Here is a 288,358-nt window from a genome sequence, read left to right as displayed (position 1 = left end):
GTGTTGGACTGGGGTGGACATGGACAAATGTCACATGACACCCGGTTATAATCCAACAACTTTATTTAAAATCACAAGCTTTTGGAGTGCTGCCCCTTTGTCAGGCCAATCCATTTCTATTACGATCTTTCTAACAATGGCTAGGGAATCACATACAATGGCTTCCCTTGCCACTTACATGCCATTATTACTGACATGCCCCCAAAAGAACTGTTCTTAGTACCTTCTATTTCTCATCTACAAGCTGTCCTTTGGAGATATTCTGTCAATGCAGAATGCAATGCACCTGTCACTCTAAGTATATAGAACAGATTCCTAACTTTCACCATCTCTTCCCTCAACTTCTCTGTTTCAAATCATCAGACTATTTTTTTCTGATATCTGGCACTGGCTGAGCATAACTTTCTTTCCAGTTAATATTGGGAAGATTAAAGCCAATGCCCTTTGGCCCAGACCACCAACTCGGTTCCTCTCCCTATACACCGCAACTTTGCGGTCATAAGACTTAACAGCATACTTAGACCATTCATACTCCCCCGAACCTTTTCCACCATTTCATGAGATCATGGCTCAACTCCACTTTTTTTGCCTTTCCCCCATGAGCCTTGATTCCTTTACTGATTCAATATTTTTAAGGCTGAGATAGAAAGATTCTTATTGACCCAGCCTCAACAGCCCTCAGTAGTAAAAATTCCACACATTCAATGCCCTCTGAGGGAAACCATTCCTCCTCATCTCCGTCTTTAAAGGGCAACTCCTTATTGTAGGATTATGATTCTGGTTCTAGACGCTCCCACAACTTTTCTGCATCTGTCCTGTCAAGTACTCAAAAAATCTTGTATGTCTCAAAATTTTGCCTCTCAATCTTCTAAATTCCAGTGAGTGCAGACCCACCCTACTCAATCAATTCCTGTTCTCCCACACACCAGACAGAAATTAGATGGCAAGAATTTCCAACTTGAAAATTAGACTCCTCCCGTATCCCTAAATGCTGAGAGGTAGGTTCATGTTTGTGCTTTCTAAGTGAGTTAGAGATGTGCCATGATATTTGGTGAAGCTGATATGTGTCCAATACCAGTAGATGAAGATGTTCACCACCAATGGAGTGGGGCCTGAGATGCTGGGGAATGCTCGCAAGATGGAGTCTCGGAGGAGAATGGAAGCAACCTGGAGCTGCCGAGTGCCCACTCAGATTTTCACATGTTGCCACCTAATTTCCCTCCACTGGCAAATAAAATAGCAAACTGCACATAAACGAGGTGAGATTAGGTAACAATGAGATGGTAATATGTGCGAACAGACATTTGCCATTTTCTAAGTACAGGCCTTGCCACTAAAATGTGGAAAATTGGGCTTTCCTTTTCATAAATTCAAGAATCTAACTTTTCCAATCTTGCTACATTTTTCCAACTGACTCGCCATTGCCCGTGTCATTTCGGGGCTCAGAAAATTCCACTCTTCGTGTTTACCCAATCAAATTCCTTCATCTAATTTAATGCCACATTTGGATTAGCCTGGAATCTTCATCTTGAAAGTATACTTTTTTTGCTCTGGTAAAGCCTGACCTGGAACGACTAAACTATTGGAATTTGGTTCGTTGCACACTGACTGTATTTTGCTCATTTTCAATCCTCAGGAGCAAAATATGTGAATGATAGTGTTTCGTTCACTTAAGCAGATGCCATAGTGTTTAGAATAAAAGGTAATGTTGGAGGATGTGAAGCAATGACTACACGCATCTATCAGCCTTGTCTTCTCGTATTTCTGCTGTTCTTGACAAGTGTTTACCAGTTAGTTTGATTTCTGCTTTTTTTTATTTTCCCTTTAATTTAAACATTGTTTTAGTCACAATATATATTATAGTCAAGGTAAACATAAGGGACTGTGCAATAACCATCCTTCAAAACCTTATGTTGCCTCATAACATTTCAATGTGTTCACTCTTTTTTATTGGCAACATCTGGAAGTTTAAAACAAACAGCTAGCTTGAATTGTTGAATGTTTCCATATGTCATAAGAATGGTCTCCCATTATTGGCACCAGCCTTAGACAGTAACGGTTGTAGGCCTATTCATCACTTTATACTTCCTGGCCTGACATGTAATGATGGATTTCGATTTCACCAGAAAGCTCTTTTGTAAATATACTTTAATTTCTGCTGAGCCCTTGGCAAGTAGCTGTGGAGAATATTCAAGTGACAACTCTCCCTTTTTTCCTGATAACTCATCCTTTAGTATATGCTCCAAGACAATCTGTCCCATTAAGTGTAATAGACTTGTTCCACTGGTAATCTTAAATAATGACCATTGATAGCTGAAGCCAACAATTTAATCCTGAAGCATCCCCAAGGAATGAAAATGCTAGTGACCATTGCACTGGCACTCTTTTAATGTAACCTTTTAAGAAACAGATAGAAGCATCAAGCTATATCATTTCTTTGTGTTGAAAAGTATGAGAGAAAACAATTTTTTTTGCAACTGAATATGTGCTACAAATGTTATATAAAGCAGATACAATGAAATGTGACTGACAGGTTCTTTTTGTTTCACACAGCACCAGAGGTAGTTATGAAACCCTATTGAAGTTCATGAACAAATCACATAGTCATGCTGAAGCGTATAATCAATTCTCTTGTTATTTTCTATGACATCGTCTTGAGGTTAAAGCCTTCATCAGAACAATATTTGCATAATGTTGATTTTGACAACTGTTATATAAAAATAATTGCTGTTTTCCCAGCTGCTAGTATCTTGGCAATTGTGTGACCTTTTATTGAAAGGTGTGCGGTGGGTTTCTGTCCCCCTAACATTCATTCATTAAACTCAATAGGAATGTAATGTTCAATGTCCAAAACATAAATTGCGAAGAGAGAAAATACTGCAGATGCCAAAGTGAAAGAAAAGCTACTTTTGACCCACTGCCACAATGTCATGACTCAATGATAGGTTGTCACTTCACAGCTATTTGTTCAGTCTTCCTTTTTAAGCAGTGTTTTTACAGAGAATCGAATGACCCAAGTAAACTGGGTAGAAAAAGCAGAGGTCACCAATGCAAATTGCTGATGTCAGTCTGTAGTGGAAATGTCAAATGACTCAGAAATGGATGAATGGTATAGTGGAATGCACAACGGTGTAGTGTTGGGCATAACGAGCCACACAAGACTTAATTCCAAAGATTTGGGTGGGGTCGTTGGCTTGCTTAGTAGGCTGGTGATGCAAAGTGATGCCAACAAAGTGGGGTCTTGTGGCACAGTGGTAGACTTCCTACTGCCGAGCCAGGAGGCCTGGTTCAAGTCCTGACTGCTCCAGAGATGCATAATTACATTTCCGATCAGGTGAATTAGGAAGTATCTGAAGGCATCATTCATTGACTGAAAATTTGTTGGTACTGAAAAGGTAAGCTGCCCCTGTTTACACCAAAATGCAAAAATGGCTTTTTCACTGGTCCTTTGACAAAATGCTCTCTGTATGCACGCACAAAACAGGCATACAGAGTAGCCCAACAAAACTGCATTGACCTCATTTCAGCCCATCCACTCATATTTCCTACATTTATTTGGGCAGAAACTTTTTAATGGCAGAATTTTCTGTATTTGTAAAGTGAACTTTTCAAGGGTGGGTGTTGGGAGAGAAAGCTGTGTTCTTTCTTTGTTTTTCATCTTGTGCAATAAAAATTAAACATGATAAACAATTGGAAGGTGTTCCAACATGTGAAGCTCTTGCAATCAAACTTGACAATATTTATGCGATAATGGGCACCACAGAAAGTGTAGTACTCCTTCAGATCGTCTTCTAAAGTTGTGTGTTGATAAGGAATGGGAGCCTCTCTAGCTTTATTCTGGTAAAGTGCTGGTCAATCAGACAAGTGATAATATAAAGTGCCAATATATTGATGAATTTGAGATTCTATGTATGATGAGGTGCCATTTGTGCCACTCCTGTGCTCCTTGAATAGCTTTTTTTTCCTTTCATTCACACTATGTCCTGAGGGATTGTCCTGAGGCCTGCAGTTGGGTTAGAGGGAGCCCAGTCTCGAGTGGAATGTGTTGGCATTGGCATTTTGGGAGGATGACCCTGGGCATTTGTACCTTTAAAGGATCCAGACTAGATGCAAGTTTCTTGGTTTTAGCTTCCTTAAGGTTGAGAGTCCTAGGTAGAGGAAAGGTGAAGGTGCCAGATATCTCTGTAGTGTCAGAGGGTTAGATAGGACAGTGAGAGCCTTTTTCCTTGGATGGTGATGGCTAGCACAAGGGGACATAGCTTTAAATTGAAGGGGTGATAGATATAGAGGACAGATGTCAGAGGTAGTTTCTTTAATCAGTGAGGGTTAGGGGTGTGGAACGCATTGCCTGCAACCGTAGTAGACTCGCCAGCTTTAAGGGCACTTAAATGGTCATTGTGATACATATGGATGAAAATGGAATAATGTAGGATAGATAGGTTTCAGGTCAGTTCCACAGCTCAGCACAACATTGAGAGCCGAAGGGCCTGTACTGTGCTGTAATGGTCTGTGTTCTAACTGCTTGGCTGGGCAGGGAATTCCACACATTCATAATCTTCTGGGTGAAGAAGTTCCTCCTCAACTCTATCCTAGATCTTCTCCCATTTATTTTGAGGCATGGCCTCTAATTCTAGTTTCACTTGTTAATGGAAACAACCTCACTGCTTTTATCTTATCTACAGAGGGACCTCGATTATCCAAATACTAATTATCTGAAAATCGAATTATCTGAAGGAGATCTTGAGGTCCCGACAGAAACACTACATCAAAGGCGTGTTTCCAGCAGTGATCGCATCTTTTGTTTACAGTGATTAAACAGGCCCTGTCTCCAAATGGCTGACCTCCCGCCCTCTCTCTCTCCACACTTTCCCTGGAGTTCTACAGAGGGTTGTACCCTAAACCACCCCCCACCCCTTCTCCAGATAATCTCTCCAACATTGTACAAGGCAAACATGGAACCTGTCAAAAAGATGCAGTAAAAAGTTGTGTGTGTGGCTGTCTCACTGTGTGTGTGCGTGCTATTTGAAGACTTACCTCACAAAGGCAGCAGTAGCAGTCTTTTTGTTGGTGTACAGTCCGGCTGCCCCAGAAGGGGGGCTGGGGTGGACGGGGGGAGTGGGGGTGGGGGGGTGGGGACGGGGGGGAGTGTTGGGGTGCAGGCTTGGGGGCGGTGTTGGGGGGCGGGTGGGGTGCAGTTTTGGGGGGGTGGGCAGGGGACGGTGATGGACGGGGTTGGGGGCAAGGGGTCGTGGGCTGTCTGCTGCTGCAGTCTCCTCACAGGGAGCAGACTTTAAAAACTCCAAGCGCCAGAGAAAAGGCATTTAATCGATTAACTGAATAATCGATTATCCGAACGAAGTAGTGCCTGTCCATCTCGTTCGGATAATCGAGGTTCCCCTGTATTCCCTTCATAATTTAATATGTTTCTATGATCCCATCTCATTATTCTAAATTTCAATGGGTATAGTCCCGGTCTTCTCAATATCTCTCCATAAGCCAATGTGATATTAAAGAGTTAAGTTGCTCTGCTGACCTGCAGGAAATTGGATGCCCCGAGGCTAGGGTGGGATGCTTCTGACTTACCGATAGATTGTAAGAAATTTACATTGTCATCTCCTATTATTCAGAGCCATTTACATGGCCATTTCCTTGCCGTTCAGAGCAATTTACATTGTCGTCTCCTACTATTTACATTTTCATCCCCTATTCAGAAATCAATAAGAATATTACGGTTGGAATTTGACTACACCCCTATAGTTACAAACAAAAAAACGATTTGCAATAGATTTGTTCATTAAAGGATGATTTACATTACATTGTTTCTAGAAGTGATGTGGTCACTGCATTGTTTCTTGAGTGGCTTGTGACTGTGAGGAATTGGCTGGGGGTTGTCTTGTGGGCATTACTGACTGTCAGGTAAAGATCTTGTATAAAGGAAGAACTGTTCCTTTTGTTCAGAGAGATCCCTTGACATGGCTTTGCAAGCATTGCAAAGTGTGTTAAAGAATTCCTCCAGAAAGCTTGTACCTGTACTGAACTTGTCTAATATAAATTTGGTTGTTATTCACAGAAGTTGGCGTATTGCAGTTTCCTAAGAATCTCAGGAAAAAGAACCTAACACCAACACTCTCAACTTCAGAATCAACCTATTGAACCCCCTCTGCATCCCTTCCAGTGCCAGTACATCCTTTCTTAGGTAAGGAGACCAAAACTGTACACAATACTCCAGACGTGGCCTCACCAGCACCCTATACAGCTGCAACATAACCTCCCTATTTTTAAACTCCATTCCTCTAACAATGAAGGACAATATTCCATATAACTGTGTGCGAAAACCTATTCAAACTTACAGAGAGAGATATCCTCCATGAAACGTCCTGAAATTGATGCAGACAAACTTTGATAAAATTCAGCTCATTCTGATCTGATGCTGTTAGTGGCTGTCCAGAATGGAGTTCCAATCCCCTTGCACTAACATCTCAAGCCTTGAGTCATGCGTCCCCATACAAGAAGGAAAGATAAGAGATCCTGGAAATGGTTTCTCACTTCAACACATTGATTTTCGCCCCAAGATCTCAAGAAAAAATTACTTTCCGTCTATCTTTCTCCATTACAAACATTTTAAACTGCAGGGGGCTACCACCAGATCATCACTTTCTCATTAATATTTGTTTTCTGTTCTGCTCACCTCCGGTGATTTCCTCTTTAGATAGATTGGGGTGCTTCACCTATGCTTCTTCATGAAAGTTAAATTCGTGAATCACAGAGATGTGCAGCATGGAAACAACCCTTCGGTCCAACTTGTCCATGCCGAACAGATATCCTAAACTAATCTAGTCCCATTTGCCAGCATCTTGCCCATATCCTTCCAAACCCTTCCTATTCATGGACCCATCCGGATGCCTTTTAAGTGTTGCAATTCTACCAGCCTCCACCACCTCTCTGGCAGCTCATTCCATACACGTACCACCCTCTGTGTGAAAAAGTTGCCCCTTAGGTCCCATTTATATCTTTCCCCTCTCACCCCAAACCTATGCCCTCTAGTTCTGGTTTCCCCCACCCTGGGGAAAAGACCTTGTGTATTTACCCTATCCATGTCCCTCATGGTTTTATAAACCTCTATAAGGTCACCCCTCAGCCTCCGTCGCTCCAGGGAAACAGCCACAGCCTGTTCAGCCTCTCCGTATAGCTCAAACCCTCCAGCCCTGGCAACATCCTTGTAAATCTTTTCTGAACCCTTCCAAGTTTCAAAATATCCTTCCAATAGAAAGGAGACCAGAATTGCATGCAATATTCCAAACGTGGCCTAACCAATGTCCTGTACAGCCGCAACATGACCTCCCAACGTCTGTACTCAGTGCTTAGACCAATAATGGAAAGCATACCAAATGCCTTCATCACTATCTTATCTACCTGCGACTCCACTTTCAAGGAGCTATGAACCTGCACTCCCATGTGTCTTTGTTCAGCAACACTCCCCAGGACCTTACCATTAAGTGTATAAGTCTTGCTCTGATTTGCCTTTCCAAAATGCAGCATCTAACATTTATCTAAATTAAACTCCATCTGCCACTCCTCAGCCCATTGGCCCATCTGATCAAGATCCCGTTGTACTCTGAGGTAACCTTCTTCACTGTCCATTACACCTCCAGTTTTTGTGTCATCTGCAAACTTACTAACTATACCTCTTATGTTCACATCAAAATAATTTATATAAATGGTGAAAAACAGTGGACCCAGCACACCACTGGTCACAGGCCTCCAGTCTGAAAAGCAACCCTCCATCACCATCCTCTGTTTTTTCTATTCAAGCCAGTTGTCTTTCCAAATGGCTCTGTTTCCTTTCTGTATTAACAAAGCTCAACCTGGTATTCAGAGTTAGATTTTTGAGGAAAATATGAAGAGACTATGTTTTTGCATGAATGTGTTATTGAAGTATACAATCATCAGATTTTTATTGAGGTTTGTTTTAAATCAATAATGAGATTTTGGCACACGACAACTCTACGAGTATCAGTTTTAAAGAATGTCCTCATGAATCATGTAGAAATGGATCAATTACCAACAGTGAAGGAAGAAAAGACCTGGGAGAAGACCTTAACATCTATTTGATCAGGGAAAAACATCAGTTTCTAGTTATACCATCTAACGTGGACCTTGTGTACCCATTCTCACGCTGCATTATAAAGCATTCAAGTTCATTTGTGGATTGTACAGTAAAGTTTCCATTTGTGAACCATGTTTTGATTGGTTCATTTCCAAATTCAGTGTTGATTTTCCTTGAGACCCAGTTTTGGAGCAGCCTTCAGGGTATTCTTATGTTGTTAGGAAATTAATTTAATCCCACCCTGCTCTGATGCTGAAGGAGTTAGCATTGGCACCTATTGTCAACCATTTCCCTCACACTGTCTGGTTTACTTGGACTCGAACTATTTATCCTGAAGAAATCATAAGTATTCACTATTTTAACAGAAATCTTTTGTGCACCATTTGATGGAAAAAGTTAATTAGAATCCTTTGTAATTTGCTTGATGTTTAATAGTGACACTCGTTCTTTCAGAGAACTGTGTGAAAAGTCACATTTAGAATAGCTTTACTGTATTGTTAATGAACTATGAAATATTAAACTGATGAAATAATATGTGAGCAGATATTGAAAAGGTAGAAAGAGGGCCGTTAACCTGATGTTGAAGTACACATTTACCAAATGGTTGATCAAATTAAAATGATGTTGGTGCATTGGATTATAATGGGATTGTATGTGTGTGTGTGTATGTATGTGTGTGTGTATGTGTGTGTATGTGTGTGTATGTGTGTATGTGTGTGTGTGAATGAGAGAGAGACTCTGGGGGCAAGGGTGGGGGGTGGTGATACAGATTTGTGGTGGTGTTGAAAAAGCACAGCAGGTCGAGAAGCATCAGAAGACCCGGAGAGTCGACATTTTGGGCGAGACCCTTCATCAGAACCCTATAATGACTCTACAACAACTTGCAATATTTGGCCATTTTTTTCATACAACTGATCAGAAGGCAGCAGCTTAATTAATGAATGCTGGTGTTATCCTCAGACAAATTGGTTAAAGTGTCTAAGTAAGCCTGACAGTGTGAAATAACTGGATTAACATAGCCACAGATGCCAAATGGTAAAATTACATAGAGTGCAATGGCTGAACTGGTGGGTGTATTAATAGAGAATAACCTCAGGTTGAAACCTGAGGATGTGAACCATCTACAGCAATACATCTCAACCGATTTTCCAATGTGACTCCTTTATAACACTTGAAAATTAATGAGTCACCACAGAGGAACAAAAATAAAACAATTGTACAGTGTGAGATTGTGACATTGTGTTAAAGTCACAGTACTAGTAAGCCAGAGGTGAATGCTAATCCTCTGAATGCATGAGTTCAAATTCCATCATGGCAGCTGATGTAGTTTAAATTCAGTTCATAAATCTGTATTTGAAATTTTATTGTCATTGGTAGTTTGCCATTAACTTCCAATCTCAGATTCAGGATGAGGAGAAAGACACCCCCACCCTCCTATTTATCTCTCAGCCCCCTCCCCCCCCACCCCCCAACTCCACATGCCTGAAAACATCGACTCTCCTGCTCCTCAGATGCTGCCTGACCTGCTGTGCTTTTCCAGCCCCCACACTTTCTGACTCTGATTCTACAGCAACTGCAGTCCTCACTGTCTCCTGTGGAGGAAGACACCAAATCTACCTCAGTTGAAATGGAAATCAAATTCACGTTGTTGATGACGTGCTCATAATGAATGAAAAAATGTACCTGGAATCAACAGTTACCTTCAAATGATCAGTAAAAGGTAAAAACAATGACTGCAGATGCTGGAAACCAGATTCTGGATTAGTGGTGCTGGAAGAGCAAAGCATTTCAGGCAGCATCCAAGGAGCAGAGAAATCGACGTTTCGGGCAAATGCCCTTCAGGAATAAAGGCAGAGAGCCTGAAGCGTGGAGAGATAAGCTAGAGGAGGATGGAGGTGGCACCCCCACCCTCCTCTAGATTATCTCTCCACGCTTCAGGCTCTCTGCCTGTATTCCTGATGAAGGGCTTTTGCCTGAAACGTCGATTTCGCTACTCCTTGGATGCTGCCTGAACTGCTTTGCTCTTCCAGCACCACTAATCCAGATTCAAATGATCAGTGCCATATATTAATTGCAGAAAACATGAATAGAGAAAATGCAGTGTTATCAAATCTAGATTGGGTATCAGAGACTTGTATTCTTTAAAATTCTGTAGTACCACAGGAATCAATCTGCTGTTAGCAGACTTTTGAATGGAACTATTTAATGTTAATGTTGATCTCTCTCTGCACCTTCTCAGCAGCTGTAACATTGTATGCTACACTCTGCTCTGTTACCCTGATACATTTGTACAGTATGATCTGCCTGTAAAGTACATAAAACAACACTTCTCATTGTATTACGGTACACATGACAGTAACGAATCAAATCAAACCAAGTCACTGGTTCAAGTAGATCACTGCTCTCTACATTGTGATTTGTCATCTCATAAAAGAGCCATTGTTGCAGTTGATGTGAAAATCAGGCTTAGGCTCTCTCTTCGCTGACGTGGCTTGCCTGCTGATGTCTTTGAATATGCTCATGACTTGCTTGATGTGGATGATGCACAGATTGATGTCCTCACCCTCCTAGGTGAGCCTCATTGGTTTCCTACAAGGTCAATTTCTGATGATGACATTAAATGCTGCAAAATATTGATCACTGATCTCTAATTATTCATCAGTTTCGAAAACCCCATCAATTTTGTGGCAGGCCACAAGCCATTCAACAAAATAACATGTGATTTTAGAAGTGATTGTGACCCCTTACGCTATTTTTAGTCATCGAGTTAGAGCATTACCAGTCATTGAGGCCATCGTAAGACTCATTAAGTCCCAAGCCACCATGATGATTTGATGGGAGTAATTTTGACATGTTAGACTATTTCAACCGATATTTCTCACTTAACACTGTTGGCAAAAATCAAAGTTGCAAGCAAAGCCTTTGAACTTCTCATTAGTCTTCTCATTCAATGTGATGGTTTTTAAAACAATTACATTTTATAGTTTCACTTAAGTCCTGGACTAATGCGGACAACCATGACTTTTAACTAATACTGAATGTGTATTGTAGAATTAGGCAACTGGACACAATTGTGTACAATAGATCAATTAGAGTTATCCAGTGGAAATTGTATGAAATGGAAGATGCATTTTTGGCACAAAAATACCAACTTCAAAGGAATGTTAAAATAATTGGACCGCAAGGCTTCAAAAGTACAATCTGATTTAAACTCTAAAACATATGTATGATTTGAAAAAAAAGTGAGTAAAAAGTAGTGTCTCCCTGATCTAATCTGATATGATCTAAATAAACGGATTAGAATTTGTTTAAAAAAATACACTAACTGAAAGCCTTAACTTTTAATCTTTATTTGTGATACTGATTTCTTCAGTGTATGAACAAAGAAAAGTTAACAGCCATTGGGTAATATGGAATTTGAGTATTGCTAAAACAAGAAAAAACATGTTTTGTTGAGGTTTTTCATCGTGTAATCACAGGGATAATTTACAAGAATTACAAAGGTTAAAAGAAACAACAACAACTTTAAGCAACTGACAATCCTTGTGGTGTGGTGAACTTGCAAATACTGAAAGGTAAATATTCAACAAAATAGTTGACAGCATTGTCTGGTTGTTTTTCAGGTAAATGCATTGACCAATCAGAGTCAACCCCCCCTTGGTTCAGCATTTAAACAAAACTTGGCAGTTAGCTGTGTTTTGCCTTTATCTGGGGAATTCTCAATGACAGTGCTTCTATCAATCAGATTCTATTTTCCAACTCTTGGTCCATTTGGTTCAGTGAGTTTTCCATTTCTTTTCGTAATTCTTGCAAATTGTCTTGATGTGTGAAGGACAAAAATCTTTGACAAAAGTGTATCTTTTTACAGTGGTATTTGAAATAAACATAGTAATTTTGATAACTTCTATAATATGGGTCTGAATGATTTTTAGAAAAAAAAGTGAAGGTCTAACGTGAAATTCTGGGATCATTAGTTATTTCCTGCATTTGAGTCAAATTAATTTTGTTCCACAACTTTATGTACAAGTTTCACTGGAAAGCCAGTCCCCAGTTAATGGTTACAAACCCATTGTTTGACTTATTCATGATTTCCGGATTTCATTTCAAGACTTCAGCAATAGTTTTCAAGAGAGTTGAGATTTATGAAAAGGGAAGTACACTACAACTTCTGGAGGTGAGTGATTCTGAGTCCAATTCCTCAAATGGTGATTTAAGCTGAGAGAGGATTTTGCACATTAAGTCAAATCCCACACTGGACAATCTGTGTTTCACAAGCCAGAGACTTATTAAACAGATTGTGATACATCAACCACCATGAACAGTTGCTGACCCTCCATTACACTTATCACACACATGAGCACACAGAAGGAAGTTATTGGTCCAGTACAACAGGCTATTTAAAATGTCTTGTGAAACTGTGCTGTCAGGACTCATCTGACATACATTGACCTGACAGTGTGGCATCGTATAATTCAATTTGCCTGGGCACAGCTAGTTGAACAGGTGTTTCTGCAGTTAAGCTGCTCATCACAGTTGTTAGACACTGGCAATCCTTCTTTTCGTAGTTCTGAAGCATAGTTATTCAGACTTCCTCATCTCACCATCCCTGAATCCTTTGAAGGTCAGTCTGTGGGAGTTGTTAGCACAGGACCCAGCTGCACTGAGACTGTTGTGACACATCAGTCAAAGCAATTGAATGAATGATCCTTTGAGTAACATGCCTTTCAAAGCAGACCAGTGATAGCTTTATGAACTGTATATGTTCATATCAAAACAACAGAAAGTTATACTTAATTTATTAAAAAGTCCTTGTATTATTTAATTTTATTGCATATTTTTATAACAGTCAACATAATTCTTATTTCAGACTTCAAAGAAATCATTTTATTGTTAATGTTCCATATGTGTATTAAGTTAAAATTAATCAATCAGTAGTGGCAAAATAGAAGAATTGATAATTTAGTTTTGAATATTTATCATTTATGTATATGAGATTTTGTTCACACTTCATGCACAGATTAAAATAAACACTGAACCAACCCCGCTTCAGTTGCTTAAACTCTATCAGAACATAACACTTACTAATTCCTCAAGTCGTTTTTGTCATTAATATTTTCATGGTACAGAAAGCAGATTTTCCATGTTTGTTGAAATACATATTTCATTTTATTTTCAAAAATCTGTGAACTTTTCCTAACTGGTCATTGAAAGCAATATGATTCTTTAAGACAGTATGAATAGGATATGCATAGTTTCATGGAATAAGATTGAGAAACACCATTTATTTTGCATTATAGTAAAATGTAACACATCATTAAACTGAGTGCTCATTTTATTTTGCAAATTCTTTCATAAATCACAAGAAAAGAAATAAAGCAGATTAACTTCAGATAAGTTCAGTAACAAAACCTGGTTGATTTATAATTTATAACACAGCAATAACAGGTTAGAAAAATTGGAAACTGCACTATCAAAATATGATCTGCTCTCAAATAATTAGCTAAATTGGTATTTTAGTTTATTAATAGGAAACATTTATTCTACCACATTATTGCAAAATTATGAATAATGGTAACACTATAGGATGTTTTTGAAAGCAACATTAAAGGAAAATTACCCAACGTTCTTGGAGGCTGTGACAACTGTTGCCATGATGTTTCAACTCATTTATACCTGCTGCCACTTCTGGTTGGAAGCCAACACAGGTAACAATGATTGTATCACTGGCTAGCCACTTTAGGTTTGCCCAAATTGTATATGCTTGTCATTTATTAACTGACTGTAACTTTAGGGAAGTGATATTAATGCAAATTATGTGCACTCTGCACCACTGTCAAATCCATTGCAGTGTTGATGGGCTCAGATGAGCAGAGATGGCAGGGAGATAGTGCAGATCACAACATTGACCTAAACTAAATGCAGAAAATTCTGACAGTACTCAGCAGGTTTGGCAGCAAATAAATAGAGTTAACGTTTCAGGTCTGTGACCTTTCATCAAAACCCGTTCAGTTGACTGCCCTTTGTGTGAAGATACACTCTCTGACTTCACTCCAGAATCTCAACTGAAGTCTACAACACTAATTCTAATGGGCATAGAATTTGAATAATACTGCATCACTGCAGCCTGCATACAAGGATTATTTAATATTTCATTAGTAATATCTCATGAGTTTAAAGTTAGAAATGCAGAAAATTAATTTGGGATTTGTGTCTTTCTGTTAATCATTTTATAATGACATTGTAATTCTAGTTCTTCCTTGTCCCAACATTAAAAACAAGTATTCAAACAAGCCACAAGGACACAGCCAACAGTTCTTACAAGTGTATAGTGGCATTGATGAGAAGCACCATTTAATTCTTGTTCTAACTTATTAGCAATGGGTGAAGAAAGGTTAGAAGGCAGAAAATAATTGGACCAGGGCATGCAATACAATTAAGTTCAAAACTTAACATTAAACATTTTGTATGTAGTTTTATGTGATAGTTTTGCAATGTATTTTTTATTAGTAAACATTATGAAAGGTTGGAAAACAGAAGAGCTGATCAAAACAAAGAAGTTTTCTGCCACACAGGCTAAGGTGCAGGAGTCTGCAATCTTGAAATGTTACTGTCCCATGGCTAATGGGTGTAATTACGGTGTGATAGATTTACATGGATGTTTTCATAATTGGTAAAGATATAGGAAATTAGAATGGGAAAAGATAACACCAAAAATACATGAAAAGGTAAGATTAAAATGTTACTATTTGATTTTTCAGGGACTTTACATTTAATAATGGGAGAATATAATTGCATGCTTATTTGTTGTTCCTGTTTCATCTCTTCTTCCTTTCATCTTTTGCTTCTCTCTGTTTAGCCCAAATTTGAGGGCAAAGCTAACAGCATACTTCCACACCACATCCAAATCTTAAGTGCAATGCTTGACAGAAATTGGACTTGAAATCCTTCTTCAGGGCAAATTATTAGAATCGAACTGCAGCTTTTGGCTCAAAAGTAGATCCAGGAGCAAAAACAATTGCTCTAGTTTTCACATTTTTTTTTCTTGCATTTTATATTTCCAAATGTGAAATTTACTGCAAACAGCTTTATTTAAAAAATTGTTTTAAAGAATGTTGTTTTGTAAATTTGGGGCAGTATTGTACAGATTGAATAACACAGTTCCAATGAATTTATTACCAAAACAAATAATCAGTGATGAGTCTACCTCCTGTGAGATTTTATATAGCTGGAAATGATTTAATAAGACAAATGGAACCATTAACCGTATAGATATATTGGTATTCATGAGCCAGTTCCTTAAAATTGCCAGAGTTTTTAAAGTGTCCCTTGCCTCCCAAAGCAGCAGCTGAGGGTTCTTCTGTCATGTGGTTTTATGCTGACATCTGAAAGTTAGAGTTCAAAGCAAAATGGTCGAGGAGAGGGTGAGGTCAAGAACTATCTTCAGGCTTAGGCTTCTTAAGAATTGTGCTCATTGCATAGTAATACAAACCATAACTACACATGGCATGTGAGATATACTAGTAACAATGATAAGAGACTACTCTGTACATGTGCAACTGTCTATCTAATCCAATCTCATCTCATCCATCCACTCATTGATCTAACTAACTCCCTCCACACTCTGTTATTTTTGTCTAGTGAGGAGCAGCTCAGTGAGAACATTGCAAGATTTGTCCATGAACTTAACGTCATGACACAACAATGCTCTTCCCAAACGAATGCACTTTGCAGTGACTGGAAGTTGTGGATATGGCCAGTCTTGTAAATAGGTGTTGCTGCTTACAAATCAATGCTGAAGAATTTCAGAGAAATGGTGACATGAGAAAAAGCTTTCTCACACACTGAGTAGTCAGGATCTGGAATTCATTGCTTGAGAATAGAACAAAAGCATGATGCTAGGCTCAATTGTGGATTTCAGCAGGGAATAAGCTAGCTATTTGCAAAGGAAAGAAAAATGCTTTAAGGAGAAGAGAGGGCAAATTGACTTGTCTTTGAGAGGGCTGAGTGGCCTCCTTCAGTGTTGAAACCATTCTATGATTCTGACTCAAGTTGTGCTGAATGAAATTTGAGCTTAAGATTGTGGAATACTTAGTTTTGGTTTTGTCATCTTCAGGTCAGTCATTCCACATAAACCGACACAACAGATAACAGAAATTCCAGGCCTTTAAGTCCAAGTTCACAGGGGTATATAATATTCAATTCAATAACTATGGTGAAATTCAAAAATATTAATATGAAAATAGGAATAAATTAAGTGTGGCTTTGAGTATAGACTTTTAAATGAAATGTGTTATACCATTGGTATTCAATCCCTTCATTCTGACTGCAAATTAAATGATATGTATGAAGCAGAAAAGTTTTGAGCTATTTAGATTTTCTTCTGTACGGACAGCCTGTCTTTGTCATATGGTGTTGCAAGTGTCTTTAATAAATAATTAGATTTCTTGGCTGCTGCAATTCAGTGGAAACATCAGGCCTGAGTAGAATATAAATTTCTCCATCACTTCTTTTTGAAGAGTCTCTGTTTTCTTTACTATTCTGAGAAGTTATGATAAACCTTTTGCTATGAAGTTGAAGTGAAGGGCCAAGAGCCATTATACGGGATGCAATCACAGTTAATAAGAGTAAGGCAGATTGCAAATAAATAGAGAAACATAGAAGATTTGGTTTGAAAGCTGGAATATACACAAATGAAGCAATATCACTCACACACGCACTCCCTCACAGACTTAAGACACTCAACACTCACATACACACACATATACACTGTTTCTCACACTCATAACTCCTCAACCCAGACAAGCATACACACACAGATACAAAGACCCACATGCACACATATACATATACGTTTGTGGGGTGAATTTGTACTTGCAGAGTTACATTGTACTTTACTCAAAAACTGCATGAATTCATGTAAAACTCTGTTATCTCACTTTTTAGATTAGAATCAATCTAAATACTGTGGCACAGACAGAGAATATAGGAGGCGAACAACAAATTATCTAACTAACACCAATTGTTACAGTTAGCCTGAGAATGCAACTTTTAAAAACAGGTTTTGTGATTTACACATGAAAGAAGTGAAACTATCATGGTATTGAACAGATGAAAGACTCAACAGACAATCAAGGTCTTTTTCAATGTATAATTTCAGTTACATCACACTGTAAACTTTTGCTATAAATTCTGTGCTTTACAATGGTGTCCTCCACAATCACCTGATGAAGGAGTGTCGCTCCTAAAGCTAGTGTGCTTCTGATTAAACCTGTTGGACTATAACCTGGTGTTGTGTGATTTTTAACTTGGTAGTTCTTGAATTTTTCGAAGATGCTTGATCCAGTCAAGCAGTGTGTATTTCACCACACTCCTAACCTGTGACTTTTGGATGGTGGACAGGCTTGGGAGAGTCAGTTGGTGAATTATGCACTGCAAGAGTCCTAATTTTTGCTATAGTTTTTGGTCCAGTTGATTTCCTTCTCAACATTAACTTCCAACAAAGACTGAAGCTAAGATGATTAGCCTCCAAAACAATTAATCTTTATGCAACTTATAACTGCAACCATTTTCACCTGATTTTCATTGACTTCAGTTTTGCTAGCGCTTCTTGGTGCCATATGCAATCAAATTTTAACTTGATGTTGAGGCACTCTCACCTCACTTATTGAATTTAGCTCTTATTTTAATTTCGGATAAATTTTATAATGTGGTCTGGAGCCGAATGCCTTTGGCAGAATTCAAACTGAGCAGCGATGAACTTCTGAGAAATTGCCCCTTGATAGCACTGTCAAAAATAATGTCACTTTGCTGTGGACAGATGGGACAATAATTGGCCAGATTAAATTTGTCCTGCTTTCTGGGGACATGGAAATTTTCAATTTATTGTCTAGATCCCTGTGTTGGAGCTTTAATGTATAAAACTCAGCTGGGAGAATGGCTCATTCTACAGCACAAGTCTTCAATATCACAATCGGGATGCTGGCTGGGGCCAAAGCGTTTGTTGTATCTCGGGTTTTCTTCCTTTAATTTATACCTATACCTCTTTATGAAACCGATGTTTTCGTGCACCTTATTAACCATTTTCTTGACAAATCCTGTTGCCGTTAATGACTTTTGCACATATGTTCCCGGGCCTCTCTGCTCCTGCACCCACTTTAGGATTGTATCTCTCTTTTTTGTTTGCCCCTGCATAATTTTCCAATCTAATAGACAATAGGTGCAGGAGTAGGCCATTCTGCCCTTTGAGCCTGTACCACTATTCAATATGATCATGGCTGATCATCCTTAATCAGTATCCTGTTCCTGCCTTATCTCCATAACCCTTGATTCCACTATCCTTGAGAGCTCTATCCAACTCTTTCTTAAATGAATCCAGAGACTGGGCCTTCATTGCCCTCTGGGGCAGAGCATTCCACACAGCCACCACTCTCTGAGTGAAGAAGCTTCTCCTCATCTCTGTCCTAAATGGTCTACTTCAGATTTTTAAGCTGTGTCCTCTGGTTCGGCACTCACCCATCAGCGGAAACATGTTTCCTGCCTCCAGAGTGCCCAATCCTTTAATAATCTTGTATGTCTCAATCAGATCCCCTCTCAGTCTTCTAAACTCAAGGGTAGACAAGCCCAGTCACTCCAGTCTTTCAGTGTAAGGTAGTCCCGCCATTCCAGGAATTGACCTCGTGAACCTACGCTGCACTCCCTCAATAGCCAGAATGTCTTTCCTCAAATTTGGAGACCAGAACTCCAGGTCTCACCCGGGCCCTGTACAGCTGCAGAAGAACCTCTTTGCTTCTATACTCAATCCCTCTTGTTATGAAGGCCAGCATGCTATTAGCCTTCTTCACTACCTGCTGTACCTGCATGCTTACCTTCATTGACTGGTGTACAAGAACCCCCAGATCTCTTTGTACTATCCCTTTACCTAAATTGATTCCATTTAGGTAGTAATCTTCCTTCCTGTTCTTGCCACCAAAGTGGATAACCATATATTTATCCACATTAAACTGCATCTGCCATGCATCTGACCACTCACCTAACCTGTCCAGGTCACCCTGTAATCTCCTAACATCCTCCTCACATTTCACCCTGCCACCCAGCTTTGTATCATTAGCAAATTTGCTAATGTTATTACTAATACCATCTTCTATATCATTAACATATATTGTAAAAAGCTGCGGTACCCCACTGGTCACTGCCTGCCATTCCGAAATGGAGCCGTTTATCACTACTCTTTGTTTCCTATTAGCCAACCAACTTTCAATCCAAGTTAGTACTTTGCCCCCAGTACCATGCGCCCTAAATTTGCTCACTAACCTCCTATGTGGGACTTTATCAAAAGCTTTTGAAAGTCCAGGTACACTACATCTACTGGATCTCCCTCATCCATCTTCAGAGCTACATCCTCAAAAAATTCCAGAAGATTAGTCAAGCATGATTTCCCCTTCATAAATCCATGCTGACTCTGACCTATCCTGTTACTACTATCCGGATGTGTCATAATTTCATCCTTCATAATAGACTCCAGCATCTTTCCTGCCACTGAGGTCAGACTAACTGGTCTATAATTTCCTGCTTTCTCTCTCCCATTTTGCATCATTCCGCCTTAAACCTCATCCTCCACATATCAGTCTATTCCACCAGCTTGACTATGTTCTCTTGAAATCTGTCACTAAACACCATAACTTTCAGAATTTTGTGTCAACTGCAAGTTTTAAAATTGTGCCAGATATTGGATCGCCTACTGATGCTTGCTGCTGAAGAACAGTGAGAGTGGTGCTGGCTGTACACAAATAATTAAAATCAATGAAAAGAACACCAGGCTAAATTGCTTCCTGCATTACAAGAAAAGATTCTGTATTTAAGTTGTACAATGATTGACAAAACCATTTTTGAGCTTAACCTATAACCTCCATAACCTACTACTCTATAATTTACATGCATGAATCAAATTGCCCTTTTTGTTTTTAAATATCTATGTTACATATATGAGAATTGATTCCCAGTTCTACCCTTATCAGAATTTTACATATTAAAGACTACTTTCCTACTTCAGAAATACTGGATGTGGTTTCTGAAGTTTTGGGCTGAAGTACTAGTTGTGTTGCTGACTCAAGCAAGTCCATTTCCATTTGCCTTCAAGCTATGTTCAGACTGAATGTGAAACTGCAACCATCCGCACTTACCTCAAGTAAAATGGATCAAATCCAGACTTTGATAACTTTATCCGAGCATTTTTGCTGCCCATTTTCTCAAATCTATGGAAACCATTTTGCATGAAATGCTGTAGCAACATCCCAATTATAACAGCCAGCTATCAGGCTGGCAATTTGGTTCAATTGATCAGCGTTCAGATTGCATTTGTGGCTTGGAAATTCAATTAACTTCTCAGCAATTAGTACAAAGAAGCATGCATTTTCGGATCCTCGTGCTAAATGCGAGAGATGATGAAACACACGCATGCCTCTTCTACCACAATCTCTGAATAAACTCTATTGTAGAATCCACGCATCAATTTAATTTTCTCTAGTAATACCTTTGAGAAATGGACCGTGATTGCTAAGGGAAATCAAGAAAATTCCTGGAATGTTTAATTATCGTTACTACTGAGCTTCTGTGTTTGACCAACCACATCCAAGCTTGGGTTAATAATTGCCAAACAACATTCACACACCACAATTGGCTTGCAACAGCAATCTCCAACAAGGAAGAATCTAACCACCACCTGTTGACATTCAATGATATTACCATCATCGAACTTCCCAAAGCAATATCTGGATGTCATTGTTGAATGGAAACTGGACCAGCTACATAATATTGTAGCTTCAAATCTAGTTGACAAGCTGGGTACCCTTTAGTGATTGACTGAACTTTTGACTCACCTCCAGTTATTATAATTGTCTTGTGGAAGTGTGTGCACATACCACCTGTACAATTCTTGAGTCAAAGAGTCAAAGAGTCAAAGAGATGTACAACATGGTAACAGGCCCTTCGGTCCAACCCATCTATGTCGACCTGATATCCCAACCTAATCTAGTCCCATCTGCCTCCTTGGTGCATCTCCCTCCAAACACTTCCTATTCATATACCCATCCAAATGTCTTTCAAATGCTGTAATTGTACTAGCCTCCACCAATTCCTCTGGCAGCTCATTCCATACACGTACCATCCTCTGCACGAAAAAGTTGCCCCTTAGGTCTCTTTTATATCTTTCCCCTCTCACCCTAAACATATGCCCTCTAGTTCTGGACTCCCCGATAGGGAAAAGACTTTGTCTATTTATCCTATCCATGCCCCTCATAATTTTATAAACCTCTATAAGGTCACCCCTCAGCCTCCAACGCTCCAGGAAAAACAGCCCCAGCCTGTTTAGCCTCTCCCTGTAGCTCAGATCTTCCAACCCTGGCAACATTCTCGTAAATCTTTTCTGAACCCTTTCAATCTGGGTAATCCAAGATGAAGGATGGGAAAAATGTTTGGCTGTTACAGCTGCTCCTTTTTTGAGGTATTTTAGGTGTTGGAGGTGATTTCCTCGAATTCCAGGAGCAGCAATTACTATTTTATATGCTGTTGCATTGTTTTGGAACTTTGAAAAAAAAGTCAAAACAACATCAGATTTAAAAGGGAGAACAGACAAAGGAAGCACATGGTGAGGTCAGTGCAGGAGAGACAGAGAAAGAAAGAAACTGACACTGCCTTTGCTGTTTGAATTCATGTATCGCTGGACATCGGAGTGCGCCTGGGAAAATTTGTTGGTTGCGAATCTTATCAGATCGAATGGATCAGTTGGAGAGATAGTTAGAAGCAATGAAGAATTTGCAACAGCAACAGTATGTGATGGATGGCAGTTATAGAAAGGGAGGAAAGTCTCAGATACAGTCACATAGATGGGTTAACTCCAGGAAGGGTAAGAGAGGTAGGCAGCTAGTGCAGGAGCCTTCTGTGGCTATACCCATTTCAAACAGGTATGCTGTTTTGGAAAATGTAGGGGGTGATGGATTCTCAGGGGAACGTAGCATGAACAGCCAAGCTTCTGGTATTGAGACTGGCTCTAATGCAATGAGTGGTACGTCGACTTCCAAGAGATCAATTGTGTGAAGGGATTCTCCAGTACGAGGTACAGACAGACATTTATGTGGCCAGTAGCGAAAAATCAGAATGGTGTGTTGCTTCCCTGGTGCCAGGATCAAAGATGTCTCAGAGAGGGTGCAGAATGTTCTCACAGGGGAGAGGGGCCAGCAAGAGGTCAATGTCCACATTAGAACCAACAACATAGGAAGGGAAAAGGTTGAGAGTCTGAAGGGAGATTACAGACAGTTGGCAGGAATTTAAAAAGGAGGTTCTCGAGAGTAGTAATATCTGAATTAATCCCAGTGCTATGAGCTAGTGAGGGCAGGAACAGGAGGATAGAGCAGATGAATGCGTGGCTGAGGAGCTGGTGTATGGGAGAAGGAATCACATTTTTGGATCATTGGAATCTGTTTTGGGGTAGAAGTGACCTGTACAAGAAGGACGAATTGCACCTAAATTGGAAGGGGATTAATATACTGGCAGGGAACTTTGCTACAGCTGCTCTGGAGGATTTAAACTAGTAAGGGGTGGGGGTGTGTGGTGGGGGGGGGGGGGGGGTGGAGGGACCCAGGAAGATAGTGAGGAAAGAGATCAACCTGAGACTGATACAGTTGACAACAGAAGCGAGTCAAACACTCAGGGCGGGCAGGGACAAGTTAGGACCAATAAATTAAACTGCATTTATTTCAATGCAAGGGGCTAACAGGGAAGGCAGATGAACTCAGGGCATGGTTAGGAACATGGGACTGGGATAACATAGCAATTACAGAAACATGGCTCAGGGATGGGCAGGATTGGCAGCTTAATGTTCCAGGATACAAATGCAACAGGAAGGATAGAAAGGGAGGCAAGAAAGGAGGGGGAGTGGTGTTTTTGATAAGGGATAGCATTACAGCTGCGCTGAGGGAGGATATTCCCTGAAATACATCCAGGGAAGTTATTTGGGTGGAACTGAAAAAAAGAAAGGGATGATCACCTTATTGGGATTGTATTATAGACCTCCTAACTATCAGAGGGAAATTGAGAAACAAACTTATAAAGGATCTCAGCTATCTGTAAGAATAATAGGGTGGTTATGGGAGAGGATTTTGACTTTCTAAACATAGACTGGGACTGCCACAGTGTTAAGGGTTTAGATGGAGAGGAATTTGTTAAGTGTGTACAAGACAATTTTCTGTTTCAGTATGTGGATGTACCTACGAGAGAAGGTGCAAATCTTGACTTACTCTTACGGAATAAGGCAGAACAGGTGACTGAGGTGTCAGTGGGGGAGCACTTTGGGGCCAGCGACCATAATTCTATTAGATTTAAAATAATAATGGAAAAGGATAGACCAGATTTAAAAGTTGAAATTCTAAATTGGAGAAAGGCTAATTTTGATGGTATTAGGCAAGAACCTTCGAAAGCTGATAGGGGGCAGATGTTCGCAGGTAAAGGGATGGCTAGAAAATGGGATGCCTTCAGAAATGAGATAACGAGAATCCAGAGAAAATATATTCCTGTTAGGGTGAAAGGAAAGGTTGGTAAGTATAGGGAATGCTGGATGACTAAAGAAATTGAGGGTTTGGTTAAGAAAAAGAAGGAAGCATATGCAAGGTATAGACAGGATAGATTGAGTGAATCCTTAGAAGAGTATAAAGGCAGTAGGAGTATACATAAGAGGGAAATCAGGAGGGCAAAAAAGGAACATGAGATAGCTTTGTCAAATAGAATTAAGGAGAATCCAAAGGGTTTTTACAAATACGTTCAGGACGAAAGGGTAACTAGGGAGAAAATAGGGCCCCTCAAAGATCAGCAAGGCGGCCTTTATGTGGAGCCACAGAAAATGGGGGAGATACTAAATGGATATTTTGCATCATTATTTACTGTGGACAACGATATGGGAGATACAGACTGTAGGGAAATAGACAGTGACACCTTGCAAAATGTCCAAATTACAGAAGAGGAAGTGCTGGATGTCTTGAAATGCATAAAGGTGGATAAATCCCCAGGACCTGATCAGGTGTACCCTAGAACTCTGTGGGAAGCTAGAGAAGTGATTTCTGGGCCTCTTGCTGAGATATTTGTACCATCGATAGTCACAGGTGAGGTGCCGGAAGACTGGAGGTTGGCAAACGTGGTGCCACTATTTAAAAAAGGTGGTAAAGACAAGCCAGGGAACTATAGACCAGTGAGCCTGACATCGGTGGTTGGCAAGTTGTTGGAGGGAATCTTGAGGGACAGGATTTACATGTATTTGGAAAGGCAAGGACTGATTAGGGATAGTCAACATGGCTTTGTGCGTGGGAAATCATGTCTCACAAACTTGATTGAGTTTTTTGAAGAAGTAACAAAGAGGATTGATGAGGGCAGAGTGGTAGATGTGATCTGCATGGACTTCAGTAAGGCGTTCAACAAAGTTCCTCATGGGAGACTGATTAGCAAGGTTAGATGTCATGGAATACAGGGAGAACTAACCATTTGGATACAGAACTGGCTCAAAGGTAGAAGACAGAGGGTGATGGTGGAGGGTTGTTTTTCAAACTGAAGGTCTATGATCAGTGGAGTGCCACAAGGATCAGTGCTGGGTCCTCTACTTTTTGTCATTTACATAAACGATTTGGATGTGAACATAAGAGATACAGTTAGAAAGTTTGCAGATGACACCAAAATTAGAGGTGTAGTGGACAGCGAAGAGTGTTACCTCAGATTACAACAGGATCTTGACCAGATGGGCCAATGGGCTGAGAAGTGGCAGATGGAGTTTAAATGCGAGGTGCTGCATTTTGGGAAAGCAAATCTTAGCAGGATTTATACACTTAATGGTAAGGTCCTAAGAAGTGGTGCTGAACAAAGAGACCTTGGAGAGCAGGTTCATAGCTCCTTGAAAGTGGAGTCGCAGGTAGATAGGATAGTGAAGAAGGCATTTGGTATGCTTTCCTTTATTGGTCAGAGGATTGAGTACAGGAGTTGGGAGGTCATGTTGTGCCTGTGCAGGACATTGGTTAGGCCACTGTTGGAATATTGCATGCAATTCTGGTCTCCTTCCTATTGGAAAGATGTTGTGAAACTTGAAAGGGTTCAGAAAAGATTTACAAGGATGTTGCCAGAGTTGGAGGATTTGAGCTATCGGGAGAAGCTGAACAGTCTGGGGCTGTTTTGCCTGAAGCGTCGGAGGCTGAGGGGTGACCTTATAGAGGTTTTCAAAATTATGAGGGATATGGATAGGATAAATAGGCAAAGTCTTTTCCCTGGGGTCGGGGAGTCCAGAACGAGAGGGCATAGGTTTAGGGTGAGAGGGGAAAGATATAAGAGACCTAAGGGGCAACCTTTTCACACAGAGGGGGGAAGTGAATGGAATGAGCTGCCATAGGAATTGGTGGAGTCGAGATCATAGTGGTGCTGGAAAAGCAGAGCAGGTCAGGCAGCATCCGAGGAGCAGGAAACTTTTCCTGCTCCTCGGATGCTGCCTGATCTGCTCTGCTTTTCCAGCACCACTCTGATCTAGACTCTGGTTTCTAGCATCTGCAGTCCTGATTTTTACCTGGAGGAAGTGGTAGAGGCTGGTACAATTGCAACATTTAAGAGGCATTTGGATGGGTATATGAATAGGAAGGGATTGGAAGGATATGGGCCGGGTGCTAGCAGGTGGGACTAGGTTGGGTTGGGATATCTGGTCGGCATGGATGGGTTGGACCGAAGGGTCTGTTTCCATGCTGTACATCTCTATGACTCTATGACTCTTAAGTTTCAATACATCTTTCCGATAGGAAGGAGACCAGAATTGCACACAATATTCCAACATGGCCTTTCCAATGTCCTCTACAGCGGCAACAAACATCTAAAAATGTAGCACCAAAAAATGTGAATTATAGAACCCAATATTGCCCCATTTTCATCTTCAATAAACCAGCTTAAAATGTAACCAATCAATAAATCTCAAGCATTCATTACGAGATGGAGAGGCCTTGAGAGTCCTAAACATTCACGTCAAACACCATGAACTCTCATTGCATCAGGTCAAATCTCCTGCTGATTATACACCATATAGCTTCCCCTTAGCTGATGAACTCGTGCGCCTCCATTTTGAACACCAATTAAAAGAAGCACTGAGGGTGAAAGGGCTCAGAATGTGCTCTGATTCAGAAATTTCAATGACCATCATCAAAAATAACTGGTTGCACTATTAGAGTCTGAACTGATCAAGTGAAAAAACATAGCAGCCAACTGTGTCTTGGTCAGGATGTGAAGGAAAGAAAATGTGACATATCTACTTGACTTTGCCCTCTGCAAACTACCTGTTGTCGATGCGTCTGTCCAAGTCAGTGTTGGTAGGAGGAACCACTGCCAAGACCTTGCACAGCTAAAATCACACCTTCATATTGAGGACACCCTCACGATGTTGTCGGCACAAACAGATCCAGCAACTCAAAACTGAACAGCCATGTGGTACTTTGGGACAATGACAATTGTACTCAAATGCAATATGCAACCTCATGTTCCTGCGTAGTATCCCTTGCCCATTGCCACCAAGCCAGTGGAACAGCCTTGTTTCAAGAAGAAATACACAATAGTTTGCTCAGAGTAGCACCAAAGCATACCTAAAATGAAATATCAACCTAATGAAGCTACAACACAAGAGTACTTCACTGTCAAACAATGCATGTGATAGATAGGCTAAGCGATTCTATAACTCATGGAGCAGAACTCTGTTCTGGAGTGCTGCCACATCAGCAGTAAATGATTGTAGACAACTAAACAACCAACAGGATGAAGAACCTCCACAAATATTCCTGTCATCAATGATGAGAGAGTTGAACACTTTATATGAATTAAAAGCATCTGCAACTATCTTCAGCCTGAAGTGCTTAGTGGATGAGCCATCGCAGCCTTCTCCAGAGGCCTCCAGCATCACAGATGTCTGTATTCAGCTAATTGGATTCATTCAACATGATCGCAGTGTGGGTGCAGTTGCTGGACACTGGAAAAGCTATGGTGCAATATTTCCGTAATATCACTGAAGACTTATGCTCCAGAAGTGGCATATCCCTAGCCGAACTGTGCCAGTATAGGTACGATTATGGCATCTACTCAGCAACAGGCAAAATCCTTCAAGATATGTCCTGATCCACAAGAAGTGGGACAAGCCCAAACCAGCAAGTTACTGCCCCATTGGTCTGCTATCTATCATCAGCCAAGTGGTGGAAGGAGTCATTGATATTACTTTTGAGTAGGATTTACTCAGTATTAACCACTGTCACTCAGTTTGAGTTGTGCCAAGGCTGTTCAGGAAATGACCTGATTACAACCTTGTTCCAAACATGGACAAAAAAATTTAACATGAGCTGAGGTGAGAATGCAGAATTTCACTGAGTAAGGCATCAACAAGCCAGAACAAAACTGGAGTCAATGGGTATTGGGGGGAAGTTTTCACTCATTATAGTCACAGGTGACACCAAGGAAGATGGTTGTTGTTGTTGGAGGTCAATCATCTCAGTTTTGGGATATCACAACTTGAGTCTCTCAAGATCTATGTCCAAGGTCCAATTGTCTTTAGCTGCTTCACCAATGACCTTTCCAATAGAATGTTAGAAATGAGGATGGTTTGCTGCTGATTGCACAATTTTCAACATCATTCATGACCCTTCAGATACTGAAGCAGCCCATGTGCATATACAGCAAGACCTGGACAGCATATGGATTTAAGCTGACGAGTGTCAAGTACCATTGTGTCACACCACTGTGTCACCATCACACAGAAGTATCAAATATTGACCATCTTCAACAAGAGAGAATCTAACCACTTCTCCTTGTGTTCAATAGTATTACCATCATTGACTCACCCACTATCAACATCCTGGATGTTATCATTGATCAGAAACTGAACTCAACCACCATATAAATACTATGGCTGCAAGACCAGATCAGAGACAAAGAATTCTGCAGTGACTAACTCACCTCATGACTCCTCAGTGCCTCTCTACCATTCACAAGTCAGCAGGGTCAGCAGTCTGCTTGCCTCTCTGAGTACAGCTCCAACAACACTCAAGAAGTTTGACACCATTCAAGTCAAAGCAGCAGGCTTTACTGGCACCAATCCATTAGCTTAAACATTCTCTTTCTCCACCACTGATGTACAATGACAGCGATGTATACCATCCACCATATGTATTCTTGCAATGCATCATGGATCATTTGACACTGCCTTTCACACCTTCAACCTCTAGTACGTGGAAACACAAAAGTTGTATGAAAACACCACCAGCTACAAGTTTCTGTCCAAGCCACACACCATCCTGGCTTGGAACTAAATCTATTCCTTTAATGTTGCTGGATGAGAATCCTGGACCTCCTTTCCTAACAGCAATATGGGTGTACTTAACACTAAAGACAGGAGTGTTTCAAGGAAACAGCTCACCATAACCTTCTCCAAGACAATTAATGATGGATAATAAATATCCGTTGATGTCCACATCCCATGAATCAATAAATTAAAAAAAATTCTTTTGTACTATTCATTTGTTTTATGTGGTGAAAATATTTCACAATGATTAAGAGTTGGAGGAACAGGACCTTTTGGTTCACCTTGTCCATGCAGACTAGATGTCCTAGACTGATCTTGTCCCATTCACCAGCATTTAGCCCAGATCCCTCTAAATTCTTTCTATTCATGTACTCATCTAGGTACCCTTTAAATGTTGTAATCGTACCCACCTCCACTACTTCCTCTGGCAGCTCACTGCATACACGCACCACTCTCTGTGTAAAAAGGTTACCCCTCAGATCCCTTCTAAATCTTTTCCCCTCACCTTAAACCTATACCCTCGAGTTTTGGACTCCCCTATCCTGGGAAAAAGACTTTGGCTGTTTACCCTAACCACCTCAATAATGTCACCCCTCTGCTTTCGACACTCCAGGGGAAAAAGCTCCAGTCTTTTCAGCCTCTCCCTACAGCTTCAACCCTCCAATCCTGGCAACATCCTTATAAATCTTTTCTGATCCCTTTCAAATTTAACAACATCCTTATTATAGCATGGAGACCAGAACTGAATGCAGTATTCCAATAGTGGCCTCACCAAGATTATCCTTAGTCAACATTCCTGCGATGGCTATACACCTTGATGTTCCATCATCTGTTATCTCACGGAATTCTTGTACTCCAATGTTGTTAGATCATGTGGTCATTTACTAACAGAAATACTGTTCATCGTTATCGAAAATCTTGACTCACACTTTGTTAGCTCTTAGCAGCTACTTCCCAACTTTCTAAGCACAGTGGCTCAGTGGTTAACAATGCTGCCTCAGTGCCGGGGACCTGGGTTCGATTCCAGCTTTGGGTTATTGTGTATGGAGTTTACGGTCGGTTTCCTCTGGATGTTCCAGTTTCCTCCCACAGTCCAGAGATGTGCAAATTAGGTGGATTGCTAAATTACTCATAATGTTCAGGGATGTGTAGGTTAGGTGCATGAGCCATGAGAAATGCAGGGTTACAAGGATAAAGTAGGGGATGGGTCTGGGTGGGATGCTTTTCAGAAGGTTGGTGTGAACTTATTGGGTCGAAAGGCCAGTTTCCACATTGTGAGGATTCTATAAAGTCTCTCTTCCTGGGTTGCTAAATGTTTGTTCTCTTGGTTTCCTTAAAGCTGCTACCTTTAGGTAATTCAAGTTTCCTCCACTTGATTTCGTGCAAGTACCTCTGCCAGGGTCTCTGGAAAGCCTTTTACCAGAAGCTTTTCAAGGTCTTCTTTCTGAGCCTCTGAAAGTGCCTTTTGCTGGAGCTTGACAGTCTGTCTCCCTCAGTCCCATACCAGTTAGTTTGCTCATTTGTGGGCAGGACTACGGGAGATTTGCATTACATATGTAAAATCTACTCTGGACAATCATGCAGTTCAGATCCAGCATTATTTATTTCTCTACTTTTTCCAATGCAGTGACCATAATATTGAAACCAGCAATAATTTGAAGCTGAAGATTGAGACTTTATGTAACCCTAAGCTTTGGATATTGTTGACAAGGAGAACAGTTCAGATTCTGGACCTGCTTTCTTTTGGTTGTCCTTGACAACCGTAGCTAGTGTCACAGTGGTAGACTCTGTGAAAAGAGTATTAGGTAAACCTGCTGGCATTTTTTTTCAATATGATCTAATAGATGATGCTCCTGATTTTTGCTGTGCAGGAGATTTCTGTGCCTTTTCTTACATGTCTCTCACAAGCATTTGAATGTTGCACTCTTGTGCTACCAAGCCAAGTCATTCTTTGCACCTGGTTTGTTGTTCATGTTGTTGCAATTTTTAAATGTCCTTTTAAATACATATTTCTTAGGGAATTTAGCCTCTGTTTTAAGTGATTTATGAATGTAATTTGTCTGAAAGAGGCTTCATTGATTGACTGTTTAAAATGGTTCAAAAAAGATGTCCAATACCATCTTTTCAGAGCACACTGACGCAAATTGACATTTTAGTTTTTAGTTAATTTTCATTTTGGCTTTGTCTTTTCAATATGGGAAGTCATGCAGCCTGTTGATAGGTATCTCATGTGTAGGTTAGTTTAGGTTGATATTAAATTATACAAAAGTCTTTTGATGAATATGCCTTTTGAGTGGCAGGACTGACTCACAGTTTACACAGATTAAGAATGGTGGAAGCAAATTTTACTGAAATACTCTGATTGTTATAAATGACAACTGAAGGACTGGAAAAGAGAAGACACATTACCAACAGGTTTTAATTAAAGATGGTTAATTATTTTATACACCTGAACTGAAATACAATATATTGTTTGGAAATATATTGTTTTCATTTCATAATTTTGTTAATTAGTTTCCTTGAGTACATTGGTCCGACGATCCTAGCTGATCCCAGGAAGTGATGGAAATGAATGCATGGCTTGGAGGGAAACTTACAAACTTATGTGGTCTCCATGCATCTGCTACCTTTGTCCTTCTTAGTAGTAGAGGTCATATGTCTGGAAGGTATGTTATGGTGGAAAATCCAAATGATGGTGTAACATATGTTACTGTAACAAACACAGAAGAAAGATCAGACCATAAAGAGAGAGAGGTCTTAGACGCTACACTAGAGAACTTGGTTCAGTAACCTGTAATGTATCATGAAAATAAGGATTGTTACAATACTGAAGAGAGTAGAGAGCCTTACTTTAAGATAACAAGCTAGCAGCCTATAGGAATGTATGTGTAGACATTCACAGCTCAGAGATGCTAGTCGAGGTATCTAACTATGCTGATAATAAGGTTAGCATAAAGCATGGTTCCAGAAAGGGAAGTCTGCTGAAGTCAGATCACAATCCACGAGGTGCAGGACTGAAATAGAAAAATTCCAATGATTAGGACAGAACCTTGGAAGATTTCAACTATGAGGCAGCAGAGTGGAAAGATTCCAAAGAATTGGAAAGAACCTTGGACAACTTTGAAGACTCAGGAACACACATTGGGAAAATACCTAAGAATAATCAAACTTAATTGGAAGACATTCAATAATAGACCTGATAAATTTAAGTAATCACCCAGATCATTGTGGCTGAGGTTGGTAGTTCCAATTGAGGCATTGCAATTGCCACAAAAATGTGAAAATGCTGAGGGTCCAGAACAAGGCCAGAAATGCTGTGATAATAGCACTTTCAGCACTGCGGAACTATGATGGATTTGCATGCAAAGGCATACAGACACCAAATCAATACAATCTCGTATGTTGTAGGTCCTCCAGCAGATGACAATCTAGTAAGAGAACAGTATTAGAAAATAAATACAGATTTTAAAGCATTCATTAAGGCAGCAACATGTACTTCAGTCCAAAAAGGAAAACTAGTCACAATTTAAACCTTGATATAGCAATGGGGAGAATTTACTGAATCATATGTAATAAATTTATATTAGTTGGTATGATAAGAGCTTTAACAGATTGTTTAATTAGAGATTGCATAGTAGTTGGTCTTAGGAACAAAAGCTTGTCAGATTTCCTTCAATTTAAAGAGGACTTAATATTGGAAAAAGCAATTCAGTATGCTAGCCAGTTGGATATTAGGGCCCAAAATCAGTCTACTCTTTGAAGAAGTACCAGAGTATCTTCTCAATAGGTTGGATGTGTAAGGCACAAGATGGCATCATCCCCTTCACCAAATCTTACCTCAAAGCCAAAGTTTGAGAGCTCAATAGTCAGTATGGTGGCCAATTATTTGAAAAGAAAAAGAAAATTTTAACCCTGTCATGTCACATTTGTATTCTCCAATAGTCAAGTGCCAACAAAGCTGTTAATTTCTTCGAAATTTCCAGAACGATCATGGGAGAGGCAAAAATGTCTAACCTCTGTCCGACCCAGAAGAAACTACAGAGTTGTGAATGCAGCCGTGTCCATTTCAAAAACCAGTCTTCCTTCCATTGTTCCATCTACACTTCCTGCTGTCTTGGGAAATGCAGCCAACATAATCAAAGACCTCTCTCACCCAGTTATACTCTCTTCCACCCTCTTTCTTTGGGCAGAAGATACAAAGTTGGAAAACACATACCAACAGATTTAAGAATAGCTGCTTCTATGTTGTTATCAGACTTATGAACGGGCCCCTCATAATTGGAGTTAATCTTTCTCTGCACCTGCTCTGCAGCTGTAACACTATACTGTGCATTCTGTTCTATTACCTGTTGCATTTATGTAATGTATTATTTGTGTAGTTAGCGTGCAAAACAATACTTTTCACTGTATTATGGTACATGTGACAATAATAAATCAAATCAAATCAATATGTTTATTTGATTTCAAAGGAAAGATGCTCTTTGTAATGATAGGTGAATATTTAAGATGGTAGAAGGATTAACACTTCATTCAATCACAGTTAAAAATCACACAATGCCAGGTTATAGTCTAACAGGTTTTTTTGGATGTACAAGCTTTTGGAGCACTGCTCCTTCGTCAGGTAGCCAGCAGTGCAATATCAAGCCAAAAGGATGGCACAGTGGCTCAGTGGTTAGCACTACTGCCTCACAGGGACCTGGGTTCGATTCCACCCACAGGTGACTGTGCAAACTCCACACAGACATTCTCCCTGTGCCTACATGGGTTTCCTCCAGGTCCTCAGGTTTCCTTCTACAGTCCAAACGATTTGCAGGTTAGATGGATTGGCCATGCTAAATTGCCCATAATATTCAGGGGTGTGTGGATTAGCTATGGGATATACAGGGTAAAAAGAAAAGGTAGGGGGATGGCTATGCGTGGGATGCTCTTTGGGGGGGTTGATGTGGACTCAATTGGCCAAATGGTCTGCTTCCACACAGTAGGGATTCGATTCAATGATTTAAATATAACCTCTCAGCACCAAGAGAAGGTGAAGGAGGTGTTGGAGTACATTGGCACAGTAAGAGAATTGGCTTGTGGGAAGGTGTTCTTTTTCAGGTTGGAGACTTGTGGGGTTCCACAGGATTCAGTGCTTGGACAGCAACTGGTTACAACATTAATTGATGACTTGGATGAAGGAAGTGAATGTACTGTAGCCAAATTTGCAGCTGACACAAAAATATGTGAAAAGACAGGTTGTGAGAGGGATACAAAGAGTTTACAGAGAGATATTGATTAGTTAAGTAAGTAGGAAAAGGTTGGAAAATGGAGTACAATGTGGAAAAATGTGAAGTTAATTTTGTAAGGGAGGACAAGAAGAAGAGAATATTATTTAAATCGAGAAAAACTGCAGGATTCTACAACTTAAGGGGCCTTAGGGGTATTTGTACATGAAATATAGAAAACTGGCATAAAATAAAGTAAAGAAATTACTGCTGAAGCTCAGCAAGTCTGACAACTTCTGTGAGGAGAACGAGTTAACATTTTGAATCAGGTGACTCTTAATCAGAACTGACTCAAAACATTAACTCTGCCTTCTCCCCATAGATGCTGCCAGACCTGTTGAGGTTTGACAGAAAGCTAGCACACATATGCAGCAGGTAATCAGGAAGGCTAATGGAATGTTAGTCCTTATTTTAAGGCGAGGGAAGTATAAGAGTAGGGAAGTCTTATTGCAACTGTACAAGGTGCTGGGGAGATCACATTTGGAATATTGTGACCAGTTTTGGCCCCCTTATTTAAGGGAATATGTAAACTACTCATATATAAACTACTCATTTAAAGTACCCCTTATATAAACTACTCATTTAAAGTAGTTTATATAAGGTTCACTGAGATGATCCCTGGTATGGAGGGATTGTCTCATGAGCAAAGGCTAAACAGATTGGGACTCTACTCACTGGAGTCTAGAAGAATGAGAGGTGATATTGAAACATGCAGGGTTCTTACAAGGCTTGACAGGGTAAATGCTATGGGAATGTTTCCTCTCATGGTAGAGTCTGGGACAAGAGGATATGGTCTAAGAATAAAGGGGTGCCAATTTAAGACTGAGATGAGGTGAGATTTCTTCTCTGAGGGTTGTGAGTCTTTGGAAGTCCTTGTCACAGAGTTCCTGTGGGGGCAGAGTCCTTGTATTTGTTTAAGGCTGAGATAGATTTGTTATGAGTAGAGAAAGGGGAAAAGGCAGGAAAGTGGATGTGAGGAATATCAGATCAGCTATGATACTATTGAATGGCAGAGTAAGCACAATAGCCCAAATGGTCTATTTATTTTCTTATTTCTTATGGTTTTAAATGATAAACACCAGAGAAAAATAAACAGCAGAAGTGATAAAGCTCTTGACACAGCAAAAGCACCATCAACTTTAAAACCAGATCATAAAGTCTGATTAAATGACAAAAAATTAAAGGCAACAGTCATTGAGGTAACAATGTAACCAAGTTCTATCACCTTCCAAGCTACCTTTCCCCCACTCCTACCTCCCAGGCTCTTTCTTTATCTCTCAGCCTCCTCCTCCCCCCCAACCCCGCCACATTCCTGCTGAAGGGAATATGTCCGAAACGTTGACTTTCCTGTTGCTCAGATGCTGCCTGATCTGCTGTGCTTTTCTAGCGCCACACTTTTCGATTCATATAATTTTAGACCACTGAAGGAAATATTCAATAAAAACCAAGAAGACATTGGACTCATCTGAGAGAAGAAGTGAGACCAAGTACAATTATCATAGAATGTGAGACAGATATATTCAAGCTTCATAAATACTGTACAGTTCCAGAGATCGTAGAGAGCCATCGCCGTTGGAAGTCAAGCAAAGCAGATTAGGACCTCTGGTCACAGTTCCAACTCAGAGATTCGGACCTAGCTAAGGTGGAGATGGTAATAATGATTTTAGTGATAGTAAGGACAATGTAAATAATTAAAACTAATTGTTGGGAATTACATAAACCAAAGAATAGAGAAACGTGGGAGAGGTTGTATGATGGAATACATGAATGATGGTAATATATTGATGTTGCTCTAACTTCAGTAAAATTACACTGGTAGAAACATATAAAAAAAGGTTTCAAACTCTGCATGAATAAACTATATTCAGTACCTTGTAAAATGTAGATGCAAATAAAAAATGATCTCGTACAGAAGAAGTGAAAACACCTTCCTCTAGGATAAGAAACCAGCAGTCTCTCAGAGCATATCTATAGATACCCACAGCCCAGAGTTACAAAGAAAACTATCTATCTATGCTAATATTACAGTTAGCATGAAGCATAGATTAAAACAGAAGGAACTGTTGAAGTAGTCTTGAATCGAAATAGATGATTTTTCAATTGGCTAATTTGTTTTGAATCTTTATACTTCTTTACTGACAGCATAAATTGTTTTCTCTTAATGCCTTTGTTATTTACAACATCTTTAACTGAACCTTAATAATTAGTTTCTTGTATAATTTTTATTTGGCAAGGCAATGTCATCCATGACTACCAATGTTAATAAACTCAACATGTCAAATTTCTAGTAAAAGGACAGCCATTACATCTTAATATTAAATACCCAATTATTTATGTTGTTCAGTCGACACTTTTAATTTCAACAATGACTATTCCAGTTAATTCCAATTACGTTAAGTATCCTTCATAGTGTTTGACCTGGAATCCATTCCAGTCATCTCTTTTCTACAAATGCCTGTTCCCAGTACTTCGATCTCCAGTTCCAAGATCAGAAACATATGCTTCTTGAAATGGCCAGAAATTGAATAACTGAGTAATTGAAAAATATGTGGAAAAGTCAAACTAATTGGCTTTCTCTGCTACATACATTTAGCTCACATATGTCAAATAGATTTGAAGTGCTAATAAAGATTAACATAGTACTTCCAATTTGTTATGACCCTATACATAATTCTTGCATTAAATTTTAACTAACCGCTCGTAACACTTTTTGCAATTTGCCTTCAGATGTTTTACTCCATTAAATACACTACATAACTGTAAGTTGCTGTAACACCCAATACAGGGTCATAATGGTAAATGAATTTTTTTTACTTTTATGATGCAATGAGAATGAGGTTTGGTAAATGGACAAATTTTATTTCTGTTGAAGAAAAGAAGTACTGAAAGTCAGCTGGTGTGTAAATCAGACTGTTAACGTGTGTGGTATACAATTTTATTGATGATCTGTATCTACATATGTCCTCCTGCATGCTAAATGTGAGAAAACATCCTGATAATTGGGAATGGTGGCACTCTTAATCTGTGCTGTGGTATATATTGCTAAGTCTGTCCTTCTCTCAGAGTTGTGTTTGTCATGGTCCTATAGAAATATAAGACATGCTGTGGGTAGATTCACTTCAACTAATCCTTCCAAGTTACTGTCATTATATAGGGAAGATACCCACAGAAACCTTCCGCAGAAGATAACACATTAATGTTACCTGCATGGAAAAGCACTAGAACAACAATTTAGAAATGTAAAATACTGCTGAAAATCCAAACCAAAAATAGGAAATGCTGGAGAAACTCAGCAGGTGTGGCAGCATCTGTGGAGAGAGAAACAGAGTTAATGTTTCGGGTTGAGTATGATTGAAGAAGAGTTACAGTAGACCCAAAACACTCGCTGTTTCTCTCCCTGGAGGTGCTGCCAGACCAGCTGAGTTTCTTCAGTGCTTCCTGTTTCATTGAGAAATACCCAATGGGTACAGGCCGGTAAAGGGTTGGGACTGAGAAAAGGTGGGGAAATGAGGAAGCTGGAGATATCTGCATTCATCCCTTGTGGTTGGAGGGTTCCTAGGAGGAAGATGAGCCGCTCTTCCTCCAGGCGTCGTGTTGCCATGGTCTGGCGATGGAGGAGGCCAAGGACCTGCATGTCCTTGGCGGAGTGGGAGGGGGAGTTAAAGTGTTCAGCCACGGGGCAGTTGGGTTGGTTGGTGCGGGTGTCCCAGAGGTGTTCTCTGAAACGTTCCGCAAGTAGGTGGCCTGTCTCCCCAATGTATAGGAGGCCACATCGGGTGCAGCAGATGCAGTAAATGATGTGTATGGAGGTGCAGGTGAATTTCTGATGGATATTGAAGGATCCCTTGGGGCGTTGGAGGGAAGTGAGGGGAGAGGTGTGGGTGCAAGTTTTACATTTTTTGCGGTTGCAGGGGAAGGTGCCGGGAGTGGAGGTTGGTCAGCACCGCCTCCTTGACCTTCAATCTTCTTCCCGACCTCTCCGCCCCCACCCCCTCTCCGGCCTATCACCCTCACCATAACCTCCTCCCACCTATCGCATTCCCAACGCCCCTCCCCCAAGTCCCTCCTCCCTACCTTTTATCTTAGCCTGCTTGGCACACCCTCCTCATTCCTGAAGAAGGGCTTATGCCCGAAATGTCGATTCTCCTTTTCCTTTGATGCTGCCTGACCTGCTGCGCTTTTCCAGCAACACATTTTTAAGCTCTGATCCCCAGCATCTGCAATCCTCACTTTCTGCTACAGGCCAGTAAAGACTAGTTAGTTCCTTCCAGAAAGAGTCTCTAATTAAACAGCCCCTTCATGTACAAACTGTCTTAACCAAAGTCAACCTTAAAATTAGTATTGAAATGACCCATGAAACAAAAGCAACAATCAGCTGCTGTGCAATAGTTTAACACCTAAAATTTCGACTGTTACTGCAAACCAAGGAAACCACAACTAAGATGAAATTTCTGATGAAGTGCGTGATCTTGTAAACTTATGATTTATGATTGAACTATGATTCAAGCAGTGTGTGACAAATGACAGGGAATGGAAAACAGGATCCATACTTGATATGATGGTGTCATTCCCCACAACACTTTTGTTTTTCATGGTGATTAATGGAATGATTATATACAACAAGTGGGACTCTTCAGCGACTGAAAGCCAAAATGGGAAAAACTGTCCACACACAAAATAAAAGACCAATCTTGATTTCACATTCCACTTTTTATCATGTACCATAGTTTAGCTCCATCTTAGTCTGCGTGCCCACATTCTCAATGTGGCAAACATACAAGCCTGGAAAAACCTGGAAGAATGATGACACTCCTGAAGAAAGCCTGGTCTTAGTTGTCAACCAACTCATCTTCTCTGCTCAGCTGGAGTCCTGCAGCTCCTGGTTAGCTCATGTCGCTGCTGCTGTTTTCCTTATCTTCCCCCATGTGGTGTGAGAGACAGAGTCACAGCATCCCAGCTTCTTCAGGGTGGATAAACAAAATAAAAGATTATAGTCCAACAGGTTCATTTGGAAGTAGAAGCTTTTGGAGCACTGTTTCTTTATTAGGTAGCTAACTTCTACCTCCAATTAAACTTGCTGGGCAGGGTGGCATGGCGGCTCAGTGGTTAGCACTGCTGCCTCACAACACTAGGGACCTGGGTTCAATTCCTGCCTTGGGCAGCTGTCTATGTGGAGTTTGAATATGTTCCCTGTGTCTGTGTGGCCCTGCTGTGGTTTCCTCCCTCAGTCCAAAGATGTGCAGGTCAGGTGAAATGGCCATGCTAAATTACCCATAGTGTCAGGTCCATTAGTCAGGAATAAATATAGGGGAATGGGTCTGGTGGGTTACTCTTCAGAGGATTGATGTGGACTTGTTGGGCTGAAGGGCCTGTTTCCGTACTGTAGGGATTCTAATCTTCTTGAAAAAAACCTGGTGATGTGTGATTTTTAACTTTGTCCACCACAGTCCAACACCGACACCTCCACATCAAAATAAAAGATGACAAAGGAGAAATATCAAAAGTGGCAAATGGCTTCAGTTTCATCTTGAGAAGGATCTGAGTGTTCCATCAACTCTTTGGTTAAATTAAGGGCAAAAGGGTAACTAGGGAGCGAATAGGGCCCCTCAAAGATCAGCAAGGCGGCCTTTGTGTGGAGCCACAGAAAATGGGGGAGATACTAAATGAATATTTTGCATCAGTATTTACTATGGAAAAGGAGAAAGTGAGGTCTGCAGATGCTGGAGATCAGAGCTGAAAATGTGTTGCTGGAAAAGCGCAGTAGGTCAGGCAGCATCCAGGGAACAGGAGAATCGACGTTTCGGGCATAAGCCCTTCTTCAGGAATGGCTTCCTGAAGAAGGGCTTATGCCCGAAACATCGATTCTCCTGTTCCCTGGATGCTGCCTGACCTGCTGTGCTTTTCCAGCAACACATTTTCAGCTTTACTATGGAAAAGAATATGGAAGATATAGACTGTAGGGAAATAGATGGTGACATCTTGCAAAATGTCCATATTACAGAGGAGGAAGTGCTGGATGCCTTGAAATGGTTAAAGGTGGAAAAATCCCCAGGATCTGATCAGGTGTACTCGAGAACTCTGTGGGAAGCTAGAGAAGTGATTGCTGGGCCTCTTGCTGAGATATTTGTATCAGCGATAGTCACAGGTGAGGTGCTGGAAGACTGGAGATTGGCAAATGTGGTGCCACTGTTTAAGAAGTGTGGTAAAGACAAGCCAGGGAACTATAGACCGGTGAGCCTGACTCGGTGGTGGGCAAGTTGTTGGAGGGAATCCTGAGGGACAGGATGTACATGTATTTGGAAAGGCAAGGACTGATTCGGGATAGTCAACATGGCTTTGTGCGTGGGAAATCATGTCTCACAAACTTGATTGAGTTTTTTGAAGAAGTAACAAAGATGATTGATGAGGGCAGAGCAGTAGATGTGATCTATATGGACTTCAGTAAGGCGTTCGACAAGGTTCCCCATGGGAGACTGATTAGCAAGCTTAGATCTCATGGAATACAAGGAGAACTAGCCATTTGGATAAAGAACTGGCTCAAAGGTAGAAGACAGAGGGTGGTGGTGGAGGGTTGTTTTTCAGACTGGAGGCCTGTGACCAGTGCAGTGCCATAAGGATCGGTGCTGGGCCCTCTACTTTTTGTCATTTACATAAATGATTTGGATGCGAGTATAAGAGGTACAGTTAGTAAGTTTGCAGATGACACCAAAATTGGAGGTGTAGTGGACAGTGAAGAGGGTTATCTCAGGTTACAACAGAATCTGGACCAGATGGGCCAATGGGCTGAGAAGTGGCAGATGGAGTTTAATTCAGATAAATGTGAGGTGCTGCATTTTGGGAAAGCAAATCTTAGCAGGACTTATACACTTAATGGTCAGGTCCTTGGGAGTGTTGCTGATCAAAGAGACCTTGGAGTGCAGGTTCATAGCTCCTTGAAAGTGGAGTCGCAGGTAGATAGGATAGCGAAGGAGACGTTTGGTCTGCTTTCCTTTATTAGTCAGAAGATTGAGTACAGGAGTTGAGAGGTCATGTTGAGGCTGTACAGGACATTGCTTAGGCCACTGTTGGAATATTGCGTGCAATTCTGTCTCCTTCCTATCGGAAAGATGTTGTGAAACTTGAATGGGTTCAGAAAAGATTTACAAGGATGTTGCCAGGGTTGGAGAATCTGAGCTACGGGGAGAGGCTGAACAGGCTGGGGCTGTTTTCCCTGGAGCGTCGGAGGCTGAGGGGTGACCTTATAGATGTTTACAAAATTATGAAGGGCATAGATAGGATAAATAGACAAAGTCTTTTTCCTGGGGTCGGGGAGTCCAGAACTAGAGGGCATAGGTTTAGGGTGAGAGGGGAAAGATATAAAAGAGACCTAAGGGGCAACTTTTTCATGCAGGGGATGGTACGTGTATGGAATGAGCTGCCAGAGGATGTGGTGGAGGCTGGTCCACTTGCAACATTTAAGAGGCATTTGGATGAGTATATGAATAGGAAGGGTTTGGAGGGATATGGGCCGGGTGCTGGCAAGTGGGACTAGATTGAGTTGGGATATCTGGTCAGCATGGACGGGTTGGACCGAAGGGTCTGTTTCCATGCTGTACATCTCTATGACTCTATGACTCTAAATAGTCAGCAGGATGCAGAATATAGGTGCCCATAGTTTTAACTCTTGTATCATTGGATCCCAATTTGCAAACCACTTATGAGTCTTTCTCTTGCCCCACCGTGAGGCTTGGCCAGTTTGGAAGTGTAGATTGTTAAGGTGACAGTGGGCAGGTAGAATCAGCAACAGGCCAGTAATAATGATGCCCTACCCAAATTCTGCCCCTGTTTTCTCCTGGCGGGAGTGGGTATTTATGTAACTAGCTCTTTGTTTCCTTGGTGCCCTCCTCGTGCAATTGTGAGGCCAGTGAAGAGGAAGTGCTTGCTATTGCAATATTTAAGACTCAGTTGCAAGCTCATATCAGACACTGCTTGCCAGGAACTCCCTGTCACATTACGGTGCCTGTCTGAGGCCCAGAAAGCAAAGCTCCACCCTGATTCATGGTCAGGGAGCTCAGGTGGGCAGGGAGGTGGAGAGCAGGGCAGTCTTTTTCTTCTGCTGACTGCCAAAGGAGGCCATGCCGTAAGCATAAACAAACCTGGGTCCAGACAGTGTCCCAGTTTAAAAGGAGTTTCAACAATGCAGGAAGACATTCAGTGACATTGTGTGCTCTGCACGAGTGAGTGTCACCATCTTCTCTCTGCTACGTCACACACTCACAGGATCACCACGCACTCTGCCTCAGTCATGGCACACACCTCTCACCAAGGATCATGGGACTCAAAGAGTTTGGTACTGGAAAAGCACAGCCAGTCAGGCAGCATCCAAGGAACAGGAGAGTTGACATTTCGAACATTAGCTCTTCACCAGGAATGAGGGGGTGCCCCAAGAAGGCTGAGAGATAATTGGGAGGGGGTGGGGCTGGGGGTAAGGTAGCTGGGAATGCGATAGATAGATGAAAGTGAGGGGTGAAAGTGATAGGTCGGAGAGGAGGGTGGAGTGGATAAGTGGGAAGGAAGATGGGCAGGTAGGAGAGTTCAAGAGGGCAGTGCCAAGTTGGAAGGTTGTATCAGGGATAAGATTGGGGGAGGTGTCCATGATTTGGCTTCAGCGGTGTAGAGGTTGGTACGCCAAACTACCACTGCACCCCCATCAACTCCCCCCCCCACCCCATCTGCTGGTTTGTTGGTGAGGTTGGGGTTGGAGCGGAGGGAGTGGAGGGCTGTGCATTGTGAGGGTGAGAGATTGGAGTGGGTGAGGAGAGTGGGCAGGTTGAGGCAGTCAATGTCAAGCGGCAGTTGAAAATGAAGAGATCGAGGGCAGGTAACAGACCAGCATGGGGTGTCCTGTTACCCGCCCTTGATCTCTTGATTTCCAACTGCTGCCTTGCCTTACCCACTCTCGCGGACCTACGCATCCTCCTACTGCCCCCTCAACAATGACCTTACCTCACATCACCAAAACATCATCACCTCAGGGGATCTCACACCCACAGCTTCCAACCTCATAGCACGGGAACCCCATATCGCATTGTTCTACCTCCTATTCAAACTCCACAAACCTGACTGCCCTGGTCGACCCATCATCTCTGCCTGCTCCTGCTCCACCGAATTTACCTCTGCATGTCTTGATACCATCCTGTCTCCTTTCATCCAGGGTCTCTCCACCTACTTTCGGGACACCACCCATGCACTCCAACTCCTCCATAACGTTCGTTTCCCCGGCCCCCAATGCCTCTTCTTCACCATAGACATCCAGTCCCTACACACCTCATCTGCCATGACGAAGGCCTCCAAGCCCTCCATTTCCTCCTCTCCACCAACCCAACCAGTATTCTTCCTCATTTGTTTGGCTAAACTGGTCCTCACCTTCAACAATTTCTCCTTTGAATCTTTTCCACTTTCTCCAGACCAAAAGGGTAGTCATGGGCACCCATATGCGCCCCAACTATGCCTGCCTCTTCATTGGATATGTGGAACAGTCCATCTTCTGCAGTTACACCAGCACTATTCCCCACCTTTTCCTCCGCTACATCAATGACTATGTTGGCACCACCTCTTGCTCCCACAAGGAGGCTGAACAGCTCATCAACTTCACTAACACCTTCCACCCTGACCTCAAATTCACCTGGACCATCTCAGTCACCTCCCTTTCCTTCCTGGACCTCTCCATTTCTGGTGACCAACTCAAAACGGAAATTTACTTCAAACCCACCAACTCTCACAGCTACCTAGACTACAACTCCTCCCACCCTGCTTCCTGTAAAAACATCATTCCTTATTCCCAATTCTTCCACTTCTGCTGCATCTGCTCCCTGGATGACCAATTCCACCTTAGAACATCCCAGGTGGCCTCCTCCTTCAAAGTCCACAGTTCCCCCTCCCATGTGGTCGATTATGCCCTCCAGTGCATCTCCTTCACTTCCTGCACCTGTCTTTGAACCCCATTACTCCAATTGCAACAAGGACAGAACCCCCCCCCCCCCCCCCAGGTCCTCACTTTCCACCAACCTCAGGATACATCGCATCATCCTCTGCCACTTCTGCCACCTACAAACAACCTCACCACCAGGGATATATTTCCATCCCCACCTCTATCTGTGTTCCATAGAGACCATTCCCTCTGCAACTCCCTTGTTAGGTCCACCCCCCTTACCAACCCACCAGCCACTCCTGGCACATTCCCCTGCCACCTCAAGAAGTGCAAGACCTGCGCCCTACAACTCCCTCCTCACCTTCATCCAAGGCCCTAAAGGATCCTTTCACATCTGACAGAGATTAACCTGTACTTCCACACACGTCATCTAATGAGTCCATTGCTCTTGATGTGATCTCCTCTATAATTGAAGAGACAGGATGCCAACTTGTGGCATGTTTCAAAGAACATATCTAGGACACATGCATTAAACAGCTCCAGTGCCCTGTTGCTGAACACTTGAACTCCCCTTCCCACTCTGCCAAGGACACACAATCCTGGGCCTCCTCCATCACCAAACTCTAACCACCCGATGCCTGGTGGTAGAACACCTTATCTTCCACCTTGGGACCCTCCAACCACATGGGATCAATGTGGATTTCACCAGTTTCCTTATTTCCCCTTCCCCATCTTATCCTAACCCAAACTTCCAACTTGGCACAGGCTTCTTGACCCACCCATCTTCTTTCCAATCTACCTGCTCCACTTTCTTCTCCTATCACCTTCACTCCCACATTCATCTTCCTATCACATTCCCAGCTACCTTGCCCCAGCCCCACCCCTCTTCCATTTATCCCTCAGCCCCCTTGAGCCATTCCCTCATTCATGATGAAGAGCTTTTGCTCAAGACATCGATTCTCCTGCTCCTTGAATGCTGCCTGACCAGCTGTGCTATTCCAGCACCATGCTCATCAACTCAGATCTCCAGCATCTACAGTCCACACACTCTCCTAAGGATCATGGACTACACCTCTTACAATTTCATTCATCTTGACCAACTCAACGGTTCTGACCCACATGATCCTCCCAAACTACTTACCCCGCCTGACCTCTGTGCTTCCTTCTTAGTCTTTGGGACCACCTCACCATCTTCTGAGCTCCTGCATCACGATTAACTGCTCCTCCATCTACTTTCAGCATGCTCAATCCCTCTCTTTTTGAAAAAAAATGATTTCTCCACAGCATCAGTCCAACCTACCAAGATTCCCTGGGTTGGATGTTTCTAACTGTATGGGAATGCATCCCTCGGCTATAGTATGAACTAACCCCCTGGATTGGAATTCGACAAGTGCTGGTGATAGCTCTGGCTCACAGTTGTTTCCCCTTCACCCAACAACATATTCCCTTTGACAATTGAAATGGTTATTTGTTTCTCAAAAGATGAGGTGGTGGAAAATCTCAGTTGCACTTCATGTCAAAACTGAGGCAGAGAAGAGGAAAATCATGCCTTATCAAGATGTGAGATGGTATCAGTTAATAATGTTTTATTCATTCACGGAGTCCAGTTGGCACTGGCTCGGCCAGCATTTATTCTCTCCAAGTGTCCTTGAGAACACCTTCATCAGCCTGCCTGGCAAAGATATGCTCTCAACTGTGTTTGGGTCCTGATAGGAGGGGTGAGGGAATATTGCAACCAGACAAAGATGACTGGCAGAAGTAGATCAAAGATCCATCCAACCTGCCCATTTGGTTGGGATGCCACTGATGAATTACGTATTAATATTATAATCATACAAACTCTCCTCACCCACCCTGAACCCAGGGAATCACTTGAAAACATGTATAAAATAAACAGATTGGACAACCGAGACAATTAGGGAGGAAATATCTGGGAAACCTCCCTCTAAAAGAACTTTGATCATAGAATCCCTACAGTGTGGAAACAGGCCCTTCAGCCCAACACGTCCTGGCAGGGATAGGCATCAAAATGGGTCCATAATGGTTGAAGAAGTTAAGGAGGGAAATATTGGAAGAGGAGATATTTAGAGAATAAGCATGAAAATATCCGGAGGTGAGGCAGAGACTGGGAAAGGGATCTGCTACAAACAATGCTTCAAGCAATAAGAGCAGAACTGGAAACAAAAGCAAGGTATTTGAGCAAGGAGGGTGGCAAAGAAAAGGGAGCCAAACTTGTGAGTCCTCCTGAGGGAGGGATGTAGCAGAAAAGACCGGGGAAGGGCAAATCTTTATTCAGACAGAACAACAGAAAGGGCCTTTGCAAATTTCAGTGTAACATCTTTGTGCCAGCATATTCTAATTGATGGTCCCAAGTCTGGACTTTTGCTGGCCACTGAGCAACAGATCCAGGTCTCAATTCAAATTGAAACATTGGAATCCATCTTGGTAATGCCGATCTCTCTCCTGGAGACATTTGTGTGATTATGATAAACGCACTTATTGTTTTCCTCACTTCCTTCTCATCAATCTTGCCATTGAGCCTTTATACTTTCAGATACTTAAGAACTGTTTAGGAAGGCAACAAGATGGAAGGCTGAAAGCTTCAAAACATGCACTGAGGAGGAAGAAAGACTGCCACCCAATCAGTCACTTGCTGCTATCATCTCAGTTTCTGGCACTTACAAACCTTCAAAAGTATTGACATGGTGAATTGTTGGGCCCAAGTGCATGGTGGCCAGGCTGGGGGAAAAGGATTATGTGATTGCTGGTTTTGTGGAGGGTTAGAGTATGTGTGAGGTCTACTGAAAAGGACTTGAGTGAAGGATGTTTAGAACATGGAGCTGTTGGTTGCTCTTCATCTCCATTATCTTCCCACAGTGTTGGCATCAGTGCAGCCAAGGGCTCTGCCTGCATGATGTGGAAGCAGTAGACCACCAAGTATTAGGGCACCATTCCAATAAGTTACTGTGGACTTCATCATGGTCAGGAAGGGGAACTGTTGATTCAGAAATCCAATCGACTTTGGAATGATGTTTTTCATGGCAGCATATGTTGGGCTTGTGGAGCTGTGTTGTGAAAGAAGATATCAGCTGGCTGTATAACAGAGAGCCTTTTGCATGCAGTGGTCACCATCTGGTTTGTTATGATGGTTGACAGATTGCTGTTACAGGTGGCTGGGATAGAATGAAAGCATTATAATTGCTGCCAGGATAGTGAGTACTCACCAGTTTGAGGTGCTGAGCACACCAATTGCATCAGAGTGAATGTAGAGCCCACAAAGCCACATGGGTAAATTTAATAGCACTCTGCACCATGGGGATGCTAACTATCCTTGCAAAAAACAAGTGGACTCCTCCCACTTCTCTCTGTTCTGATGTGGCAATTGTTTTGTTGGCTGTTGGGGTATATCATTGTTTAGTCTCCCAGAATAACGCTGCTGGAAACCATGGAACCTTCTGCGAGAACTCTATTTACATTATTGACTCATCTATGTACACATTTCCCGAGTGATATGACAGAGCTTCTGATCCTTTCCAGTTTACTTGATTTAATTATGCCACTCCATGAAGTCAATCTCCGTACTCTGCACATCTTTGGCATATTCATATAATCAGGCTGCCATTCAGCCCCCATTTGTGTTTTGTAGCCGACTTTTGTAGCCAAGCTAGTATTGCTAGTTGCTTGAGCAATGAATAAAGCTGATTATTTTCATATTCTGGATAAGTGGTGCTGGAAGAGCACAGCAGTTCAGGCAGCATCCAAGGAGCTTCGAAATCGACGTTTCGGGCAAAAGCCCTTCATTTTCATAGTTAACTTCACATTTCTTGCAAAGAGATTTATCCAATGAGACTGAAATTAAAATAGTTATTTGGAGTCTAAAGACTTTGAACTGTGAGTGCAAATTTGCCACTTACAGGAAAATAAAAATAGCTTTTTTATCTTTCCCTCCTGAACCATTTCTAAGCCCCAAGTTATAAGGTTCAGTCTGAAGCATGAACAGAATTTTACCAATAAAACATTAAAGACTCTGTTGAACAAATCCAATCTTTGCTGTCCTTTGTAGATAAGGAGTGTATGGAGACACTGCTGTAATTGTCTTCTGAATTAGTTAATGACGAGGTGGTAGAAAAATAACATAAGACTATTCTTGCACGTTTGTTACAAACTTTATTAATCCATGCAGTCCAACATTATACATTTTTCAGATAACTATAAATTCATGCAGTTAAACTATCCTGATACTATATAGTGCACACAGCTTGGTTCTTTCCAAAGCAATGTGCATGATTTAAATGTACTGATACTATATAGAAGGCTGTGAATTACAATACAGACATATCTGTTATGCCATCTGCACTCCTGCAATTGGATGTGTGCTCAGTTAATCTTTTAAAAGTTGAATGAAGCACGGATGCTAAGGGGTGCAGTGGTGTATTGCATGAGTACTAGACCTTTACATTATTTGTGAACCACATGGTGTTTCAGAAAGCTACATTAACCTAAGGAGACAATTAGGGGGATGAGCCAATCAAAGCAAACCAAATGTGATATGAACAGATTACCACAGCCTTGTGAGCCTGCCTGCTTGCCTTGTTTAATTGGATTGCGAGGTTTCTTGCCCATAATTGGTCTGTTTTGGGAAGATCACTGCAGGGCAATTGTTTCCCACACACTGCTAGATTGTGATCCTCACTTGACCACAAGCCAGAAGCCAGAAGCCTGCCCTAAATTGCTATCATTTTGAATTCTTTTGAGTGTTCGATGGATGAGTCTGTTACAGAGCAAAAGACAGAAGTGCACTTTGCAGTTCATGAGGGACATTTATTTCTAGACATTGGAAAAACCGAATATTCATTTGTATTAAATATCCTTGATTTTACATAGAACGTACTTTATGTCTTAACTTCTCTGGGCTTGGAATTCTGAAGTACTGTCAAAAAATGACTCATCCAGTGGATTTGAGCCTGAGTCACCTTCCAAGTTTGCTGGTTACAAAAATAACTTCAATCATATCTCTTGCTGAAAATCACACAACTCTGACTTACAGTCCAAAAGGTTTATTTGGAAGTACTAGCTTTTGGAATGCTGCTCCTTCATCAGGTGACTATAATCTGGTGTTGTGTGATTTTTAACTATGTCCACGCCAGTCCAACACCAGCATCTCCACATCATTTCTGTTGCTAACAAAGACACCAATCACAGTGGTTTAGAAATCTTGATGGCTTATCCAGTTTTAATACATTTCAAAACACTAGCACATTCTTCAGTAGAAATATAATGGCTCTTAATTCCTCACCAATAAGGAGAGCTGAACTGTTTGCATTTTCAAATGCTTCCATAAGCATTATACAAAAATGCAACACACTACACTGCCTAAAGGAAAACTTGTTTGCATTGTGATGATGGACCTTTGGTAACATAAAGGGATTTTTTATTTCAGCTCAGTCTCTTGACTCTGGCAAATATTACTGCACTTCTACAGAACGTTGCTAATTGCTGAAGGATGCAATTCAAATAGTTCTAATTTTTTAAAAAAAACGTGGGTCTGTTAGATATCCACAAAATGCTCCACTTTAACAGCACTATTATTGCGAAACGAGCCTATTCACTGTGATCCACTTTTTATTTACTATCCCTGACTTGTTTCAACCTATTTTTCAGTAATTCAGTTACTGAGACAGCTTGGTTACCTGCAGTGAACATAGTCTGGTATGTGCACAACGCATATTTCATTAGATTTGAGAATGATCAAGGTGGGTTAAATTTATTGCTGGTCTAATGGTTTCTTGTCTCCACTTACTGGTAATCCTTTATGACAGGTGATTTTAAGTGTAATAGTGAGGCTCTAAATCAAAATAATAAGATCAAGTATTATTAAAAACATACCAGTAGTTTTAATAAAACCTGCATTTTCTAGTAATTATAAATGGCTCTGGGCTGCTAACAGAGGATTACTTTCTAGATATTTTTAATCAAACTGTTATGACCCACCTCTGAAGTAGATGGGACTTGAATGTAGGTCTTTTGGCTCAGAGGTAGGGACAGCAGTGCTGCAGCACAAGATCCTCAAAGGATTTACTTCCTACAGAAGGCAAAATCAGACAGGCAGTGAAACAGCAGCCCATCAGATCTTGACAATTTCTCATTAAAATTATCTTACAAATAATCCACAAATTCTGCTGCTAAAACTAGTTATGTATAGCTCAGTCTGCCCCTATTACAGCCATAAAGTGTAATTGCTTGTTCGCCTAGGCTAATGAGAGACTAACTGCTTTTAGCAGATCATCAAGTCAATTGGAGGTCATAGGAAAGTCATTTCTCTTTGTGTCGGCAATGATTGACTTTACTTCTCTTAAAAGAGCCTTATTTTGTGACATATGAAGTGTGACAGTCATTGAAAAATATGCAAAGTTGAGAGAAGCAAAATTTTATCTTTTTTTATGATGAGATAAATTTATTAATTCTGTGGAATCATAAAGACACTATTCTAAGTATAAAACGTTCCGCAATGATTCACCAATGTGTAATGCATACGGAAAATACTAATGGATTATGATGTTTGTGGTTTGAAATCTCAGATTAGGAATGCAATACATTTACAATGAAGATGATCTTGTTTTCTTAAGCTGTACAGTGAGACACTAAATATAGCACCACAAGTGGTAGAAAAGATGATTTTCCATTAGCAAATTATGATTAAGTACATATATATTTTATAACTTGTGCCCTGCTGCTTAAAGAGAACCTTTATGTGGACAACATGAAAAATTCTATGATTAATGCTTACAGAGTTTAATATTTAAAAGAAAAAAATACATAATGATTTTTGTTGCGTGGGTGTAGTTTGTTCATAGTGACCTATGTTGATATTCTCCACAGGACTAAATTACTTTCAGAGCTTGAGAAATTATCACATAATTTAATGTCTTTTCTTATTAGAAGACTTTGGCAACAGCACAGAAAGTTTATATTGAAAGCAAAAATCTGAAATTGATGATGGCAATTCTTCTTGATCAGAATATTAGGTGTTTGATATTCAATTTAACCCACTAACTTGGGGTTCACTAAGGAACAATAGCTCTCAGCCATAAACTAAACATATTCCCACACAATTAATCAAATGTTAATTCTTACAGAAACTGAATAAAATGATGTCCAAAAGGTGCAAAGTCTGATCTTGCTTGCAATATTCTAAAAGGAAAGTGGAATGTTGGAATTCCTTGTTTTATTAGAACAGTTAATTGATAGTTTTAACATTGTTGGTGATCAGATTCAAAGATCTAGGCATTTGGAGGGCAGAGCAGCTAAAGGCGCTGCAATAGACACTGTAGACTGCTGACACACTTACTGCAGAGAACTGATTTTATACCCTCCCCAGGATGCGTGCAACCCACCAGTTGCATGGCATAATAATCCGGCAGATAACACGGCAGCCTCGGTAGTGGTAAGGGTATGGCATATAGCCACCAAGAGGTTCACAGACTCGCTGGCAATATTGATGTCCACGACGACACAGAGCACAACAGAATCCATTCTGGTCATACCAAGGATCAATGTAAAGTCCATGTTCTGTCTGCGAAAATAGAAACATATTAAAACTCTTTCAGCTGTTGAGTAAATAAAAGCGTCATTTTGCTTTCAGTATTGCATATAGGAAATACCAGTTTAACATATTAAAGATCTTAGAGCTATGTTACTTGATGTCAACATTTTCTATTATGAATTCTTAATGCCCACATTTATAATGGAAAATGCCGATGTTAACATGTAATTATAGGGAGATCCAAGATGGTGGAAAATCAAGTGGGTCTGCCCTGCTGAGCTCTGCACCAGAACCCATACCAAATGGACACTCACCCTCCTTTTCTCACCCATTGTGGTAGAAATTGGTAGTTTTGGACCTCTAGAATTGCTGTATGTTCAGTTTAATTGATTAAGAAAAATGACTAAAGGAAAAGGACAGTGAAGATTGCAACAAGTAGGGCACTACCCTGCAGTTACGGACATGCCCGCGGATGCAGCGTCAGCCTCCATGATTGCCCCAGGGGACTTCCCTGTGGAGCACAGCCTGATCTCGGAATTCGTGAAACTCTGAGAAAAGATCAACTCAGAAATGGAGGAGATGCGGACCAGGCTGGAACTGATCTTGGCCATGCTGCAGAAGGATGACCAGGAGATCCAGCGTCTCGGACAGCATGTCATGGAGGTGGAGCAATGGATCGCGGCTTCTGAAACCATGGCAGAATCCTCGGTGGGTCGGGTCCAGGCCCTGCAACAGCAGGTGCGGGCCTTACTAGAGCAGGTCGACAACCTCGAAAACCTAGGCCGTGGAAGAACATGTGTTTAAATGGGCTGCTGGAATGGGAAGGCGGCCAGCTAATCGGCTTCTTGGAGCAATGGCCTCTGCAGTTTTTGAAGCTGGAAGTCAGAGCGGTCTGGGTGCGGGTCGATTGGGCCCATCAGGTTGCAGTGCACAGGCCTGGGTTGGACCAGTACCCCCGCCCGGTCCAAGTGCGACTCCAGCACTATAGAGACAAGCAAATAGTGCTGGAAGCTTCTGGAGCACTCGGGAAGGATCCACAGGCTCTGATATACAAAGGATCAAGAATTATGTTTTTCCAAGATTTTTCTGCAGCCGTGATCCACAAGAGGTGATGAGGTGAAATGGAAGCTGAGGGACTTGGATATTCAGTACTCTATAAGACATCCAGCAATATCATGTTTCAGCCACGGAGGGTCCGTATTTAATTTTGACTCACTGGAAAGGCAAAGGAATTCGTGGACACATTAAAATAGACTGGCTGGCTCAAATAATATGGACAATGGTGTTTACTTTGTTTTCTCTATAGTTTGCCTGGATTACCTGGTCTTGTTTTTTTCAATATGTGGGGGTCCCTGTTTTTTCTCTTTCTCACTCTTCTCCCTTCTTTCTCCCCTCCCACTGTCCTTTGTCCTTCTATCATTCCCTTTTCATTTCTTTGTTTTAGTATGGGATGGGGGGGGGGGGGTGAATTGGGGAGGCGGGGTAGTTTTTTTTAAGTAGGATTGCCTAGGATCGAAGTATGGATAGGACGGGTTGAATGTCCACTTTTAAGTTTCTTGTTGTAACTTTTTTTTACTTTGTTTTGCCTGGGTTTGGGCACGGCTTCAGCTAGAAGGAGCCATGGAGGGGTTAGTGGGTAGTATGAGCGCCCCCTGTGGGCAAGGGGGAAAGTCTCCTATTATTTGTGTTATATTTTGGTTATTGAAGATGTAGTTGTTAGAAATGTTGATTTGGTAGTTTTTATCATTGTATTTTCAAGTTTATATGAACTGTTTACTGCCTTCACTTGGCGTGCTACGACTGGGGTTCTTCCTCCCGGGGTGGGGGGAGGGTGTGGGGTCATGGACTGTTTCAGACAGCTATGGCTAACCATTCGTTTAAATGGTGCACCTGGAATATCAATGGGAGTCATTCACTGATTAAGAGAACAAAGAACCTTTCAAGCCTTAGAAAAGAAAGAGTTGATGTAGCCTTGCTGCAAGAAACATAGCTAACTGATACAGAGCACTTAAAGTGACAGCAGGGAGTGTTCAGCCGGGTGTTTTTCTCATCCTTTAATTTGAAAAGTAGAGTTACTATACTCATCCAAAAGAATCTCCCATTTCAGCTGTTAGACCAAATTAGGGACAAATATGGTGGTTTATGATCCTTAAAGCTTTAATACATGGAGAGGAGTATGGGATCTTGGATGTATATTGTTCCTCCGGCACACCTCCTCAAATTTTTGACAGATGCACTTTCCAGGCTGATGGTCCTTGAGACACGTCATACAATTATAGGGGAGACTTTCATTGACTTATGGACCCCGAGGTGGACAGGATGCCTAGGGGTCTCGCGGGTATATCCCCGCAATCCAGGCATCTGCTGGACCCGAACAGGGAACTGGGGTTGGTGGATGTGTGGCGTTGTCTTCACCCTGAGGGTAGGGACTTTACCTTTTTCTCTAACCCAGACAGGTGCTACACTAGGATTGACATTTTTTTTTGCCCCATCGACCTTTTTGAATTCAGTGCTGTCTTGCAGAACTGGGAACATAGCCAATTCTGACCACGCAGCAGTATACATAGAGGTTAAGGCCGGTGGTGATGGGACAGGCTTGCGGCATTGGCGCATAGATCCTTTCCTGAAGGATAGGAAGTTTACTGAGTACTCTTTGTGAGAGTTTAAAATTTTTTGGCATATTAATTTGGGTATGGCCAATAACCCATTGGTGCTCTGGGAGACTGCCAAGGTCTATGCAAGGGGTTTGATTATTTCTTACTCGGCGACCCGGAAGTGGTAGAGAGGGCTGCAGCAACATATGCCCAAGGCCCGGCTGAAGGCTCTTTTGACAATCCAAGAGCTACAGGAAGCAGTGAGGCAGCTCCAGAATGGTAAAGCGCCTGGCCCACATGGATTTCAGAGTGGGTTTTATAAGGAGTTTATAAACATGCTGGCTGAGCCAAAGTACAATTATTCGTACATCCTCTCTGAGAGAAGCAACTATTTCTCTTAATCTCAAGAGAGGGAAAGCCCCAGAGGGTTGTACTTTATACAGGCCTATATCGTTACTAAACATGGATTTTAAAATTTTGTCAAAAATGTTGGCGTTGAGGCTGAAGAAGGTCTTGCCCTTCATTGTAAAGGAGGACCAGACAGCCTTTGCTTGGGGGTCGCAGGACTTCTAATAACATTAGAAGAGTATTAAATATGGTTCAGGTATGCCAGCATGGGTCGATTCCAAGCTTGGTAGTCTCTCTGGATGCAGAGAAAGGGTTTGACTGGGTGGAGTGGCCGTAACTCTTGTATGTCCTGGAATGATTTGGTCTTGGAGGGGTCTTTGCCAGGTGGGGGCAGTGTTATATAGTGACCCTAAAGCAGCGGTTCTTGCTAATGGTATAGGGTTTGACAATATTAGTATTGCAGAGGCAGCCCACAACGGTGCCCCCTCTCACTGTTGCTTTTTACGTTGGTGATTGAGCCGTTGGCAGGGACCCCAGTATAACAGCCCCAGAGGTAGGATCAGGAGAGCATAAGATCACCCTTTGTGCAGAGGATGTTCTTATTTTTCTAGCTAACCTGATGATATTTATGCCCCGTGTAATAAAACTGATTAGTCTATTTGGTTCTTTCTCGGGGTATAAAATCAATTTTATGAAATCAGAGGCCATGCCTGTGGGGCATCTTACTAGCATACCCGATCTTAGGGGTGGTATCTGATACCCTTTCCAGTGGTCACAGGGAGGTTTTCTATAATTAGGTATTTTTATCACCCTGGCCTTCGATCATTTATATAAAGCTAACTTTGTGCAGTTGCCAGAGAAGATCAGATAGGACCTTCAGTGCTGGGAGGACCTTCCGATATCCTGATTGGGTAGAATAGGTCTGGTCAAAATGAATGTTCTTCCTCGTTTATTATATCCCATGTGAATGCTCCCTTTGATGCTGCCCAATGCTCCCTTTGAGGCTTAACAGTTGGCTTGGTTCTTTTATCTGGTGTCGTAGATGGTCTTGCCAAATTGCAGCCTCCACAGGGGATAGGGGGGGTGGATTTTCCAGATTTTAAGAAATATCAATTGAGTTCCTTATTATCCTATGTGGCGGATTAGGCTTGCCAAGACCTGTGTTCAATTTGGCTGGACATCGAGGCCTTCCAGATAAAATGCCCCCTCATTAATTTGTTGTTTATAGACAAGATGAGGACTGTTATGGGCCTTTGCAGGAATCCGATTGTCCTTAATACAGTTAAAGACTGGAGAATGATGCAACAAAGTGAGGGCAATTTACGAAAAACTTCCCTTTTCACTCCTACAATAGGAATGTTAGGATTCCAAACAGGATCAATGGATCCCAGCTTTAGGCTCTGGGAGTCGAGAGGAGTCTCCAGATCTTTTGGGAGATCTATTTGACAGGGAGGTTATGATGTCTTTCGAGCAGCTGAGCCAGAAACATGAACTATCTAGGAGGGGCCCCTTTCGTTATTTTCAGAATACGGACTTTACTCAGAAGAAGACAACATTAATGGTTAGTTCCCATAAGTCTGAGGTGGAGTTGAGAGTACTCTCTTGGTCAGCACCCTCCATCGTTTATTAGGAGGTAGTGTTTCGAAGGACATTGAGCGGCTGTGTGGAATCTGGACTCAGGAATCGGGGGTGGAAATCTCGTCAGAGGCTTGGGTGGATATTTGGGAGAATGTAAGGAAGATTTCGATTTGCAATAGGTTGCGTGCTGTGCAATTGAAGGTATTCCACAGGGTTCATTTGGCACCGGAGCGGCTTGCAAAATTTAACACAGGAGCACCCCAATGTAGAATAGATATTATACTCTTATTGATTGCTTGTGGTCATGCCACAAACTTCGTAGGCATTGGGGTGCTATAGCGAGTGTTTTGGAAGGTGTCTTGGGAACCGAGGTCAAGGTAGATTCAGTGTCCCTCCTCTTGGGTTTGCCGAATCTCCCCTCTTTGGACACGCATGGGAAGAAACTGTTTAATATTTTTTCATGTTGTGTGAGGAAGAACATCCTGATGAGCTGGGTGGCGGAGAACCCCCCAGGACTTTCGGCATGGCATAGGTTAGTTATGGAGCACATCCCCGTGGACAGACTTACAAGTATGGTGCACCAGAAAATGGAATTCTTTAATAGGATGTGGTGGCCCTTTTTGAACTATATATCTGCAGGCTTATTGGTTATATTGGTCAGGCCTTTGTGTAGCCATGAGGGCTGTGCCCGGAGGGCCAGAGGCCCTGAGGTGAAGAACAAATACGGGTCTGCCTACTGATGCTCCTGGTGGTGGGGAGTTTTGGTGGGATTGTGCTTAGTGCTGCAACGTACTTAATTTAATTTGCCTTGCTTCAATTTGGTCTACTTTAGGTCTTTGTTTTGATTTACTTATTTATTGAATTGTAGTTTGCGTACGTTTTTTTTCTCTTTTTTCTTACTTCGAAATTGTTTGTGGAGTAGAGTAGTAATTTGTTTATTGTTATTGTTGTTATATTATAAGATTGTTATACTATTTTGTAGTAATTTTCTAATTTTGTAAAAAATTCAAAATCTTTTTAGACTCATAATTTTAAAATCGAGACTAAATTAAAACGCTATGCACTAGCCCCATTATTCTCTAATTACGTTGAAGACTGTACTTTACCTTCAATTCCCATCTACCAATCATTGGTAGTTACACTAAGAGTTAGTACTCCATGCCTAGAATTGTCATATAAATACTTACCTGGTTTATTTAACCCTACCCTTTTTGCTACTTTAATGAAATTGCTAACTCATTGTACTTCACTCACATCCTAATATAATCAAAAGTTTCTCCCAGTCTTAGATAATGTATGACAATCTTTAGGTTTATCTATGTAAGGAATTAGTCATAGTGGAAGTGGGCCAATGTGGTGAGAGGCTTGAGCAAAACAATTTCAAAGGGACAGAGCTTATCTAATCATCATCATTTTTCCTTCAATTTGTCTTGTCTGTGCACACAATAACAGCCCAAGCCAATCTAATTTATATCTAATGAGACAGTCGAGTGTCCCTTTATCTGTTTTGAAAGTGATACAAAATAACATTATCTTCTGCAAGATTTCATCCATTATTTTCTACAGATGATTCTTCTTCTCAAAAATTATCTTGAATTTTACTTCACAGATGCATTACTTAGAAAAAGCCAAGACTGCTGATTGGCTTGACTTTCTCATGACTTGAAAGTAAAAATAAATAAACCTTTGGAAAAAAAAAACAAATATGACTGAATTGAGTTTTGCTCTGACTCAGTGAAATATATCTGTCAAACCATAGTGCTTATCTTGCCCAGCTTATATTGAAATAGCTGTAAATAAAGGTTTTATTTAATGCACAGCAATCATGAAAAAAAGCTTTCATTCGAGAGAGTGCTTTATCCAGACTACAATCTCTCTGCTATAAGTAATCTTACCTTTATTTCATCAACATTGCTGCGTTCCCCTTCTGAAGGTTCCCCTCTTGTACTGTACTGAGTGACCATCTTTCGCCTCTCTAACATCCCTGTGTTGAAATTAAGCTCCCATTTGAACATCACAGGAACAGGACTTGAGAATTCATCTCACAAGCCTGTTTATCGTTTAATTAGATTGTAGATGATCTAGATCTTAAACTGCACATACTAGGGCGAGTTCCAGATCAGTTAATATCCCCATGGAGCTATCAGTTCAGTTTAGGCATTTTGATTGACTTAGCTTCAACACTTTAATGGGAGACAGGTCCTGATTTCCTCTACAATTTGCATGTACCTGCTGACTTCACCTTGCACTGTTCTAATTTTAAGCCTTGTGCTCTGCGACCCCACTAGATTTTGTGCACCTTTCCAAAAATCAGAGCACCCCTAGAATGCAGAATCACGTTAATTTTTGTCTGTGTATCTTTATGCTTTAGTTTATGGAACATATTTTCAATAACATGTGACTGACATGAAGAGTTTGCTGATTCTGACAGAACGAGGGAACTATAGTCGCATTGTCTGACAACATTATTAATCTGAGTTACAGTTATTCAGACAAATTAAAGTTGAAGATTCTTAATTGTCCTCTGAAGTAACAAAATCAAACTGCTCAGTGGTTCAAGATAAGTACTCACCACCACCTTCTATGGGCAATAAATGTTAGCCTTTTCAGCAACACCTGCATCCCTAAAATGAATTTAAAAATTGCTATGATTATCCCAGTAACTATGTTGAAGAAATTCTCAAGGTTGGAATGGCCTCTTTGTCTTCTGCAATAACCACCTTTTGGACCAGGCTTTTGATCATCGTCTCTGAAGAGTTTCTTAAGTCACTTGCTGACAAACTTGTTTAATAACACTTCTCTGAAGCACCTTGGGAGGTTTTACTATGTTAACGGGGCAATTTAAATGCAAACTGTTGTTTGCACCATATTTCAGCCAGAGAATTTCTGAACACAGTCCCTGAACAAACCCCACAGGACTAAATTTTCAATAGAGTTCTTCATGCAAAAGCATCTTATGCTATATAATTCAAAATGAAGGCAGTCTTCAGTTCCATACCTGTATTGATGGAGAGCAGTACTCTGAAAAATAGCACTCCTGAAGTCTGGCATAACATATGATACTACTTTTTGTGGCAGGGGAAATAATTTTTACTGAAGTGCATGTGAGTCTTATTTTTAACAGTTATTGCCAAAAAAAAGGTAATAGGTTTCCCTCTGAGGTAATTTTAAAAGATAGCTGTTCAGAAAAATAATAAAGAACAATAAACAAGAATCAGTTCCTTGGCAGCAAGTTTTAGCAACATTTATCGCTCAATGTTTTTGCTTCTCAACCGGTTTTCTTAATCAAGAATGCAAGTAAATCTAATTCGTAAGCCATAACAAGGCTTTTTCAATGTAATGGTAGATTTGTGATATAGAGCGAGACTCTGGTCCAGAATAGATTTTTACAGATTAGATTATGATGGTGTGGAAACAATATTGGTTGAAACAGGTAAATGTAGTCTAAAATCTCACAATGCAATTTACACAGAAAGAGCAACCTGGCAGAGATTAATCTCAACCTTTGGAAAGCCAGGATGCTCCATTTTCCAGGAAATATATGTAAATGTAAAGAAGAAAAATGGAACAATGTGGAAAGTTATCCACTTCAAAAAATATGAAGTGAAATCATAAATCCCAGAACTAGACGAGCTAATGGATAACTCTAAGGCATTTTTCACTAAGTGGATAATTGGACAAGAACAAAGGAATTAAAAAAAGGAGGAACTCACTTTACACAAAATGATAACCAATAGAGTCTTGAAATAACTATTACAGGAGAACAGAAAGATTTGATTCAACTTGGACTGATTCTGTTTAATTAAAGAAACTGAATTTTCAATGGAGTTTGTGTTGAGAAATGTGGAGAGAAATGTGTTTGTGTAGAGCATCTCCAGGAGTGCCTTGCACATCGAACTGAACTCGCTGGGGATAGGCAGTGTAACAGGCCACTATCTGTGTGTCTCACGTAACATCTCCAATAGGATCAGTAAAGAGTGCCCCAGAATTAAACTAGAAGTAACACTAGACTAAGACAGTTCTCCATCATTATCTGAAAACAACTTGAAAATTCGACTTTTGCTGAGATGTTTTTGACATATTTACAACTTCAATCACAACACTATACGCAATATCCCAAAGACATTAAAATAACAAGGTACACGTGTGAAAATAGATGTCAAGGTCTTCCAATTAAAAACCAAATACCTTTAATATTCAGCCTTGACAGAGGATGAAGCTTGACATGTAGTGGGAGAGTGAATTCAGAATCACAGAATGATTACAATACAAAAGGAGGCCATTTAGCCCATCGTGCTTGCGCCAGTTCTATCACCACGTGCCAAACTCCTGCCCTTTCTCTGCACACCATTACCATCCAGAAAAACATTCAATGCCTTCTCTTGAATATCTCAATTTCACCAGCCCTGTTTCCAGGCAATGCATTCCACACTAAGGTGTGGACATTGTTCAAAGAACTGTTGTAGAATGGGACCATACACTGGCCATCTGTTGAGGCAGCATTCTCCTATATTTGCATGCTTGGCATTTGCTTTCTGTGCAGCCTGAATTTCCTTGAGCCTGTGATGTAGCTGGTAGGGATTTGATGTCCTAAAAAAGACAGGATTCCAAGAAAGAATCCTGGTTTTTATTTTCAGAGTCTGTCTGCTTTATGCTCTGCCAGTCTCACTTACCACTGAGGTGTGGCTGCCTCGAGATTTTCCTTCTGTGTTTGACAGTTTTCTCTCTGTAGTTGGTCAGTCCTCATCTGAAAGTGCAGTGGTCTCTTTTATTTACCTTTTTTTAATCACTGCTCTTTTCCTCCCATTTCATTGTACTGCTACTTTGTTCTCTTGCCCTGTTTAATGCGGGAACATGGCTGCTGCTGTTGCTTGTCTTTGTTTTAAATGTTCATGCCAATTCTGGCCCCACTGGACAGTTCCTGTTGCTCCCAGCAATATCTTTGTTGGTGTGCTTAAGAGATGGGTTAACAAGCCCTGTTCCGCATCAATGGTCAGGGAAGGGGGAATATTACCTGGGCCCTTTATTCCAGGAGGTGGCCATACCCCCCGGGATAGAATCAAATTACTGCGGATGCTGGAATCTGAAACCAAAAGAGAAAATGCCTGGAAAATCTCAGCAGGTCTGGCAGCATCTGTAAGGAGAGAAAAGAGCTGATGTTTCGAGTCTAACTGACCCTTTGTCAAACCCCTCAGGATAGGGTCTTCTTACTTGGTCAGTGGTCAGGGAAAGGAAGATGTGAATGCAGTTGAGCCAAGTAAAAGGACCCAGGAGCACAGGAGTGTCAATCTCTACAATTGTCCAACAGATCTGAGGTTTTCTCAGCTTGCTTGGATGAAGGTTATGGCTACAGGGTGGATGAGCTTACTGGCCTTGACACTATGGGATAGGAAACCATTCAAGAAAGGCAAGTAAGAAGGAAAGTAGTGGTGGTCGGGGTCTGTATAGTGAGGGGCACTGATTATTGACTTCAGGAAGCAAGGTGGAGGACTCACCCCTCGCCACATCAATGGTGCTGAGGTGGAGATGGTCAAGAGCATCAAGTTCCCAGGAATGATGATCATCAATACTCTGTCCTGGACCACCCATGCTGATACGATGGTCAAAAAGGTGCAACAATACTTCTTCTTCCTTAGGAAATTTGGCATGTCCCTTGTCAACCTTTACAGATGCACAATAGAAAACATTCTATCGGGATGCATCACAGCTTGGTACGGCAATTGGTCTGGCCATGACTGTAACAAACTACAAAGAGTTGAACACAGCCCTGACCATCATGCAAGTCAACCTTCCATCCACTGACTCCATCTATACGGTTACTGCTGCAATAGGCAGACAACGTCATCAAAGAACCCTCCAACTAGGTTATAACCTCTTCTAACCTCTTCTATCAGGCAGAGGATACAAAAGCTTAGACACGCTTAGACACAGGTTCAAGTACAGCTTCTTCCCCATTGCTATTAGACTTCTGAATGGACCTTACAAATTGCAAGTCTAATGTTGACCTTATTTTTTGTACTCCTTCTTTGCATCTTTGTATTCCTTGCTCTGTTCAATCACCCTATGATCTTTGTGTCTTTATATGTTATGATCTGCGGTACTGTACGCAAAACAAAACATTTCACTGTAATTAGGTCCATGTGACAATAATAAATCAAATTAAATCAAATCAAAAAAACTGTTCTCTGCAGCAAAGACTTGTGAATCCAAACAGTTATGCTATCTGCCTGGTGACAGGGTTCTGGGCTGGCAATGAATTTGCAGTGGGGAGGGGGAGATCCAATGCTTGTGGTCCATGTTGATCCCAGTAACACGTGTAAACCAGAAAGATGTTCTACTGGCAGAGAGTGAGAAGTTTGGTGCAAAGTTACTAAACCCAACCTCATAGATAAAAATGCCTGGATTACTATCCGAGCAATAATTGGTCTAGAATTATTAAAAGAAGTGAGTACATGGCTCAAAGACTGGTTAGGGAAAAGCAGACTGTGGTTTGAGGGGCACTGGTTCTTGTACTGAGGGAAGTCATATCTGCACTGTTGGGACAGTCTATTCCTGAAATGAACCAGGATTGATGATCTTTGCAAGTCACATAACAGGACGTGGCGAGGCCTTTAAACTAGGGGTATGAAGGACCAAGTTTGGGTGTTGTAATAAATCAGGGATGGAGAGCAAAATACCAGAGTGAAAAATGAAGTTCCAAGATGGTGTGAAGGGATAGAGAAAAATCCCACGAATGTATCAGTAGTCAAGACTAGCTGTCAGAAAGATATAAAAAAAGACCTAACTGCCTGCATCAGAATGTGCAAAGCCATTCATAACAAAGTAAATGAATCGATAATGTACACTGAAATGATGCGATCTGATGGCCATTATGGAGATATGGCTACAGGAATATCACGTTTTGGAATCTGAATATTGAGGGCTATACAGCATTCATGAAGCATAGGAAGCTGGGTAACCCTTTGAATAAAATATGATATTGGTGCGATTTGTTATAAATGACTTTGATTGAGGAGACCAGCTGTAGCATCTGTTTTGGGAAATATGTCACTTGTGGGAGTGGTCTATAGGCCCCTGAACAGTAACCACAATGTAGGACAAATCATACAAGAAATAATGGGTGCTTGTGATAAAAGAACTACAATAATTATGAGTGATTTTAATCTACATTCAAATTGGAAAAATCAGGTTGGTAATAGGTATCTCTGTGGAGTTTGTAGAATGCTTGCAAAGTAGTCTCTTTTCCTATGGAAGCAGCACATTTTGGAACTGACCAAAGCATATGTTTGGTATTGTGCAATGTGGCAGGAGTAATTAATGACCTCAGAGTAATGACCTCCAGATAGTGATGATCTTATATTGATTTAGTTTTATGTCAGGTTGAAAGGAGTGGATCTAAGACAAGTACTTTTAACTTTAAAAAAGGGCAACTATGTGGCATGAAAGCTGAACTAGTGAGGGGATAGTGGGCGAGGAGATCTATCAGGAGAGAAGTAGTGGCAGACATTTAAGGGGATATGTCAGAATAAGTACATTCCTATTACAAAAATAAATTCCAAGGGAGCGATCACCATCTATGGTTGACTAAATAAGTTAAAGAGAGCTTCAAACTTAAGGAAAAAGCATATAACTACACAAAACTGAGCGACAGGTCAGATGACTGGTTAGAATTCAAAGTAAGGTTAATCAAATCATAAAAAAATGTACGAAAGCAAACTTGTTAGAAATGTAAAACAGATTGCAAGAGGTTCTAAAGAAATCTGAGAAGGAAAAGGGTAAGTAAGTGTTTGTGCTCTAGAGGGTGAGACTGGGGAGTTAATAATAGATAACAGTGGATAGTAAAGAAATGACAACTGTAATGAATGAATGTTTTGCTTCTGTCTTAATGTTAGAGGATTCAAAGCCATTGCAGCAATACCTATAAATCTGGAGCCTAATGGAGGAGAAGGTCTTGGTGAAATTATAATCATGAGTGAAGTGCTACTGTGCATCGAGTCTCCGAGCCCATACAGAATTCATCTTAGGGTATTAAAGGAGGTGGCCATTGAAGTAGCAAATGTTTTGGTGTTATTTTCCAAAAATCATTAGATTCTGGAAAGGTTCCATCAGACTGAAAAATAACAAATATAATCCCTCTAAGAAAGGAGGCAGGCAGGAATCAGGAAATAATAGGCCAGCTAGCTTGACAGCAGCTGGGTGAAAAGCAGTTAGAATTCATCATCAAGTAAGTTATAACAGAGCAATTAGAAAAGACTTACATTAACTGGGAACTGTCAACATGTTTCTCTGACAGGGAAATTGTATTTATCCAATGTATTAGAATACTTTGAAGGAATAAGATCCAGAGTGGATGTAGGGGAATCCATTGATGCACTTTGCTTAGATTTGCAGAAGACATTTGTCAAGATTCCACATAAAAGTTTATTGAGCAAAGAATCAGCTAATTAGGAAGGGAGTAATATTCCACCATGAATGAAATATTGACTAGCTGACAGAAACACACCACATGTATAAAAAGGTCTGATTCAAGCTGGTAGTATGCCATGCAGGGGTCTATGCTGCACAGACAATATTTTACCATTGAGGACATAGTTGAGGTGCTTGATGAGCAGAATTCCGGGGTACACAGGGATCTGTATATTCTAGTGTATGAGTCACAAAAGTTAGAATGCAGGTAGAACACATAGTCAGAAAAACTGGTGGAATGGTAGCCTTTATTGCATATTGGAATTGAATATAAGACTTTAAGCTTCTGTTATAGAGCACTTCTATGATATTACATTTCAAATACTTTGCATAGTTTTGATTTCTTTTTTTGGAGGCCGTTGAAAGGAAGTTTGCCAGATTGATATCTGGAATGAACAGGTTGTATTAAGATAAAGATTGCACAGGCTGGGGCTTGTTTTCACTTGAGTTTAGAAGAACGAGGAGCTATTTAATTGAACTTTAAAAGATTCTGCATGGTCTTAGCAAGATAGACGTAGAAAGAATGGTTATTCTTGTGGGTGAGTCAAAAGTGAGGCAACACTGTTTTAAAATTAGGTATTGCCTTATTGTTTTCTGACAGAGGATTGTGCTATCTTGGAATTCTCTGCCTCAGAAGGTGACGGAAGCAGTATCACTGACTATTTTTAAGGTGGAGTTTGAATGTGGAACATGAAACAAAGCAGCCATGATTTTATTCCATGGCAGATCAGGCCTGAATGGTCTACTTCTGTTCTTAATTTGTAATTCATATAGTTGTACATTTATTTAGCCATGCATTTTACATGCAGAGCAGGGAGAATCCCCACATGATTGTCTTGGCGTAAATCCTTTTACACATGACCTGAAATTACTTCCTCCGATGTCAGCAGCTATCCTATTGATACTGCTCTGTCGTTTGCAGATCCATTCATCTGGCTTCTGTGCAATCCAGATCTCGCCACCCGCTTCCTGCCATCACTGACCGATGGCCTAGGATTTAGGAACAATTCTAGGCCTCAAGTGGCCATGATTCTGGCAGCAGCCACCATCAACCTGTTGGTGCAGCTATTGAACAGCTCTGCCGGCAAATCACTGACTGGGAGATCTAGGTGGGTAGGATGTCTGTCTCCAGGTTCTCAATCTCAGAGAAGGTCCACTGCTGTCCAGTTATGTGCCTGAGTGGCACTTAATCAAGGGCCTTTCTCCAAGAGACAATAACAAAGAAATCCAAGTTACTCCCCCCCCCCCCCCCCCACAATACTTGAGCAATGTGAGATGTACTCTTGTGAGTGAACAATAACAGATTTTACTGAACAATAGTACATAAAGAGGATAGTAAGAGATGCCATCTTATTTGGAGCCCTACAAAACTAGGCTCTCAGTCCATGTTATCTGGTATCACTATGATCTAGCATTTTTGAAAATGCTGAGTAGCTATTATAAGACGGATGTGGAAGCTTTGGAAAGGATGCAGAGGAGATTTACTAGGATGTTGCCTGGTATGAAAGGAATGTCTTACAAGGAAAGGCTGAGGGCTTTGAGACTGTTCTCGTTAGAGAGAAGAAGATTGAGACGAGACTTAATAGAGACATACAAGATAATCAGAGGGTTAGATAGGGTGGACAGGGAGAGCCTTTTTCCTAGTTTGGGGACAGCAAACACGAGGGGACACAACTTTAAAGTGAGGGGAGATAGGTATAAGACAGATGTCAGAGGTAGTTTCTTTACTCAGAGAGTAGTAAGGGTATGGAATGCTTTGCTTACAACGGTAGTAAATTCGCCAAGTTTAAATGTATTTAAGTCGCCATTGGACAGGCATATGGACGTACATGGAATAGTGTAAGTGGGATGGGCTTCAGATTAGTACGACAGGGCGGCGCAACATCGAGGGCCGAAGGGCCTGTACTGCGCTGTAATGTTCTATGTTCTATGTTCTATACTTACAGTGGAGGTACAATTCCCTGAAGAGATACCACCCATGGTATAGCTAGGCTCTTGAGATGGAATAAAGCAAACCACTCACACAGATCACTTGGGAGTCTTTGGGAGCCAAGTCCACCTTCCTGGCTAATGGCTTCAATTTTTTTTTATTGTTTCAGCAAGAACAGCTTGCTCTGCAGTTCTGTGCACAGGCTGAACACCACATTTCTGATAAGTAATCTCCATTTTTTTGTTCCAGCTACAAAGCTACTTGTAAGAGAGTTGCACTTCACCATAAATTGGGATGCACCTTCTTCTAAATATTTTCTAATCAGCAAAGTCAGCGATGCTATTCACGCCTCTGGAGTAGGTGGGACTTAAACTCCTGGCTCTAAGACAGGGACATTACACTGTGCCACAAGAGCCCTTAAAAACTACACTCTTATTTACACACAACCATCAGCCACTTCCTGTCAGGGAGTTGGACATGGGCCTCGCACATGGCAGACAGTGATAAAAATCCCCATCATAATGTACAGCTTCCCTGTACATTCTAGATCTTACCTAACAACCTGTACAATGCAATATGACATATCTCTAAAGAAGGTTGGATTGAACCCAGTCTTCAAGAGTCCCACTGATGAGAATTGTACTTGTCTGCCTTTTGCTGGCTCTATTACTCTCAAATGGGTTGTCTGGTTAGTACTCAGGCGCCTCCTCTGGTTGCGTTTCTAAAGCATAATTGGCTGATTATGGACATAACCTGGACATTTTGCATAAGAGGTTGTTGAGTCAGGAAGCCTAGGTTCCTGTGTAACAACAGGTTGAATAGAAAATGCCAACAAGAGGTTGTACTTCCGGTTAAGATGTTGGCTGTTTAGTTTGGAGGTCTGTTGCATGTAGAACCTGTGTCTGTTGTATGATATTGAGTGAACTGTTTATTCTGCTAGAGATGGCACTGCTCAGTACTTCCATACTTTCACTTTTCCAACCCCCCAGTCATTATTTCAGCAGTAATTATTTGAAATTTGCTTCTGACTTTCTGTCCATTCTTTGGTTGTGGAGTTGGATCAGCGTGGAGATATCAGCGGAGATATTGGGGCGTGCAGGAACAATTTCAACACTGAAGTGAATGTGCTTCAGGGTTATAGAGATAGAGCTGAAGGAACTTCTGTTTTAAATGGATGCAGAGCTGATAAATCCACCTCAGCCATGCATATTTGTTGCAAGCATCAATAGAGCTGGAGGAGAAAAATCCAGTGGAAATGATTTAATCAGTCACCAGTAAATCTCTTAAAGCCTTGTTCATAGTAAGTTCATTTTAAATGATGCATGACTCAAAATGCAATATTTATGTGTCAGGGTGGAATAGTGCCTTTTTAAGGTTCTAAGATCTAAATTTTGTTCATTGAAGTCAATTAAAGGACATACCTAAAGATAAATAGGGGGATAATTGTTTCTATATAAATCAGTACTGGTAAATTGGTTGTAAATTGCAAATTTCAGGTCAGCTCAGAAAATTGACAGAAATAACTCGTATTTACCTCTCTATGCTTGTAAAGTTTTTTTGCTATTGCAACAAAATATGATGGAACTATGAAAAATGCTCAAAATAGAAACTTATTTAATTTAACTCTATTTAGATGGATTATCAATATATAAATCCAAGTTCACAATTTCTCTTCTTCCTGTCCAGACAGGTATTTATTTTTGCTCACGGTTCCAAAGGCATCAGTTGTCTTCAGTCAAACTGTGGTCAGTCTCTCATGTCTGGGGCTGGGTAGCAATACAGCAGGATTTAACTGGAGTAGGGATAAAAACCTGAGGCTAAGAACAATTGATTTGTTTTCAGTCCTAGCAGGGTACCTGTGTAAAAGATTGAGGAACTGTGAACAAGAAATCCAGCTCAAGCACACTTGGGTCAATTATACAGCCTTAATTAGGGGATCCAAGAATCACCCAATTATAGAATCCCTACAGTATGAAAACTGGCCATTTGGCTCAACAAGTCCACACCGACCCTCCGAAGAGTAACCCTCCCAAACCCACTCCCCTACCCTATTACTCTACATTTACCCTGACAAATGCACATAACCTACACATCCCTGGATGCTATGGGCAATTTAGCATGGCCATTTCACCTAACCTGCACATCTTTGGATTCTGGGAGGAAACTGGAGCACCTGGAGGAAACCCACTTGCGATTGCGGTGGTTCACGGACTTCCAGCCCAACTGCTTGTTCTGTGGCACTGTGGAGTCTATGGATATATATATTGGGTGTGGGCATTTGCACTCCCTTTTTGATTTTCTTAAAAACCTTCTCCTTTGTTTTTGGTTGCACTTCAGCCCCATGCTCCTGATCTTTGGGCACCCGATGCAGAGGGGGGTGGGTAGTTTGTACTGCTGCCTCATAGTGGTAGGTACCTGGGTTCAAGTCCACCCTCAGAGATTGTTGGCAAAATGTTAGGGAGCCATTGCTCAGGAATTCGCACCTCCGTACTCATGGTGACTAGGGTTAGGGATATGCTGGGTAGCAGGGGTCGGGGCTGGACGTTACTGCAGGATATAGCGAGCAGGGCAGTGGTAGATGTCCGGTTCGTGGCCATTGCCATTCGATGCCTTAAAACGGCAGTGTTCGGACCCGACATCGTGCACCAGTTGGAGGATGCTCAGGTGTGCGGTGGAATCCCATCCGCGCTTACCCCTGCCCGGATGGAATTTCACATTTGCCCCAAGGTCCTGTACTTCCTGCAGGAGCCTGTGCTCTGCAACTTGAGCTACCTCAGGAGTTTTAATTTCGCCCCTTTAGGGACGTATCACGGTGCACACCATTCACCTCTTCTCCCTCATCCACCGCCTGGACATGCCTTGGCATATCCATTTGCCACCAGGTGGTGGGGATCCCAGTGGAGGGCTCTCTGCGTGCGGGGATCTGGGGTGGAGGGTGCTGCACGCAGCAGTCCCCTACAACTGCATATTGCAGACCCTCACGGGTCTGCTCCTGGGCCTGACCAAACTGGCCATAAATAGGTCCAGGCAGCGGGGTCATTACGGCTGACTGCCTGCCCCTCTTCCATGGTTATGTTAGAGCCTGGGTGTGTCTGGAGAAGGAGCACGCGGTGACCCCCAACTTCCTTGAGCTGTTCGGGGAGAGGTGGGCACCGGAGGAAGTGGAATGTATTATTTCTCCCTCCAACTCCATTTTGATTTAATCCCTGCCCTGCCTTTCACTTTTTTGATCACACACCATTGCCCTTTTGTGAAGCGCACTGCTTGTCACTGGCCACTCGGGTGTTTCTTTTCTTCCTGGTGGTGGAATATAAATAAAGATTTACAGATTTGTTGTTTTCCACTGTGCCCTACACCTGCACACACACATGGGCGTTAGGGAAGAATAAGCACTACCGCTGTTCGGCGATAGTGTGGGGGAAAAAAAAGATAAAAAACAGGTGGGTCAGACAAAAAAAAAATAAACAGGTGAGTCAGGGGTTCTGTTCACTCTGAGAGCTGCCTCTGAGGGAGCTGGATCAGTGGTGAAGGACTCTCATTTGTTTTAGGGAGAGGACTGACCTCTGTGCTGTCTGGACCACACAGTGAGTAACAGAAAAAGAAAGAAAAAACAGGCCATTTGGCCCCACCAACCCTCTGAAGAGTAACCCTCCCAAACCTATTCCCCTACCCTATTACTTTACATTTACCACTGACTAATGCACCTAACCTACACATCCATGGATACTATGGGCCATTTAGCATGGCCAATTCACCTAACCATGCGCCGCTATCTACACTCCCTGCAGTCAGCCCTGCCCCAGCTCAGGACAACACTCTCCCAGACCTGCAAAGGACCTTTGCTGTTCTTCAAGCTCAGAAGAATTCATACACTGAACAAATATTTTTTCCTAGCCATATCGAGCATCAAAGAAAGTAAGTACAAAAAACTTTCATGTACTCACCTTCACACTCCGGATTCCTCAACCATTCCTGAACCTTCTTGCGACCTCCGAAACTGCATGGGCGCCATGCGGCCGCTGCAGCCACCACCGCCGCGGCGAACGGTGATGTCACTTCCGCCCCCACATCCGCACAGACAACAGCCACCACCGACCATGCAGTCTCTGCGATCGCCGCCCAGACAACCGCCTCCGCGATCGCCGCCCAGACAACAGCCTCCGCGATCGCCACCCAGACAACAGCCTCCACGATCATCAGGAAGACCATTGCCGACAGATATGCTGCCGCCGCGGGATCCACGGCTACCGGGACTAGTGCTGTTTCTGCCCGGCGCGCCACATCCGCCCCCAGAGCTGCCATGCCACAGCCACTTCCGCCCTCAGTGATGTCACTCACCTGCTCAAGGACCACACCGCACACTACGCCACTCCCACGTCGATCTCCGCCCCCATGTTCATCTCCGCCCCACGTTGATCTCCGCCCCCATGACCAACTCTGCTCCCTTGACTAACTCTGTCCCATGACTAACTTCGCTCCCACTCCCAGCTCCAGTCCAACACCAGGTCCTAGCTTCCAGCCCTGCCATATTTTCACCATCCCTCCAGACCTCCCCCTCTCTGAGGATGAATGATCAGTCCTCAGCAGAGGCCTCACCTTCATCCCCCTACGCTCCCGAATCAATGAGTTCGACACGCGGCTAGACATCGAGCATTTCTTCCGCTGCCTTCGTCTCCGTGCCTACATCTTCAACAAGGACTCCCGCCCACCCTCTGACGACCCCTTCTCCCACCTCCAACACACCCCATCCACCTGGACACCCCGTGCTGGTCTCTTACCCGCCCTCGAACTCTTCATATCCAACTGCCGCCGCAACATCGACCGCCTTAACCTGTCCACCCCTCTCACTCACTCCAATCTCTCACCCTCACAACGCGCAGCCCTCCCTCCGCTCCAACCCCCACCTCACCATCAAACCGGCAGACAAGGGAGGCACAGTGGTAGTTTGGTGCACCGATCTTTAAACCGCTGAAGCTAGACGCCAGCTCGCAGACACCTCCTCCTACTGCCGCCTTGACCATGACCCCACCTCCCACCACCAAACCATCATCTCCCAGACCATCCATAACCTCATCACCTCAGGAGATCTCCCATCCACTGCCTCCAACCTCATAGTCCCACAACCCCGCACTGCCCGTTTCTACCTCCTCCCCAAAATCCACAAACCTGACTGCCCCGGCTGACCCATTGTCTCAGCCTGCTCCTGCCCCACCGAACTCATCTCTGCATACCTTGACACTGTCCTGTTCCCCTTAGTCCAAGAACCCCCCACCTATGTTCGGGACACCACCCACGCCCTCCACCTCCTCCATGATTTTCACTTCCCCGGCCCCCAACACCTTATCTTCATGATGGACATCCAGTCCCTGTACACTTTCATCCCCCATCACAAAGGCCTCCGCTTCTTCCTCTCCCGCCGACCCAACAAGTACCCTTCCACTGACACCCTCCTTCGACTGACTGAACTGGTCCTCACTCTTAACAACGTCTCCTTCCAATCCTCCCACTTCCTCCAAACCAAAGGAGTAGCCATGGGCACCCACATGGGCTCCAGCTATGCCTGCCTCTTCGTCGGATATGTGGAACAGTCCATCTTCCGCAGCTACACTGGCACCACCCCCCCACCTTTTCCTCCGCTACATCGATGATTGTATTGGCGCTACCTCGTGCTCCCACGAGGAGGTTGAACAGTTCATCCACTTTACTAACATCTTCCACCCCGACCTCAAATTTAGCTGGACAGTCTCAGACTCCTCCCTCCCCTGCCTAGACCTCTCCATTTCTATCTTGGGCGACCGACTCAATACAGACATTTACTACAAACCGACCGACTCCCACAGCTATCTAGATTACACTCCTCCCACCCTGCCCCCTGTAAAAATGCTATCCATATTCCCAATTCCTTCGCCTCTGCCGCATCTGCTCCCAGGAGGACCAGTTCCAATACCGAATAACCCAAATGGCCTCCTTCTTCAGCAATTTACCCTCCGACGTGGTCGACGATGCTCTCCACCACATCTCCTCCACTTCCCGCACCTCTGGCTTTGAACCCAATCCCTCCAATCGCCACCAGGACAGAACCCCACTGGTCCTCACCTTCCACCCCACCAAGCTCCGGATACATCGTATCATCCTCCGTCATTTCCGCCACCTCCAAACAGACTTCACCACCAGGGATATATTTCCCTCCCCTCTCCTATCAGCGTTCCGGAGAGACCACTCCCTTCGCGACTCCCTCATCAGGTCCACACCCCCACCAACCCAACCTCCACTCCCAGCACCTTCCTCTGCAATCGCAAGAAGTGCAAAACTTGCGCCCACACCTCCCCCCTCACCTCCCTCCAAGGCCCCAATGGATCCTTCTATATCCGTCGCAAATTCACCTGCACCTCCACACACATCATTTACTGTATCCGCTGCACCCGATGTGGTCTCCTCTATATTGGGGAGACAGGCCGCCTACTTGCGGAACGTTTCAGGGAACACCTCTGGGACACCCGCACCAACCAACCCAACCGCCCCGTGGCTGAACACTTTAACTCCCCCTCCCACTCCGCCAAGGACATGCAGGTCCTTGGCCTCCTCCATTGCCAGACCCTGACCACAATACGCCTGGAGGAAGAGCGCCTCATCTTCCGCCTAGGAACCCTCCAATCACACGGGATGACCTGTCGATTTCTCCAGCTTCCTCATTTCCTCCCCCCCCCACCTTATCTCAGTCCCAACCCCCAGATTCAGCACCGCCCTCTTGACCGCAATCTTCTTCCCGACGTTTGCGCCCCCGCCCCCTCTCCGGCCCATCACCCTCACCCTCACCTCCTTCCACCTATCGTATTCCCAGCGCCCCTCCCCCAAATTCCCTCCCCCCTACCTTTTATCTCAGCTCGCCTGGCACACCAGCCTCATTTCTGAAGAAGGACTTATGCCCGAAACGTCGATTCTCCTGCTCCTCGGACGCTGCCTGGCCTGCTGTGTTTTTCCAGCACTACATTTTTCAATTCACCTAACCTACAACATCTTTGAATTGTGGGAGGAAACCGGAGTGCCTGGAGGAAACCCATGTGGCACAGTGGCTCAATATTTCACACTGCTGCCTCACAGTGCCAGGGACCTGAGTTCGATTTTAACCTCGGGCGACAGCTTGTGTGGAGATGGTACATTCTCCCTGCGTCTGCATGGGTTTCCCCTGGGTGCTCTGGTTTCCTCCCACAATCCAAAGATGTGCTGGTTAGTTGAATTGGCCATGTTAAGTTGCCCATAGTGTTCAGGGATGTGTAGGAGTGTGTTAGTGTGTTAGTCAGGAGTAAATGTAGAGTAATAGGGTAGTGGACTTACTGGGCAAATGGCCTGTTTCCACACTGTAGAACTGGTATTTTAGTTGTATCATGTTTCTCATTCACTCGAATCATAAATCGAATGTGAAGTAGATGGAGGGTAAACTAGAATAGGGAATAGTTTATTGTGCATCCTCTCAGCTCCACAGTCAGTACTGGACTGCCTCCCCTAGTTCCTGTGCCAAATCACCTGATCCACTCTCTTAAAGGGGTAACACCATACAACTAATGCAGGACGTTGGGATAGCATGCCTACAGCAATACTTATTATAAGTGCTGACTCAATGGGCCAAAGGGCATTTGCTGCACTATGTGACTCTGGCTCTACCAACATACATAACAGGTTGAGATTCTCAGAACAAGGTTATAGAGGCACCACAGAGTTATAGAGATGTATAGCATGGAAACAGACCCTTCGGTCCAACTCGTCCATGCCAACCAGATATCCTAAACTAATCTAGTCCTATTTGCCAATGTCCCTCTAAACCCTTCTTATTCATATACCTATTCAGCTGCCTTTTAAATGTTGTAATAATACCAGCCTCATTACTTCCTCTGGCAGCTCATTCCATACATGTGCCACCCTCTGTGTGAAAAAGTTACCCCTTACGTCCTTTTTAAATCTTTCCCCTTTCACCCTCAACCTATGCCCTCTAGTTCTGGACTCCCTCACCCCACGGAAAAGACCTTGTCCATTTACCCGATCTATGCCCCTCATGATTTTATAAACCTCTGTAAGGTCACCCCTCAGCCTCTGATGCTCCAGGGAAAACAGCCCCAGTCCATTCAGCCTCTCCCTATAGCTCAAATCCTCCAACCTTGGCAACATCCTTGTAACTCTTTTCTGAACCCTTTCAAGTTTCACAACATCCTTCTGAGAGAAGGGAGACCAGAATTGCACACAATATTTCAAAAGTAACCTAACCGTCAGCCTGGCTTTTATTTCCAATTAAATGAAACACTGAGGGATGATCTAAATGAGGTGTTTAAAAATGATTTTAAAATGTTGAACGCGCAGTTAAAGCCAAACTATTGGCAGAATCTCCCTGGCCCTGAATGATGTGGATTATGGCAAGAAGTCCGGGACAAATGGGTGAGACGTTAGCTGAGATCTTTCTCAATGCTAAGAGCATTGTCCTGCAGATTTCCAGATACCATAATGAGATTCTCACCCAGAGAGTGGAGAGAGGCCAATGAACAGTGATTGTTGTTGTTAGAGACATTGTTATCCTTATTACTACCTAATCTCACCTCGTTAAAACATACTCTCTGATTCTTCCATGTGCTAGACAGAAACTAGGTTCTGAGAATTTCCAAAGCATAAGTCCGAGCAGGTATCTGGTTACTCCAGCCTGCAAACTGCTCCTCTGGATCCCCAGCTGTGATACCTGGCAACAACATCTCAGTGCAGCAGGTGAACATGCCCCACTTGCCTGGATATTGGCACCTGACCTGTGCCAGCCTCTCTGCACTATTAAGGGAGGGATCGGCTGAGATGATAGTGGCTGGTACAGGTTCAGGTGGGGAAAAGGTGAGTGATTAGGCAGAGCCAAGGCCATGCAGACTATCCTGGGCTGCTAATCTGGAGACCTGGGTAATTTTCTGGGGACCTGGGTTCGATCCCACCACATAGATGGTGGAATTTGAATTCTGTAAAAATCTGGAATGTAGAGTCTAATGATAAATGTGGATCCATTGTTGATTATCGGGAACAATCCATCTGTTTTACTGATGTCCTTTAGGAAAGGAAACTGCCATCCTTACCTGGTCTAGGCTACATGTAACTCCAGACCCAGTGCAATGTGGTTGGCCCTCAACTGCCCACTGGGCAATTAGGGATGGGCAATAAATGCTAGCCTAGCCAACAATGCCCTCACCTTGTGAATGAATTTTAAAAAACAGCACGATATGTTATCAAGGTTTCCAGAAATCAGTGAAGTGTCAAATTCAGAGAGTTTCATGGAGGTTTCTCTCAGTCAGTTACTTCGTGCAATTCCCACCTGCTCACATCATGTCCACACCACACCAGTGGTGGAACAGCTCACTGCTGTGCATGTCGTATGTAAAGCCCAGCAATGCTGGTCCGGGTGGTGAAGTGGGGATAGGTGAAGACAGATAGAGGGTATGACCTGGTTGGTCAATGGAAGGAATGAATCCAGATGGTGGCTGGGAGGTGTGGAAGAGAAGGGGAAGGGCTAGAAAGGGACTCAGGGGATGGGGAGGGAGGTTATTTGAAATTGGAGAACTCAGTGTTGAGTCCTCCAGGCTGTAGGCTGCCCAGGCGGAAGATGAGGTGTTGTACCTCCAACAGAAGCTGTGGTGTGAAGCAACAGAGACTACCTACCCTTTGTGCTATATCATGTTCGAACCCTGAGTAAGGGAATTCTATTCTTCCCCTAACAGCCAGCTCAGCATAGCATATTGTCCAATGGAGCACCATCATGTGTTAGAAACCCTTTAAACGGCGGGCAATGCTAACTTCTATTGAACAGCAGTAAAAGCAAAGTAAAGACAAAACAAAAACAGGAACACGGGAATAAATAGGACTAATGGTCTTTTGAGCAAAAGCAAATTGATTGATGACCTCATGCAATTCACATCTCCTGACAGTGGGTGGGTCAAATCCTGTCTGCTTTCCCCTGTTTTTGTTTGTCTTTACTTCACTTTTACTGCTGTTCAATAGAAGTTAAGCTTAAATTTTTGCACCCAACACTGCATCACTTCATCATATTGAAAGTGATGTTCTTCCTTCTCAATGTCCTCAACTTCCTTCCTGGAAGGCTGCTGCTCCTTTCCCAGCTCTCTAGCTCCCACCACCTGCTCTCTCTGCCTTCTTCAGTTATGCACAGCACAGTATGTTAAGATTATGTGGCATACTCTGGCTGGTGCGTACTATAAACTTCCCTCAGACTGTTCCGAGCATTGAAACCTCATCTTCAGGAAGCTTATCATCTTGAGATATGGCCATTCAGTTGAAGCACACTCATTTTGTTTGCTACAAAAATGCCTGGTACATTCTGCAGGCATGACCTTGATACAGCACAGTGTCATGTGATAGCATGAATGTGATGGCAAGGCAAGTTGCAGTGAACATCCAGGTAGGTACAAAGTGAGTGAGCACTCAGAAAACAAGCTAAGAGCCTTGAGTTTCACCCTGTTCTAATGCGTAAAGTGAGCGCCAAACCACTATGCAAAGCTACCTGCTGGCAGCATTACAATGAAAGGAGCTAGTGAGCTCCAAAGTGTAGTACTGAAGTGGTGGACTTTATTTGAAGTGAAATGGAGATGTGCCACAATGATTGGTGAGGTTGATGGGTGTCTGATGCCCACGTCTGTGGAGGGGTGTGCAGGCAGTTGCTGGCAATGGAGGTGCTGAAGATCACTAGCCAAAATGGAATCCTGGAGAAGCATTTGGCCAGTTGAAGCCAGGTAGTCTGTCATGTTGGGAATTGTTGGTTTTTCTCTGTTGCGGGGGAGAATAACAATTGCATATAAATGGAACAAGGATAGGTAATAACGACACATTAATGTACGCAAATGGTCTCCTCGCTGCTTATTCACGAGATTCCCACCTCGCCTTTAAAGTTTTGACTGGAAAATTGGATTTTGAACTTTTTAATATCAAGAACCTCCTTTTTTCAATCTTGCTACGTTTTTCCAACTAAATTGGACTATCCATATCATTCAGAGACTGCGAAAATCCTGCCCTTTAACTCATAAGGGCTGAGGATGATGTGACATTTGAGACTGTCCAGATTAAGATCGATACAATTTTGTTGCATAGTAGTATCAAGGGAAACAAACCAAGGTGTATGTGAAGAACACATCAGCCTTGGTCTAATGGAATAGAGCAGGGGCTGAAAGGGATCATTGGTCTCCTCCTGGTTCCTGTGGGTGGGATTCAGGACGCTCCTTGCATGAATAATTTTGTGCTATTTTTCTCAGTGCACTTAACCAATAGCTACTGTTGAAATCTGAGATTCACAGTTAAATTGGATACCTTCTCCCCGAAAGTCAGAAATGAAGAATCAATTCTCCCTTGAAAACTGAAATCGAAGGAAATGAAATGTGACCTTGGTATTTTACAAAGACTGAGTCAGAGCAATAATTTATCAAAAATCTTAGCAAAGCTGATTGAAATGCTTAGTAAATTTGAGCTCCTGTTGTGATTCCCTCCAGATACTTCCCTCATCTCCTGCGTTCTGCAGTCGAGCCAAAACCTGCACTTCAATTGAGGCGTGATCTAACCCATGAAATAAGCTGGGATAACCTGCCGTAAGCAAATGCTGAGCCCTTTCATTATAATTGGGTTGAGACCCACTTTGTCTCGCCTCACTTCAGAAGATGCTTCATATCAGTTATAGCAGATACTTCTGTATTAAGCTCAAATCTTCAAATAGGTTTATTTATGGGTTGTTATTTGTAGCAGGAAACAGTAACAGGAGAGAACTAAAAAGTGGCTAAATAAGCAGCAGTGTGCAAGTAGTTCAGAAAGACTTAAACGAACAATCTATGATCCTTTAGAATGCATGGCAGAACTTGGGATATAACTAAGTCTTTGAAGATAGTGGTTTCAGTTACTTGCTGAATAAGTGTGTTTCGTCTGCTTTTTAATTCAATTACGTTTATGGCCAGACTAACGTAACTCAAAGTGGGGGTGATATTGAATCAAGGTGCCTGTGAGACTTACCATCTGCAGTCCCATGAGGTTACAAGATCAAAACATTTATCACAGACCAGTCAAACGGAATGATCGGATTACACAATGCAGTGAGAACTTAAACTGGGAGCCTGTCTGATTTCCTGCCAAAATAATGAATGGCCAACTGGGGAAGTTCCAAATGGAAAAATGTGCTCCCCACTGCCTGATATATAAATATTTCAAGCAACCTGTTCAGATGGGATTTGAATCCAGATCTTCTGCTCCAGAGACAGGGGCATTACCATATGTCATAAGACTCTATCATTGCATATTTTATATATTTGTGGTACCCTATTCCCACACCACCTCCTCCACAAACAGTGAACAATGCTCCAGTTGGTCTTTAGCCATAGGAAAAGCCCAGTGGAAGTGAATTCTGACTGCAATGGTAATACAAAACTGACAATGACATGCCTGCCATCTGTACACTTTTTGTTTTTATTTGAAATTTAAAAATAGAAGATTAACGAATGATTACCTATTTTGCACAACAAATTTCAATCTCCTCACCCACTGTTTTATCAGAGTTTTGTAGCAGATTTGATTTTTGAGTTAATAAATTGTCTTATTAATGAAACATATATTTTGAATTCTTCACAATACATTAAAGAGAAGATGATGGGCAAAAGCATCCATGGGACTTGCCATTATATAATTGTGATTTTACTTGCGATAGGTCACACTTTCATTCATTTGCTCCAGATTATTGTCAACAAAGCCTCTAATTATCAACTGATTAAGAGATCTAATTTTACTTCAATTCTTCCAGACTGGCACAGTGGTGTGGTATTGAGATATTTCCTTGAGTCGATTAGTGCAGCATGAACTCTGACAAGTCTTAGTTGTGGCTATTTTAAAAGTGCTAGTTGCAAAAATCTGATTTATTTTAAAATTCTGAACCAAATTATAATGTATAACTATGGAAGGCCTGTGCCTTTTTTTTTCAACTGGGTTTGGTTATGATGCTTTCTCATTTGGAAGATAAACAAAAATATTACGATTCAGAATGTTGTTTGTGCTGCCAACTATATCTTCTACCCATATGCATCCTTTTGGGACTTACATGATATAGCATATGTGAGGGTAGGCACCTTTTGGCCTAATGAGTCTTTATAAAATAAACAGAAGTAGTTTACTGCAGGTTGTAAGAACAGGCTACACATTATTGCAAAGATTATTCATGAGGACTGTTGTGGCACAGTGATAGTGACTTTATTGGTATGCCGGGAGGCTCAGGTCCAAGATCTGCAATAACATCCCTGAACAGGTTGATTTGAAAATATCTACAAAGACCATTCAGAGAATCTAGCCTTAGGTCTACCTTTCACAAGATCCTAATCTTCTCTTCAACCAAGTCCTTATGACATCACCGCACTGGGTGGCATTTATTGTAGTCAATGAATTTTTTAACCTTTCAGACCCATTTACAGCATCTTTCCTCAGGTTTTGTTTGATAACTTTTACTGTTATGCATTTATTTATATCCTTACACTGACCACTCACTTCCCCATTACTATCCCAAACCCAAGTCTTTGATTGTTCAAGTTCAGATAACATGGATGAAATAGCTCTTCAGATGCCAGCGTCCCACCGTCAACCACCTTTTATTTACAAATGCAAAGCCTTTGACAATTGCATTGCCTCTCAGTGAATCAGGCACTCTCCTCCATATCCCTGACATTCAGCCTTTTATGTCAGCCAGGGTTCCCTGTTTGAACCAGATTAACCAGCCCAATCAGAGAACTCATATTCAATGGGATCCAGCTGGATTACAATCACTACAGTGGAGGTTTCACTATCTTCCCTGGACATGTTCTCTTTGAACTTGGAAAAGTGGTCTTTTGTTGGCTAGAAGGCAATTGCCATAGTTGTGAAGAATGCATAGGTTTTCTCGTATCTAGTCTTTTGTTACTGGTTTCTTCCATTGAATTCTATGCACCACATTTCCAACTTGTGTCAGAGGATTTTTGTTCTCAATATAGCTGTAGCTCTGTCCTTAAATAGTTTTGTTTTAATGTTAATTTTGATTATTGCAATTTGGATTCTGTCATTTGCCCTCAGTGATTGAATGCAATATGGTCCCATAGAAAACATAGGAAATAGGAGCAGGCTACTTAGCCAATCGGGCCTGCTCTGTTATTCAACGTGATAATTGCTGATCCTCCATCTCAATGCCACACTCCCTCCCCTGTCCATGCCCTTTAATACCTTTAGTCTCTAGAAATGTGTATACTTCTTTCTTAAATATTTTCAGTCAAAGCTTCCAGAGTCTTCTGTGATGGAGCATTACACAGATTTACTAACTTCTCAATTAAGACATTTCTCCTCATCTCCACGTGAAATGGCCTACCACTCATTCTGAGACAGTGATCCCTTGTTCTGGATACACTTACCAGGAGAACCATCCTGACAAGTCCTGCTGGAAGGTTATATGCTTCAATGAGATTCTTGCTCATTTTTCTCAAATACAGTAAATGCTGGTCCAGCTGACCCAATCTCTCCTCATACCACAAACCTGCCATCCCAGGAATCATTCTGGTAAACCTTCGCTGTACTCCCGCAACTGCAAATGTATTTTTTCTTAGATAAGGAGGGCAAGATTTCTCACAATGCCCCAGATGTGGCCTTAAAAAGGCCCTTTACAACTGCAGTAAGATTTCCTTGCTCCTGTACTCAAAACCTTTTGCAATGAAGGCCGACACACTATTTGCTTTCCTAATTGTATGCTGCACTGTGTGGTGTTTGCTTTCAATGACTAGTGTACAAAAACACCCAGATAGCTTTGCACATCCACATTTCTGAATTCAGCCATTCTGATTTCTACCAAAGCGGACTACTTCACACCTAACCAGGTTATATTGCTGCCACCATGCTTTTCCCACTGAACTCAACTTGACCTGAAGCCTCTGTATGACATCCACAATTGCATGTAGTTGCATGTCATTAATTTTAGGTCTGTGTCTCCCAAGCCCTCATAACATCATCAGTGTGGGCTAGAGGAACAACTTATTGAAATCAAACAAGTTTTAACTCTTTGTTAATACTTAATATGGGTGGCACGGTGACTCTGTGGTTAGCACTGCTGCCTCACAGTGCCAGGGACCTAGGTTCAATTCTATACTTGGGTGACTGTCTGGGTGGAGTCTATGCGGGTTTCCTCCCACAGTCAAAGATGTGCAAGATAGTTGGATTGATGATGCTGTCCACGGATGTGCAGGCTCAGTGGGTTAGCCGTGGGAAATGCAGGGTTACAGGGATACGGTTGGGGGTGATTCTGGGTGGGATGCTCTCTGGAGGGTTGAAGTGGAATTGATGGGCCAAATAGCCTGCTTCCACACTGTAGAGATTCTATGATTCTTTCAGGCCCCTCCTGACCCATATGGAACATATCTCTTGAGAAGCTGAATGGAGCAGATTCAATAGTAATGTTCAAATGAGAATTTTAGACTTGCTGGATTTGAAGAAATTTGCAGCTCGATGTGCAAACATGAGGAGGTCTAATTGGACAGCTTTTCCAAAGACACATGATGAGCCAGATTGCCACCTTCTGTGCTATAGATACTGTGGTTGGGATTTTCTCATTTTCAGACTAAAGCAGGAAATTGGAGACTTTCCTGGAGAGAATCTGCAGGATTCACAATTAATCAGCCTTTTGATTGGTTGCTTTCTTCCAGAGCAGTAAGCTCTACTAGCTGATAGTGCTGGCCAGTTGGAGGTCAACAGATCTCAGCTTCTGGAACACCATCACCTAGACACCCAAATGGAGAGGGATTGGGAGGTGGGGGGGGGGGGGGGGGGGGGGAGGTCAGGCAGCGAGGAAGTTCCATCTGCCTGGAAGTGAGGACAAAGGTGCTCTGTCAGAGATTAAGCCCCTGTCGATGGTCTAATCTCTCAGCCTTGCACAAGTTAGTGCAGGTTGAGAGAGTTGCCTCCTCTTCCCAGAACTGACAGCCTTCCCACACTTTTTTCCCAGTCCAATAGGCCAACTACTTTCTCATCCTGTCTGGAGCCGAAATGACTGCAGCCCTGATGGGAAAAGGCCCTTAAAGTCATCATTAATTAACCACTTGAGGACCCCAAATGGTGGCCATGTGGGAAAGCCAATCCTGACCAGAACGGAAATCCTCTGTCGTGGAAAGGGGCTGGATATGCACCCACCCATTGACTTTCCTTTCCCAACAGCTCCTCTGCCACGTTTGAGGAGTGAATGATTGTGGCCAATGATTCTGTGCTGGATATTTTATAACTTGACCAGGCACAATGGAGAGGTAATTTACAATGATTTTAAGTTCACTTGCTTCGTCACAAAAGTAGGGTTGTGGTTGCTTCTCCTGGTAATGCAGATTGATTTTGAACAAAAGCAATCTCAAAACATAATTCATCATTATTGCCTTGTGTTTACCAGCTAATTTAGCTGCAGGTGCACAGACAGTAACTGGTCAATTAACTACATACATTCAGCAAGACATCCCAAGAGAGAAACAGATGTGGAAATGAGCAAATATTTATATTGTAGCTGAATACAACTCATGTAACACATAACAATACTCAATGAATCCTCTGTATTTAGTTGCTGATATTCCAAACCATGTGATACAAAGTCATTAAATGCGTGCTCTCAGGTAGATTGAAATGAAATGTTAGCACTGTTTGGTAAAACTATATGTCCTGTGAGTTTGTGCAAAGTAAACAATTTACTATTCATGTATAACGAGTGGATACTAGGTAACAATTACCTTCAATCTGGTTCCAAAGTCTAACCTCAAGTTTTAATCAGAAATATTATTCCTGCTCATAGGAGTGTGTCATGACATGGCTGAACAGGTTGATGTTTACAAAAATGAAATAAATCAATTTACAGATGGGATTAATACAATTATATTACATATAGGTCATCTATGTTATTAAAGGTCTTACACTGTTTGAATCACAGCACAAAAGGCAGTTTCCTTTTTACACAGAATGACTGAATATTTGTGAACAGACAAGATTTTGTTTTGCAATGCACTCACATAGTCATTCAGATCATCATCATCCACAGAACGTGATGGACGTTTTCTGTTGGGTTCGGTTTCTGAGTGTGTAGTGAATTCATCTTCTTCGACTTTCTCTGGTTCTCCAAAATCATAAAATCCTGGGTCTAGAAAGATACAATGCTGAATTAGAGCAAGTGTTCTGCCCATTTGTTGATGTCGATGCAAAATATTCATGAGATCCCCCAAAGCTATTTTCTGATAAATACAAGATATATATTCGTGTCCTCCAGGTGTTATACAAGTATGTGAATAGAGATTGACTCTACTGGTACACTGGCACAATTTATATGTGGAAGTTAGAAAGTACTGACTTAAACGTTACTTTGCATCAGTACCCTGCTGTATAAGGTATATTTGGCATTTGTTTTCAAATATCTATGTTTTACTCAAAAACATTATGATAATTGTCAAAGTAGAACCTAACATGTTTTCATTTCAAAAGATGTTTCTCACTCTTTTAAAAATTAATTTCATCCTGTGGAGAAATGGGTTTTGTTATAGGAAATATTGACACTCAGTTCCAGTCAACAAAAGCAGTTATTTCATTACGACAATAGGGGGATTGAGCATGGTGGAACAGAAGATTGAAACATCAACATCTTTTGTTCCCAAAAAAAAGGCATAACCATAAGTGACTTTTGTCTAGATCAGTAGCAATCTTTGAGCAGTTGTCTGTTAATTTGTAATCAATATAGCCTCAAAGCTTGCCTTTGGCACATCCATTATAGATTTATGAAAATAATTAGCGGTTTTCAATATCTTATGCTTTGTGTCAGGTATCAGTAGTTCTTGGGTCAATATTCATTCAGTGATTTGAGAAGAACATTTGTAGAGATACATAGCATCATGGCTTTTTGAAAAGTCTATCCAATTAGACCCATTTCCCCATCATTTTTCCTGTAGCCCTGCAATTTAAAAGTTACCACTGAATCTTCGCCCATGAGCCTATCAAGAGATCTCCAATTGAAAAAACACTCATTACCAAAGCCAGTACCAATCATCAACAAATAGAATACCTTCCATAAACTAGAATAGTTTGAATACTGTAAAGTATAACTTATTTGCGTTCTAAGTTATTCACACTCTTGAATATTTTCCCTACATATTTAACATACCATAATAATAGTTACTTGCAATGCAGACTCCTTGAAACCCAACTAAAGCCGTTAGAGACAAATGACACATTTTAATTTAGGAATGACAATAGGGGACAAGCATTTAAACTTTGATTTGAAGACAAGCATTTAAACTTTGATCCTGTGTTTTAGTGGAAGTGTGACTCACTTAAAAATGCAAGTGTAAAAATGATGGGAAAAGAATTGCTAGATGAACATGTTGAGTGTTTGTGCATTAATATTACCCACCATTTTCTTCATGTTTATCTGCCATAAAAAGGGAGAAGAACGGATTACTGTGAGTGAACTACAAACCAAAATCTAATTTACAGATTTAATAAGTAGAAATATTTTGACATTTGCTCTTTTAAAGAAATGTTATTTGTCTGACTACCTTGATTATCTTATTTCTTACTGATGGATATTCTGTATTCATTATATAAGATGCAATATAGATGGTAAAATGAAAATTTTAAATCTAGCTCAGGAGTTATTTTTGTCAATAATTTTTACTTTCTCATTATCATGATTACATAACTCATTAGGGAAAGAGGCAGCCATTCAATTTAAAATGTACAAGATATTGAAGCAATGATACAGAAGTAATGATAGGAAATTAATTATTGATGTAATCAGTCTGCAGATGCAGTTTTGTCTCATAAGCATTGTATGATTGAACAAACTTACTTTAACATATCAATTTATTAATTACAAAATAGGCTCTTTGATGCAAACAGAAAACTGCATGCCAAATCTTTGATAGCTTCCCTTCTATGTCTTTTTTACCTTTCAAATATGATGGACGAAGCCAATAAATTGGAAGATTTCCACACACTTCCAGGACTTTTGAATTCAGCAGAAAACGTTGGTCCTTAATTGGGTGTTCAGCTGCCACCCAAACAACAGTTTCATCAAACTTCACTGGCATCATTTCATCTTGCTGTTAAAATAAATGGCGTATGTTAATCTTTTTTTTTGTTAATAGCAAAATAAAAGCAGGAATTCATTTTTTTTTCATTTGATGGTTTCATCTAAAGTTGAATTGCAGAAAACCATGAATTTATTAACAGTACAATAAGAGCAAATGACAAGAATAATTAAATTCAACTTCAGTTTGAACATATGGTGTAATATAATTGTTTTTTTCACAAGTACTGATTAGCAGAATTTCATTAGGAAACTTTGTGCACTAACCTATTTTTCATCATTAGGCAATGCAAAAGAGGACATAAAATGGCATATCTATTATGATGTACTTTTCTCAGAACAGACCTTTAGATGCAGTTACAGTACAGGTGCCAATCTGAGAGTTGATAGCAGTGTTTGTGTGACAGACGTGAGTTATATCTTTGACTGTACTGGCAAGACAGCTCCATGCAAGCTGGAATCATGCAAAACCCATGGTAACTGACATTGTCTACTCACTGATGTGGAAAAATCACCAAGATATAAAAAAAAAGAGCTGTTGATCTAGTAGTTACCACCCCAACAGCCTCATCAGCAAAGGTAATGAAGGTGATACTGACAATGCTATTAAACAGCATGTACTCATAATCAACCTGTTCACTGATGATCAGTTTGAATTCCACCAGGATCAAAGGGGAGGCAATGGCCTAGTGGTATTGTGGGACTGTTAATCCAGAGACCTAGATAATATTCTGGGGACTCAGGTTCAAATCCTGCCATGGCAGATTGTGGAGTTTGAATTCAATAAAAAAAATCTGGCATTACAAGTCTAATGATGCCCATGAGTCCATTGTTGGAAAAACACATCTGGTTCACTAATGCTTTCTGGGCAACTAGAGATGGGGTATAAATGTTGGCCTAGCCAGCAATGCCCTCACCCCATGAATGAATAAAGAGGAAAAAGGATCACTTGGCTCCAAGTCTCCTTACAGCCTTTGTCCAATTCGGGACAAAACAGCTGAATTTCAGAGGTGAAAGTAACTGTCTATGATATAAAATCACCATTTGAGTAGTTTTGACAATAAGACCATTTGGGACAAAGATGAGGGGATATTTCTTCATCCAGACAGTGGTGAGCCTGTGAAATTCTCTGAAAGCAAGTGAGGGCAAATCATTGAATGTTTTCAAGAGGCAGTTATATATAGTTCTTAGTGCTAAATGCATTAAAGTGTATGGGGAGAAAGTAGAAAGAGGGTACTGAGTTGGATGACCAGCCAGAATTATACAGAATGGCAGAATAGGCCTACTCCTTCCCCTATTTTCTTTGTTTTGGCCATTTTATTGCACCTTTCTGAATATCAGCCCACAGTCTCCATGTTACAGCATGTAACTGTTTCTTAAATGTATTCTGGCCTCAACAGTTCTTTCTGGAGATCTGTTGAGGTAACTAATTATCCTCTAATGAATTACTTCTTGGCATCTGTTTGAAACATTCCTTCCACAATTCTGAACTTGTGTCCTCTAGTCTATCTGCATAAATGTTGTATGCAAATGTTTTCTCAATTTAATGTATTCCTACTTCTGTTCAGTTCCTTTTCAGGCTGATGAGCCTGCATCTCCAGTCCTTGTTCTTAATTCAGTCTTGAGAGACTAAGCATCAGTATTATTTCTTTATTCAACATCAATTGAATTCTAGGGCACAGAGCTCACCTCTCCTCTCCCCGGTTTTTGTTCATTAGGACCGAGAGGGAGATTCATTTATTTGAAGATGTCTGTGTTGATTACTGCTCATAAAAAAACTAAACCCTAAACATACAAGATTCTGTGAATGCATATTAGATCCAGGTTAAATGGCTGGACAAAACTGTTTTCTATTTAGCTTATCAGCTCGAGTCAGTTGTCATGTTGAAAACTGAGCAGTCAGTGAGCACACAGAACGATTTCACAAACAGGACTGAGGTAAAAACTAGATCGTCTTCTTTCAGTTATGGTAACTGAGTCTGAATTTTGACCAGATCACTAGGTTTTAGTCCCTTGCTCTCGTTCAAACATAACATTGGGCGATCTTTTACATTCATCGGAAAGAACAGAAAGCACCTTGGTTTAATGTTTCATCTGAATGATAGCATAACCACCAGTGCAGTAATCCCTTAGTAACATGTCAAACTTCGATTTTTCTGCTCGAGTTCTAGCATGGAGGTGCAACGTCTAACCCAAATTACCCTGGAAGCAAAGTATCTCAAAACATTGAACAGGAGGTGAAGTTTCTTGCTGCTACTTTGTAAGAAATCCTTGAGTGGTTTTCCCTGCTAACCAAATGCAGTCAGGCCACAAAGATGTTGTGCCTACCACCCAAAAGAGGAATGTGATATCTGAGTTTTAATGCTGGGCCAGGTAAGTAGGCTGTATATCTCAATGACAGACACACTGTTTTAAATATTGACCGAACATGGGGAGCTTCTAAGTGATAGTGACATAGAAAATGGAGGACAATGATAGTTGGAGCATGGCTTTCTATAAGTAGGCAGTAAAGTGGCATCAGAGAGCTTTGATGGGCTGGAATGATGGATATGTCCATAGGTTAGAATGGGATCTAGAAGGGCCATAGGAGTGCTTGGGGGGGGACATAGTGTCAGCAAGCTACCACAACCAAAAATTGGACATTATACATTGGCCTAGAGCTGGAGAAAGCAGACTTAACAGAAAATTTGCTGAAAATGTGTTGCTGGAAAAGTGCAGCAGGTCAGGCAGCATCCAAGGAACAGGGGAATGGACGTTTCGGGCATAAGCCCTTCCTGTTCCTTGGATGCTGCCTGACCTGCTGCGCTTTTTCAGCAACACATTTTCAGTTCTGATCTCCAGCATCTGCAGTCCTCACTTTCTCCTTAACAGAAAATTAGCCAAACTAACTTCAACAGCAGCCAGCAGCTTCCAGCTACAGAGAACAGTGGAAACCAAGATCAAAGAGATTTCAGAGGTCCAAGAAGAACAGGTTGCAACTAGCCTCAGGGTTGTATGTTGGGGAGGTGTTGAGCAGGCTTTCTGGCAATCCACTTGTCTGAGCATGTGCACTTTACACTTCCTGGCATGGCAACAGTGAAGAGTGTTGGTGTGACCCCATTGGATGATTTGAATCCAGCTCATGACCCCATTGGCCAAAGGCCAAAGAACATTGTGGAAGTGTAATGGGGGATAAGAACAAACTCCTGGAAACTACCCCCTCAGTGAAGACTTCATAAAGATTCATAGCGAAACTCGTAGTAATACTCATGGCAGAAGATTGTGCAACAGCCCAAGAAGATCCAGGAGAAGATCCACCCTGACCTGCAAGACCCAGCTTTGTAGAATTCAGCTAGCATCGGAGAGGAAGGAGATTCCAATGGCTGATCTCAAACACGTGGATCGTTGCAGATAATATTCTTTTTCGGACATCGATCCAGATGGAGAGTAAATATAGTGGGAATTTGGGAAATGCTCATATGGCATTTTTAATGAGGAATATTTTGTTAATTAAATAGAGTTGAATTGCAGATCGAATTCTGTATCCCTTTGTTCCTGACAAGAGAGCTTTGGTAAAGTGTTATTAAAACATAAACTGGGTGAAGTATCCAAAACACAGACAATAGGGTGATAAAGGGAGAGGCCATAGGGGTGGGCAGAGAGACATTAGGTGACATGGAGCATATGATTTGACATGTGGTTGGCATAGATGTGGCATGGCTCGGATGTGGGAGTGATGACATAGAGTCATAGAGATGTACAGCATGGAAACAGACCCTTCGGTCCAACCCGTCCATGCCGACTAGATATCCCAATCCAACCTAGTCCCATCTGCCAGCACCCGGCCCATATCTCTCCAAACCCTTCCTATTCATATACCCATCCAAATGCCTTTTAAATGTTGCCATTGTACCAGCTTCCACCACTTCCTCTGGCAGCTCATTCCATACACGTACCACCCTCAGTGAAAAAGTTGCCCCTTAGGTCCCTTTTATATCTTTCCCCTCTCACCCTAAACCTATGCCGTCTAGGTCTGGAATTGCCAACACCAGGGAAAAGACTTAGTCTATTTATCCTATCCATGTCCCTCAATTTTGTAAACCTCTATAAGGTCACCCGTCAGCCTCCAATACTCCAGAGAAAACAGCCCCAGCCTGTTCAGCCTCTCCCCATAGCTCAAATCCTCCCAACGTGACAACATTCTTGTAAATCTTTTCTGAACCCTTTTAAGTTTCACAACATTTTTCCGATAGGAAGGAGACCAGAATTGCACGCAATATTCCAATAGTGGGCTAACCAATGTCCTGTATAGCTGCAACATGACCTCCCAACTCCTGTACTCAATACTCTTGACCAATAAAGGAAAGCATACCAAACGCCTTCTTCACTATGCTATCTACCTGCGACTCCACTTTTAAGAAGCTATGAACCTGAACTTCAAGGTCTCTTTATTCAGCAAGACTCCCTAGGACCTTACCATTAAGTGTACAAGTCCTGCTAAGATTTGCTTTACCAAAAATGTAGCACCTCACATTTATCTGAATAAAACACCATCTGCCACTTCAGCCCATTGGCCCATCTGGTCAAGCTCCTGTTGTAATCTGAGGTAACCCTCTTTGCTGTCCACTATACCTCCAATTTTGGTGTCAACTGCAAACTTACTAACTGTACCTCTTATTCTTGCATCCAATTCATTTATGTAAATGACAAAAACTGGGGGACCCAGCACCGATCCTTGTGGCACTCCATAGTCACAGGCCTCTAGTCTGAAAAATAACCCTCCACCACCACCTTCTACCTTCTGTCTTCTACCTTTGAGCCAGTTTTGTATCCAAATGGCTAGTCCTCCCTGTATTCCATGAGATCTAAACTTGCTAATCAGTCTCCCATGGGGAACCTAGTCAAATGCCTTACTGAAGTCTATATAGATCACATCTACAGCTCTGCCCTCATCAATCTTCCTTGTTACTTCTTTTAAAAAAAACTCAGTCAAGTTTGTGAGACATGATTTCCCATGCACAAAGCCATGTTGACTATCCCTAATCAGTCCTTGCATTGCCAAATACATGTACATCCTGTCCCTCAGATTCCCTCCAACAACTTGCCCACCACCGACGTCAGGCTCACCAGTCTACAGTTCCCTGGCTTGTCTTTACTGCCCTTCTTAAACAGTAGCACCACATTAGCCAACCTCCAGTCTTCCGGCACCTCACCTGTGACTATCGATGATACAAATATCTCAGCAAGAGGCCCAGAAATCACTTCCCTAGCTTCCCACAGAGTTGTCACATACACCTGATCAGGTCCTGGGGATTTATCCACCTTTATACATTCCAAGACATCCAGCACTTCCTCCTTTGTAAGATGGACATTTTGCAAGGTGTCACCATCTATTTCACTACTCTCTATATCTTCCATATCCTTTTCCACAGTAAATAATGATGCAAATTAATCGTTTAGTATCACCTCATTTTCTGTGGCTCCACACAAAGGCCGCCTTGCTGATCCTTGAGGGGCCCTATTCTCTCCCTAGTTATCCTTTTGTTCTTAATGTATTTGTAAAAATCCTTTAGATTCTCCTTAACTCTATTTGCTAAAGCTGCCTAATATACTCTTCTAAGGATTCACTTGATCTATCCTGTCTACACCTGACATATGCTTCCTTCTTTTTCTTAACCAAAACCTCAATTTCTTTAGTCATCCAGCATTCCCTATATCTACCAGTCTTTCCTTTCACCCTGACAGGAATATACTTTCTCTGGATTCTCGTTATCATATTTCTGAAGGCTTCCCATTTTCCAGCTGTCCCTTTACCTCTGAACATCTGCCCCCAATCAGCTTTTGAAAGTTCTTGCTTCATACCATCAAAATTGGTCTTTCTCCAATTTAGAACTTCAACTTTTAGATTTGGGCTATCCTTTTCCATCACTATTTTAAATCTAATAGATTTATGGTCGCTGGCCCCAAAGTGCTCCCCCACTGACACCTCAGTCACCTGCCCTGCCTTATTTCCCAAGAGTAGGTCAAGTTTTGCACCTTGTCTAGTAGGTACATCCACATACTGAATCAGAAAATTGTCTTCTACACACTTAACAAATTCTTCTCCATCTAAACCCTTAACACTATGGCAGTCCCAGTCTATGTTTGGAAAGTCAAAATCCCCTACCATAACTACCCTCTTATTCTTACAGATATCTGAGATCTTCTTACAAGTTTGTTTCTCAATTTTCCTCTGATTATTAGGAGATCTATAATACAATCCCAATAAGGTGATCATCCCTTTCTTATTTCTCAGTTCCACCCAAATAACTTCCCTGGATGTATTTCAGGGAATATCCTCCCTCAGCACAGCTGTAATGCTATCCCTTATCAAAAATGCCACTCCCCCCTCCTCTCTTCCCTCCCTTTCTATCCTTTCTGTAGCATTTATATCCTGGAACATTAAGCTGCCAATCCTGCTCATCCTTGAGCCATGATTCTGTAATTGCTATGATATCCCAGTCCCATGTTCCTAACCATGCCCTGAGTTCATCTGCCTTCCCTGTTTAGCCCCTTGCATTGAAATAAATGCAGTTTAATTTATTAGTCCTACCTTGTCCCTGCCTGCCCTGACTGTTTAACTCACTTCTGTTCTCAACTATACCAGTCTCCAATTGATCTCTTTCCTCACTATCTCCCTGGGTCCCAACCCCCCACCTTACTAGCCTGAATCCTCCTAAGCAGCTCTAGCAAATCTCCCTGCCAATCTAGTCCCCTTCCAATTTAGATTCAATCCATCCTTCTTGTACAGGTCACTTCTATCCCAAAAGAAATTCCAATGGTCCAAAACTGTAAATCCTTCTCTCATACACCAGCTCCTCAGCAATGCATTCATGTGCTCTATCCTCCTATTCCTGCCCTCTCTAGCTCGTAGCACCGGGAGTAATCCAGATATTACTACTCTCAAGGACCACCTTTTTAAATTCCTGCCTAACTCTCTGTAATCTCCCTTCAAAATCTCAACCTTTTCCCTTCCTATGTCATTGTTTCCAAAGTGGACAATGACCTCTTGCTGGCCCCTCTCCCCCGTGAGAATATTCTGCACCCTCTCTGAGACATCCTTGATCCTGGCACCAGGGAAACAACACACCATTCTGCTTTTTTGCTGCTGGCTACAGAAACATCTGTCTGTATCTTGGATTAGAGGGTCCCTAACACAATTGATCTCTTGGAACGCGACATATCCCTCATTGCATTGGAGCCAGTCTCAATGCTTTCTCATTGCTTCTAACTGTCTCTCCAACCGATCCATTCGATCTGATAAGATTCACAACCAACAGCATTTATTGCAGATATAATCCGCAGTAACCCTTAACTCTCTTAAACTCCCACATCTGACAAGAAGCGCATATCACTCGCTATTTTTGCTCCTTCACAATCTACAGACCAGAAAATAACACCGTTATTCCTCTACAAAACACTGCCTCAGGTTAAATTAATAGTTACGGCTTATAAGTTTAATCAAGAGACATATCTCAAAAAACATATAATCAAGAAAAATCCACTCTACTTACTTCTGCAGACTTTCTGTAGGTCCCACTTAAAAACAATACTTACCTGATTCTGTGCTGTGAACTTCGCCCAAACAGTTCCTCCAAAATTAGTTGTGACTTTCACTGTTTGTTAATTTTCCCAGACACGCTCCGATATCCAGCGATATATGAATTCAATCAGCAAAGGCAGTAACTGCAGGTTCACTGCTGTGTCAGTTTCTTTCTCTCTCTCTCCTGCACTGACCTCACCATGTGCTTCCTTTGTCTGTTCTTCTCCCTTTTAAAACTGCTGTTGTTTTGACTTTTTAGTGTGAGGGATGAAGCTTTTAGATCCATACTTTTTTCATTAAACCCCAATATAGTGTTCGTGTCCAGAGGGAGGTAGTTGTGCCAACACTGATCATCTATGCCTCTTCCATTTGGACAGATCACCAGTGGCAAGCATGACCAGCAGCCTGCCGGTATGGCTGTGCGGAAGAGCACCTCAGAATTGCAGTACTGATAGCATTTGGGTTTTGGCTGAAGCACCAATCTGCTAACAATCATGGCACTGCAAGACATAAAATGGATGCTGTGTGCCAGCACAGAGAAAGAGGAAGTAAGTAGCCCTGAGACACAGCCTGATCTAACCTGTGAGCTGAGCAGCTGCTCCTGGGTGTGAAGTGTCCTTGTAGCGACCTTTCAATGCCAGTTTATGGTATGCCCTGAGTTGCAAATCTGTGTTTATTAGGCATCCTACAAGTGGATCAGACAGGTGCAATGAGGATCCATCCACACAGTTGGCAACCAGCAGATGCCAATCTCTGTGGATGAGGGGCATGTGCAGCAGGTGCCCTGAGATGCTGTTGCTTGCTGAGCAACCTGGAGGCACATCACAGTCAATAGCGAGCTGAAGATACCAGGCACTCGCTCAGATTTCTGTTACGAGTCTCATTGATGCCCAGTTTGTTTGGTGCATTTAGTAAGAAAGGAAGCTGCATATTAATGAGGTGTGATATGCAATTAATAATCCCCTTTGAAAGGCAACTTACCCACTGCCAAGGAAGAAACTTGCCTCGACGCCTGGCTAATGCTTAAAAGATACAGCATTCTGATGATGAAATAGGTCTTACCAGACTTTTCATGTGATTCTGCCACAGCTTATAGAGTCATAGAGTCATAGAGATGCACAGCACGGTCCAACCCGTCCATGCCGACCAGATATCCCAACGGCCATATCCCTCCAAACCCTTCCTATTCATATACCCAACCAAATGCCTCTTAAATGTTGCAATTGTACCAGCCTCCACCACTTCCTCGGGCAGCTCATTCCATACACGTACCACCCTCTGTGAGAAAAAGTTGCCCCTTAGGTCTCTTTTATATCTTTCCCCTCTCACCCTAAACCTATGTCCTCTAGTTCTGGACTCCCCCACCCCAGGGAAAAGACTTTGTCTATTTATCCTATCTATGCCCCTCATAATTTTGTAAACCTCTATAAGGTCACCCCTCAGCCTCCGACGCTGAAGGGAAAACAACCCCAGCCTGTTCAGCCTCTCCCGATAGCTCAAATCCTCCAACCCTGGCAACACTGTTATGTCATTTACATCCTTAAGTGATTCTGCCTGAGAAGTCTACAGTTGTCTTAATAAAGCATTTACATTATTCAAATGGATCTCAGATCAAAACAATAAGTAACAAATTGAGGTCTTAAAGTATACTTATATTTTTCAGATTAAATGACAGGCTTAAAATGTAAAACTAGTTTAAATCTCTACCCAGGTCTGCCATGTTGCCAAGGGAAACATTGCAGGGAGGTTTACTTTGATTTTGGGTTTACCTGTATGTTTCCTCATATAAGAAGGCAATATTTTCCAGGAAACAGCCTTTGAGAAGCAGAGAGTTGTTCTTAGAAGCTGCCGAGCAGAAGTAAAGGACAATGAGAGGCTAGGGTACTTCTGCGTTAGCGTCTCTAAGCAAAAACCCTGAGGTAGGGTGCCCACAAAACCTGAGGTGCTTAAGGAGAGTTGGATGGTTGTTGAGATGCAAGCTCATGGGAAAGACCCCAAGCAGGTCTTACACCTTGGAGAATAGGTGGAACATTGAGGAGAATCAAAGCAAATTCCTGAAAGCTGTGATGCAACTTGGTTTGGTCTCAGCAGGGTGAAGGAACCCTCAAGATCCTATAACTTACAGGGAAGCTCTTCTGTTGAAATAAAAAGAGAACAGGGAATGTCCTGTTGAGATATCAGGAATAAGGAATAGATGTTTCTAAACAATATTGTTAAATTAGCAATATTTTCTCTGTTTGACTCTTGTAAAGGTTTTTGCTTGAAATGTGAAATCATTGCGATGTACTTCTTTTCAAGTAATAAATGGGAATGGGAGTTCAAACTACATCTTTAAAAGATTTACTGGGTCCCCTCGAGTTCATAACAACATTCCACTTCCCTATGAATGTCGAACTTATAATCAACCCAGCACTTGTTTGTTACAGCACCTCATTCCAAGGACATGGTGCTGACACCTCAGTCAATATCTGTAACTCTTTTATTTGCTGCTTCTGCAACTTCCAAATAGCTATGGTCTGCGCATGCTTCGTATATTGACTTTCAAAATGCAGTACATTGCATTAATCGATACTGAAGCTTCTTTTCCAAATGCAGTGCATATTCTCTCAAGCCGTTTTGACTGCTTTAATTCTCTCAGCCAAAGTTGCTTCAAGTTTAGTACCATCTTAAGAGTCAATTACTTACCTCTAAGACTATAAGTCTGGGTCCAACATGAACAGGGAGCTCCATGGATCTTAAGGCACCACATTGGTGCTATACACCTTCTCCCAATCTCTCTTGCTTCTTTTGTAATCTAACTTCTGAGAATTTAATTTGTAAATGTGCAACAACATTTGTGAAATAGGTTTTTTTCAAACTTTTGACTACATTGTAATACATGCTTTGAAAAGTATGGCTATGGCTCTATCCTTTGCTGTGTGGCTTTTTACTCTTCTCGAATAGGAAGTAACATGACTGAGTGGAATACAATTGGTACCTACATGTTTTTGATTTCATAAAAAAATTTTAATGGCCTGAATAATGACTCAAAAATGCATTCTATTTTTATAAAACCAACAGGTACACTTTTATGTTAATGTAAATTCTAGCAGAATTCTTACAGCCTTGCTGGCAGTAAATCAGATCATACATTTGTTAATGGTGTTATACCATGCAATACATAATCTATTATTCCATTTCATTTGGCCAGCTCTGTCTCCTTAACCTTAAAAGTTCAATTGATGTAGAAAGGAGGTGAATTACTTATTAATAGCTGATGGTGATGGGAGTTTCCACATGGATAGAGACTGATCCGCAGGCTCCAGCATGAAATTACTGCATTTTCTTCAATAGCTGTAGAACTTGGAAGTATGGTATTTAAAATATGATAAACTGGAAATTTATACATAACTGAGTGGAGCACCCACATCATAACTTGGATGAGATCACTGGATTATAACTATTCAAGTATTATATAACATGCAATTTGTATATCCTTTTGTTGTGGTACAGCAATATTTAAGCCTACCTACCATTTTATGCTCAAAAATATACTTTGAGCAAGATGAGCTTGAATTACTCTGTTCCTTAATTGTTTACTATGGAACCTTTGCAGATTGGAAATGCATTTTCCAATGGGATTAAATTGCTAATTGTTGTACAGAGTTTGTGAGAAATATAACAGGACTTACAAATACAATAGCAAATTTGATTTAAAACAGATTGAAATGTGGTTCTTGCTGCATGTGTCAGGAATATGCAAAAGGGTTTATCCATTAGAAATCATCCGGTGGTGATGGGTACAATGAAATATTCTCACCAACACTTTAACTTTGACAAGGTGATGTTGAAGAACACCAGAATGAGAAATTTACAATTCATATCAAGGGCAAAACTGAAACAAAGGTAAGGTTAAGCATATTTTCTTAAAGAAAGAGACGAATACAATTAAATGCTCGTCAACCATGGCTTTTCAAAGGTCTATAAACTCTGACAATCTCGCGGATAAAATCTAGCAATTCTGTTCAGAAGAGGACTTTGTGACACAAAGTCAAACTTTAAAGCTTTGATCCATCATTCGGAGCATTTCTGTCAGTCGCAAGATTTTTTTTGTACAGAAAGGATTGATTTAAAGAAGGGTCACTCACAATTTAGCACATCCACACATGAAAAGTGCTTGTTAGAGGAATAAAAGACCTTAGTAGTATCATTGTGCAGCAAGAGATGGATAGAGTAAATTAAGTAATTTGTGATACACCTTTGCAATTGAGGTGGAAAATTTACTAATAGGCTTTCGGTCAGCAGAATTTAGCCATATTCTGGCTGTCGAAATAAAATGAAGATACATTCCCCCCACTCCAAAAGCCTCCACTCCCCCTCACCTGAAACACATCCATCCCCCGGTCTTCACTTCTGTAAATCACTCCCTTAGAATGGATTTTATCAATGCTAAATTTGAAGCAGGTCATCTCCCATCAGTCAGAATAGAGCAGATTATTTCTTAGCACCCAATCCATCTGGATGTCCCAGTTAGCAGTCCTTATATCAAAATTGGGTTCCTATGTGCAGTGAGGGACAGCATGATGACTGAGGCCTTCCACTGAGGCATGAACCAATGGGAGCAGGTGTCTATTGTCTTATGCAATCTTTCATCAATAGCACCTGTGCTAATGGATATCTTGCTGGAGAGATTTGGTACCCTTTCCCTTTTGATGCAATAAACATGAAAGGGCTGGAGAAAAATGGATGATGCTGACTTCAGAGTTTTATTTGATTATGCTTCTGTGAAGTGTAATAAAAATGTTATAAAACTGTAATCTTCTGTTTATTTCTGCATTTATACTTTTTCTGTAAGCTTGATCCAGGAGAGGAGGATATTCAACTTTATAAGCTGCTTGTTCAACTGCATAGAAAATATGTTCTGTAAAGGCTGGCAGGAACAAGACCTACCAAATAACAATCAACTGGCTTTCAAAGGTGTTTCAATTATGTTAAATGAGGCTGACACCATGAAAAATATAGATTTTCTTTGCTGCAGCTCACTGCTTGTAGGATTTTGTATTCCGATTTCAAATCAGGATGATGGCTACTTTCAGTTTGACACATAATATATCAAGAACATTGTCACCAGCTAATTATAAGTCTGAAAGAGCAGATGCAATTATTATAACCAAAATCATTAGAGAAGTAAAGCAGTTTAAGGCCTTTCTCATGAAAATAGGACAGGCCGGGCAGGGAGGATTTGAAAATCAAGCAAAGTTTGTGAGATTTAGTCACTGGTGACATAAGGACAGATTTGTCTAGATGTGTGCTTGGTTATAAATAACACAGAGCTGTTTATGTTAGAGTGGAAGCTCCCAGTCAGCCAGCAAAGGAACTCAAACTAGTGGTTAAGACTTTTTATTCATTCGTGGGATATGGACTATTATTTATGGTCCATACCTATTCAAGCTCTAGAAGATGCCTTTTTGAATATAGCTGAATGACTTACTAGGCCATCTGAGGGGTCACGTGTGGGTATCCAGAGTGGGATACAGGACAGGCTGGATTTGGATGGCAAACATTCTTCCCTAAAGGACATTAGTGAACCAGGTATCAACTTTGCAGCTCTCAGCTCCCTACCCTGAATGAGCAATGTTCTGGAATGGCTGAATGAGCATATTGAAGCTCCTGGACTGATATTGGAGGAGTCTCTTGACTTACTGCGCAGGAACCCCATCACTGATGACTGTTTCCCTGGACTTCACTGAGGTACACTCCCCTGGACTTTGGGGCAAGGCTGTTTGTTGCTGCACACACAATGTGTTTCCCACACAAGCTGTTGGCACATGACGCACATGTGAAACCAAGGCAGAAATGAGCTATACAGCAAGATGCCCAGCCTTTGACTGATGATTGCTGACCACAATGACAAGCTGCATGCTTTGTGCCTGCACTTAATAGCAAGGTAATACAACAGTACTGCCAGCCTTGAGGCTGAGGGGACAAATCACATAAAGGCAAAACAAAGCAGGAAAGCTGTGATTATCGAGGAAGAAGTCAGGTCAGTGGATGCTAAAGATAGTGAGCAGCCTTGAGACGCAGCCTGGTACAATCTGTGATTTGGGTGCCTGCACTTGCATGCAAAATGTCCTTGCAGCAGCATTCCAATGCTAATGCCATTCCACTCAGTTGCAGCACAGAAGTGCAGATGTGTACTATAAGTGAATCAGAGATGTCCACATTGGCACAGAGATGCTAGCCGGTGTCAGATATCTGTGTCCATGGATGTGTAGCCTGAGACCAGGAGCTTTGCCTGAAACATTGGTGTCCAAGTTGGCAGTCTGGAGGAGCAAGAGTCAGGCCGGAATTGTCAGGCACCTGCTCTGACATTCGTGTGGGGAAATTCTAGTTTTTCTGTCCTGTGTTTCAATCAGAAGTTGCATATTAATGAGGTGAGATTTGCAGTTATGGGGGTGGTAACAACCAATAGTTTCCACTCATTGACCTCTTGCCATTCCCTAGCTAGAATCTCATGCCAATGTTCCGAATGTTGCTACCAATGTTAAGATCAAGGCCTAGCTTGATTTCTCATATGATTCTTCCAGATTTCTTGCCCATATCATTTGCCCTGGGTGTTTGAATCTGATGTTGGACAATTCATTGAGTGCTGCTGTAATGTATCTCAGCTGACTGAATCTAGTAGAAACCATAGTAAAAACTACATATGCTTAACATTATTTCAATATTGCAGGCTCAAAGCCTACAACATGCATGAACTGCAATACACTGCAAGGCACAAATGAAACATTTGACACAAACTCACTGCAAATTACGTAACAAAGGAAACAACTAATTCTGTTCATGCAAAATCATTGTTTACTCGAGTGATTTCATTTTTGAATTTAGTAATCTAAAATACAAAATCATTCAGCAGTAAATAAAATTATATTTCTTTTGTATGATCAAATCCATATGGATTTTAGCAATTTGTTTGACAAGATTCCACATGGTGTTACTGTTGTGCCGCCATAGTCTTACCAGATCATAGGGCTTGCTCTCATTTGAGAGAAGCGACTGGTGGTGATTTAACCTGAGGGCCACCAGTCCTCAAGCGAGGGATGAGATTGAGAAGCAGAATCCTTCATGGTTACTTCAAACCGGTGGTAGGAATTGAACCCATGCTGTTGGCATCACACTGTTCTATAAACTAACCAACCCAACCAACTGAGCTAAGCCAATTTCCTCTGTGTGATAGATTGTTTGGTAAGGTTGGATCACAAGGAATCCAGAGGGAGATAGCCGGTTGGATGCAGAATTGGCTTGAGGGTAGGGGGTGGGGTGATGGTAAGGGGTGTTTTTGGACTGGAGGCCTGTGACCAGTGGTCTACAGCAAGACTTGATGCTGGGTCTACTGCAAAATGATTTGGTTGTGAATATAGGAGGTATGGTTAGTAATTTTGCAGATGACACCAAAATTGGTGGTGTAGTGGACAGTACACATTGATGAAGGTTACCTTAGAGTACAATGGGACCTTGACCAGATGGGCCAAGGATTGGCAGATGGAGTTTAATTTAAATAAGTGTGTGGTGTTGCATTTTGGCAAGGTAAACAAGGGCAGGACTTATGCAAGTTAATTAATAAGGTTCTAGGAAGTATTGCCGTAGGGGTGCAGGTGCACAGTTCCTTGAAAGTGGATTCACAGGTGGACAGGGTGGTGAGAAGGCACTTGGCACACTCGCCTTTATTGGTCATGCATTAGTTTAGGAGTTGGGAAGGCATATTGCAGCTGTACAAGACAGGATTAGGCTTTTTTTTAGATTACTGCCTTCAATTCTAGTCTCCCTGCTATAGGAAAGATATTGTGAAATTCGAAAGGGTTCAGAAAAAATGTACAATGTCTTTATTTCCTATTTTATTACTTATTATAATTTATAGATGTAATGATTGCACATCTAAATATAAAGGACCTATGAAAATTTGGGGAACTTTTGCCTTTGATTTAATTTGAGTGCATGTTTTTAGTTCTCGTTTGCCTTTATTTATATTCTCAACTTCCCCCACCAGCCCCAGACCCCGCTCACATTCCTCCTTGGGGTTCAGATTCATGGTTGTAGGTTGGGGTGTGGGTCCTGGAGAGTTACGTTCCCAGTGGCAACACACCACTCCTAGGGGTGGGGGTGATTATGGAATACTAAGATCTAGCAGCTGGGATACGAACCAAGGTGGAGGGAGGTAATCAGAAATAGAACCTGTGATGGCTGGCAGCAACTTGCGGAGTAGGTCTAGAGAAGGCAGGTGACTGCTAAGCGCTTTCTGATTTTGGCCACAATCTGCATGATGTGGTCATGTGGCTTAGTGGTTAGCACTGCTGCCTCACAGTGCCAGGGACCTGAGTTCAATTCCAGCCTCGGGTGACTGTCTATGTGGAGTTTGCACGTGCAATTCTCCCTGTTTCTGCATGGGTTTCCTCTGGGTGCTCCGGTTTCCTCCCACAGTCCAAAGATGTGCAAATTAGGTGAATTGGCCAGCCAGATTGTCCATAGTGTTCAGGGATGTGTAGGTTAGGTGCATTCATCAGGGGTAAATGTGAAGTAATAGAGTGGGGCAATGGGTCTGGGTGGGTTACTCTTCGAAGGATCGGTGTGGACTTGTTGGGCCGAAGGGCCTGTTTCCATACTGCAGGGATTCTATGAATTTACTTGTATGGTTCCTGATTTATAAATGCACAAGATCCAATGTCTGTTGGAGGCACAGGCCTTGGACAGCTATGGAAAAAGTCTTTACCAATTTGATAAGTGATGCTCATGGAATAAGCATGAGCTGCTTCAAGCACAATCGAATTTCTAGGCCATCATACCTCAATACTTCTCAAATTCCACATCAAATTGTTTTTCTTGTTGGGCACTTCCAACTTCTTGAATTTAGTGAGATGATCAGCCCCATTTACATAATGTCTTTGAAGCTGGATGGGCCTATTTTTTGACAAGAATTATTAGCTTGAACAATGAGTTGCTTGAGAAGCACTCACCCAATGTTGTAAGCAGCAGGCTGCATGTATGCTCTTTCCTCATTACAAAACAGAGCAGGGACCAAGGATCAACTGCGAGAAGTTTCTGGTCATTATTTTGTTCAGCTGCACTCCTGATAAATCCATGGAACACTTTCACACTCTTAAACATCTTCTCCTGTTGGAAGGGCTATGTCCTTTAAATGCTAATATTGATCTTCTTTCATGGTGCTTCTAAAGGTTTGTTTTTTTGACAAAGTACTTCTGGCTCAAATCTCCTACCTTCTTGATAATAGTACACATCCTGAAAATGCCTGAGCAATGAATGGACCATCAACCTGCGACAAGGAGTCCATCCTTCACTGCACCGTGTGACATTCAAACACTATGTTTTGAACCAGAACAGCTGAGATAGCAGAAATACACTCAGTTGTTTGGACTAAGCTGAAATTTGCTGGGGCCTTGACGAAAACTGTCAGACCTATATAATTTATGACCCATAACAGTTTAAGGAGCCATTATCTTTTTTTCGCATGCATCCCTGAGCTTCATTTAAGCTTCAGTCTCTAGAGGTTGAGGTACTTAGCCCTCACCAGCATTCTCTGAATTTAAATAGTTCAACTGGGAATGTTGTAATTAGATTTTATGACTGAAAGAGATATGTAAAGATGAAAGTATGCAAGTTGCTGCTTATGACAGTACAAAAGATTTTTTAAAAATGATAAAATTGCTGTTGAAACACTAAAAGTTTCAGAATTTAACGAAACGTTAATACCAGAATTGTCAATGAAGAGTTTTTTAAAAATTCATTGTGGAATGTGGGCATTGCTGGCTGGCTTGTTACTAGTTAGTTTGTAATAGTTTCATGTATATAGATTTAGATAGTCAGTAATTAGTTTCTATTCATTTAATTCACTTAAAAATGAAGGGTCACTTGTGTGGGAATTAACAGATTTAAAGGAAAATATTGCAGAGCTAGAGACTGGGTACAATTACCTGTGTTTTTAAAGGTCTTCCATAACACCAGTATGATAGACTGAACAACCACCTTTAGTGCTGTGTTTTTTGTGATGAGACAACTGCAACAAAATAAGGTGTAGCAATGAGGAATAGTCATCCATCTGGTTTGTCCTTTTGGTTGTCTGCGTGACACAAAGCTATTACTAGCATCTGAACAATAGAGTACTGTGCATGCTGTTTGACACTCACAAGCCTATTCAGTGTCAGATGTATGATCGGCCAACATTAGAAGTACTACTTAATGGCATGAGGGATGAATTTAAACTAGTGAGGATGAGTGGGTATTTGTGCATGGAGGAGTCTAAAGAAGCAGAAAATGCCAGTGTGTTGGGAAATGAGCAGAACGTGCTGAACTCCTTGTTTCATTCAAGTGTGTTATTAGTGAATGGTAAGATCCACTGGGACAGATGTGCCTACTGTTAACACAATGGCATGCATTTTTAATCCTTGCAGCCAGCACCATTCACCTACTGAAAGGCACCCCTTTCACTTGTATGCAGCAATTAAGATTTTATTATGCACATCAACACAAGATGCCAAGCAAGCTATCATGATGCTTTCATCCTGTTCTCGTCAAATCTTTGAGTAAATTAACAGATAGCTCCTTGGAGACAAGGGCTGTTTTCTAAGGACATTATTGAGAAACTCCACCATTGACACGCAGGATAGGTGCTACTAAAGCCACAGCCTAGATTGAGCAAGTTATTTGTTGAAGGTGTGCTTTAGATGTCTGTACAGATCTAGGGAGGCCTTTAGTACACATGAGCAAAAGTATCCAGAATGACAGCGTTGTGCTACACCTTACACAATATTGTGTAGCAAAGTGGACTGGAGCTACAGGAAGATAAAGGTTGAGAACCTTTCTGTGTTTTAAAGGAGAAGCGACAGACGAAGGAGGCTGATGTGGTCAGGATACTCCATATCTGTTGGGCACACACTTCAGTAAATGTGAGGCAGTGCACCCATTTGGCTAATCAATGCTGCACTCCCCTCCATTATCCCAGCATTCCCACAGTCAACAATCCATTCATCTTACAGGTACGTAATGCTTGTCTTTTACTCTTGTTGCAATGTTCTTTGATGCTGAAGGCTACATGACAAGTGACAAGCAACAATGATGAGGGGTGATCAATGCAGCTTTAAAGTAAAGTTATTGGTGCATTAAGCATTGAACTTAAAATCATCAATTTAACAATATTAGCAGAGAAATGATGAGCATTCCACAGCAAATTCTTTATTTTCCTTTCCTCTATTACTCCGACATTGTTCTCCTCTTGTGGTGTCAGCAGACTAAGAGATGGGCTGTTCATTGACCCGTACTCACGACCCAGATTGCTCCAGGTTGACCTCCACTGGAGTTTGGAGCCAATGTGGGTCCTAGCAAAGACAGCCCCACTAACATCAAGGCTGGCTCAGCCATTGGGCCTGAAGTCAGAATGTGGGCTCTGACTGAGGTGGTGGGCAAACAGGGAAGAGTGGGTGAATGAGGAGAAGAGTTCCCATTATTGTAGTCCCTTTCCCCATTTCCCTCTCATGCCCCAACTGCACTTCCCTCCAGCGGAAAGCTTGGAGAACACTTTCCTGCACTTCAGTGGGATGCAGAATTGCTGAGATGAGGCTTTTCCCAATCCTCCTGAAACTGACAGAGTGAATGATCAGGCCATTGATGAAGGCCAATAAGCACTGAGTTCCCTGCTGCATCTGATTTTCATTAGATGTGGTGACTGTTTCCAGGAAATGGATGACAGCTCAAAGGCTTGAGACGTCACGGCACTCTGCATGGAGATAGATTCCTTCAATATCTCTCATTTGTGTACAGTGTGGCTGGAAATTCTAACTAAATTTTAATGGCCATCCCCTTCGATGGTTCAAGATGCTCAGAATCTGAATCGGGTTGTATAGAGTTTGGAGAATCCTACAGCCTCAGACAGGGATTCTCAATTACTGTCCCTGAGTTCAGTATCTGCTCCTGCTCACATGTGGTGAATGTTTCACCATGTGATTACACAACTACCTATATTCAGGCTCCACCGGGATGCATGTACCTGAGTCAGTGAAGGTTCTGCATGAATTGTGCGATGACCCTTTGCCAGATTGTGTGAAGTCCTCTTACAGGGGCTAGATGAGATGAAATCCCTGAATTAGAGCTGATAAGGGGAAAGCATTCTTATTGCTCATTGTGCAGGTCATTACGTTTTTTATTGTTATTTTTTAAGGGTGAGTATCACTGGCTGGGCCAGCATTTATTGCCCATCCAGACACCAGTTAAGAGTCAACCATAATGCTGTGGGTCTTGAGTCACATGTAGACCAGACCAGGTAAGGATGGCAGTTTCCTTTATGGAAAATAAAGAGCATGAAAGCATGGGAAGGGTTAAAGCATGGAGACCACTGCTGGTTTGTTGCAAAGGGTAGTGGAACGCTCTTACACCAATTAGCAGAGTAAGGTTGAGGCTGAAAGGTCACTATGGCAAGATGAGATAACACAGTTGGTAAAGTTAGCCTCACCTGCTAATTATCATTATGACAGGGTTGGGACAATAAATATTTGGGACATGACATTAAATATCTAATTAATAGTTAGTAGAGTCAGCCTGCTTGAGACTATTGAGACTATCTAATCATGGCATTAGGAAAATATTAACTAGGGACTGGAATGAAAGACCATTGTTGCAAAAGCTGACACGAAATATCTAACTGTGACATTAGAATAACATTAAGTAGAATGTAGGAAAAACTATAGGGGCACAACTAAAGAGATAATGGGAACTAACATCACTGGTTTATTCTGTAGCTAGAGTGAGGTACTTTTGATTAATATAGTTGAACATGCTGATAAGCTAATGGAATCATGATAAAAACAAGATATAAAAGACCACAGACCCTGAGGTTCTTGAGCATTCGAGAATCTGCTTTCTGAGTGTCACGGTTTTTTGTTTGCAAATAAAAGACCTACTTCTTGAAGAACTCTGCGTCTCCTGGTGATTCTCTACATTTTCTCCATGACACCTTCCCTAAAGGATATTAGTGAACCAGATGGGTTTACCATCAATCGGCAATGGTTTCATGGTCATTAGTAGATTTTTAATTCCAGATTTTAAAAAGGTGAATTCAAATTCCACTGTCTGCTAAGACAGAATTTGAATGCAAGTCTGCAGAACGTTATCTGGGTCTCTGGGTTTATAGTCCAGCGATAACAGTACTAGGCCATCACCTCCTCCTATCATCAAGTCAGCTTGAGTGAATATTTCATTATGTAGTTCCATAAGGCCTACTCCTAGGGAGACCCCCTCATTCCCATCATGCTGTGTGTTGAAACTTCAAAGTTCTATCCTTCACAGTGTTCAGGATTGTATTGACTCGCTCACAGTCTGTCCCTGGAGTTCTGTGAGGAAGTTAAAATGTCACAGAGGGGTCAGTTCCATACTTTACTTTTCTTCTAGGGCACACTAGGGACTTTAGGGTTAAAAATCCCACTACCAAAAAGACATCTTACTGCAACAGCAACTGAAAGCCTCTACTCTTTCAATCCACACATGTGGATTCCCCCATTTCATGCAAGTAAACCTTTGTACTTTCCAGACAGGATTAATAGCCCTGGCCCCAATCCAGCTAGCTGCCTCCCTCTCCCATTGTCCCACTTCCTCTCCATATTACCATAGGTATGTGAATCCCCATTCACTTCCCGTCCATATTAACATAGGTATGTGAATCCCCCCCAATTACCTCACCTCCGTATTAGCATAGATATGTGATTTCCCCATTTGAGCAAGCAAAACCTTTCTACTTTAATTCCTTTCCATTAACACATAATCATGGAAGATACGATAATCAGTTTCTGTAGTCCATTCACACATTATTTCAGGACATCGACATTCACCAGGTTTTGTATAATCATAATTGCCTACTTTAAGTTATGTGATGTCAATTATTCATGTGACTGATAAATATTTGTTCAATTCCTATATAATATACAGTCTGGGGGTGTAAGGCAGAGATTCGGGAAGAAGAGCCGCTACAAGTAGGCATTCGGCTGGTTTAGAGACTCTTTGAATCTCTCGCTGGCTGTCCAATAATAAAGCTACCGTTATTGAACAAAAAAACTTGTGTCGTCCAGATTTGTGGAAAAAATCAGACATCAATATCTGCATTCTCCGTTTGTGCAAGGAGGGAAAGAGGGTGAGAAATGAAATGTTTCGAAGGAATGACATTGTGTCCGGAATGTCACTGCTATGAGGGGGCGGATGTGAAATGTCATTTAAGATGAAGGTGAGTATCAGCGGTGGCTGGTCAGATTGAGAAGATGTTTCAAGAGAGCAGAAGGGTGCAACCCCAAGGCTGGTCTCTGAATTGCTGTTCAGGAAAAGGCTGGAAACACTGAGTGAGGGAGTTATCACTTGAATTTTTCTGCCCTGATGAATTAATTGAAGCTCTCATTCAAATCCAGTGGACACCACACTTGTGCTGCTAACCTTCTTGACCACTTCCAGCCAGCTCTGCTCACTCCCTGCAGGAGGATTCTTCTTCCCATTTGCTGTGGACAGACTCTCCCGGATGACTCTTGAAGCTCATTGCATGATGTCCAGGAATGCATTTGAGAACTGTGTTGGAGCCTTGCCTCATTGAGACTCCACCACACAAATAGATGTCTCTCTCAGTACCTGTAGAATAGTTTCATTTCGATCTCTATAAATCATTCAGCTTCAACGGTCAAGTGTGGATCATTTTCATAGCTGCCCACACTAACAGGCCAGGAAGCTGGAAGTGAAAAGTTAATGCTGAGGCTAATTTCATAAAATCCCTTTAAAAAAAAACCCACCAAATATCCAAAGTCATGTTTGCCTCCTTAGGTGAGTGGGTCAGAATATTAAAATTCACCCTGTTGTCCCTGGTTATGAGACTGACTGAAGATATTAAACATAAAGCTCTTCAATTGCAGGAGACTGAAGGCTCATTTTTAATATAATAAAGATTGTCTCTTATGCAGGAGGATATTTGCTCATAATAATAAAGAATTTAGCATATTAGGTAATGTAAACCATTCATGCCTGATAAAGTATTGCATGTTAAATGCGAGTAAATAAAAAAAATCTTGTCCTCAGGAAAGTAAAAGCATTCTGTATGAATCTTTTCCCCTCAAAATGTATAAATATTGACCAGTTTTTTTTTGTTTGCTTTGGGAGATTATTATTAACTCAGTATAATAAATCTATTGATATAAATTGAGCTTTTGGACAAAGATGTGAATACTGATGGCTTACATGAAGATGTCCAAGCATGTTAAAGAGAGCTGCAGACAAACAGACAGTGGGAAAAAGAGGCTCTTTTTTTGGTGCAGAATTGAGAAAAAATGTACTAAAGCAGACAGCATTGGATAACAGGAACTTGGGTTGAGAATTGAGAGAGAAAGACAAATGTATTGATTCGTTGGCATCTGAATAGGGTACACTGGAGGACTAGTTATGCATCTGATGGAAAATGAGAATCCTCGGGAAATTGTGACCATGCATGAGGAAAAGAAATAAAGAAGTCATGGCAGAGTGCTGCAACAAATTATTTAAATAAACAAAAATAACGATTGATTTATTTGAGTCTTCGGGAATGTGAGCGTGAAGAAATAGGTGGCATTTGTAAAGGAGCAATGATTTGTAAGGAGGGCATGACTTTAGAAAGCAGTAACCAGGCTTAAAATAAAAAAAAGGTATTTGTAGGCATGGAGAGAAAGGAGGGTACACTGTGAAGAAGATGGAGGTAGGGTGGGGAGATGTTGCGTAGCCAAGGTGTTTCTAATAAACACAAAATGCTAGTTATCAAAAAGCATCCCCATTGAACCTCATTGAAGGGGACTGAGATGAGGAGAAATCTCTTCACCCAGGGAGTGGTGAAGCTGTGGAATCCTCTGCCACAAAGAACAGTTGAGGACAAAACACCAAATGTTTTAAGAGGCATCAGATATATTTCTTAGGAGAGAAACTGGAATAGGTTATTGAGTTGGATTACCAGCCACGGTCATATTGGATGGGGAGACAGCTCAAAGGGTTGAACAACTCAGTCCTGCTCCTGTTTTCTATTTTTTTCTATGAAAGCAGAAACATGGCATTGAATTAGAGGACTAACCATGAGTAGCAGGTCAGGCAGCATCCAAGGAACAGGAGAATCGACGTTTCGGGCATAAGCCCTTCTTCAGCCCGAAACGTCGATTCTCCTGTTCCTTGGATGCTGCCTGACCTGCTGCGCTTTTCCAGCAACACATTTTCAGCTCTGATCTCCAGCATCTGCAGTCCTCACTTTCTCCTCGACTAACCATGAATGGCAGAGCAGGATCAAGAGGCTAAATGACCTGCTTCTATTCCTAATTTCTATGTTTCACCAGTGAGCAGAGAAGGGCCTGTTTGCATGTATAACATCTCATTACTTAACCTTGCCTCTTTTATATTCCTGAAGAAGGGCTTATGCCCGAAACGTCGATTCTCCTGTTCCCTGGATGCTGCCTGACCTGCTGCGCTTTTCCAGCAACACATTTTCAGCTCTTTTATATTCAGGTTGCTTTTTCTTTCCAGGCATTCGAGGGAAAGTAGATAACAATTATTCCCAGCATCAAAGTCTGAGTGGGTACCTGGTGGCTGCCACTTCTCCAGCCTTTCATCTTGGCCAGCAGTCCCCAAAATCTCAGGGCACATGTCATGGACAGAGACCCACTACCAAAAAGAGAGATTGCTGAGAGAACTCAAGAGGTCTGGCAGCATTTGTGGAGAGAAAGCAGAATCAATGTTTTAATTCCAGTGACCTGTCTTAAGAATAGTCTGTAGAAGAGTCATCGGACCCAAAATGCTAACTCTGCTTTCTCTCCACAGATGGTGAGTTTCCCCAGTAACTTTTGTTTTTGTTTCTGAATTCTAGCATTTGCAGTTTTTTTTTTTGCTTAGTGACCAACAAACTCCTATCCATGAAGGTTAGCATTAGACACACACCATTATTACCACATCATCATGGCCGCATCTTTGACTCACTTTTTTAACACAATTGAAAACATCAATTCTACACTTTTAGGAGCTCATCAACATTTTATATTATGTACTGCTGCCAGGCTGTTTTACACACAAGGGCAAGCATCCACTTTGTCCATCAGGGCCGGGTACATTTTGAGGCTCTTTGCTTACTCTCTTAGTGCTAATTTCCTTTGCGCCTACTTGCGCGCTCACAATATCTCTGCCTTACCTTACTATTTTGAACTTTGCTGCCTCAGTCAGAAATTAAAGGCTCAGTATACTTCCACCTTACCTTATGCCACCAGGCAACTTGTGAGGTTTTCCAGCAAGGATAGTCAATGAAAAGTCAAGAGTGGGCATGTTGCTGTACAGCATCCTGATCATCACTGTCAGATCTGTCCCTGTGTCAGTAACTTATGTGGTGTACCTATTGAACATGCTTCAATCAAATGTCTGTGTCTCAAAGTCTAAGAGGAATAGTCCTTGATCATGTCAAGGGGATTATTGTCAATTTGAGGTTTCACTGCAGTCAGTAAAGGCCTTCATCAGATCTCAGTGAGGGGCTTAGACATGGTCAGTCTGCTGCTTGGGCCATTCAGAATAAGGTGTTCTGGAGAAAGGGCCACAGTCCACTCTGCACAACCAGTCCAGGGATTTAAGGTAATTCAGTTGGAGAGAAGCACAGTGATCAGCCAGGAGTCTGTCACTCATCAGATGGAGCTATCCTTCCAATTTGGCCAGGGAGGCGGGAAGAACTACACTCAGTTCTGGGGGTGTGCTTGCAGAAAGTCAAGGTGGGTGAGAGTGGTCCATTTGGCCCCCTGCAGTGGTGGGAGGGTTGGTGAAGTCTATTTTGAGGATTGAAGGCAGCTTGCTGAGCTGCAGAAGGGGAAAAACTATGAAGGGAGTAGGGTTGTTCAATGAGGATACATTAAGAGCATTGGTTACTGAGGCAGGAGGATATCAGTGACAGTCCCCATTATCCTGGCTTTGATGGAGAGACAGTGCATCGTGATGGTTGGCATAACTAGGCTGTAGACCTGGGACTCAGGGAGTAAAGTGGAGAGATGAAAATTTAAAGGAATCAACATGTGGAAGCTCAAACCTGATGGTGTGACAGAGACTGCAAGGAAGAAACAAGCATGATAATTTTGGAGGGTGAGCCTGCAAATTACTCTGAATTTCTGCCAATGTTGTCATGTATCCTAAACCAAATTGGATTCTACAATGGAAAAGACAATAGCAGCCACCACAACTAGAGTGCCTGAAGTCAGTATTTTTCTCTATATGGGCACACAGGCTCTACATGTGTGTGACATGAGGCCCTTCAAAAGGCAATTGCATCAATCTGCGACTTACACAGTACACGGTACACTCACACAACAAAGACATCTGGAATTGCAGAATTATGCACATGAACCTCATGCAGTGACCAAGTATGATGAATATAAATCCTGATCACAAACTGGTCCTCACCTCAGTGAAACAGAAGTAAATGTTCAATAATTTAAATCCATTCAAAAGAATGTGGATCACTGGATGCAAAATACTGACACAACTGGGCAGGGCCAACTTGGATTTATGAAAGGGAAATCATCTTTGACAAAACTTTTGAGAGTTTTTGCTTTGAGGATGTGGCTCGGAACATAGATAAAGGAGAGCCAGTAGATGTGGTGTATTTAGTTCTTCAGGCGGTGTCCATTAAGATCACACATAGGAGGTTAGAAAACAAATTTAGAGCACATGGGATTGTGGTCAGTACATGACTGTGGATTGAGAATTGGTTTTCAGATCGAAGACAGAGAGTAAGAATAAAAGGGTCATTTAAGGATGGCAGGCTGTTAACAGCAGGTGCTACAAAGGTCAGAGTTTGGTCCCCAGCTGTAAACAATCTATATAAATGATTTGGATTTTCTGAGCAAATATTTCCAAAATTGCTGACATCAAAAGCTAAATGGGAATGAGAGTTGTGAGAAGGACTTAATGAGGCTTCAAGGGGATTTGGACAAGTTGAGTGAATGAGAAAGAACATGAAAGAAGGGATATAATTAACCACTTTGGTAGAAGAAATATAGACAGTGTATTTCTTGAATAATGAGAGGCTGGTAAGTGCTAATATGCAAAAGGATCTAATTGTCTTTGTTCATTTATCACCAAAAGCTAGCAATCAAATACTGCAAGCATTTAGGAAGGCAAGTGGTAGTCATTATTGGAAGAAGATTTGTGTACAGAAGTGAAGATGTCTTGTTGCAATAATACAAGACTCTTAGTGAGACTGCAGCTGGAATTTTAAGGTTAGTGTGGGTCTTCTTATCTAAGCAAAGGTGTACTTGCCACATAGGGAGTGCAACACAGCTTCACAGGCTAATCCCTGGATGGTTGTATGTCTTTTGAAGAGAGATTGAGGAAAATGGACCTGTATTTTCAAAGAAAGAGAAGTGATCTTCGTGAAACTGACAAAATTTTTACAGAACAGATGCAGATAGGATGTTTCACTGGCTGGTGAGCCTATAACCAGGGACACAGTCTCAGAATAAGGGGTAGATCATGTAAGGCTGAGGGGGAGGAGAAATTGTTCAATCTGAAGAGAGTAAACCTTTGGAATGTTCTATCCCAGAGGACAGTTGAGCATGTCCAAAGCATAAATCCCTAGATTTGATTATAATAACAATGTCAAGGTACATGGGCATAGTGCAGAAAATTAGTTCAGAGGTTGATGTTTCGCCAAGTTCTAATTGAATAGCAGAACAGACTTGACGGGCCAAATGGCCAATGTCTGCTCCTCTTCTGTTCCTGTATCGAACCAGTCTGAGAAAAAGGGGCTATTTAGGACTGAACTGATCTGTAACCTCTTCACCCAGAATGTTGTGAATCTTGAATTCCCCATCCCTGTGGAGGCTCAGTATATTCAAGACAGAGATCAATAGGTTTTATATATTAAAGATTAGAAGGGATATGGGGATAGGATGGCTTTGAATGAGAAAATCATAAATGGTCTGGTTTAATAGCTGAGCAGGTTCAGCCTGCCAAACAGTAGGCTTAATTTCCTATATTCCTATGAACCTTTTTAACTTGTTCATAATTGCACACCAAATCCTAAAAAAATACATTGGAATATTTATAAAATAGGAATGAAATATAGAGTAGTATAGTCCTGCACCGTGTGGCTAGAAACGAGAGATTAAACCATGGTTACAGAATTGTTGGAAAATCAGTAGTTTATAATGGAAGCTGGAGGGGTTTTGGAAAATATATCACTGCTTAACAAAGTAAGGCAAAGCCTGTGCAAATGAGCTGGTTTCGTGGAAACTAAGACAGAAAGGAAAAGAAAATAGAAAGAGTGAAATCGAACATAAATAAATATTTGTGATTTAAAGAGCTTTGGTTTTTACAGGCAATAGAGAGAAAATAAATAATTAATCTTGATTTATAACAAGACAAATGAAAAGGAGTACTGCAGTGCAGGACTGATAATGAGAGAGATGTGTAACAAGAGCAGTTAGATATAATTAGCCATATAATACTGAAGGACGTAAATTTCAATTAGCCAGTTCAAAATATTTGACATAATGGTAAGAAAGACAGTGGAATTGTCAATTTAGACTTATTTCTCTGAAAAGTTGTCAAGACTTAGACATGTGGAAAATTAAAAGTTCAGATAGATTGTGCTGGATAAGCGTACTAGGGTTATGTGACTAAGGTGGGTAGATGGGGTCGTGATATACATCTGTAATCATTTCTCAGAATGGTGGAACAGGCTTGTCAAACTGGATTGGAAATGGAGGACACCAATTGGTTGCAGTAGTTGGATAGTGGCAAGTCGCAGAATGTTACCCATGGGAATATTTCAGTGCTTCATTATTCATGGAGAACTTTAATATCAAAATTACATCATCTACAATTACTGATGAGACCAACTTGCATTAAATGAAATTTGACTGGACAGTATAAAGGATGTGCAATTAGCTCCACCTCATTACTGACTCAGCAGAAGAACAACCTGCGACTTTGAGTGAAAGAGAAAATTTAAAACAATTTGTTGGAACTTATCTATCAGATTGTGGAATTTGTGTAACAACCATTGAAAATTAAAATTGCAAAGAGCCATGAGGAAATTAAGTGTATCACATTGTTACACTGTGGTTGGTAGCTTGAATTTGAGCAGGAGACTGGGGTGCCAAGAATATGGTCCTTGACAAGGCAAGCGAGAGATGGGTGGAGTTGCCTGGATTAATAACTGCCAGGGAAGGAGGGAAGACAGCAGGCATTCCAGGGGAGAAGGACTGAGTTTTTATGGTTGGCCATGAAAGAGCACTCCTGCTCTTCACGGGCTAAAAATCTCTTGAACAAGCTGTTTTGAAAGAAACAAATCTCAAGGCGATCTGACAATCTTGCCAATCAAGCAATATTTTGGCACCAGTGATGCCATCAGGCTGTGATCTTTAGTTTGGCCTGTCTGGGGTGACATCTTACTTCCAGAACCCTGGTGATTGAAATGGTGAGTGGTCAGAACACACTGGAACCAAACGGCAACCCCATGTTTAAAATTACACCGTATTAAAATAGGAAGAACAGACAGTAGAAAGGATACATTAAAGGGCAACAAAGTTGGTTCTTGTTTTAAGTTCATTAAACTATGAAGATAGGCAAAGGAAACAAAGTATACTCCCAGTGGAAAAAGATTAACAGTCTTTCCTCTGGTGGTGAAGTTGATGTCTAGGGGTCATTAATTTAAAATTGTCAATAGGGAGTGTGGAGACAGGAGCAAATGTTTAATGCAGAGAGTTGTTCAAGCATGGGATGCTTTGCTGTGGGGAATATCTGAGGGAGAGACCATTGCATCTTTTAAGTTAAAAAAAAAGTTAAATATTTGAAGTAGAAAATGATGCATGGCTAGTGGGGCAGGACAGGAATATAGGCATTTGGAAAATTCTAACTAATGATTGCAATATCTTCCTCTAATTCTTTCAAGTTGGAATTTCACCTTTACTTTTGGCACTTGGATTATTGATAAAATAGTGTTTGGAAACAATTACAGTAAATATTTTGAGTTGAGTTTCAGTTGTTCTTAACCTTACTAACTATTTTACTGGCTGTTTGTTGAGTGTTGGTTCTTGATCAATAGTTTTCATGCCTTCTTACTACAGTGAAACCCTCCCATCTGTTCAGTTGTGATCTGATGATATTTTAATGAATATATCAGGTGTAAGTGTGATCATTGCCTGCGTGGTAATTTCCGAAGTAATTCTTTTAAATGTGATACTGCAAAGGGGGTAATTCTCATTTACCATGGGAATTCCAAGGGATTAGGTGAATGTCAATTTTACATTTAATGCCTGCAATGAAGGTTGAAACTGGCCAGATTAAAACCAGTGTTACATTCAATTCTGATGGTGCGATTAGCTGAAAATGGCCCCCCTTTTAACATTTATAATGGGATGCACTAGATGCATTATGTTCAATTATACCAACTGGAACTAATTGCCTTTATAGTTCCTCATAAACATTTGTTACCTGTTGTGTTCCAATGCTTAAAAGTAGACCTAATCAGATCCCAAAACAAGAACTTGTGTGTGGAGGCAGAAGATAGCGACATGATTCATAATGGATATGTTTTCTCAAAAGAGCAGAGTTATACAGACATTGTAGTGTCGGAGAAGGTGTGCAAAATGTTGAATGATAGACGTAATGAAGGACATAGTCTTTGTTTGTTTAGTATCCTTGAAAATGCGGAGATTACCAGGTTGAATAAAACATGGGCTGAGCTACTAATGGAAGAAAGTAGAGGGTCCATTCGTCATTTTTAATCTGTAATGGCCAATAGAGATCACAGTGCTGGAGAACTGGATGACTGCTGTCCTCAAACTGTCATTGAAAAAGGGAGGGATAGTCTAAGTGATGACAGGCCAGCAACTTAAACCTCAGCTATGGGAATATTTTGAAAAAAAAAAGAATCAGAAAAACATGAATCATTAGTTAGAAAGGCATGGACTGATCAAGGTCAGTCAGCATGGGTTTGTTAAGGGAAGGACTTCTCTGAATAATGTAATTTTTTGAGGCGGTGTTCGGAAGAGTTGATAGGGTAACACATTTGATGCGATGCATATGGATTTCAGCAACGCTACTGACAAGGTCTCATACAACAGGCTGGTCAGAAAAGTGAAGGGTTATGAAAGGAATGGGAAAGTCGTAAGTTTGATCAAAGGTGATCTCCGCATCAGCAGGCCCAGGGTATTGGTTGATGGCTGCTTTTGTAAGTGGAAAGCTGGTTTCAGTATAGTTTCGTTGGACTCAGTGGTAGTGTCTTACTAGGGTCAATGATGAACCCCTTATGCTTCCTCGTATACATGAATGCTTTAGACTTAAGTTGGAGACATGAAGTCTGCATATGATACCAAATTTACCATGTCATTAATGGATTGATTGTTTGGTTTGTCAGAAGAATAGAAAATTAGTGTTCAGTGTGAAGTAATTAATTTGTGGAGGACCAACAGATAAGGAAAGGCACACAAAGCAAAGATATTGGAAGTGTTCTTTCAGTATATTTTCACAGATCTCTGAAGGTAGCAAGCCAGGTATACAAAGTGGTTAGAAAGGAATATAGGATAAAGAGCATCCACATTCAATGCTGTTTCAATGTTATTCAGACTGAAAATATTGGTGAGCGATGTGTGATTAGTTTTAATGTTGCTTACTGCGGTACATTACCTGACCTGACTGACACCATCAGTATGGCCTTTCCCTCTCTTAAATTTCAGGTTGCTGCCAGCCTTCTGACTTGCAGCCTTTCCCCAGTGCCACACTGCTGCCTAACTTTGAACCAGGGAGCCTCCACCCCTGGAGCCAGAGCTTGCCCTCAGTCAGGCTGCAGTTGCCACCTCAGGGGGCCCCACCATCACTCCCAATCACCCTTCCAGCTGGCAGGATGTTAGCCATCTTCAGGCTGGGCAGTGCCCCACCTCCTTCGTCCTTAGCCACAGAGCACCAGGCATGATTGAATTCAGCAGTCCTCCAGCACCACAAGATAGCAGCCAGGATCACAGGACCCCATTGAAGACTGTGGGACAAAACCTGGCACCGTTCAATCCACCACCACACCCCGGCAGTGCCCATTGGCTGCGAACTGCCATCGACTGCACAAGCCTAAAGGTCCTGTCCACTATTGGAGTGAGAGGGGAAAGTGAGACAGTGAACTTGACCACTGTGAGAACTTGGTGCGTGAGCAGCTGGGGCAGGAATGCCAAATCTCCACGACTGGCCAGGAGGAGCACTGCCTTTGAGGAGTGGCCCAAACTGGAGACAGTGACCAGGCAGTAGGGGCATGTGACTTTCCAAAATGACAGCACCTGGGAGAGTGGCCACATTGTGGTCAGGGAAAGATGACGAGCTCAACCCAGTGAGCAAAGGTCAGGAGCAGACACCAACCCCCATTCCCACAACCAAGTTCTACTCCCAGAAGATTCACTTTAACAGATACTGTAGGTAGAATATTTAATTGGTCTTTCGTATTTTAGATTTGTAATAGTTATTTCATTTACCAATGCATCATTTCAAGTACTGTAGTTCAACTTCAAGGGAACAGGTACAATGTTTTATTTCTTTTTGTGCAAAGGAAGAACCTAACTCTTGTCTCAACAGGAGTTCTTATAGGAATCGATGTTTCAGATAAAACCTTTTCATTTAATGCAGTGATCTTCAGGTACAGCATCCTGCCCTTAAGTGAGGACATCATGTATTTATCTTTATTAATCAAGTGCAGGGAAATTATTCTGGCACTGTGTAAACCAAGGATTAGATTGCAGCTAGAGTAGTGTGTACAGTTCTGAACACTGCCCCACAGAAAGGATGTGATCACATGAGAGAAGATGCAGAGAAGATTTTCACAAATTTTGCCAGGAATGGAGAATATTGGTTATAAGGATGAGGTGTTATCTATGGAACAGAGGAGGCTGACGAAGATTTAATTAATGTCAGTAAAATCGCGAAGGGCATAGAGTGGATAGGAAGGAGTTACTTTTGCTGAAAATCAACAAGGGGACATGGATTTAAATTAATTTGTAGAAAGATTAGACAGGAGCTGAAGAGTATTTTTTTCAGAAAATATTGGGGGAATCTGGAACTCATTATCATTTGAGGTTGTGTTTACAGAAATGGTCATTCCATTTAAAGAAAAACTTGGATATGCACTTATGTTGTTGCAACTGCTAAGGTTAGTGACTAAGCGCCGGGAGTGAGCTAGTTAGCTCCCTCTCAGCTGGCTTGGATATAAGCTGCTTCTCTGCCATAAATCATTTTTCTGACATTAGAGAACTTTTCATTTTTACTCAACAACTACACATCTTGTACCACTAAACATATCCATGATCTCTGTTACAAATTTATTGTTCAGTTATGAGGACTTAGCAGATTTCAAGTTGCAGTTTTGGCAATTACACTAAATGGAGTTTTATTTGTGAGTAAACCAAACTTTGGGCTCTTTTATAGCTGAATCATTTGACCAGTGATATTGATTTAAATTAGATCATTTTAGATGTTTAACATTTCCCATGTTAAATGCGTTACATCCGTAATGGGGTTGGTATTTATTGTGATGGTATACACTGGATGGACCGATTAGATCTTTCCCTTTCTGCTAATATTATAACTTATGTACAAAGCACAAAAGAAAATCAATATTGAAAATAAAGTACAAGTTTTGGATATTCCATGAGCCACAGCAGTATCATCATACTTGTATGAAAATCAAACAACTTGTGCCTGTGCTGCTTAAGATCAAATGTTGCGAAACCATAACTCAGATTTGTGACAGTAAGTCTTCCTTGTGATTTACACTGAACTGTATTCTTGTTGAAGGAGGATTAAAACATTGGGTGAGATTTGACTCGACAGAAAGCATTGAATTGCTTTGTTTTGTGTTAATTAATAGTTAAAGCAAGTTCCCCTTGCTTAACAAAATTTTACTTCTCCCTATGAAAATTGTGCAAAACATTTAAAAGATGTAAGTTTCCCCTCTGGTTTTTTTGACATTGGAAGTTATCTGGAGCGAAGTACAGCCACAAATACCAACAGTATTCTCCAACATTTTTGTTTCCAGTTTTGGGTTACATATCTACATCTCTCATTCTCTTGTGTAAAACCTGACCGCTCACGAATTACTTTATGCGTTGCCAGCAAGGCGGATGGTTGTGACAATGAATTCCTCTCCATTAATGCTCCAGGAGCAGACACATCAATAAAACTGGCTACTTCTCCTTCTCCCTTGGGGTATAAGTTTAAGTAAAGCATCTGCTACTGTTCGCAAAATGAATAGATGCTGCCTTAGCTAATGAACCCGGAATGGGTCAACTACCCACTTTCTAAGTAAGCAACAGACTCCAAGCCACGACCTTTTGCAAACTGACATGTCTGGAAGGTTTCGATGTACATAATCGATGTTCTGTTCATTTTAACCCTCTCTCAATTAATTTTTGGTAAAAGCCACTATCTTAAAATATGCCTCCGTTTTTAAATCCTTTTTAACGAGGGGAAATATGATTAAAAATCTCAACATGTAACATGTGCTTACCAGAATAATCTGGCACTATTTGCACTTGCTTATACTTATTCTTAATAATTTATCCCCAAGCTTAGATCACATGGCAAGAAGCGAAAATTCTCAAGTGGACAAAATCTCAAAAGGTTCCTAATTTCCCCTTTCCAAAATTTTAATGACATAGTCAGAAGTAAAATGTGGTGATTAGCACAAACACTAATGAACTATTCATCACTGCTGAATATTCTCTGAAGATTTATATCCATATAGGGATTAAATAACAGTTGTCAAAATTCCCAAAAAGAACCTTATTTTGTCATTTTAATGACTGCAGGTGGGACATTCCTGACACATTCCACAGCTGCATCGAGAAAATGAAAACATTTTATTTTTCCCCAGATAAAGGTTGTCATCAGTGAGCATTTTAGAATGGGAAGATTTTGAATAATCATCATTGCAGTTATAGGAATGAATAATGGAATCCTGTCAATTGAATGTAAGGTTGGGGTCAAATCAAATGCAATAAGTTCAGGAGGGACAAGGGGAAGAACAGTAGTACCATGACTTTTATTAATTATTACACAGCAGAACACAGCAGATCCAAGTTGAGCAATGTTAATTTTTTTGCATGCATGCAGAATTTTGCCAGAGAGTGAGAACCCGCAGGGAATACTGTGCACGACTACACTTTAGCACTGAGAGATGTGAGCATTCAACGTGTTGTTTGCTGGGAGATAAGTGTTCGGGTAAATGTTCAAAGGAGCACACTGATGTAAATAAAAATCTGTGGAATTGAAAGAAAGATACAATTATGATATTTGTCAAAGGAGTGAACCTTGCCATTCTGATGATAAATAAAAAAGCTGCAATTGTACAAAATGAGATAAGAACTATTAATGAGATGAGGTATTTGGAAAACCAGCAATATTTAAAGTAACAAATATGCTTGAACAAATATGGTCGTTCTCATATAAAAGTTGAACCCTGATGTATGGCAAGAAAAAATTAATTTTCACATTTATTGTGTGAAGATAGATCACTTCACATTTAGATTTAAAAAAAAGACTAAACTGCAAGGTTTGTGAAGGTTTGTAGCTCAGGTTGAGGTTTAGGGTGTAGGTTTGCTCGCTGAGCTGTAGGTTTGATATCCAGGCGTTTCATTACCTGGAACATCATCAGTGGCGACCTCCAAGTGAAGCGAAGCTGTTGTCTCCCGCTTTCTATTTATATGTTTGTCCTGGATGGGGTTCCTGGGGTTTGTGGTGATGTCATTTCCTGTTCGTTTTCTGAGGGGTTGATAGATGGTATCTAGATCTATGTGTTTGTTTATGGTGTTGTGGTTGGAGTGCCAGGCCTCTAGGAATTCTCTGGCATGTCTTTGCTTAGCCCCCAGGAGAGATGTGTTGTCCCAGTCGAAATGGTGGTTTTTTTCATCCGTGTGAAGGGCTACGAGGGAGAGAAGGTCATGTCTTTTTGTGGCTAGCTGGTGTTCGTGTATCCTGATGGCTAACTTTCTTCCTGTTTGTCCTACATAGTGTTTGTGGCAGTCCTTGCATGGAATTTAGTAGATGACTTTGGTTTTGACCATGGGTTGTACTGGGTCTTTTAAGTTTATTAGTTTTTGTTTGACAGTGTTGGTGGGTTTGTGTGCTACTAGGATTCCGAGGGGTCTTAGTAGTCTGGTTGTCATTCTGAGACTTCTTTGATGTATGGTAAGGTGATTAGGGTGTCTAGCTGTGTTTGGTCTGCTTGTCATGGTTTGTTCCTGAGGAATCTGCGGACAGTGAGGCCCAGCAAGATTTCTTATCAAACATACTTCGCTAACTATTCAGTTCACCCTTTGCTATCCCTTTTGCCTAATTCTAACCCCACCCTACATTTTCAGAACAACACGCAACTCACCAAAATATCTATTGAAAGAGCAGCATTTCTTGCGATCACGCCATCTTTGTGCCCATTATGCACACGGACAGTCACTGTCGGTCCAGGACTGCCCTGCATAGTTCCTGATTTTTGTCCCTGACATGGTGCATAGGGGTAAATTGACAGTGTGACCAGAGATCTGGAGGTGCTGCTGGATGAGCTTGTGTAGGCATGAGGTCCTTGTCCTAAAGGACTAACAGTGGAGGCCACAACACTAGAATGTCCCAGTCTGGTGCGAGGTTGCCCCTGGCTCAGTGCAGACTCAGCTATTGGTAGGAATGCACAGCAGTGTAGGAAAAAGGTTAGTGAACTTCTCCACTCATCTAGCATTAGTCTCGCCATCTTGTCTCCAATATGGTGTATTCACTCTATTGCTGTTGCTTTACCCTCCTCCTACCAAGGCCCATGCTCCAGCATTCTAACCATTGCCTACAAGTTTCCCTCACCCACTGTCACTCATTGAATCTTGGGCATCACCTATTCTGCCTACTCATAAATTTGACAGCATCCCCACCTGCACCAACAGGAACAGCTGTGCCATCCACTGTCATCGATCCTAATATTTGCCTCTCTCCTGTGCTAAGCAAAAACAGCTCCAGAAAGGTTAGAAAGATGTTCAGTTCCTCACTCTTTATGAGGAGAGGATGCTGACTTTGACTGCCCCAAGCAGCTGACTGACTGTGTCCAAGCCCCAAGAAACCTGTAAGTAATCTAATCTAATCTAATACCTCTGACTTACTGTGTGGGGATCCCCTGAGTGAAGGCTTGACTGAGGCCTTCTGACAACCATGGCCAAACTCCTGGCTTTTTATCTGTGTTAAATTGCAAGGCAAGACAGACTAATATGAGTTCGCTGTTGACACCACCATAGCTGGTCGAATCTCAAATGGCGATGAAACAGACTACAGACAGGAGGTGGAAGACCTGGAAAAATGGTGCACAACCTAGCTCTCAATGCCAGCAAAATCAAGGAACTCATTATTGTCTTTTGGCAGGATGTCACCCATGCCCCCCTACACATTAACAGCACAGAGGTGAAACAAGTGGAGAGTGTAAAGCTCCTGGGAGTGGTCATCCACAACAAGCTTTCTTGGACTCTTCATGTGGACGCACTGGTTGCAAAGGCCCAACTACGTCTCTTCTTCCTCAGGCAGCTGAGGAAATTTGGCATGACAGCAAATACCCTTGCAAACTGTTATAGTGGAGCCATCAAGAGCATTCTGTCTGGATGTATCACTACCAGGTATGGCAACTGTACCATTCAAGATCAGAGTCGGTTACAGAGAGTGGTGAACTTGGCTCGGACAATCACAAAGGCCAACCTCCCATCTATAGAATCCATCTGCCAGGCCTGCTGTCATGGAAAGGCCGCCAGCATTCTCAAAGATCCATCCTACCCTGGCAATGTTTTTCTACAATCTCTACCATCGGGGAGAAGATACAGACCTGATAGTTTTGAAACAGTATTCTACTGTTGTTAGAATACTGAATGGACTCACAAACTCTTAACATTCGCCTGTACCTTTGTTTTTGTTTTTGCCGCTGTTTACCTATTATTTACTTATCTATTCTACTTAACTCTGTGACCTCCCTGTATTGCTCGCAAGACAAAGTTTTTCACTGTGCCTTGGTTCACGTGACAATAAATTCAATTCAGTTCAATTCAGTTCAATTCAATTCAATTCAGTATCGCTGGCTGAGGGTCCGAAACACAATAAAGGAAGACAAGGTAATGCAAGGCAAGAATGCTATGGACATTCAGATAGGTTCAGAATGAGTGAGCACTATGACAGCCAACCTATCGCATTCCCAACACCCCTTCCCCAAGTCCCTCCTCCCTACCTTTTATCTTAGCCTGCTTGGCACACCCTCCTCATTCCTGAAGAAGGGCGTATGCCCGAAACGTCAATTCTCCTTCTCCTTGGATGCTGCCTGACCTGCTGTGCTTTTCCAGCAACACATTTTTAAGCTATGACAGCCAATGCCCAGACATGCAGCCAGGCTCAGTGCATGAGTTGGGTGAATGTCCCTGAGTGCACAATGCCCTTGCAGCAGCATTACAATGAGAGTTGCCAATGCAGCCTGAGGTGCAGTATTGAAGTGCAGTAGTGTACTGTAAGTGGATCAGAGATGTACCATGAGGGTTCATCATAACAGGCCCATGTCAGATGCCAGTGTCCATGAAGGTGAGGTGCATGTAGCCAGTACCCATGCATTCTATTCCTGAGATCTTGGTGCCCAGTGTCCAATATGGAGTTCCTTTAGAAAAAGCACCAAGCAGATTTAGCCTGATAACAAATTCTCAGTCAAACTACAGTTCTCCATGAAAATCAACAGCATTGATTTTAAGTATGGGGTTATTATGTAAAACCTCAAAAAAGAGAGACACATAGAGTAAACACAGAGTTAAAGGAAATTATAATGAACAAACAAACACAAATGGAATATAAAGTACAAAAGTTAATTCAGGTAGAACAATTTTGAGGTGGATTTGTAATTCTAGAAACAGTAATTTGTAAATTTAAACACAAAGCTATATTCTTTTCATTCTCAAAAATGATGTACTTTTCTTCTATCTTATATCAAAGTGGATCACATAGCTGCAGGTTATAAAAATCCATCAATTGTGTACCCAGTGTAGTAATGCATTCTGTCCAACATTTTATTTCTATGTGAAACGTGTGGAACATCAAAATAAAACTCACTTATCAAACTGTTTCTGTGAAAGGTATGAAAACAATTTGCAACAGACTGGCATCAGGTTAAGCATAGGTTAAAGGCTGAGCCAGAATGCAGTAAAACTCACTTGCCCCAACAATGTCACTTCATCTTAGTCTTAAACAAAGCAGCCGTTTTCCATCGGGGCAAATTGTTTCACTTCATGTGTTATTTTCGTCTGTCTCCAGAACAGATAGAAGCAGCAAAGATTTCCACTTCAAAATCCAATCACTACTAAGAGAGTGTTTACAAGTCCTAAATGGGCAGTGGTGAAAATCATAAAGTGTCAGACTTGCACTCACATGACCACTATTAGCCTGCTAAGAACTGCTGGGAAGGGATTAATGTGGTTGTCTTGGTAACAATTTGTTTTCATTGGACTACATCAGTGTGGGAGTCTGTGATGCTTACATGAAACTGTCTTTGTGCAGAAGCAATGATCAGCTCAGCAGTTTTGAACATCTTTGCCATTAAATCTGCCATAGATTCAGAAGTGCTTCACAACTCCTCCTTTGATTGCTGGAAGAGTTTGGCATCTTTCAGTACATTCTGTTGTCAAAATCCACCAACAACAAAAAAAATCTCGCCATAGTGAAATGATAGCAAAGTAAATTGAGGGAAATTCTTGATTAAAGGTTTTTTTTAAAAACCTGGCAACCCTGAAAGAGTTAAGTAGTTTAATGAACCTCAAAAGAAATAGCTTAGAAACTGGAAGGTCTTCATACATACCAGACTAATCAATTCTTCATCATTCTTGATAGGTGCAGTATTGGGAAGAATCATTTTATTTTGTCTTTTGATGTAGCATTTTTCTCCTCCAGCGAACCATATCCCTGTCAGTCCCTAAAACAAAAGATTTGTTCTTCATACTTTACAGACGTGCTGTGTTTGTAAAACAAAACAAAAAATTTTGAACTACCAATGATGGCAATAGTTTTGTTTTTAAATTAGCCAACCATAACTGTGGACTAATGCCTGGAGCTTCCGATGCCACACAGACTTCCTTATTCTCCAGCCTGCTGTTATGGACTGTGAATTTGAGACAATATTTGGCACAATTATGTGAAATAGAGAAAGAATAGGACAACAGTAACAAAAAAGGCAGCATGTAACACACTCGTTCTGTGCCATTCAAACTAAACGTTAGTGCTCCCAGATGACGGATGTTGGCAGGGTAAGGATTGTTTGAGGTAGTTGACTGCCATTAATCTTCCTTTGTCTTAGGCCTATCTGTGATTACTGGTAGACGATATACAACCATAGAGTATGTACATTACGTAAGGTTTATTACATGACGGTAATAAATACAATTACTTTTGGTGAGACATAATGATTTGGACCTATGAGAGCTGGTACAGATATATATGCTCCCTCTAAAAGCTAGAATGGAACTCTTGTCTCCCCACCTACAGACAGTTTGTAACATCAGTTGAAAGGGTAGAGCCAATGTGAAATGGGCAACAACAGAGTGTTTATTGTTCATTAAAAATGCAACATATTTTAATCTGCGCATTTTAATGTATGAGTTAACAGCCTGTAACTTAACTGGGTTTTAATGGAGAGATCAACTAGGAGAAAGTGATACAAACTCTTAAACTGGTGGAAAGAAAATGAGGTGGTTGTGGTGAGGCTGTTTTTCATGCTTTTGAAGGCAGCTCAGCAGTCTCCCGACCCTGACTGTGAAAAAGTCTATGAATCTAGGGTGATGTGCAGGATGGGAGGTATAGCATGATTGTAGCTGGCTGTAGCTGGCTTCACTGAAGAAGCTCTGCAAGTGCTGCTGAGCACAGTCATACACGTGGCAGCTTATTTTTGCCAGGGAAGGACAGTTACCCGAAGAGAAAAGACGGAAATATCCCTGGCAATTCATAATGATTTCCATGCTGTCACCATCGTTTAGAAGACTTGGCAGCAGGTCAGAAGAAAGGTGCATCATTTAAACAGAAGCACAGGGAAAGGCATTTAAAAGTGGGAGCATTGGCCATACAGTCATGGGAGAGAAAGCTGTATAAAAACATATACACATTAAAAAAAAATTCAGTTTATGAAGATAGAGAAACGTTAATGTAATTGTGTCAAAACTTTAGGGATGGAAGTAGCAAAGGTTTGTAAAGTGATATTGTAATTGTCATGATTATTATGGGAAGTAATTTGAATGAATCAAAGGTGGCATGGTGTTGGCTCAGTGGTTAGTACTGCTCTCTTACAGAGCCAGCGACCTGGGTTCAATTCCAGCTTCAGGTGACTGTCTGTGTGAAGTTTGCATGTTTTGCTCCTACTCTTCTTGCTCTGCAAAGCCTGGGGCAGTGAAGTGCTTGGCTCTAATCATGAGGGCCTGTACTGTAGGAGGCCCAGGTTGATTAAGCATGTACTGGATCAGTGGTGCTGGAAGAGCACAGCAATTCAGGCAGCATCCATCTCTCCCTGGTTATAAAGATACGCAGTCGGTGAGCATCTGTTGGTTCCCATCCCTCCTTTCCCAAATGCTTTCTGTAGCTGAATACATAAAGCCTGGGAGCTGACAGGCAAATTTGCCCCCCAGAAATCCCAGGAAAATGCTATCATGCATGCCCAGGAAGTCTGATGAGCAGCTCATCTAATCTCTGGCTGGTTCTTTCTCATGCCTGCTGCGGACAGACTCACTACTGAACCTATCTTCAGCAAATGTGGGACTGAACAAGGATACAATTGCAGAAACAGTCAGTACATGGGAGTCACAGGGCCCAAGCTGTGCAGGTCGGAGGGCTGAGGTAGGGCTTGGGGCTGAGGAAGTGCGGCTGGAGAAGCGGAGCCAGAACTGGAGACCTGAGCTTGGAAATGGGACCTGTCCGAAGACACGCGTTTTGGCTCAGCTGGGGATGTGGGGTGGAGAATGAAAAGATCCAGGGACGACGAACTGCCTGGCAGAATGGGACGAGAAATTGAAGGGGAGGCTACAGCAATCAGAAGGATTGGGAAGATAGACAGCGGGTAGGCCGTGGAGATCAAGAAGAAGAAGAGAGAGAAAGGAAGACAGGGCTGGGGGAAGACAGAGAGCGGGGTAAAGACTTCAGGAGTGAAGTTGGAAGAGGTGGGAAGAGTAGTCTGGAGAGCTGAAGAGAGAGAGATGGATACTGGGGGGAAGAAAGAGGGAGGTTGCAACAGTAGGTGGTGTGATGGAGGCTGCAAGGGTGAGGAGAAAGATAGACGGAGCCTTTACTAGCAAGTAGGGGGAGAGAGAGAGAGGTAGAAAAGGTGAGGGTGATAATGAAATATTAAGGATGGCACTAGGTCAGAGTGAGTAGGAGGCTGAGGTATGGGGAAGAGAGGGTGGGTGTAAGGTAGGAGGGAAAGAGAGAGAAGCTGCAAATGGGGAAAGAGCAAGGCTGCAAGTCAGAAAGACAGAAAGGGAGGCTGTATGAAGAAAAAAAAAGTGTACCTGCAAGGGGAATGGAAGATGTAGGCTGCAGGAGGATAGAGAGAGAGAGAGAGAGAGAGAGAGAGAGAGAGAGAGACAGGCTGCAGATTGAGGGTGTGTGGAGAGGGGGACTGCAAAAGAGAATGAACAATTTAAACCTGTCAACTAATTTTACCATCTAGGAACCAGGAAACTACAAATTACATAAGGTAATGAATTCCTTGCTAATAAATATGGAATCTCTCACTTTAGGCTGGATATGTTTATGCATATTGGGGTGGGAGGTGATGAGGAGAAATTGTAGTGGATGTTGTTATGATGCACATTGTGCTAATTGCTACATTAAACTCTGAGATTGAGCTCTGCAGTGTAGTGAACAGAGTAGAAGCTATCTTGCTAAAATATTTTAGCTTTGTGCATGTACAAGGAAAAGATATTGGCTGTGATCTCACCAGTTCTGTGGAATGCGTGTTGAGGGTAATGGCTTTTTGTCTGTAGAAGTGCACAGTTTTATTTTGAAAATAAAAGTTTGATGCTAACTTATCCCTGTTATCTTGTGTCAATGTAAATACTGAGGGTTCTAACAAATAAATGACTTTGGTGTGTGCTGTGGATTTAAATTTAATGGAGAGTTGATAATTATTGAAGGTACTGTTGTACTACTAAGTCTGTTTCTTGTGAGTCCAAATATCCTATTCAACAGAAAGATAGAAGGTGTTATTATTGTGTGCATCACTTGATAAATGAATTCATGAGATTAAAAAAAAGAAGTCCCTGAAAATCAAAAAGTAACCCCATAAAATAAGCCCTTGAGAATATCTTAATGAGTGCCATTAGAAACATAAAAGACCTACGTTCTCTCTTATGAAGGATGAAAGGGGAAGGTTAAAGGAAGGGTCAATGTTGGACCAGCATAAAGGAACTGAAAGTAGAAGTAGTACTGGTGCCCATGAGTTTTCTTCACAGTCCTGACTTCATGGATGCTTTCCGCTATGTCCCACTTCAAGATGTAACTAATTATCATGGTAGCAGCAGTCTCCAACATGATTGGCACTTGCCTTGGTATCAGACAAGTAGCTCCTTGTTCCTGGAGATGCTCAGTACCTGTCATTGGGTGCTCAGCTCATCTTCTGGTGAATTAGGCAATTTTCATTTTCATTTTCAGATTAATGACCCATTGTCAGACTGGGAGCGCAGCAATGGTGCCCAAAATGATCACAACCCCTTACTTCCTGTCCTTTGAAAGCCATTGCCCCACATCCTCTCTCACGCTCCTCCCCAGGGTGCTAATGACTTTACTGCCCAAAAGCTCTGTGATCTCGTTCAGTCTGGGATATAAAGCTGCTGGGAAAATGGGCAGGATCACAATCTGGCACTATCTCGCCACTCGGATTGGCTCATGGCCCTAGAAGGCAGGTCTCATGCCCAGCCAGTGGCCAAAGTCCCACATCCAACCTGTACATGCTCTCCACAGCACATTCAATGTAGTGGAAGGGTTTTCTTTCATTGTCGATTGAACTCAGAATGACATTTAAGTCAGCACATGGGAGAGGAGAAGACCAAAACCCCCTGGAATTTTCAGTATTTTCTTTTACTTGTCCCATGACCATCTCAATTTGCTTCATACCATCATCCATTTCATTGTTTAGCCTCCCAATCTTCAATCCTATTGCAGTGCTATCAATTTGTTCTTGGCTCCCCATGCCCCTGCCTTGTACAAACAAAAGCTTCTCTAAGCACTCTCAATTCTAAGAGTCACCAAAGAGACCCATTTCTATTTCCACTGATGATGTCCAACCTGCTGAGCACTCCTAACATCATTGCTGTCTGACATTGAAGAAGCTATTATTATCTCTACCCCTACCCCCCCACCCCCATCAGGGAAGCTGTGCTTGAAGGGAATGTGGAATGGTGATGGAGCAGCAGCATCTCAACCCCAACCATTCAGTTATGATGGCGTGCTGCATAAGATCACAGAATGACATTTGGTATTCTAGTCTGTCCTTCTTTTGCTGTTTTGGGATGGAAGATTTTTGCTGAGCCATTGAGGCCAGTTGAAATCGCAAGGTAAAGTGTGACCTTGGTCAGATGGGCTGATGGGCCAAGGAGTGGCAGATGTAGTTTAGTTTCGATAAATGTGAGGTATTGCATTTTGATAAGGTAAATCAAAGCAGGACTTATACACTTGGTAGAGTGTTGCTGAACAAAGATAGCGAGGGTTGCATGTGCATATTTCCTCGGATGGGAGTGAAGAAGATGCTTGTTTCACTTACCTTCATTGGTTAGCCATGATGTGGTGTTTGACTGAGATGGGCAAAGTTAAAAATCACGCAACTCCAGGTTATAGTCCAACAGGTTTATTCGAAAGTATAAACTTCCGGAGCTTGCTCCTTTGTCAGGTAACTAGCCAATGAAGGAGCAGCACTCCAAAAGCTTGTATTTTCAAATAAACCTGTTGGACTATAAGCTAGTGTTGCACGATCTTTAACTTAATTTGTCAGTGCATTGAGTTGAGATGTCATCTTGTGGCTGGAAACGATATTGGTGAGGCCACTTTTAGAATACTGTGTTCAATTCTGATATAGGAAAGGCGTCGTTTCACTTGAAAGGGTTCAGAAAAAGATCTATAAGGATGTTACTGGTATTGGAGGGTTTCAGCTATAGAGAGAGGCTGAATGGGCTGGAGCTTTCTCCCCCAGAATGTCGGGGACTAAGCGGGGGTCTATAGAGGTTTATAAAATCATGAGGGGCATGAATAGGGTAAATAGTCAAGCTGTTTTATCCAGGGTAGGGTGTCAAAAACTAAGGCCCACCCTTCTCTTTTACTTTTAACTTTCTATGTTTGCAAAACTCTTTAATGCCAGGTAAGAACTGAATGGAAGATGCTTTTAGATGTTACGAACACCTGTTTCAGAGAGACTGAAAGCAGATTCTGAGTATTAATCTATTGTTTAGTACTTTGAGATTTCACCAGTTTTGATGTCTATTTACTTTTTCACAGTTTCATTAATGAAAGAATGGGCCTTTGACTGGCATATAATTGACGTGCCTAGCCCCAACTTTGCTATTTTTCTCCCTTTTAACCTGGGGTTGAATTAATTACAAGTGTAATTAATTATTTTTGCAGCTGCAATTTTATAGGTCTATGCCCAAATGTTTCATATAATCTATCTGAACTTACTTTATAAAACCCAAAATAGATGGATAACAAATTCTGGTGAAGAATAGCTGTTAAGATGAAATGGATCAACTGGAAGCTTACATCACAAACAGTTTGTCAATGTGAGGTTGGGAATATTTGATTGATATTTTGTTTACACGACAATATATATTTAAATATTCTCTAAAATGGCTTAATGCTGTTTGAATTCCACGAGCATGTTATTTGGCGGATTCCAAAAGAAACAAATGACATTTTCCCATGAATAAATGGATTATGATTGCTTACAATAAAGTGTTTTTTTTAATTGACATCTAATAATTGACGAAGCTAACTTTGAATTCCCATATTTACGCATTAATTACTTGCTTGTTTTTACTAACGGGCTGAAGACATTTGGAAGGAAAGGGAAATATTGAAAAAAAATTGACTCACACTTTTAAAATCATGTATTTCCACAGATTCTTCGCTACCATTTCCAGTTGTGAAGGTCTCAAAGCTGTTTACCGCATCAACCTTCATTAAACTTTCTTTGACAGTACCATTGATGTTTATTCGATAAAATATGTCATAAACCTGAAAATCAAACATCATTTGTTTTACAATTCTAATACTTCAATACAGCTCTAAATACTTGACCATTTTTAAATATTTAGTTCCTGCAATTTAACTCAAGTGAAAAGTCCAAGGTTTGACCTTGTTTGTCTTGACTGGCCATGTTTGTGACACTAGACAGTGTAAATTGTCTAATGAAATATACATGTGTGTAACAGCTTTCAGGAAGGAAATGAAAAGGAAACAGAAAACTATTCTGATATTATTACTTGCCCTTGGCTAATTAGGCAGATACCATGGCTCTATCATTACAATCCTGGCTAACAATGCCACAGAGATATAATAGTCCCAAAGCATTATAATTACGAGGCCTTGGGTGGGGTGTGGGCAATATTCTGACTTGTGCACATGGAAGGCACTGTAAAGAGATTTATTGTTCAAACAGGAATGCTGCAAATTCTGCCAGCAATCAGCTAAGCCACCTAAATAGATATTAGTTGAAATGGATTCATTTCTATCTTCTCAATGATGAGAATGACCCATGTCAATGGATGTGACATCAAACTGTGATGGCAAATGCTGAAGTGTAAGGGTGGCCATATTTTGAAGAACCCCAGCTGTGTATATTTTCACAGAACTGTCAATCAAGTATCCAGAAAATATTTCATTGCACCTAAACAAATCTACCAGTTGCAGAAGGGTGAAATGAATCTTTGATGACAGTTCCTAGGTGTGTTTCAAAGATTCTATGGCCTTAACTTAAATCATGACATGGATTCACATAGTATCTTATTACATTGAAATGTTTCTAAACACTTTACATAAAGATGTTCTTTTTTAAACCGATGGCTCTAATTTTGTCATACTAAAGAAATTGCATCAACTTTATCCAGTTTTCTCTGTGAGGATAACAGCTTGGTACAAGTGAAAGTGTTATAAGTTGAAATATATGGTTAATTGGATTTGCCTTGATAACTGCTTCAATTTGGGTTTTTTTTCTCTCGCTGACATTAAAGATTTACTGCCACATGAAGCATACACTGGATTAATTTTCATGCGATGGCAAACGACTGCTAAAGGTAACCATTTGAAATATTATCTTTATCATTCTTCTGAAAATCTGTTCAGAGATGATCAAAACACAATTATTCTAAACACACACCCTATGCCAATCAGAAGTAGCACTTTCAATGCCTCAATCTGCAAAATTACATCACTCACCTTTAAATTCATAAAACCATGGAATCTTGGTGTACAGATGGAGACCATTCAGCCCACTGTGGCTGTGCTAGTTCTTTGCAACAGCTTCTCTCCCTTCCCTGCCCAGTAACCATAGTGCTGCAATCTTTTTCTCTTTGTGTTGTACACTTATCCAGTTTGCTTTGAAAGTTATTATTGAATCTTCTTTCTTTTAAGACAGTGAAATCCAAAACATGATAGTGAGCATTAAAAATAATTCTCCCATCAGACCATAAGACCATAGCACATAGGAGCAGAAATTAGGCCATTCGGCCCATCACATCTGCTCCACCAATCAGGGCTGATAAGTTTCTCAGCCCCATTCTCCCGCTTTCTCTCTGTAACCCTTGATCCACTTGATACTCAAGAACCTATCCATCCCAGTCTTAAATATACTCAATGGCCTGGCCTCCATGGCCTTTTCTGAGTAAGGTGAGGGCCCAAGGTGTTTGAGGAGAGCTACTAGCATGGATTGAGGATTGGCTGTCTGACAGAAGGCAGAGAGTTGGGATAAAAAGTTCTTTTTCGGAATGGCAGCTGGTGACAAGTGGTGTCCCGCAGGGTTCAGTGTTGGGGCTGCAGTTGTTCACTTTATACATTAACGATCTGGATGAAGGGACTGGGGGCATTCTGGCGAAGTTTGCTGATGATACAAAGTTAGGTGGACAGGCTGGTAGTACTGAGGAGGAGGGGAGGCTGCAGAAAGAATTAGACAGTTTAGGAGAGTGGTCCAGGAAATGGCTGATGAAATTCAACGTGAGCAAATGCGAGGTCTGCACTTTGGAAAAAAGAATACAGACATGGACTATTTTCTAAACGGTGAGAAAATCCACAAAGCCAAAGTACAAAGGGAACTGGGAGTGCTAGTTCAGGATTCTTTCCAGGTTAACTTGCGTGTTGAGTCCATGATTAAGAAAGCAAATATAATGTTGTCATTTATCTCAAGAGGGTTGGAATATAAAAGCAATGATGTGCCTCTGAGACTTTATAAAGCTTTAGTTAGGCCCCATTTAGAATACTGTGTCCAATTTTGGGTCCCACACCTCGGGAAGGACATACTGGTACTGGAGCGTGTCCAGCAGAGATTCATATGGATAATCCCTGGAATGGCAGGCTTAACATATGATAAACGGCTGAGGACCCTAGAATTGTATTCATTAGAGTTTAGAAGGTTGAGGGGAGATCTAAGAAAAACTTACAAGCTAACGCATGACTTAGAAACGGTGGACGCTGGGAAGTTGTTTCCATTAGGCGGGGAGACTAGGACCCGTGGGCACAGCCTTAGAATTAGAGGAAGTCAATTTAGAATGGAAATGAAGAGACATTTCTTCAGCCAGAGAGTGGTGGGCCTGTGGAATTCATTGCCACAGAGTGCAGTGGAGGCCAGGATGTTAAAAGTCTTCAAGGCAGAGATTGATAAATTCTTGACCTCACAAGGAATTAAGGGCCATGGGGAGAGTGTGGGTAAGTGGAGTTGAAATGCCCATCAGCCATGATTAAATGGCAGAGTGGACTCGATGGGCCAAATGGCCTTACTTCCACTCCTATGTCTTACAGTCTTATGGTGATGAATTCCATAGATTTACCACTCTCTGGCTGAAGAAATTTCTCCATATCTCCATTCTAAAAGGTCTTCCCTTTACTCTAACGCTATGCCCTCTGGTCCTAGTCTGTCCTTCCAATGGAAACATCTTGCCAATATCTACTCCATCCAGACTATTCAGTATTCTGTATGTTTCAATTAGATCCCTGCACCCCCCCACCATCCTTCCAAACTCCATCGAGTATAGACCCAGGGTCCTCAAACATTCTTCATATGTTAAGCTTTTCACTCCTAGCACCTTTCTCGTGAACCTCCTCTGAATATGCTTCAGGCCTGCTACATCCTTCCTAAAATAAGGGGCCCAAAACTGCACACAACACTCCAAATGTGGTCTGACCAGAGCCTAATAGAGACTCAGAAGTACATCCCTGCTTTTATATTCAATTCCTCTCAAAATAAATGCCATCATTATATTTGCCTTCCTAACTACCAACTCAACCTGCAAGTTTACCTTCAGAGAATCCTGGACTAGAACTCCCAAGTCTCTTTGCACTTCAGACTTTTGAATTTTCTCCCCATTTAGAAACTAGCCCATGCCTCTATTCTTCCTACCAACGTGCACGGCCTCACACTTTCCCACGTTGTACTCCATCTGCCACTTCTTTGCCCACTCTCCTAACCTGTCCAAATCATTCTGCAGCCTGCCCACCTCCTCAATGCTACCTGTCCCTCTACCTATCTTTGTATTGTCTGCAAACTTAGTCAGATGCCGTCAGTTCCTTTATCTAGATTGTTAATGCATAAAGTCAAAAGTTGTGGTCCTAACACTAAGACTTGCGGAACACCACTGGTCATTGGCTGCCATCCTGAGAAGGACACTTCTATCTCCACTCTCTGCTTTCTGCCAGACAGCCAAGCTTCTATCCATGCTAGTACCTTGCCTCTCACACCATGTGCCTTTATCTTACTCAATGCATTCCTATGCGGCACCTTGTTAAAGGCCTTCTTGAAGTCCAGGCAGATAACACCTATTGGCTCTCCTTGGTCTAACCTGCTCATTACTTCCTCAAAGAATTCTTACAGATTTGTCAGGCATGACTTCCCCTTGATGAAACCACACTGACTTTGCCCTATTTTACCATATACTTCCAAGTATTCAGAAATCGCATCCTTCACAACGGATTCCAGGATCTTACCCACGACCGAGGTTAAGCTAATTGGTCTGTAATTTTCAGTCTTTTGCCTTACTCCCTTTTTAAACAGGGGTATCATGTTAGTGACTTTCCAATCCTCTGGGACCCTCGCTGATTCTAGTGACTCCTGAATGATTACCAGTAATACCTCGACTGTCTCTCCATCTCCCTTCTTTTGGCAATGACGTTAATTCTGTGTCTTCTGCTTAATGACTTAACCTGCCTATGGAAACAATTTATCCTTATTTATTCTTATCAAAATTCCCCTTCACCTTTTGTGTCCCAAGGAGAACAATTCAGTGCCTTTAGTCTTTCTTTTAACTCAAAAACCTCAATAATCATTCCAATAAATCAACCCTGTATACTTTTCAACTCCTTGCTATCCTTCATGAATGGTGGTATCCATGATTAAACTTGAAAGGGTGCAGAAAGGATTTACAAGAATGTTGCTGGGTTTGGAGGGTTTGAGCTAAAGGGAGAGGTTGAATAGGTTTATAGAGATTTATAAAATCATAATGGACATGGATAATAACCAAGGTCTTTTCCCCAGGGTAGGGGAGTCTAAAACTAGAGGGCATAGGTTTAAGGTGAAAGTGGCAAGATGTAAAAGGGATACATTTTTCACACAGAGGGTGGTACATGTTTGGAATGAACTAGCAGAGGAAGTGGTGGACGTTGGTACAATTACAATATTTAAAAGGCAAGTGGATGGGTATATGGATGGGAATGGTTTAGTGGGAAATGGGCCAAATGCTGGCAAGTCAGATTAGATTATTTTAGGATATCTGGTCAGCATGGATGAGTTGGACCAAAGAGTCTGCTTCCGTGCTGTACAACTCTATGACTCTATGATTGGAAACTATACTGTCATGACTGACTTGTGATTTATAAAAGGTTTCACATCACTCCCTTAGTTAGGACATAAGGGGCTGAGTTTTAAAATGCCTGGTCTCAGTCTGGGGAAGGATGCCGTGCAGCACTGGGCTGTATACTGGTCATCTACCTTGGTCCCACCTCTGGGTCATTTTGGGGCCAGTGACTCTGGAAGCTGCCATGTTTTGCTAAATCAAAAGTTTATTAAAACTATTCAGCAGAAACTGACAAGAATTCTGCAGTGTGTTTACATGTGTCTCCCCTCCACTGAGACTGATTTAGAGTCAAGGTTAACGGCGGTCCACCAGTAGCAGGCTGGAGAAGAGGAAGGGGGAGAGCCCAGTGTTCCATCTCACGAGGAACTCCCACCCAAACACTTGCTGTGGCCTCTCAGTGGAGGGGTTGCTCCTGCTTGAGCATAGCCTAAGACATCTGTTGATGATAAAAAAAACATTAAAACATTCCTTTGACAAACCGTCTCTCTTATGGCAGATGGAGGGGCAGCCGAAATATCATCACAGCCTCCTATTGGTCCTCGAGTGAGCCTGATAGCTATCCAGAATTGAATGGTCAGCGCACATTCTGACTATGAATTGGCCTCCACTTTAAAGGCACCCAATGCAACACAGAGTGGGAATTTGGCAATTTGTCCGATGTCAGGTTCTGATCCCCGAACAAAAATCCAAGACAAGGAAACCAGAGGCTTTTCGCTTTAAACTCACTTTCTAAACCTTCAATGATTTCTGTGCTTACATCTCCAGAGCTCACTACTCCCACATCCCCCACCAGCTTTAAAACTATATAACTTAAAAATTTATTTTCTTCCATATTGTAACACTTCACATTTCTCTGCAAGAAATTTCATGTCTGCTCATTTCAACAATTGGTTTATGACCTCCAGAGGCCTGATACTACCCTTCTCGCTCTTAACAACTTGTGGGTTTCAGGTCGACTGCAAACCTGGAAATTGTGCTCTGCTTATCCAGGTTCAGATTATTAATGTGTTCCAAAAGAACAAGCGGTCCTTATTATTACTCATTTGGGGACATCACTGTGTACTACCATTCTGAAAAGGATTGTTGTATCTCTACACACTACTTTCTGTCCCATAGCCAATTTTGTATCCACCAAGCCTCTGGCCTCCCATGAGCTTTAATTTTGCTAACAAGCCTATAATATGGTACTTTATCAAGTGTTTTTGAAAGTCTGTAAATGCATCAACAGCACTATCTTCATCTACAAGCTCTGTTACTTAATCATGTTTTCACTCAATCTCATTCTTTCAAAGCCATATTAATAAAGAGATCCCAGTAGTCATCACAAAGGCTGTAAAAATGCAGTCCAGTATCTGTATCATAAGATTCTTCATTTTATTTGAGATACTACCCACTTCAATATTGTAAGTCCCTTACAATGGAAAGATGATAAGCCACTTAGATCATGCATAATCACTCTTTTATCTTACTTGGTGTGCCTCTGTTAAGACTGCATTTGAACAATTGCCAAGCAAAGTATCACAAAAGCTGAATAATGTAGATGCTGGAAAGCAGAAATTAAGATGGAAAATGCTGGGAAATAATCAGCCAGTCTGGAAGCATATTCGCAGAGAGAAACATGCATTGATGGCCAAGATTTGACCAGCCCTTGGGAAGCAGGGTATGGATGCAGGGGGTGGGAGGGATGGGAGGTGAGGTGGGTGAAAATGGCAAGAAGATGTCTGCATGATCGTGAGGAATTGTGGCAGTCAGCTCCCTGAGTTGCTCCTACAACTGAAACATTTTGCAGAGGACTGGACAAGGAAGAGGCAGGCTGCCTACTCCAAGGAAACAGGCAGCACACATTCATAACTGAAGGCCCAATTTAATAGGCATGGCTCTATGGGGAGGCTGCCAGTTAAATAGAGGCAGCCTGCAATGGCAGCCCAATGAAGGCAAAGGCTTAATGAGGAGGGGAGCCACAGGCAGGCAAAGCAGCCCTTGTAACCCCAGTGATTTTCCCAGAGGGATGAATCTTCTGACATTGGGTCCCATATTGACTTTAAACCATTATTTTTTTCCTTTCCATCTCACCTGCCAAGGTGTCCTGCACAGCTCAGAAGCAACCAACTCTCTCATTGATGCAGATGATGTTTCTTTGACTGGGCCGTAAACATCAGAAGCCTACTAGCTGTCTTGAATCAACCCATTCAGACATGTGACTGCATATCCCCGCACAATAGAGACACTACCACCGTGTCACAAGATCCCTTAATGCCATCACGAGCTTGGTGAAAGTCCACACATAGTCAATTTGAGAGTGGCCTGCTGTAAAATAGCTGAGTTGGTCTCACTGTCACAAATGTAAGCTCAGGACTTGCTTTACATTGAGATCCTGGATCCCTTTATAAATATCAGCTCAAAGTTTCAGGTCAATGGCTTTTAGAGGTCAACACATATCTTCAACTGTGTATTTTGACTCACATAATTTTCTAAAACTATTTCATTGAGCTTTAAAACTGAGAATACATTATTCCACCCATCCTGAATTCATGTCAATGAATTCTCTGTCAATTCCGAGAAATTAGAGATTCCTTTCCCACAGATTTCCAAGCAACCAATGGTGTTGGACCTTGGGATCTAGTAAAATCAATTCATTCTAGAAGGAAATATAATTTTTCAAAACCACCAGGAAATCACTTGTTGAACTAAGCACCCATATTACTCCAGTTTTTGCCGAAAATAAAAAATGGTTGAGATCACAGCAGGTCATTCGGCATCCATGAAGAGACAGCAAGCTAATGTTTCAAGTCAGATGACCACTCATTAGAGTTTCAACTCTGCTTCCTCTCACTCATTTTAATGCATCACTATCAAGCCTCATAATAAAGTATATCCTCACCACATTTGTCTTTATGGAATGGGACTGGGTTCTCCCTCCAGGTGTGCAGCAGCCTGTTTTGGAAACTAAGAAAGAAAGAGATCCTTTCAGTATAGAGAGTTTCTATCTGCAATATTTCTTCTCCAATTCTCCATCCAAAGGCAACTCTTTGGTGATTATTTGCCAAACCACAGCAGAGTGCTGTGACTCTTTTGTGTAGCATTAGGAAGCAGCCACTTGAGTTTCCTTCATGCTTTGTTGACATGATATTCCATTTTTCCACAGTAGAGCTTGTGTTGATAGAGTACAAAATATCTGTTTGTCATCCCTTGATTCTGAACTGGAGCAATCCAATAGCAGCCTGTCATCCTGGATACAGCAGCAACTTCACTCATTCTGAAACCTGGTGATCTGTTGCCATTAATCAAAGCCAGAGGCTAACTGTCCAGCCAACATCATCCACCCTCTCCACCAGTTATAAATATTTCATTAAAACTTACACTCAGCAGCCAGCTCAGTACTGCAAGGCTGTGGGGATTTTTTTCTTCATTTGCAGGGTATGGGCATCGCTGGCTGGCCAGAATTTATTGTCAGTCCCTAGCTGCCCTTGAAAGATTGGTACAACTGAATGGCTTGCTAGACCATTTCAGAGGGCAATTGAGAGTCAATCACATTGCTATCAGTTTGGAGTCACATGTAGACCAGGCCAGGTGAAGATGACAGATTTCCTTACCAGAAGGACATCAGTCAGGTGGTGGAGACTTTTCAATAGGTAGCCTGTTGGTGTTTGTGCTCTCAGACGGGGTGGTGGACAACACGGCTGCTACTATCTACCTGCCTATAGTCACACAAGTTGGTCCCTGCAAGTGCAGGAACCTAGAAACTGACTGGAAATTTCCATAGAAGCCTCCTTCAAGTGACCTCACTATGGTACTCAGTGAGCCTGATATCATTCCTAAATCTGTCTCTGTAAAAATGATGTGGGGTCAGGGTGATGTCACACTCGCTGGTAAAAGTTAATTTTCAGCTGCACACACCTCTGAATGTGACCCCATTGTGAGACCAAAATCCATAGGTTTGCCTTCTAATCTCTAATGATATTGCTTTGGAGAAAGTGAGTACTGCAGATGCTGGAGATCAGAGTTGAGAGTGGGGTGCTGGAAAAGCACAGCAGGTCAGGTAGCATTCGAGGAGCAGGAGAATCAACGTTTTGGGCACAAGACATTAATCAGAAGTCAGGAATGACATTGCTTTGCCTTGATTATGAAATGAATTTGTTTTGTTGACATGATATTCCATTTCTCCACAATAGAGATTGTGTTGATAGGGTACAAGATATCTATCATCCCTTGAATCTGAATTGAAGCAATCCAAAAGCAGTCTGCCATCCTGGATACAGCAGTAACTCCACTCATGTCTGAAATCTGGTCATCATTTGATGGAAAACATTGAAGTAACATACACTCACCATAAAACCATCTGAGAACAAATTCGTTACAGCTTTATTTTTGACATTACCGCAGCCTACACAATATGAATATGTTACCTCCAGTCGATTCTTAATATGCAAAGAGGTTAGAATAAAAGGGGGAGCCTGTATCATGTCTTGATCACTATAGAACTGTTATGTAGAGTCTTCGCTTCTTCTTTTAACATATCTGGAATAGTTTGAAGTCCTGTCACTTGAAATAAATCTTTACGACAGCATTTCAGGCACTGACTCTCTCTGTCTTTACCTCTGTTACTTAGATAATAATAAGGCTTGTTGCAATTTTTCTTCTATCTTTGTGGATACAAGCCGGGCACTCTAATGACTTGTTAGGTTTAGATTTAGCTGCCAATTGGAAATTTGATTTTCATAGCTTCTGGGTAGATATAGATAGTGCTGGTTTTAAAATGATGGCAATTTGAGCGGCTGTCATTATTAGTTCAACGGTGGGACAGGTTAGATGTGAATCTGTCATCACAGCACTGGTTATTTACCATTATGTCATTGAATGAGAAGCTGAGTTCACAATGAATTTATGTATGAGTTGATGCTTTTACAGTTATTAAAAAGCAAATTTCCAGCCTCTGCACCATTTGCAATATTGCGTTTTGCTCTAACATTTGAGTGGAACAAATTCAGTTGTTAGATTGTAGGTCTGCTAGTTTTTTTTCCTTTGTTTCCCATTCCTATTCACAGAAGCTCCTAATTGTATTTCTCTCTCAGAGACTTCAAGTTAAAAATGCAATGCTGTTGAACAATATGATTGAGATAGTTTTAGGCTCATCCACCTAGCAGCAAACCTGCCTATTGCATATCAGCCCTCATATAATTTCCATTGAAGTCCATGATTGAAGTGGGGAGTGGTTCATTTACAAATGTGTAACAAGTGGAATAACAATCTTATATAACATTCCTAAGGGGAGAGAAAACGTCGGTAACATATGTCTTAATTATGGAAAAGAAATTCACTGAGAAAATGTTCATTTCATGGAACAAATTTCCTTGGACGATGGTGGAGGCTGCAAGCATTGACTCATTTCTATTCAGAAAGTAATGTGTTGGTGTACAATACAAGTAACCCAACACAAGGTGTTGTAATTGCAACATACTTGGGAGGACTGGATGGTTTTGGACCTATGTTCCGAAGTCACTCCTTAAATGGATTTTCCTTGTGTCCTTTCAAGGTCTACTGCTGTCTAATTGATGGAGACATTATGATAAAGATAATTTAAGCTTCTTAATGCACATGGATAGCAGTGAGTTGAGGGGTGCATAGGTTAAGTTATTATAATTTACATTAGGATTAACAGTGGGATTACATTAGGATTTACATTAGGATTAGCACTGCTGCCTCACAGTGCCAAAGACCCGGGTTCAATTCCCACCTCAGGCGACTGTCTGTGTAGAGTTTGCACATTCTCCCTGTGTCTGCGTGGGTTTCCTTCGGGTGCTCCGGTTTCCTCTCACAATCCAAAAATGTGCAGGTTAGGTGAATTGGCCATGCTAAATTGCCCGTAGTATAAGGTGAAGTGGTAAATGTAGGGAATGGGTCTGGGTGGGTTTCGCTTCGGCGGGTCGGTGTGGACTTGTTGGGCCGAAGGGCCTGTTTCCACACTGTAAGTAATCTAATCTAATCTTAAACCTTGGCACAACATCGTGGGCTGTACTTTTCTACGTTTTATGTTCTTTTACATTGCAAACAAATCTGATACGGTACTATTCATGTTAGTAGTTTAGCTACCTGTAATGATATATGTTAATTCCTACAGCATTGTTGTGCGTTTTGATGGTGACAATTGATAATAGCTCATTGGCACCTGTGTAAGGCTCTGGCACATTAATTTCAATTGCTCATGTTTTAACGGTGACACTTCCAATACACAATTCCTCCATAGGTGGTGCTGTGATTCTATTCTCACCTACACAGCCCATTTCAGCCCATCCTTGAGAACATCCATTAGCTTTCTACAAGCTTTCAGATCTGCAGGTGCTTGGCTAGTTGTAGATCATCATATCCAGAGTGGAGAGAATTTTTATTTCTTCTAATTCATTATATTTTTTTCTGAAACAAAATTAAACTTGACAGCCGGCTCCGTTATATGCGGATAAATCATTTGGTTTCTCCTGTTCTGGCAAATAAATAAATGCTTGCTTTCATTATTTAGTATTCTCAACTCTGAATCTGATGATATTTTGGGCCTTAGGATTCATTGCATTAAGATGAGCACATAAATAAACTAACAGATAAATGGTTCTTCTTCACCCTGTAGTAAACAAGAGTATGTTCTTGACTTCAGAATTTCAAAGTTAGAGAGTTCTTTCTCTCCTCTTTATTAAAGCTTCATGATGTTTAATGCTTGAATCAAAACAAACTAACTGATTTCTTCTGCTACATTCATTCTTCCCCTCTACATACTCCACCCTGCTGCATTCTGCCTACTGCCCGTCACAGCTGTACAAGTAAAGATTAGATTCCCTAAAGTATGGAAACAGGCCCTTCGGCCCAACAAATCCACACCGACCCTCCGAAGAGTAACCCACCCAGACCCATTCCCGTAACCTATATGTACCCCTGACTAATGCACTAACACAAGGGGCAATTTAGCATGGCCAATTCCCCGGGCCTGCATATCTTGGGATTGTGGGACGAAACCGGAGCACTCAGAGGAAACCCACACAGACACGGGGAGAATGTGCAAACTCCACACAGGCAAGGTGGGAATCAAAACACACCATGAGGCAGCAGTGTTAACCACTGAGCCACCCCGCCACCCTTAATTCTGAATTCATTGACATTATTAGTTTATTTACAAGTCTATTTCATTTCTACTTGGTGAACTGATTATCTTCAGGTTGTTTTTGCAAAAAATACCGAAAGGTTATTTCTTGTCAACTGAAGTATTACAAAGAGAGGATACTGCACCTACTGTAGGAATGCAATATGAGGATGTCCACACTGGAAAGGGGAAGATTGCAAAAGGGCATTTCTGCTGCTTATAGGTCTCTGATAATGTGGACCAGCGCAAGAGCACACACACAGACATAGACACAGACACAGACATACCACACACACTAGAAATTGCTGGAAAAACTCAGCAGGTTCGGCACCATCTGTGTAAAGAAATCAGAGTTAACATTTCAGGTCAAGTGAATCTTCCTCAGAACTGTCCTGAGGAACAGTCACTCGGCCTGAAACTTTAACTCTCATTTTTCTCCACAGATGGTTCCCGATCTGCTGAGATTTTCCAGCAATATCTGTTTTTGTTTCCGATTTACGGCATCTGCATTTCTTTCTATTTTTCTCGAGCTTTTTCCACCTTCGGTAGAACAGGAGAATCAGAGGACATTTGAAAAGCAGTATACTTAAATCTAATCCATGGAAACAAAATTCACTGGAAAAATATTCGTTTTATCGAACAGGTTTCCTTGGATAATGGTGGGCGTTGATTCATTTCCATTCAGAAAGTAACATTTTGATGTACGATACAAGTAGTTTGAGACAAGGTGTTATAATTGCAACATACTTAGGAGGAACGGATGGTTTTAGTCCTACGGTTCCAAAGCCACTCCTTAACTGTATTTTCCTTCTGTCCGTTCGAGCTCTAATTGATGTCCAATTGATGGAGACATTGCTCACAAATCTCATTAGCATTGCATCATGTGGCTCTCTGATAATAGAAGGCTACCATCATTCTGTTCATCACTTCCTCTGTTTGTGAATATAATTGATTTCTCCCAACCTTTTTGTGTGGAGTGGTGTGATCATCTTGGGAAATATCAGAAGTAATCATTGTTTTAACCTTATGTGCAATGCTACTGCAGATTCCCCAGTAATATGACAAAAATAAGTGAAAGCTCTTCAAAATCCATGCCAGTCTTTGTTCATTGTAGCACCATTTCTTCTGCATCAGAAGGTTGTATGTTCAAGTTCCACTCGAGACGTGACGAAAAGTAGAATACTGCAAATACTGGAAACTTGAAATCAAACCAGAAAATGCATGGATAAACTCAGCATAAAAGGAATGAATGCTTCTCTTGGAAGGCTGAAATAGAAGGCAAGGAAGGACGTCTTGGTGGGGGCACTATGCTGGAGATGGTAGAAATAATGTAAGATATCTAAAAATGGGGTGTGGAGGGAAGTGGGTTGGAAGGTGTGGACAAGGATAGGTTTATCATGGCTCTAGAAGAAGAGGTGTGAGACCAGAAATGTGGGAAATGTGGTGTCAACTATGGTGGAGGAAGTCATCGCATTGGAGACATGAAGCACTTGTCTAAGATTGCATCATCAAAACAGTGACAGAGAAACAGGAAGTATAGAATGGAAACTTTACAGGGTGTAAGCTGTTAGCAATCTAAGGTGGTTGTGGTGGCAGTGGGAGTTATTACTTGATGGAAATGTGTTGCTGGAAAAGCGCAGCAGGTCAGGCAGCATCTAGGGAACAGGAGAATCGACGTTTTGGGCATTAGCCCTTCTTCAGGAGTTATTACTTGATGGTCTGTTACCAGGGAAAGAGACAGAGGAGTCAAGGAAGGGAAGGGAAGAATCTGAGATGGACCATTTAAAACAGAAGGTGAAAACTGAAAGCAAGGTTGAATTATCCAATTCGGGGCGAAATGGACACAGCGTCAATACAGTCATCATTGTACAAGAAAAGGATTTGAGGGATTCAGCCAGGGTTGGACTGGAACAAGAAATGTAAGATGTGTCTAACAAATATGGAGGCATAGTGAGGATCCGTGTATATATCATTAGCCTTTATTTGAAGGGAATGCAATGGAAAATGAGAGAAATTGTTCAATAAGGTAACATGTTCAGCTAAGTGGAGCAGGGTAGTGCTGGATAGAGACTGCTGAGGCCTCCATTTCAACAAGGAGCACAGAGCTTTTATAGCACTTTGGTGAGGGATAGAGGTATATAGATCAGACGTCAGTGAAAATAGAGCCAGAGAATTATAAACTTTTAAAGTAACAGAAGGCATCAGATGAGTCACAGATGCATTTCGAAAGAGGGTGGACAAGGGTGGGGGTGGGGAGAAGTTGAGGGATAAGTGGGGCCAGAGCAGTTTGAAACAGTAGGTCCAGTAGGGGGAGTCCTGTGTACGCATCTGCAGAGAATGTAGAAGTGAGCTGAACAGGGTTGAGGAACAGTAATTAGGAAATCATTGATGAAGATCACTGGAGGAGATGAGGTCAGTGACTGATCTGGAAACAACGGATTGATGTTCGTCAAGTCATAGTCCAATGGGATATTGGAGGAAATGCTGTGGAGTTGGTGTTCAGTGTCTGCAAAATAAAAGTCAGTTCACCACATGACAAAAGCACTGGCCTTGTCAACAGCTTTACTAACAATATCAGTGTTAGATCTGAGAGGATAGAATATGATAAGTTCAGGAGGAGACAGGTTTGAACAAGTGAAAAAAGAGAAATTGAGATAACTCTGGTCTCACTGTAGCTTTCAATGAAAATATCAAGAACTGCTAAAAGGACAGGGTTCAGGTAGATGGAGAAAGTTGGAGATTCATGGAAGGGTTGTTTGAGTGGCAGGAGGACTTTTGCTTGAGGAATTAGGTTTAAACAAAAGTTGGGTGACAATGCAAAAAGAAGGACTTTCAGTTTGCAGTACACCTGCTATAGGCACATCTTTTGTTTCTTGTTTCATCTCAATTCTCTGGGCCTTGGAGGACTATGACAGCTGCATTTAATCTACCCCTTAGGAGGAGATGATAGCCTGGTGGTATGATCACTGAACAATTACTCAAGAAACTCAGGTAATGTTCCAGGTTGGTGAAATTTGAATTCAATAACTACCCTTTTTAAAATTCTTTTCGGGGATGTGGGTGTCATTGGTTGGCCCAGCATTTTATTGCCTGTCCCTAGTTGCCCTTGAGAAGGCAATGGTGAGCTGCTTTTTTGAACCTCTGCAGTCCACCTGCTGTGAGTTGATCCACAATGCCATTATGGAGGGAATTCCAGGATTTTGACTCAGCAACAGTGATGGAACAGCGACATTTTTCCAAGTCGGGGTGGTGAGTAGCTTGGAGGGGAACTTGAAGGTGGTGGTGTTCACATGTATCTGCTGCCCTTGTTTTTTCTCGATGGAAGTGGTCGTGGGTTTGGAAGGTGCTGTCTGAGGATCTTTGGTGAATTTCTGCAGTGCATCTAATAGTAAGTACACACTGTTGCTACTGAGCATTGGTGGTGGAGGGAGTGGATGTTTGTGGATGTGGTGCCAATCAAGTGGGCTGCTTTGTCCTGGATGGTGTCAAGCTTCCTGAGTGTTGTTGTAGCTGCACTCATCCATGCAAGTCAGGAGTATTCCATCACACTCCTGACTTGTGCCTTGTAGTTTGTGGACAGGCTTTGGGGAGTCAGGGGGTGAGGTATTCACCGCAGTATTTCTCGCCTCTGACTTGCTCTTGTAGTTGTTGTGTTTATACGGTGAGTCCAGTTGAGTTTCTGGTCAATGATAACCCCCAGGATGTTGACAGTGGGAATTCAGTGAAGATAACACCATTAAATAGGGCTTATGCCCGAAACGTCGATTCTCCTGTTCCCTGGATGCTGCCTGACCTGCTGCGCTTTTCCAGCAACACATTTTCAACACCATTAAATACCAAGGGGTGGTGGTTAGATTGTCTCTTATTGGCGATGGTCATAGCTTGGCATTTGTGTGGTGCGAATATTACTTGCCATTTGTCAGCCCAAGCCTGGATATTGTCCAGATCTTGTTGTATTTGAATATGGATTGCTTCAATATCTAAGGAGTAGTGAATGCTGCTGAACATTATGCAATCATTGGCAAACATCGTCTTATGTTCTGACCTTATGGTAGGGAGAAGGTCATTGATGAAGCAGCTGAAGATGGGTGGGCTTGGGACACTACCCTGAGGAACTCCTGCAGAGATGCCCTGGAGTGGAGAGGACTGGCCTCCAAAAAAACATGGCCACCTTCCTATGTGTCAGGTATGATTCCAACCACGGGAGAGTTTGCCTCTGATATCCATTGATTCCAGATTTTCCAGGGGTCCTTGATGGAACACTCAGTTGAATGATGTCAATTGTTGTCACTCTCAACTCATCTCTGGAATTCAGCTCTTTTGTACACGTTTGGACTAAGACTGTAATGACGTCTGGAATTAAGAGTCCAGTGATGACCATGTAATTACTGTTAATTGTCAAAAAAACCCATCTGGTTTACTTGTTTCCTTTAGGGAAGGAAATCTGCCATCCTTATCTGGTCTGGCTGACATGTGGCTCCAGACCCACAGCAATGTGGCTGACTCTCAACTGCCTTTTGAAATGGCCTAGCAAGCGACTCAATTATATCAATTGCTATGAAGTCTCAAAAAGAAATGAACTGGATGGATCACTTGGTATCGACCCAGACACTGGAAATGACAAGGGCAAAAACAGCTCCTATGTCCTTGCAAAATCGTCCTGGCTAACATATGCTGCCTGACCTGCTGCGCTTTTCCAGCAACACATTTTCAGATATGGGGTTAGTGTCAAAGTTGGGAGAACTCTATCACAGACTAGTCAAGTAACAGCCTGATGTGGTCATACTCATAGAATCATACCTTATAGAGTATGTGCCAGACACCGCCATCACCATCCCCGGATATGTCCTATCCCACTGTCCCAGAGATAGTGGCACAGTACTATATAGACACAGACCCCATGAAGTCTCATGGCGTCAGGTCAAACACTGGCAAAGGACCCTTCTGCTCATTACCACGTGTACCATCTTCCCTCAGCAGATGACTCACTACTCCTCCATGTTGAACAACACTTGGAGAAAGTACTGACACTGGCAAGGACGTAGAAAGTAATCTTGGAGGATTTCAATGTCCGTTACCAAGAATGACTTGGCAGCAGCACTCCTGATAACGCTTGTTGGATCTTAAAGGACACAACTGCTAGACTGGGTCTACAGTAGGTGGAGGGGAACATACTTATCTGACCATCATTGTTACCAAGTTGCCAGCTGCAGATGCATCTGACCCTGATAGTATCAGTAAGAGTGACCACTGCACAGTCCTTGTGGAGACAAAGTCCCACCTTCACATTGAGAATACCCTCCAACATATGTGGCACTATCACTGTGCTAAATCAGACAGACCTTGAACAGATGTAGCAACTCAAGACTGGGCATCCAGGTGCTGTGGGCTATCAACAGCAGCAGAACTGTACTCCAGCACAATTTGCAACTTGTTGGCTCAGCATAATCCCCCACTCAACCATTACCATCAGGCTAGGGGATCAGCCCTGGCTCAATGAAGAGTGTAGGAGAACATGCCAGGAGCAGCACCAGGCATACCCGAAGATAAGGTGTCAACCTGATGAAGCTACAAAACAGGACTACTTGTATGCCAAACAGTATAGGCGGCAAGTGATAGACTGAGTTAAGCAATTCCATAATCAATAGATCAGATTTAAGCTTAACAGTCATGTTACATTCAGTGGTGAATGGTGGTGGACAATCAAACAACTTTCACTGGAGGAGAAGGCGCCACAAATATCCCCAGCCTCATCGACAGTGAATCCAAACACATCAGTGGAAAAGATAAGGCTGAAACATGTACAACAATTTTCAGTCAACGTGTCCAATAAATAAACTATCTCGCCACCTCCACAGGGAGCCAGCATCACAGATGTCAGTCTTCGGCCAATTCAATTCAGTTCATGTGATATCAAGCAAGAGTTGGATGTGCTGGATACTGCAAAGGCTATGGGGTCTGGCAACATTCTGGCAATAGGAATGAAGACTTGTGCTCTCGAACGTGCCACAAAGCTGGCACATAGGAAGATGGTTGTGGCTGTTGGAGGTCAGTCATCCTAGCTCCAGGAGATTGCTGCAGGACTCCTTCAGAATAATGTCCTAGGCGCAACCATCTTCAGCTGTTTCATCATCAACTTTCCCTTCATCATAATTCAAAAGTGGGGAGTTTGCCGATGATTGTACAATGTTCAGCATCATTTACAACTCCTCAGATACTGAATCCGTCCATGTTCAAATAGAATAAGACCTGGACAATATCCAGGCTTAGGATGGTAAGTAACATTCACATCACACAAATGCCAGACAATGACCATCTTCAATAAAACACAATCTAACTACTGCCCCTTGATATTCTATAATGTTACTGTCAGTGAATGCCCTGCTATCAACATCCTGGAGTTTCTATCAACCTGACTATCCCATTGCTACAAGAGGGGGTCAAAGGCTTGGAATACTGCAGTGAATAACTCACCACCAGACTCCCCAAAGTCTGTCCATCATCTACAAGGCATACTCCCCACTTGTCTGGATTAGCGCAGCCCCAACAACACTCAAGAAGCTTGACAAAATCTAGGACAAAGCAGCCCACTTGACTGGCACCATATTCATAAACAGTCATTCCAACACCAACGCTCAGAAGCAGCAGTATGTGCTAGATACAAGATGCTCTGCAGAAATTCAGCAAAGATGCTTAGACTCCTCCTTCCAAGGACAGTAGATATATGGAGCCACCACCATCTGCAAGTTCCTCTCCAAGCCACTCACCATTCTAACTTGGAAATATATTGCCAACTGTCACTGGATCAAAATCCTGGAATTCCCTCCCTAATAGCATTGTGGGTCAACCTACAGCACATGGACTGCAGCAGTTCAAGAAAGCAGCTCAAGAAAAATTAGGGATGGCAATAAATGCTGGCACTGCAGACAATACCCTCATGCCTTGAGTCAATTAAAAATGCCTTATTACCAACATTCCTTTTGTCCTTGTCCCATTTACTCCATCCTTAAAGCCATCATATCTCTCACTTTCCTCAGTTCTGAAGAAAGGTTACAGACCTGAAACATTAACTGTTCTTTTCTCTCTACACAACACTACCTAACCTGCAATGTTAGCTGTCAAGGTTTCTGCTTTCAGTTGAGCACTTAATGCAGGTTGACAATTCAGTCCAAAGCTGAGAATCTGCTTGTTTGTTGAAACTGCCATATTTTAGATGAAACATTAACCCAAGGCCTTCTCTGCCCCGCAGTTGGACATAATGATTGACACTATCCAAAACTGATTGTGTTGACAGATCTCTGGCCAATATTTAACATCATAAAGACAGATTATCTGATTGTAGTGTGTGGAATCTTCCTGTGTACAAATTGGCCGCTGTATTTCTGAAAAAAACAGTTGCAAATACATCTCAAAGACCTTCGCTGCCTCTGAGGTTCTTTGGGATGTCTTGAGGTAATGTAAAGGTGTTATATAATTGCAAACATTTCTTGTGAGCCATAACTTAACAGCCTGTCAGAAATCACATTGATTTTTTTTTCAGTTCCAAATCCAGCCCTCCCATCAGAATCAGTAAGAAAGTAAACTGGTGCTTGAAATTGAGAATTATTTCTATATTTTCATTATGGAATGGTTAGCCTAGGTCTCCTGCAATCTTGCTAATTGTCCTTTCCGGCTGGCAAAAAAAGATGATTGCATTTGCCAGCATCTCAAAACATTTTTTTTCAATTTATAGCAAGTCCTCAATTAACAGTAGCACTCATTTCCAAATTCATTTGCTCCTCTGTTCCCAATGCAAATTGGCTCTATTGTAAATTCATGATTGGTGAACAATTCTCTGTGAGCTGTGTCGCAGTGCATCAGTTACAATGTTAAGTAGGTAAAAGCCAGCCCCACGCTACAATGCTTAAACAGGCGAATCTGGTTGAAATAAAACAGTCCCCTCAGTAAGAGTGACACAGCTGAATGATGCTTGATATTTGCTTTGACTCTGCTAAATAATACCTTAGAATTGCTTTGACTTTGCAGAAAAATGCATAAGATTTATTCCCACCTCAAGATGCAAATATTCACGAACAAATGCTGCTTTTGACAACACAATTGGTGAACCTGACTTCAGGGTCCAACTGAATAACCTCTTGGTGCATGTCCAATAAACAAGGTAAATAAAAAAATCCCCAAGGCACACATTTGTAAAATCTTTGCGATCAAATAAGATTAATTTGTAATTCTTCATCGTGTTCATGCATCTAAAAGAAAAAGCTGAAATATTGCAAAGAACTAGCATTGAAATTTCAGTTATGGTTAAATAAGCAATACTGCTGGTCTTACAACTGGCAGCCCAGTAATGTTGAGATTGAGCATTTTATTACAGCAGATTTTCACTTTAATGCAAATATCCCGAACCCCCCACTGCCAATCATTATACACACTGAGAATTTTGGTTTAAGTTAAACAAGCCGGATGAGCTCTGTTCATTAATAGAGGGAAGAACAATTGAAATCTAGTTCAACTGTGCTGTTGCATGTACCTTAAAGTGGCTGATCTTACTATTTTTGGCTAAGTCAGAGTTGCATTGAGGTTTTTGGAGGGATTTCCACTATGAAGTCTAGGGGATTTTCTCTCCAAATCGCATTAACTACTGACTATCTCCCTATGGCATCTGCCACGTCTGATTCTAGCACCACCTTACCAAGCACTGTACCCGGAACAACTTACCACTTAGCGGATAGTTTGGAGTTCATTGGCATCCCTAGCACTGGCACCATCTTTAAAAGCCTGTTATGTACCCAGACTGGCGTGGTCAGTCTGGAGCTGCCTTGCACAACTCCTGGATGTGGAAGCTGGGGATATTGGTGCCATGTTGTATGGACATGGACCTGGGGGTCCTCCTGGATGAAGCAGTACAGAGATGGGACTTTCTCTTTCTCCCTAGATCAACTGTAGAGGTCACAGCACCAGAACATGCCCACCTGGTCCTAGGTTGCCACCCAGTTTAAAGCACTCTCAGTGGTCTGGAGGAATATATACAGCAAAGTAAGGAGAAGATCAGTTACTTTGTGCAAGTCACCAGTGTAAGTGCCACTATCTTCCCTCTGAATTCTCACACTCGCTCTATCTCTACTACTGTACCCACCTCCCACTAAGGCTCATGTTTTATCACTGTCACTATTCCCTCACTCGCTGTCATCACCATGACCCCTGACACCATTATCCCTGTATACCTTCTGCTCTGTCAATTCACTCATTCTGAACACCTCCCTACCTGCACTGATAATAACAACTGTACCATTCACTTTCATCTTTTGTGATACCTGTGTCTATATTCTGGTAGGAAAGTAATCCCAAATAGGGTAGAAAGATTCAAGACCGTTGGTGGGTTGCCTGAAATTCAACTCCTGAACCCTTGTGTGGAGAACATCCTTAATGTGACCACCCAGAGTAGCTGACTGACTATTTCCAAAATAGTTTGAAACGTCAATTCTCCTGCTCCTCGGATGCTGCCTGACCTGCTGTGTTTTTCCAGTGCCACACTCTCGATTCTGATCTCCAGCATCTGCAGTCCTCACTTTTTTCTCCTGACTATTACCTTGAACTGGTATCAGAGGTTGTCCTTGACCTTCTGTGCAGGACTCAGAGTGAAGCCCTTGACTTCACTGAGGCCAGCTGATAACCATGGCAAACAAGGTTTCTTCCTTTATGCCTGTGCAAAACGGAATGGCGGTCCAAAGTAATATGAAGCTCGTATCTGCAGCTCAGAGACAAAGTGCAAAGAGGCAATGCAATGCAAGGCAGGAATGTTGTAAGGTAGGCCCAGAGTGAGTTAGCAATCTGACAGCGTGCAAACAGCCTGGAAATGCAGCCTGGTCCAGTCCATGAGCTAGGTGTGTGTTCCTGAGTGCTTGCTGCTGCATTACAATAACAGTTACCAAGAGAGCTTTAAAGTGCAGAAGTGTTTTGTCTGTGGCTCAGGCATGTGTCATGAGGTTGGCACATTAGATGCCAATACCTGTGGACATGGCATGTGTATGGTCAGAGCGCATGGAGATTCACTTCCCCAGGGGACTCACTTCTCCTCTTGCACTTTGTAGGTTTGCCAAAATCATTGGCACCTTATAATTTAGCTTATTCCACACTCAGTAATTTGCATTCATAGTAATTTGGGCAAAATCCCTTCCTACATCAATGTCATTTTACTTCTTTTGATTATCCATCCTTCAGCTACACTGCGTGATTGCCTGAACTCAGTGACATGAACTCAGACTAACCAGCATAAAGATAGGTGTGGAAAAGGGAAGTGTATTCTTTTGAGGCTCTAGTGGAATACTTGTGTTTAAAACTACCTTTCCCACCACAAAAAGAATTCATATGGATCGCAGCAGCAACTAACCATGTATTGAGAAATGGGTAGCTATTCATTCTAAAGGACAGAATACAATCTGAAATGCCAAATGTGTTATTTAGTTTTGTGAGGGAGCTGTACAGTAATATTCTCAAGAAGAAATGAAGAAAACTCTTGCATGACTTTAATGAAAACTTGAGCAGATTTCTTCAGGATATAATCATTGCACTGTTCAACCAGACCACAGGTTATTTTTAGGCAAAGACATATTTTGAAAATATTTCATGCAGTAATCAAACACAAGCAAGTTATTAGTAATGCAGAACTATTAATGAAATGGTCTTTCTAACAGTAATTGGCAGAACCCTTTAGCACAGGTCAGGTATGATAGAACTGCACGATTCATTTTCATTACTGATTGTTTCCAATTGGTTGCTCATCGGCTGGAACTGGTACTTCCAGTCCTCAGGAACAGGATTTCTTGCTTCAGATAGCTGCTGGCAAATCAGAAGGTGGCAGTTCTCCAGAGGTTCAGGACAGAGGAGTACAACATCAGATCAGGATCAGGAGCATACATTGGAAACCTGGCTGAATGCCAATGGGCAGACCCTGACCAGACTGGGCATGAGAGGCCAATGGGATACTGGCTGGCTCTGAGGGTAAAACATTAAGGAAGCCTTTTGTGGGGCTGTTATGGTGGCAATGACCCCATCCCCCACCCCTTCTTCCAACCAACCTCCAAAAGGGGATCTGAATGGATATCAATCTGTGGTCTACTTGCACATCTGTTCAAGTCAATGAAGGGGATGTGCCATGACTAGCCCTTGGGATCTATTCATTAAAAGTCAGGTGGTGGGGATTTGTCAGAGACCACTGTTGTGGAACAGAAGCTGAGGAACTTAATTGTGTGTATTGGGGGCAACATTCTGGGATACAGAGGTGATTCCAATTGTGAACGGGGTGGGAAGGAAATACAACATGAAAGGGAAAGGAGTAACATGAGATGAGGGGAGCCATGAACACAATTGTTTCCATGCTGGGGCAAAGTGCACTACTATATCTCCCAAATTGGCTGGGGTTGGGTAGGGTTTATAAAATAAGAATTTGAAGATTTAGATGGGTTCGGTGGAAAAGTGGGGAAGTTCAAAACCAATAGGTTAATGGCAGGGGCTACCATGAAGAGAATGTGTACCTTTGGATTTCACCAATAGGAAGAGGATGAGTCAGAGACCCACTGTGTGAAGAGTGACCACTGGTTCTTTCTATTGGGCAGTAAATAACAAATGCAAAATGGAGGGCAAAGTGGCTGTACCACACTTGTAGTCAGCAAGGCAAGCTGTGAAACCCATCAGAGGACAACGAACATTACATAGACACCCAGACTTTAAAGATGAAACACACCTGGGAGCTATATATGCTACATAGATCTTAGCCATTAAACCCCCTGTGTATAGTCTAACCCCTTACCCCAAGCTCTAATGACCATATTATGCAGCATCAGGAATTAATCCCACTAACGGCTGGGAAGATTCAGCCTAGTTGCCAAAATCTTTCATATTCCCAAAGCGTGCATGTACTGTAGGGGCTTGCTCACATCAAAACCTAGGACCATCAAACATTGTGAAGTGCCAAGGTTGGCTAGACTGGGCACCTTCCATGTTATACTTGTGATGGACAGAACGTTGCTATCACACCTGATGGTGAAAAGTGAACACATATCAACAAATGTGTTGTGCTATTTACAAAGTTGGATTACTTGTGCCATCTATAAGCCCTTACAAGAACTTCTTTCTTTCCCTCCTACTATGGGTCAGTGTAGTCCTGGGATTTGCAGTTGAGGTGGAGGAAGCCTATGCCACACTGGTGCCATTGGCCTGGGATGTTTTGGTGGGGTGATCAGACAGCACAGATATCCTGACTGTGTCCTGCCCAGACAGAGATGTGGCTTCCTTGTCTTGATTTTGATTTGATTTATTACTTTCACAAGTACTACGATACAGTGAAAAGTATTACATTGCATGCTGTCAGACAAATCATACCTTATGTAATTACATCAGGGTAACAGAATAATGCAGAATTCTTCAGGGTAACAGAAGAATGCAGTGTTACAGCTGCAGAGAAGGTGCAGAGAAAGATCAAGGGAGGGGTCTTTGATTATGTTGGATATCTTCCTGAGACAGCAGGAAGTGCACTTGGAATTAATAGATGGATGGCTCATTTTCATGATGGACTCATCAGGAGAACCTGTAAGGTGTTCCTGATGAGTAAGTAGGAAGTACAGAGAGCAGGAAGGGTGAGCAATTTGGGAAAATGGGGTAGATGATAACCACTGAGTGGACATGAAGCATGCAACAGCGTGAGTTGCAATTCATGAATCTTAGTGAGAAGCATGTGTAATGACAGAGTGAATGTTGGCACTGTGAGTGTGAGATCACAAGAAAATGGTAGCACTTGCATCTGTTGGGTGTCTTGAATCACCTCGGCGATAACACTGACCTAAGCTGCAATTTGGTCCAGGCAATCTTAGCTGGTGGTGTGTGCTCCTGTGTCAAAGGGACTGCCCTCCTTTCAATCATTCCATTCACCAAAACCTCCAGCTTCCTCTCTGTGAAGCAGGGAATAGGTCTTTCTTTCCTATGAGACATCTCAACGGTGAAAGCAGTCAAGTTACACAGTGTGAGGTGTAATTCCTGGCTTGCGACCAGGAGGCAGTGTGCAGCTGAGTTTTAAATATGATGCAATGCGTGCACACTGGCAGTAGCAAAACTCTCTATCCGTCAGACTGCACAATTCCCAGAGAAAAGCTTGGTTGTATAATCAATGAGATGAGCAGCAGACATTTGCAGGAGGAAAGTAGCTGCAAGGCATGGTGGACCAGGCACCATGAATCTCACTCAATAAAACATTTGAACTATCAGTGCAAAATTACTTCTGTTTATGTCTGTTCTTTATGCTTGTTGTTAAAATGAAATTAGTGATGGGAAAGTTCAGGGACAGAGTTATTTCCTTGATTATATGCACTGTGGTTCTTTAAACTGCCCTCTGGAAACCTATATTCGACAGTGTATCTGGACAGGACACTAAATCACTAACTTCTCCTGCCCTTGGATCTTGTGATGATGATGATATGGAACAATTGCCTTTTTACAAGTTAATGACCATGCAGCAATGGTTTGGAGGGTTGGGGGTGGGGGGAAGTAGGGGGTGGAATCTGTGAAATTATTGAGATACACACATCAAGTTATGATTGTCCTTTGCACTATTAAAAGATTGCTCCGGGCCAGAATGAAAGTCAGTTTTTATGATGTATACCAATTGGGACACAATCAGAAACAATGCGTTTTAAAAAAGACCTAATCGCGAACAACTTTCAAAACTTGGTTTTGCCTCCAGATGATTGACATATCAGGTAAATCAGGAGCTGTTGAGGTAGCTTGGGCATTGATAAAGCAAATGTACCTTACACAAACAGGAATTACATCTGCCTATAACTGAGATATTAATAAGGTGAATAAGTTTTCTACTTTCCCATGAATGGCCTAAGGATATGCAAATTAGCTGCTCTGAGTACCGTCACTAATATGTTGTTTCAAATGACACATGTCAGGACAAGATGTAACGGTAGAAATTTGTCTGGGAAAAAGTGGGATACTTTACCGAAAGTGGGCAAGAACTTATTTGCCACTTGCCATATTGAACATCAACCAGGACGTTTAATGATTGGCCAATCCGAGAACTGCCCTTTGCAGCACATTTTCCCTTGCAAGGCACTCAGGGCAAATATCTACAATGATTTGAATGAGAATGAACAAGGTATGATTTGTAAATTTGCTGATGACGCTATCATAGGTGGTATCACAGACAGTGAGGAAGATTATCAGAGATTGCAGCAGGACCTTGATCAGCTGGGGAAGTGGGCTAAAAAATGGAAATTGGAGTTTAATATAGATACGTGTGAAGTCATGAATTTTGGAAAGTCAAATCAAGGTAGGAGTTTCATGGTGAATGGTAGGGCCTTAAGGACTGTAGTAGAACAGACGGACCTTGGAGTTCAGGTGCAAGGCTCTCTGGAAGTGGAGTCACAGGTAGACAGGGCAGTGAAGGTGGCTTTAGGCACGCTAGCCTTCATCAGTCAGGGCACTGAGTATAGAAATTGAGAAGTTATGTTGCAGTTATACAGAATGTTGGTGAGACTGCACTTGGAGTATTGTGTTCAGTTTTGGTCACCTTGTTATAGGAAGGATGTTATTAAACTGGAAAAAGTGCAGAAGAAATTTTAAGTATATTGCCTGGACTCAATGGTCTGTGTCATAGGGACAGGATGGACAAGTTTGGACCTTTTTCTTTAGAGTGTAGGAGACTGAGAGGGGACCTAATAGGGGTGTATAAGATCATGAAAAGAATGGGTAGGGTGAATGCATGCAGTCTTTTTCCCAAGGTTGTGGAATCAAGGACTGGAAAGGATCATTTAGAGGGGAAAGAATAAAAGGGAACCTGAGGGGCAGCTTTATTACACAGAGGGTGGTACGCGTATGGAATGAGCTGCCAGTGGAAGTGTTTGAGGTGGGTACATTAACAACATTTAAAAGGCATTTGGACAAATACATGTATAGGAAAGGTTTAGAAAGATATGGGTCAAGTGTAAGGAAATGGGGTTAGTGTGGACGGACATTTTAGTCAGCATGGACCAGTTTGGGTGAATGGGTCTGTCTCTGTGCTGTAGGACTCTAGGACTCCATGACTCTATGAACTGGCTTTGTATGCTCTACAATACTTGCTTATGGCAAGTATGACCTTCCAATTCCCAATGGTACAGACTGATCTGGCTCATAGTAACCACTTAGAAATGACTGCTTTGATGCCACTCAATGCATGATTGAAATATTCAGGGAAGAATTCCAAAACAGTAGGGAAAAAGAATATAGGATAAAAGCTTTCAAATCTTTGTTTAGGATTTCCTGTCCCACATAACATCAACGCAAAGCAAGGAAGCTGTACCGGTGCTGAGATCTTACAGTAACTGATGAATTGTTCAGAAAGGTGCAACTTATGAATGGAAAAGTAAAATATAACGGTGCACAAACTAAGGATAAATGAAAACAACTATTAAAACAGATACTCAGCATGTTTAATGCATAGCATAACAGAATGTGCATTGCAGGCTGGATGTTTGTATACTTGTGTGAAAATCCTTGTTGTTTTTCAATTAAAAACAGTTCTCTTGGAAACATTTGTTGGAAAGATGTTCATATTTGCACAAAGAGTCTCGATTCATGATCCTATATTGCTATCACTTACATAGTTAAATCCTCTGGGAAAGTGTTAAAGTCAGTAGTGGTAGTATGTAAATCTCCCATTCCTGAAATTGATTTCCCTTGCAAAAAGTGTAACCATCTTTGTTACAGGAAGGAAAGAGGAAAAAGATCATTTTATGGGGGAGACTTTGTCTGCTGCCCATAACTTACAAGAAGTAGTGACTGTGTCAATTCTTCAAACCTTACAGTAATTTAAAAAAAATCATTCTGCCCTTAAAATAAACCATTCTGGACCAGCACATTGGCCGTCAGCCTGTTCCCATTTCTGTCAGTTAATGATTTCCTTGAACCAAATCAATAGGAATTGTGCAGAGGTCCCACCCGGTTGAATTATCCATCAATTTTCCTTTGTTCACCATGAGGAATATCTACTGTATGTTAACTGACTCTTATAAAGTTGCAATGAAGAAAGAGGTTTGCCTTGTGGGAAATTGTGGGTGAACTGTTGTCTCTTATCACTCCACAATGAAATGCTCCTCTGTGTCATCTAGAAGGGTGATAGACTTCATAAACTGGCATACTCCCCAGTGCAGCAACCTGCTCATTCCAGCCTCTGCCAGTTCTTGCTACTTGAGTATCACTTAGTGCATTATTCAACATGAGGAGGCACAGGAGGCAGCTGTTATTGAACTGATTTTTTTTGGATCTTCTAAAGGAGAGGGAAGCAGTATAGGAAAATGCCCAGATTTTGCAATAAACAACAAACCACCTCTGCTTAATAGCAAAATAATATTACAATATAAAATATGCATTAGCCCCTCGAACATAACGTGAATAATCAATATTCAAAACACATGGGGAGAATCTGCATATCTCTAGGAGACTCATTCGTGGGGCAGCCAATCAGACAAAAATCATCCTTGTAATTTGAATGGAAGGGAATGGTGAGGAGTCGTTCCTCCAATCTCAGTTCTTTCACATGCAGCTACGAATCCAGGAGAGAGACAACCTGTGAATGGAGGGGCAATAGACAGGGTAAATCATTGATAACAATGAGTGAGTTGGGCAAACCGTTTGCCAAGGCTGGGGTCAGGTCTATCTTTTGCAAAGGTTGGGATTAAGGGCCACATTTGCCAAGGATGGGAGTTTTGTCAGCTAGGTCCAGGACATGGTGGGAGTGGGTTGTCTACTCAGGAATAAGCAAAGATAGAGGGCAGTGTTGATGAGAAGGTCACTGCAAGAGTGTTGTGGTGGGGAGAAGAGGATTGAGATTAACAGAGGACATGAAGCCTACAAGAGTGTTGTGAGGGAGAGGACAGGGAATTCAAGACAGTTGTGAAGGAAGGGGCAATGCAAAACGATTGAGGGAGAAAGGTTGCAGGTGGGTCATGGGGAAGAAAGGGACTTCATTTGGGATTGTGCAGCAGAAGAAGCTTGCAAAAAGGGTATGGTGGGAAAAGGCTGCTAGACTGTGGTGGAATAAACAGGTTGCAGGAAGGATGTTTTAGGAGCAGAATGTGCTACTGAATGGGAGATGCCACTGTTGTCTCCTGTGAGCCTTTGGAATTAACCCAAGGCAAAAAAGGGTTATGCTTTTCTGCTACTGGCATCAGGTGACCACCAGTCCTAATAGAGCTTAGTTAATCTGTCAGAACAGCACATAGATTTATGGTGTCCTCTCAGGTGGGGTATGATCTTTAGCATTAATACAAATTTGATGTTTAGTCTAACACCTCCTCTGGATGAGCTAGAGGGTAGAAGGCGTCATCTCCTTCACATTGGCACCTACCCATGGTCCCTTCTGCGGCCTTTTGCCACTTACCCATGTGAAGATGGCCCCGCAGATGTCCATGAGGTTTCTACTGTCCTGCTCACCAGCAGCTGGAGTTCCCTCAATCTCAGATTCTCACCCTCACTGGTGAGCTCACCTGCTTCTTGGCCAATGCTTGTGTCTGACAGGCTTTTCCAGTCTCAAGGGTCACTCTTTCAGATGCATCCTTCAACTCCACACTCCATAGAGTCACAATGAACCTGTGCCAGCAGGCAATGGCACTATAGGGACGGCACCCTTGAATCTGAATCTGCCAACTCACTGTAAAATGCTGAAGCTCTTGTAAGGTTACACTCTAACACGATTGTTGCTGAATTCAATCATGGTCTGACCTGCCTCCTGAATACAGCCCTGATATACCTCCTGAATCTCTGACTTTTTATGGCTCTTGTGGACATTTACGAAAATTGGAATATGCTCATAAGTTCCTGTTAAATTGTCACGTTAGTTGTCTTAAACACTTTGTTTTCAGATCTGACGGCATTCCCACTATATCTTCTTCCAATCCTGTTCTTATAAAATCAGTGGACAGCTTTGTGATGTTGAACCACCCACTCCATCCAATTTCATACTCACACCAGTGTGCTTTCTAATCTTTTTTTCGACATTTTTCTGTGTAACATATTCCTGAGAAGGTCAGGTTCTTATTGAGTCAGATATCTTTAAGTTTGTTCAGGATGGTAACTACTTACATAGCTGTGATAGCAAACTTATGCCATATGTTCTGGGTTCTCTGCTTACTGCTATTACTGTACATTACACACATATAGTGGACCGACTGAAGTTGACAAGGTTACAGATGAATGACATTACATGGAGAGAGCAACCAAAGATGTGGTGGATACATTTACTGTGGAATGTCACCAGTCATGATGTTATGTAACTATTTTAAATATACAGTGCCCATGTGGTCTTGAAATGTGCCATAATACAACATTCCCAAACAAATCATTTGCAAAAGAGCCTGAAAATCCAAGACTGAGAGAGGAAAACAGAAACGGAATGGATATCTTTCTGGAACTTTCCCCCAGTAGCATGACTGGAAATCCACTAATATACGTACATTACGCAAGATTTGCATAATTTAGTTTTGAATTGAAATTTCATACAGAGTTAATAGGATCACGTTCCATCATCAAGTACAGTGATGGATGACGTAATTGACAGTGCTATCAAGCTACACTTGCTTTGCATTTATCTGCTCACTGACACTCAGTCTGGTTCCAGCAGAGCCACCTATCTCATTATAGTCTTAGTTTAAACATGGACAAAACAGCTAATTTCCAGAGTTGAAATTTAAGTGACTGCCTTTGGCATCAAGGCTGTATTTCACCTTGATGTCACATGGAGTGTAATATCAGGAAACATAGCAAAGCCAGAAACTACAGACACTGGTTGGGAAAATTCTCCACTGGTTGGAATCATATTTGGTAGAAAGGAAGGTTGTTGTGTTTGTTGGAGGTCAGTCATCTCAGCCCTGGGACAATTCTGCATGAGCTCCTTCGGGAAGTGTCCTATTCTCAATATCTTCATCAATTGCCTTCCCTCTATAATATGTCAGACATAGGCATGTTTACTGATGATTGCACAATAGTCAGCACACTTGTAACTCATCAGAACCTGCATCAGTCCATGTTCAAAGGCAGCATGACCTGGATAATATCCAGGCTTGGGCTAACAAATGGCAAGTAACATTCGTGCCACACAAGTACCAGGCAATGACCATAAAATATAACCATTGACCTTTGCCAATTCCTCTACTTCCAATATCCTGGGAGTTACCATTGACCAGAAATTGTACTAGAATAACCATATAAATACTGTGACTACAACAGCAGTTCAGAGACTAGGGCTCCTGCAGCAAGTACTCATTTTCTGACTCCTCAAAGCCTGTCCACCATCTACAATGCAGAAATCAAGACTGTGATGGAATACTTTCCATTTGCCTGGATGGGTGCAGCTCCAATGATACTCAGGAAGCTTGATACCATCCAGTGACAAGCAGCTCACTTGATTGGCATCGCATCCATAAACATTCACTCCATCTCACACTGTCGCTCAGTAGCAGTAGTGAGTCCTATCCACAAAATGCATGACCAGAAATGACCAATTATCTTTAGACAGCACCTTCCAGACCCATGACAACTGCCATTTAGAAGGACAAAGGAGGCACTTACATGGGAATACCACGACTTGAAAGTTCCCCTCCGAATTAGAATATATCACCCTTACTTCAGTGTCACTGGGTCAAAATCCTCAAAGTCCATCCTGAACAGCCTTATTGGTCTATTGACTACAAGTGGGCTGTCAGTGGTTCAAGAAGCTAGTTCAACACCACCTTCTGAGTGGATCTCAGAATGGGCAATACATTCTAGCCTCACCAGTGATACCCACAACCTGTGAATGGATTTATCAAAAAAAAAGTGATGATGGCTACTTTATACCCAGCTATGATTTCACGTTAGTGTAATATTGGACAGGGTCTCAGAGCAAGTTAGGGTAAAATTGCCCTTATTATATTTATGGTGAGAAACACAGCTGACTTGGGAAAACAATTGTTGTGAGTGTGGCTGCCAATGCTTTGTTTAGTAAAGGTGATTTAAAACATCATCAGTTAAGCTGGAGTGTGCCTAATCATCAATTAAACATCCTTATTGGTGAGAATTGCACCCAATTTAAATTGAGAACAGTTGTAATTTAATGTTTTAATTATGATCCGACTTTCCACCAAAAAATGGTAATGATCCTAATTGCTTAAAGCATGTGAAATGTCAGCATCTGTGAAATTTGAATAAACACCATGTCATTTGTGAAAAATTCAAAAATTTGTGCCTGCAGGACAACAGTTGAAAAAAAAATGTTAAGAAATCTCAATGTAGAAAATAGGGGCAAGAGTTGACCATAGATCCTGATGAGCCTACTCCACCAATCAATTTGTTCGTGACCCCAATATTTTGCCTCAGTCCAATGGAAGCTGTTGCACTGGGACTTAGAGTCACAGAGTTGTATAGCACGGAAACAGACCCTTTGGTCCAACTCGTCTGCACTGGCCAGAGACAGATAGTTCTTCTATTATGCAATGGTTGCATTCTTGTTTCACCCCGCATTATAGAAAAATTGTGCTTTTGAAACAGTGCTTGAAGTGTTGGCAATTGCAGTCGCATTTCAGCCAACACATGTTTTAAAAGTTTGCACTTTAGAAACAGTGTCCCCAATTCATCAATCATGTTGTAACGAATACGCATTAATGAAATGTGTGCTGGAGCAGAACAACCTGTATCTCAAACTGACCTTGTCCCATTTTCCACATTTAGCCCATACCCCATTAAACCCTTGCTACTCATGTACCCATCCAGATGCCTTTGAAATGTTGTAATTGTACCCACCTCCATTGCTTCCTCTGGCAACTCATTCTAAACATGCATCTCCCTCTGCATGAAAAAAATGCCCCTTTTAAATCCTATCCCCCTCACCTTAAACTTCTGCCCTCTAGTTTTGGATTCCCCTACTCTGGGGAAAAAAATGGCTATTTACCTTATCAATGTCTCTCATGAATTATTAACCTCTGTATGGTCAACCCTCAGCCACAAATGTTACGGGGAGAAAAGATCCCAGTGTACTCAGCTTCTCACCAGAGCACAAACTCTCCAGTCCCAACAACATAGAGTCATAGAGATGTACAGCATGGAAACAGACTCTTCGGTCCAACCATACCGACCAGATATCCCAACCCAATCTAGTCCCACCTGCCAGCACCCGGCCCATATCTCTCCAAACTCTTCCTATTCATACACCCATCCAAATGCCTCTTAAATGTTGCAATTGTACCAGCCTCCACCACATCCTCTGGCAGCTCATTCCATACACTTAACACCCTCTTGCATGAAAATGTTGCCCCTTAGGTCTCTTTTATCTCTTTCCCCTCTCACCTTAAACCTATGCCCTCTAGTTCTGGACTCCCCAACCCCAGGGAAAAGACTTTGTCTATTTATCCTATCTATGCCCTCATAATTTTGTAAACCTCTATAAGGTCACCCCTCAGCCTGCGACGCTCCAGGCAAAACAGCCCCAGACTGTTCAGCCTCTCCCTGTAACTCAGATCCTCCAACCCTTGCAACATTCTTGTAAATCTTTTCTGAACCCTTTCAAGTTTCACAACATCTTTCCTTTATGAAGGAGACCAGAACTGCACGCAATATTCCAACAGTGGCCTAACCAATGTCCTGTACAGCCACAACATGACCTCCCAACTCCTGTGCTCAATACTCTGACCAATAAAGGAAAGCATACTAAACGCCTTCTTCACTATCCTATCTACCTGCAACTCCACTTTCAAGGAGCTATGAACCTGCACTCCAAGGTCTCTTTGTTCAGCAACACTCCCTAGGACCTTACCATTAATTGTATAAGTCCTGCTAAGATTTGCTTTCCCAAAATGCAGCACCTCGCATTTATCTGAATTAAACTCCATCGGCCACTTCTCAGCCCATTGGCCTATCTAGTCCAGATCCTGTTGTAATCTGAGGTAACCCTCTTCGCTGTCCACTATACCTCCAATTTTGGTGTCATCTGCAAACTTACTAACTGTACCTCTTATGCTCGCATCCAAATCGTTTATGTAAATGACAAAAAGTAGAGGGCCCAGCACCAATCCTTGTGGCACTCCACTGGTCACAGGCGTCCAGTCTGAAAAACAACCCTCCACCACCACCCTCTGTCTTCTACCTTTGAGCCAGTTCTGTATCCAAATGGCTAGGTCTCCCTGTATTCCATGAGATCTAACCTTGCTAATCAGTCTCCCATGGGGAACCTTCTTGAATGCCTTACTGAAGTCCATATAGATCACATCTACTGCTCTGCCCTCATCAATCTTCTTTGTTACTTCTTCAAAAAACTCAATCAAGTTTGTGAGACATGATTTCCCGTGCACAAAGCCAAGTTGGCTATCCCGAATCAGTCCTTGCCTTTCCAAATACATGTACATCCTGTCCCTCAGGATTCCCTCCAACAACTTGCCCACCACCGAGGTCAGGCTCACCGGTCTATAATTCCCTGGCTTGTCTTTACCGTCCTTCTTAAACAGTGGCACCACGTTTGCCAACCTCCAGTCTTCCAGCACCTCACCTGTGACTATCGATGATACAACATACTTGCAAGTATTTTACAACATTCTTCGAACAACAGGGAGACCAGAATTGAACTCAGTAATGTAAGAGTAACATAACCAGTGTCCTGTACACCAAAAAATAGCTGGACACTTGTCTAAATGATGGAGAGTCTAATGATCTGCACTGCAGTAATTTGCCCTTCTGGATCTGGACCGAATCCAATGAACTAAAAGACATGGAAAGAAGAACAGATTTAGATAACAACACTTTATTTCAGTAAGATGTATGTGATTTTCTAACTCAGATTATTAAACAAGAATGATGGGTCATAATTTACTTAGTTATAGCACACTTAAGGAAACCTCAGAAAGAGTGAACCTGTATTTAATTTAGAACACTGCTAAATACTACTGGGATTTTGTTCTGTTACTTGAAGAAGTAAAATCAGAATTTTTCAAAGGTCTGTTTTATGTAGGAAATTACCACCCAGCTGCAAATTCAACAGGTCATTTGTTACTTTACTGCTGATGAGGAGGTTACTTTAGGAGTAAGTACAGGCTTCCAAATTTACATAATCAGATTATTCATTTCCTGCATTTTCATGAACAAGCGATCAATTAATATGTAATTACTGATTGCTTACTTGCTGCTGCCAATGAATACTGATTGACTAAAAACCATCACTGTTCAAATAACTGGTTGACTTGAGTTGGGTCAAATTCATAAGGCTGCCCGTATGCAGAACAAATAGGCAGTCACCTTTCCAAATCCTCTTTAGAGATCCAGTGTAGGTGAAGTAGGCTGGAACAGTCTGATGCTCCCAGCAGACGGCTGGAATTTGATCTTTGGTAGCTTGTGTTCTGAGGTAAGCAACCACCTGGCAACTTGAACATAATTTTGTTCTCCACACATTAATCATGCTGATAATTTGTTTGAGCCAGAAGTCAACTGGGATTATGAAAATCATATTTCTTCATCAACAAAAATATAATTTTGCAAATTTGCTTTGATATGTGCTTTTGTTGTCTTAATTAAATCTGAGTTAAACTTCAAGTGCTCCATTATAAGTTATTTCTAAAGATGCTTCCTTGGAAAGTAATTTATTGAATTCAGAACTCCAACCCACTTCTGATTTCACTGAAAACCAGACACTGGTTTTAAAGGGATTTTCTAAACAATATTTCCATTGTCCCAATATTTGAATATCATTCAGATTTGTTGGATATGGTTTTGGTTCCATGGGAACATATGCCCATATTGAATAAATGAATGTAAGAAACAGCTACACTGTGGTTACTCATGTGCATAGTCATGCCATAAACAGACATTAGGTTCATGATCATAATTCTTAACAAAAATGGGTTCATTATTAAACGTTAAATTACAACAGGTTTCAATTTAAATTGGCTGCACTTCACACTAGCAGTAATTATAAATTGATAATTTGTCACACTCGAGTGTCACAACTAATATTGAAATTACCTCTACTAAACAAAACATTGTCAGTGATACTCATGACAAATGCATTCCTGAGTCAGCAGCAGTGTCACTGATGTTAGCACACTGTAAATACTGTAAACTTAATTTTAGTAGGCACACAATGGGAGAGAGTATGGTGTTGATAAATCAAAAATGACCGAGAATAGTGTCTTTAGATGCACCACCTTCATTTACTTTAGGTTAGAAACTCAAAACCATCAGAGAATTAAATGTCTGAAGTGCTGGTTAGAATCTCAGGTAATTAAAATACATTTATTAACTCAAAGGCAGTTCATGTAAATGTGGGGCTCAGCTGGATTACCAGTTCACAAAAAGGAACTAGTTTCTTCCCAACACTTCATTCCATGGACACATCTCCACAAGCCAGCTTTGATCTGATATGCTTCCTATCCTCATCAGCTGGACGATCCTGAAACAACAACTGATAATTTCTTGGTTACTGTTATTGAGGAGCTTTCAATAACCTTTTAAGGATCTCATGGCCCGAAATTTACTTTTGGAATAACAATGCAATTAGAATATTCTGTACTCCGAGATAAATCACAGTGAGAAGACCACAATCACTGCACAGTCACATTTAGTTTTCCATTTTAAAATTAAATTTAACATCTGTTTTACCATTTTAATAACTTATAAGTCTGTGGTTTAAACTGAATTCATGTTGAGAAATAGAAGGGTATGATCCACATCCCTGTTATATTGTTGACCATCGGCTCAGTACTCAGTCCTTCTTCCTTACAGCATTCCCAGCATTCTTTACTCGATGCTTCATTGGCCAAGTCATTGCTGCACAGGGCTTTAACTTTAGTTTCTGGGAAAAAAATTCCCCTCTTAGTACCACATGCCACTCCCTAACTGAGAAGACAAGCAGATAGTCTGCACTTAAAGCTTCAGTTGTCATATCACTTGTTAAATATGATTTACTAGGTGACCTCCCATGGTGCTGCTCACTGACTTAGAGGGATTTATCACAGCAGTTGCCAGTGATTCTGCTTGTCTCACTTGCAGCTCCTTCGGAACTAATATTTATGTTATTTCTTGTCTCATAACACTCCCTGTTACTTTGTATTATAAACCCTTCCTCTCCTGCCTTCCACCCAATCACAAAATAACCCTTTATTCATCATACAAAAGCACACCTTTACTTTTCACATGTACTCAGCTCTACCTCACTACCACCTTCCTCCTCTCCTTTGCTGTCTCTAAATGATCAAACTGCTTATTTGACAGCTAACACATTGGTGAATGGCAATTTCCTCCAGTTAAATATAGGGAAGTCTCAAGTCATTGTTTTCAGTCCTCATCTAATGACACTCTCCCTTCTCCCAGCAGCACTCTGAGAATAAGCCAGTCTGTTTGCAATGCTGGTGTCAAGTTTGGACTAAGGTGTCAAAGTAACCTTATCTCATATCAATAAAACAAAGAACTGCGAATGTTGGAAAGCTGAGTGAAGGCAGAAAGTTCTGCAGAAACCCAGCAGATCTGGCTGCATCTGTGGAGAGAAACACAAAGTTCATGTTTGAATCCAGTGATCCTGCATCAGAAAGGATGCTGCAGACCTGCTGAGCTTCTCCAGCATTTTGTGTCTTTATGTACTCTTATTTCAACATTGGAACATAAATCATTTGGGCACAAGTAGGCCATTCAGCCTCTCAAGCCTGCTCTACCATTCTAGATCATGGCTCATCATTTACCTTAATTCCATATTCCCGTGTGATCCTCATATCTCTTAAGGCCATTAGTAACCAGTAATCTGCCAGTTTATTTCTCAAATATATTCAATGACTGAGCTTCCACAGTTCTAGGGATAGAGAATCCCAAAGATCTGCGATACTGAGTGAAGAAGTTCGTCCTTATCCCAGACCTAAATGGCCTGTATTCTGAGGCCATGACCTAGCTCCTGCACTTTCCAGGTATCCCTCTGTGTATCCCTTTAAGAATTTGTGAACTTCCTCCCATCCCTATACCCTAGAGAATACAGGTTCAGATTCCTCAACCTGTTCTCAAAGGTCAATCCCCCAACCCACTGCTGAACCTCCACTGTATTCCTTCTATGGCAAACTGTAAATATCATATTTTCTTTTGCACTTGTGATTGTGGTCTGAAATGGGAAAATGAGTGTTTTTGAATACCAAGGATTGTGCAGAGGATTATGACATCTTCTAAAAAGCAAGTCATCTACCAATCATTGTAAGTGCTGTTTACTCTGCTGTCTGTTCAACTCATGGTCAGAAGTCACACGACACCAAGTTATGATGACTTCATCTGATGAAGGAGCAGCGTTCCGAAAGCTTGTGATTTCAAACAAACCTGTTGGGCTATAACCTGGTGTCGTGTGACTTCTGACCTTGTCCTCCACAGTCCAACACCAGAACCTCTACATCATGTTCAATCCATGGCAGAGGTCAGTACAGATAAGCTGGAGGACGTTTCGACCAGACCACTGTCAGTGACAAAGGCCTTCTGTTTGCCAACAACTGTAGACAGCTCAACAACCTGTTAGTGTGAACAATTAATCAGAAGTCATCAAACCTCTGGAAAGGAAAAAGCTGTCCCCCACTTTGCAGTTAAAAGAAGGATGAAATTGAAAAACACTGAAGAAAGCCAGTTTAATTCCCTTCCTCAGCGCCTGTGAACTGGGGCTCTCAACCAGTAAAATATAAAGATGTTATAAGAGTGAACCAATTGCCATGGCCTCCTATAGTGAAAGTATCTGCAGAAGGAAGGTCAAGGAGCATCAAATCCTGACAAACCAAAGGGATCACCTTGGTGAGCCCTGTTAATAAGAAAAATCTAGTCTCCTTCCATGCATTTGTCTCCACCCATGACACCCCATTTTACTTCTGTGTTCATCATTATGTCTCTCTGTATGTGAGTACAGAGGAATCTCGATTATCCCGAATACCAACTATCTGAAAATCGGATTATCCGAAGGAGATCTCGAGGTCCCGATAGAAACATTACATCAAAGACGTGTTTCCAACAGTGATCGTGTCTTTTGTTTACAGTGATTAACAGGCACCAACTCCAAGTGACTGACCTCGCGCCCTCTCTCTCCTCACACTTTCTCTGGAGTTCTACAGAGGGGTGTACCCTAACACCCCCCCCACCCCCATTTCCCCAGATAATCTGGCCAACATTGTCCTGTACAGGGCAGAGATGGAACCTGTCAAAAAGTTGCAGTAAAACGTTGTGCGTGTGGCTGTGTGCATGTGTACTATTTGGAGACTTACCCCACAAAGGCAGCAGCAGCAGCAGTCTTATTGTTGGTGTCCAGGCCGGCTGCTCCAGAGTGGGGGTGGGGGCAGTGCTGGAAGGAGATACAGAGCTGGCAGGGGGTGGGGTCATTTCTAGAAGGGGATGGGGCGGGTGGTGTTGGGGGGGCGGGAGGAAGCAGGGTTGGCTGGGGTTGGGGGCAGAGCCCTGTGCACTGTGTGCTGCTGCAGTCTTCTGATCGGGGAGTAGACTTTAAAATCTCTGAGTCCCAGAGGAAAGGCACTTAATCGATTAACCGAATAATCGATTATCTGAATGAAATAGTGCCCGCCCATCTCATTTGGACAATCGAGGTTCCCCTGTATATGCTGAGAGTTTAAGTGGGTTAGAGTTGCAGCATATAGAGCTATACGTTGATTATTGACCTGTAGCTGGAATCTATTTATTTACAATAAATAGTAATTCTGGTTAGGTACAGAAACTTAGTTCACGCTGTCAGCCTGCTCTAACGAACGGATAAATCAGAGAATTTTATTTCCTTTCATAAAAGCTTTAACTTTTGCGATTGTTCCAAGAATAGCATAGCTTTATTTCCTACATGCTACCCCAGTGAGTCGTAACAATTATACATATATATATTTCCCTCGGCAAGGACAGCAAAACTGCACATAATACTCCAGGTGCAGTCTCACTGAGCTTCAATGCAATTGAAGCTAAACATTGGCACTCCTGTACTTAAATCCTCTTGTGATAAACACCAACCAACATGCCATTTGCCTTCCTAATTGTTTGCTTCACCTACATGTTAGCTTTCAGTGATTTATCAACAATGTTTCTCCAAGCAAAGTGGATAACCTCACTTATTATATTCAATTTTCCCACTCACCCAGCCTGTACAAATCCTCTTGAAACCTCTGAATCGTCCTTGCAAAACACATCCGCATCTAGTTTTATTGTCATATACAAAACTTGAAAATATTACTTGTCCGTGCAATCACCCATATTAGATGGGCCAGGTAAGAGGTGCACTATTTAGGGTAGGACAGATTTCGTGGGAAATTTTGGATCCATTAGAGGGCAGGGAAGGGTGGGTTGCCCCTCCCCCAAGTCCCTCCTCCCTATCTTTTATCTTAGCCTGCTGGACAAACTTTCCTCATTCCTGAAGAAGGGCTAATGCCCGAAACGTCGATTCTCCTGTTCCCTAGATGCTGCCTGACCTGCTGCGCTTCTCCAGCAACACATTTCCATCTCTGATCTCCAGCATCTGCAGACCTCATTTTCTCTTCAGGGTGGGTGTATGCCCAGGGTAAGGGGTTCTTGAGTGACGGAAGAGGCAGGGATGTATTCTGGAATGGGAAGGGGCAAATTGGGGTGTAAATCAAGAGCAGGGAAAGGGAGGGTCGGATCCAGAGTTGGGGGCTGATGTCAAGTTCAGAGCAAGGTAATGGTGTTGGGCAATAGGGAGAGAGAGGAAATTGCCAAGTCAGGTCTGGTATGCATGAGGGAGGTATAGCTAGGAGTGTGTGAATAACTGATGCGATTAGTTGGAAGTTGGAAGAAGGACAGCCAGAGGATATGATTTATTTGAATTTCTTTTGACAAGGTGCCACACAGGGAGGCTGCAAAATAAGATAAGCGCCCAAGCTATTATGGCAATGTACTGACATGGATAGAGGATTGGCTAACTGGTGGAAGGAGTAAAAGGGTCATTTTCAGGGTGGCAGTTGGTGACTAGTGGAGTTCCGCAGGAGTCAGTGTTGGAATCACAATTGTTCATGATGTTATTTCTCTAAAATTTGAGACTTGGGAGTCCTGGTTTAGAATTCTCTTGAATTTAACATACAGGTTCAGTTAGGAGGGAAATGAAATATGAGCATCCACTTCAAGAGGGCTAGAATACAAGAGCAGAGGTGTAGGGCTAAGGCTGTATAATGCTCTGGTCTGACTGCATTTGAAATGTTGTGAGCAGTTTTGGATCCCATATTTAAGAAAGGATGTGCAGGCGATGGAGGGGGTCAGAGGAGGTTTACACGAATGATCTGGGAATGAAGGGCTTGCCATAGGGGGAGCGGTTGAGAACTCTGGGTCTGTATTCAATAGAATTCAGAAGAATGAGGGGGTATCTCATTGAAACTTACAGAATACGGAGATACCAGGATAATGAGAAAGTATAGAGAAAATGTTTCTACTAGTAGGAGCGACGAGAACCTGAGGGCAGAGGCTCAGAGTCAAGGGACAACTCTTTAGAACTGAGATTTTAGATTTTAGATTAGATTACAGTGTGGAAACAGGCCCTTCGGCCCAACAAGTCCACACCGACCCGCCGAAGCGAAACCCACCCATACCCCTACATTTACCCCTTACGGCACGGTGGCACAGTGGTTAGCACTGCTGCCTCACAGCGCCAGAGACCCGGGTTCAATTCCCGCCTCAGGCGACTGACTGTGTGGAGTTTGCACGTTCTTCCCGTGTCTGCGTGGGTTTCCTCCGGGTGCTCCGGTTTCCTCCCACATCACAAAGATGTGCAGGGTCAGGTGAATTGGCCATACTAAATTGCCCGTAGTGCTAGGTAAGGGGTAAATGTAGGGGTATGGGTGGGTTTCGCTTCGGCGGGTCGGTGTGGACTTGTTGGGCCGAAGGGCCTGTTTCCACACTGTAATCTAATCTAATCTAACACTACAGGCAATTTAGTATGGCCAATTCACCTAACCCTGCACATCTTTGGATGGTGGGAGGAAACCGGAGCACCCGGAGGAAACCCACGCAGACACGGGGAGAACGTGCAAACTCCACACAGTCAGTCGCCTGAGGCGGAAAATGAACCCGGGTCTCTGGCGCTGTGAGGCAGCAGTGCTAACCACTGTGCCACCATGCCGCCCACATGAGGAGGGTTTTTTTCAGCCAGAAGGTGGTGAACCTGTGGAACTCACTGCTGTCGAAGATTGTGGAGGCCAAGTCATTGAGTGTACTTAAGACAGAGATAGGTTTTTGATTGGTAAGGGGATCAAGGGTTACAGAGAGAAGGCAGGAGAATCAGGTTGAGAAGCCCATCAGCCATGACCAAATGGCAGAGCAGACTTGATGGCCGAATTCTGTTCCTATATCTTACAGTCGTATGGTCATATTGTCTTACTCAGAAGTTCGACTAAAATGTATTTAATAGTTTAGCTTCTCTTGAGCAACTATTTATTTAATTTCCTCAGCACTCTTCAAATTCTCCGTTTTAAAATGGACACCTTCAAGGGTTTCAGGCACAAGGAATTTCTCAAAGCAATCGTTAATTTCTTGAACAATTCTTTCAGAGTGTGCTACAATGGAGATTTCACAGGATCTTCATGCACTACTCCCATCTACTCTGGAATAATGACAGTCTGGCCATCGGAAAATCCAAGCCATTATGTCACCATTTTAAGTTGAATTTCAGGAAGTTTGAAAATTTTCTTTGTTCTAGAAATTCAATATTTTTTCTGTACAATGCCAATTTAATTTCAATGAGATATGCTATGCTGAACTATACATTTATACATTAAAATGACTGAGCAATCACCATAATCATCAAAACTCATCAATGAACCACATTCATTTTTGTGTTTTGTTGAAAAGACTTTCCTGAAATCATTTGAACAGCTCAATCTCTGACTTCATATCCTCTGACACAGAGGCCACTGAAAGGGAGTCCATCAAATCTGGACATACATTTTCAAAGAGCAAACCACTTAATCTCACTTTTAACTCATACCCTTGTAATGTTTTTCTCTGTCTAAGTATTTACAACTCCCTTTTGAAAGCCATAACAGTAACTGATTTAACTTACTGACTTTTGCATTCTATTCCCCACAATCCCAATAAACTCCTTTCCTGGTTTCCACGCTAGCTGGTACAGTTTCAGAAGTTCACAATTTTCAAGGTGTTTTATTTTACACATTTGAAACTTCCTCTCGAAAGAAAGCAGCTCTCAATCTATCTGGTCTTGCAAATATCACTCTATCATCAATATCCTTTCAATGAACATGTTGCCTCTACTTCTCATTCTATTAGTCCATTTTATAATTAGGATTTCTACATTCTAATGACTATGATCGAGGTGCATTATCTAGTCATGATTTTGCTGTAGCTTATCAAGACGTTCACCATTCTATTGTTTCGCTGATTTTCACTGCCATTCAGCTCAGTGAGACTTCCCTCACTAGGTCCCAGTTTTACCGATGTGGTTACAGCTAAAGCTTCTCAAACAATGCCTTCTCTTTCCAACCCCATGTATGTCAGCCTTCACATGTAAGACCTTAAGAAATAGGAACAGGAAAATAGGTCATTCAGCTCCTCAAGCCTGCTCTCCCATTCAATTGAATCATAGCTGATCAGACATTCTTAAAAAGAATTCCAGAATCTGCACAGTGGAATCCTTGGCATACAGAATTCAATTCAATTAAAGTTAAAGGAAATGGCCCGATCTGTTGACTCTCATTTATATATTGCCTTCCCAATGCCTTGTGTTGAAAAGGAACTCTGTTTGGAGCTAGACTCAGTAATATCTCAAGAAACCACATTTCAGCTGGTTTGGCAGAGCAGAGAGAGTAGGATATGGATACATAACAACCTTGAAGGATTGCAATCTCTCTCTCCCTCTGCTTATCCCGAATTACAAAGTTAATATTCAGTGAGAAAGCAACTTTAAATAATAATTATTCACCAAGAACTCCAGAATTCTAATAATTTCAATTCTGCTAAGGAAACAAAGCTACATTTAACTAATGATGGACTCAAGTTTCACTCAGAAAATTTAAGCACTTTAAGAACTTTAAATTGCACTTACTTTTCTCTTCCTGTTTGTACTCGACACTTTACCCCTCTAAAACGATTTCCTGTCTTTCTGTGCACATGTTGATGCATTTTGTTACCTTCTCTCAGGGTTAGTAGGTAATAACTTCTTTTTTCGCACTCAGGGAAATCTTGGTAGTTAGCTTCTTTCTTTTCTTGCAAACAGTCTAATTAAGGAATGATCACTGCATGGTAATATTTGGTATGACTCAGCAAGAGCTGTTCCTAGAACCATGACCAATGGAAAGCCATAATCTCATATTTATCAGGTGCAGTTCCCTCTCTCTCTGCATCCTCACGCCATCTCTTATGCCTGCTATCCCTAGCAGAAGAAGCAGGCAGGTGGTGGTGGAAAACAAGAGTTCACTTTGGAACAAATGACTGATGGAATTTTTTTTCTATACACAAATAGATGGCTGGATCCTGGGCCTCCTTAGTCTGTGGTGCTTTGCATCCTGAGCACTTCCCCATCTCAAGCCCTGACGACATCAGGCCCTTGTCAAGCAACATCTTGATGTTAAAATTCTCATTCTTGATTTGTGTTTCTCTGTCTCTCCTCATCTCTCTTAAGTTCCTCCAACTTAAGATTCCTTTGAAGTGTGTATGCTCCTTTAATTTCTGCCCTTAGGGGACTTGGGTCCCAAACTCTGAATCACCCTCCCTAAATCCCTCTTCCTCTCTCCCTCTGTCCCCCTTTACAATATATCTTAGTGGCTAAGCATTGTTTGCCTGACCTAATGTCTCCTTTTGTTGTCAGATTTGCTTTCTAATGTTCCCATGAGATCTCTAATGTTTGATGGAAGAGCATAGATTGGAAACGTTCCTGCTCTCTCCTCTGATATTACTGACCTGTTGTGTTTTTCTGCTTTAATTACAGATTGAATTTTTCCGTGGCACTTAGCGTGCAGTACTCAGAGTGACTCAATTCATAGAGGTTCCTGTACTCGCTCCCAGATTAGTTCTTGTGTTTCATAATCTGCTGGGAGCTCTGTCCTAATCTCTTCTTTCTGACTTTGTTTCCTGTATTACCTCCGTTTATCACTCCTCTCCATTTGACAGTTATTTGACAAATTACACACCTTGTAGCCTGGCTGCTTTTCTTCCTTGCTTTACTTTTGTTTCCATCAACAACACAATACAAGAAGGTGGTGGGATTAGCAATCAGTTCCAATTCTGGAGGATTTATGTTACATCTTAACGTTAGTAGTCACTTTGCATGCTCATCGAAACCTGGTTAAAGTAATGACTGATAGGATTCTAATTAATTGAAGTTGGCTGATCTGTGCCCCATGTAGGAGACAAGACATTGTCTCCATCACAATGGAAGAGCTAGTTTTTGCTTTGGTAGAGCCCAGAAAGTCCAAGTTTTCCCCACCCAACATTGACATGCAAGTTTTAGATTGCTTGTGATATTTTTAATATCCATTTAATTTAAAAAAAATCATAATACAGTGTAACTATTCTACGATTCTGAATGGCAGAATTAGAAATCAAGTCCATTTAAGGCTCAAACAGAACAGCTCCCGAGGTGACCGAAGCAGGTAATGATATTGAAGTTTGCATTTCAGAGCTGAATTCTATGGGAGTTTTATGGTACACTGGTTGTACCCGCATCTCAGGGCCAGAAAGTCCAAATTCAAGGTTCGCCTTGAGGTGATGGCATACCACAGTTAAACAGGTTGGTTCAAAATGTTAGAACAGCTCAGTTCTTCCCAGTCTGGTATTGACTTCTGGAAATGGAAAGTGCTAAGTTATAGATTTAAATTTAAGATTTAGATTTAATAAACATTGGCAAATCTCAAAGTATTTGGCTGACCAAGTCAACATATGGATGCCGCTGTTTAAAACAGTGAGAAGTAGCTAATTTGTTTGCTTTACTTTAGAGAATTCACCCACTGGTTGAGAATTTATAGAATTTCTCCGTGGATCGATGAAGGCGGCAGGGCAGGCTGAGAAATTGAACCAAAAACCTGAGCTTTATGTACAAGATCACAGACTATAAGAGCAACGATTTCACAATGAACCTCTACAAAACACCTTATCAACATCAGGAGGATTACTGTGTTCAGTTCTGGGCACTGCATATTAGGAAGGATGTGAAGGAATTAGTGAGGCAAAGCAATGAGAATCATAGAGTCCCCACAGTGTGGAAACAGGCCCTTTGGCCCAACAAGTCCTCACCATCTCTCAGAAGAGTAACCCTCCCACCCAGACCCACTCCACCACATTTAACCCAAGCTAATGCACCTAAGTCTACACATCCCTGAACACTATGGACTATTTAGCATGGCCACTTCACCTAACCTGCACATCTTTGCAATGTGGAAAGAAATCAGAGCACCTGCAGGAAACCCACACAACCACAGGGAGAATGTGCAAACTCCACACAGACAGTTGCCTGAGGCTGGAATCGAACCCAGGTCCCTGACATTGTGAGGCAACAGCGCTAGCCACCGTGCTGCCCTGAAGCGAGGATGCAGCAAAGATTCACACGAATCATTTGGTTTCTGAGGGGCTTCAGTTACTGGATAGATTGGAGAAGCCGAGTCTGTTTTGCTTAAAGAGATAAACAGGAGATTTGACAGACATTTGCAACATTACAGGGTAGACAGAAAGAAATTCTTCCTGTGGCAGAAGGGTTAAAAACCAGAGGGACTGATTTAAAATAATTGGCAAAAGAAGCGAGACTGCCATAACAGAAATTTTTCTTCAGACAGTGAATGCTTAGGAAATGGAATGACCGATGTAAGAATCTGGTGGAGGTAGATTCAAATGACTCATCCAAAAGGGAATTGGATAATAAGTGAATAATAATAATGTGATTGGTAAAGACCAAATTGTGAATGGAGAACATCATCGAATAGAACAGAGAAAAACACAGAAGCAACAAGAAAAGAAAATTAACGAATGCATGCCTTAGGTAACAAATCTAAGAGCTTGACAGTCAAAAAAGAGGTGACTGACATGAAAAATATTAAGATTTAATGATCCTGCAAAGCTAGTATTTTCAGCACTATTGATTTATATACAGTGATTGATAAAGACAAGTGTTAGAAATCATCACCAGATTCTTGAATCGATCTCACTTTCATTTAATTTTTTTGCAAATAAAAAGAGCTTTATACATTATCATACCTTAGCAAGATGTGAAATGATCATTGGTAAAATGATATGTAGCTTGTTCAATTGTAATTCAATATCTTACTTCTACAGATTGACTGGCATAAAAATTTTAAGTATTGAACTTAATGTATTATTAAAATCACGGACTTCACAGTTTATTGCAAGATTGAATCATGTGATTTGCTTTTCACAACAAAACAGCATCCATAGGTTATCTATAATTAAGGTAGCAGGGCCTCCTACCTTTCCAAGCTTTTTCCCTCCCCCAGCCCTTCTGGCTGTGTGCATAAGTGACATTTCTTCATGAGCCAGCCGTGGTAAATGAGTGTTGGTTGATCAATTTTGTCATGGAGGCAGCAATGGTACAGCCTGAGGCTTATTATGTTCTCACCTAAAGTTTACACATATGCACTTTCTGGACAGAATTCAATAGCTACCACTGCTTATCTCCCTCTGACATATGGGTCTAAAGACCGATTGCAAGACAATTTCATCATTGGCCTAACTGCCCTGTTTCCTCAACACAGACAGGATCTCAGATCTGGAAAATTCCTGCAGTCAAGTACTCACTGGATAAACACACCGAACCATTGGGAGTGACATACAAACAGTATTTACTGAAGTGAGGAACGCTGAATCTTTGCATATTAGCATCTTGCAAGGGATCAATTAATTCTGATAATGTTACTTCAGCTGTAATTATTTTGAAACGTATAATTCTGTAAAAGCTACTTAGCAGCCAGCGTGCACGGTGTATATTTTGAAAGAGGAAGTGGGCTGAGAAGGGGAACATTTCACTGGCCTCAGCTATCCTTAGGCCCTCTTTTCAGTCAGCTTGACGTTTCTGCTTGCACCTTCCAATCCCCTTGTAGGAATCAGCCTCAAAAGGACATGGCGATCAGTGTGTCCCAGTTGTCAGGTCTTGATGTCCTTGTAGTAAAGGTATGAATGTGCAGAAATTTATGATCCTGTGGCCAGTTCACCGTATAAGTCTTTGGCATATGGCCATCATCCATCTGATGAACTGCTCTTACGACCTTGCAGGCTTAGCAAGGAGTGTATGCTAATGGAATTAGAATGCTCAAGGTTTCAAATTGATAACCTTGTCCTGTCAAGAAGACGTTGAAAATTTATCTGAGACAGTGAAGATGGAAATGATACAGCTTTTCTCCTGTCCAGTGCATATTGTCCAGGTCCCAATAATACAGAGAACTGTGGTGAGGATGCAGGTTCGGTCAACTCACAGTCTGGTGTTCTCAGTTTGGCTGCTGCTGTTTCATAGTCTCTCAATTGGCTCGGATAGAATGGCTGTTGATTTCAGCTTCAGGGTTACAGTCTGCTGGTCTCGATATGTGAAGCTATCACGAACCAGCAGTGTCAAATGACCAAAGCTGGTGGATTGGTGTATGATAAAATTCCTGAAATTGCATTTGTCTTCCTGATGCTGACGTTCAAGCCAAACATTTTACTGGAATGAGAGAGTCAGTCTATTTGCCTGTGTTCCTTGGTATGGAAGCACCATCGGTCTAGAGCAGCTCTTAGGTGAGGGCTTGCTTCACTTTTGTTTTGGATTACAGGCTGAACAGTTTGCTGTCAGTTCTGCAATGTAAGTCATAGAGTCATAGAGATGTACAGCATGGAAAACAGACCCTTTGGTCCAACCAGACCATGCCGACTATGTATCCCAACCCAATCTAGTCCCACCTGCCAACACCGGGCCCATATCCCTCCAAACCCTTCCTAATCATATACTCAGCCAAATGACTTTTAACTGTTGCAATTGTACCATCCTCCACCACTTCCTCTGGCAGCTCATTCCATACACGTACCACCCTTGCTGTGGTTGATATGAAGATGTATGACAACACCATACAGCTGAATGCACCAAAATAGTGTTAATTGTAGAACACTTAGCCAATCTGCAGATCTCAAAGTTTTCTGATGTTGCCCTGTAGCTGACCTTACTCAATTATGTTGTCTTTGAAATAGGGGATCACATTGAGTAGCTTCAGTGGGCAGTCAATTTTCTCTAGCAGCTTTAACAGACTGCCTTTGCTCACATAGTCAAATGTATTAGCACTGGGATTTGGGGTGAATGAGCTCAGATTGAATCAGAAACTTTGAAAGTCTCCTCCATTGCGAGTTCAATCTCCAATTCTGCCATGAAATGCAGGCTTTCAAAGGTGCCTCTTACTTCCTTACCAACAGTGTTCTTTCTAGAATGCAAGTGATGTTCCATCCATCCATCCATCCAGCTGTTGACTTCCTCTGCCTTTGTTTTCAAGAGAACTATTTCCTTTACTGATGGGCCAGTTGTTATTTTGATCCCTTAATTCATGCTTCTAGTATTCCAAAGGAAACCAGGATATTGTCACAAGTCATCATTTGTGCACCACCTAGCAGTCTGTTAGGCTTTTAGCAGCTCTTAGTGCCATGATGTCTCAAAGTATGTTCCACTCTGCTTCTGCACTCTGTGAGCAAGAAAATACATGCATTTATATCACATTTAGCACAACCATAAGTTATTCCAAAGTGCTCTGCAGGCAGAGTGTGGTTTTGAATGGCAGTCACTGTTGTAATGTAGGAAACATGGCTGCCAGCTGAGTAGGTTTGCCCATAGTGAATTAGTTGATCGAACGGTGTTGCTGGAGAGACAGTACAGAGCTCCACTGCTCCTCTTTGTATAGTGTTATTGGATCTGCTACGTCTGTCTCAGAGGGTAGACAGTGGTGTCCTCTGAAAAAATATTGCTTATGAAGCATTCCTTCGGTACTGCATTATGGACACAAGTGAAGGCATTTGGATGCGTACATGAATAGGATGAATTTAAAGGGATATGGAGCAAATGCTGGCATATGGAACTGGATCAGGTTGGGATACGGGGCTGGCCTGGACGTGTTGGACTGAAGGATCTGCTTCTGTGCTGTATAATTCAATGGCTCTAAGTCATGGCGTCGAACAATTTGAAACATGAACAGCACCACTGAGCCAAGCCTGATGGCTGGATATGATCATTTGTGATGAGAAATCACAAGAAAATTATGCAAAACTGCAACCTTCCTCAGTTGACCTTTCAATTTATCAATTCCACAATAGAACATTAAATTGAGATCGAGTGAATTCCTATCATTTTAAATTATTTGGTGAACTTCACACTCATTAAATTGAAGGATGGCTGTGTTCAGAATGGAAATAATTTCTGTTTTCTAACATTAGCTGATGTCAGAATCATGTAATCCAAGGTCAGGAACAGAAGGAAGCAGATGAAAAGCTAACATCCCAATGTAAACCTGAATGGCTATGCCTAAAGCCCAATTTATACATATCCTGCCAAAATTTCATGGTTAAATGCACTGCCTGTTGTGCTGAGTTTGTATGGACGAGGATGATTTTTTTGACTTAATTCTCACTCTCTAATTAGTTATGTTATCTCAATTGGGATACCCTGTGGAGCTGTTATAATTGGCCTTGCTGCTCTTGGATCAGGCAGACAAGCTGATATCAGTAAAAAAAGTAAATACAAAGCTGTTGTACTCGCATAAAGATCCAACCGCTCTACCAATATCCTACAGGGAAAGAGACCTGCCATCCTTACCCTATCTGCTCTGTGAGAAACTTCGGTATTACTCATGGCTGACTCTTAACTGCCCTCTGAAGTGACCTAGCAAGCTACTCAATTGTAACAAATCCCTCATGAGCTGATATAGTCATAGTTCTGGGAAGCCTGTTATATAAAGCCAGAGGGTCCTCAGGGAGAATGAAAAAGAATTGTTAGACATTTCAAACAAATGAGCCACTTGCAAGTAATTTTAATGATTTTCTTGTACATATTTTAAAACATCTCGATGGTGTTACAATATTTATTTGCAGAAACTCAGTTTCTGAGCAGAAGGATTTTCAAATAATGTTTATAGTGATCCGATAGGGTTTTTAAAAATATAATTACAAGATCATGCTTGACTCAGTGGGTAGAATTTTCCAGGACTGCCTGGAGTTTTATAAGGGCAAATTGGAAACTTAATTGGGTGGCAGGCAAAAGTTCAGTGTCCTAACAGCAGGTTAAAGTTTTGCTGTTAAGCTCATGGAGCATTTCAGATGGGTCAGCTTTCCTGACCAACTGGGGACCTGCTTTGCATTTGTTATCAGATCATAAATGCTCATTAACACCAAGGCCCACTGGAATTACATTGGCTAACAACATTCACAAGTGCAAACATAAGTAACATGTGTGTCTCCAAACCTGACTACATGTAACTGGTGGGAGAAAGTGAGGACTGCAGATGCTGGAGATCAGAGTCGAGAGTGTGGAGCTGGAAAAGCACAACCGGTCAGGCAGCATCCGAGGAGCAAGAAAATCAACGTTTCGGACATTCCTGATGAAGGGCTTATGCCCGAAACGTCAATTCTCCTGCTCCTCGGGATGCTGCTTGACCTGCTGTGCTTTTCCAGCAACACACTCTCGACTGCGTGTAACTGGTGGGACAGATTATTTCTTCCAAGCCGCAGTGAGTACAAACTTTTTCAGTTACTTGGCTCCTTCATAGCCAAGCCATGCCTTCTGCAATTGCTTACAATGTTAAGGCTAAAGCTTCTCCATGTCGCTCATGAGAATTTCCAGTCATAGGCAGACTGGCTTGTTGCTGGTCAGCTCTGACAGTGTTGGGGATGAAGCCTGCCTAAGCCAACATGACTGACAAGGTCAGGCAAGTGGGGCTAAATTCAAAATAGGGAACAACTCAAAAAGTTATCTTTTGTTGATCAAGGCAGTGTCCTTAACCAAAACAAATCTTTGGGGGAAAGCTATTAGATCTGTCCATTTTTCCAGCTGTGATGAAAGGTCAGTGATGTCATGGTTCATCAGCTGTTGTAGCTCCTTTCATGTTTTAACTATGACCACCTGATAGATAGAGGGCGAGAGAGGTAGCTCCATCATGGAGCCAATGGTGCTGCTTGGGTAACTGGCACACAAGGCATCTGATGGAGCTAGTGTTCTGTACTAGCAAACTTACCATTCTAAATCCCAGTCATAGGAGAATGGAGCATAGTGTAGTCAGTGGTACATACCCTGACAGAGTACAGCAAATCATACACCCTATGGAGGCATGTTCTCTCAAGCTGCCCATGATCACTGAGCTCTGCAGTGCCCTCTTTCCAAGCTGCCTTTGTCAATTGGACTCTTGTTTCCATCCATAGGGAAAGGGTCTTGTTTTCTCTCCTGGACAGTCTTCAGGAGAAACTTCGGGGGGGCACGGCTAACATTTGGTGTACCTTTTGCCAGGTTCTGACATTTCCAAGGTTGGGTGGGAGGGGATGATGTGCGGAGCTTGGCTGATGCTCTTGGGTTATGGAATGAAGTGCCTTTTAAAATGTGCTCTCCAGGGGTTTCAGCCTGGAAGATTTTAATGGGCTTCAAAACCTTGTGTCTGTAAAATCTGAGTTTTTACCCACAATTGTACCTGCAATGAGCTGAGAACTAAAATAGTTGTGTGGGAAATCCTGACTTGCTCCCAAGTGAATTCCCTCCCGCTTTTACACTTCCTACCACACAAAGTTCTACCCAGCTTTTTCTTGTATAATGCTTTACTAATTCCTTAGTGGTAGTTCTTTCATGTCCTTGATCCACCTGTTTCCTGCCTCTTCAACTGTGACTTGACACTGGTTTATAAAGATGGAAACACAAGATATCAGACTGAAATTGTAATGTAAATGTGCAGATAGAAACCTTTGACAGGCAGACTATAACACCTGAGATTTGGAGGACTTGACATGCATGACATTTGTGAATGGTGTTCTATCACTGTTACAGTTAGAAAAGATGATTTGAATTCTTTTTTTCTTCCTCTGTCCATAAGCAGAGGTCTTTGTTTTTTCCAAACCAGGCAGAATTAAAACAGAATTAAAAGTCAAACAACACCAGGTTTATTTGGAGGAGACGTCACAACCAGTATCATTCTGGTCGAAAGGTACTCACCTTGCCTTTAGTCATTCTCCAGTGTAGATAGAGGCTTTAGTCAGTCAGCTATGCAGATGTAAAGTACTACCAAATCCGGGTGCAGTTCACACAAGATAAGCTAACTTGCAATGTCTCTGACATCCCATGCGTTGGTAGTATCTCTCTGAAATGTTAGTATGGCTTTTCAGCATGGAAACCTGTTTTTTTTTTTACATTGTTACGTTATTTACACAGATGGACCACATATTATTAGTCTAAAAGTATACATGGATCGTCAAATGATCATGATTCATGAGGTCACAAATCAGTATTTGCAACACTAAGATTCCAAACTGCAACATTGAGTTTATCCTTGACATGACTAAATATTACACAGAGAAGTCTGACAGTATTGGCAACTTTAAATGTGATACCATGTTGCATCTAAATGATGATGCCCAACCTAGGATTGACACCATCCCCACCCCATTAAGGGCAGTATACACATTCAAGATCACCTCAAACTGGATTTCGATTCCCTGGTGTAATTAACATAATCCAAAAGTCAAGCACCATGTCGGTGCAATTCCATTACTTGTGTTTGAATGAAGATGAGCTATACTTGTATGTTTAGATCCAACATGACTGAATTATTCATAAAGGCATTCAGACAAGATTCCTACCTGGAAAAGCTTAATCCCAAATTTTCAGATACCAAGCATTTCTTCAAGTTCAAACCCAGGAATGGATATCAATCCATACATTTTCCCTTGAAACATGATTGAAGACTGGTAGAAGATCTTTTGGTAGAAACAGTTTTCCTAAATTGCCAACTGGATTATCAATTAGCCAGGATTTTTTTTTATTTCAAAAACAAACTTTATTCATAAAATTATTTGGGTCTCTTTACAATTGGTCATGCCATTCTTGTGCACACATTACATTGCTTTACATACAGAGATCAAAATTTATTTTTCCTATATACAAGTCTGTACATTTACTATCCAGCTCTTCTGCTGAGGAGTCAGCGGAGCCCAAATGACTGCGTGGGCCCCCTGTTCTTCTTAGGCAGGCAGATGTTACACGGTGTGTTTCCCCACCGCACCTTGGCGGCAGCTGCCCCAAGCTTCAGTGTGTCCCTCAACACGTAATACTGACCTTGGAATGTGCCAGTCTGCAACACTCAGTCGGGGTCAACTCCTTCAGCTGGAAGATCAACAGGGGTTTCGGACCATATAGAGAGCATCCTTCACCAAGTTGTTGATCCTCAGGAGCAGTTGACGTTCGTCTCGGTGTGCGTCCCAGGGAACAGACCGTAGAGCATAGAGTCTCACGGGACGAACCTTGACAAATACCACTGCATTCCTCTCCAGACTTCTTCTGCATAGGCACATTCCAGACGGAGGTGTGTGACAGTCTCGTCCCCCCCGCAGCCGCTTTGAGGGCAGCATGCGGTGTGGATGAGAGTCCGGGCGTGCATAAAGGATCTCACAGGCAGAGCCCTTCTCACCACCAGCCAAGCCATGTCTTGGTGCTTGTTGGAAAGTTCTGGTGATGAGGCATTCTGCCAAATGGCTTTGACAGTCTGCTCAGGGAACTACTCGATAGGATCCACCCTCTCCTTTTCCCGAAGGGTTTCAAGGATACTACGTGCTAAGCACTTCCTGATGGACTTGTGGTCAAAGGTGTTTTTCTTCATAAACTTCTCCACGAAGGACAGGTGATACGGAAAGGTCCAACTACTCGGAGCGTTCTGCGGCAGTGAGGCCAGGCCCATCCTTTGCAACACCGGGGACAGGTAGAACCTCAGTACGTAGTGACACTTGGTGTTTGCGTACCGGGGATCCACGCACAGCTTGATGCAGCCACACACAAAGGTGGCTATCAGGGTGAGGGTGGCATTGGGTGTGTTTTTTCCCCCATTGCCCAGATCTTTATACATCGAGTCCCTTCGGACCCGGTCCATCTTTGACCTCCATATAATTTGGAAGATGGCCCGGGTGACTGCAGCGGCACAGGTTCTGGGAATAGGCCAGACCTGTGCCAGGTATAACAGCAATGACAGTGCCTCACACCTGATGACCAGGTTTTTTCCCGCGATGGAGAGCGACCGTAGCTTCCATCTGCCCAGTTTCTGCCTCACTTTGCTGATATGCTCCTCCCAAGACTTTGCGCACGCCCCAACACCCCCCCACCCTGAACCCAGCACCTTCAGGTGGTCAGTCCTGATGGTGAAGGGGATCGAGGATTGGTCGGCCCAGTTCCCGAAGAGCATGGCCTCGCTCTTGCCTCGGTTTACCTTGGCCCCCAAGGCCCGTTCGAACTGGTCACATATGCACATGAGTCTGCGCACGGACAGCGGATCCGAGCAGAAAACGGCGACGTCATCCATGTACAGGGAGGCCTTAACCTGCAGGCCCCCGCTGCCAGAAATAGTCACCCCTCTCAGGCTCGCATCCTTCCTGATGGACTCGACAAATGGCTCTATGCAGCACACAAACAAGGCAGGAGAGAGAGGGCAGCCCTGCCTGACTCCAGATCTAACTGGGAAGCCCTCTGCTTCCCACCCATTGATTGAGACTGCACTGACAATGTTGGTGTAGAGCAGTCTGATCCAATTGCAGATTCCCTCCCTAACATCTCTCATATACGTGTGTGATATCCTGTCAAAGGCTTTCTCCTGGACCAGGCTGATGAGGCAGTTGTCCAACCCTCTGTCCTGCACGTAAGCGATCGTATCCCTGAGGAGTGCGAGACTCTCAGCGATCTTCCTGCCCGGCACAGCACAGGTTTAGTCAGGGTGAATCACCAACCCCAGAGCAGACCTGACCCAGTTGGTGATAACCTTTATCAAAATTTTGTAATCTGCATTCAATAATGAGATTGGTCTTCAATTTCTGAGTTCCTCCCTCTCCCCCTTCCGCTTGTAGATGAGTGTGATGATGTCTTTCCTCATGGATTCACTCATGGTACCTGCCCGAAGCATACTGACATACACCTCCAGCAGGTCCTGGACAATCAAGTCCCACAGAGCGGAATAGAGCTCGACCGGTAAGTCGTCACTTCCGGGAGTTTTATTCTTTTTGAAGGACTCGAGGGCCTTGGTCAGCTCATCTCGAGATAGCGGCTTGTCCAGCCTCTCCTGTGTTCTGTCATCTAAGACCTCCGTGATAGAGGACAGGAACGACTGGGAGACCCAGCAGACTGGTGGGAAACAATAAAAGGAAACATCAAGATGTTCTTTATCCTCAAAGGTGTTCAGGAGGCAAAAGAGACACGGGGAAAGCTGTCCCAGCTCCAGGAAAGTATGCAGAACCTGCTCCTGCTGCAGACGATGGGGGTCAATGTCACGGAGGACCTCAAGGAAGCTGTCGGTTGGCTTCAAGTCATACAGATTGGCATAGAAGCATTTACTGATCCTCATGACGTCAGCCTGAGATGACGTTATCGAGCCATCTTCTTCCTTCAGGCTGCTGAGCACGGAGCTTTCTTTGTGCACCTTCTGGAAGAAGAAACGTGAGCACGTCTCGTCCTGCTCCTAACGCCAATTCAGGTACCATCCAACCTCAGAGCTATGGCCTCAGCAGCCGCTCGCAGCCCTGGCCAGGGCATTCGCAACACAGTCAGGGTGACTATGAAGAAGGTGGAGGAGCACACACTGGTCGATCGGACGGTGTTCGTGAAGCAGATTTTTCTGGAGTACTGCAGGTTCGAAGCAGCAGACGTGTACTGCCTGCAGGATTTCCCTGGGGCATGCTATTTCGACGTGACCTTCAGGAGCGTGAAGAATTGTGAGCAGCTCCTGAAGGTCTTCAAGGAGAAGGAAGGGGAACATCTGTTCTCCATCTTGTCGGCGGTCCCGTTGTGTGTGCTTCCTGTGCAGAGGAGTCGGGTTGTAACAATCCACATGTACAACCCCCGCGTCCCAGCAGCGGATGTCCTGACCTTCCTGAGAAGATACGTCCAGGTCGAGGGAGAATGTACCGATGTGGTCAATCCTTTCGGGATCTGGCCCAGTAAACGACAGGTCAGGGTAACCCTGAGGGTCGATGCCAGTGGGAACATCCTCCACCCACCCTCCAGCTTTGCCATCGGAGGAAGCAGAGGTTACCTGACATACGCAGGGCAGGTGAAAGTGTGCCAAACCTGCGGGAGGTCAGGCCACATGGCGGCAGATTGTAAGGTGACCGTCTTTTGAAACTGCAAGCAGGAAGGCCACCCGACCAAGGAATGTAAGGAGGCCAAGAACTGTAATCTGTGCGGAGAGGCGGGCCACATGAGGCCTGCCCAAGACGAGGGGCTGCCACCTACGCACAGATGGCCGGACGTGGCAACACGAGCCGTGGACCGCAGAAGACCAGCAAGGTACCACAAAAAGAATGGGAACGGTGTCTGGGGGCACCCAGAAGGAAGGGCAGGCTGTAGCGGAGCAGACGGCAGACAGCGGGGAGGTGCAGCAGCCGATCCAAGCTCCTTCAAGACAGATGGAGGAAATGGAAGAGGAGGGAACAAAGGAGGCAGAGGATTGGATTAATGTCAAAAGCAGGAAGAGGAAACCTTGCCAGGCCCCCAAAGCCACCCAGCAAAGGGGGAAACGACACCTACACGACGAGCATACAGGCAGCTCTTCCGACGGTGAGGACGGGCGCAAGGAGGGTCGTCACCAGAGGAAGAGACAGAGCGCCATGGGGAGAAAGGAGGGCAGCACCGCCCAAGCAGGAAAAGGCGATCCCTCTGAGGGGACGGGTAAAGGCCTCCCCCCACCCGGTGAGAACCAAGAGGTACCCACCGGCCCACAGCTCCAGGTAACAGGGAGCAGTGGTCCTGTGACAGCCCCGCTGTCAGATGGAGAACTGGACTGTGCGGACCCTGGGCCCGACCCGAAGACACCAGAGCGGGGAAATGGCCCCAGCGTGGAGCCGGACAGCTACCTCAGCCCTGGGAGGGTCCAGCAGTTTGCCGTCACCACGGCTACCCCAGAGAGGCAAGACCAGCAGCAAATGGACACTGGTAACCTCATAAACTGTTAAAATGGGAATAAGAATTGCCAGTATCAATGTGCGTAGCATCAAATCGGCTATGCGATGTGTTTATACTATGGCCTTCCTGGCCAAAGTTAAAGCTGACGTCCTGTTTCTGCAGGAGTGTGGGATACCGCACCTCAGCAGCTACAGGAGATGGTCGAGCTTGTGGGCCCATGGGCTGTCAGTTTGGTCGGGGGGCAATGATAGCTACACCTCCGGCCTGGATATGCTGTTGCGAGGAGGCAACTTCACCATCTCCGAGGTTAAGGAGGTAGTGGGCGGGGGCCTCCTCGTCACCTATGTCATGTACAGGAATGCTCCCCGAGACTGATTAATGTGTACGTCCCAGTGGGTAAGAGGGAACGGTTGGCCGTCCTGCAGCAGCGTCCACTGTTACTGGCTACGTCCAGTCTGGTCATTCTGGCCGGAGACTTCAACTGTATCATTGATGCAGATGGACGATCCGGTGGGGGGGGGACAGTAAACTGGACGCCACGTCCAGAGCCCTGATGGACACGATAAAAGATGCCAAGCTGCACGACATCTTCAGCACCCCTGCAGATGGAGCGCAGCGTAGATACACCTGGTCACGGGCAGATGGGTCTATCTGTTCAAGGATAGATTATCTGTTTGTGTCCCGAACACTCTCGGTCAGATCCACCGACGTCAAGCCAGTGTTCTTCTCTGACCACTGCCTCCTGCTGGCTGACTGTCACCTACAGGACGAGCAGCGGGCTGGTAAGATAACGTGGAAGCTGAACACAAAGCTGTGACCCCAGGAAACATTGAGGAGTTCAAGAGGGATTACGCAGGTTGGAGAACCATGAAGCCCTTGTTTGCGTGCCCAGCAGACTGGTGGGAAACAATAAAAGGGAACATCAAGATGTTCTTTATCCTCAAAGGTGTTCAGGAGGCAAGAGAGAGACGGGGAAAGCTGTCCCAGCTCCAGGAAAGTATGCAGAACCTGCTCCTGCTGCAGACGATGGGGGTCGATGTCACAGAGGACCTCAAGGAAGTGAAGGGCCAGCAAGCCTCGCCCTTTGCCTCGGAGGCCTCCAAGATAATCAATTAGCCAGGATATTTTTTTTTTATTTCAAAAATATACTTTATTCATAAAATAATTTGTGGTCTGTACAATTGGTCATGCCATACATATGTAAACATGTACATACAGAGATCAGAATTGATCATTTTTATACAGGTCTGTACATTTTTCAATCATATGCCCATATGATTAGCTGAGGCGTCAGCGGAGCCCAAATGACTGCATGGGCCCCCTGTTCTTCTTTAGGCAGGCAGATGTTACACAGTGGTCTTTCCCCACCGCGCCTTGGCGGCAGCTGCCCCAAGCTTCAGCGCGTCCCTCAACACGTAGTCCTGGACCATGGAATGTGCCAGTCTGCAACACTCAGTCGGGGTCAACTCCTTCAGCTGGAAGATCAGCAGGTTTCGGACCACCCAGAGAGCGTCCTTCACCGAGTTGATGATCCTCCAGGCACAGTTGATGTTCGTCTTGGTGTGTGTCCCGGGGAACAGACCGTAGAGCACGGAGTCCCGCGTCACGGCGCTGCTCGGGACGAACCTCGACAAACACCACTGCATTCCTCTCCAGACTTCCTCTGCGTAGGCAAATTCCAGAAGGAGGAGTGTGACAGTCTTGTCCCCCCCGCAGCCGCTTCGAGGGCAGCGTGCGGTGTGGCTGAGAGTCCGGGCGTGCATAAAGGATCTCACAGGCAGAGCCCTTCTCACCACCAGCCAAGCCATCTCTTGGTGCTTGTTGGAAAGTTCTGGCGATGAGGCATTCTGCCAAATGGCTTTGACAGTCTGCTCAGGGAACTGCTCGATAGGATCCGCCCTCTCCTTTTCCCGAAGGGTCTCAAGGACACTACGTGCTGACCAATTCCTAATGGACTTGTGGTCAAAGGTGTTTCTCTTCATAAATTTCTCCACGAAGGACAGGTGATACAGAACGGTCCAACTACTCGGAGCGTTCCGCGGCAGCGAGGCCAGGCCCATCCTTCGCAACATCGGGGACAGGTAGAACCTCAGTACGTAGTGACACTTGGTGTTTGCGTACCGGGGATCCATGCACAGCTTGATGCAGCCACACACAAAGGTGGGCATCAGGGTGAGGGTGGCATTGGGTGTATTTTTTCCCCCGTTGCCCAGATCTTTATACAGTGAGTCCCTTCGGACCCGGTCCATCATTGACCTCCATATAAACTGGAAGATGGCCCGGGTGACTGCAGCGGCACAGGTTCTGGGAATAGGCCAGACCTGTGCCACGTATAATAGCAATGACAGTGCCTCACACCTGATGACCAGGTTTTTTCCCGCGATGGAGAGCGACCGTAGCTTCCATCTGCCCAGTTTCTGCCTCACTTTGCTGATACGCTCCTCCCAAGATTTGGCGCACGCCCCAACACCCCCCCACCCCGAACACCCAGCACCTTCAGGTGGTCGGTCCTGATGGTGAAGGGGATTGAGGATTGGTCGGCCCAGTTCCCGAAGAGCATGGCCTCGCTCTTGCCTCGGTTTACCTTGGCCATCGAGGCCCGTTCGAACTGGTCACAAATGCACATGAGTCTGCGCACGGACAGCGGATCCGAGCAGAAAACGGCGACGTCATCCATGTACAGGGAGGCCTTAACCTGCAGGCCCCCGCTGCCAGGAATCGTCACCCCTCTCAGGCTCGCATCCTTCCTGATGGACTCGGCAAATGGCTCTATACAGCACACAAACAAGGCAGGAGAGAGGGGGCAGCCCTGCCTGACTCCAGATCTGACTGGGAAGCTATCTGATTCCCACCCATTGATTGAGACAGCACTGACAATGTTGGTGTAGAGCAGTCTGATCCAATTGCAGATTCCCTCCCCAAAGCCCATTTTGGAGAGAACATCTCTCATATACGTGTGTGATATACTGTCAAAGGCTTTCTCCTGGTCCAGGCTGATCAGGCAGGTGTCCAACCCTCTGTCCTGCACATAGGCGATCGAATCCCTGAGGAGTGCGAGACTCTCAGCAATCTTCCTGCCCGGCACAGCACAGGTTTGGTCAGGGTGAATCACCGATCCCAGAGCAGACCTGACCCGGTTGGCGATTACCTTTGACAGAATTTTGTAATCTGCATTCAACAGTGAGATTGGTCTCCAATTTTTGAGTTCCTCCCTCTCCCCCTTTCGCTTGTAGACGAGGGTGATGATGCCTTTCCTCATGGATTCACTCATGGTACCTGCCCGAAACATACTGACATACACCTCCAGCAGGTCCTGGACAATCAAGTCCCACAGAGCGGAATAGAGCTCGACCGGTAAGCCGTCGCTTCCGGGAGTTTTATTCTTTTCGAAGGACTCGAGGGCCTTGGTCAGCTCGTCCAGAGATATCGGCTGGTCCAGCCGCTCCCGTGTTCTGTCGTCTAAGACCTCCGTGATAGAGGACAGGAACGACTGGGAGGCCGTGCTGTCGGTCGGCTTCGCGTCATACAGACTGGCATAGAAGGATTTACTGATCCTCATGACGTCAGCCTGAGATGACGTTAGCGAACCATCTTCTTCCTTCAGGCTGCTGAGCACAGAGCTCTCTTTGTGCACCTTCTGGAAGAAGAAACGTGAGCACGTCTCGTCCTGCTCCACCGAGCGGACCCTGGACCGGAAGATTATCTTGGAGGCCTCCGAAGCAAAGAGCGAGGCTTGCTGGCCCTTCACCTCCTTGAGGTCCTCCGTGACATCCACCCCCATCGTCTGCAGCAGGAGCAGGTTCTGCATACTTTCCTGGAGCTGGGACAGTTTTCCCCGCCTCTCTCTCGCCTCCTGAACACCTTTGAGGATGAAGAACCTCTTGATGTTCCCTTTTACTGTTTCCCACCAGTCCACTGGGGACTCAAAGAGGGGCTTCACGGTTCTCCAACCTGCATAGTCCCTCTTGAGCTCCTCAATGTTTCCCGGGGTCAACAGCTTGGTGTTCAGCTTCCACGTTCCCTTACCAGCCCGCTGCTCGTCCTGTAGGTGACAGTCGGCCAGCAGGAGGCAGTGGTTGGAGAAGAACACCGGCTTGACGTCGGTGGATCTGAACACTTATGGATTATAGCATTGAGAATCTACCAGGTTTTTTCTATACCTCAAGTGACATTGTAGTTCTTGGAAGCACTAAACAATGAGCATGACTGCACAGGTCTGTGGAAAGATACCATATTGTTATGTCCAGCCTAGGTCATAGGACATTGTATTGAGCTGTGGTCCTGTTCTGTGATTTGCTGGAACTGCATGTCATCAACCATCCATCACACAGGATGATGACTTGATAATGAAGATATCATGGTCAAAAAGAGTGACACTGGAAAAGCACAGCTGGTCAGGCAGCATCCGAGGAGCAGGAGTGCCGACATTTCAACCTTAAGCTGTGCTGGGTTGGTGGGGCGGGGGGGGTGGGTGGGGGGGCGGGGTTGGGTCCAAGGGTACTGAGAGATAAATGGGAGTGGTATGGGGCTGGTGGAAAGGTAGATAGGAATGTCATAGATGGATGAAGGTGGGGGTTGCTGGTAATAGGTCAGAGTGGAGGGTGTAGCGGATAGGGACGAAGGAAGATGGACAGGCAGGACAGTTCAAGAGGGCAGTGCCAAATTGGAGGGTTGGATCAGGGAGGAGGATTAAGGTTAGGGTTGGGGTCACCTGCGATAGGGTTTGGGGTTAGGTTTAGGATTAGGGTCATTGACAAATGATGCACATTCATTCACAAACAATAAGGAGCCCACTGTAGAGCGCAACTACATCAAGATGTGAAAGTGTATGCAGATAACTGTATAATCTGATGTACAGTGACCACAGACAGGATATTATAGGAATCTGAATGATGTGGGCCATAGCATGTTTCTTTGCAGAATCGTGAGAGAAATCTGGCAAAGCCTATTAAGACATCAGGAGCAATTTGCTGCACCTTTTGTGAGCAGCAAGGTCTGTTTCTCATTTGGTAGCAGTGAGTTGCATATTAAGCGGGGTTATGGCTTGTTATGGGTGTGGACGAACATCATGGAACGTAGATTGGTCATAATGTCAGCTTTTGGTTTGAATTGTCAGTTTGAACTGCAGCCTCTATGCATTCCCCTGTATTCAGCTTTTGTTGCTGTAAATGAAAACTCGTGTGGAATTGTCGAATGCATGGTGTTCCACTATGTTCCTCTGGGGTTATGCATATGAGGGAGTGTTAGCCATGCCAGCTAATGAGCCCAACAAATAAAGAAATGTAAATAGACCGATCCCATGGATTTCTCAGCAACCCACTTCACCCAACGTTAGTGACACTGGACACGGGGTAAACCCTCCTGCTTAATTTAAACCAGCAACATAGAAAAAATTTATCCCATGCAGTAATGTGAAAATTTTAGAGAGCAAGAACTATTTAAAGTAAAAATAACAACTATATTTCTGAAAGTATAGCAGAGAATAATTAGCTAACAACTATTTACAACTCCTTCCTCTAACCTATCCTTTACTTTCCCTTCTATAATCTTGGTCCGATAAAACCTCCCAATTAATATTTATGGAAAAAATTCAAATTTCAAAACCAGTCAGATTTTAAATCTTATTTTCTTCTTCTTAGGGATTTCTGCTTCACAGGTTACTCATCGATAAAGGTACCTTTAAGAGAGCTTTTCTCCAGGCAGACTCTATATGTTGGTGATATGGCAGTTCTCCTCTCAACTGTTCAATTTTCCCTGGTCTTATACCCCCAAAGCATTGGGTGGTGGCATTGTCTTTTAAGATTGCCAATATATTAAATTTAAACTTGATTGGAATTTGGTATTTTTTGGGGTATAATTTAAACTGATAAGCCTAATTCAAATCTGTTTTTGTCTCCAGGCAACCAGTTACCCTAACTGCTGGACCACATGCTACATTTTATATCTTGTTGAGAACACTTGGTGCTATTAGATAGTTCTGCTAGCTTTTAACTTTAAAGGTACAGTACACTCACATTTTCATAACAGTGGTAAGACTGGAACTTTCCCAGTGCCAGCTTCCATGTACAAATAATGTATATGTTCGCTGTACTTGGAGTATGCCCTGAGATGTTGGAGAATGATGGTCAGCATGGAGGCCTGGAGAAAATGCTGGCAAGCGAGAGCCACCAGGTAACTGCTCAGACTTTCAAGTTGACAATTGGCATTCTTTGGTATCTCACCATCACCTGGGGGAATAGCAATATGCATATAAAATGTGGCATGATTAGGTAGTAAGCAGAAGCAAGTGGATGGAAATAGGGTTCTCACCACTCATGAGTGAGATTTTCATCTCCCATTGAGAAGAAAATCAAACACTGCTTTCTTAGCATCAAGAATCTCAATTTTTTTCATACATGCTGGCCTCTCCCAAATTTCTCACTTTTGTCCATGTTGTTCAGAGGCTGGGTAAGTGATTCCAAATGGTTTTAGATTAAATAGTCTTGACATTTTTCTTCATTCCATGTTTGCTTCCTGAACCTACCTCAATTTATGTTCAAGTGATCACTGCACGCTGCTTTGGCCCAAATTTCTTCCCTTTTAAAACTAATTCAGTCCATGATGTTCTCACATAGTAAAATCTGATTTTGGAAGTTGAAGGGGGAGGCAATGGCTTTGTGGTATTATGATGAAACTATTAATCCAAAAACTCAGCTAATGTTCTGGGAACCTGGGTTCAAATCCCGCAAAGGCAGAGTGTGGAATTTGAATTCAACAAAGAATCTGGAATTAGGTTTCTTGCAATGACGATGTATCCATTGTTATTTGTCAGACAAACCCATTTGGTTCACTAATGTCCTTCAGGGACGGAAACATCCTACATGTGACACCAGTCCCACAGTAGTGTGGTTCTCTTAATTGTCATTTGAGCGATATGGCCACTAACAAAGTGTTGGCCCAGTCAGCAACACCCAGGAATGAATAAAGAAAATGGATAGCTTCTACTTTACCACTGTCACGACATAATAAAGGCAGCAATTAAATATTCTTGTGCATTTCAACACAACACTGCATATTAATGAACCAGAATGGCTTGAAGCTCTAGATAACTATTATATCTATTGGAAACAGTATTCTACATAACGAGTAAACTAATTCTTGACAATTATCTAAATATCTTACAACCGCTGATTCTCACTTCTATTTCACAAGGCAGGAATGCATTCAAAGTTAGATCAAGTATTAATTTAAAAATGTACACCAAGGAGCTAGTTGATGAGTGGGGTCAGCTATTTCACTGAATAATTTTTACCCTCGTTGAACCATGTGCAATTTATATTGATGGTAATCACTATGAAAGACCAAAAAACGTTAATGATTGTTTATATTTTGTTCATATAGCAAATCTCAGTGCAATGCCATATGGTTAACTTAGCACAGATCATTTTACTGGATTATCGCAATATTTTTCTACTGATATTTAAATCACACTAGAATGATAACATGCTAACTGCACTCAATTTTATTGAATCAGACTATTTGCATAAATGTTCACAGCTCCATAGCGCAGGTGCCAGGGATTATACTTCTGATGTTACCTGGGTGATATTACAGAAATACGAACAACTAAAGTGATGCAATCAAAATGGATATACAAATATCTTTCTAGCTTCAGGTAATGCTCAATTATCAGTTCAATTCATTTTACCTAGGCTGAAAAGCGAGATGGTTAACAAATGACAGTGAAAAAGGGAGTACCAAATTGCAAGCACAGGTCTGCAGGCAAGTGATGGAGCAGCAAACATCTCTCTTGATGGCGATGTCCAAGGTGCTTGTGAGGTCAATGGGCCAGTTTGTCACCCTGCAACCCTAATCATATAAGTAGGTGTTGGAGTGAGCTGGAGAAAGAGAGCAGTGGCTGCAGAAAGTTATTATTGCCACTGTCTGTGCTGCTACTATCCTACACTACGATGAGCTGGTCATGTCATCCACTTGACTGACATGAGACTCCCCAAGTAGGTTCCCTACTCTCAGCTTTGAAGCAGCAAGCAAGCCCCAGGTGGACAGAGGAAGTGCTTTGGTGATACTCTCAAGGTTTCACTGGGGAAGGGTAGCATTCCCACAGACACCTGGGAAGCACTGGTTGAAGACTATCCAAAGTGGAGGAGGATCATCCGGGAAGGCGTTGAGTGCCTCGAGACATGCCATTAGGAAAAGGCAGAAGCAGCACAAGGAGCGTGCTGCAACACCAATGCCCCAACCCCTTCTTCCCACGAAGACCTATTGCCCCAAGTGTAACAGAGCCTGCAGTAGTCGCCATATCAGTCTGTACAGCCACCTACAGACTCATCCAGAGAGCGGAAGAAAGTCATCCTCATTTGTGAGGGACTGCCAATGAGTATCCTGCACTCCAGCCATGATCTGGTATGCCTATCATTCTTCAATTTTTCTCCTCCACAGTCCAAAGAAAGATCAGAAAGATATTTCTATAAAACTAAAACCAATTGGTAGGAAGGTGCACAATCTTTTATCCAAAATGCTCGGGACCAGTGTGAGTGAGAGGAGACTAGAGAGAGTAAGTGAACTACAGAGAGTAGGACCCCAGACATGAGGCAGAAGCTGATCACAGGAGTGAGTGAGTGTGGGATAACACTAGGTACGTAAAGTGATAGATGGTCCAAAAACTAATATATTCTCACTTCCTTGCTAAAAGATAATTAACAAGCAAAAACCTTACCTAATCATAAAAAGCAAAACCCTCCTTCTATCTCTTAATTAGATATTCGGGACTTCAATGAAGATAATGTCTTAGAATATAAGAGGCAACAGTTAGATTCTCACTTGTTGGATATGATCATTGTGTGGCATTTGTATGTTGTGAACTTTACTTACCACTGTTCAGCTCCAGTCTGGATATTGTTCAGGTCTTTCTGTACTTGGGCAAAGAGTACTTCAGTATCTGAGGGGTTGTGAAAGTTGCCGAACATTGTACAATCATCAGCGAACATCCCTTATGATGTTCTTTTCACTTTATGATGGAAGAAAGGTCACTGATGAAGCAGCTAAAATGGTTGGGCCTAGGATATTACTCCAAGGAACCCCTGCAAAGATGTCCTGGAGCTGAGATGACTGACTGCAACCATTTGCCTGTGTGCTAGGTATGACTAACCAGTGAAGAGTTTTCCCCTGGTTCTCATTGACTTCGGTTTTGTGAGGCCTTATTGATGCCACACTCGGTCAAATGTAGCGTTGATGTCAAGGACAAACATTCTCACTTACCTCTAGAATTCAGCTCTTTTGACCATGTTTGAACGAAGGCCATACTGAGGTCAGGACAGCAGTGCTGGCAGAACCCAAACTACATGTTAGTGAGCACTTATTGGTGATACTTGATGCTAGAGAACTGTGGAGGGGCCAAGATGGATCATCCATTTGGCACTTCTGGATGAAGATGGTTGTAAATGCTTCAGCCTTACCTTTTGTTCTAATGTTTTGGGCTCTTTCATCATTGAGGATGGGGGCTATTTGTGGAACTTCTTCTAGTGAGTTGTTTAGTCACCTCTACTTCCAACACAGTTATAAATAAGAAAGAGCATGTCAGATCTTAAGAAATTCTGAGGAGTCTGCCTCGGAGAAATGCCAATCAAATGTTGAAATTGTAATACATATTTCCCTGAAAACCTTCCCAATATCTCTCAAACATTCTTTTCAAACAGTTTGGTCAGTTGATCTCAATCAGCAAATTAACATGATTTGGAGGAGTCGGTGTTGGACTGGGATGGACAAAGTTAAAACTCACACAATGCTAGGTTATAGTCCAATAGGTTTATTTGGAAGTACTAGCTTTTGGAGCACTACTTCTTCATCAGCAAATGAACAGTGAGAGCTGAGCATGACTTTACATAAAGGGTGCAGAAACTCAGTAATGACTTGTTTCTTCCTGTTTCTGTGGCTGTGGTTAGAAGCAGTTATTAATTAAAACAGTCACCAGAAAAAAAAGAGTCCCTGAAAAATGTGTCAATTTAATAATCAGTCAGGGGCTTAATGATCCTTGGTCAGCAGTTCCAAGCATAGACTTTAACTCCTTCTTGAAGATATATTTTGCTAAAAGCAAACACTGCAGTACAAGGCCTCCTTTTAGCCAACTCTGGGGCTCTTTATCACTTAAACTATATGGAAGAAAATCAATTTCTTCCTTTTTACCCAGGGGCTAAGTAGGTAGATAGCGTGAGAGTGAGAGGAGACTAGAGAGAGAGAGTAAGTGAACTGCAGAGAGAAGGACCCCCAGGCATGAGGCAGAAGCTGATCACAGGAGTGAGTGTGAGTGTTGAGATAACACTAGGTAGATAAAGAGACAGATGGTCGAAAAACTAACATGTTCTCACTTCCTTGTTAAAAGATAACTAGCAAGCAAAAACCATACCTAATCATAAAAAGCAAAACCCTCCTTCTATCTCTTAATTAGAATATCAATAATGCAAGCATTTATGAAATCCTTTTTTATTCTTTCAATTACAAGTCAGCAATCTTGAATATTGTAACAGTCAGAGAACTTGATGCTCCAATAATAGCCACTCTTAAGTTCACTGCTGGTTATTCTATTAGGTTCTGCCTAGCAACAGGGATTGATCTGATTACAACAGGTCACTGAAACTGAAGATGGAACAGATTACAACAGGTCACTGTTATGAAGATGTGGGTGTACTGTACCTTTAAGAAAGTTAAAAGCTACCAGAACTACCTGACAGCACCAATTGTTCTCAACAAAATATAATGTAGCATGTGCTTCAGCTACTGGGGTAGCTGATTGCCTGGAGATAAAAGCAGATTTAGTTAGACCAATCAGTTTAAATTATACCCTGAAAAATATCAAATTCCAATCAAGTTTAAAGTTAGTATATTGACAATCTTAAAAGCCAGTGACACAATCCGATGCTTTGGGGGTATAAGACCAGGGAAAATTGACCAGTTCAGAGGAGAAATGACGTGCCCACCAGCATCTGCAGACTGCCTGGAGAACAGCTCTCTTAAAGGTATCTTTATCGATGAGTAACCTGTGAAACAGAAATCCCTAAGAAAGAAAAGAAGGTTCGAAATCTGGCTGGTTTTGAAATTTGAATTTTTTCAGTAAATCTTAATCAGGAGATTTTATCAGACTAGTATTATAGAGGGGAAAGTAAAAGATAGGTTAGAGGAAGGAGTTGTAAATGGTTGTTATCTTCATCAGGCTTCAAAACATCGATTCACCTGCTCCTCGGATGCTGCTTGACCGACTGTGCTTTTCTAGCACCACACTCTGACTCTGATCTCCAGCATCTTCAGTGCTCACTTTCTCCCAGTTAATAAAGGGAACAATTCCACATGTATTCTTAACCACCTTATCCACTTGACCTGTTGCTTGAAGGGTTTGTGGACATGCACAGCAAAGTCCTCCAGATTGTCTGTACTTCCCTGGGTTCCACCATTCATTATATATTCCCTTGCCTTGTTAATGCTCCCAAACATCAATGCTTTACATTTTCTGGTTTAAATTCAATTTGTCACTGTTCTGTCTCATCCTCTATTATGTTCTGTAGGTCTTATGCTTTCCTCTTTGCTATTTACTACGCCATCAATTTTTCTGTCATCTGCAAACTTATTGACCAAACCTCCTTCATTCATTTTTATATTATTAATATACCTAAAAGTAAGTTCCCCCCTTCCCGCCCCTCCCCCCGCCCCAACCACTAAACCATGCAGTACACTGCTGAACACAAGCTTCTAGCTTCATAAACGAACTTCAACCATCACCCTCAGCTTCCTCCCTATAAGCCAATTATGGATCCAATTTGACAAACTGCCCTCAATCCCATGGGGGTCTTACCTTCTTGACCAGACTGTCATGTAACCCTTTATAAACAATCTTAATGAAGCCCATCTGGACTACATCAACAGCAGTACATTCTTCGACAAACTCAGTCATTTTCTAGGAAAACTCAATCAAACCTGTTAGAAATGACTTTGCCTTGATAAAGCCATGCTGACTGTTGTTGATTAATCCTTGCCTCTCCAAGTGGAGATTAGTTCTGTATTTCAGAAATCTTTCTGAGTTTTACCACCACTGATGTTAAGTTCACTGGTCTTTAATTGTCTTGTTTATCACCACCTCACTTATTGAATGATCGTACCTGATTAGCTTTCCTCCAGTAGTACTGTGCCCAGAGAAAACCTGAACATTAATTTCAAAGCCTCTGCCATCTCCACCCTTGCCTCCCACAGAAGCTTGGTATACCTTTTATCTGGGCTTGGGGAGATATCCATTTTCAATCCTGTTAAAACCACTAATACCTTCATCAGCTCAGTTATAATTTGTTCAAGCATATTACATTCCTCCTCCCTGAAGTATAAACTTGCACCACCCTTCTCCATAGTGAATACAATGCGGAGTAGCCATTTAAAGCCTCACTTATATCTTCCAGCGCCACACTGTTTGTCACTTCATTTCCAAGAAGACAAACTTTCTCTGTTTATCATCTCACCCCCTAATACTTATAAAATTCCTTTGTATTTTCCTTTATTTTATCCAACAGTGTTTCCTCATGCCTTCCTTTGTTTTACTATTTTCCTTTTTTCAGTAACCCCTGCCGATGGTGTCACTTATCCTTTCAGCGCACATGAGAGCATTGGCCTTTTTGCGGCCTGATTCTGACCATAACAGCAGCACTGACTCACATGGCTATTTCCAGTCAGGCTGGCAGCACTTGGTGTTGTGGCTTTCCAGAGTGGTCTGAAGGAAAGAGGACAGCATTCTTTACCATCCTGTCTGCCAGGATCTCCAGGTGCCTGACTGTAAGCTGAGGTGACAAATTCCCCTCTTCTGCCATCTCATTTTGGATGGTAGACAAGCAACTCACTTGGAATGGTAGTCCCTGGCTTATGCTTTAGAAATGATATAGAGCTAGGGTCTAAATATGGTGCCTTCGGTCTGAATTCTGGAAGGTTCCAGCACGAGCAAGGACTTCCAGCTCTGCTGACCAATAAGATTGTATGGTAAAGGCACTGAGGAGTCAGATAATAAATGAGCTGAAGAATGAGGAATTGAATGAGGAAAATTGCCAGGGGGCTCAGAGGAAAATCTTTCATAAAACTTCCCAAAATACTTAGAGTCATAGAGATGTACAGCATGGAAACAGACACTGTAGTTTAACTCATCCATGCCGACCAGATATCCTAAACAAATCTAGTCCATTTTCCAGCACTTGGCCCATATCCTTCTAAACAGTTCCTATTCATGTACCCATCCAGATGCCTTTTAAATGTGGTAATTGGACCAGCCTCCACCACTTACTCTGGCAGCGCATTCCATACATGCACCACCCTCTGCGTGAAAAGGTTGCCCCTTAGGTGCCTTTTAAATTAGATTAGATTAGATTACTTACAGTGTGGAAACAGGCCCTTCGGCCCAACAAGTCCACACCGACCAGCCGAAGCGTATACCACCCAGACCCATATTCCTACATTTACCCCTTCACCTAACACTACGGGAAATTTAGCGTGGCCAATTCACCTAACCTGCACATTTTTGGATTGTGGGAGGAAACCGGAGCACCCGGAGGAAACCCACGCAGACACGGGGAGAATGTGCAAACTCCACACAGAGAGTCGCCTGAGGCGGGAGTTGAACCCGGGTTTCTGGCGCTGTGAGGCAGCAGTGCTAACCACTGTGCCACCCTAAATAAATATCCTCCAGTTCTGGACTCCCTAAACTCAGGCTAAAGACCTTGTCTATTTACCCTACCAATGCCCCTCATGATTTTATACTTAACTAAAATATATAAAGATTTGGCTCAAGAAACAAATGCACAGAGCCAGGCCTCAGGAAACTTGCATTTCCTGTTTTAATTTATATTTGCTTGAGAATAAGATGGTGTTATTTTCTGTGTCTGCGGATTGTGAAGGAGGAAAAATGGCCTTTACAGTGATATGTACTTCTTGTCAGATGTGGGATTTTAAAGAGAGTTTAAGGGTTATTGCGGATTATATCTGCCATAAATGCTGTTGGATGCGAATCTTATCAGATCAAGTGGATCAGTTGGAGAGACAGATAGAAGCGATGAGGAATTTGCAACAGCAACAGTATGTGATGGAAAGTAGTTATAGAAAGGGGGGAAAGTCTCAGATACAGTCACATAGATGGGTTAACTCCAGGAAGGGTAAGAGAGGTAGGCAACTAGAGCAGAACTCTTTTGTGGATATACCCATTTCAAACAGGTATGCTGTTTTGGAAAATGTAGGGGGTGATGGATTCTCAGGGGAATGTAGCACGAACAGCCAAGTTTCTGGTATTGAGACTGGCTCTAATGCAACGAGGGGTACGTCGGCTTCCAAGAGATCAATTGTGTTAGGGGATTCTGTAGTCAGAGGTACAGACAGACGTTTCTGTGGCCAGCAGAGAAAAAGCAGAATGGCCGAACAGGAAAGGCAGATGAAGTCAGGGCATGGTTAGGAACATGGGACTGGAATATCATAGCAATTACAGGAACATGGCGAAGGGATGGGCAGGACTGGCAGCTTAATGTTCCAGGATACAAATGCTACAGGAAAGATAGAAAAGGAGGCAAAAGAGGAGGGGGAATGGCATCCAGGGAAGTTATTTGGGTGGAACTGAGAAATAAGAAAGGGATGATCACCTTATTGGGATTGTATTATAGACCCCCCAATAGTCAGAGGAAAATTGAGAAACAAATTTTTAAGGAGATCTCAGCTATCTGTAAGAATAATATGGTGGTTATGGTAGAGTATTTTAACTTTCCAAACATCGACTGGGACTGCCATAGTGTTAAAGGTTGAGATGGAGAGGAATTTCTTAAGTGCGTAAAGGACAATTTTCTGATTCAGTATGTGGATGTACCTACTAGAGAAGGTGCAAAACCTGACTTACTCTTGGGAAATAAGGCAGGGCAGGTGACTGAGGTGTCAGTGGGGGAGCACTTTGGGGCCAGTGACCATAATTCTATTAGATTTAAAATAGTGATGGAAAAGGATAGACAGATCTAAAAGTTGAAGTTCTAAATTGGAGAAAGGCCAATTTTGAGGGTATTAGGCAAGAACATTCAAAAGTTGATTGGAGGCAGATGTTCACAGGTAAAGGGATGGCTGGAAAATGGGAAGCCTTCAGAAATGAGACAGCAAGAATCCAGAGAAAGTATATTCCTGTCAGGGTGAAAAGGAAGGCTGGTAGGTATAGGGAATGCTGGATGACTAATGAAATTGAGGGTTTCATAAAGAAAAAGAAGAAAGCATATGTCAGATACAGGCAGGATAGATCGAGTGAATCCTTAGAAGAGTATAAAGAAAGTAGGAGTATACTTAAGAGGGAAATCAGGAGGGCAAAACGGGGACATGAAATAGCTTTGGCAAATAGAATTAAAGAGAATCCAAAGGGTTTTTACAAATATATTAAGGACAAAAGGGTAACTAGGGAGAGAATAGGGCCTCTCAAAGATCAGCAAGGCGGCCTTTGTGTGGAGCCACAGAAAATGGGGGAGATACTAAATAAATATTTTGCATCAGTATTTACTGTGGAAAAGAATATGGAAGATATAGACTGTAGAGAAATAGATGGTGACATCTTGCAAAATGTCTAGATTACAGAGGAGGAAGTGCTGGATGTCTTGAAATGGTTAAAGGTGGATAAATCCCCAGGGTTGATCAGGTCTACACGAGAACTCTGTGGGAAGCTAGAGAAGTGATTGCTGGGCCTCTTGCTGAGATATTTCTATCATCGATAGCCACAGGTGAGGTGCCGGAAGACTGGAGGTTGGCAATTGCGGTGTCACTGTTTAAGAAGGGTGGTAAGGACAAGCCAGGGAACTATAGACCAGTGAGCCTGACCTCGGTGGTGGGCAAGTTGTTGGAGGGAATCCTGAGGGACAGGATGTACATGTATTTGGAAAGGCAAGGACTGATTCGGGATAATCAACATGGCTTTGTGTGTGGGAAATCATGTCTCACAAACTTGATTGAGTTTTTTTATGAAGTAACAAAGAAGATTGATGAGGGCAGAGCAGCAGATGTCATCTATCTGGACTTCAGTAAGGCGTTCGACAAGGTTCCCCATGGGAGACTGATTAGCAAGGTTAGATCTCATGGAATACAGGGAGAACTAGCCATTTGGATACAGAACTGGCTCAAAGGTAGAAGACAGAGGATGGTGTTGGAGGGTTGTTTTTCAGACTGGAGGCCTGTGACCAGTAGAGTGCCACAAGGATCGGTGCTGGGCCCTCTACATTTTGTCATTTACATAAATGATTTGGATGCGAGCATAAAAGGTATGGTTAGTAAGTTTGCAGATGACGCCAAAATTGGAGGTATAGTGGACAGCGAAGAGGGTTACCTCAGATTACAACAGGATCTTGATCAGCTGGGTCAATGGGCTGAGAAGAGGCAGATGGAGTTTAATTCAGATAAATGCGAGGTGCTGCATTTTGGGAAAGCAAATCTTAGCACAACTTATATACTTAATGGTAAGGTCCTAGGGAGTGTTGCTGAATAAAGAGACCTTGGAGTTCAGGTTCATAGCTCCTTGAAAGTGGAATTGCAGGTAGATAGGATAGTGAAGAAGGTGTTTGGTATGCTTTCCTTTATTGGTGAGAGGATTGAGTACAGGAGTTGGGAGGTCATGTTGCGGCTGTACAGGACATTGGTTAGGCCTCTGTTGGAATATTGCGTGCAATTCTGGTCTCCTTCCTATCAGAAAGATGTTGTGAAACTTGAAAGGGTTCAGAAAAGATTTACAAGGATGTTGCCAGGGTTGGAGGATCTGAGCTACAGGGAGAGGCTGAACAGGCTGGGGCTGTTTTCCCTGGAGTGTCGGAGGCTGAGGGGTGACCTTATAGAGGTTTACAAAATTATGAGGGGCATAGATAGGATAAAAAGCCAAAGTCTTTTCCCTGGGTTTGGGGAGTCCAGAACTAGAGGGCATAGGTTTAGGGTGAGAGGGGAAAGATATAAAAGAGACCTGAGGGGCAACTTTTTCACGCAAAGGGTGGTACGTGTATGGAATGAGCTGCCAGAGGATGTGGTGGAGGCTGGTACACTTGCAACATTTAAGAAGCATTTGGATGGGTATATGAATAGGAAGGGTTTGGAGGGATATGGGCCGGGTGCTGGCAGGTGGGACTAGATTGAGTTGGGATATCTGGTCAGCATGGACGGGTTGGACCGACGGGTCTATTTCCATACTGTACATCTCTCTGACTCTATGACTCTAAGTCCCACATGTTGGACATGGAAGGATTGCCTGAAACTAACCAGTTTAGAAAGTCAATAAGCCCGACTCAGAAACACTCAAATGAACCATATTTCAGTAGCTGCTTGGCAGAGAAAAGTTAGAAAGGAAAAGGAAATGGATTGAAACTGCCAGGGCTCGAGGACTCTTTCTTTCCCTTTTGCTCCCTCTCTGACTCCGTTCCTCAGCCTTTTGGAATTAGCACCAGTGATGAAACAACTTCAAAAAATCATTTATTCACTGAGAACGCAAGTCATTCACAAATTTCCTCACTACTGAGGATGCAAAACATCATCAGCTACAGTGTCAGGTTCAATTATAAGGACTCGAAAATCCCAAACATCTTTTAAATTGCAAACTCTTTGTCTTCGTTTTTGCACTGGACACTCTCTTTTTTAAACATTATACCAATATACATTTGTGTGTGTTGGATGTTGCATTTTATTATTTTTCCTCATGTTGACAGTTAAATACTTGCAACTGGCTCCTTAATTGTTTTAGTTGAAGTATGTTTAAAGCTGTGTGTTAAAAATAATTTTTAAAAAATGCTTTGTTGCAGCCAACTGAAAGGTTGACAAGAGAACAGTCAATTCATCCTCAACTGGTTGTAACAGTCACAGTTGATCAATTCTGATCATCTTCAAACTATTTGCCATTCACATTTAGGGATATTATTAGGGATAGAAAGAGGTTCAAGTGGTAAATGTGGAAATTGGGTACTGCACTTAGATAGGGCAATCAATCATAACAATGAATTATCAAAGCTTGTGTGTTTTTTCCTCTATCTTAAAGTAAAAGCATATTAATTACACATTCTTCGGGGCTCATCTCAAAGTGTGTGATTAGAAGCTGCCAGAATTGGCAAAGTTGGTTACCTTAGTTGGCTGGACAGCTGACAATGCAGAGTGACACCAATGTGGGCTCAATTCCTGCACTGGCTAAGATTACTATGAAGGATTCTTGTTCTTAGTATCTCCTGAGGTGTGGTGGCCCTCATGTTTAGCTACTACCTGTTGTCTCTCTCTCTCTCTAATGCCTGGTCAGACAATGGCTCCCTCCCATTTATCTCTCCAGCCTGGAGGCTCCCTGCCTCATTCCAAATGTAGGACTTTTGCCCGAAACGTTGATTTTCCTGCTCCTCGGATGCTGCCTGATCTGCTGTGTTTTTCCAGAACCATTCTAATCTAGACTCTCATTTCAGAAGGCAGGTCAGTGTCAGCCACATTGCTGTGGATCTGGAGTCACATGTATGTTAGACCAGATAAGGATGGTAGGTTCACTTCCCTGAAGGACACTTTTACAACAATTAGCAGTGATTATGCCTTTGCCTTGAGATTAGCTTTTAATGTCTACATTTTGCAAAATTCAAATTTCACTAGCTGCCATGGTAGGGTTGAAGGCTATTTCTGCAGAACATTAGTCTGGACTTCTGGGCTAACATTCGTGCAATGCCACCACTTCCCAAAGATGGATATTACTGTACTGAAAACACTCTCAGTATTGTTTTATCTTCTATTCTGGGCCCATACGTTCATCCTATCCTTTCTAAAGAAACTGACTCTTACCAGAGTATGGGCACCATCCATCTACAGCGTATGGATGTCACTATTTAGGGGTTGGCCTGGACAATTCATTTTGTTAAGCTATGTGACTGTGTTGAGTTTACAGCTGTAGCTCACCCAGATAAGATGCTCGCACATATGGTGAGTTTGCTCTGAATGCTTGCACTCAACCCAAAGTCACACAAGTTCCTACAACCAGCAACCATTGCATTCTGAAACATCATTGGGTTGATGAAGCTAGTAGCGCTAGTAGTCTCATTGAACTTGTTTGATTCGATAAGTTGGAGAGAAATTTTCCAGAGCATTTTCCTGAATTGGCCTACTGTTCTCATATTTTTTTTTTGTTGGGCTTCCCTGGATATTGTGTGGCTGTGAGGATGGATAATTTCATATTATCACCAGGTGGGATAAGACAGGTAAAAAAGGAACAGTTAGTCTTTTCCTATCCTTTCTCCTTTGAACACAATGAAACAGAGGAGGCAATGTGGCTCAGTATGCAGTATCCCCTCTCTCTGCTCCTGAGTCAGAAGCTTTGGTTTAAAGCCCAACTCTAGGACTTTTTGGTCACTGGAAGAACATTCATGATGTGATTCAAACATCTTGATAATCAGTAAGTCTGCTTACCCTTCCGAAACTTTCCTACTATTCCCCAAATAGGACAACAAAGTGTGTGAGGATATGAAATAAATTGTATTCTCACATACATACAGAAGTATGGGCATTTCCCATTGGGAGTTACCATTGAGATAATTGAGCATGAATCACACCATCCAGGTTAGGTACATTAAAAAATCAGCTAACGTACCAGTGGATCACAATTATCCTTTACGATATTAACAAAAGTAGAGAGAACTTGCACATTTTCCCCATTTTTGAAAATTTCAGCGCATTCCAAAGGATTTTAAAGTTTACGTTTATAGCATGCTAATGAAAATAGATAAAAAAAATTCCATGTAATATATTCACTGCTAATGCTGCAGAGCTTAATTTATACTTATAGACATTGAGTCTGGGATTTCTGACAGTTGGCTGAAGGAATCTCTTTTGCTGTGTTCCACAAATTGCACAAAATAATTTGCAGATCCTTTTTCAAGTCATAGTTATTAAAGTACATTATAACAAGAGGAACAGCTCTCAATATCTCATGGTTTTAAAAGGTAGGAGAGCGGATCATTAAATCAAGTTGAAGAATCATGAATATAAATAACACTGCTTATTATTTCATTATTCTAAATGAAGTGCAAATTACCATAAACATGAAGGTTGCTGAATCTACAACAGAAAAATCAATGTTGCTCCTACACTGGTGAGATGACAAAGTTAAAGGTATACCAAGAATATCTGTTAATTTTATATCAAGTACAACTTTTGGCAGACTGACAGCATTATAATGTGATTAGAGAAATTCTGCAATCATCACTTCAGTGATGGTTTTCAATAAAACTGTTAGTAGTGACGATCGTTACAGAATATATGTTCTCATGCACATAAAAACAGCATTTGATCAATAGAGACTTTCAAAGCCTTATGGCAGTGGCTGTAAAACACTAAGGCTCAGAATGTTATAAGTGTGTGCCTAGGTGTATATTTGAGAATAATTCTGAATTGTAATTTGGATCATTAAAGCTCATATGGCGTTGTCTTGATTTGATTGATGGTGGCAACTATCACATATAAGGAATGTAGCCATCCACCTGTACCTTATTATACGTTGGCAAATAATGTGGTTCACCATATTTCTGCTGGAGAATCTGAGCAGAGTTATGTGCTCAGTCATTTGATATGAAATAGCTAATTCCCTCACCCCTTACAAGAACTGGGTTTTACAAAGATTTTCCGTAGGGTTAAAAGAAACCACAGTAGTACTTAAATTGAATGGAATGTCAGTAACAAAAACATTTGCTAAAGATATTAGGCTACAAATTGCATAAAGCATCAGGCTGGTAGCTTTTGAGTGACAATACCCAGCAACAGCAAGACAGATTCGGTGTGAGTGTTAACAGAGCTCTGCACTACTGTGCCGACATTGTGTGCTAGGTTTGTTGAGTTCATTGATTCATGGATAACTGATGTTTAAGGCGCCAACTCATCTAATATCCAGTCTATATATACACATATATATTACAAAAAGATTTATTGCTTATATGAAACAGATGTTATAGTAAGAAAGGTTTCTGCCTGTGCAGATTCTGAAGTAAGCCAAAAAGGGTGATGCGAAGTGTCACATTTCCTTTTTGCTATTGATAGCTTAAAGGTGCAAATAGCCTATCAGAGCAGAATGAGTAGCAGCAACAAAGATGATCAGAGATTTCAGGTTGCATGAAAGGTTTACTGTCTGGATCTGGCAGTGTGCCATTCACCACATAGGCCATGACAAAGATACCTCTTAATGAAAGATGGGCATTGGTTCTGGATGCTGTGATCATCAGGTTGACAGCGCAGGAAATCAGCCTTCTATTTCAGGAGGTCTAACGAACTAGGTTACCAGAGATCTTCATTGTCTGAGGCTCCTCCTAAACTTATGCAGACATATCAGGAGTATCAATTGACCATAGCCATATCAAACCACTTGTTAACATCTTACTCTGTTTTTCCACTGTTCAGTTAAAGCAGCGAAATAAGGCAAATGAATTCCACTGGACAGTGGTGTTTCTAAAAAGCACAGAAATTTATGTACTTATTGATTGACACCCATGAGACCACTCCGGTTTGTAACCATGAGGCACTGTCCTACATGACCAGAAAAGGATTTTACTCCATCAATGTCTCGTCAGTTAATCAATGACATTTTAAAATAATGAAATAAACAGATTCAGCCTTGTTGGATGGGCCATTTGAGAACACAAAAAAACACAAGATGACTAGAATCAGAAATACGAAAAGGTCAGTCTGCCCTCTGCTATTCGGTAAGATCATGCCTGATTTGATTGTGGTCTGAACTCCACTTATCTACCTGCAATCTCAAAGCCAACCCTTGGCTATCTTGACCAGCAGAAATTTAGGGTAAATTGACAAGGTAATTTCCCTGGGGTTGGGGAGTCCAGAACTAGACAGCATAGGATTAGTGTGAGGGGGAAAAATTTAAAAGGGACCTTAGGGGCAACATTCTCATGCAGAGGGTGGTGTGTGTGCCAGAGGAAGTGGTAGAGGCTGGTACAATTACAACATTTAAAAGGCATCTGGATGGGTATATAAATATGAAGGGTTTAGAGAAATATGGACCAAGTGCTCGCAAATGGGACTAGATTAGGATAGGATATCTGGTCAGCATGGATGAGTTGGATCGAAGAGTCTGTTTCCGTGCTGTAAATCTCTTTGACTCTATGATTCTAAATATATGACTCAATTTTACCAGAGCGGCGAGGAGAGAAGGAGTGGTGAAGCGAGGGCTGCCGGGAAGGGCGAGTTTTCCCGCATTAAATTGGACTTATCTCGGGAGTCAGGCCTCCATTTGCTGAGAGGTGTGAGGGAGGAGCGAAGGACTTCTGGGAAATCCTTTATTTGTGTGGTTGCGTACCCGAAACACTACTTGAGTAGTGTCTCCCACCCATCCTCCTCCTCAAACCAAAATTAAAGGCTCTGTGCGCCAGATTGGTAAAGTAACAAGTTTATTTTTTATTCCTTATTTTTTCAACAGTCTCTTTGGGAATTTAGAATAGTGGGAATGGAGGTTAGGGCAGATGAATGTTCCTCCTGCAGAATGTGGAAGATAAGGGTCACCACTAGTGTCCCTGCTGACTATACCTGCGGAAAGTGCACCCAACTCCAGCTCCTCGAAAACCGCGTTAGGGAACTGGAGCTGGAGCTGGATGAACTTCGGATCATTCGGGAGGCAGAGGGAGTTATTGAGAGGAGTTACAGTGAGGTAGTCACTCCTAAGGTACAAGAAAAAGGGCAGATGGGTTACAGTCAGGGGACGGAAAGGGAATGGGCTGGCAGTGCAGGAATCCCCTGTGGCCATTCCCCTCAACAATAAGTATACCGTTTTGGATACTGTTGGGGGAGATGACTTACCAGGGGAAAGCAGTGGGGCGCAGGGCTCTGGCACAGAGTCTGCCCCTGCTGCTCAGAAGGGAAGGGGGAAGAGGAGCAGAGCAGTAGTCACTGGGGACTCCATAGTTAGGGGGACAGATAGGAGGTTCTGTGGGGATGAGAGAGACTCACGCTTGGTGTGTTGCCTCCCAGGTGCCAGAGTTCGCGATGTCTCTGATCGTGTTTTTGGGATCCTTAAGGGGGAGGGGGAGCAGCCCCAAGTCATGGTCCACATAGGCACCAACGACATAGGTAGGAAGAGAGATGGGGATTTAAGGCAGAAATTCAGGGAGCTAGGGTGGAAGCTTAGAGCTAGAGCAAACAGAGTTGTTGTCTCTGGTTTGTTGCCCGTGCCACATGCTAGTGAGGCAAGGAATAGGGAGAGAGAGGAGTTGAACACGTGGCTACAGGGATGGTGCAGGAGGGAGGGTTTTGGATTCTTGGATAATTGGGGCTCTTTCTGGGGTAGGTAGACCTCTACAAGCAGGAAGGTCTTCATCTGAACCAGAGGGGTACCAATATCCTGGGGGGGAAATTCGCTAAGGCTATTGGGGTGGGTTTAAACTAATCCAGCAGGGGGATTGGAACCAAAATTGTAGTCAGAGTATAGAAAAGGTTGAGAATAGGGAGGTCTGCAATCAAGTTTCAGGGACACAAGATGGCACCAGCAAGCAAGAAGTTGGTTTGAAGTGTGTCTATTTCAATGCCTGGAGCATCAGGAATAAAGTGGGTGAAACTGCAGCATGGGTTGGTAACTGGGACTTTGATGTGGCCATTTTGGAGAAATGGATAGAGCTGGGACAGGAATGGTTGTTGCAGGTTCCAGGATTTAGATGTTTCAGTAAGAACAGAGAAGATGGTAAAGGGTGTGTGTGTATGTGTGTGGCATTGTTGGAGAAAGTGAGGGCTGCAGATGCTGGAGATCAGAGCTGAAAAATGTGTTGCTGGAAAAGCTCAGCAGGTCAGGCAGCATCCAAGGAGCAGGAGAATTGACGTTTCGGGCATAAGCCCTTCTTCATTGTGGCATTGTTGGTCAAGGACAGTATTACAGTTGCAGAAAGGATGTTTAGGGACTCATCAACAGAGGTAGAATGGGCTGAGGTTAGAAACAGGAAAAGAGAGGTCACCCTGTTGGGAGTTTTCTATAGGCCTCCAAATAGTTCCAGAGATGTAGAGGAAAGGATAGCAAAGATGATTCTTGATAGGAGTGAGAGAGACAGGGTAGCTGTCATGGGGGACTTCAACTTTCCAAATATTGACTGGGAACACTATCGTACGAGTACTATAGATGGGTCAGTTTTTGTCCAGTGTATGCAGGAGGACTTCCTGACACAGTATGTAGACAGGCCAACAAGGAGCGAAGCCACATTAGATTTGGTACTGGGTAATGAGTCCAGCCAGGTGGTAGACTTGGAAGTAGGTGAGCACTTTGGTGATAGCGATTACAATTCTGTTATGTTTACTTTAGTGATAGAAAGGGATGGGTGTATACCACTGGGCAAGAGTTACAGCTGGGGGAAAGGCAATTACGGTGCAATTAGGCAAGATTTAGGAAGCATAGGATGTGAAAGGAAACTGCAGGGGATGGGCACATTAGAAATGTGGAGCTTATTCAAGGAAAAGCTTCTGTGTGTTCTAGATAAGTATGTACGTGTCAGGCAGGGAGGAAGCTGTAGAGTGTGGGAGCTGTGGTTTACGAAGGAAGTGGAATCTCTGGTCAAGAGGAAGGCGGCGGCTTATGTTAGGATGACATGTGAAGGCTCAGTTAGGGCGCTTGAGGGTTACAAAGGTAGCCAGGAAAGACCTAAAGAAAGAGCTCAGAAGAGCCAGGAGGAGACATGAGAAGTTGTTGGCAGAAAGGATCAGGGTAAACCCTAAGGCTTTCTATAGGTATTTAAGGAATAAAAGAATGACGAGAGTAAGATTAGGGCCAATCAAGAATAGTAGTGGAAAGTTGTGTGTGGAGTCAGAGGTGATAGGGGAAGCACTTAATGAATATTTTTCGACAGTATTCACTCTAGAAAACGACAATGTTGTCGAGGAGAATATTGAGATACAGGCTACTAGACTAGGTGTGATTGAGGTTCACAAGGAGGAGGTATTAGAAATCCCGCAGAGTGTGAAAATAGATAAATCCCCTGGGCCGGATGGGATTTATCCTAGGATCCTCTGGGAAGCCAGGGAGGAGATTGCGGAGACTTTGCATTGATCTTTAAATCATCACTGTCTACAGGAATAGTGCCAGAAGACTGGAGGATAGCAAATGTGGTTCCCCTGTTCAAGAAGGGGAGTAGAGACAACCCAGGTAATTATAGACCAGTGAGCCTTACTTCAGTTATTGATAAACTGTTGGAAAAGGTCATAAGAGATAGGATTTATAATTATCTAGAAAAGAATAATTTCATTAGCGATAGTCAGCACAGTTTTGTGAAGGGTAGGTCGTGCCTCACAAACCTTATTGAGTTCTTTGAGAAGGTGACCGAACAGGTAGATGAGAGTAAACCAGTTAATGTGGTGTATATGGATTTCAGCATGGCGTTCGATAAGGTTCCCCACAGTAGGCTATTATACAAAATGTGGAAGAATGGGATTGTGGGAGATATAGCAGTTTGGATCATTAATTGGTTAGCTGAAAGAAGACAGAGGGTGGTGGTTGATGGGAAATATTCATCCTGGAGTCCAGTTACCAGTGGTGTACCGCAAGGGTCGGTGTTGAGTCCACTGCTGTTTGTCATTTTTATAAACGACCTGGATGAGGGCGTAGAAGGGTGGGTTAGTAAATTTGCAGACGACACCAAGGTCGGTGGAGTTGTGGATAGTGACGAAGGATGTTGTAGGTTACAGAGAGACATAGATAAGCTGCAGAGCTGGGCCGAGAGTTGGCAAATGGAGTTTAATGCGGACAAGGGTAAGATGATTCACTTTGGTCAGATTAACCAGAATGCAAAGTACTGGGCTAATGGTAATATTCTTGGTAGTGTAGATGAGCAGAGAGATCTCGGTGTCCAGGTACACAGATCCTTGAAAGTTGCCACCCAGGTTGACAGGGTTGTTAAGGAGGCATACAGCGTTTTAGCTTTTATTAATAGAGGGATCGAGTTCCGGAACCATGAAGTTATGCTATAGCTGTACAAAACTCCGGTGCAGCCGCACTTGGAGTATTGTGTACAGTTCTGGTCACCGCATTATAAGAAAGATGTGGAAGCTTTGGAAAGGGTGCAGAGGAGATTTACTAGGATGTTGCCTGGTATGGAAGGAATGTCTTACAAGGAAAGGCTGAGGGACTTCAGACTGTTTTTGTAAGAGAGAAGAAAGTTGAGAGGTGACTTAATAGAGACATATAAGATAATCAGAGGGTTAGATAGGGTGGACAGGGAGAGCCTTTGTCCAAGTATGGTGACGGCGAGCACGAGGGGGCATAGCTTTAAATCGAGGGGTGATAGATATAGGATAGATGTCAGAGGTAGTTTCTTTACTCAGAGTGTAGTAAGGGTATGGAATGCTTTGCCTGTAACGGTAGTAGATTTGCCAATTTTAAGTACATTTAAGTTGTGATTGGACAAGCATGTGGACGTACATGGAATAGTGTAGGATAGATGGGTTTAAGATTGGTATGACACAACATCGAGGGCCGAAGGGCTTGTACTGCACTGTAATGTTCTATATGTAGAAGAATTCCCACAGTATGGAAACAGGCCATTCAGCCCAACAAATCCACACCAACTGCCCGAACAGCATCACACCCAGACCCACTCCCCTACCCTATCTTCATTTCCCATGGTTAATGCACCTAACCTATACATCCCTGACCACTATGGGTAATTGAGCATGGTCAATCCACCTAACCTACACATCTTTGGACTCTAAGAGGAAACTGAAGCACCCGGAGGAAACCCACACAGATGCAGGGAGAATGCACAAACTCCACACAGACAGTCGCTCGAGGGTGGAATCAAACCTAGGTCCCTGGCACCGTGGGGCAGCAGTGTTAACCATTGAACTTCTAGTGGTCTCTGAAAACGTGAATTCCTTGGATTTATGGCTGCCTGAGAGAAAGAAAAGTCCTCCTTATCTCAGTCTGAAATGAGAAACTCAATTTATAAACCATGTCCTACTTCTAGACTCCTTAACAAGAGGAAGCATCCTTTTAGCATCCACCCTATCAAGTACCTTTAGGATCTAACGTACTTCAATTGAATCATTTTGTATTATAAACTCCATTGTGTATAGGATTAACCTACTCAAACTTTCCCCAGAACTGCCCTCTTCATTCCAGCAATTGGTTGGATGAACGTTCTCTGAACTACCTCTAATGTAATCACATTTGTTTTCAAAAGTAGGAGACCGAACCTACCTGCAATACTTCTGATGTGGGCTCACCGTGGTCTTACTATGTTCCTACTCTTACACTGGATTTCCTTTGCAATAAACACCAACATCCTTTTGCCTTCCCAATCAATTGCACTACTTCCATGATAGAATTTAGTGATTCATGAATCAAGATACCCACATCTTCTGTACCTTAGAGTTCTGTAGTATGTCTCCAATAAAATAAAATTCTGCTTTTCGATTCTTCCTGTGCAAGTTCATATTTTCCCACACAATACTTGATCTGCCAAAATGTTGCCAACTCACTTAATGCTGCATTCACTTATCAACTTATTAGGCCTGATTTTTCAAGGAGTGGCAATCATGTGCAGATTGCCCCAACACCAAAACATCACTGCAAAAAAGCTCCACTATTCTGACAGGAGGTTCTGATCAGGGCTCTTTGAGAAATGGAAAGGTGTAATTCCATTCTAACAGTTCCGTTATGGCACAGAACTGTTGGGCTAAGTCAAACCTTGCCTGCTTTATCGCGGCACCTTGAAATGTAAAGGTCCAGGCTTGACACTTTGACAGCTACTATCAAAAGGTAGGTACGCAAGGTAAGGTGAGGATTTCAAGAGGGCAAGGGGGCCAGGTGGACATTGGGCCATGTGGGAAGGGTGCTATAGTCCAAAGTGGCAAAGGCGCCAAAACTGCTGGTGTTTTTAGGGTGTATGGGTAAGTGGGAGAGATATCAGGTCCGGCAGAAAGGGGGTGTTTCCTAGCTTGAGTCAAGGTTGAGTATGATGGGAACTGGAATGAAGAAAAGGATTGAGGCCAAAAAAGCAGGGGAAGGTGAGATCAGAATGGGTCTGGGTTTGGGGTAATTGGGTTTGAAGATGTACAGGAGAGACAAAGTGGGGTGAGGTTCTGGACTGGTGAGGGAAGTGGGGATAGGGTTGAAAGTGGCGGGGGATGGTGGGGGGGTTTGGTGGTGGTGAAATGGATTCAGTTGGAAAGTGAGGAAAGGCAATGTCAGGTCTGGAGTGGGAGGAAGGCAGATTGGGTTTGGAATGAGGCAATGGTTTACAAGTCCAGTTTGGGTCAAAGGTATTTGGGTTTGGTCTCAGGGAGTGTTGGGTTAGGTGTGGGAGGAAAAGATGTGTCAGATCTGGTGAGGGAGATGGCGGGTTGAGTTTGGCAGTGGGGAAGGGTTCCCAAACATGAAACTGGATTATAGGTCTGGCAGGTGGGAATTGTTGGTTCTTCACAGAGTCTAACATTTTCATGTTGTCAGGTGTTAGATTAGATTAGATTACTTTACAGTGTGGAAACAGGCCCTTCGGCCCAACAAGTCCACACCGACCCGCCGAAGCGTAACCCACCCATACCCCTACATTTACCCCTTACCTAACACTACGGGCAATTTAGCATGGCCAATTCACCTGACCTGCACATCTTTGGACTGTGGGAGGAAACCGGAGCACCCGGAGGAAACCCACGCAGACACGGGGAGAACGTGCAAACTCCACACAGTCAGTCGCCTGAGGCGGGAATTGAACCCGGATCTCTGGCGCTGCGAGGCAGCAGTGCTAACCACTGTGCCACCGTGCCGCCCACAAAGCTTGACTGACCAATAGTTCCTGCTTTCTGACTACCTCTTTCTTAAATAGTAGAATTATAGAAACAGACAGGATTGAGAGAACTCTGAAGCATGTGCAAAAACCTGCCTAAGCAAATGTTAGGTTAGATGTTCACAGGCATTTCTCTTTTTTTAATGTAGAGTTATCAAGTTCTGGAAACAAATACTGAAAGGATTTTTTTGCAATCTTTCAAAAGGGACAGGCAATCATTTGCAGGGTAACTGAGAAGAGGAGACACATGTTGAGGCAGTCTCTTAGAGATTACTTGATTGCCTTAGGATATTGGAGATGAATCATTCTGAGTTGTAGCTTGTGTTTAGTCCAGTGACTCTTAAATGCTCAGTCTACAATCTCTTTTTGTTAGCATTTTATTCGAGGTCAGACTCCCTAGGTACTGCTGCAGAGCCATTAACTATGTCTTTCTTGAAGCAAAAGCCTGTCTTTCCTCTACACCCTCTCATAACCCCTGCAAAGTTTAGTGAAATTGAACAAAATTCATATGGTCACAGATTAACAAACATTTGAATTCTGTGGCCATTCAGAGACATTCTGCCAATGGTGCAGAATGCTAAAGATTGAATATTTCTCATGACTTTTCTTGGGGTCACATTTGTAGCAGATGCAGCATGGTTGCTGACTTGCTCAATAACACATAGCAGTGGGTTCTTGCTCTGTGTAGAAGTCCATTCTTTTGTAAACCATCGAATGCAGCAGGGAAAGAAAGCTCAGTAGACAGCATTCCAGTGTCACTGGACTGGAATAGGCGCAGTTAAAACTGTGATCATGCTACGCATGGCCAATTCAGAAACACCGGCAGAATGTCTTGTCTTGTCACAAATTCCTGGGCTGTTTTGCACTTTTCTTATGCACTTTATGCTGCCCTTTGTATCACTGTACACTTGTGTAATTTGTGCTATCCATGTAGCACCTTGGTGCTGGAGGAACACTGTCTCGTGTTTTACTTATCAGTTGTCTATGGTAGAAATGACAAATAAAGCTACTCTAGATTCTTGAATGTGTCAGAAATAGAATTCCTTTTCACTTGATACACCATTGGTGCTCTCTTCTCCAGCTTAGCGACTGCATTCTACCAGGTTTAGGGTCAGTCTGCTGGTGCTTAATGAAAAGGTAGTGAGTGACCTGTGAGGTACTGTTTGCTCAGCTCTATTGGCTGCGAAGTTCGAGCATGTACACATAAAGCTGATAATTGTCTCTCATTCAAAGTCCCAGTGGATGGAAATTTAGGTACAGAGAAGCAGATTGTACCATTCACTGCCAACTTCATAAAATACAGCTACTGAAATACTTTTTATATCTTTGAACAGGTGGATTAGAAAAATAGGTTATAAAAAAACAACAGATGCTACTAAGGGGTTCTTGTGCTGCAGTGGTAATGTTCATACATCTCAGCCAAAAGGTCCAAGTTCAATTCCATCATGTGCCACATGTGTGTAAGTAACATCTCTGAACAGGTTGATTTAACAATATATATAAAAAAACAGGTCCCAAGAAGGGCTATTGTGGTGTAGTGGTAGTGTCTCAGGGATTTGTCTGTGGAGCTGGGACTACCCTACATATGGAATAGTCCCAAATAGTGTTTAACAATAAATAATGTTCCTTTCAGTCAGACATCCGTTGTTATTACGTAAAGCAATCCTCCCCATTGTCCATCCCTGTACCTTGCCCTTTATCATGTGTGCTCGGCATATGTCCAATATATACAAATGGCTATCAAGAGGTCTTCAATGACTTCCTGATAATGCAGTCTTAGTATTTATGATATTTCATGGGAGACGTGTCCTGGGTGTCAGTGAATTACACAAAGGAGCTGATCTCCTTTTCCTGCTGAGATTAACTTCACCTGTATAGCTGAGGGACACTTTGGCTTCAATCTCAGTCCTAATAAACATGTGATCTGCATGGATACTACATTGATTAACTGCAAAAGTTTTACTTGTCCATCCTGTACATGCATGAAGATCTATCAAAATTGCAGTAGTTTGTAGTGAAGTTAAGGAAGAAATCCTTTGTTCAGCGTATCCATGGGCAGTAAGTCAAGGGCAGCTTTCAATAGCAGTCTAGGGCTTGGACACAATCAGTCAGCTATGTGGCGTGGGCAAAGTCAGCATGCTCCCCAATTGCTGAAAGCAACAGTGAGATTGATAAAGCTTAAGCCTTGGTGGGAAGTGGAGTTGAGAGTGAGGTATCGGAGAGAAGAGGCAACCTCGAGGTACATGCTCTCATATCCATGCACCTATGTTTCCATCTTTCACATGAGACTTGAAGCTCTAGCTGTGGTGGAAAAACGCAAAAAAGACATGATGGGACAGGGCAATGCAGCACTTAAGTAACCACAAAGCCAATGACATAATCTGATGTTTTGGGATATAAGACCAGGAAAAATTGAACAGTTGAGGGAGAACTGCCAAAAGACCAACAGATGTAGGCTGCTAGTCAGAACTCTCTGAGAGGTATCTGTCTAGAGAAGGACTTTGCATTGAGAAAAACATCAACACCAACCTGGAGAACAAATCTACAGAGGAAGATATAAAGAGAAGATTTAACAGTTGGCTGGTTTTGAAATTTGAATTTTACAGTAATTCTTAATTGGAGGTTTTATTGGAATAGTATTATAGAAGGGAAAGTAAAAGATGGGTTAGAGGAAGGAGTTGTAAATAGTTGTTCGTTAATTATTCTCTGTTATACTTCAAGAAACAAAGTTGTTAATTTTTACTTTAAATTATTCTTGGCCTCTCGAATTTTCATAGATAACTGCACAGGATAAATCTCTTTTTGTTGCTGGTTTAAAATTAGGCAAGAGGGTTTACCCCATGATGTAACAGTTTGGGGTATCTCTAATGGCAAACAATATGAATGGGATACCTTTATCCCAATCATTCATGTAATCCTGACAGTGTGCTCTCAACGTGGCCTTCAAGGTCTGATGCCACCTTTCTAAAGCTCCCTGGGATTCACGATGAAAAGCAGTGGATTTAAAGTGCTGTATACCCAAGTTATCCATAACCTCCTTAAACAGCGTAACAGTAAAATTTGACCCTTGGTCCAACTGAATCTCTCTGGGTAGCCCATACTGTCTGAAGAAAACTACTGACTCCTCTACTACCATTTTTGCCTTGATACTCCATAATGGAATAGTTTCCGGAAATCTCGTAGACATATCTATTATGGTTAACAAGTACTGGTTCCCACTTTTAGTTCTCAGGAAGGCACCTACACAATCAATTATAACCCAGGTGAAAGGTTCTTCAAATGTGGGAATTGGCAACAAAGGCGCTGGTTGTATTACCGCCTGTGGCTTACCTGCCATCTGGTATGCATGACATGTTCGGCAAAAGTTAACGACATCTTTGTGCATTCCAGGCCAATAGAAATGTTTTTGTACCTTTGCCTGAGTCTTTTGTAAGAGAGCAGGTCAGGCAGCATTTGAGGAGCAGGAAAATCGACGTTTTAGGCATGAGCCCTTCATTAGGAATCATTCCCGTTGAAGGGCTCCTGCCCGAAATGTTGGTTTTCCTGCTCCTTGGTTGCTGCCTGACCTGCTGTGTTTTTCCAGCACCACGCTAATCTTAACTCTAATCTCCAGCATCTGCAGTCCTCACTTTTGACTTCTGTAACCCTAGGTGACCTCCTACAGGTAGTTCATGTGCTACCCATAACACCTCCTGTCCGAATGCTACCAGCAACACAATCTGGTGTACTTCGGCCCATTCGTCCTTTGCACTAACCTGCTGTGGTCTTCATTTCCATCTTAGGATTCTATCTTGCAGATAATAACCCTCTTTAATATTCTCTCCTTCTTTTTGAAGTACTCTTTCACATACATGCCTTTTATTTTCTTGTCTTGCTGTTGCAATATCTTAGCCTTTCAGGACTAAACTTTTCTGTCTGATTCTCTGTTCAGGCTTTTCAAACAGGGTGTCCGCTAACTAAACCTCAACTTCTTTAGCTTTCTCTTTACTTTTGACTTTGTGCTGTGATTTATGATAATAGGCTCTAGTTACTACACAGTCTGGGAAAAATAGCAGGATATTTCTCTTTTAACTCCTCAGTTTCTTGGTCTTCCTTGGGTTCTCCATAACAAGGGGTGACACTCCCACCCTGGATGCTGCCAAATCATTCCCAAGACAAACTGAATTCCTGGAACTGACACTCCCAATGTAACTCCAACCTGATCTCATATAGGGAATGCTAAATTTTTGTCCATCTATCCCATTAATTAACACACCCTTGGTTAACAGATCAGAAAGAATGCATATTCGCTCGTCACTTTCAGTGACTGGTTAGACCCTGTATCTCTCAAAATTATAACTTCTTGTCCTTCTCCCCCTGTTCTTTCTGAGTAAATCTTACCCACAGAGACAAATTCTTTGTAGAGATCAGGTACTAACTCCATACTCAGCCCCTGCCTAAGCAGTGCACTCTCCTGCAGCTCCTTGGCTCTTCTTAGGGTCTGCTTTACTACCTTCACTAATGTTGCAAGCTTAGCTTCTTTTACCACATCTTTTTCACAGTGCCTTTCTTTAACAACTAGCACTGTGACTTTACGTGTCTCACTTGCTAGCACTGAAAACACCTTTTCCCAGTGCCCTTCTGAAACCGCTGGCACAGTAAGTTCTGTGTCCCACTTTACCCCACAGTGAAAACATCTGAGGCCTTTCACCTCCTTTCCACCCTTTTGGGCTTCTTTAACATGTGATAAATTCTTGCCAGTATTCTCAACTTGTTCTTTGATAGTGTAGGATCTTCACTTCCCCCAACTTCTATCCCTCACAGAGTGAAATTCTGGCCAGAAGCTTGTCTTATGCATCAACATGTATTCATCTGCTAATCTGCTGCCCTTCTCACTTCCTGAACTTTTTGTTTCTCCATGTGAATTCATGCCATGTCTGGAAGTGAGTTTTTAAACTCCTCCAGCAGAACAATTTCTCGTAGAGCCACAAAGGTCCTATCTACTTTCAAAGCATGCACTCATATATCAAAATGACTATGTTTAATTCTTTCGAACCCAACAAGTCTGACCTGTTTCCTTCTTTGTGTTTCTGAACCGCTGTCTATATACTTCCGGTACCAATTCATAAGCACTTAAAATAGCCTGTTTATCCTCTTCATAATCTCTAGATCCCTCATCTGACAGCACGGCAAATGCCTCGCTAGCTCTGCCTACCAGTTAAGTCTGAAGTAGCATTATCCATAAATCCTTGGACCACTCCATCTGCCTAGCCAAGTTTTCAAATGAAATAAAAAAGGTTTCAACATCTTTCTCATCAAAATGTGGCAGAGTTTTACACATTTATATATATTACTACCTTCTCTTTTAATCTCCATCCTGTTCACTTGACTTTGCTGACTAAGTCGCAACTTCTCAAGTTCAACTTCCCTCTCTTTTTACCTCTCCCTTTCTTTTCTCTCTCTTTGCTCAGCCAAGAACCTTCTCCCTCTCTCTCTCTCTCTCTCTCTCCCTCTTTATCTTCTAACTCCATTTTCCCCAACTGTAATTTATTTTTTTCTATCTCTACTTCACCTATCTATTCTCTGACACACCTAAGTGTTTGAGTAACTCCTTTACAATTTCAGCTTCACTTTTGCTCTTGGTTAAACCCAAATCTAACTTACTTGCTAATTCTAAAAGCGTGGCCTTTTTCCTTCCTTCTAAACTTGCTTGGCAAATTTGAGAGTCACCTTCAAATCCTAGAACCTCTTCAGCAATTTTAAGAGCCATTTCTCTCACTTTTGATTTAATCAACTACAAGTCACTGAAATTAAACAAATTGTCTCACCTATGTTTTATTTAAAGATCCAAGACACTACCTTGCAAGTATTTAAATCTGCTGGGATTTTTTGTACCCACAAATCTGTTCAAATCTGTCTGAACTAGTTCAAATCCCGATGACGAGCCCCCAAACTGTTATGTTATGTGGGAACCTCTCCTGCTTAAATTAAACCAGCAACACAGAAAAGATTTATCCCATGCAGTAACCTGTGAAAATTTGAGAGGCCAAGAACTATTTAAAGTAAAAATTAACAACTTTATTTCTTGAAGTATAACAGAACATAATTAACTAACAACAATTTACAACTCATTCCTCTAACATATCTTTTACTTTTCCTTCTATGATACTAGTCTGATAAAACCCCAATTAAGATCTACTGAAAATTTTAAAACCAGCCAGTTGTTGAATTTTCTCCTATATCTTCTTCTGTAGGTTTGCTCTCCAGGTCAGTACTGATGTTTTACCTTGTGCAATCCTCTTCTCTAGACAGGTACCTCTCAGACAGCAATGACTAGCCATCTACATCTGTTGGCCTTTTGGCAGTTCTCCCTCAACTGTTCAATTTTTCCCGGTCTTATACTCCCAAAGCATTGGATTGTTTCATTGGCTTTTAATATTGCCAAGATACACAATTCAAACTTTGAGTTTGGTTGTTTTTTGGGTATAATTTAAATTGATCGGCCTAATTCAAATGTGTTTTTGTCCAGGCAACAAGCTACACTAGCTGCTGGACCAAAAGGTTACATTATATCTTGTTCAGAACATTTGGTGCTGTCAGGTATTTATGCTAGCTTTTAACTTTCTTAAAGATACAGTACACCTATAATCTTCATAACAACGATATAGTGAGACAGGTATGTGTTGAATGTCAAGGCCCAAGGGCATGGGCTGTGTATGGCCACTGCCCATTGCGTGTGCCCTGAGTTGTTGTTGTGGGATGTCCAAGATGGAGATCTGTAGGAGCAAGCCGGAGTTGCTAGGTACCTGCTCTGCCTTATACATTGGGAATTCTTGGTGTCTAGTTTCTATCTGATGGCTGAGAGAATGAGAAACTGTATATTACAGAGGCTGTAAATGAGCAATGATCCGTGCTAACTGGCCTCTTTCCATTCCCTGGTAAGAATCTTGCCTTGAGTTCAATATGGTGGAAGTAGGAAATTTTGATCCAGATGTCGAGAAAGTTCTCACTTGACATCTCACCTGATTTTCCTTTCTTATCATAACCCATGACATTCAGGGGCTGGCAAGATTCTGCCCATCCATGGCATAGACCTCAGGTTAAAACAGGTATTGGGTGTAAAGATCAGGGAAAATCTCTCCACAGCATTGGCTGAAACCCACATTGAACCTCTGGCTAGCAATTTCAAGATCTTTGTCAGAACGATTTCAATTCTTAGCCTTCCCATTTCTATGGGTATCTTCTGGAGCGGGTTTCCAAATAAGTTTCCAACGCATCTTCCAAATCTAATTTTCAGTCTTATTGCTCAGCTTTGTTGCATCATAGCCATTGTCGAGGTCAACTTGCTCTCTCATATTTGGATGAATGTCTAACACGTTGTTTATATGAAATCTGCAAATTTATTCAAGAAATATATTTTCTGCTGCTATGATTCAATTTTATTTAATGGAAACACTCTTACAGAGAAAAAAAAATGCAGCTCAAAAGCAGTGTAAACACTCACCCTCTACTGACACTTAGCTCTAGGGCTGTTGTACACAGATTTGCATAAAGTGCTTGTAGAATTCCAACCATTAATTAAAAGTCGTTGTGTGCATCAGACAGGTAATGTAATACATTGCAGCGCACAAAATGACTCAGGGCACTCCACCAGCTCAAACAGAAGGAAATTCCTTTGAGTTTGAGTGATCGAGACCCAAATTAAATACATTTTCTTTGGAATTGTTAACTGAAAGGCTAAAGACTTCAGAAGATTTCAACCTCTGGGTGATCATAGCTTTAATCATCTTAAGTCATCCTGTTAGGTTGAGAATAAGCGCTTAGGATCCAATGATTAGCAAAAATTCCAAATACAGATCCAAGTACTTTGTGACTATGATGAGCTGACTGAATATCATCAATAAGTCATCACATTATTTCAGAGTGAGTCCACAAATAAAGCTGTTTCCCTCTTCATTCTTTACAATCTGGATTCTTTTCTGTAATTCTATACTGGAGGGACTTGGAAAGAAAGACAAGATTATACAATGAAATGGGATCAAAGAAGATAGCGAAGGGTGCAGCTGACACAGGCAGGATATGCTGAATAGCCTCCTCTTCTGTTGTTATTTCTAATGATCCTACATGGATTATTTGAAGGTCTCTCCTATGCTTAGCAGAACGCGGAGTTGGGGGGTGGGGTAGTCACACAGAAATACACAGCAAGAAACTGAAATACCCAAGCATCTCAGTGGCTTTATGTAGTGTTTATTCTCAACTCATTTTCATTTAGCTTTAATCATCTTAAGTCATCCTGTTAAGTTGAGAATAAGCGCTTAGGATCCAATGATTAGCAAAAATTTCAAATACAGATCCAAGTACTTTGTGAATATGATGAGCCGACTGGATATCATCAATAAATCATCACATTATTGGGTTATACTCCCTTTGCCCTCACACACTTATATAGCTTCCCTTTAAGTGCACCAATGCTACTTGGTTCAATTACTTGTGGTAGTTAGTTGCACATTTTAACCATTCACTGGTTAAAGAGGTTTCCCTGAATTCTTTACTGCACAGATGATCTTAAACACAATTAATGACTCCACACAATTGAAAACATTTTATCAGGTATAGCCTCAAAAACCCATGAAAAGCATTGGAAGAAGCCTCCGCCCCCAAATTCAAGCATTAATTTTACATTCAGCACCAAGGTCGGTTTGTGCTGATGACAAGCACAGAACAAAGAACAAAGAAAATTTACAGCCCAGGAACAGGCCCTTCAGCCCTCCAAGCCTGAGCCGATCCAAATGTACTGGCTAAACCTGTCGGTCAATTCCCAAGCATCTGTATCCCTCTGCTCCCCACCTACTCATGCAGCTGTCCAGGCGCATCTTAAATGAATCTACTGTGCCTGCCTCTACCACCTCTGCTGGCAACGCGTTCCAGACGCCCACCACCCTCTGTGTGAAGTACTTACCCATGTGTATCCCCTTTAAACGTTCCACCTCTCACGTTGAAAGCATGACCTCTCGTTATTGAATCCTTCACCCTGGGAAAAAGCTTGTCTCTATCCACCCTGTCTATACCATTAATGATTTTGTAAACCTCTATCAGGTCCCTCCTTAATCTCCTTTTTTCTCATGAAATTAAACCTAACCTACTCAACCTCTCTTCTTAGCTAGCACCTTCCATGCCAGGCAACATCCTCGTAAACCTTCTCTGCACCCTCTCCAAAGCGTCCACATCCTTTTTGTAACGTGGCGCCCAGAACTGTACACAGTATTCTAAATGCTGCCGAACCAATGTCTTGTACAATTTTAACATGACTTGCCAGCTCTTATACTCTATACCCCGTCCGATGAATGCAAGCGTACTATATGCCTTCTTGACCACTCTATCCACCTGTGCAGCAACCTTCAGGTTACAATGGACCTGTACTCCCAGATCTCTCTGCCAATCAACTTTTCCCAAGGCTCTTCCATTCATTGTATAATTCGCTCTAGAATTAGACTTGCCTAAATGCATCACCTCACATTTGTCTAGATTGAAAGCCATCTGCCACTTTTCCGCCCAACTCTCCAGTCTATGTATATCCTCCTGTATTCTCTGACAGTCCCTTATGCTTTCTGCCACTCTGCCAATCTTTGTGTCATCTGCAAACTTGCTGATCATATTAACAGTGCCTTCTTCTAGATCATTTATGTATATTACAAAGAACAGTGGCCCCAATACTGACCCCTGTGGAACACCACTGGTCACCTTTCTCCATTTTGAGAAACTCCCTTCAACTACTACACTCTGTCTCCTGTTGCTCAACCAGTTCTTTATCCACTTAGCTAGAACACCCTACACACCATGTGACTTCAATTTTTCCATTAGTCTACAGTGGGGAACCTTATCAAATGCCTTACTAAGGTCCATGTATATGACATCAACAGCCCTTCCTTCATCTAACAACTTGGTCATTTCCTTGAAGAACTCTATCAAGTTGGTAAGGCACGATCTCCCCCGCACAAAACCATGTTGCCCATCACCGATAAGCTAATTCCTTTCCAAATATAAATAAATCCTATCTCTCAGTACTCTCTCCAGCAACTTCCCAACCACCGACGTCAGGCTCACTGGTCTGTAGTTACCCGGAAAACAGAACTTAAGATCACACTCACGCTTCCATCAGAAGCAACCGAAAATGCTGTAGAGCATCCTGTAAGAAAAGGAAGGTGGGATTGTCATGCAAAATACGGGTTTAGTGTTGCTTGAAAATGTCCATCATGAATTGGTACCAGTTAATCTGAATCTCTCAGGTATTAAGGTACCATCATAATGTTCAATACCTTTACCTATCATTAATAAGATATTATTTAGAGTGTTGTTAATCAAAAGGGTTATACAATTGAAGGGCAAAAAACACGAATCGCAGAAATTTGATCGGAGTTGCTGCAGGCATTTATGGTGTTTCAATAGTTAATGGCATAGACATGAATGCTAAAAGTGATCAAACCAATTATCTTCTCAAGTTAAAGGTATACTAGGTACAATGATGACTCTAAACTTAGTAATCAGGCAGAGGGCACATGAACAACCCTGTATTTCGTATTGTTAATATCTCAGAATCACATGCTGGTGTGTTAACAAGTTATATGCTCGCGAGTTAACAAAGCAAGCAGGAAAGAGCAGTCAACATCAAATAAATGTAATTTTGTGTAGTATATATGGCAATTGGATGTTGGATCAAGACAGAGAAAATGTAAATCAAGGGAAAAGGGTGGAGTTCCCATATGAGCAAATGACACAAAATGAAGGAAGTTAACTGATGGTGCAGGAACCTTAAGGAAAATCTCTATCTCTGAATTAAGGAGATTAATAAAAGTATGGAGTACTGATTCATGTATGGTATGGAACAGAATAGGTCTTGCATTAGGGAAACATAGTATATCTAAAGTTGACAAACCATTAAATGTTACAGCAATACAAAATATTGGAGTGATCCAAAACACCATTTGGATGAGAGTTAAGGAAGTTCTACCTTATGCAGTAGAATGGGGAGGAGAGGATGGAGTGGAAGATTTGTAGGGTTAGCACTTAAGGAATGCCAACAGACTGATAAAACTATTGTTTGTCCCCATTTGATTTGCACAACTGGACAAGCCACATGTGGTTTTGAGTCCAGCAGTAATGAAACAGTTAACTGTACTCTCAAAATTTTGAGTTCCACTTGAGACAACATAATCAGAGTTGGATATGCAGGTGAAGGAGAACACTGTCACAACATTTTTAAAAGAATATCATTATCATAACCTATCTTGTTCCACCACTGATTCAACATTTTGCATTAACCCTCAAACGCCCAAGCACATCATTGAAATAATGGAATTGGTTAACATCAGAATGAGAAAATCTGTAACTTTTGATGAGACTGATTCAGCTAGAGAAATGGTCATGTCTTATTGGAAAAAGGATTTTAGGAAAGGCACACAGGTTACATGTTGTACTCCAGCAGAATAGTCAGAGAATCAAGACAGATATTAAAAACATTAAGAAACATTCTTGGGATAACATAGTCACGTAATGTACATACAGTTGCATGGGTTCACATTATTTCACATCTTGTTATTATTTTTTGTACTTGGATTTATCACATCTCGCTGTTGGCATCAGCAACAGATACAGCAGTTGAAAAAGGAGTTAGTTCTGTTAAGACCTGATAATCTTAAAGCTTCAATATGAAGCATAATGCATGTTTATTACTCTTATGATTTATTTACTATTTATTCTGTACTTCATTTATTGATTATTGATTTGCATGTATCCTGTACCACATAATGAATGGTACATTTTAAAGTGCGAATCGTGTAGCAAATTAACTTGGTTATGAACACTACTGGTATGAAATCGTCAAATACTAGTCTTTGTTCATCATATTAAAAATAATGAACAAAGAGGAGGGACTGTGATATTATACTCTTCAGAACTTTAACTGTTCATGCACTGAACGAAGTGACAAAAGATTTCCTATTACACACAGCAATAACTCTGTCTGGAATAAACTGATTTGGAGGAGCCGGTGTTTGACTGGGGTGGAGAAAGTTATAAATCACACAACACCAGGTTATAATCCAAGAGGTTTATTTGGAGGCACTAGATTTCAAAGCGCTGCTCCTTCATCAGGTGGTTGTGAAGCAGAAAAAACTGATAAGGAACAAGCTGATACAGAGAGACTCAAGCAATTAGCCATGTCTTGGCAAGATTGCATAAACAAATCTACTCTGACACCTGCCTGATAAACTGGATGTTTTAAGGCCACAAATAACAAGAATGGCACTGTAGAAAAAGTTAAGGAGTTAACCACAGGGATATAAGTTAAAAATCACACAACACCAGGTTATAGTCCCAAAACGTTTATTTGGAAGCATTAGCTTTCAGAGCGCTGCTCCTTCGTCAGGTGATGAATCACCTGACGAAGGGGCAGTGCTCCAAAAGTTCGTGCTTCCAAATCAACCTGTTGAACTATAACCTGGTGTTGTGTGATTTTTAACTTTGTACACCCCAGTCCAATATCGGCGTCTCCAAATCATGACTACTAACCACAGAGAAGCAGTGTCTTCGAGCAGACAGTCAATGCCAAATGTAACAAGAAACGAATTACTTTTGATTAGGAAGCAATAAATTGGATGAAGGACTCAAAAGAAAATATATCACTTCAGGTATACCTTAAAGATCACGTGAAGGATGGAAATCTGTATAAGAACTGAAAACAGAACAAATCAACAGCTGAAGAAAACACTGCGCAAGGCTCAAACGCTGGAAACTGTCTACCGAATAACAGATCACCATTGGTTGAAGTCTTGGCCAGATTTCACCATTAAATCAGGTAATAGCTAAGTTGGATCACAGGCTTATACTTGCTTACTTGAGGGATCATATATTTAGTTGCTACATGCAATAAGGTTTGAATTATTGATTCAGTAATTGATTGTCTGTGAGATTTCTTAATAAATAGCTGAATTAAATGCAAATCGTGGTGATTTACCCAGGAGAAAGAGAAGAGAGTTGAAAATTTATACACCAACAGCCACAGATTCAGGGCTCCACCAAAAAGGCATTGCCTAGTTTGAAAATCCAAGAATCTGTTCAACAGAGCAGCATCCTGCACGATGGTCATTCATGAGATTAAAGCTCCTCAGATGATGTTAGGAAGATTAGGGTTCTTGTGACACAGGGGTAATGTCCTTACCTTTGGACCAGAATGCTTGAATTCAAGTTCCACCTTCCTTGGAGATGTTCTGTAACATATCTGAATAGGTTGGCTAAAATAATTAGAAAGGCAGATTGGTTGCTTCATTCTATATTAACCACAAGCTGCCAATGGGTTGTTTTACATATTCATCTATAATTTAAAAAACATGCCAATAAGAATTGTGAAAAGAGGTTCTCAAAGTACGTCCCAATGACATCATTGGTGAAGAGAGACCATTTTAGCCACATCACAGCAAGGCTAATTCAGCTTGACCAGAGTTCTACTTCAAAAAGTCTCCTTGTGGACAAGGTACTGAAAAATGCTTTTCCTGGCTCTGCAAGTATACCCTGGGTATCTCCTATTCCTGGATTTCCAATTCTCTCCCAGTTCATCGGTTATTCCATCTCTTGACCAACTCATTACGAAACCTGTGATCCTCAGTGGGAGCATGAACTCTCCTTCCCCTAAGTCTTCCCCACAAATGTTGACTCCTGTCTGCCACTGGTAACCTATAATTCCTGCCAAGTTCAGACTGGAATCAACATTAAGAAATAGTGATTAACACCGGGAGCTAAAATCTTGAGGGTTGGCAGGTGCTTGCATTAAATAATTCGCCCTGAAGCCTGTTCTCTGGCTAGCACACAGTCTGCATATTTAAAATGCACTTTTCATGACGAAGTAACTGACGGAGAGTAAATGAGATCCTAGTAACCTGCAGTCTTGCTGACTTTAGCAGAATAAAGACTAGTCAAAAAAATAAAATTTGTTTTATGAAGTTTTTGATGCGATGAAAGACTGACACTTCAGAATATCTTTAACGACCATTGATATTATCTAGGATCACATAACAGATACAAAATAGAAACAGGTCTTTTGGTCCAACCAGTCAACATATTTAGACTCCAGTTGAGTCTCCTTCTTAAATCTGACAGTGCAAGCCATTATTCTCTGCTCCCTCAATTGTTTGTCTTGCTTCTGCTGAAATGCATTCAAGCACATTAGTGTCAATAAAATAGTTTTGAAGTCCAACCACTATTGAAATGTGGAAAAGGCAGCAGACAATTTGGATGCTTGAGCAAGCTTCCAAAAGTACACTGAGATCATGTCTCGACAATCTGTTTTAAGTGATGTTGACTGAGGGATAAACATTGTCTGAGACAAATGAAGTTTTCAAAATGTTAAACCAGAAACTGAATAGCAAATACATTTTGTTTAATAGTGAAGTAGTAACCTGTAATTTCTGACCTTTTCTTATCTCCTTGCCAATTTATATTTGAACAATTCTGATTTGAGTTTACCTCCAACAGAGTATTTTACCCAATGCTGCAATGTTTATGTCATGTCCCACGCCATCAGAAACTGGGTGTGAACCTCATGGGCTTTGTATGCAGGTAGAAATACAAATTGGTGATTGTCCAGACAGCCAACTTCATTCTATCTCATAAATCATAGAATCCCTACAGTGTGGAAGCAGACCATTCGACTTATTGAGTCTACAGTGACTGTCCAAAAGGAATTCCATCCAGACCCACACCCCCTCTCCTATCCCTGTAGCCCTGCATTTCCCATGGTTAACCCACCTAGCCTGCACATCCCTGGACTGTGGAAGGAAACCGGAGTACCCGGAGGAAAACCACACAGACACGGGGGAGAGTATTCAAAACTCCATGCAGTTGTCAGAGGGTGGTATCAAATCCAGGTCCATGGCACTGCCAGACAGCAGTGCTAACCACTGAGCCACTGCACCAGCCAAGTAAATGGATGGTTTAATCACTAACATTCCCAACCCCTTGAGCAAATTGTTCTAAAGAAAGGTCTCTGGAGGACGAAGGACACTTGACAGTCGTCATTTTAAATCAGAGAATTCTATATTGAGAAAGCAAACTCACCACTTGCAGATACCAACACTTATCAACAAGTGGTGATAGACCTGACTCCACAACTAGAGAACTGAATCACAGCCCTACTCAGAAAATTTCATAAATTTGGAGAAGTTAATAAGACCGACTTCCAAAAAAGCAGACGGATCGAGCACACCACGCTTCTACCCAAAATTCACAAACCCGGAGCCCCCCTCAGACCCATGGTCTTGCTGCCTGGAACAGCATTTACAGATTGGCCAAGGAGCGACACCAAAGACTAATATACTGAGTAGAAGACTCACTCCACTCCATCCACTCCACTCAAGAATTCCTGAAGACCAAAGATACCAAGGTAGAAGTAGATGAAATAATGGTCTCCTTTGACGTAACAGCCCTGTTCGCATCCATCAACATCAACCTGGCCAAGGAAACACTGACTACATTATTAGAAGAACCAAAGACACATACACCAACCACCACCAACTTCATCAGCAAGGACAATGCCATCACGCTAGTGGACCTCTGCCTTATCACCCACTTCACCAACAACAAAATCTACAGACAAACCAAAGGAAACACTCATGCGATCTCTGATATCAGGGTTCTTAGCAGAGGCAGTAATGCAGAGACTCTAATAAACAGCTCTGCCAACCATCCAACCCAAACTTTGGGTCCACTATGTGGATGATACCTTTGTCATCACTAAACAAAACAAAATTATAGGAAACCTTCAAGACCATCAGTAACACCCTTATTGGCATAACATTCACTAAAAAGGAGGAAAATAACAACAAACTGCCATTCCTAGATATCACAATAGCGCGAACAGCCAAAGGGGAACTTCAAACCAGCATCTACAGGAAATCAACACATACGGACCAAATACTGAACTACAGAATCATCACCCCAACACCCTCAAATGAAGCTGCATTAGAACATTATTTCAATGAGCCACCACACACAGCAGCACAGAGGAACTATACAGAACAGAGGGAAATCAGTATAGTATATTCAAAAAGAACGGGCACCCAATGAAAACAGTCCACTGATTTCTCAGCAACAAATCCCAACAAGCAGACAAAATGCATCCATAAACCCTAGCCACTCTCCCCTACGTCAAAGATATTGTGGAAATGACTGCAAGTCAATGACCTCCATTTTACCCAAATTAAAGCACAGATCCAAAAATTTGATATTTTGTAACAGTCTATGGATGTGAAAGATATCTGTGGTGACCCATCATATTTCATTGTTTAATCCCCCAAACATAAGATAGTACACTTCATTTCCCAGGTACAGTCAGTTCTGCCAAAACGTGATAGTTCTGTTCTCGTGAGATCTCAGTTTATAAGAAAATCGCGCAATAGCCACACTATTTAAAATAATGGGGTGAGGATTGCATTAAAGACAATACAAGTAAGGAAAGTTCGCATTCTACAAACAACTGTCTAAATTCTTCAATCGCATTAAAGCCAATTTACATTGAAGAAACACATATTATAGGAGAACCAATTGTATACCTTTCTTGCACCTCTGAAATTCACAGCAGCAGGGAAGCGTCTTTCCTTCCGTGAGACTAAATTGTTTTGTCTGGCTTGCTTTCCATAAAGCATACCTTAAGCCACACGATATGAAATTCTTTGCTGGCGTTTGACAGCAAAGACATTTAGATCCAAGGTAATTCTACCCTCTCTACTTACAGTTTTATCTAGTGTGTAAACTATCTGCCGAAAATGATTAGACTCAAATAGCTTTCTAGTGGTTTTACAACAGAATTCAGCTCTCATTGATTAAACAAAAATAGCAACTTGTAAATTAAGTATTTAACGAAATGCACCTTCTCACATTAAAAATAGATCAATAATTATGCCGACTTGGGGATGTTGCACAATTGACTATGCTCTAAAAGATTTGTATAGTACACCAAAATACAGAAGAAGCTTGTGATTCCTGGCTCTGGTTCAGCATTATGATCACTTAATCTTTGAAAACCCAAATTAAATCTGCAAAAGGTAAGTGTGACACCTGATTGATTACCTAAAAATTGGAGATTAGCGTTAGAATCACTTGAAGGTCTCAGTATTGCTGACAGTCATTAATAAGCTTTTTGACTCATGCTCAGGAATGCAATTGTGCTTCAATAATTTTTTTAAAAAATGTGACTCATTACACAGGCAGTTGGAGCAGAGTATCTCATATTATGGCTTGTCACAAAACCTGCACATCTGCAGAAAAAATCTGGCCCTTTGCTTTAGACTGCTCCATTTGATCTCAGTTCTTTCCATTTTCTTGGCTTGATGATTCTCACACATTTTCCTGAATGGTTTTACTTTCCTTCTGCCTTTCTATGCTTTTTGATATTCACCTGCATTCTTTACATCAGAATCATGGTTTTGAGATCGTACAGCAGGGGTTTATACTTCCCTCCTGGTTGGGTTGAAGATGAAGGAGGCAGGAAACAGGAAATGTCGAGTGGGTGGACTTCCTGCATACTACCTGCCTGCCTCTTAACTGTCTCAACTTTCATGAGGGGTTGGGGAGACATGGATAGAACAACCCCTCCACCACTGTCTATTCCAGCCTGCTCCCTCCTTCTCTCAATCTTGGTCTACTAGAACCTTCAATTTACCATCTAATGAGGGAAACGTACTGTTATCAGGCAAGGGGTCCCTTTGTATGTCCCCTGGATCAACTGGACACCTTTCCCCATCTGCATTAAGGGCATTAACCTTTCTTCCAGTCATTCGAACTCAACATCTTCCTCACACCTCTTGCCAAGACTCTCCAAACCCAAAGCTAACAGGACTCTTTGGCAACATCGCAGAACCTGCAGTCCCAGCAGTGGCCATCACCTCCGGCTGGTGCTGTTGGGACAGTAGAGTTGTCGGCCTTTTGATTTTCTGGTAGGTCTTTGAGGTGGAACTGCCTCCTGAGAAATGGGCAAATGCTGGGCTTTAAAGCCAATACTGCTGCTTCCGGTGTTACGTTGATGCAGGGCGGTCATCAGGATTGCGTGCTGGCATCCTTAACCAAATTGTTTTCGCTGAGGGAATGGACAGTGCAACACCTATAAAATCCAGTCCCAGGCTTTGGCCTACACTGGGGATAATTTTCTGACCATGTTAATGGTCATGCTGGCAGGACTAAGGCCTTGATTTTGTTCCCAGGATGGAGTGTGCAGTGGCGGAGGGACTCTCATCTCTGCACACTTGATCAGTAAACATGGTTGCCTGTACTCCCCATGTTCAGTCCAGAGGAATGGGTTAAAATGGAAACTGGGCCAGTCAATCTGGAATGAGTCAAGACCACCTGCCAAAGCATGCTCTGCAGAAAGCCTATCTGAGGGCTCCAAAAGTGCATCCAATAATTATACTAAGATACTAACATATAAACCCTATCACCCGCCTTTACTCTCATATCCCTCTTACTCAACCTCACATTGTGTGCTCCCCATTTCCCATGGCTCCTTATAACACCAAACACCACCCTGTGATTCTCTACCCATAACCCCTTACATTATATATGTTAATCATAGATAATAGAATCCTTACAGTGTGGAAACAGGCCATTGGACCCAACAAGTCCACACTGACCCTCCGAAGAGTAAACCACTGAGACAAACTCCCCTACTCTATATTACCCTTGACTAATGCACCTAACCTAAACATCCCTGAACACTATGGGCAATTTAGCATGGTCAATTCACCTAGACTGTGGGAAGAAACCGGAGCACCTGGCGAAAACCCAGGCAGACACTGGGAGAATGTGCAAACTCCACACAGACAGTTGCCTGAGGCTAGAATTGAACCTGGGTCCCTGGTGCTGTGTGGCAACAGTGTTAACTACTGAGCCACCGTGCTGCCCTCACATGATTTAATATGGTGCCTATTTCTCTGCACATCTTCTCCCTTCGCCTACCCTATCAAATCACCTAGAAACTACAACTATCTATGGACACAGGAGAACAGGTAATTCATTATTCTTCGTTAAAGTCCTACATTACAGATAACTGTCCTAAGGAAAAAAAGATACTCATTAAAAATTTTGAGAGGTGTTGATAGTTTTGACATTTCGGCACACTTCATGATAGCATTGACACGTCTTTACAGGTGTGAACCTCCTGACAAATTTGATCATCCCAGGGTATTTATGCAGCCTTTACACATTGTTCTCCAAGAGAAGATAATCATAAAGGTGACCTGACTGCCTCCCCTAAGAGCACACAACATTTTCTCTCCCAGATGTGCTTCAGCCCATCTCCCAGATGTATCCAGCCTTGCCCTGCTCCCCCACTCAAAGGGCACCGAAGCCCCATCTTTAAGGTGTTCTGAAGCCATGTCCATTGGGCTACCACAGCTCACTAAAGGGTACCCTGGGTAACCCAAATGAATGCACCAATGACCGACTCTGAACTAGTCAATCCTGTCTACTCCAGGTTCCACTCAGTGGGGTTACCAACGTGAGTTTTAAATGGCAGAAAGGGACTGGTTGTCTCTGGCAACTGCACAGGCATGAGGTCCAAGCTAATTCCACTCCTGCCCCCTTGGAAATGGTAAGTACTGTCTTCAGGAAAAGGATTTGTCATTTTGAGTCACTTTTGCCATTTCTATCCCCATTGAAAAGGCTGTCTGGTGTGATGAAAATCCGGGCCTGAATTTATAAAGGTCACTCCTGCCAGGAAAGACTCCTTCCCAACAGCAAAAGGAAACTACAACTGGCCTTCTGGATTCCTGTTAGCATTTATAGTTTAACTGTGGTCAGACTAAGACCAAGGACCCTGCTTCTGACTAGATTTGTACCCGACTCATAAATCATATAATACGGGAGGCCCTTTGGCCCATCAAGTCTGTACCTCCAAAGCTATACTTAATCTACGCTAGTGCCACTTTTCAGCATGAGGCCCATAGCCATGAATCTTAGGTTATAGATCATGACTTGCCTGTAGGTTTTGCTTTTTTAACAACATAAACCTTTTTGAATCATCTATATGAAAACACAACTCATTCTCAATAATTGCTGTGAAAAGGTTAAAAAAACACAATTCTATAAACCTAGTGTTCAGACACCTTTGTCACTAAGCCTACCATCAACTGTGCAGTTTCAGGGAGATCACCATTTTAAACCACCCACTAGAGGTTTCTGTGCCACTAAGTACACACTTCAGGTGTGCATTCCTATTATTACAACACAGAGATAGACAGTCAAACCAAAACAGCTTTTCTCCTTTCTGCATTTGCTACATAGTAAATCTGAATAAAAACCGAAAGAACTGCAGATGCTGTAAACCCTGAATAACGTTGTTTTTTTAAAAACTTCTCATTTTCTTCAGGTCAGAGAGGTGGCCATGGTACCAGCATGGGCCTCAGTTATGCCTGTCTCTTTGTGGAGTATATAGAACATTCCTTGTTCCAGTCCCATCCTACCCCACACACAATTCTTACCCAGTATACTGACGATATCACTGCCGCTGCTTCCCTGTCATCCGGAATTGGAAACATTAGCGGTTTTGCTTTGATTTTCCACCTGCTCTCACTTTCACCTGGTCCATCTGACGCCTCCCTTCCTCGACATCTCAATTTCCATTTTTGGTGATAGGCTGGCCACCAGTATCCACTATAAACACACCGAGATTCCCACAGTTATCCTGCTTCCTGTGAAAAGCGTATGCCATTCTGCCAGCTTCTCCTCGTCTGTTCTGATGATGTCTCCAAAATATCCATCTTCTTCCTCGACCGAGGATTTCTCAACACTCTAGTTGACAGGGCCCTCAGTCAGATCCAAACCCTCTCCTGCACCTCATCCCTCACTTTCCTCGCACTACAGGGATTGGGACCCCATTGTCTTCACCTACCATCCCACCAGCATCCCATCCACAGGATCATTAGCCACCATTGCCACCACTGCCAGTGAGATGCTACTACCAGACACATATTCCACCTCTCCCCTCCCCCCCGCTTATCAGCCTTCCGCAGGGATAATTCCCTATGGGACATCCTGGTCTACTTTTCCTTCACTCCCAGCAATCCCAACCACTTCATTGTATCTTCCCCTGCAACCGCAGGAGGTGAAAGACCTGCCCATTTACCTCCTCCCTCCTCAGTATCCAAGGGCCCACATTTGCTACTCTCAGTGTGGTCTCCTCCACATTGGGAAAACAAAGCATAGACTGGGTGACTGCTCGCAGAACACCTATGTTCTGTCTACAAGAAAGATAGATATTCCAGTTGCTTTCCACTTTTAATACACCACCCTGTTCCCTGGCCAACATCTCTGTCTCAGGCTTGCTGCAGTGTTCCAGTGAAGCTCAATGCAAACTCGAAGAATTTGCATCTCATTTTCTGCTTGGGAACCCGGCAGCCTTTTGGATTCAATATAGAGTTCAATAACTTTAGGGCTTGAGCCATCCCATGTCCTTATCCCTACCCTCACATATCAGGCCTTGTTATTTCATAGCCTGCTATTAAACACAGCCCATTGTTAGCCACTAACAGTCCCCATTAACAGCTATTCATCCTCCCAGGTAAAAGTGAGGACTACAGATACTAGAAATCAGAGTTTAGATCAGAGTGGTGCTGGAAAAGCACAGCAGGTCAGGCAGCATCCGAGGAGCAGGAAATTCGCCTTGATGAAGGGCTTTTGCCCGAAACGTCAATTTTCCTGCTCCTTGGATGCTGCCTGACCTGCTGTGCTTTTCCAGCACCACTCTAATCATCCTCCCAGTCAGGCAGTTATCCAGTCCTTTATCTGTCCAACTGCTCTTCTCTCTCTTTGGGCTCTCTCCCCACCTATTGTTTACTCTTTACCACCTTCCCCCACCCTATTTTCTTCATATAAACCAACATTTTCCTAACTGCTATCAGTTCTGAGGAAGGATCACTTGACCCGGATTGTTAACTCTGATTTCACTCCACAGATGCTACCAGACCTGTTAAGCTCTTCTGGCAATTTCTGTTTTTGTTACAGTAAACTTAAAACTTTCAAAACCCCACAAAATTGACCTCAATAGTTTCTAACCAGACTCTTGAAAAACCAATCCCAGACTTTGCAAACAATCAAGTCTAGATATTGGGTCTGTAGCTTTCCAGGAGGTCCCTGTTCCCATTCAACATCTGCCATCTGCTGGAGCATAAAGTCTGTCCCAGACTTGCTGGAATTAATTCCCACGTACTGACCTTGGAAATGGCTGATATGTGCTATCTGTTTGAACATTCTGCTCTTCCACAGCATAAAAAGTCTGTCAAACGTTTTGATCAAGAACCAAACTACAATTTATTTAACAATTTATTGGGCAAACAGGGACTTATCTCAGGAAATGAGGGCACTGGCTAATATCTAGACATTGAGAATTAGTCTTGACACTGACACTGTTTGGTCTCATTGGTTGATTTTTTTCATTACCAGGCTGTTGGGGGAATTTTAGAGTCATACAGGTTTGGAGGAGGTATGATTTTTTTTTCAAGGTAATTCTAGATTAATGGAAAGAGCCCTAGCTCTCTTTCCAGCCCCTTCCCCAACCAAGAACACTTCAAGAATAAAATGCACAACACAAACTGATAATTGATGCCAACTGTTCAATGCTAGAATGCACGTTCCACATGTGCCTTTCCTGTTCTGATCTCATCACACTTATCAGAACTTATCCTTCTTATTCTTTGTCACTTGATCATGCATTTAACTTGCTTCTTCTTCAAGAGAAAACATTTTTCTCATTAAAATGTGCAAATAACAATGATCTCATAGTCAAAGGCACAGCAAAGAAGGAAATTTCAGCAAAATACTTTGAGCTCAAGCAAAGAGAGTGTGCACTGAGGAAAGATACATATCCATAAAATACTAGGATGCCAACTCTATAAAATTGTGTATGTATCGTTGCTGCTCCTTGAACTAACTTCAAAAATATTCTTCACAGCTGTTCTATACACTCTTAAATTATGGATGAGACCAAATCCCCTCAAAAATATATCAAGAAGGTAGTCTAGACCTTCACATTTTCTTATTGTAAAGGCATTACACTCCAGATGCAATTTGATTGGTCAAACTATTTGACATTAAGCAAAATGTACTATTTTTACATTATTGTAAAATACAGACAAAAAAAGAATTGACTTAACTGCAACTATTGAAATGCTTAACAAATTAATAAACATAATTACTACTAATTAACTGTTCCAATGTGTAACATCCCATAAACACCGTTGGCAAAGGCAAATTCATTAAAACAGATTGTCTCACATTCCATTTCTAGCAGCAGGAAGAGAACCTCAGCTGTTAGCTGTAACTGAGGGAGGAATAAGAGGTTCCACATCCAGCTTCAAGACCCCAGCAAGTGCAGAAAGCTAAAACTAAAATTTCTGGTTCTGTGTGAGCTTGACCCCACCCATTCAGGCTGCATCTATCGTTTCAACTTTAAACTAAAAAGGCCTCACAAGCTGTTTACTTTATTGGCTTTGAGCAGATTGCTTTGAATCTCTGTCTCAAGCTTTCTTCAGATAAAAAGGACAAAATATACCTCAGAGCTATAATACCATCACATTTGCTTTTTGGATTATTTTAAAATCCAAATCTCAATTGACTTTACAGCTCAAATGAAAATTAGAACCAGTATGCATTAACATTCTGATTTTTTTTAAACAAAAAATTGAATCAATGTGTTGAAAATGACAATGAAATGTAACTTTTATGATATAAACTTTTCCTGCAAGCATAATTTTTTTAAAAATCACATAAAATTAAATAAGGAAGATAGTTTTAGCATTCTGCAACTATACAAAATGCAATTATTGACTGCACCACATCTGATTTGCCACCAGCTTCATTCTGGCACATTCATAATTAGTTTTCTCGTAAATTAATCAGTAAACAGTCATATCATTCAATATATTTGAAGGGCTGAATAGTGTACTCACGTTCCTACCTTCCTGCCATTTGGAGCTTGTTCAATGTAACATAAAGCATTCAGCATTATTGACAGAGCTAACAGGAAATCAGATAACTTAGAGGTGATTCGAGAGTTAAGGCTGTTTGAACTTGGTTGATCTTTCGTTTCTACTTTACCTACGTACCTGGCTAAAAATGCAATTTCTAGAATGAAGCAAAGCCCATCTTTTCTTTCTTTCCCTTCAGCTTATTTACCTGTCATTCACCAAGTCACAGCGCCCACAGCCATTCATCACGTAGCACCCATAATTCAGGAGAATTGAGAATTATTAAGGAGCTGAGTGCCTCTAATTGAAAGCTATTGCTCCTCTGTGCTGTGTACGCTGGCATTTGGCGAAGCAAAATATGTTGCTTGGAAAATTTAAATCATTATTGAACAGCTGCCTCACATGACAGGGACATTAGACTGATTCACATTGTCATTTCTATTTTGCCCTTTGATAAGCTTATTTATGATAGACAAGATCAGCGCTGGAAGTAATCAGTGCACAGAAATAATTACTTACATGTAATAATGACAGTAGATAGGGGTTCTCAAGACATTTTTTCTTATCTTTTAATTCCTAAGCTTTCTGCATTGCTATACTAACAGCAATTGATTTTTGAACAGTTGGAAAGCTTCATAATAGTTAAACTGCCCCATGGGTGGTATTAAACTCACGTAAGTCATGTAGACAAATCAAATATGTCAGAACAAAATAGCACATTAATTGTCCCACATTCTGTTTTACGTTGCATTGCCCAAATAAGCTAAGATTTCTAATGCATGTTATTATTTTGCATTTTATTACAATACTGAGCTTTGCAATATCAAGTCAAACCCAAAACTTTATAATATGAGAAGGAAATGAGTTGCCAGGTGTTTGCCTTTTGCAACATTGTCATCATTTTATTGAACGGTAATTTCATGCCACTGAAGATTGAAGAAGTGATTTATATTTTATGAGAGCGGTGTATCTTGATCTTGGTTGTGAATTAGCTGCATTAAAAAATATTTACTTTACATGCTGTTCTGCAAGGTTTGAATAGAATTGATTTTTCATCCAGCAAAAGTAATGGGTCTGGAAGCGGGTGTGCTGTCTAATTTGTAGGACCAGCTAGGATGCCAGGCTGCTGGCATGTGCCCATCTCCAACTTATTTTGAAGTAAGTTGTCTCTGTGAGGGGTGTTGTGGTTATTTGCCCATTAAAGGTAGGCAACCAATTGGTTATGCTTAAAAAAGGCAAACTTCACAAGGTCTGGAATTTTCCAGTTGGCATGTGGTCCCCTGCAGAGGCTGGAGCCTGTAACATAAAGGAAAATGACCTCTTGGCAGTGGTACATGCATTCAATGATGCCTATGCCCTCCCCCACCCAATCACAAACAGCCAACATTCCCAGAGGGCCACAGCTGGGGTTGCAGCTTTCCAGTGGAGATACTTTCTCTCCACATTGCCCCCACCAGCTGTGTTAGAGAAGGTGGGTGCAGTGGCAGGGTGAGTGTGTGGGAGCAGAAAAAAGATGGCGGCACCTTTAGCTGTGTAGCAGAGAAGGTCTTTTATCTTCTTGTGACATTGCTGTGTGTTTCGGCAGAACTTGGAAACAGCATTGACCAAGGTGGTAAACTAAGACCAAGCTGGCAAGGTCTGATGGTGTAAGTCTCCTCTGCCAGTCCTGAGGGAAGACAAGAGCTATTCTCTGTACTAATGCATCCACCAGAACCTCCAGGCCCCGTCCGCAAAGTTAGACGGCAATAATCCTCTGTCTGCCATGTCTGGGACAATTCGTGAAAACAGAGGAACCGTGCAGGACAGCTCCAGATTGACAGACCTTGAGCTGGTTAATAAAAGCTGTGTTTTAAATATTGCACCAGGAATCTTGGGCAGTCTCAGCTTGTACAGAGATGGAAGATACAGTGGGTGGGGTGCCTTGGAGCATGTTACATGGGTAATGAGGTAAGTTTCAGAATAGTGTATGTCACATCATGCTTTGGCTCATGGCTTGAATCCTTCTATGATTCTTGTCGAAATTGACACAGCTCACTTCTGGTAAAGTTCAACCCAATGCATCTTTTTAAAAGATGTCTGAGGGTTAAATATTGGCGAGTGTGTGAAGCTAAATTCTGGCACCAAGGGAAAACATAATATTTTGCTCCAGTTGACAGCATCCATCATTTCTCAGCTGAATTATAAAACATGGTATCCCAAAACAGTAGCAGCAATAAACTTCAATCCCAGCACTATAAGACTTCAGATGACAAGCCTATTAACATGAGTAATCCATTTCTTATCACCACATTATGTCACAGCAGCACAATGTCACTCTTACACTGAGCTCTGATTGACCATGCATAATTTATGGTTCCCTCATTAGTAGAAATAATATATCAAACACTCTGCAACAGACCCATAATAAAACCCTGTTTTCTTATATGATATCCAGACATAACATTATAAAGATGTTAGATGGCCTTTTGTATGTTAACTGGATGAATTTTGCACAGCTCCTATACAACAGGTGCAGCTGCATATCTTCTGCTTTGACAGTATCTTCAAATCCTGTAACTGCTGCTAACTTGACCTACAAGGGCAGCAGATGTACCACCACCATTATGGTCTCCTCCAAGCCACGCACTATCTGGATTTGGAACTACATTGTCATTCATAGAATCCCTAGAGTGTGGAACCAGGCTCTTCAGCCCAACAAGCCCACACCGACCCTCCAAAGAGTAACCACCCAGACCATTCCCCTGACGAATGCACCTAACCTACACATTCCTAACACTATGGGCAATTTAGCATGGCCAATTCACCTAACCTGCACGTCTTTGGATTGTGGGAGGAAGCCGGAGCACCCGGAGGAAACCCACGCAGACATGGGGAGAATGTGCAAATTCCACACAAACAGTCACCCGAGGCTGGAATCGAACCTGGATCCCTGGTGATGTGAGGCAGCAGCGCTAACCACTGAGCCACTGTGCCACCCTTGGCATTCCTTCATGGTTGCTGGACTTCCCTTTCCAAGTGTGGACGTACCTACACACCAAGGACTGCAGTTCCCAAAGGTGGCTTACCACCATCTTCTCAAGGATGGTTCGGCATTTGTAATAAATGCTGGCCCAGCCAATGACACCCAGATGTCCAAGAAAGAATAAACTAAACTTGGAGATGATAGGAACTGCAGATGCTCGAAGTCAATGGATGTGAAGCTGGAAGAGCACAGCAAGTGAAACAGCATTTGAGGAGCAGGAAACTCAACGTTTCAGACCAAAACCCTTCATCAGGACCAAAAGGTTTGGTCAAAAAAGTGGTTTAAAAGGGCATGCTTCAAGTACAGAGGTGGTCCATAGCCGATGGCTTGCTGAAGGCCAGTGTAGAATGGTGAAAGAGGCCAGAATTCTAAGAGTACAAAAATCTTGGAGGGTTCCATGGTAACAGATGGTTACAGAGGTAGGCAGAAACAAGGTCTTGGACAGAATTTGAAAATCCCATTTTAGCTCTTCGGGGGTGTAAGCTCTTCAGCAATGACCTCATTGAACGGCAAAGCAGACTTGATGGCCAAATGACTACTTTTGCTCCTACATCTCATTGTGTAGGACATCTCAACCGAGTCAAACTCAAACTGCTCACCTAATGCTCAAGATTTAGTTTTAAAAATGTTCGTGAAAATGAAATGTGGAAGTTTAAGTATATATTTAGCTTGGGGATGTGAGTTGTGACCTATATCTCATCGATTAATACAGTCTTATCCTTTCAGAAGATGACTGAATTTTGGTCACAAAGCATATGGTCAGTTTTCTCCCTGTACCTCCTGAAATCTAGATTGAGACCAATTGTAATGATCCACTTTTGCTCTTGCTGAGATCAGCTAAGCACAGGTGAAGAATGAGGCTTCCTGGTCAGCGTAATGCAGTAGAGCACTGAGTGCATGTTTGCTCACTGACCTGTTGCTTTACTTTTTTAATACATTTCTCCAAATGGATTTCTTTTCCCCCAAAGATGGATTCATGAGTAAGGCCACTGTCAGACACAGAACCAGAAGGCTTTTATCACTCAGTCAGATGTTGGCCATTTCTTTTGGCAACAAACATGTACTGTGTAAGCATCTCAATAATAGCAGAAAAGGCCATGCTTAAAGCCATAAACCAAAATTATTGTGGAGTTCCCAAAGAAAACCCGATTTGTTGAGTAGATCTACCAAGTAAAGGGGAGCATTGTTGTGTAGACAGCAGCCATATTAGTACTGCGGTGGCTGCAGATTAGCATCCACAATGCAACTTTTTCTACGCGTGAGGCAGATTAAATGGAGTAATGTTAAAAACACCCTAACAAAACACAACAGCTTTTCAAGCAGATGGAAATTCTGCAAAGTTAGATCATTGTGGTGCTTACAGCTCGACAATAATGATCACATCACTTTATCCAACTTCCTAACTCTTATGGTACACGATTTATCCAGAGAATGAATCTCTGAGGCCAATGAGGCCAGTCACAGATTGGGAGGAGGTAACTGTGGAACTTTGCCCGCACAAAAAATTCCCTATCTCTATCCTAGCCTGGACTATTCTCTCAAAGCTGGGGCAACTGTCAGTCTGCAAATGGTGGGTATCCAGTTGAGTTCCTTAATGGCCAATTGTCAGAGGCATGACTGGGGTTTTCCAGATGTCTTCCACCTTCCCAGGAGCAGTAGGGAACAAGGTAACTACCTGCAGGTGGTCTCCAGTGGAAGAAAAGGATTCTGCGTTCCAGTCAGACCATCCATTGGAGGGGATTTTCTTCCCTGAATAATAATGTTCTGGCTGTGTTTTGGATGGGCCGAAGGGCTAAACGTTAATGATGATATTCAACACCTTGAACGAGTCCTGTGAACATTCCTTTTATGGGCCAAAGATTGTGCCAGCAGCTTGTTGTTGTTCTGTGGCTGTTTCTGTACTGTCTGTTTTGAAACTGTATAACAGAGAGAGAGAGCGCTTTGTTCTGAGAGTGGGACTTCACCTTGAATCAGGATGGTGAACAGTGCCAGGAATGAATTGAAGTCTCCAGACCAGCCATTGATTGAGGGGTCCCCGATGGGCAGAAAGGCATGAAGTTTGTTGCTTTTTTCCTTTCTTTTCCATTTGTTACTCTTAATATCATCTGCACTGATAAGGTTCCCCATAGTAGGCTATTGCAGAAAAATACGGAGGCATGGAATTGGGGGTGATGTACCATTTTGGAACAGTAATTGGCTAGCTATAAGAAGACAGATGGTGGTGGTTGATGGGAAATATTCATCCTGGAGTTCAGTTACCAGTGGTGAGCCGCAAGGATCGGTTTTGGGGCCACTGCTGCTTGTCATTTTTAAAAATGACCTGGATGAGGGCATGGAAGAATGGATTAGTAAATTTGTGGATGACGCTAAGGTGTGTAGAGTTGTGGATAGTGCGGAAGGATGTTGCAGGTTACAGAGGGACATAGATAAGCTGAAGCGCTGCGCTGAGAGGTGGCAAATGGAGTTTAATGTGGAAAAGTATGAAGTGATTCAGTTTGGAAGGAATAACAGGAATACAGAGTACTGAGTTAATGGAAAGACTCTTGGTAGCGTGGATGAGCAGAGATATCTTGGTATCCATGTACATAGATTCCTGAAAGTTGCTATTCGGGTTGATAGGGTTATTAAGAAAGCATTTAGTGTGTTAGGTTTTATTGGTAGAGGCATTGAGTTTCTGAGCTATGAGATCATGTTACAGCTGTATAAAACTCTGGTGTGGTCACACATGGAGTATTGCGTACAGCTCTGGTTGCCATGTTATAGGAAAGATGTGGAAGCATTAGAAAGCATGCAGAAGAGATTTACCAGGACGTTTCCTGGTATGGAGGGAAGGTCTTTTGAGGAAAGGCTGAAGGATTTGAGGATGTTTCCATTAATGAGAAGTAGGTTAATAGGTGACTTAATAGAGACATACAAGAAGATCAGAAGATAAGATACTGTGGACAGTGAGAGACTTTTTCCTTGGATGCTGATGGCTAGTATGAGGGGACATCGCTTTACATTGAGGAATGATAGATATAGGACAGATGTCAGAGGTAGGTTCTTTACTCAGAGAGTAGTAGGGGCATGGAATACCTTGTCTGCAACAGTAATATCTCGCTAACATTAAGGGCATTTAAATGGTAGATTAGATGGGGTTCAGATTGGTTTTACAGGTCGATGCAACATTGAGGGCTAAAGGGCCTATACTGGCTGTAATGTTCTATGTTCTATCGTTATTATTATTACTCAGTAAACACCCACCTTTGAACAAATTGCCATTTGTCGAGTCTTCTCTTAACTATATTTAACAGAATCCAAAAAGAACCACTTGGATACACCCTGTGATCCAAAGCATGCTGTTAAGGCCAATATTTGAAGTTAGGATTATAGGAAAAGCACCTTTATCTTGGGATGCCCTCTCTCATTTGCTCAGTATCTAACTGCTGCTTCTGTCCTGCAGAATCTTCTGCTGACTCTCCACCTTTGCGAGCATTCAAACACTGTTCTGAAATGGGCAGTGAGTTCCTGGTCTGGCCACCAATTGACCAGGAAAGTCTCAGGGGAGGGATCATTCCCCATAGATATCTCATACCCATTTGATCTCGATGGTGTTGGCCTGAAGCCTACTGGCAAAATTGTGCCCAGATGTGTTGATAAGTAATGAAAACACAATACTGGAAAGACTCAGCAGGTCAGGTAGCATCTGTGGAGGGAAAACCGCAGTTAATGTTTCAGATTTGTGACCTTTCATTACCTTTCAAGGTCACGGAGCTGAAAGTTTAATTGTTTATTTCTCTGCCTGCCCTGCTGTGTACCAACAACCTTTTTGATTTGGGTTGCATTAGGTAGGCACTGCCTGAAAGTGCAGTGGAAGTAGATTCAACTGAGGCATTCAAAAGGTGATTACAATGTGTAAGGGTGTTGGGAAAATGGTACTAAGTGATGATGGCCATTCAAAGAGCTGGTGCAGACATGATGAGTCACATTCAGTCCTTGCAGCAACATAATACTCTCTCTCCCTGTTTCATGGCTCCTGGCATGTAAGTGGTGTGGAGGCACTCAGCCCTATCAGCTTCTCCCGGGCACATCTTAACCTCCTAATTGCCCTCTTCCCCAAATCGAGCAGCTCCCCCAGTAAGAGGCAAAGGGAGAAGATCTGACTATTCCAGTCACTGATAAGTATGAGTCAAATGGTGCAAGTAACCTGTGGGTATCTTCTCAGCACGCGACACAGCTCTGTGTCTGGCTGCTTATTAATTTGGTTCAATTGGCACCAATTCCATAAAGTTCCACTTTCCATTCTGCTGGGAGATCACTAAACTGCCAGTCTGCAGCTTATTATTAATAAATAAATTCGGGTACGGGTGCCAGTACAGCACTGAAATCATGATGTAATTTGTGCACTAACGATTAGAGAGTTCTGTCGGTGACATTAGCAGACTGATGTTGAAAGGTACGGCCTAGCATTCCTTCGCCTGTTATTTTTTTGATGGAAGCATTGGTACAAGATTACTGGTCTCACTTCTGAGACATAAGGCCATGGGTTTAAGTTCCATTTCAGAGACTGCCGACAAAATCTAACTGAAGGAGTGTTGACGTGTCTTTCTGTTCAGTTGTTAAATCAAAGCCTTGTCTGCTCTCCCAGGTGTACATCACCGACTGCACAGCATTTTTTAAAGAAGTCTAGGAGAGGTCTCACCAGCATTCGGCCCACTAATTGTCTCCTAGTCAACACCAATTAAAAACAAGCTGTTTGTCCAATATCGTATATATGTGTGAACTTACTAAGCACAGGGGCAAGTGCACTTCAGGACGACATAACTTGGTTGTAAACTGATTTGGGGAATCCAGAGTTTATGGGAAATACCTTAAAACATCTGGGTTTATTAAAATAATCGTCCCTGAACTCGACACACACCAGCAGTCATTGCCAGACAGTACACCTGCCTGAACCTTTCAATCCCAAGGAGAATTATATATTCCCGAACGTACTTTGAAGACGTGACGATTAAAACATTGAACCACTTTTTTTTCCCCCGAATTTGGACCAAGACACCACTAATCCAGCACATTTTAGGATTTGATATACGAGGGCGTGGGGGTGGGTGGGGGTCCTCAGGACTCCCGTGTGGGGAAAGACTGATTTTTTTTAAGAGTGTACCCTCAAATTCTCGCAGGAGTTTTCAAAACTTGGAAACAAGGTCGAAAAGAAAGATTGCGAGGCATTGGGTTCGACATCATTAATACCGTGTGCATATCGCCACTGGAAGAAAACCATTCCACTATTGAATCTTGAAATCTCGAACTTTTTAAATTTGTTTGCAGCTTTGACTTTTGCTGTTCATATTTTTTTTTGTTTTCTTTTTACATAGTAAGACCCCCACTGGAGTCGGACTGAGTGCGGCAATCAAACACTGATCGAGGCTTAGTTGTTAACCAGGGTCGTTTCTCACCTTGCTCTCCCTCTGCTCCCAGTAATAGTGAGCACCAAAGGAACCCAGTAGAAGCAAAATCACCACCAGAGCCAGCAGCGTCCCAAACTTCACACAGCTCGAGCGGTGAACGCGTTTCTCTTTCATGACAAAAACCTACAAATGTACAATAAATCAAATTCGTTAATCTCCTTCGGCACTGCTGACACTCAAGCAAAGTTAAGCAAAACAACTCCCAACTTATGCCACGTGCAAATAAACATCTCTTAAAACCCATGTGTTCAACAACATGAAAAGAAGAAATATTTTTTCAAATATTAAAAGTATATAAATACTTACATCTGCAGCTAAGTACTGTCCCTCTAGGTTTGGTTTTTCTGCCATTATTTCAAAACCCTGGTCCGAGAGCCTGAATCACAAATTATTCACCAGCACCGAGCAAACGAGACTTTTATTCCCCAAATCCAGACACTTGCAATTCCACTTTGAGTGAAATTTCAGCTGTTTGTCTTAAAGGCGCCGCTCGCTGCTCCTGAAATTCTGTCCCCACAAAATGTTAAATCATAACTCACTTCACTGCCAAAATCCAGTTAATTGAGTTCACTGTAAAAAGACTTTTGACTTGAACAGTTTGCGACATGTCAAAGTTAAATTGTGAAAGTATCTACTAGCTCTGTGTCCAGCAAATAAATATATTCCCTTAGCCCCTCGATCAACTCACTTAATGTCCATTTGTCCATCAGGAAGGGCGGGCTGATTTGTTCATAGTATAACACTGAGGATTGGAAACAAGCAGATCCTCTACAGTCCTGGAGATCTATATTGTTTTCGACAGTTGATAGTAACGGCCTAACCAGACTGCCTTATTTTTGGGGTCAAGATTAGAGTTTTGCTGGAAAAGCACAGCAGGTCAGGCAGCATTTGAGGAGCGGAAAAATTGATGTTTCGGGCATTCCTGATGAAGGGCTTTTGCACGAAACGTCGATTTTCCTGCTCTTCGGATGCTGCCTGACCTGCTGTGTTTTTCCAGCACCCTCGAATCTAGACTCTGATGTTAAGCTTCTGCAGTCCTCACTTTCACCTGCCTTATGTTTTGGGACCTATGGTATGGGATGCCATTGGTCAGAGAGGTAGAAGGCATCACCTCTGTTGGAGATCCAGTTCTGGAGGGTCTTGCTAGTAATAGAAGTATATTCATAATGAGTGGTGACCTCAGCTGCTCTGCACAAGGTCACTGGTATTGGAGAGGAAATGGAGAGGTGTCCAGTCCCTAGCTTGTCAGCACACTGGAATTTCACCACATGCAATCTCTCTAAAGAGTCACATCCTCTGACCATTAGTGGAAACTGGAATGGCTGAATGACCTAACCATTCATGGCAGTGGTGACCTGCACCTCTAGCAGTGTGGTGCCAGCCATTGTCTGCCTCTTTCTTCTGTGTGTGAATATTCATTGATGAGTTCACTTATGAAATACAGTCCCTGCAATCATTGCCCCTGGGTGAGCTGGAGGTGGTGTGGGCATTTGTCTGTATGCTTTGTAAAGGAGGGATAGTAGGAAATGGGTTTAATGCACCACTTATACTGCTGAGCAAATTTGTCCTCCTGTTCTTACTGCTCCACTTACTCTGAAAAGGTAAAGGGCCATTCCTCATAGAAAACATCAGTAATTAACAAATGAGAAAGAAAGTGTTTTGGAGGAGAAGACACATAAGTAACTGACTGAGCTGGTTGAATCCTAAGAACATAATTGCTTGATTAGCTCTGTGTCAAGTAGGGGAGGTGATGCCCCAGTGGTATTATGACTGGACTGTTAATCCAATGACCCAGATAACATTTTGGGGACCTGGGTTCAAATCCTGCCATGGTAGCTGGTAAAATTTGAATTCAATACATATCTGCAATTAAGAATCTAATGATGACCATGAATCCATTGTTGGAAAAACCCATCTGGTTCACTAAGATCCTTTAGGGAAGGAATCTGCCATTCTCACCTGGTCTGGTCTACAAATGACTTTGGATCCACAGCAATGTGGTTGACTATTAACTGCCCTTTGGGCAATTAGGAATGGGCAATAATTGCTGGCCCAGCCAATGACACTCTCATCCTGTGAACAAACAAAGGCTGGTAAGGGAACCAATGAATGGAAATGTTTGGTCTTGTTCTCGCCAATATATCCATTGAAGACACCTCTATGGTTAGAGTGAATGGCCTAGTGGTATTATCACTGGATTATTAATCCAGAAATCCTGGTAATGTTCTTGGGACCTGGTTTAAATCCTACCAGGACAAATGGTGGAATTTAATTTTTTAAAAAATGGAATTAAGAATCTAATAGTGACCATAAATCCCTGATTGTTGGAAAAACCTATCTTGTCCACTAATTCCCTTTAGGGAAGTGAAAAGTCATCCTTACCTTGTCTAGTCTACATGTGAGTCCAGACCCACAGCAAGGTTGACTCTTCATTTGCCTTTTGGACAGATAGAGATGGGCAATAAATGCTGTTCGAGCCAGTGATTCCCTTAGTCCATGAATAAATATTCAGGAAAGTATCACTGTGGCCATCATGCAGTCCTTATGGAGACAGGTTCCACTTTCACATTGACAATGCTCTCCACTCTGTTATATGGCACTGTCACCAAGCCGAATGGGATGGATTTGAACAGATACAGCAACTCAAAACTGGGCATCCATGAGGTCTTGTGGTTCAGTAGCAACAGAATTGTATTCAGACACAGTCTGCAACACATTCATGGTCTGGTACACCCCTCACTGAACCATTATCAAAAAGCTAGAGGACAACTGTGGCTAATGAAGAGTGTAGAAATGAATGTCTGGAGCATCACCAGGTATACCCAAAAATAAGGTGTTAGTTTAGTGAAGCTACAAAGCGTGACTACTAGAATGCCAAACAGTGTATGTATAATGGGAAAGATAGTTGAGCAATCCCACAGATTGACCGAAGGTTTCCAATGACACAATGGAACTTCTGAAGAAAGGTCAGCAGACTTGAAACAATAACTCTGATTTCTCTCCAGAGGTGCTGCCAGACCTGCTGAGATTTTGCAGTAATTTCTGATTTCCAGTATTTGCACTTTTTTTCCAGTCTTTTTGTATTATCTACAAGATATATTGCAGAAATTCATAAGGCTCCTCAGACAGCACCTTCCAAACTCTCAAAACTGCCATCTAGAAAGCCAAGTGTAGTGAATGCATGGGGGTTCCCCTGCAAGCCACTCACCATCCTTATTTGGAAATATATCACCATTTCTTCAGAGTTGCTGATTCTTAATTCTGGAACTCCTCTTTAATGGCATTTTAGGTGTACCTACACAAATGGACTGCAGAGGTTCAAGGAGGCAGATCACCATCATCTTCTGAAGAGCAACTAGTTGTGAGCAATAAGTGATGACCCAGCCAGCAATGCCCACATCCCATGAGTGAAGAAGAAAAAGTTGCTGTACCAGGCTGTCTCCTGTTGCCTTATGGGTTAAAGTCTCAAACGAACAAGCTACTTTTGAGATTTGAGTTTACGCTATGGTCCATAGGGTTTATCTTAAATGGTGGTGGGTATATATCCCATTTTCTTTAAGAAAATAGGAAATAAGAGTAGCAGTAGGTAATATGATCCTTCAAGTCTGCTCCACTTTTCATTAGGATCCATTTTCCTGCTCTATCCTTTGGATTGTCTAAATGCCCAAACATTTGTCAGTCTCAGACTTAAATATACTCCATGACTGAGCACCCATCACCCACTGCAGAATTCTTAAAGTTTACAAACCTCAGAGTGAAGACTTTCTCCTCATCGCAGTCCACAGTGGCTGACCTCTGAACCTTAGAGGATAGCTCACAGTTCAAGATGCTGCGGCCAAGGGAAACCACCTCTAAGCATTTGTGGGCGGCACGGTGGCGCAGTGGTTAGCACTGTTGCCTCACAGCACCTGAGACCCGGGTTCAGTTCCCGCCTCAGGCGACTGACTGTGTGGAGTTTGCACGTTCTCCCCGTGTCTGCGTGGGTTTCCTCCGGGTGCTCCGGTTTCCTTCCACAGTCCAAAGATGTGCAGGTCAGGTGAATTGGCCATGCTAAATTGCCCGTAGTGTTAGGTAAGGAGTAAATGTAGGAGTATGGGTGGGTTGCGCTTCGGCGGGTCGGTGTGGACTTGTTGGGCCGAAGGGCCTGTTTCCACACTGTAATGTAATCAAATCTAATCATTTTACCCTGTTTAAGTATCTTATCCATCTCAATGAAATCACCTTTCAATCTTTTAAACTGCAGAGATCAATCAAAAATAAAATTGAACGTGATTCGCCACCAGCATATTTCAAGCTACAGGCATAGACCAATTTTACTTTTAATATGTTCGCCTGCCAACAAACAGGAAAGTCTGGAATTTTCAATAAAAATGAGTTAACCCACAGCCCTTTTAAGACTTAATCTTGAATCCAGTTGAGACTTCTGCATTAAAATGTCCTCTTTTCCTTTCTGTTGGTTGGAAGTGTATTATGTCAATGAGTTTGGATAGTTTTCTCACGTTTCCTCATAGGCACAGCCCACAGTGTAATTCTGCTTCAAATTCAGCATAAATTGGTACTGACTAACCCGTTTCCAAACAGCCAGAATAATGACTGGTGGAGGAAGTTTTGCAATTTGCATTAATGCAGCCAAAATAAAACAATCTTTTTGGGGCCCTGACATTCGCACATTAATAAGAAGGGATGCACTTTTGTTTGCTGAGCTATATTGGATGTGGGAGAGACTGATGCTGAATTCATCAGTTCAATCCTGCTGAGCACAAAGCTTACTCTAATTCTACGTTTATATATAAGTGAGAGTTACTGTTAGCTTTGAAGTGCTTGTTCTCATTTGATAGCTACTTGTACTGCCCACAAATTACTTTGTTTGGAACGTGGCCACTTTAGACTTGTTCTGTTCAACCAATAATTGAATTATATATAGAGCTGGTTGCTCCAATCAATTTCTTTGCTTTACAAAATCTGTCCACATAGATAGTTCTGGCACCCATCAATCTGAGACTGCTTTAATGTTTCATTGCAAAGCCACATTTTATATGAAAACTAACAATTCTTAAATTTATTTGTGTGATATATGTTTCACTGGCTGGGCCAGCAACTATTGCACATCCCTAAGTACTCTGGAAAAGGTGGTGGTCAGTTGTCTTCTTGAACCATTGCAGTCCTTGCAGTGTCAGGCCCTCCTCAGTGCTGTTAGGACAGGAATTTGAAAATTTTAATCCAGTGACTTTGAAGGAAGGGTAATGTAGCTCTAAGTCAGGTTGGTGCATGATTTGGGAGGCAACTTGCAGGACATTACATTCCTATACAGCTGCAGTCCTTCTCCTTCTAGGTGGTAGATGTCATGAGTTATAAAGCTACTGTTTAAAGGGTATTTGGTGAGTTGCCAAAGCATATCCTATAGATGGTACACACTGCTGTGACTATGTGTCAGTGTTGAAAGGAGTGAATGTTGAAGGCAGTAGATGAGGTTCCAATCAAATGGGTGGCTTCATTCTGGAAGGGATGGGCTTCTTGAAAGTTGTTGATGTTACACTCAGTCATGTGAATGGATAGTATTCTATCCTGATGGAATGCTTCACAAGTTAGTTGGGTTGGAACCATTGGTTGAATCTTCAAAGAGTGAAATTACATTCCAGTGAACTAAAGCAACAGCTACTAAGGTAGTTAAACATTTGCATCACTGGATCTTGCACACTACTAAGCCATTAAAATGGAGTCAGCCCATCTAGAAAACCACATCAAACATCCATATCGATTACACTGGATGATTGTGAATGGACCATCTTTTAATCCATTCAAGAAGGACCCAGACATTCAGCCACATGCCCAACTAGGTGTGGGACAACCAATTAAGCAATCACTTTGAACAATGAGCTTTGGCTAAGAAGTAATGTTTTTCCACTTATAATCTGTTCAAATTGAAACCATGCACCGAGAATGAACTTGCTTTGACCATATGTGCGTAACTGGTCAGTTAGTGATAGAAATTGATGTGGTGCATTCACTACATCACTTTTACTATTTTAGAAACTGTTTATCTTCAGACACCAACACAGAAACAGAAAAGCTGCTGAAGAAATGGGATGCTTGATTGGGGCAAAATCCCAAAACTCTTGCATGTAGCTAGCAGATTTGCTGCCGGATAGTTTGATCATCCACTTGCAGTGATTTCAGAGAATTCCAAAGTGTTACCAGAGAACCAATTAGATTCCCCTACAGTGTGGAAACAAGTCCTTTGGCCTAACAAGTCCACACCGCCCCTCTGAAGAGTAACCCACCCGGACCTATTTCCCTCTGACGAATGCATGTAATACTATGGGCAATTTAACATGGCCAACTCACATGACCTGCAGGAGGAAACCCACGCAGACACCCGAAGCTGGAATCAAACCTGGGTCCCTGGTGCTGTGAGGCAACAGTGCTAACCACTGAGCCACCGCGGCACCCCTGAATCACCATGCTGCCATTATCCATTCACATCAGTAAACTGTCTCATCACTGAATACTATAGCGGGCCATTGGACTCAGCCTGATAACGGCCGAGTGAATAACTTATAAGGTACAACCTTAAATGCACCCTTAAAGTTACTTAATCTATGTTCCTATGGAGTTAGTATGTGCACAAAAGTAAGCATGTTTTTGTTATTTTATTTAAAATATTTTTTAAATGCAATAAATGCTGTTCTCTTTTTGTAAAACCTTAAAGGGAAACATCACACTGTATAAGCAGTTAAACACTCACTGAATTGGCGGGCATATCTATTTAAAATATAATTCATATGAGGAGCATTTTACCCCTCCCCACCAGGTCATCATAAGTTTATGGGTTCTATCAGTTCAGAAGAAAGAGGATCAAGGGAGTTAGAAGGTAGAAACACTGGGAATAACTTTGTACTCTCTACTCCATGCAATGTGTAGCACTGGCAGAGAAATGATTGGTACATTGCAAATGGATTTTCACCTATTCAGTTGGATAAAGTTATTGAACTTTACAACAAAAACGAAAGCCATTCCATGAACCATGCCTGAAGAATCCATTCATTTACTCCCTTTACTTTAAACTTATAATTCCTTTGAAATATTATTTTTCAAATGGTTCCCCATTTGCCTCTGAAGTTATTTTAGATACTGCATTCTTCACCTTTTCTGATCGGGCACTCCATGTCATAGCTCCCCCCAAATTATGAAGAAATTCTCCTGGAAATCTCTTCTGCTGCTGATCTTAAACTTGTAACCAATAGCTACTAATTCACAACTCAGTGAAAATGACTTTTACCGATTATATGCTAATGAACCAACTCTACAGCTTTTGCTCTTCCCTTCTTGATAAGTTCTTTAATCTGTCTTCCATTGCTTATCCATGTTGGTGTATTCTTGTCTTTCCTATCTAGTGCTTCATTTAGTAAATTTGTAGCTTATTTATTTCATTTATCCTTTCCAGGTTCCCCTTTTGCTGCGTGTTCCATTTTGGATATTCGGCAGCTCAAGTATTGTTTCAAGTATTAGTATCAGAGTCTTTTCGCTGACCTTCAGGTTGTTAACACTGTTCTGTATCTTTGTCTCATCATTATACAAACAATACATGGAATTTCAAGAGGACATTTGAAGTGCATTGTGGTAATGTCTTTATCTCTGAGCCAGTAAGTTCGGAGTCCCTGTCCCATCTGTTCTAAAGGTGTGCAATAACATGTCTGAACAGGTTGATGAACTTTATTTTGTATATAACTCAGTCACAACCTGCTTGTATCACCAAACATTTTCCACACATATCATTTCTTTTATGATGCCTGAGTGAGTCCCGTTCTTTCGTAAAAAAATGCCATTTGTTGGCCTCAGTGATTTCTTTTCCCTAACATCTTTGTCATTTCCTTCCTCTCCAATAATGTCGTTCCCATCTCCAATCACAATCTAACTCTCATATTTGGTTGATTTTTCAATCCTGTCATATACTGGTCAACCACCTCATCTAGATATTTGCTTCTGTGTATTCATACTTGAATGAGAGTGATGTCTGCTGGTTTCCCTTTTAGTTTTACCAGTATCAGTCTACTTGACTCACGTTTTACCTCACATACAGTTTCTTTGTCTACTATGCCTATTGCTGCTCTCATTTCTGTCCTTCTCCGACTGAGTTTATCATTCTCACTTAATCACTCGTAAAATCACCTTCTCCTACCCATCATATTTCACATCATCTCACAATGGTTAATTTTTCTTTTCCTGTTTTTGCTTAAAGTCCTTTCGATTTTCTCTTCTGTTCATTGTTCATGCGTTCTATGTTCCAAATCGTTTTATATCACCATGCTTGCTGGATGGCTTCACATCCATCCTTGCCATGTGTGACCTCACCTATCCTTTGATAGAGAGTCCCTTCTATCCTATTGGTGTTTACTTGTGGTGATGCTTGGTCATTTTCAGTGGCCATTCACCATTTCCTTCCAGTTGATTTAGTCACCCAAAATTTGACCATTGTGAGAGGTGTTCAGTGATGCCGGCCAGGGGCCTCAAGTGTTTTTTTAATAGAATCCCTACAGCGTGAAAGCAGGCCATTTAACCCATTGAGTCCACACTGTCCCTCTCAAGAGCACACTGTTCTACTCTATACCTGTAACCCTGCATTTGCCATGGCTAATCCACCTAGCCTATACATCCCTGAACATAATGGGCAATTTAATATGGCCAATCCACCTAGCCTAAACATCTTTGGACTGTGGGAGGAAACCTGAGCACCCGAAGGAAACCCACGCAGACAGAGGGAGAATGTGCAAAACCCATGCAGACAGGGTGGAATCAAACCCGGGTCCTGGGTGCTGTGAGGCAGAATTGCTAATCACTGAGCCACCATGCGACCCAGAAGGGAAATGGAAATATCTCCAAGAAATATTCATACGATCATAGGAAGAACAGAACCAGAGCATGTGGAAGAATTGAAGTATTTGGGGAGTATAATACTTGCAAAAGAAAGTTGCAAGATATAATTTTAAAAAAAGACAACAATGGGAAAGGCCATATTTAGCAAGAAGAGATGGTCACTAACCAAAAAGTTGCAAAAGCAGCTGAAGAAACAACTTGTAAAGAGATTAATTTGTTTTGTGTGGAGGCAAAACGTGGAACTTAGTGAAGGCAAAGATCAGCTTGCAAAATGGTTTTGAAATCTAGGTCTGGAAGAGGATGGTAAGGTCAGGAAAAGGAACAAATAATAAAGTGCTGTGTAAAATGAATGAACAAAGACATTTTTGGAACATAATGAGGAAAGGGAAGAGAAACCCGGTAGGATACATTTTAGAGGGAGCAGACTTATGGGGGAAGATCACAAGGAAATATTGGAAAAGGAAAACAGAGAATATCAATGTTGGGATGGCTTAAAAATTGTAGCAAGTACTTGACAAATGTAGAGAAGGCCACAGGATGGAAAGACATGAAAATACTACAATAAATCTGCCTTTGGGCAGAAACACAATGCTGATGATGCTAATGAAATTCCTTCATTTGGAATATTTCTTTTAGATCTTTCTCTTTTAGGCAGAAGTGATTCCTTGTAACTAAAGCCTTCCCAACATGATTGTAGTCAATCTTTTCTGCATGCTCTCCATGACCTTGGCAGCCTTCCCAAAGGAAGGCACTCAAAGTTGGATACAGAATTCTAATTGTGCCCTAATGAGTGATGTTTATAGATTTAGTGTCCCTCTCCAGACTAAATGGTGGACTAATCACCTTAAATTCAGCAAATGAGGAGGCTATCAATTGACTCCAGGGATTTGCATCTGCTAAATAAATAAAATAGATTATGCATTATCTCTTTGCTTCTGTATGCAATACCCCTACATACAAAATTTCAGTTCTTATAATTTGTATAATGCTTCATCACATTTTCCTCAACTTTTCAAGATTTGTGCAACTGTTTAAACCTGCCATTCCTGAAATATATTTGGCTGAAATTTACCATAAAAATAATGGTTTATTTTTAACCATAAAAATAATGGTTAAACTATTGATACACACCGTTATTTAGTCATAAAGTGGAGCAAGGTCAGTTGAGTGCAAATGCACTGTTAAATGCAGAAACCCAGAAGATGACATGGGCACGTCTTTCATAAGTCACATGTAAACAATATCCTACTGCTCAGTTCCCAGTTCAATATATCTAAAGCCATGAAGTTTCATCACTAATGTCATAGACATGGACTAAATATATAAGAAAATGGTACATCTTATCCATTTTGGTCTAAGGGCATTTCATAATACCATAGTAAGCCTGAATTAAGCTGAGTAATCCTCGAACATTGAAAATTAACTCTGACAAATGAAGAGAGACATTTCTTTTATATGTCATTTGATGATTAAAATGTTCAAAAAAACAAACTGCTTTCTGTCTGGTTTGCCATTCAATCCATTTTATTGTCTCTCTGTATTTTTTTTGTTTTGCTCTTGATTTCCCATTAAACTTATTATTTTGAAATACATTTTCTATCTTGGCTTCATTCAAATCATTAAGAATTTGCTTCAACTGTAGTGAAAATAGACTGGAAATGACCAACTTCCATCATTTGATTTTAATACCTGAGATTTTTGAGAGCTAAAACTGGCTTTGACAACAGGCCTTAAGTTTGTGTAAGACCTCAGCTAGCCTGAGAACCTATAGCAGGGAACCTTTGCAGACTAAGGGTACAGTTTCAGTTCTGGTCTCTTATGAGAAGTAGTTGGCTCAGTGACCACTGATTATAGTAAAAGGCTCAGGTTCAAGCTTAATGGGTGAAATTGGTCGAGGAAGATTCTCCGTGATTGGATGAACACTTTTTGATTAGAAAATGGGTGCCTGAGTAAAGTCCTAATTTAAAAAAGTCGGAGGTTTTTCAGGAAGCTCTTAATGAATAGAATGAAACATGGAATAGAAAATGTAAATCAAAATAATAAATTCAATGGAGAATCATGATCAAAACAAACAAAAAATACAGGGAGAGGACAAAATGGATTGAGTTGGTAAACCCAGGTCGAAAACTATTTGCTTTTTCAGTGACTATCAAAGGAACCAAAGCCATCTTGCATGTTGACCAGGAAGCAATTAGACAAATCTGCTAGGTGCTCCCAGTGACTTTTGCCTCAAGGGCAAAAGTCGAGGCAGAAATCAGGGGGCTGTAATGTGAAGGAATCATCCAACCAGTGCAGTTTGCAGAATGAGCAGCACTGGTCGTATTGATTGCCAAGCCCGATGTGTCTGTCCGCCTTTGTGGGATTTTAAATAAATGATAAACTGCTTTTTGTATCTAGATAAATACCCACCTCACAAAGAGGATTTCTACACAGAATTGGTGGGGGGTGTGGGGGTGAGGGGGATGCTGTCCTTCACAAAGCTGGACATGAACCATGTGTACTTGCAGTTACAATTAGATGAGGATTCCCAGATGTATGCTATAATTGATACCCATAAGGGTTTGTACCAATGTATGAGACTGCCATTTGAAGTATCGTCAGCCTGTGTAATGTTTCAACGGAAGATGGAGAATATTTTATAAGATCTACTCCAGTTTGTCATTTACCTAGATGATGTGCTAATAACAGCAAAGACAAATAAGGATCACTTAGAGAACGTGGACATAGTCATCTGATGTTCCTCCCAGTTGGATGTACACCTTAGAAGGGCAAAATGTCTGTTCCAGGTACCTAAGAGACCTACTTGGAATACAAAATCAACAAGAGCAGGTTACATCCCTTGGAAGATAAAGTGAGAGCAATCAAAGGTGCCCTGGCTCCCACGTCCATATCAGAGCTTAGGTCTTTCCTTGGATTGGTGAATTATTATGGAAAGTTCATACATAACCTGACAACTTTGCATGAACTCCTATAAAAAGATCAGCCTTGGAAATGGTCGCATAGCCAAGCCATAGCTTTCAGGTAAGTGAAGAAATAGCTATCATCCTCGAAAGAGTTGGCCCACAAGACCCCAAGTGAGAACTAATAATAGCTTGCAATGCCTCTCCTTATGGCATCAAGGTAATATTATCTCATACATGGTCCAAAGGAGAGGAATGCCCAATAATGTATGCATATAGGACTTTGGCTAATGCAAAGCATAATACTCTCAGGTAAAGAAAGAAGGTTTGGCAGTCATATTTGGAATCAGGAATTTTCATCAATACATTTACAGATGTAAATTTGTGACACAGTGGAACACAAATCTCTGTGAGGACAAGGCAGTACCACCCATAGCTTCAGGCCAAAGTCAGCAGTATTAAGTATGTATAATTACAAGTTGGAACACTGTCCAGGAGGCCAAGAAGCAAGTGCAGATGCATTGAGTCTCCTCCCATTGGCAGACACGCCACTGGAAGAGTTTGTAATGGCTTTAAAGTCTTTGTCCGGCATTCCAGTCACAACTGACTTTGGACGCTATAACTCTATGACCCCACATTTATCTAAATTAAACTCCATCTGCCACTTCTCAGCCCATTGGCCCATCTGATCAAGATCCTATTGTAATCTGAGGTAACCCTTTTTGCCGTCCACTACACCTCCAATTTTGGTGTCATCTGCAAATTTACTAACTGTACCTCTTATGCTCGCATCCAAATCATTTATGTAAATGACAAAAAGTACAGGACCTAGCACCAATCCTTGTGGCACTCCACTGGTCACAGGCCTCCAGTCTTAAAAACAACCCTCCACCATCACCCTCTGTCTTCTACCTTGAGCCAGTCCTGTATCCAAATGGCTAGTTCTTCCTTTATTCCATGAGATCTAACCTTGCTAATCAGTCTCCCATGGGGAACCTTGTCGAACGCCTTACTGAAGTCCATTTGGATCACAACTACTGCTCTGCCCTCATCAATCTTCTTTGTTACTTCTTCAAAAAACTCAAACTCAATCAAGTTTGTGAGACATGATTTCCCATGCACAAAGCCATGTTGACAATCCTGAATTGGTCCTTGCCTTTCCAAATACATGTACATCCTGTCCCTCAGGATTCCCTCCAACAACTTGCCCACCACTGAGGTCAGGCTCACTGGTCTATAGATGTGGACAAGAAGTTATGTCTGGTGACCTGACTTGTCTTTACCACCCTTCTTAAACAGTGGCACCACGTTTGCCAACCTCCAGTCTTCCGACACCTCACCTGTGACTATCGATGATACAAATTTCTCAGCAAGAGGCCCAGCAATCACTTCTCTTGCTTCCCACAGAGTTCTCGTGTACACCTGATCAGGCCCTGGGGATTTATCCACCTTTACCCATTTCAAGTGTTGCATTTTGGGAAAGCAAATCTTAGCACAACTTATACACTTAATGGTGAGTTCCTAGGGAGTATTGCTGAACAAAAAGACCTTGGAGTGCAGGTTCATAGATCCTTGAAAGTGGAGTCGCAGGTAGATAGGATAGTGCAAAGGCGTTTGGTATGCTTTCCTTTATTGGCCAGAGTATTGAGTACAGGAGTTCAGAGGTCATGTTGTGGCTGTACCGAACATTGGTTAGGCCACTGTTGGAATATTGTGTGCAATTCTGGTCTCCTTCCTGTTGGAAAGATGTTGTGAAAATTGAAAGGGTTCAGAAAAAATTTACAAGGATGTTGCCAGGGTTGGAGGATTTGAGCTATAGAGAAAGGTTGAATAGGCTAGGGTTATTTTCCCTGGAGGGTCAGGGGTTGAGGGGTGATATTATAGAGGTTTATAAAATCATAAGGGTCATGAATAGGATAAATAGACAAATTCTATTCCCTGGAGAGTGGCTGGAGAGTGGCGAATGTTGTGCCCCTGTTCAAAAAAGGGAATAGAGATAACCCCGGGAATTACAGGCCAGTTAGTCTTACTTCGATGGTAGGCAAAGTAATGGAAACGGTACTGAGGGATAGGATTTATGAGTATCTGGAAAGACACTGCTTGATTAGGGACAGCCAGCACGGATTTGTGAAGGGTAGGTCTTGCCTTACAAGTCTTATTGAATTCTTTGAGGAGGTGACCAAGCATATGGATGAGGGTAGAGCAGTGGATGTAGTGTACATGGATTTTAGTAAGGCATTTGATAAGGTTCCCCATGGTAGGCTTATGCGGAAAGGCAGGAGGCATGGGATAGAGGGAAATTTGGCCAGTTGGATAGAAAACTGGCTAACCGGTCGAAGTCAGAGAGTGATGGTAGATGGTAAATATTCAGCCTGGAGCCCAGTTACAAGTGGAGTTCCGCAGGGATCAGTTCTGGGTCCTCTGCTGTTTGTAATTTTTATTAATGACTTGGAAGAGGGAGTCGAAGGGTGGGTCAGTAAATTTGCAGATGATACAAAGATTGGTGGAGTTGTGGATAGTGAGGAGGGCTGTTGTCGGCTGCAAAGAGACTTAGATATGATGCAGAACTGGGCTGAGGAGTGGCAGATGGAGTTCAACCCTGTCAAGTGTGAGGTTGTCCATTTTGGAAGGACAAATAAGAATGCGGAATACAGAGTTAATGGTAGGGTTCTTAGTAAGGTGGAGGAACAGAGGGATCTTGGGATCTATGTTCATAGATCTTTGAAAGCTGCCACTCAGGTGGATAGAGCTTGTAAGAAGGCCTATGGTGTATTAGCGTTCATTAGCAGAGGGATTGAATTCAAGAGTCGTGAAGTGATGTTGCAGCTGTACAGGACCTTGGTTAGGCCACATTTGGAGTACTGTGTGCAGTTCTGGTCGCCTCACTTTAGGAAAGATGTGGAAGCTTTGGAGAGGGTGCAGAGGAAATTTGCCAGGATGTTGCCTGGAATGGAGAATAGGTCGTACGAGGATAGGTTGAGAGTGCTAGGCCTTTTCTCATTGGAACGGCGAAGGATGAGGGGTGACTTGATAGAGGTTTATAAGATGATCAGAGGAATAGATGGAGTAGACAGTCAGAAACATTTTCCCCGGGTACAACAGAGTGTTACAAGGGGACATAAATTTAAGGTGAAGGGTGGAAGGTATAGGGGGGATGTCAGGGGTAGGTTCTTTACTCAGAGAGTGGTGGGGCATGGAATGCACTGCCTGTGGGAGTGGTAGAGTCAGAATCATTGGCGACCTTTAAGCGGCAATTGGATAGGTACATGGATGGGTGCTTAAGCTAGGACAAATGTTTGGCACAACATCGTGGGCCGAAGGGCCTGTTCTGTGCTGTATTGTTCCATGTTCTATGTTCTATGTTCTATGTTCTATGTTCTATGGAGTGAGGGAGTCCAGAACGAGAGGCGTAGGTTTAGGGTGAGAGGGGAAAAATATAAAGGAGACCTAAGGGGCAACTTTGTCATGCAGAGGGTGGTGCGTGTATGGAATGAGCTGCCAGAGGAAGTGGTGGAGGCTAGTATAATTGCAACATTTAAGAGGCATCTGGATAGGTATATGAATAAGAAGGGTTTGGAGGGATACGGATCGTGTGCTGGCAGGTGGGAGTAGATTGAGTTGGGATATCTTGTCGGCATGGATAAGTTGGACCGAAGGGTCTGTTTCTATGCAGTCCATCTCTATGACTCTGTGACTCTATGACCAGATCACAGAAGAGAACTGCATATTATTATGAGGACTGTGAGTGATTGTCCCAAGCACAGGTCGCTGCCAAATACTGGATGAACTTCACCAGGGTGAATCAAGGTTTTCAAAATGAAGATGTGGACAAGAAGTTATGTCTGGTGGCCAGGATTGGATACTGACATAGCTACATTGGTAAGGCAGTGCCCAGAGTGTCGAAAAGGTCAGAAATTACCATCAGTTCCCCCACATTCAGTTACACATTGACAATGGAGATCCTTTAATGGGCTCAACATCCTTAATCATTGTGGACGCCTACTCAAAGTGGTTAGATATGCATAGAGCTCATTTGTCAAACATGGAGATGACAATGGAAAAACAGCAAGAACCTTTTGCAATATGCGAACTTTTGGAAATGTTGGTTACAGACAATGGGCCATCATTTACCAGCAGAGAATTTGAGCATTTCCTAAATTCGAATGGCATTCGTCATATTAGGACAGCTCCATACCGTCCATCATTCAATGGTCTAAACTTTGAAATCAGGCTTAAAGAAACAGCTTACAGCTTCACTAGATACCAAACTGTCCTGGTTTCTGTTTGATTATAGGACCACCCTCACACAACTACAGCGACAGCTCCCCCAGAGTTGCTAATGGGAGAAGACTCAGGTTAAATCTGCTCAGTCTGGACTTGGGGAGGTGGCGGGGTAGGGGTGGAGTGGAGGGGGTGTGGTGGCCAGAGGGAGAGGGTGAAATAATATCAGGAACACCCTTGCCAGACACAAGATTCTGTTAAGCAAGAGAGACAGTTTACTTCAGGAGATGAAGATTGGCGTAGGAACCATGAGAATAGCCTTGCATGGGTAAGAGGTGAGGTCAACATGAGGTTGGGTGCTGTGATATATAAAGTTCGGGTTGGTGTAGCGGTCCTGAACAACATGGGGACCATATAAAAGCTGCAAACTCTCAAACAGTGTGGGAGTAAAACGTGTCTGGCTTCTCGGTTGCCTTTCTGACTGTTCCAGAACTTGTGGATTCTTCCTTTCCTTCAAGCATTAAAGACACATCGGAATCTGAGAAGGACACAGTGGATTCACTGCCTTGACCCCTTTACTGTCTGAAGAGGAGAATGAATGCTCCGGGCACAAGAGGAGATCTACTGTGCATTATACATCACCTGTATCAGAGGCAGAGTTGGAAGAACCTGACCTGGTGTTAAAATACCACAGGAGGAACTTTGAAAGAAAAAAAAACGGCCTATGTCCTGGGTCCTGGAGGGGAGGGCTTTCGTGATTGTAAGGAGGTCAGTCAGGTGGATGCCATAGCACACAAGTTCCCTGCTTGGAGCTGTTAACCTGGTCCAATCAAGGAGCCCTGGCTGACAGTTATAAACAGGCATGTCAGAGATTCTGTTCACTCTGAGAGATAGCTCTGAGGGAGCTGGATCAGTGTCAAGGACATCCCATATGTAAGTAAAGGGTACATTGGTAATAAGATTCAGGCCCCTGTAGAGTTATTTCACAATTGCCTCTTGCATTCTGCCTCAAGACACACTCCTTTTTTTAAGCTTATTATCTGTGTTTGTGTGTGTGTGTTTGATGCCTCTTTTTATGGAGTTGGCAGGTAATAAAATAGTAGGTAATTATGGAGATAGTAGGTAATAATAAAGGTTTTGGTTTTGAATTGACACCTTCATTTTGATCTAGTTAACTAAGTTTGGTTAAAATGAGAGTGATCTGTGCTCAAAAAGAAATAAAGATATTTGTTGCAAACGACCAAGAGGAGGTTAAAAAGTGAAAAAGTAGCACTGTTCCTCATGTGTTTGTTACAAAGTCTTCAATGATTAGAAATGCACAGATGCTTGCCATGATCAATCAGGGCTTAGATGACCTATAGATGGTGCTGTGCCATTTCAAATTCTCATTGCAGTAGCTTTCATTTATGGAAATTAAACAGATGAAAGCAAGCCAAACAGAAGATGTATTTCACTGGCTGTGCCAAATATTGGCCAGTTGTGTGCCTCCTGGTGAGGAAAGGTGCTAAAGAGTTACCTGAAACTGACTCTCACATTATTTTGTATGATCACTGTTAATGAAATCAAACAGCAATTACAAGTAACATTTACTGTAAAACAGTTAATGATCTAGATGATTCAAAACTGAAAATATTAAAATATTAAATTGAAATGGAAGACTATGTTGAAGATGAAAGGACGTGGGAAAATCTAGGGCAGACACAGTTAATGTTTGAGGAGAAAGTGAGGTCTGCAGATGCTGGAGATCAGAGCTGAAAATGTGTTGCTGGAAAAGCGCAGCAGGTCAGGCAGCATCCAGGGAACAGGAGAATCGACGTTTCAGGCTTCCTGAAGAAGGGCTTATGCCCGAAACGTCGATTCTCCTGTTCCCTGGATGCTGCCTGACCTGCTGCGCTTTTCCAGCATCACATTTTCAGCACAGTTAATGTTTGACATGTTTTATTTCAAGTGCCTGAAAAATGTTATTAACATTGGATATAAATCTACTACTGAGATCTAATCTTCCTCCTCAGTGTAATGTAATGTTGACGTTCAAGGATGTAGGTAATGTGTATGATGTAATGGGCTGCACTATTTAACCACACAGCTTAATCCCTTATATTTGCTGAAAAAAGTATCAGGTTGAAGTCTATACGAACGTAATTATAGACCAAGACTTCGCTGATTGCCACAAGTGGGAAGCTGTGGCAAAATACAATGATAATGATGTTACCATTTGGCAAAATACAATGATAATGATGTTACCATTATGGTGAAGTGTAATGGCTTGCCTGATGACTTCTGTGACATTGTAATTTCAGGCCTTAAAATTTCCAGCATCTTCAACCAAGTGCACCATCCTAACTGGGAACTTGGCTACTTAAGGAACATCTGCTAAGCTGTAAATGGTGTATACGCATTGACTGATGATAAAGGCACTGTACAGTTACCTTTCACAAAATATCTAACTGCCTCTGCTTTTTGTTGTTCTGGTATGGTAGAAGTGATGCGCTGTTTGATGAGCGGTTACATAGTGGTTAACTCTCCATCTGGAAAGACAAGCTGTGAGTGAATCACGACAGGCAGATATAGACAGAATTGGAAGTGGGCGGACAGATGGTGTGTTATCTTCAGCACGAAGAAGATCAACTTAATAACTCTGTCAAGAAAGATTAAGTATAATGTTGCACACCTACCTCTACTTTATAAACACTCATCAATTACTACATTCAACTTCTCAGCTTGATAATCACATCTGATCTGTGCTCGGCCAACCAAGTGTTTGAGACAGTTGGAAAATTGACAGAAAAGTTTAAGAAAATACTTATTCTTGAGCTGTGGGCAGCAATGATGAGTCAGAATGTATTGCTCATCTCTAGATGCCTTGAAGGCATCAAGGGTCAACCATTTACTGTTTCCAAAGGCACCTGCATTCCAGAACATTGTAGGTTTCCTACCCTGTTGAAATTGATGAATCAGTTGGCTTTTTTTGAAGCTCTGACATCTTTCAACAAAAATTTCTGATGCTTTTCATTGGTGATTGTTATCCTTGACTGTGCCTTTTCAAAACTAAAATGTAGCTAAACATTACATTTGGCACATATTTGTACCAGATTCTAATTCTAACATATTATGTCAAGCGTATGTCACCTCTTGGAACATATCGACCACGAAATGTATTGCCTGATCACCAGGATATTCAGAAAAATGGCTGCGGTTTCATTCTACAGTGCTGGTGCTCATATATTTAGTAAGAAGTACTGGATGATACTTCGGTGAGGGAGTTAGCTGAAATCAAAAACATCAACCGAATGTTTTCCAGTAGGCACGTCCCAATGTTAATTGGCGTGTAATGCAGACATTTTGAATCTCGATAACTCAAAGCTGCAATTTTCTACACAAGCATCAACTAACTGTCTTTGTGTGTTCCCCTATTGCTGGCCTTCCATATATCCTTACCTATTTTGGTACTCTCCAGTTTCCACAGCATGGCTGGTGGGAAACAACTGAAATTCAGTGAAGTTGATGGCAACTACCTTTGAAAGCTGGCTTTGAGCTCTGTGGATCCAGAACGAGTATACGACCTTAGTGTCAGTGGCAAGAATGGCAGTGGTGGGAGGACAAATGTTACCACTCAGCCATTGACTCTTCCTCAGGGCATCTCAGAAATCCTATTAATCCATTGGAAGACAGATTGCTGGATGGCTGGTGTTTGCATTCACGTGTGGCAACAAAAGCTATGTTTGCATGTCAGAGAACTGACATGCATTACAGTAAACTGAACATCTACTGAAGAAACCAAGTATCTAGTACTGTCAATTGGTGTTGTGAAGAAAGTTGAGACATTGACCATAAAGCACCGAATGATATTGTCCACTGGCATATCAATAGGGTTGTCCACTTCTGCTGCCCAGTGAAGGATGGGATCAAAGATCTGTCCTCTATCAGTAGAAGAGTTTTCCTCATGTAGATCTTGGAAACCACTATTTCATAAAGGGGTAGAAATCTCAGTCAGCAGTATGGAAATACCACATTGTTACTTAGCTTATAAGGAGTAAAACAATATAGTTTTGGCATGTAAAAGAATTTAAAACTTTTTTGGAATAATTTCATACAGTGTTTTCATTATACAGAATTTAAAAGTTAGTGGACAAAAACGTCTGCAGTATTGTAATATTACAGAGCATTCAGATTTGAACAAAATAGAACCTAAAATGAGATTGATCTAATACAAAAATGTAAACCTCAAGACAGAAGGTTACTAGCAGCACTGAAATGTTACAGATTTAAAATAACTTGGAAGTGATGAGAATAAATAAACCTGTTCAGAAGAATTAGAAGGAGAAATAATAGTTCCAAAAGAGTCAATGTCAGTGATGGACCAGTCAGAAGACAGGATTGAACACTTTGGAGAAAACAATTCTTAAGAAACAGAATTGATGAAAAATTAAACACCAAGAGTGAGGTTTGAGAAGGCAGTAATCTATTGTATTTAGCAGCTAACAAGTATTAAGAGTCATTGCCCCTGCTGTGGAAGGAAATAAAACCTCACAAGCAATACCCAGCATGACAAATAATGTCATATGTGTAAAACAGTAGGCCATTTTCAGAAGTAAGACAGTTTTAGATCAGCAGGGATGATTGGGTTTATACACAGAAACCGTTCATTAGGATAGAAAATACCACCACTGGAGAAGAAAATCAGACACACTCCCAGAGAAAATTATTGATTAATCTGTATTGAGCTTAGCAGATCTCCTTTATACCAATGGGCAGCTCATTAACTTTAAACTTGATAAAGGAACATGTTTCACTGTTGTCTCAGATCCACTATCATGGCTGCAGGAACAAGCATTCCAGACCATATATGCAGATAGAATTCTCCCAAAGTTGAAGGTATGCTACTAGAACAAACTGAGTCTTGGAATTAAAAATGTTTATAATGGTTCACAATTAACACTTCTCACTTCTGAGCCTGTACCTCATTAACCTTGTGGTAACAGATGGAATTTGATCAGTTCCAGCAAAACAATCTGTTCAGAAACCATGTTGCAATCCCTGTACTATAGGTAGATCCACAATACCCAGAGAGAGGGATTCCAGGACTTAGGCCCAGTGACAATGACTTAACAGATATGTATTTCCAAGTCAGAAACAAAAACAGAAATTGTTGGAGGAACTCAGCAGGTATGGCAGCATCTGTGAAGAGAAAGCAGAGTTAATGTTTTGGATCCAAGGTAAGTTCCTTCAACAAAGGCATCCATGCAATATCAGAAAGATTTGGAGCACACCCCTCTCCCTTGTTGTGCCACAAATCCATTTTCCATCAAGATTCATATCTATAAACAATTTTTGAACTGGTTCACGAGTTTACACCTCTCCATTAAGAAGTGCACAATGGCTTTTAATAGTGCGATGCTAGCTTTAAGTTGTGCTAGCTCAGCACAAGCTTGACATGACACTTAAGCAAATATCCATGATGCGTGTGCTGCCGTTGTATCTCTTCTTGCTCAATGTCCCGAATGTGCTTTCAGTTTGGACTTCTTGACAGCAATCAGGAGTAATAAATCTTCATTAGTTTTCACCTCTCTGATTCAGAGGCAGTTGCAACGTGTTTAGCACAGCTCCATCTGAGATCAGTGAACAACATAGACTGAGGATTACAGTGAGACCATTCCTATTTGTATGGTCAGCTTCTCACAGACTGAGTTCACAAAGTATCTGACAATTCTACCATGTCTTTTCTTTGACTATTTTGGCACCTCATATAGCAAATCAAAATTTTGTGCAGTGGAATTAGTTCTGTTGACTGGAGTATTCTACAGTGAACGAAAATGACCTTTATTGATAGTGAAAAATAGAACTGGTTTCCATATAAATCATTATGGGAAATTTGGGCTTTTAGAAATCTATGTACTTAAATGAGAAATGCACATTTCATAACCAAAGCTGATTGCATTTCTGATTAGAACAAAATGGATCTCTCTACTTATCTGGGGTGCTATTAATGACATTGATTGTTCAAGCAAGCAATATGCTATTGCTCAGTTTCTGTCACTGATGAAAATACTAAATCCATGAATTTGCTTTCATCATAAATGAAACCTAGTTTCCCCCTGGAACTTGTTTCATACAAGAAAGGCTTTCTCACTTTAATAGATTTATCAGCTGTGATTGACTAAATTCATACAATCATTTGACATAGAACATGTAGATTTTTATATGGCATGTGGTATGCTAATGAAAAATGTTTAGTGAGTTCCCCAATAGTATTTTACTATATGTATTTGACTTTTAATTGGTTGCTTTCCCTTCTGTTTTCTCCACTGGACTTAGAATTCTCCAGTCAACAGAGCAGAAAAATAATGCTCTATTTTGCGAGCCATAATTTTATATGTATCGTGATCGATGCTTTGTTTATTTATTTTGTAAAATATTTTGTTTCCCTTATTATCACCATCATTTGGCCAAATGCTGGGTGCTTGCTTTATAGAAGATAATGGGAAAGAACACTGCACACCCAAACTTAACTTTGTAGCCTCTTCCACGGCGACCACCCTTCAAGAAGTTTGCATTCTTTGAATGCTAGCCTCATGAATTCAGACTATTCAACGTTTATTGTTCTTCTTTTGGAAGCCATGACATAAGCTGGCTAAGTCTTAAACACAGAAATTCCCTCTCTGAAACTCTTCGCCCGGCAATTTGCTTCTTCTCTGACTAGGCATAGGTCTCCTGGCCTAAATTTGCTGTGTGGCTTGGTGTCAATTCCTGCCTCTGAATCCTGTGAAGCACCTTTGGAGGATTTACAATGTTGATGTTGTTATGTAAATACAAGTGTTTGTTGTGAGAAGCTAATAACAGTGAGAAGTAGTTTGTGAAAGAGCAATTCCCCATGCTAGTATTTAGAAGGGAGTTTTGCTTTAATAAATTGCATCAGTCTTCTGGCAGTCCTGCAGACATCTATTCCTGGTACAATTGATCCACTGGAGCAATGTAAGAGGCTACAATTCCCATAGAGACTGTTACAACTCAATGGGATAACACATTAGAAATCATGGCTGCTGTTCTGAGAGTCATCACAAAGGTTGAATATTTTATAAAGTATGCAAAGTTCCCTAATTTAACTGACTTTCAGACCCAGATTGAGATAAAACATAGTCCATATAGTTTTCCTTTCTTGGCTGATCGAATTTGAACCCCAGAACTCTCCTTCATAGAGACAGAGTGACTGGAGAAGCTACATTTAGTGCAAGGTTGGGGAATCTTTATCCTTATTTCAATTTCTCATAAATTTGATCTTTTCAATGCAACATTCAACCACTCATTCCAGTGCAATGAACCAGAGACACTTTTGACCATTATGTCCTCTATCCCAGATTCAGGCAATCTATTCCACCCACCAGTGATTTTCAGTGATATTTTAGGATATCTTGTGACCTAATCATTAAAATACCTTCCACTGTATCCTTTTCCATGGCAATATGAACCACATGAGCCTCGTGTCCAGGTAGAAATGCTGACCTGCTAATATTTAGACCCTGACTGTATCCTATGCTGGAATCAAAAGGACCGTTTAAAATATACCCTTTTATAATGTGATATTCTTAACACTTATCATTTACACTGGGAGTTAGAATGTCACATTTTGTCCACCAGTTTCATAGTTACCTTTGGAAATGTCTTTGAATATAATTAATTGGTACCTTTATTCCCCAGTAAAATAATTTAGGTTTTCCTTTAATCTTTAGCAACATCGTCATCTGGAACCATTATCAGGAAGATTTTAGCACAGGTTGTATGACGCATTTCATTTTGTAATTAGTCTCAAAAGGTAATAGTAATCTTCTAAATGTCATAATTTTTATGATGAAATGCATTCAGTACATGCAAAATCATGAATTTGTATTTAGTCTTTGTACATTTGCTGCTATCAGTCTCTTGTTCAGCATTACATGATGCAAAGGAATTTTGTAAATACGGTTTTCCTTTACCATAAAAACACTCAAAGCTTTTTAAAAAAGTTCTTGATAGAATGTCGATGGTCCTTCACTTTGCTCCTTAGTAAGGGTGAAACTACACTGAGCAATCTCATACATGCAAAGAAGCAAGCAATAGAAAGGATGTCAACATGATTTATGTGATGCAACCCTTAAATCTGGAGAACCTGAATTTCAGACCATTTCACTCAGGTGATTTCCCCTGTGTGGATCTTGTTGTGAAAGTGTGATGCATGGTGGTTTACATTACCTGTTGTTCTGTTTAGATGTACAGCCTTCAATGCCAACTTTAGTTGCTGGGAATTCAAAGTGCTGTTCACAAACTGTGGGACATATCTCCAAATGATCTTTTACCATTTCACTGAGTTAATTGGTAACATTTAACATTTTTGTCCGTTGAAATCTCAACGTAGTATTAATAATGAAAGTATTAATGGCTTTGTAAGCAACTGCTCTGATTATTTTAATGAATAAGCTAATGCGATGAAAAGAAATTTTAATCCATAAGACTTCAGATTGTTATTTTTTGATCCTGATTTAAATCTATATGGAGGAGTGTATTTCGAGCTTCAGCTCATTTGGGTAATGAACTGTTCGGTTTCTTTGACACATCCCAACAACTTTATTTAGGTTTTGGAATCAGCTCTTGATACAGAGATGGTTAATGGCAGCAAGTGTATGTCACAGCATCTCCCAGTTGGCCTTGTTAGACAAACAGGTGCTCTTTTATAAAGCTTATCTCTTAGATGTTGCTCAGTAACCATGATCTCTGTGGAATTGTGATCTGAAGAACAAATACCTGAGACTAATGAGGCTTTTATTTCATCACCACATGTCAGCAGTACATTAAGAACAAAATATTTTAATTGGTGAATCAAGTTAGATTTGACGATCAGCCAGCTTCAGACCATGAGATGTTTTGAAATTGAGAAGGTCTTCTTTATGTTCATTTATGCGTCATTTTATAAATTCAGGATAATCTTTCTTGTGGTAATTTTAGCGTCCATTAGTGCCAAGGCGATGATGTATAACTAGGCATAAAAAGCTGCCCGGCAGTAATTGTAACTGTTCTCATTTGCCCACAAGGGTTTCACAGGGTGGCAATGGTTTCATGCCAGTGGTTCAAACTTGGCAATTACTTAGGCTGGGGGCGGGGATCTGACTCATTAAGTTTTGACAGCCTGCAATCATCATATTCGAAAAATAGTGGAGCTTGCTGATCGTCCTTTGAAGTCACATTCAGTCCAGAGTTTAATCTGAGAATGTCACGAGAATCAATATCTATTATCGTGTACAGTCACAACAAAGACAGCAGCTGATCCTGCTGCACTGAAGCATAGTCATAATCATACATGAACAAAGGCCAAGACATCTAGAAACTGCATTGCATCTCATTACTGTGGTGCGTTTGAATATATACTTACTGAATAGACATACAGCTTTTTCGTGAAGGCTGTGATTGTGCTGCTGCTATTGGAACTAGGCAGGACACCTTCCATATGAATAATATAACAATGTCAGGACCCCAGATGAAAAGAGTGCCAAATCAGACAGAATATTCCAGAAGCTGTTGCAGTGTCCCTGTTAAGTCCTTCAAGCTTAGCTTATGTAAAAAGAAAACCCTTTCACTGTGCCAAAAGGGCCTGCTTTGTATGAGAACTAGGTTTGAGAGAATGAGCGGGTAAAGGAAAGAAAATGTAAAATGAACGAGGACGAATTTGTTGAATATTGCAACAGATGAGAAAGCCTTAAAGGAAAACGTTTGAAGGACGGAATGAATAGTTAATTAGTAAAGCATGGATTAATCAAGGACAGTCAGCATGGATTTGATAAAGCTTGGATCTAACTAGCTTGTCAGAATCCGTTGAAGAGGTGACAAAGAGGACTATGTCTTTTCTATTCTATATGGATTTTAGCTATACTTTTGACGAGGTGCAATATGGTCTGAAAAGTAAAGACACATAGGTCAAACGAACCATGATATTTCTTTCCAAAATCAACTCAATGGCAGGAATAAAATGGTTAAATAGTTCACAGTCTTAGCTGGGACTGGAAGGCTGCTTCCAGTGGGCTTCTGCAGAGTTCAGGACTGGGTTCCTTGCTGCTTGCGTGAGATAAAAATAGATTAGATTCCCTACAGTGTGGAAACAGGCCCTTTAGCCCAAACCGACCCTCTGAAGAGCAACCCACCCAGACCCTCTGACTAATGCACCTAACAATTTACCTGACCTGCACATCTTTAGATTGTAGGAGCAAACCCACACAGACATGGGGAGAATCTGCAAACTTCACACAGACAGTCACCCAAGGCTGGAATTGAACCTAGGAGCCTGGTACTGTGAGGCAGCAGTGCTAACCACTGAGCCACCATGCCACCTGATAAGAGGCATGATTAGAGATTTGCAGATGATACAAATAGTGTCTGTGTGAGAGAGAAAGCTGTGGACAGCAGGAACATATCAGGAAACTGGTCAACTTGGCTGGAAAGTGGAAAATGGAATTCAAGGAATTTGTGCTAAATGTTGTTATCAAAAAGTATAGAATAATATACGACCTTAGGGTGCTTGTTGCTGATCCCTGAAGACATCCAAACAGATAGTAAAGGTGCTTAAGAAGGGAAAAATGATATTTCTCTTTATTAGCCAAGGCAAGGAACATAAGAATCATTGAATGCCAACAGTGTGGAGACAGGCTATTCAGCCCAACTAGTCCACACCATTTACCCCTGACTAATGTACCTAACCTACACATCCCTAAACACTGTGGGCAATTTAGCATGACCAATCTAACTAACCTACACATTGTTGGACTGTGGGAGGAAACCAGAGCACCCAAAGGAAACTCCATACCGCCAGTCACTCAAAGTGGGAATTGAACCTGGGTCCCTAGTGGTGTGAGGTAGTAGTGCTAACCACTGAGCCACCATGCTGCTCTAATAAGAACAGGGCTGTTGTGCCAAAATTATATAAACACTAATTATGTCACAACTACACTACTGCTTACCGTACAAGATCACTAGATTACATGAGGACAATGTCTTGCTGGTGATGCCCACACGGAAAGAGTTAGGGAATAAAACCATGAAGGATGCAATTATGCCTGATGGATTACAAAAGAGATCTATGAGGATATTGACAGGAATGGAGAATTTTAATTATGAGGAAGGAATGGATAGGCTGCAGTTGTTTTATTTGCAACAGAGGAGATTGAAGGGCGATTAAATGGAGGGTTAGATAGAATGGGTTGGTAAGATCTTTACTGAGAAGTTATTAAAAATCAAGGGCAAATAGAATCAAAGTAATTTATAAAAGGATTAAAGGGAAGTTAAGAAGATTTATTTTCAACCAGAGGGTGGTTGGGATCTCAAACCCACTGTGGTAGAGGCAGAAATCCTCATTGCAATTAAAACAAAACCTGCACAACCTAAGGACTGATGGAAAATGGGATTAAGTTGAATGTTTTTTTTGGCTGGTAAAGACACAGTGGGATTCATGCTATAGATTTGCTATATTTCTACATTCATACGTCTTGGATCCCAAATTGTTCAGGGTGACGTGTCCACATGCAATAAACAGGTTTCCTGCAGATGAGGAACATTCTTCCATATTTTGGACACAAAGACAGATCAATGTTATCCTTCTAAGTACCAGAGAATGAATTGCGATGCAGTCAGTGCTACTCTTGTGAACAGGACACAATGAAGCAACTTTCTGGTATTGATTACATTCCCTCAGTAAAATGAAATGGCTTTATTTATGGCATGTGACACTCCTTCTCTGAAACTCTATAGTCTGTCGCTGTGTTTGCTAATGTCCTGGTGGCATTATAAATTGGTTCTGGCACTCACCTGATTGATTCTAAAAGAACACTGCTCTTTGGCCTGCATCAGAAACAACCATCTATGATAGTTGGAAAGGGTGGATTGTAGAATGCGAGGATATCTGCAGATGTCAGCATGTCCTTGGTCTGTTGGAAAGCATCCTGTTAGTGTAAGTTCCATCACCGTTTTTATGTTGTTGCCAAGTGGTTGATAATGTTTAGAAATCTTTGCATGAACTGATTTTGCATTGAAAGGCATAATAATAGCCTTCATTTTCTATGGGCCTTGCCTTATTCCATCCTTGTTGAGGTGTATCCCAAGAAGCAATTTGGAAAAATCACGCATTTCCTTGGGTGAAGCTGTTCAGCTTGTAAGCATTTTAAAACAGCAATAACCACCCCCACCCCCTACCCTCCCCGCCAACATTCCTTGCATTTTCCAGTGTAATCAGTATGTTAAAACAAACATAGATAATGCTAGAGAAACTCAACAGGCCTAGGAGAAATGGAGTTAACAGAGTCTGAGTCCAGTATAACTCTATCTCAAAACTCAAGTCACATACCACACAATATACTGTCCTAAGTCAGACGGACACAGAGAAATTTAGAATGTATATGGAACACGCAATTAGAAAAGCAAATGACATATTGCCCTTCATTACTAGGGGACTAAAATACAAGAACAAGGAGGTAATGCTGTGTTGACAGCACACTTGGAATACAATGAACAGTTTTTGTCCTTCATATCTAAAAAAAGACGCGCATGCCTTGAAGGCAGTACAATAAAGATTCATTTAATTGATTTCTGGGATGACAGGTTGACTAGATTAGGCTTATATTCTGTGGAGTTTGAAGAATTTGAGGTGATCTTATTGAAATGTACAAATTCTGAAGAAGTTTGAGCGAAAGGTTGACTGCAGAATCTGGAACACTGAGGTCAAAGGTCAGCCAAATTATAATGAAGAAGGAAACAAACTTGAGGAGTCATGAGATCTAGTCCTGCTTCTGTTTCTATTGCCCATCAGTGCTAATTCACCGTTTCACTTATTTCCTGATGAATGTCAGTAAATGATGGGACATAATGGGTGAGTGAGTGGTTGAACGATTATATGATGAAGAGGGAAGGGAGAGGCAAGTTGATGGGCATTGATAGTGACAAAAGCTTTTTTAATTCTTTGTTCCAGTTGCAATGAGAAACTGAACCTTCACGCTATCAGAACAATCCGCTCGTGAAGCACTTTCTTGCTCCTTTTCCTCTTTGTTGCTCTCCTTATGATATGTAATGAACAAATTGATCATTTTCCAATTCCCTCTGCTCTTCCTTTGTGTGCAAGATGCAACACATGACCATTATCCACTGCCATTCACCATTCCAATGGGTTGTTCTATAAATATAACTGATGGTTGTGTGCTCTTGTAGTATTCCTATATCTCCTCAGCGAGATGTTCTCACCGGTGTCATGCACCAAGTTTGAATATCACACATTTCCTGTGAACCAATCCTTAAGTGTGCTTCCTGGAATGTTGCATGTTGCAGTCTGAAGGCATCATAAGAACTCCCACGATGCAATGCAACATGACCACTTCTTGTGGATGTACAGATGCTGTACATGGTTGGGATAATATCCCATGTAGTTTATGATAAAATACCTGACTGTTGAGCTGGTGCTCAGGTTGCTCTGTGAGTGCAGTCAATGACAGCTGTGGGAACCCCTTCAGAAATGTGAATGCAGACAGCTGCACATTCTGGTTACTTTAGCCATGGAGAAGTCGATATGAATCGATACTTTGCCAAGCAATCCATCCATTACCTGCTGTATACAATTATGCTGAGAGAAACTCAATTTGTTTCCAGTGGTATTCTGAAAAAAAAATGAAAAGCAGTTAAGTTGAGGGGTTGATTATAAAGTGACAAGGCCACTAAGGAGTGGCCTTGAAGGAGATTGATCGCATCAATGGCTGACTGCCATATCGGTCTAAACAGGTCAAAGATCTGAAGATATGTCAAGGGAGCTGAAACTCTGTGAGTTTCCTGGAAAACTTGGGCTGGAGGAATTACTCCTCAACTCCTTTTTTTATGCATTTATAGTTTGTCTGGCCATGATCTGCTTATCATTTTATGATTTCCTCACTTTTGCCTAGTTGATTTTAAACTTACTGTGAATCCTCTTGCAAGGATGCCTACCATGAAAAAGTTCTCCTTCGCTCTCCACAAGAATCTCAGTGAGTCTCTCCTGACATGCTGTGCTTTCCCAGCATCTGCAGTCCTCACTTTTGCCTTATCATTTTTCTGAGCTTCACCAATTACCAATCCACTTATAGATTAGATTCCCTACTGTGTGGAAACAGGCCCTTCACCCCAACGAGTCCACACTGACCCTTTGAACAGTAACTCACCCAGTCCCATTTCTCTCTGACTAATGCACCTAGCACTACAGGCAATTTAGCATGACCAAATCACCTAACCTGCACATTTTGGACTGTGGGAGGAAACCGGAGCAAACCCACGCAGACGCAGGGAGAATGTGCAAACCCCACACAGGACAGTCATCTAAGGCTGGAATTGAACCTGGGACCCTGGTGCTGTAAGGCAACAGTGCTACCCATTGAGCCAGTGATGGTCAGACTAATTCTAACGATCAGGCCCCTCACCCACTGCCAAGTGCATCTGTGGTAAACTTGCTCATAGCTGTACTTAAGCAGATTGTAATCTGGCATCACTTTTCTGCTATTTCTACATCCTCTGTCTGTCCTCAGGCCATTTGTTCTTGAGTAAGATTTCCATCTCCACCTCAGTTGCTTTCTTAACATTTAAAATACTAAGGAATCTTGGGATATCACAGAAAATTGGTATTGAGGTAGAAGATTAGACAGAACCTTATTGAATAGCAGGTTAGGCCAGAGGGGCTGAATGGCTTATGTCTCCTCTCCTTTCTTAGTTCCTATAGAATGTGCTTTTCCTCAACTGATTTATGGGAACTGGGAGATTGATAGGAAGAAAATGCTGTTGTGGAAACTGTTTAACAGAGCAATATCTGTATTGTTATGGTTTCAGCTGATGTTTTTACAGGACAAATCAGATGCCAAACTGAAATTCGGCTCCATAGAGCACAATTTATTTTGGTTTTAATTGCTTTCTTATCCCTCTATTGGGGTGGTGCAGTGGCTCAGTGGTTAGCACTGCTGCCTCACAGCACCAGGATCCCATGTTCGATTCCAGCCTCAGGTGACTATCTGTTTTTGAGTTTGCACATTCTCCCTGTGTCTGTATGGGTTTGCTCCGGTTTCCTCCCACAGTCCAAAGATGTGCAGGCAAGGTGAATTGGCCATACTAAATTGCCCATAGTGCTAGGCGCATTAGTCGGAGGGAAATGGGTCTGGGTGGGTTACTCTTCAGAGGGTTAGTGTGGACTGGATGGACTGGTTGGGCTGAAGGGCCTGTTTCCACACTGTGGATAATCTAATCTAAAAGGGGTCTTGCACTGAAACACAAATATTCAATGCTACAGATCATTTATTACAGTAAAATAAAATTTCTTTTAACAAAAGAAATGAAGAATGAAATTGAATCAACCAAGTTATTTACAAATGGAACATGTTTGAAAATTTTGAAATACACTGCAAAATGGAATCTCATTAATTCCAACAATGATTCTTTACAGTACTCAGATCACAGAGAAAATTTCTTTCTCTACAACACATAGGGTTTGATTGAACAAATGCTTCAATGCCTGGTCCTGAAAATTTGATAGGCTCTTACTTAAGCATCCAGAAACTGAGCATAGACTTTCTCAGCTTTAAATAGCCCCCTCAGGGTTTGAACAAGCATTCCTCGTATGGAACTTTAAGATTAATTCCTTTCAGCTGGTTTATTTCCTAACAGTTCTAAGCTATCACATTTTTTAGAAGGAATTATTTTACACATTCAGCTCCAGCCAAGATCGATGCAAAGGTACTAAAAATAAAAAAAAGGCTTTTTTCAAGCTGTGTGGGTGATTCCTCAAGGTCAAAGGAAAAAAACACATTCCAGAAACTTCTACCTGAAGCCTAACACATAACAATTTCCTTTGTTAGTTCGTATGTTTCACCTAAGGGAAACAAAACCCCATCACTCTCCAGCACGTCTTTCTCTCTCATACTGTGCTGTGAACTAAATCACCATTGCTACAGAAATACTTACAGGTAATCATAAACCCATTAATTAACACATAGACCAAAATTCACATGCTTCTAGCTCAAATCCAAACCCCGAAAGAAGTGATATTAAAATATGTATGTTACACACTTTACATCCCAATATATTGATTAGACAGCCAAAGACTTAAATCTGCAACTTAGCACAAATGCCAATTATCACCCTCCCATTCTAGTTCTGGATCTGGATCCAGTCTTGGACCTTGATCTTGACCTTGACTCTGTCCCTATCCGGAAGCAACCCCCCTTGGGAGGAGAACCCAGTATCTCTTTTATAAAATAACTACACTGTCAAATTAACAAAACACCTAATTAACATTACAAACATTGCCCAACAGGGGCACCGTGACAATAACAAAAGTAAAAAAGGGGAAATTAAAGGAGGGGAATAAATGAAAGTGGTGTTTTGAAGGGAAATGATAAACCCTCACTCTAACAACATTCACCTCTCTCTGAAACCTTCGTGGCTACTGGTGGACACTGCTTGTTCCCTTTCCAAGGGTGCGTGAAAATGGATGCAAAGCTCAACTTGCTTTTTTTCATTTTAATCACCCTTCACCAAGTTATCTTATCATCCAATTCATAAATTAGGAACACTGTTTACCAGGGGGCAGTGTGAAAATAACAAAGCAAGGAAGGATCTAAATCAATATGGAGTTGGTGGGGGAGATAATGCAGCTGAACCCTGTCGTTCCCACCTATCCCTGAAAGCTTTGAGGATACCTGCGACAGAGCATGTTCCCTCTCCAAGGATGCTTGGGCACAGACACAGAACCCAGCTGGAGAATATAAGAGAATTTGAATACATGTCTCCAAGCTCGGAAGTATAAATGCTACCACAGCATCACAGGAGACCTCTAAGGATGGCAATTTTAGTCAACCTTCTTGGTCATGCTGTGCCACACCTCCAGGGCAGGGATTTGAGCCCTGGCTGAGAGAGACACACCTGCACTGGGCCACAAAGGCTTGACATGTTCTACAGAAAAAAAAGAAATTTCTTTCATTGAATTCAAATTTCACCATGCTGTGGTCCACAGTCTGGCATACTAATACAGTGAAAATTCCACCAGATCATCACTTCCCTCAGAACATTTTTAAACAAAATAGCAACGGAACCTTTTCAGGCATGTTATGAGATGCCATTGGCACAGGTGGGGGCTTGAATTCTGATTGCCATGGCTTCGAGACAGGAACACTGCCACTGTTCCCACGATGCCACATGAGACCAATCCAAAGAAAGAATGCAGCATTGAACTCTTCTTCAAAGTAATAAAAAGATGGGGTACTGGGCTAACGGTCGGATACTTGGTAGTGTGGATGAGCAGAGGGATCTTGGTGTCCATGTACACAAATCTTTGAAAGTTGCCACCCAGGTAAATAGTGCGGTGAAGAAGGCATATGGCGTACTGGCTTTTATTGGTAGAGGAATTGAGTTCCGGAGTACTGAGGTCATGTTGCAGTTGTATAAGACTCTGGTGCGGCCACATCTGGAGTATTGTGTGCAGTTTTGGTCGCCATACTATAGGAAGGATGTGGAGGCACTGGAACGGGTGCAGAGGAGGTTTACCAGGATGTTGCCTGGTATGGTAGAAATATCGTATGAGGAAAGGCTGAGGCACTTGGGGTTGTTTTCATTGGAGAAAAGAAGGTTTAGGGGTGACTTGATAGAGGTGTATAAGATGATTAGGGGTTTAGATAGGGTCGACAGTGAGAATCTTTTTCCTCGTATGGAGTCAGCTATTACAAGGGGGCATAGCTTTAAATTAAGGGGGGGTAGGTATAGGACAGATGTTAGGGGTAGGTTCTTTACTCAGCGAGTTGTGAGTTCATGGAATGCCCTGCCAGTAGCAGTGGTGGACTCTCCCTCATTATGGGCATTTAAGCGGGCATTGGATAGGCATATGGAGGATAGTAGGCTAGTGTAGGTTAGGTGGGCTTGGATCGGCGCAACATCGAGGGCCGAAGGGCCTGTACTGCGCTGTATTCTTCTATGTTCTATGTTCTATGTTCTATAAAGAACTCTAATGAGTATTGGCTGTTCTTAATCAACTCTGAAGCTGTTCTGTTTCACTCAGTATTGGGCTGTTGTGATGTCCCTTCCTCTCAGCCAGGATGTCTGAGTCAAGTCCTACCTCCTCCTTCGAACATACATCAAAGGCATCTTGGAGGTGACTATCAGACTACTCTGACCTCTTGGCATCAAATCGACCAACACACTGAAACAGCTACTGATGAACCTAAAGGACCCTGTACCAATAATCAGCAAATCGAGTGTCATATACAAACTATCCTGCAAGGACTGCAACAATCACTAGATCAGACAGACAGGCAGGAAACGAGCCATCAGGATACACAAGGACCAACCAGCCATCGAAATACATGACCAGCTATCACTAGTATCAAAGAAGGAGACCACATTGAGTGGGACAACATATCCATCCTAGGACAGGCTAAACAGAGACACGCACAGGGATTCCTAGAGGCCTGGCATTCAAACCGGAACTCCATCAATTAACAAAACGATTTTTGGACCCCAGTTACCAACCAGTGAGAAAAAGAACTGGAAATGATATAACCCATCTGAACAAACCAATACACAAAAATAGAAAACAGGACAGAACACCAGCACTTCAATGGCAGCTCACTGCTGATGTGACCTAACATGGTGATGAAACATCTGAGAACAAACCTACCAGCTCAGTGAGCAAACTTACAACCCGAATCTTTGAACACGCTATTAAAATAAATTCTGTTTGACCTGACTGGGACGGAACACTACTGCCTGCTGATTGGTGTGCGGAGTCCATTCATACATTGTTGTTGCGTTTGCTTGGCTTTGCCAATGTACCATGCTTCATGTCATCCTTGCCTACAGCGTATGAGACTGAGGAGACACTACAACAACTGATGAATGGACACCGCACAACAATTACCAGGCAGGAGTGTTCCAATCCAGTCAGGGAACACTTCAGCGGTCAGGGACATTCGACCTTGGACCTTCGGGTGACCATCCTCCAAGGCAGACTTCAGGTACAGGCAACAACACAGAGTGGCTGAGCAGAAGCTGATAGTAAAGATCTGTACTCATGGGAATGGCCTCAACCGGGACCTTAGGTTTATGGCATATTATAGGTGACCTCACTGCACGATATATACACACACCCACGCAGACCGTCCCTCATACACAAGCTCTCTATACATACACACATACACCCCCTGCATGCACACCGACACACGCACCCTCTCACACATACCCCACCACACTCATGCACACACTTAACCAAGCTGACACACACATATATACACACAAACACTCCATCACGTGCACTCACACCCTCAGGAGCGGTGCTTCTAAATAAACTTGTTGGACTATAACCTGGTGTTGTGTGATTTTTAATCTTGTCCACCCAGTCCAACACTGGCTCCTCCAATTTATTTCTTTGAACATGTAGTTTCATATCACTCAGCAGCAGCATGATATGGCTGTACAGTCCAGCATAGAGGATTGTTCTGCTCTACATTATCACTTGGAGTCATAGAGATGTACAGCATGGAAACAGACCCTTCGGTCCAACCTGTCCATGCCGAACAGATATCCCAACCCAATCTAGTCCCACCTGCCAGCACCTGGCCCATATACCTTCAAACCCTTCCTATTCATATACCCATCCAAATACCTCTTAAATGTTGCAATTGTACCAGCCTCCACCACAACCTGGCAGCTCATTCCATACACGTACCACCCTCTTCATGAAAAGGTTGCCCCTTATGTCTCTTTTATATCTTTCCCCTCTCACCATAAACCTATGCCCTCTAATTCTGGACTCCCTGACCCCAGGGAAAAGACTTTGTCTATTTATCCTATCCATGCCCCTCATAATTTCATAAACCTTTATAAGGTCACCCCTCAGCCTCCGACGCTCCAGGGAAAACAGTCCCAGCCTGTTCAGCCTCTCCCTGTAGCTCAGATCTTCCAACCCTGGCAACATCCTCGTAAATCTTTTCTGAACCCTTTCAAGTTTCACAACATCTTTCCGATAGGAAGGAGACCAGAATTGCATGCAATATTCCAACAGTGGCCTAACCAATGTCCTGTACAGCCGCATCATGACCTCCCAACACCTGTACTCAATACTCTGACCAATAAAGGAAAGTAAACCAAACGCCTTCTTCACTATTATATTTACCTGCGACTCCACTTTCAAGGAGCTATGAACCTGCACTCCAAGGTCTCTTTGTTCAGCAACACTCCCTAGGACCTTATTATTAAGTGTATAAGTCCTGCTAAGATTTGCTTTCCGAAAATGCAGCACCTCGCATTTATCTGAATTAAACTCCATCTGCCCCTTCTCAGCCCATTGGCCCATCTGGTCCAGATCCTGTTGTAATCTGAGGTAACTCTCTTCGCTGTCCACTGCACCTCCAATTTTGGTGTCATCTGCAAACTTACTAACTGTACCTCTTATGCTTGCATCCAAATCATTTATGTAAATGACAAAACGTAGAGGGCCCAGCACTGATCCTTGTGGCACCCCACTGGTCACAGGCCTCCAGTCTGAAAAACAACCCTCCACCACCACCCTCTGTCTTCTACCTTTGAGCCAGTTCTATATCCAAATGGCTAGTTCTCCCTGTATTCCATGAGATCTAATCTTGCTAATCAGTCTCCCATGAGGAACCTTGTCGAACGCCTTACTGAAGTCCATATAGATGACATCTACTGCTCTGCTCTCATCAATCTTCTTTGTTACTTCTTCAAAAAACTCAATCAAGTTTGTGAGACATGATTTCCCATGCACAAAGCTATGTTGACTATCCTAAAGCAGTCCTTGCCTTTCTAAATATATGTACATCCTGTCCCTCAGGATTCCCTCCAACAACTTGCCCACCACCGAGGTCAGGCTCACCGGTCTATAGTTCCCTGGCTTGTCTTTACCGCCCTTCTTAAACAGTGGCACCACGTTTGCCAACCTCCAGTCTTCCGGCACCTCACCTGTGACTGTCGATGATACAAATATCTCAGCAAGAGGCTCAGCAATCACTTCTCTAGCTTCCCACAGATTCTCGGGTACACCTGATCAGGTCCTGGGGATTTATCCACCTTTAACTGTTTCAAGACATCCAGCACTTCCTCCTCTGTAATATGGACATTTTGCAAGATGTCGCCATCTATTTCTCTACAGTCTATATCTTCCATATCCTTTTCCACAGTAAATACTGATGCAAAAAATTCATTTAGTATCTCCCCCATTTTCTGTGGCTCCACATAAAGGTTGCCTTGTTGATCTTTGAGGGGCCCTATTCTCTCCCTAGTTACCCTTTTGTTCTTATAATATTTGTAAAAACCCTTTGGATTCTCCTTAATTCTGTTTGCCAGTGTTCTCTCATGTCCCCTTTTTGCCCTCCTGATTTCCCTCTTAAGTATACTCCTACTTCCTTTATACTCTTCGAAGGATTCACTCGCTCTATCCTGTCTAAACCTGACATATGCTTCCTTCTTTTTCTTAACCAAACCCTCAATTTCTTTATCTTATACGAATCCGAAAAGATGCCATTTTACATAAAAGTTCAGCTTGTTTGTGATGGTCCACTTTGGCTTAAACTCATTTCAGTGCTTTCTTCTCAGGTCTTTATTGTGATACCTTTAGTTTAAAGTAATCTACCATATCAACAACATGTGACACAACAAAACCAAATCATTGTGTCTGGTTCTGTGGAAAGATGACTGGACCAGAAATGTTAACTCTGATTTCTCTCTGCAGATGCTGTCAGATCTGCTGAGGTTTTCCTGAAATTTCTATTCTTATTTCTGTTTCTCTGCATCCACAGTTCTTTTGGTTTTAATTCCAAATAGTCAGGTAATTCTTGAATTTTTGGCTCACAGCATGTCTGAGGCTTCCAAGGGAACATGCTATAAATAGATATAACAAGGTGTTGCCTTTGACCAGAGAGCAGAACTGGCATACTGAATCTGCACTTCAAATGCCTGGCTGCTGTTGGGACGTTACCATAAAACTGATCCAGCTATCCAGGATCATGGT

The 288,358-nt window shown here is 42.0% G+C and overlaps 1 protein-coding gene across 2 annotated transcripts; it reads right to left on the bottom strand.

Annotated features, from left to right (window-relative positions):
* Positions 1–47,772: 47,772 nt before the first annotated feature.
* tnmd (tenomodulin) lies at positions 47,773–250,736 on the bottom strand. 2 transcript variants are annotated; one of them, XM_087991783.1, is made up of 8 exons: positions 250,640–250,736; positions 250,322–250,456; positions 130,905–131,045; positions 124,642–124,755; positions 85,061–85,214; positions 83,136–83,263; positions 50,977–51,201; positions 47,773–49,710 (listed from the first exon to the last, which is right to left on the bottom strand). In XM_087991783.1, the coding sequence occupies exons 1-7, from the start codon at positions 250,682–250,684 to the stop codon at positions 50,992–50,994; spliced, it is 927 nt and encodes a 308-aa protein (XP_087847909.1). In that variant the 5' UTR covers positions 250,685–250,736; the 3' UTR covers positions 47,773–49,710; positions 50,977–50,991. The 2 variants fall into 2 exon arrangements, with proteins under 2 accessions (XP_087847909.1, XP_043560426.2); XM_043704491.2 differs by having other exon boundaries at positions 47,773–51,201.
* Positions 250,737–288,358: the final 37,622 nt, after the last annotated feature.

Source organism: Chiloscyllium plagiosum, unplaced genomic scaffold, assembly GCF_037043375.1.
Source record: "Chiloscyllium plagiosum isolate Xiang-an unplaced genomic scaffold, Cpla_swu_hap1 HiC_scaffold_11, whole genome shotgun sequence".
NCBI lineage: Eukaryota > Metazoa > Chordata > Chondrichthyes > Orectolobiformes > Hemiscylliidae > Chiloscyllium > Chiloscyllium plagiosum.
The sequence above is the reverse complement of the archived record's forward strand: the minus strand, read 5'-3'. Positions and strand labels throughout refer to the sequence as shown.

Coding starts and splice junctions, on each gene's coding strand:
- tnmd (XM_043704491.2), bottom strand. CDS start 250,684: ATGGCAGAAAAACCAAACCTAGAGGGACAGTACTTAGCTGCAGAT. Junction 250,457..250,639: donor GACAGTACTTAGCTGCAGAT/GTAAGTATTTAT, acceptor GTACATTTGTAG/GTTTTTGTCATGAAAGAGAA. Junction 131,046..250,321: donor GGGAGCAGAGGGAGAGCAAG/GTGAGAAACGAC, acceptor TTTGATTTTCAG/GTTTATGACATATTTTATCG.